This window comes from Canis lupus, chromosome 2 (assembly GCF_048164855.1).
Source record: "Canis lupus baileyi chromosome 2, mCanLup2.hap1, whole genome shotgun sequence".
Lineage (NCBI taxonomy): Eukaryota > Metazoa > Chordata > Mammalia > Carnivora > Canidae > Canis > Canis lupus.
The window spans coordinates 319099-606680 of NC_132839.1; positions in this window are offsets into that span (position 1 = coordinate 319099).

Consider the following 287582-nt stretch of genomic DNA (forward strand, 5'->3'; position numbering starts at 1 on the left):
GTCCCTCACAGTTCCACACTGCCTGCAGAGTGAGTTTCGCACGTCTTCACCAGAGACGTTTGCCAGAGGCTTCTGAGACGCAAGTTAACAATGCAGACCTGGAGGGTATCTCCAGGTGCAGTAGAGTGGTAATCTGGGAACCTCCTGTCTCAGAATACTGCTACCTTCACCCTGCCATAAGAATGCAGCTAGTTGACAGCTGGCTTCAAGACATGCTTCCCTCTGAGAGCTAAGGACAGGGCACAACCCTCCCGCATCCTGCTTGACTGTAGAAGGAGCTGCTAACGTCCTCATGTTAGTGGCAGGGAAAGTTGTGAGAAAAGCATGTGGAATCGTTGTGCCTGAACCCACGTGTATCTGAGTTGAATACAGCGATTTCCAAAGTCCTTCTTCATCAGAGTGTAGCTAGGTTCCCACTCGCATGTACGAGTGGGTAGCAGACATCTGCCTCCCATGCATACCCACTTCTGAGAGTTGAGCTTATGGCCTGTAACCCTACCTCCTGCCTGCAGCTACCTTTCGCTTCCAAAAGGCCTAGGCTCGCTGCTTCACCGAAGTGTTGGGAGAGGTAACTGGAATCTCCCGGCACACAAGACTAGTGCCTCCAAGCTCAATCCAGCGATTTCCCAGTAATTCCTGGGGTAGACTGGTGCTACATACTAAGTTCCATTTGTGAGAAGGTAGCTGAACGCCTTGTCCAAAATCATCTTACTGCTGAGAGTTGAGCTCACCCTCAGTCCCTCACAGTTCCACACTGCCTGCAGAGTGAGTTTCCCACGTCTTCACCAGAGACTTTTGCCAGAGGCCTCTGAGACGCAAGTTAACAATGCAGACCTGGACGGTATCTCCAGGTGCTGGAGAGTGGCAATCTGGGAACCTCCTTACTCAGAATACTGCTACCTTCACACTGTCATAAGAATGCAGCTAGTTGAGAGCTGGCTTCTAGGCATGCTTCCCTGTGAGAGTTGAGGACAGGGCAGAACCCTCCCGCATCCTGCCTGACTGTAGACGTACCTGCTAACCTCCTTATGTTAGTGGCTGGGATAGGTTGTGGGAAAAGCATGTGTAAGCATTGGGCCTGAACTCCCGTGTATCTGAGTTGAATACAGCGATTTCCAACATCCTTCTTCAATAGGAGTGTAGCTAGGTTCCAACTCCCATGTCCGAGTGGGTAGCAGACATCTGCCTCCCATGCATACACACTTCTGAGAGTTGAGCTCATGGCCTGTAACCCTACATCGTGCCTGCAGCTACCTTTCGCTTCCAAAAGGCCTAGGCTCGCTGCTTGACGCAAGTGTTGGGAGAGGTAACTGGAATCTCCCGGCACACAAGACGAGTGCCTCCAAGCTCAATCAAGCGATTTCCTAGTAATTCCTGGGGTAGACTGGTGCTATATACTAAGTTCCATACGTGAGTAGGTAGTTGAACGCTTTGTCCAAAAACATCTTACTTCTGAGAGTTGAGCTCACCCTCAGTCCCTCACAGTTCCACACTGCCTGCAGAGTGAGTTTCGCACGTCTTCACCAGAGACGTTTGCCAGAGGCTTCTGAGACGCAAGTTAACAATGCAGACCTGGAGGGTATCTCCAGGTGCAGTAGAGTGGTAATCTGGGAACCTCCTGTCTCAGAATACTGCTACCTTCACCCTGCCATAAGAATGCAGCTAGTTGACAGCTGGCTTCAAGGCATGCTTCCCTGTGAGAGCTAAGGACAGGGCACAACCCTCCCGCATCCTGCTTGACTGTAGAAGGAGCTGCTAACGTCCTCATGTTAGTGGCAGGGAAAGGTTGTGAGAAAAGCATGTGGAATCGTTGTGCCTGAACCCACGTGTATCTGAGTTGAATACAGCGATTTCCAAAGTCCTTCTGCATCAGAGTGTAGCTAGGTTCCCACTCGCATGTACGAGTGGGTAGCAGACATCTGCCTCCCATGCATACCCACTCTGAGAGTTGAGCTCTGAGAGTTGAGCTTATGGCCTGTAACCCTACCTCCTGCCTGCAGCTACCTTTCGCTTCCAAAAGGCCTAGGCTCGCTGCTTCACCGAAGTGTTGGGAGAGGTAACTGGAATCTCCCGGCACACAAGACTAGTGCCTCCAAGCTCAATATAGTGATTTCCCCGTAATTCCTGGGGTAGACTGGTGTTACATACTAAGTTCCATATGTGAGAAGGTAGCTGAACGCCTTGTCCAAAATCATCTTACTTCTGAGAGTTGAGCTCACCCTCAGTCCCTCACAGTTCCACACTGCCTGCAGAGTGAGTTTCGCACATCTTCACCAGAGACGTTTGCCAGAGGCTATGAGACGCAAGTTAACAATGCAGACCTGGAGGGTATCTCCAGGTGCAGTAGAGTGGTAATCTGGGAACCTCCTGTCTCAGAATACTGCTACCTTCACCCTGCCATAAGAATGCAGCTAGTTGACAGGTGGCTTCAAGGCATGCTTCGCTGTGAGAGCTAAGGACAGGGCACAACCCTCCCGCATCCTGCTTGACTGTAGAAGGAGCTGCTAACGTCCTCATGTTAGTGGCAGGGAAAGGTTGTGAGAAAAGCATGTGGAATCGTTGTGCCTGAACCCACGTGTATCTGAGTTGAATACAGCGATTTCCAAAGTCCTTCTTCATCAGAGTGTAGCTAGGTTCCCACTCGCATGTCCGAGTGGGTAGCATACATCTGCCTCCCATGCATACCCACTTCTGAGAGTTGAGCTTATGGCCTGTAACCCTACCTCCTGCCTGCAGCTACCTTTCGCTTCCAAAAGGCCTAGGCTCCCTGCTTCACCGAAGTGTTGGGAGAGGTAACTGGAATCTGCCGGCACACAAGACTAGTCCCTCAAGCTCAATCCAGCGATTTGCCAGTAATTCCTGGGGTAGACTGGTGCTACATACTAAGTTCCATATGTGAGAAGGTAGCTGAACGCCTTGTCCAAAATCATCTTACTGCTGAGAGTTGAGCTCACCCTCAGTCCCTCACAGTTCCACACTGCCTGCAGAGTGAGTTTCGCACGTCTTCACCAGAGACGTTTGCCAGAGGCTTCTGAGACGCAAGTTAACAATGCAGACCTGGAGGGTATCTCCAGGTGCAGTAGAGTGGTAATCTGGGAACCTCCTGTCTCAGAATACTGCTACCTTCACCCTGCCATAAGAATGCAGCTAGTTGACAGCTGGCTTCAAGGCATGCTTCCCTGTGAGAGCTAAGGACAGGGCACAACCCTCCCGCATCCTGCTTGACTGTAGAAGGAGCTGCTAACGTCCTCATGTTAGTGGCAGGGAAAGGTTGTGAGAAAAGCATGTGGAATCGTTGTGCCTGAACCCACGTGTATCTGAGTTGAATACAGCGATTTCCAAAGTCCTTCTTCATCAGAGTGTAGCTAGGTTCCCACTCGCATGTCCGAGTGGGTAGCATACATCTGCCTCCCATGCATACCCACTTCTGAGAGTTGAGCTTATGGCCTGTAACCCTACCTCCTGCCTGCAGCTACTTTTCGCTTCCAAAAGGCCTAGGCTCGCTGCTTCACCGAAGTGTTGGGAGAGGTAACTGGAATCTCCCGGCACACAAGACTAGTGCCACCTAGCTCAATCCAGCGATTTCCCAGTAATTCCTGGGGTAGACTGGTGCTACATACTAAGTTCCATATGTGAGAAGGTAGCTGAACGCCTTGTCCAAAATCATCTTACTGCTGAGAGTTGAGCTCACCCTCAGTCCCTCACAGTTCCACACTGCCTGCAGAGTGAGTTTCGCACGTCTTCACCAGAGACGTTTGCCAGAGGCTTCTGAGACGCAAGTTAACAATGCAGACCTGGAGGGTATCTCCAGGTGCAGTAGAGTGGTAATCTGGGAACCTCCTGTCTCAGAATACTGCTACCTTCACCCTGCCATAAGAATGCAGCTAGTTGACAGCTGGCTTCAAGACATGCTTCCCTCTGAGAGCTAAGGACAGGGCACAACCCTCCCGCATCCTGCTTGACTGTAGAAGGAGCTGCTAACGTCCTCATGTTAGTGGCAGGGAAAGTTGTGAGAAAAGCATGTGGAATCGTTGTGCCTGAACCCACGTGTATCTGAGTTGAATACAGCGATTTCCAAAGTCCTTCTTCATCAGAGTGTAGCTAGGTTCCCACTCGCATGTACGAGTGGGTAGCAGACATCTGCCTCCCATGCATACCCACTTCTGAGAGTTGAGCTTATGGCCTGTAACCCTACCTCCTGCCTGCAGCTACCTTTCGCTTCCAAAAGGCCTAGGCTCGCTGCTTCACCGAAGTGTTGGGAGAGGTAACTGGAATCTCCCGGCACACAAGACTAGTGCCTCCAAGCTCAATCCAGCGATTTCCCAGTAATTCCTGGGGTAGACTGGTGCTACATACTAAGTTCCATTTGTGAGAAGGTAGCTGAACGCCTTGTCCAAAATCATCTTACTGCTGAGAGTTGAGCTCACCCTCAGTCCCTCACAGTTCCACACTGCCTGCAGAGTGAGTTTCCCACGTCTTCACCAGAGACTTTTGCCAGAGGCCTCTGAGACGCAAGTTAACAATGCAGACCTGGACGGTATCTCCAGGTGCTGGAGAGTGGCAATCTGGGAACCTCCTTACTCAGAATACTGCTACCTTCACACTGTCATAAGAATGCAGCTAGTTGAGAGCTGGCTTCTAGGCATGCTTCCCTGTGAGAGTTGAGGACAGGGCAGAACCCTCCCGCATCCTGCCTGACTGTAGACGTACCTGCTAACCTCCTTATGTTAGTGGCTGGGATAGGTTGTGGGAAAAGCATGTGTAAGCATTGGGCCTGAACTCCCGTGTATCTGAGTTGAATACAGCGATTTCCAACATCCTTCTTCAATAGGAGTGTAGCTAGGTTCCAACTCCCATGTCCGAGTGGGTAGCAGACATCTGCCTCCCATGCATACACACTTCTGAGAGTTGAGCTCATGGCCTGTAACCCTACATCGTGCCTGCAGCTACCTTTCGCTTCCAAAAGGCCTAGGCTCGCTGCTTGACGCAAGTGTTGGGAGAGGTAACTGGAATCTCCCGGCACACAAGACGAGTGCCTCCAAGCTCAATCAAGCGATTTCCTAGTAATTCCTGGGGTAGACTGGTGCTACATACTAAGTTCCATACGTGAGTAGGTAGTTGAACGCTTTGTCCAAAAACATCTTACTTCTGAGAGTTGAGCTCACCCTCAGTCCCTCACAGTTCCACACTGCCTGCAGAGTGAGTTTCGCACGTCTTCACCAGAGACGTTTGCCAGAGGCTTCTGAGACGCAAGTTAACAATGCAGACCTGGAGGGTATCTCCAGGTGTAGTAGAGTGGTAATCTGGGAACCTCCTGTCTCAGAATACTGCTACCTTCACCCTGCCATAAGAATGCAGCTAGTTGACAGCTGGCTTCAAGGCATGCTTCCCTGTGAGAGCTAAGGACAGGGCACAACCCTCCCGCATCCTGCTTGACTGTAGAAGGAGCTGCTAACGTCCTCATGTTAGTGGCAGGGAAAGGTTGTGAGAAAAGCATGTGGAATCGTTGTGCCTGAACCCACGTGTATCTGAGTTGAATACAGCGATTTCCAAAGTCCTTCTGCATCAGAGTGTAGCTAGGTTCCCACTCGCATGTACGAGTGGGTAGCAGACATCTGCCTCCCATGCATACCCACTCTGAGAGTTGAGCTCTGAGAGTTGAGCTTATGGCCTGTAACCCTACCTCCTGCCTGCAGCTACCTTTCGCTTCCAAAAGGCCTAGGCTCGCTGCTTCACCGAAGTGTTGGGAGAGGTAACTGGAATCTCCCGGCACACAAGACTAGTGCCTCCAAGCTCAATATAGTGATTTCCCCGTAATTCCTGGGGTAGACTGGTGTTACATACTAAGTTCCATATGTGAGAAGGTAGCTGAACGCCTTGTCCAAAATCATCTTACTTCTGAGAGTTGAGCTCACCCTCAGTCCCTCACAGTTCCACACTGCCTGCAGAGTGAGTTTCGCACATCTTCACCAGAGACGTTTGCCAGAGGCTATGAGACGCAAGTTAACAATGCAGACCTGGAGGGTATCTCCAGGTGCAGTAGAGTGGTAATCTGGGAACCTCCTGTCTCAGAATACTGCTACCTTCACCCTGCCATAAGAATGCAGCTAGTTGACAGGTGGCTTCAAGGCATGCTTCGCTGTGAGAGCTAAGGACAGGGCACAACCCTCCCGCATCCTGCTTGACTGTAGAAGGAGCTGCTAACGTCCTCATGTTAGTGGCAGGGAAAGGTTGTGAGAAAAGCATGTGGAATCGTTGTGCCTGAACCCACGTGTATCTGAGTTGAATACAGCGATTTCCAAAGTCCTTCTTCATCAGAGTGTAGCTAGGTTCCCACTCGCATGTCCGAGTGGGTAGCATACATCTGCCTCCCATGCATACCCACTTCTCAGAGTTGAGCTTATGGCCTGTAACCCTACCTCCTGCCTGCAGCTACTTTTCGCTTCCAAAAGGCCTAGGCTCGCTGCTTCACCGAAGTGTTGGGAGAGGTAACTGGAATCTCCCGGCACACAAGACTAGTGCCACCTAGCTCAATCCAGCGATTTCCCAGTAATTCCTGGGGTAGACTGGTGCTACATACTAAGTTCCATATGTGAGAAGGTAGCTGAACGCCTTGTCCAAAATCATCTTACTGCTGAGAGTTGAGCTCACCCTCAGTCCCTCACAGTTCCACACTGCCTGCAGAGTGAGTTTCGCACGTCTTCACCAGAGACGTTTGCCAGAGGCTTCTGAGACGCAAGTTAACAATGCAGACCTGGAGGGTAGTTCCAGGTGCAGTAGAGTGGTAATCTGGGAACCTCCTGTCTCAGAATACTGCTACCTTCACCCTGCCATAAGAATGCAGCTAGTTGACAGCTGGCTTCAAGACATGCTTCCCTCTGAGAGCTAAGGACAGGGCACAACCCTCCCGCATCCTGCTTGACTGTAGAAGGAGCTGCTAACGTCCTCATGTTAGTGGCAGGGAAAGTTGTGAGAAAAGCATGTGGAATCGTTGTGCCTGAACCCACGTGTATCTGAGTTGAATACAGCGATTTCCAAAGTCCTTCTTCATCAGAGTGTAGCTAGGTTCCCACTCGCATGTACGAGTGGGTAGCAGACATCTGCCTCCCATGCATACCCACTTCTGAGAGTTGAGCTTATGGCCTGTAACCCTACCTCCTGCCTGCAGCTACCTTTCGCTTCCAAAAGGCCTAGGCTCGCTGCTTCACCGAAGTGTTGGGAGAGGTAACTGGAATCTCCCGGCACACAAGACTAGTGCCTCCAAGCTCAATCCAGCGATTTCCCAGTAATTCCTGGGGTAGACTGGTGCTACATACTAAGTTCCATTTGTGAGAAGGTAGCTGAACGCCTTGTCCAAAATCATCTTACTGCTGAGAGTTGAGCTCACCCTCAGTCCCTCACAGTTCCACACTGCCTGCAGAGTGAGTTTCCCACGTCTTCACCAGAGACTTTTGCCAGAGGCCTCTGAGACGCAAGTTAACAATGCAGACCTGGACGGTATCTCCAGGTGCTGGAGAGTGGCAATCTGGGAACCTCCTTACTCAGAATACTGCTACCTTCACACTGTCATAAGAATGCAGCTAGTTGAGAGCTGGCTTCTAGGCATGCTTCCCTGTGAGAGTTGAGGACAGGGCAGAACCCTCCCGCATCCTGCCTGACTGTAGACGTACCTGCTAACCTCCTTATGTTAGTGGCTGGGATAGGTTGTGGGAAAAGCATGTGTAAGCATTGGGCCTGAACTCCCGTGTATCTGAGTTGAATACAGCGATTTCCAACATCCTTCTTCAATAGGAGTGTAGCTAGGTTCCAACTCCCATGTCCGAGTGGGTAGCAGACATCTGCCTCCCATGCATACACACTTCTGAGAGTTGAGCTCATGGCCTGTAACCCTACATCGTGCCTGCAGCTACCTTTCGCTTCCAAAAGGCCTAGGCTCGCTGCTTGACGCAAGTGTTGGGAGAGGTAACTGGAATCTCCCGGCACACAAGACGAGTGCCTCCAAGCTCAATCAAGCGATTTCCTAGTAATTCCTGGGGTAGACTGGTGCTACATACTAAGTTCCATACGTGAGTAGGTAGTTGAACGCTTTGTCCAAAAACATCTTACTTCTGAGAGTTGAGCTCACCCTCAGTCCCTCACAGTTCCACACTGCCTGCAGAGTGAGTTTCGCACGTCTTCACCAGAGACGTTTGCCAGAGGCTTCTGAGACGCAAGTTAACAATGCAGACCTGGAGGGTATCTCCAGGTGCAGTAGAGTGGTAATCTGGGAACCTCCTGTCTCAGAATACTGCTACCTTCACCCTGCCATAAGAATGCAGCTAGTTGACAGCTGGCTTCAAGGCATGCTTCCCTGTGAGAGCTAAGGACAGGGCACAACCCTCCCGCATCCTGCTTGACTGTAGAAGGAGCTGCTAACGTCCTCATGTTAGTGGCAGGGAAAGGTTGTGAGAAAAGCATGTGGAATCGTTGTGCCTGAACCCACGTGTATCTGAGTTGAATACAGCGATTTCCAAAGTCCTTCTGCATCAGAGTGTAGCTAGGTTCCCACTCGCATGTACGAGTGGGTAGCAGACATCTGCCTCCCATGCATACCCACTCTGAGAGTTGAGCTCTGAGAGTTGAGCTTATGGCCTGTAACCCTACCTCCTGCCTGCAGCTACCTTTCGCTTCCAAAAGGCCTAGGCTCCCTGCTTCACCGAAGTGTTGGGAGAGGTAACTGGAATCTGCCGGCACACAAGACTAGTCCCTCAAGCTCAATCCAGCGATTTGCCAGTAATTCCTGGGGTAGACTGGTGCTATATACTAAGTTCCATATGTGAGAAGGTAGCTGAACGCCTTGTCCAAAATCATCTTACTGCTGAGAGTTGAGCTCACCCTCAGTCCCTCACAGTTCCACACTGCCTGCAGAGTGAGTTTCGCACGTCTTCACCAGAGACGTTTGCCAGAGGCTTCTGAGACGCAAGTTAACAATGCAGACCTGGAGGGTATCTCCAGGTGCAGTAGAGTGGTAATCTGGGAACCTCCTGTCTCAGAATACTGCTACCTTCACCCTGCCATAAGAATGCAGCTAGTTGACAGCTGGCTTCAAGGCATGCTTCCCTGTGAGAGCTAAGGACAGGGCACAACCCTCCCGCATCCTGCTTGACTGTAGAAGGAGCTGCTAACGTCCTCATGTTAGTGGCAGGGAAAGGTTGTGAGAAAAGCATGTGGAATCGTTGTGCCTGAACCCACGTGTATCTGAGTTGAATACAGCGATTTCCAAAGTCCTTCTTCATCAGAGTGTAGCTAGGTTCCCACTCGCATGTCCGAGTGGGTAGCATACATCTGCCTCCCATGCATACCCACTTCTGAGAGTTGAGCTTATGGCCTGTAACCCTACCTCCTGCCTGCAGCTACTTTTCGCTTCCAAAAGGCCTAGGCTCGCTGCTTCACCGAAGTGTTGGGAGAGGTAACTGGAATCTCCCGGCACACAAGACTAGTGCCACCTAGCTCAATCCAGCGATTTCCCAGTAATTCCTGGGGTAGACTGGTGCTACATACTAAGTTCCATATGTGAGAAGGTAGCTGAACGCCTTGTCCAAAATCATCTTACTGCTGAGAGTTGAGCTCACCCTCAGTCCCTCACAGTTCCACACTGCCTGCAGAGTGAGTTTCGCACGTCTTCACCAGAGACGTTTGCCAGAGGCTTCTGAGACGCAAGTTAACAATGCAGACCTGGAGGGTATCTCCAGGTGCAGTAGAGTGGTAATCTGGGAACCTCCTGTCTCAGAATACTGCTACCTTCACCCTGCCATAAGAATGCAGCTAGTTGACAGCTGGCTTCAAGACATGCTTCCCTCTGAGAGCTAAGGACAGGGCACAACCCTCCCGCATCCTGCTTGACTGTAGAAGGAGCTGCTAACGTCCTCATGTTAGTGGCAGGGAAAGTTGTGAGAAAAGCATGTGGAATCGTTGTGCCTGAACCCACGTGTATCTGAGTTGAATACAGCGATTTCCAAAGTCCTTCTTCATCAGAGTGTAGCTAGGTTCCCACTCGCATGTACGAGTGGGTAGCAGACATCTGCCTCCCATGCATACCCACTTCTGAGAGTTGAGCTTATGGCCTGTAACCCTACCTCCTGCCTGCAGCTACCTTTCGCTTCCAAAAGGCCTAGGCTCGCTGCTTCACCGAAGTGTTGGGAGAGGTAACTGGAATCTCCCGGCACACAAGACTAGTGCCTCCAAGCTCAATCCAGCGATTTCCCAGTAATTCCTGGGGTAGACTGGTGCTACATACTAAGTTCCATTTGTGAGAAGGTAGCTGAACGCCTTGTCCAAAATCATCTTACTGCTGAGAGTTGAGCTCACCCTCAGTCCCTCACAGTTCCACACTGCCTGCAGAGTGAGTTTCCCACGTCTTCACCAGAGACTTTTGCCAGAGGCCTCTGAGACGCAAGTTAACAATGCAGACCTGGACGGTATCTCCAGGTGCTGGAGAGTGGCAATCTGGGAACCTCCTTACTCAGAATACTGCTACCTTCACACTGTCATAAGAATGCAGCTAGTTGAGAGCTGGCTTCTAGGCATGCTTCCCTGTGAGAGTTGAGGACAGGGCAGAACCCTCCCGCATCCTGCCTGACTGTAGACGTACCTGCTAACCTCCTTATGTTAGTGGCTGGGATAGGTTGTGGGAAAAGCATGTGTAAGCATTGGGCCTGAACTCCCGTGTATCTGAGTTGAATACAGCGATTTCCAACATCCTTCTTCAATAGGAGTGTAGCTAGGTTCCAACTCCCATGTCCGAGTGGGTAGCAGACATCTGCCTCCCATGCATACACACTTCTGAGAGTTGAGCTCATGGCCTGTAACCCTACATCGTGCCTGCAGCTACCTTTCGCTTCCAAAAGGCCTAGGCTCGCTGCTTGACGCAAGTGTTGGGAGAGGTAACTGGAATCTCCCGGCACACAAGACGAGTGCCTCCAAGCTCAATCAAGCGATTTCCTAGTAATTCCTGGGGTAGACTTGTGCTACATACTAAGTTCCATACGTGAGTAGGTAGTTGAACGCCTTGTCCAAAAACATCTTACTTCTGAGAGTTGAGCTCACCTCAGTCCCTCACAGTTCCACACTGCCTGCAGAGTGAGTTTCGCACGTCTTCACCAGAGACGTTTGCCAGAGGCTTCTGAGACGCAAGTTAACAATGCAGACCTGGAGGGTATCTCCAGGTGCAGTAGAGTGGTAATCTGGGAACCTCCTGTCTCAGAATACTGCTACCTTCACCCTGCCATAAGAATGCAGCTAGTTGACAGCTGGCTTCAAGGCATGCTTCCCTGTGAGAGCTAAGGACAGGGCACAACCCTCCCGCATCCTGCTTGACTGTAGAAGGAGCTGCTAACGTCCTCATGTTAGTGGCAGGGAAAGGTTGTGAGAAAAGCATGTGGAATCGTTGTGCCTGAACCCACGTGTATCTGAGTTGAATACAGCGATTTCCAAAGTCCTTCTTCATCAGAGTGTAGCTAGGTTCCCACTCGCATGTACGAGTGGGTAGCAGACATCTGCCTCCCATGCATACCCACTCTGAGAGTTGAGCTCTGAGAGTTGAGCTTATGGCCTGTAACCCTACCTCCTGCCTGCAGCTACCTTTCGCTTCCAAAAGGCCTAGGCTCGCTGCTTCACCGAAGTGTTGGGAGAGGTAACTGGAATCTCCCGGCACACAAGACTAGTGCCTCCAAGCTCAATATAGTGATTTCCCCGTAATTCCTGGGGTAGACTGGTGTTACATACTAAGTTCCATATGTGAGAAGGTAGCTGAACGCCTTGTCCAAAATCATCTTACTTCTGAGAGTTGAGCTCACCCTCAGTCCCTCACAGTTCCACACTGCCTGCAGAGTGAGTTTCGCACATCTTCACCAGAGACGTTTGCCAGAGGCTATGAGACGCAAGTTAACAATGCAGACCTGGAGGGTATCTCCAGGTGCAGTAGAGTGGTAATCTGGGAACCTCCTGTCTCAGAATACTGCTACCTTCACCCTGCCATAAGAATGCAGCTAGTTGACAGGTGGCTTCAAGGCATGCTTCCCTGTGAGAGCTAAGGACAGGGCACAACCCTCCCGCATCCTGCTTGACTGTAGAAGGAGCTGCTAACGTCCTCATGTTAGTGGCAGGGAAAGGTTGTGAGAAAAGCATGTGGAATCGTTGTGCCTGAACCCACGTGTATCTGAGTTGAATACAGCGATTTCCAAAGTCCTTCTTCATCAGAGTGTAGCTAGGTTCCCACTCGCATGTCCGAGTGGGTAGCATACATCTGCCTCCCATGCATACCCACTTCTGAGAGTTGAGCTTATGGCCTGTAACCCTACCTCCTGCCTGCAGCTACCTTTCGCTTCCAAAAGGCCTAGGCTCGCTGCTTCACCGAAGTGTTGGGAGAGGTAACTGGAATCTGCCGGCACACAAGACTAGTCCCTCAAGCTCAATCCAGCGATTTGCCAGTAATTCCTGGGGTAGACTGGTGCTACATACTAAGTTCCATATGTGAGAAGGTAGCTGAACGCCTTGTCCAAAATCATCTTACTGCTGAGAGTTGAGCTCACCCTCAGTCCCTCACAGTTCCACACTGCCTGCAGAGTGAGTTTCGCACGTCTTCACCAGAGACGTTTGCCAGAGGCTTCTGAGACGCAAGTTAACAATGCAGACCTGGAGGGTATCTCCAGGTGCAGTAGAGTGGTAATCTGGGAACCTCCTGTCTCAGAATACTGCTACCTTCACCCTGCCATAAGAATGCAGCTAGTTGACAGCTGGCTTCAAGGCATGCTTCCCTGTGAGAGCTAAGGACAGGGCACAACCCTCCCGCATCCTGCTTGACTGTAGAAGGAGCTGCTAACGTCCTCATGTTAGTGGCAGGGAAAGTTGTGAGAAAAGCATGTGGAATCGTTGTGCCTGAACCCACGTGTATCTGAGTTGAATACAGCGATTTCCAAAGTCCTTCTTCATCAGAGTGTAGCTAGGTTCCCACTCGCATGTACGAGTGGGTAGCAGACATCTGCCTCCCATGCATACCCACTTCTGAGAGTTGAGCTTATGGCCTGTAACCCTACCTCCTGCCTGCAGCTACCTTTCGCTTCCAAAAGGCCTAGGCTCGCTGCTTCACCGAAGTGTTGGGAGAGGTAACTGGAATCTCCCGGCACACAAGACTAGTGCCTCCAAGCTCAATCCAGCGATTTCCCAGTAATTCCTGGGGTAGACTGGTGCTACATACTAAGTTCCATTTGTGAGAAGGTAGCTGAACGCCTTGTCCAAAATCATCTTACTGCTGAGAGTTGAGCTCACCCTCAGTCCCTCACAGTTCCACACTGCCTGCAGAGTGAGTTTCGCACGTCTTCACCAGAGACGTTTGCCAGAGGCTTCTGAGACGCAAGTTAACAATGCAGACCTGGAGGGTATCTCCAGGTGCAGTAGAGTGGTTATCTGGGAACCTCCTGTCTCAGAATACTGCTACCTTCACCCTGCCATAAGAATGCAGCTAGTTGACAGCTGGCTTCAAGGCATGCTTCCCTGTGAGAGCTAAGGACAGGGCACAACCCTCCCGCATCCTGCTTGACTGTAGAAGGAGCTGCTAACGTCCTCATGTTAGTGGCAGGGAAAGGTTGTGAGAAAAGCATGTGGAATCGTTGTGCCTGAACCCACGTGTATCTGAGTTGAATACAGCGATTTCCAAAGTCCTTCTTCATCAGAGTGTAGCTAGGTTCCCACTCGCATGTGCGAGTGGGTAGCATACATCTGCCTCCCATGCATACCCACTTCTGAGAGTTGAGCTTATGGCCTGTAACCCTACCTCCTGCCTGCAGCTACTTTTCGCTTCCAAAAGGCCTAGGCTCGCTGCTTCACCGAAGTGTTGGGAGAGGTAACTGGAATCTCCCGGCACACAAGACTAGTGCCACCTAGCTCAATCCAGCGATTTCCCAGTAATTCCTGGGGTAGACTGGTGCTACATACTAAGTTCCATATGTGAGAAGGTAGCTGAACGCCTTGTCCAAAATCATCTTACTGCTGAGAGTTGAGCTCACCCTCAGTCCCTCACAGTTCCACACTGCCTGCAGAGTGAGTTTCGCACGTCTTCACCAGAGACGTTTGCCAGAGGCTTCTGAGACGCAAGTTAACAATGCAGACCTGGAGGGTATCTCCAGGTGCAGTAGAGTGGTAATCTGGGAACCTCCTGTCTCAGAATACTGCTACCTTCACCCTGCCATAAGAATGCAGCTAGTTGACAGCTGGCTTCAAGACATGCTTCCCTCTGAGAGCTAAGGACAGGGCACAACCCTCCCGCATCCTGCTTGACTGTAGAAGGAGCTGCTAACGTCCTCATGTTAGTGGCAGGGAAAGTTGTGAGAAAAGCATGTGGAATCGTTGTGCCTGAACCCACGTGTATCTGAGTTGAATACAGCGATTTCCAAAGTCCTTCTTCATCAGAGTGTAGCTAGTTTCCCACTCGCATGTACGAGTGGGTAGCAGACATCTGCCTCCCATGCATACCCACTTCTGAGAGTTGAGCTTATGGCCTGTAACCCTACCTCCTGCCTGCAGCTACCTTTCGCTTCCAAAAGGCCTAGGCTCGCTGCTTCACCGAAGTGTTGGGAGAGGTAACTGGAATCTCCCGGCACACAAGACTAGTGCCTCCAAGCTCAATCCAGCGATTTCCCAGTAATTCCTGGGGTAGACTGGTGCTACATACTAAGTTCCATTTGTGAGAAGGTAGCTGAACGCCTTGTCCAAAATCATCTTACTGCTGAGAGTTGAGCTCACCCTCAGTCCCTCACAGTTCCACACTGCCTGCAGAGTGAGTTTCCCACGTCTTCACCAGAGACTTTTGCCAGAGGCCTCTGAGACGCAAGTTAACAATGCAGACCTGGACGGTATCTCCAGGTGCTGGAGAGTGGCAATCTGGGAACCTCCTTACTCAGAATACTGCTACCTTCACACTGTCATAAGAATGCAGCTAGTTGAGAGCTGGCTTCTAGGCATGCTTCCCTGTGAGAGTTGAGGACAGGGCAGAACCCTCCCGCATCCTGCCTGACTGTAGACGTACCTGCTAACCTCCTTATGTTAGTGGCTGGGATAGGTTGTGGGAAAAGCATGTGTAAGCATTGGGCCTGAACTCCCGTGTATCTGAGTTGAATACAGCGATTTCCAACATCCTTCTTCAATAGGAGTGTAGCTAGGTTCCAACTCCCATGTCCGAGTGGGTAGCAGACATCTGCCTCCCATGCATACACACTTCTGAGAGTTGAGCTCATGGCCTGTAACCCTACATCGTGCCTGCAGCTACCTTTCGCTTCCAAAAGGCCTAGGCTCGCTGCTTGACGCAAGTGTTGGGAGAGGTAACTGGAATCTCCCGGCACACAAGACGAGTGCCTCCAAGCTCAATCAAGCGATTTCCTAGTAATTCCTGGGGTAGACTGGTGCTACATACTAAGTTCCATACGTGAGTAGGTAGTTGAACGCCTTGTCCAAAAACATCTTACTTCTGAGAGTTGAGCTCACCTCAGTCCCTCACAGTTCCACACTGCCTGCAGAGTGACTTTCGCACGTCTTCACCAGAGACGTTTGCCAGAGGCTTCTGAGACGCAAGTTAACAATGCAGACCTGGAGGGTATCTCCAGGTGCAGTAGAGTGGTAATCTGGGAACCTCCTGTCTCAGAATACTGCTACCTTCACCCTGCCATAAGAATGCAGCTAGTTGACAGCTGGCTTCAAGGCATGCTTCCCTGTGAGAGCTAAGGACAGGGCACAACCCTCCCGCATCCTGCTTGACTGTAGAAGGAGCTGCTAACGTCCTCATGTTAGTGGCAGGGAAAGGTTGTGAGAAAAGCATGTGGAATCGTTGTGCCTGAACCCACGTGTATCTGAGTTGAATACAGCGATTTCCAAAGTCCTTCTTCATCAGAGTGTAGCTAGGTTCCCACTCGCATGTACGCGTGGGTAGCAGACATCTGCCTCCCATGCATACCCACTCTGAGAGTTGAGCTCTGAGAGTTGAGCTTATGGCCTGTAACCCTACCTCCTGCCTGCAGCTACCTTTCGCTTCCAAAAGGCCTAGGCTCGCTGCTTCACCGAAGTGTTGGGAGAGGTAACTGGAATCTCCCGGCACACAAGTCTAGTGCCCCCAAGCTCAATATAGTGATTTCCCCGTAATTCCTGGGGTAGACTGGTGTTACATACTAAGTTCCATATGTGAGAAGGTAGCTGAACGCCTTGTCCAAAATCATCTTACTTCTGAGAGTTGAGCTCACCCTCAGTCCCTCACAGTTCCACACTGCCTGCAGAGTGAGTTTCGCACATCTTCACCAGAGACGTTTGCCAGAGGCTATGAGATGCAAGTTAACAATGCAGACCTGGAGGGTATCTCCAGGTGCAGTAGAGTGGTAATCTGGGAACCTCCTGTCTCAGAATACTGCTACCTTCACCCTGCCATAAGAATGCAGCTAGTTGACAGGTGGCTTCAAGGCATGCTTCCCTGTGAGAGCTAAGGACAGGGCACAACCCTCCCGCATCCTGCTTGACTGTAGAAGGAGCTGCTAACGTCCTCTTGTTAGTGGCAGGGAAAGGTTGTGAGAAAAGCATGTGGAATCGTTGTGCCTGAACCCACGTGTATCTGAGTTGAATACAGCGATTTCCAAAGTCCTTCTTCATCAGAGTGTAGCTAGGTTCCCACTCGCATGTCCGAGTGGGTAGCATACATCTGCCTCCCATGCATACCCACTTCTGAGAGTTGAGCTTATGGCCTGTAACCCTACCTCCTGCCTGCAGCTACCTTTCGCTTCCAAAAGGCCTAGGCTCGCTGCTTCACCGAAGTGTTGGGAGAGGTAACTGGAATCTCCCGGCACACAAGACTAGTGCCACCTAGCTCAATCCAGCGATTTCCCAGTAATTCCTGGGGTAGACTGGTGCTACATACTAAGTTCCATATGTGAGAAGGTAGCTGAACGCCTTGTCCAAAATCATCTTACTGCTGAGAGTTGAGCTCACCTTCAGTCCCTCACAGTTCCACACTGCCTGCAGAGTGAGTTTCGCACGTCTTCACCAGAGACGTTTGCCAGAGGCTTCTGAGACGCAAGTTAACAATGCAGACCTGGAGGGTATCTCCAGGTGCAGTAGAGTGGTAATCTGGGAACCTCCTGTCTCAGAATACTGCTACCTTCACCCTGCCATAAGAATGCAGCTAGTTGACAGCTGGCTTCAAGACATGCTTCCCTCTGAGAGCTAAGGACAGGGCACAACCCTCCCGCATCCTGCTTGACTGTAGAAGGAGCTGCTAACGTCCTCATGTTAGTGGCAGGGAAAGTTGTGAGAAAAGCATGTGGAATCGTTGTGCCTGAACCCACGTGTATCTGAGTTGAATACAGCGATTTCCAAAGTCCTTCTTCATCAGAGTGTAGCTAGGTTCCCACTCGCATGTACGAGTGGGTAGCAGACATCTGCCTCCCATGCATACCCACTTCTGAGAGTTGAGCTTATGGCCTGTAACCCTACCTCCTGCCTGCAGCTACCTTTCGCTTCCAAAAGGCCTAGGCTCGCTGCTTCACCGAAGTGTTGGGAGAGGTAACTGGAATCTCCCGGCACACAAGACTAGTGCCTCCAAGCTCAATCCAGCGATTTCCCAGTAATTCCTGGGGTAGACTGGTGCTACATACTAAGTTCCATATGTGAGAAGGTAGCTGAACGCCTTGTCCAAAATCATCTTACTGCTGAGAGGTGAGCTCACCCTCAGTCCCTCACAGTTCCACACTGCCTGCAGAGTGAGTTTCCCACGTCTTCACCAGAGACTTTTGCCAGAGGCCTCTGAGACGCAAGTTAACAATGCAGACCTGGACGGTATCTGCAGGGGCAGTAGAGTGGTAATCTGGGAACCTCCTTACTCAGAATAGTGCTACCTTCACACTGTCATAAGAATGCAGCTAGTTGAGAGCTGGCTTCTAGGCATGCTTCCCTGTGAGAGCTGAGGACAGGGCAGAACCCTCCCGCATCCTGCCTGACTGTAGACGTACCTGCTAACCTCCTTATGTTAGTGGCCGGGATAGGTTGTGGGAAAAGCATGTGTAAGCATTGGGCCTGAACTCCCGTGTATCTGAGTTGAATACAGCGATTTCCAACATCCTTTTTCAATAGGAGTGTAGCTAGGTTCCAACTCCCATGTCCGAGTGGGTAGCAGACATCTGCCTCCCATGCATACACACTTCTGAGAGTTGAGCTCATGGCCTGTAACCCTACATCGTGCCTGCAGCTAACTTTCGCTTCCAAAAGGCCTAGGCTCGCTGCTTGACGCAAGTGTTGGGAGAGGTAACTGGAATCTCCCGGCACACAAGACGAGTGCCTCCAAGCTCAATCAAACGATTTTCTAGTAATTCCTGGGGTTGACTGGTGCTACATACTAAGTTCCATACGTGAGTAAGTAGTTGAACGCCTTGTCCAAAAACATCTTAATTCTGAGAGTTGAGCTCACCCTCAGTCCCTCACAGTTCCACATTGCCTGCAGAGTGAGTTTCGCACGTCTTCACCAGAGACGTTTGCCAGAGGCTTCTGAGACGCAAGTTAACAATGCAGACCTGGAGGGTATCTCCAGGTGCAGTAGAGTGGTAATCTGGGAACCTCCTGTCTCAGAATACTGCTACCTTCACCCTGCCATAAGAATGCAGCTAGTTGACAGCTGGCTTCAAGGCATGCTTCCCTGTGAGAGCTAAGGACAGGGCACAACCCTCCCGCATCCTGCTTGACTGTAGAAGGAGCTGCTAACGTCCTCATGTTAGTGGCAGGGAAAGGTTGTGAGAAAAGCATGTGGAATCGTTGTGCCTGAACCCACGTGTATCTGAGTTGAATACAGCGATTTCCAAAGTCCTTCTTCATCAGAGTGTAGCTAGGTTCCCACTCGCATGTCCGAGTGGGTAGCATACATCTGCCTCCCATGCATACCCACTTCTGAGAGTTGAGCTTATGGCCTGTAACGCTACCTCCTGCCTGCAGCTACCTTTCGCTTCCAAAAGGCCTAGGCTCGCTGCTTCACCGAAGTGTTGGGAGAGGTAACTGGAATCTGCCGGCACACAAGACTAGTGCCTCCAAGCTCAATACAGCGATTTCCCAGTAATTCCTGGGGTAGACTGGTGCTACATACTAAGTTCCATATGTGAGAAGGTAGCTGAACGCCTTCTCCAAAATCATCTTACTGCTGAGAGGTGAGCTCACCCTCAGTCCCTCACAGTTCCACACTGCCTGCAGAGTGAGTTTCCCACGTCTTCACCAGAGACTTTTGCCAGAGGCCTCTGAGACGCAAGTTAACAATGCAGACTTGGAGGGTATCTCCAGGTGCCAGAGAGTGGCAATCTGGGAACCTCCTTACTCAGAATACTGCTACCTTCACACTGTCATAAGAATGCAGCTAGTTGAGAGCTGGCTTCTAGGCATGCTTCCCTGTGAGAGTTGAGGACAGGGCAGAACCCTCCCGCATCCTGCCTGAATGTAGACGTACCTGCTAACCTCCTTATGTTAGTGGCTGGGATAGGTTGTGGGAAAAGCATGTGTAAGCATTGGGCCTGAACTCCCGTGTATCTGAGTTGAATACAGCGATTTCCAACATCCTTCTTCAATAGGAGTGTAGCTAGGTTCCAACTCCCATGTCCGAGTGGGTAGCAGACATCTGCCTCCCATGCATACACACTTCTGAGAGTTGAGCTCATGGCCTGTAACCCTACATCGTGCCTGCAGCTACCTTTCGCTTCCAAAAGGCCTAGGCTCGCTGCTTGACGCAAGTGTTGGGAGAGGTAACTGGAATCTCCCGGCACACAAGACTAGTGCCTCCAAGCTCAATCCAGCGATTTCCAGTAATTCCTGGGGTAGACTGGTGCTACATACTAAGTTCCATATGTGAGAAGGTAGCTGAACGCCTTGTCCAAAATCATCTTAGTGCTGAGAGTTGAGCTCACCCTCAGTCCCTCACAGTTCCACACTGCCTGCAGAGTGAGTTTCCCACGTCTTCACCAGAGACTTTTGCCAGAGGCTTCTGAGAAGCAACTTAACAATGCAGACCTGGACGGTATCTCCAGGTGCCAGAGAGTGGCAATCTGGGAACCTCCTTACTCAGAATACTGCTACCTTCACACTGTCATAAGAATGCAGCTAGTTGAGAGCTGGCTTCTAGGCATGCTTCCCTGTGAGAGCTAAGGACAGGGCACAACCCTCCCGCATCCTGCTTGACTGTAGAAGGAGCTGCTAACGTCCTCATGTTAGTGGCAGGGAAAGGTTGTGAGAAAGCATGTGGAATCGTTGTGCCTGAACCCACGTGTATCTGAGTTGAATACAGCGATTTCCAAAGTCCTTCTTCATCAGAGTGTAGCTAGGTTCCCACTCGCATGTACGAGTGGGTAGCAGACATCTGCCTCCCATGCATACCCACTCTGAGAGTTGAGCTCTGAGAGTTGAGCTTATGGCCTGTAACCCTAGCTCCTGCCTGCAGCTACCTTTCGCTTCCAAAAGGCCTAGGCTCGCTGCTTCACCGAAGTGTTGGGAGAGGTAACTGGAATCTCCCGGCACACAAGACTAGTGCCTCCAAGCTCAATATAGTGATTTCCCCGTAATTCCTGGGGTAGACTGGTGTTACATACTAAGTTCCATATGTGAGAAGGTAGCTGAACGCCTTGTCCAAAATCATCTTACTTCTGAGAGTTGAGCTCACCCTCAGTCCCTCACAGTTCCACACTGCCTGCAGAGTGAGTTTCGCACATCTTCACCAGAGACGTTTGCCAGAGGCTATGAGACGCAAGTTAACAATGCAGACCTGGAGGGTATCTCCAGGTGCAGTAGAGTGGTAATCTGGGAACCTCCTGTCTCAGAATACTGCTACCTTCACCCTGCCATAAGAATGCAGCTAGTTGACAGGTGGCTTCAAGGCATGCTTCCCTGTGAGAGCTAAGGACAGGGCACAACCCTCCCGCATCCTGCTTGACTGTAGAAGGAGCTGCTAACGTCCTCATGTTAGTGGCAGGGAAAGGTTGTGAGAAAAGCATGTGGAATCGTTGTGCCTGAACCCACGTGTATCTGAGTTGAATACAGCGATTTCCAAAGTCCTTCTTCATCAGAGTGTAGCTAGGTTCCCACTCGCATGTACGAGTGGGTAGCAGACATCTGCCTCCCATGAATACCCACTTCTGAGAGTTGAGCTTATGGCCTGTAACCCTACCTCCTGCCTGCAGCTACCTTTCGCTTCCAAAAGGCCTAGGCTCGCTGCTTCACCGAAGCGTTGTGAGAGGTAACTGGAATCTCCCGGCACACAAGACTGGTGCCTCCAAGCTCAATCCAGCGATTTCCCAGTAATTCCTGGGGTAGACTGGTGCTACATACTAAGTTCCATATGTGAGAAGGTAGCTGAACGCCTTGTCCAAAATCATCTTACTTCTGACAGTTGAGCTCACCCTCAGTCCCTCACAGTTCCACACTGCCTGCAGAGTGAGTTTCGCACGTCTTCACCAGAGACGTTTGCCAGAGGCTATGAGACGCAAGTTAACAATGCAGACCTGGAGGGTATCTCCAGGTGCAGTAGAGTGGTAATCTGGGAACCTCCTGTCTCAGAATACTGCTACCTTCACCCTGCCATAAGAATGCAGCTAGTTGACAGGTGGCTTCAAGGCATGCTTCCCTGTGAGAGCTAAGGACAGGGCACAACCCTCCCGCATCCTGCTTGACTGTAGAAGGAGCTGCTAACGTCCTCATGTTAGTGACAGGGAAAGGTTGTGAGAAAAGCGTGTGGAATCGTTGTGTCTGAACCCACGTGTATCTGAGTTGAATACAGCGATTTCCAAAGTCCTTCTTCATCAGAGTGTAGCTAGGTTCCCACTCGCATGTCCGAGTGGGTAGCAGACATCTGCCTCCCATGCATACCCACTTCTGAGAGTTGAGCTTATGGCCTGTAACCCTACCTCCTGCCTGCAGCTACCTTTCGCTTCCAAAAGGCCTAGGCTCGCTGCTTCACCGAAGTGTTGGGAGAGGTAACTGGAATCTGCCGGCACACAAGACTAGTGCCTCCAAGCTCAATCCAGCGATTTCCCAGTAATTCCTGGGGTAGACTGGTGCTACATACTAAGTTCCATACGTGAGTAGGTAGTTGAACGCCTTGTCCAAAAACATCTTACTTCTGAGAGTTGAGCTCACCCTCAGTCCCTCACAGTTCCACACTGCCTGCAGAGTGAGTTTCGCACGTCTTCACCAGAGACGTTTGCCAGAGGCTTCTGAGACGCAAGTTAACAATGCAGACCTGGAGGGTATCTCCAGGTGCAGTAGAGTGGTAATCTGGGAACCTCCTGTCTCAGAATACTGCTACCTTCACCCTGCCATAAGAATGCAGCTAGTTGACAGCTGGCTTCAAGGCATGCTTCCCTGTGAGAGCTAAGGACAGGGCACAACCCTCCCGCATCCTGCTTGACTGTAGAAGGAGCTGCTAACGTCCTCATGTTAGTGGCAGGGAAAGGTAGTGAGAAAAGCATGTGGAATCGTTGTGCCTGAACCCACGTGTATCTGAGTTGAATACAGCGATTTCCAAAGTCCTTCTTCATCAGAGTGTAGCTAAGTTCCCACTCGCATGTACGAGTGGGTAGCAGACATCTGCCTCCCATGCATACCCACTCTGAGAGTTGAGCTCTGAGAGTTGAGCTTATGGCCTGTAACCCTACCTCCTGCCTGCAGCTACCTTTCGCTTCCAAAAGGCCTAGGCTCGCTGCTTCACAGAAGTGTTGGGAGAGGTAACTGGAATCTCCCGGCACACAAGACTAGTGCCTCCAAGCTCAATCCAGCGATTTCCCAGTAATTCCTGGGGTAGACTGGTGCTACATACTAAGTTCCATTTGTGAGAAGGTAGCTGAACGCCTTGTCCAAAATCATCTTACTGCTGAGAGTTGAGCTCACCCTCAGTCCCTCACAGTTCCACACTGCCTGCAGAGTGAGTTTCCCACGTCTTCACCAGAGACTTTTACCAGAGGCCTCTGAGACGCAAGTTAACAATGCAGACCTGGACGGTATCTCCAGGTGCCGGAGAGTGGCAATCTGGGAACCTCCTTACTCAGAATACTGCTACCTTCACCCTGCCATAAGAATGCAGCTAGTTGACAGCTGGCTTCAAGGCATGCTTCCCTGTGAGAGCTAAGGACAGGGCACAACCCTCCCGCATCCTGCTTGACTGTAGAAGGAGCTGCTAACGTCCTCATGTTAGTGGCAGGGAAAGGTTGTGAGAAAAGCATGTGGAATCGTTGTGCCTGAACCCACGTGTATCTGAGTTGAATACAGCGATTTCCAAAGTCCTTCTTCATCAGAGTGTAGCTAGGTTCCCACTCGCATGTCCGAGTGGGTAGCAGACATCTGCCTCCCATGCATACCCACTTCTGAGAGTTGAGCTTATGGCCTGTAACCATACCTCCTGCCTGCAGCTACTTTTCGCTTCCAAAAGGCCTAGGCTCGCTGCTTCACCGAAGTGTTGGGAGAGGTAACTGGAATCTCCCGGCACACAAGACTAGTGCCACCTAGCTCAATCCAGCGATTTCCCAGTAATTCCTGGGGTAGACTGGTGCTACATACTAAGTTCCATATGTGAGAAGGTAGCTGAACGCCTTGTCCAAAATCATCTTACTGCTGAGAGTTGAGCTCACCCTCAGTCCCTCACAGTTCCACACTGCCTGCAGAGTGAGTTTCGCACGTCTTCACCAGAGACGTTTGCCAGAGGCTTCTGAGACGCAAGTTAACAATGCAGACCTGGAGGGTATCTCCAGGTGCAGTAGAGTGGTAATCTGGGAACCTCCTGTCTCAGAATACTGCTACCTTCACCCTGCCATAAGAATGCAGCTAGTTGACAGCTGGCTTCAAGACATGCTTCCCTCTGAGAGCTAAGGACAGGGCACAACCCTCCCGCATCCTGCTTGACTGTAGAAGGAGCTGCTAACGTCCTCATGTTAGTGGCAGGGAAAGTTGTGAGAAAAGCATGTGGAATCGTTGTGCATGAACCCACGTGTATCTGAGTTGAATACAGCGATTTCCAAAGTCCTTCTTCATCAGAGTGTAGCTAGGTTCCCACTCGCATGTACGAGTGGGTAGCAGACATCTGCCTCCCATGCATACCCACTTCTGAGAGTTGAGCTTATGGCCTGTAACCCTACCTCCTGCCTGCAGCTACCTTTCGCTTCCAAAAGGCCTAGGCTCGCTGCTTCACCGAAGTGTTGGGAGAGGTAACTGGAATCTCCCGGCACACAAGACTAGTGCCTCCAAGCTCAATCCAGCGATTTCCCAGTAATTCCTGGGGTAGACTGGTGCTACATACTAAGTTCCATATGTGAGAAGGTAGCTGAACGCCTTGTCCAAAATCATCTTACTGCTGAGAGGTGAGCTCACCCTCAGTCCCTCACAGTTCCACACTGCCTGCAGAGTGAGTTTCCCACGTCTTCACCAGAGACTTTTGCCAGAGGCCTCTGAGACGCAAGTTAACAATGCAGACCTGGAGGGTATCTCCAGGTGCAGTAGAGTGGTAATCTGGGAACCTCCTTACTCAGAATAGTGCTACCTTCACACTGTCATAAGAATGCAGCTAGTTGAGAGCTGGCTTCTAGGCATGCTTCCCTGTGAGAGCTGAGGACAGGGCAGAACCCTCCCGCATCCTGCCTGACTGTAGACGTACCTGCTAACCTCCTTATGTTAGTGGCCGGGATAGGTTGTGGGAAAAGCATGTGTAAGCATTGGGCCTGAACTCCCGTGTATCTGAGTTGAATACAGCGATTTCCAACATCCTTTTTCAATAGGAGTGTAGCTAGGTTCCAACTCCCATGTCCGAGTGGGTAGCAGACATCTGCCTCCCATGCATACACACTTCTGAGAGTTGAGCTCATGGCCTGTAACCCTACATCGTGCCTGCAGCTAACTTTCGCTTCCAAAAGGCCTAGGCTCGCTGCTTGACGCAAGTGTTGGGAGAGGTAACTGGAATCTCCCGGCACACAAGACGAGTGCCTCCAAGCTCAATCAAACGATTTTCTAGTAATTCCTGGGGTTGACTGGTGCTACATACTAAGTTCCATACGTGAGTAAGTAGTTGAACGCCTTGTCCAAAAACATCTTAATTCTGAGAGTTGAGCTCACCCTCAGTCCCTCACAGTTCCACATTGCCTGCAGAGTGAGTTTCGCACGTCTTCACCAGAGACGTTTGCCAGAGGCTTCTGAGACGCAAGTTAACAATGCAGACCTGGAGGGTATCTCCAGGTGCAGTAGAGTGGTAATCTGGGAACCTCCTGTCTCAGAATACTGCTACCTTCACCCTGCCATAAGAATGCAGCTAGTTGACAGCTGGCTTCAAGGCATGCTTCCCTGTGAGAGCTAAGGACAGGGCACAGCCCTCCCGCATCCTGCTTGACTGTAGAAGGAGCTGCTAACGTCCTCATGTTAGTGGCAGGGAAAGGTTGTGAGAAAAGCATGTGGAATCGTTGTGCCTGAACCCACGTGTATCTGAGTTGAATACAGCGATTTCCAAAGTCCTTCTTCATCAGAGTGTAGCTAGGTTCCCACTCGCATGTCCGAGTGGGTAGCATACATCTGCCTCCCATGCATACCCACTTCTGAGAGTTGAGCTTATGGCCTGTAACGCTACCTCCTGCCTGCAGCTACCTTTCGCTTCCAAAAGGCCTAGGCTCGCTGCTTCACCGAAGTGTTGGGAGAGGTAACTGGAATCTGCCGGCACACAAGACTAGTGCCTCCAAGCTCAATACAGCGATTTCCCAGTAATTCCTGCGGTAGACTGGTGCTACATACTAAGTTCCATATGTGAGAAGGTAGCTGAACGCCTTCTCCAAAATCATCTTACTGCTGAGAGGTGAGCTCACCCTCAGTCCCTCACAGTTCCACACTGCCTGCAGAGTGAGTTTCCCACGTCTTCACCAGAGACTTTTGCCAGAGGCCTCTGAGACGCAAGTTAACAATGCAGACTTGGAGGGTATCTCCAGGTGCAGTAGAGTGGCAATCTGGGAACCTCCTTACTCAGAATACTGCTACCTTCACACTGTCATAAGAATGCAGCTAGTTGAGAGCTGGCTTCTAGGCATGCTTCCCTGTGAGAGTTGAGGACAGGGCAGAACCCTCCCGCATCCTGCCTGAATGTAGACGTACCTGCTAACCTCCTTATGTTAGTGGCTGGGATAGGTTGTGGGAAAAGCATGTGTAAGCATTGGGCCTGAACTCCCGTGTATCTGAGTTGAATACAGCGATTTCCAACATCCTTCTTCAATAGGAGTGTAGCTAGGTTCCAACTCCCATGTCCGAGTGGGTAGCAGACATCTGCCTCCCATGCATACACACTTCTGAGAGTTGAGCTCATGGCCTGTAACCCTACATCGTGCCTGCAGCTACCTTTCGCTTCCAAAAGGCCTAGGCTCGCTGCTTGACGCAAGTGTTGGGAGAGGTAACTGGAATCTCCCGGCACACAAGACGAGTGCCTCCAAGCTCAATCAAGCGATTTCCTAGTAATTCCTGGGGTAGACTGGTGCTACATACTAAGTTCCATACGTGAGTAGGTAGTTGAACGCCTTGTCCAAAAACATCTTACTTCTGAGAGTTGAGCTCACCCTCAGTCCCTCACAGTTCCACACTGCCTGCAGAGTGAGTTTCGCACGTCTTCACCAGAGACGTTTGCCAGAGGCTTCTGAGACGCAAGTTAACAATGCAGACCTGGAGGGTATCTCCAGGTGCAGTAGAGTGGTAATCTGGGAACCTCCTGTCTCAGAATACTGCTACCTTCACCCTGCCATAAGAATGCAGCTAGTTGACAGGTGGCTTCAAGGCATGCTTCCCTGTGAGAGCTAAGGACAGGGCACAACCCTCCCGCATCCTGCTTGACTGTAGAAGGAGCTGCTAACGTCCTCATGTTAGTGGCAGGGAAAGGTTGTGAGAAAAGCATGTGGAATCGTTGTGCCTGAACCCACGTGTATCTGAGTTGAATACAGCGATTTCCAAAGTCCTTCTTCATCAGAGTGTAGCTAGGTTCCCACTCGCATGTCCGAGTGGGTAGCATACATCTGCCTCCCATGCATACCCACTTCTGAGAGTTGAGTTTATGGCCTGTAACCCTACCTCCTGCCTGCAGCTACCTTTCGCTTCCAAAAGGCCTAGGCTCGCTGCTTCACCGAAGTGTTGGGAGAGGTAACTGGAATCTCCCGGCACACAAGACTAGTGCCTCCAAGCTCAATCCAGCGATTTCCAGTAATTCCTGGGGTAGACTGGTGCTACATACTAAGTTCCATATGTGAGAAGGTAGCTGAACGCCTTGTCCAAAATCATCTTAGTGCTGAGAGTTGAGCTCACCCTCAGTCCCTCACAGTTCCACACTGCCTGCAGAGTGAGTTTCCCACGTCTTCACCAGAGACTTTTGCCAGAGGCTTCTGAGAAGCAACTTAACAATGCAGACCTGGACGGTATCTCCAGGTGCCAGAGAGTGGCAATCTGGGAACCTCCTTACTCAGAATACTGCTACCTTCACACTGTCATAAGAATGCAGCTAGTTGAGAGCTGGCTTCTAGGCATGCTTCCCTGTGAGAGCTAAGGACAGGGCACAACCCTCCCGCATCCTGCTTGACTGTAGAAGGAGCTGCTAACGTCCTCATGTTAGTGGCAGGGAAAGGTTGTGAGAAAGCATGTGGAATCGTTGTGCCTGAACCCACGTGTATCTGAGTTGAATACAGCGATTTCCAAAGTCCTTCTTCATCAGAGTGTAGCTAGGTTCCCACTCGCATGTACGAGTGGGTAGCAGACATCTGCCTCCCATGCATACCCACTCTGAGAGTTGAGCTCTGAGAGTTGAGCTTATGGCCTGTAACCCTAGCTCCTGCCTGCAGCTACCTTTCGCTTCCAAAAGGCCTAGGCTCGCTGCTTCACCGAAGCGTTGTGAGAGGTAACTGGAATCTCCCGGCACACAAGACTAGTGCCCCCAAGCTCAATATAGTGATTTCCCCGTAATTCCTGGGGTAGACTGGTGTTACATACTAAGTTCCATATGTGAGAAGGTAGCTGAACGCCTTGTCCAAAATCATCTTACTTCTGAGAGTTGAGCTCACCCTCAGTCCCTCACAGTTCCACACTGCCTGCAGAGTGAGTTTCGCACATCTTCACCAGAGACGTTTGCCAGAGGCTATGAGACGCAAGTTAACAATGCAGACCTGGAGGGTATCTCCAGGTGCAGTAGAGTGGTAATCTGGGAACCTCCTGTCTCAGAATACTGCTACCTTCACCCTGCCATAAGAATGCAGCTAGTTGACAGGTGGCTTCAAGGCATGCTTCCCTGTGAGAGCTAAGGACAGGGCACAACCCTCCCGCATCCTGCTTGACTGTAGAAGGAGCTGCTAACGTCCTCTTGTTAGTGGCAGGGAAAGGTTGTGAGAAAAGCATGTGGAATCGTTGTGCCTGAACCCACGTGTATCTGAGTTGAATACAGCGATTTCCAAAGTCCTTCTTCATCAGAGTGTAGCTAGGTTCCCACTCGCATGTCCGAGTGGGTAGCAGACATCTGCCTCCCATGCATACCCACTTCTGAGAGTTGAGCTTATGGCCTGTAACCCTACCTCCTGCCTGCAGCTACCTTTCGCTTCCAAAAGGCCTAGGCTCGCTGCTTCACCGAAGTGTTGGGAGAGGTAACTGGAATCTGCCGGCACACAAGACTAGTCCCTCAAGCTCAATCCAGCGATTTGCCAGTAATTCCTGGGGTAGACTGGTGCTACATACTAAGTTCCATATGTGAGAAGGTAGCTGAACGCCTTGTCCAAAATCATCTTACTGCTGAGAGTTGAGCTCACCCTCAGTCCCTCACAGTTCCACACTGCCTGCAGAGTGAGTTTCGCACGTCTTCACCAGAGACGTTTGCCAGAGGCTTCTGAGACGCAAGTTAACAATGCAGACCTGGAGGGTATCTCCAGGTGCAGTAGAGTGGTAATCTGGGAACCTCCTGTCTCAGAATACTGCTACCTTCACCCTGCCATAAGAATGCAGCTAGTTGACAGCTGGCTTCAAGGCATGCTTCCCTGTGAGAGCTAAGGACAGGGCACAACCCTCCCGCATCCTGCTTGACTGTAGAAGGAGCTGCTAACGTCCTCATGTTAGTGGCAGGGAAAGGTTGTGAGAAAAGCATGTGGAATCGTTGTGCCTGAACCCACGTGTATCTGAGTTGAATACAGCGATTTCCAAAGTCCTTCTTCATCAGAGTGTAGCTAGGTTCCCACTCGCATGTACGAGTGGGTAGCAGACATCTGCCTCCCATGCATACCCACTTCTGAGAGTTGAGCTTATGGCCTGTAACCCTACCTCCTGCCTGCAGCTACCTTTCGCTTCCAAAAGGCCTAGGCTCGCTGCTTCACCGAAGCGTTGTGAGAGGTAACTGGAATCTCCCGGCACACAAGACTGGTGCCTCCAAGCTCAATCCAGCGATTTCCCAGTAATTCCTGGGGTAGACTGGTGCTACATACTAAGTTCCATATGTGAGAAGGTAGCTGAAGGCCTTGTCCAAAATCGTCTTACTTCTGACAGTTGAGCTCACCCTCAGTCCCTCACAGTTCCACACTGCCTGCAGAGTGAGTTTCGCACGTCTTCACCAGAGACGTTTGCCAGAGGCTATGAGACGCAAGTTAACAATGCAGACCTGGAGGGTATCTCCAGGTGCAGTAGAGTGGTAATCTGGGAACCTCCTGTCTCAGAATACTGCTACCTTCACCCTGCCATAAGAATGCAGCTAGTTGACAGGTGGCTTCAAGGCATGCTTCCCTGTGAGAGCTAAGGACAGGGCACAACCCTCCCGCATCCTGCTTGACTGTAGAAGGAGCTGCTAACGTCCTCATGTTAGTGACAGGGAAAGGTTGTGAGAAAAGCGTGTGGAATCGTTGTGTCTGAACCCACGTGTATCTGAGTTGAATACAGCGATTTCCAAAGTCCTTCTTCATCAGAGTGTAGCTAGGTTCCCACTCGCATGTCCGAGTGGGTAGCAGACATCTGCCTCCCATGCATACCCACTTCTGAGAGTTGAGCTTATGGCCTGTAACCCTACCTCCTGCCTGCAGCTACCTTTCGCTTCCAAAAGGCCTAGGCTCGCTGCTTCACTGAAGTGTTGGGAGAGGTAACTGGAATCTGCCGGCACACAAGACTAGTGCCTCCAAGCTCAATCCAGCGATTTCCCAGTAATTCCTGGGGTAGACTGGTGCTACATACTAAGTTCCATACGTGAGTAGGTAGTTGAACGCCTTGTCCAAAAACATCTTACTTCTGAGAGTTGAGCTCACCCTCAGTCCCTCACAGTTCCACACTGCCTGCAGAGTGAGTTTCGCACGTCTTCACCAGAGACGTTTGCCAGAGGCTTCTGAGACGCAAGTTAACAATGCAGACCTGGAGGGTATCTCCAGGTGCAGTAGAGTGGTAATCTGGGAACCTCCTGTCTCAGAATACTGCTACCTTCACCCTGCCATAAGAATGCAGCTAGTTGACAGCTGGCTTCAAGGCATGCTTCCCTGTGAGAGCTAAGGACAGGGCACAACCCTCCCGCATCCTGCTTGACTGTAGAAGGAGCTGCTAACGTCCTCATGTTAGTGGCAGGGAAAGGTAGTGAGAAAAGCATGTGGAATCGTTGTGCCTGAACCCACGTGTATCTGAGTTGAATACAGCGATTTCCAAAGTCCTTCTTCATCAGAGTGTAGCTAAGTTCCCACTCGCATGTACGAGTGGGTAGCAGACATCTGCCTCCCATGCATACCCACTCTGAGAGTTGAGCTCTGAGAGTTGAGCTTATGGCCTGTAACCCTACCTCCTGCCTGCAGCTACCTTTCGCTTCCAAAAGGCCTAGGCTCGCTGCTTCACAGAAGTGTTGGGAGAGGTAACTGGAATCTCCCGGCACACAAGACTAGTGCCTCCAAGCTCAATCCAGCGATTTCCCAGTAATTCCTGGGGTAGACTGGTGCTACATACTAAGTTCCATTTGTGAGAAGGTAGCTGAACGCCTTGTCCAAAATCATCTTACTGCTGAGAGTTGAGCTCACCCTCAGTCCCTCACAGTTCCACACTGCCTGCAGAGTGAGTTTCCCACGTCTTCACCAGAGACTTTTACCAGAGGCCTCTGAGACGCAAGTTAACAATGCAGACCTGGACGGTATCTCCAGGTGCCGGAGAGTGGCAATCTGGGAACCTCCTTACTCAGAATACTGCTACCTTCACCCTGCCATAAGAATGCAGCTAGTTGACAGCTGGCTTCAAGGCATGCTTCCCTGTGAGAGCTAAGGACAGGGCACAACCCTCCCGCATCCTGCTTGACTGTAGAAGGAGCTGCTAACGTCCTCATGTTAGTGGCAGGGAAAGGTTGTGAGAAAAGCATGTGGAATCGTTGTGCCTGAACCCACGTGTATCTGAGTTGAATACAGCGATTTCCAAAGTCCTTCTTCATCACAGTGTAGCTAGGTTCCCACTCGCATGTCCGAGTGGGTAGCAGACATCTGCCTCCCATGCATACCCACTTCTGAGAGTTGAGCTTATGGCCTGTAACCATACCTCCTGCCTGCAGCTACTTTTCGCTTCCAAAAGGCCTAGGCTCGCTGCTTCACCGAAGTGTTGGGAGAGGTAACTGGAATCTCCCGGCACACAAGACTAGTGCCACCTAGCTCAATCCAGCGATTTCCCAGTAATTCCTGGGGTAGACTGGTGCTACATACTAAGTTCCATATGTGAGAAGGTAGCTGAACGCCTTGTCCAAAATCATCTTACTGCTGAGAGTTGAGCTCACCCTCAGTCCCTCACAGTTCCACACTGCCTGCAGAGTGAGTTTCGCACGTCTTCACCAGAGACGTTTGCCAGAGGCTTCTGAGACGCAAGTTAACAATGCAGACCTGGAGGGTATCTCCAGGTGCAGTAGAGTGGTAATCTGGGAACCTCCTGTCTCAGAATACTGCTACCTTCACCCTGCCATAAGAATGCAGCTAGTTGACAGCTGGCTTCAAGACATGCTTCCCTCTGAGAGCTAAGGACAGGGCACAACCCTCCCGCATCCTGCTTGACTGTAGAAGGAGCTGCTAACGTCCTCATGTTAGTGGCAGGGAAAGTTGTGAGAAAAGCATGTGGAATCGTTGTGCCTGAACCCACGTGTATCTGAGTTGAATACAGCGATTTCCAAAGTCCTTCTTCATCAGAGTGTAGCTAGGTTCCCACTCGCATGTACGAGTGGGTAGCAGACATCTGCCTCCCATGCATACCCACTTCTGAGAGTTGAGCTTATGGCCTGTAACCCTACCTCCTGCCTGCAGCTACCTTTCGCTTCCAAAAGGCCTAGGCTCGCTGCTTCACCGAAGTGTTGGGAGAGGTAACTGGAATCTGCCGGCACACAAGACTAGTGCCTCCAAGCTCAATCCAGCGATTTCCCAGTAATTCCTGGGGTAGACTGGTGCTACATACTAAGTTCCATATGTGAGAAGGTAGCTGAACGCCTTGTCCAAAATCATCTTACTGCTGAGAGGTGAGCTCACCCTCAGTCCCTCACAGTTCCACACTGCCTGCAGAGTGAGTTTCCCACGTCTTCACCAGAGACTTTTGCCAGAGGCCTCTGAGACGCAAGTTAACAATGCAGACCTGGAGGGTATCTCCAGGTGCAGTAGAGTGGTAATCTGGGAACCTCCTTACTCAGAATAGTGCTACCTTCACACTGTCATAAGAATGCAGCTAGTTGAGAGCTGGCTTCTAGGCATGCTTCCCTGTGAGAGCTGAGGACAGGGCAGAACCCTCCCGCATCCTGCCTGACTGTAGACGTACCTGCTAACCTCCTTATGTTAGTGGCCGGGATAGGTTGTGGGAAAAGCATGTGTAAGCATTGGGCCTGAACTCCCGTGTATCTGAGTTGAATACAGCGATTTCCAACATCCTTCTTCAATAGGAGTGTAGCTAGGTTCCAACTCCCATGTCCGAGTGGGTAGCAGACATCTGCCTCCCATGCATACACACTTCTGAGAGTTGAGCTCATGGCCTGTAACCCTACATCGTGGCTGCAGCCAACTTTCGCTTCCAAAAGGCCTAGGCTCGCTGCTTGACGCAAGTGTTGGGAGAGGTAACTGGAATCTCCCGGCACACAAGACGAGTGCCTCCAAGCTCAATCAAACGATTTTCTAGTAATTCCTGGGGTTGACTGGTGCTACATACTAAGTTCCATACGTGAGTAAGTAGTTGAACGCCTTGTCCAAAAACATCTTAATTCTGAGAGTTGAGCTCACCCTCAGTCCCTCACAGTTCCACATTGCCTGCAGAGTGAGTTTCGCACGTCTTCACCAGAGACGTTTGCCAGAGGCTTCTGAGACGCAAGTTAACAATGCAGACCTGGACGGTATCTCCAGGTGCAGTAGAGTGGTAATCTGGGAACCTCCTGTCTCAGAATACTGCTACCTTCACCCTGCCATAAGAATGCAGCTAGTTGACAGCTGGCTTCAAGGCATGCTTCCCTGTGAGAGCTAAGGACAGGGCACAACCCTCCCGCATCCTGCTTGACTGTAGAAGGAGCTGCTAACGTCCTCATGTTAGTGGCAGGGAAAGGTTGTGAGAAAAGCATGTGGAATCGTTGTGCCTGAACCCACGTGTATCTGAGTTGAATACAGCGATTTCCAAAGTCCTTCTTCATCAGAGTGTAGCTAGGTTCCCACTCGCATGTCCGAGTGGGTAGCATACATCTGCCTCCCATGCATACCCACTTCTGAGAGTTGAGCTTATGGCCTGTAACGCTACCTCCTGCCTGCAGCTACCTTTCGCTTCCAAAAGGCCTAGGCTCGCTGCTTCACCGAAGTGTTGGGAGAGGTAACTGGAATCTGCCGGCACACAAGACTAGTGCCTCCAAGCTCAATCCAGCGATTTCCCAGTAATTCCTGGGGTAGACTGGTGCTACATACTAAGTTCCATATGTGAGAAGGTAGCTGAACGCCTTCTCCAAAATCATCTTACTGCTGAGAGGTGAGCTCACCCTCAGTCCCTCACAGTTCCACACTGCCTGCAGAGTGAGTTTCCCACGTCTTCACCAGAGACTTTTGCCAGAGGCCTCTGAGACGCAAGTTAACAATGCAGACTTGGAGGGTATCTCCAGGTGCAGTAGAGTGGCAATCTGGGAACCTCCTTACTCAGAATACTGCTACCTTCACACTGTCATAAGAATGCAGCTAGTTGAGAGCTGGCTTCTAGGCATGCTTCCCTGTGAGAGTTGAGGACAGGGCAGAACCCTCCCGCATCCTGCCTGAATGTAGACGTACCTGCTAACCTCCTTATGTTAGTGGCTGGGATAGGTTGTGGGAAAAGCATGTGTAAGCATTGGGCCTGAACTCCCGTGTATCTGAGTTGAATACAGCGATTTCCAACATCCTTCTTCAATAGGAGTGTAGCTAGGTTCCAACTCCCATGTCCGAGTGGGTAGCAGACATCTGCCTCCCATGCATACACACTTCTGAGAGTTGAGCTCATGGCCTGTAACCCTACATCGTGCCTGCAGCTACCTTTCGCTTCCAAAAGGCCTAGGCTCGCTGCTTGACGCAAGTGTTGGGAGAGGTAACTGGAATCTCCCGGCACACAAGACGAGTGCCTCCAAGCTCAATCAAGCGATTTCCTAGTAATTCCTGGGGTAGACTGGTGCTACATACTAAGTTCCATACGTGAGTAGGTAGTTGAACGCCTTGTCCAAAAACATCTTACTTCTGAGAGTTGAGCTCACCCTCAGTCCCTCACAGTTCCACACTGCCTGCAGAGTGAGTTTCGCACGTCTTCACCAGAGACGTTTGCCAGAGGCTTCTGAGACGCAAGTTAACAATGCAGACCTGGAGGGTATCTCCAGGTGCAGTAGAGTGGTAATCTGGGAACCTCCTGTCTCAGAATACTGCTACCTTCACCCTGCCATAAGAATGCAGCTAGTTGACAGGTGGCTTCAAGGCATGCTTCCCTGTGAGAGCTAAGGACAGGGCACAACCCTCCCGCATCCTGCTTGACTGTAGAAGGAGCTGCTAACGTCCTCATGTTAGTGGCAGGGAAAGGTTGTGAAAAAGCATGTGGAATCGTTGTGCCTGAACCCACGTGTATCTGAGTTGAATACAGCGATTTCCAAAGTCCTTCTTCATCAGAGTGTAGCTAGGTTCCCACTCGCATGTCCGAGTGGGTAGCATACATCTGCCTCCCATGCATACCCACTTCTGAGAGTTGAGTTTATGGCCTGTAACCCTACCTCCTGCCTGCAGCTACCTTTCGCTTCCAAAAGGCCTAGGCTCGCTGCTTCATCGAAGTGTTGGGAGAGGTAACTGGAATCTCCCGGCACACAAGACTAGTGCCTCCAAGCTCAATCCAGCGATTTCCAGTAATTCCTGGGGTAGACTGGTGCTACATACTAAGTTCCATATGTGAGAAGGTAGCTGAACGCCTTGTCCAAAATCATCTTAGTGCTGAGAGTTGAGCTCACCCTCAGTCCCTCACAGTTCCACACTGCCTGCAGAGTGAGTTTCCCACGTCTTCACCAGAGACTTTTGCCAGAGGCTTCTGAGAAGCAACTTAACAATGCAGACCTGGACGGTATCTCCAGGTGCCAGAGAGTGGCAATCTGGGAACCTCCTTACTCAGAATACTGCTACCTTCACACTGTCATAAGAATGCAGCTAGTTGAGAGCTGGCTTCTAGGCATGCTTCCCTGTGAGAGCTAAGGACAGGGCACAACCCTCCCGCATCCTGCTTGACTGTAGAAGGAGCTGCTAACGTCCTCATGTTAGTGGCAGGGAAAGGTTGTGAGAAAGCATGTGGAATCGTTGTGCCTGAACCCACGTGTATCTGAGTTGAATACAGCGATTTCCAAAGTCCTTCTTCATCAGAGTGTAGCTAGGTTCCCACTCGCATGTACGAGTGGGTAGCAGACATCTGCCTCCCATGCATACCCACTCTGAGAGTTGAGCTCTGAGAGTTGAGCTTATGGCCTGTAACCCTAGCTCCTGCCTGCAGCTACCTTTCGCTTCCAAAAGGCCTAGGCTCGCTGCTTCACCGAAGTGTTGGGAGAGGTAACTGGAATCTCCCGGCACACAAGACTAGTGCCTCCAAGCTCAATATAGTGATTTTCCCGTAATTCCTGGGGTAGACTGGTGTTACATACTAAGTTCCATATGTGAGAAGGTAGCTGAACGCCTTGTCCAAAATCATCTTACTTCTGAGAGTTGAGCTCACCCTCAGTCCCTCACAGTTCCACACTGCCTGCAGAGTGAGTTTCGCACATCTTCACCAGAGACGTTTGCCAGAGGCTATGAGACGCAAGTTAACAATGCAGACCTGGAGGGTATCTCCAGGTGCAGTAGAGTGGTAATCTGGGAACCTCCTGTCTCAGAATACTGCTACCTTCACCCTGCCATAAGAATGCAGCTAGTTGACAGGTGGCTTCAAGGCATGCTTCCCTGTGAGAGCTAAGGACAGGGCACAACCCTCCCGCATCCTGCTTGACTGTAGAAGGAGCTGCTAACGTCCTCATGTTAGTGGCAGGGAAAGGTTGTGAGAAAAGCATGTGGAATTGTTGTGCCTGAACCCACGTGTATCTGAGTTGAATACAGCGATTTCCAAAGTCCTTCTTCATCAGAGTGTAGCTAGGTTCCCACTCGCATGTACGAGTGGGTAGCAGACATCTGCCTCCCATGAATACCCACTTCTGAGAGTTGAGCTTATGGCCTGTAACCCTACCTCCTGCCTGCAGCTACCTTTCGCTTCCAAAAGGCCTAGGCTCGCTGCTTCACCGAAGCGTTGTGAGAGGTAACTGGAATCTCCCGGCACACAAGACTGGTGCCTCCAAGCTCAATCCAGCGATTTCCCAGTAATTCCTGGGGTAGACTGGTGCTACATACTAAGTTCCATATGTGAGAAGGTAGCTGAACGCCTTGTCCAAAATCATCTTACTTCTGACAGTTGAGCTCACCCTCAGTCCCTCACAGTTCCACACTGCCTGCAGAGTGAGTTTCGCACGTCTTCACCAGAGACGTTTGCCAGAGGCTATGAGACGCAAGTTAACAATGCAGACCTGGAGGGTATCTCCAGGTGCAGTAAAGTGGTAATCTGGGAACCTCCTGTCTCAGAATACTGCTACCTTCACCCTGCCATAAGAATGCAGCTAGTTGACAGGTGGCTTCAAGGCATGCTTCCCTGTGAGAGCTAAGGACAGGGCACAACCCTCCCGCATCCTGCTTGACTGTAGAAGGAGCTGCTAACGTCCTCATGTTAGTGGCAGGGAAAGGTTGTGAGAAAAGCGTGTGGAATCGTTGTGTCTGAACCCACGTGTATCTGAGTTGAATACAGCGATTTCCAAAGTCCTTCTTCATCAGAGTGTAGCTAGGTTCCCACTCGCATGTCCGAGTGGGTAGCAGACATCTGCCTCCCATGCATACCCACTTCTGAGAGTTGAGCTTATGGCCTGTAACCCTACCTCCTGCCTGCAGCTACCTTTCGCTTCCAAAAGGCCTAGGCTCGCTGCTTCACCGAAGTGTTGGGAGAGGTAACTGGAATCTGCCGGCACACAACACTAGTGCCTCCAAGCTCAATCCAGCGATTTCCCAGTAATTCCTGGGGTAGACTGGTGCTACATACTAAGTTCCATATGTGAGAAGGTAGCTGAACGCCTTGTCCAAAATCATCTTACTGCTGAGAGTTGAGCTCACCCTCAGTCCCTCACAGTTCCACACTGCCTGCAGAGTGAGTTTCCCACGTCTTCACCAGAGACTTTTGCCAGAGGCCTCTGAGACGCAAGTTAACAATGCAGACCTGGACGGTATCTCCAGGTGCCGGAGAGTGGCAATCTGGGAACCTCCTTACTCAGAATACTGCTACCTTCACACTGTCATAAGAATGCAGCTAGTTGAGAGCTGGCTTCTAGGCATGCTTCCCTGTGAGAGTTGAGGACAGGGCACAACCCTCCCGCATCCTGCCTGACTGTAGACGTACCTGCTAACCTCCTTATGTTAGTGGCTGGGATAGGTTGTGGGAAAAGCATGTGTAAGCATTGGGCCTGAACTCCCGTGTATCTGAGTTGAATACTGCGATTTCCAACATCCTTCTTCAATAGGAGTGTAGCTAGGTTCCAACTCCCATGTCCGAGTGGGTAGCAGACATCTGCCTCCCATGCATACACACTTCTGAGAGTTGAGCTCATGGCCTGTAACCCTACATCGTGCCTGCAGCTACCTTTCGCTTCCAAAAGGCCTAGGCTCGCTGCTTGACGCAAGTGTTGGGAGAGGTAACTGGAATCTCCCGGCACACAAGACGAGTGCCTCCAAGCTCAATCAAGCGATTTCCTAGTAATTCCTGGGGTAGACTGGTGCTACATACTAAGTTCCATACGTGAGTAGGTAGTTGAACGCCTTGTCCAAAAACATCTTACTTCTGAGAGTTGAGCTCACCCTCAGTCCCTCACAGTTCCACACTGCCTGCAGAGTGAGTTTCGCACGTCTTCACCAGAGACGTTTGCCAGAGGCTTCTGAGACGCAAGTTAACAATGCAGACCTGGAGGGTATCTCCAGGTGCAGTAGAGTGGTAATCTGGGAACCTCCTGTCTCAGAATACTGCTACCTTCACCCTGCCATAAGAATGCAGCTAGTTGACAGCTGGCTTCAAGGCATGCTTCCCTGTGAGAGCTAAGGACAGGGCACAACCCTCCCGCATCCTGCTTGACTGTAGAAGGAGCTGCTAACGTCCTCATGTTAGTGGCAGGGAAAGGTTGTGAGAAAAGCATGTCGAATCGTTGTGCCTGAACCCACGTGTATCTGAGTTGAATACAGCGATTTCCAAAGTCCTTCTTCATCAGAGTGTAGCTAGGTTCCCACTCGCATGTCCGAGTGGGGAGCAGACATCTGCATCCCATGCATACCCACTCTGAGAGTTGAGCTCTGAGAGTTGAGCTTATGGCCTGTAACCCTACCTCCTGCCTGCAGCTACCTTTCGCTTCCAAAAGGCCTAGGCTCGCTGCTTCACCGAAGTGTTGGGAGAGGTAACTGGAATCTGCCGGCACACAAGACTAGTGCCTCCAAGCTCAATCCAGCGATTTCCCAGTAATTCCTGGGGTAGACTGGTGCTACATAGTAAGTTCCATATGTGAGAAGGTAGCTGAACGCCTTGTCCAAAATCATCTTACTGCTGAGAGTTGAGCTCACCCTCAGTCCCTCACAGTGCCACACTGCCTGCAGAGTGAGTTTCCCACGTCTTCACCAGAGACTTTTGCCAGAGGCCTCTGAGACGCAAGTTAACAATGCAGACCTGGAGGGTATCTCCAGGTGCCAGAGAGTGGCAATCTGGGAACCTCCTTACTCAGAATACTGCTACCTTCACACTGTCATAAGAATGCAGCTAGTTGAGAGCTGGCTTCTAGGCATGCTTCCCTGTGAGAGTTGAGGACAGGGCAGAACCCTCCCGCATCCTGCCTGACTGTAGACGTACCCGCTAACCTCCTTATGTTAGTGGCTGGGATAGGTTGTGGGAAAAGCATGTGTAAGCATTGGGCCTGAACTCCTGTGTATCTGAGTTGAATACAGCGATTTCTAACATCCTTCTTCAATAGGAGTGTAGCTAGGTTCCAACTCCCATGTCCGAGTGGGTAGCAGACATCTGCCTCCTATGCATACACACTTCTGAGAGTTGAGCTCATGGCCTGTAACCCTACATCGTGCCTGCAGCTACCTTTCGCTTCCAAAAGCCCTAGGCTCGCTGCTTCACCGAAGCGTTGTGAGAGGTAACTGGAATCTCCCGGCACACAAGACTAGTGCCTCCAAGCTCAATCCAGCGATTTCCTAGTAATTCCTGGGGTAGACTGGTGCTACATACTAAGTTCCATATGTGAGAAGGTAGCTGAACGCCTTGTCCAAAATCATCTTACTTCTGACAGTTGAGCTCACCCTCAGTCCCTCACAGTTCCACACTGCCTGCAGAGTGAGTTTCGCACGTCTTCACCAGAGACTTTTGCCAGAGGCTATGAGACGCAAGTTAACAATGCAGACCTGGACGGTATCTCCAGGTGCCGGAGAGTGGCAATCTGGGAACCTCCTTACTCAGAATACTGCTACCTTCACACTGTCATAAGAATGCAGCTAGTTGAGAGCTGGCTTCTAGGCATGCTTCCCTGTGAGAGTTGAGGACAGGGCACAACCCTCCCGCATCCTGCCTGACTGTAGACGTACCTGCTAACCTCCTTATGTTAGTGGCTGGGATAGGTTGTGGGAAAAGCATGTGTAAGCATTGGGCCTGAACTCCCGTGTATCTGAGTTGAATACTGCGATTTCCAACATCCTTCTTCAATAGGAGTGTAGCTAGGTTCCAACTCCCATGTCCGAGTGGGTAGCAGACATCTGCCTCCCATGCATACACACTTCTGAGAGTTGAGCTCATGGCCTGTAACCCTACATCGTGCCTGCAGCTACCTTTCGCTTCCAAAAGGCCTAGGCTCGCTGCTTGACGCAAGTGTTGGGAGAGGTAACTGGAATCTCCCGGCACACAAGACGAGTGCCTCCAAGCTCAATCAAGCGATTTCCTAGTAATTCCTGGGGTAGACTGGTGCTACATACTAAGTTCCATACGTGAGTAGGTAGTTGAACGCCTTGTCCAAAAACATCTTACTTCTGAGAGTTGAGCTCACCCTCAGTCCCTCACAGTTCCACACTGCCTGCAGAGTGAGTTTCGCACGTCTTCACCAGAGACGTTTGCCAGAGGCTTCTGAGACGCAAGTTAACAATGCAGACCTGGAGGGTATCTCCAGGTGCAGTAGAGTGGTAATCTGGGAACCTCCTGTCTCAGAATACTGCTACCTTCACCCTGCCATAAGAATGCAGCTAGTTGACAGCTGGCTTCAAGGCATGCTTCCCTGTGAGAGCTAAGGACAGGGCACAACCCTCCCGCATCCTGCTTGACTGTAGAAGGAGCTGCTAACGTCCTCATGTTAGTGGCAGGGAAAGGTAGTGAGAAAAGCATGTGGAATCGTTGTGCATGAACCCACGTGTATCTGAGTTGAATACAGCGATTTCCAAAGTCCTTCTTCATCAGAGTGTAGCTAAGTTCCCACTCGCATGTACGAGTGGGTAGCAGACATCTGCCTCCCATGCATACCCACTCTGAGAGTTGAGCTCTGAGAGTTGAGCTTATGGCCTGTAACCCTACCTCCTGCCTGCAGCTACCTTTCGCTTCCAAAAGGCCTAGGCTCGCTGCTTCACCGAAGTGTTGGGAGAGGTAACTGGAATCTCCCGGCACACAAGACTAGTGCCTCCAAGCTCAATCCAGCGATTTCCCAGTAATTCCTGGGGTAGACTGGTGCTACATACTAAGTTCCATTTGTGAGAAGGTAGCTGAACGCCTTGTCCAAAATCATCTTACTGCTGAGAGTTGAGCTCACCCTCAGTCCCTCACAGTTCCACACTGCCTGCAGAGTGAGTTTCCCACGTCTTCACCAGAGACTTTTGCCAGAGGCCTCTGAGACGCAAGTTAACAATGCAGACCTGGACGGTATCTCCAGGTGCCGGAGAGTGGCAATCTGGGAACCTCCTTACTCAGAATACTGCTACCTTCACACTGTCATAAGAATGCAGCTAGTTGAGAGCTGGCTTCTAGGCATGCTTCCCTGTGAGAGTTGAGGACGGGGCAGAACCCTCCCGCATCCTGCCTGACTGTAGACGTACCTGCTAACCTCCTTATGTTAGTGGCTGGGATAGGTTGTGGGAAAAGCATGTGTAAGCATTGGGCCTGAACTCCCGTGTATCTGAGTTGAATACAGCGATTTCCAACATCCTTCTTCAATAGGAGTGTAGCTAGGTTCCAACTCCCATGTCCGAGTGGGTAGCAGACATCTGCCTCCCATGCATACACACTTCTGAGAGTTGAGCTCATGGCCTGTAACCCTACATCGTGCCTGCCGCTACCTTTCGCTTCCAAAAGGCCTAGGCTCGCTGCTTGACGCAAGTGTTGGGAGAGGTAACTGGAATCTCCCGGCACACAAGACGAGTGCCTCCAAGCTCAATCAAGCGATTTCCTAGTAATTCCTGGGGTAGACTGGTGCTACATACTAAGTTCCATACGTGAGTAGGTAGTTGAACGCCTTGTCCAAAAACATCTTACTTCTGAGAGTTGAGCTCACCCTCAGTCCCTCACAGTTCCACACTGCCTGCAGAGTGAGTTTCGCACGTCTTCACCAGAGACGTTTGCCAGAGGCTTCTGAGACGCAAGTTAACAATGCAGACCTGGAGGGTATCTCCAGGTGCAGTAGAGTGGTAATCTGGGAACCTCCTGTCTCAGAATACTGCTACCTTCACCCTGCCATAAGAATGCAGCTAGTTGACAGGTGGCTTCAAAGCATGCTTCCCTGTGAGAGCTAAGGACAGGGCACAACCCTCCCGCATCCTGCTTGACTGTAGAAGGAGCTGCTAACGTCCTCATGTTAGTGGCAGGGAAAGGTTGTGAGAAAAGCATGTGGAATCGTTGTGCCTGAACCCACGTGTATCTGAGTTGAATACAGCGATTTCCAAAGTCCTTCTTCATCAGAGTGTAGCTAGGTTCCCACTCGCATGTCCGAGTGGGTAGCAGACATCTGCCTCCCATGCATACCCACTTCTGAGAGTTGAGCATATGGCCTGTAACCCTACCTCCTGCCTGCAGCTACCTTTCGCTTCCAAAAGGCCTAGGCTCGCTGCTTCACCGAAGTGTTGGGAGAGGTAACTGGAATCTCCCGGCACACAAGACTAGTGCCTCCAAGCTCAATCCAGCGATTTCCCAGTAATTCCTGGGGTAGACTGGTGCTACATACTAAGTTCCATATGTGAGAAGGTAGCTGAACGCCTGGTCCAAAATCATCTTACTGCTGAGAGTTGAGCTCACCCTCAGTCCCTCACAGTTCCACACTGCCTGCAGAGTGAGTTTCCCACGTCTTCACCAGAGACTTTTGCCAGAGGCCTCTGAGACACAAGTTAACAATGCAGACCTGGACGGTATCTCTAGGTGCCGGAGAGTGGCAATCTGGGAACCTCCTTACTCAGAATACTGCTACCTTCACACTGTCATAAGAATGCAGCTAGTTGAGAGCTGGCTTCTAGGCATGCTTCCCTGTGAGAGTTGAGGACAGGGCACAACCCTCCCGCATCCTGCCTGACTGTAGACGTACCTGCTAACCTCCTTATGTTAGTGGCTGGGATAGGTTGTGGGAAAAGCATGTGTAAGCATTGGGCCTGAACTCCCGTGTATCTGAGTTGAATACAGCGACTTCCAACATCCTTCTTTAATAGGAGTGTAGCTAGGTTCCAACTCCCATGTCCGAGTGGGTAGCAGACATCTGCCTCCCATGCATACACACTTCTGAGAGTTGAGCTCATGGCCTGTAACCCTACATCGTGCCTGCAGCTACCTTTCGCTTCCAAAAGGCCTAGGCTCGCTGCTTGACGCAAGTGTTGGGAGAGGTAACTGGAATCTCCCGGCACACAAGACGAGTGCCTCCAAGCTCAATCAAGCGATTTCCTAGTAATTCCTGGGGTAGACTGGTGCTACATACTAAGTTCCATACGTGAGTAGGTAGTTGAACGTCTTGTCCAAAAACATCTTACTTCTGAGAGTTGAGCTCACCCTCAGTCCCTCACAGTTCCACACTGCCTGCAGAGTGAGTTTCGCACGTCTTCACCAGAGACGTTTGCCAGAGGCTTCTGAGACGCAAGTTAACAATGCAGACCTGGAGGGTATCTCCAGGTGCAGTAGAGTGGTAATCTGGGAACCTCCTGTCTCAGAATACTGCTACCTTCACCCTGCCATAAGAATGCAGCTAGTTGACAGCTGGCTTCAAGGCATGCTTCCCTGTGAGAGCTAAGGACAGGGCACAACCCTCCCGCATCCTGCTTGACTGTAGAAGGAGCTGCTAACGTCCTCATGTTAGTGGCAGGGAAAGGTAGTGAGAAAAGCATGTGGAATCGTTGTGCCTGAACCCACGTGTATCTGAGTTGAATACAGCGATTTCCAAAGTCCTTCTTCATCAGAGTGTAGCTAGGTTCCCACTCGCATGTACGAGTGGGTAGCAGACATCTGCCTCCCATGCATACCCACTCTGAGAGTTGAGCTCTGAGAGTTGAGCTTATGGCCTGTAACCCTACCTCCTGCCTGCAGCTACCTTTCGCTTCCAAAAGGCCTAGGCTCGCTGCTTCACCGAAGTGTTGGGAGAGGTAACTGGAATCTGCCGGCACACAAGACTAGTGCCTCCAAGCTCAATCCAGCGATTTCCCAGTAATTCCTGGGGTAGACTGGTGCTACATACTAAGTTCCATTTGTGAGAAGGTAGCTGAACGCCTTGTCCAAAATCATCTTACTGCTGAGAGTTGAGCTCACCCTCAGTCCCTCACAGTTCCACACTGCCTGCAGAGTGAGTTTCCCACGTCTTCACCAGAGACTTTTGCCAGAGGCCTCTGAGACGCAAGTTAACAATGCAGACCTGGACGGTATCTCCAGGTGCCGGAGAGTGGCAATCTGGGAACCTCCTTACTCAGAATACTGCTACCTTCACACTGTCATAAGAATGCAGCTAGTTGAGAGCTGGCTTCTAGGCATGCTTCCCTGTGAGAGTTGAGGACAGGGCACAACCCTCCCGCATCCTGCCTGACTGTAGACGTACCTGCTAACCTCCTTATGTTAGTGGCTGGGATAGGTTGTGGGAAAAGCATGTGTAAGCATTGGGCCTGAACTCCCGTGTATCTGAGTTGAATACAGCGATTTCCAACATCCTTCTTCAATAGGAGTGTAGCTAGGTTCCAACTCCCATGTCCGAGTGGGTAGCAGACATCTGCCTCCCATGCATACACACTTCTGAGAGTTGAGCTCATGGCCTGTAACCCTACATCGTGCCTGCAGTTACGTTTCGCTTCCAAAAGGCCTAGGCTCGCTGCTTGACGCAAGTGTTGGGAGAGGTAACTGGAATCTCCCGGCACACAAGACGAGTGCCTCCAAGCTCAATCAAGCGATTTCCTAGTAATTCCTGGGGTAGACTGGTGCTACATACTAAGTTCCATACGTGAGTAGGTAGTTGAACGCCTTGTCCAAAAACATCTTACTTCTGAGAGTTGAGCTCACCCTCAGTCCCTCACAGTTCCACACTGCCTGCAGAGTGAGTTTCGCACGTCTTCACCAGAGACGTTTGCCAGAGGCTTCTGAGACGCAAGTTAACAATGCAGACCTGGAGGGTATCTCCAGGTGCAGTAGAGTGGTAATCTGGGAACCTCCTGTCTCAGAATACTGCTACCTTCACCCTGCCATAAGAATGCAGCTAGTTGACAGCTGGCTTCAAGACATGCTTCCCTGTGAGATCTAAAGACAGGGCACAACCCTCCCGCATCCTGCTTGACTGTAGAAGGAGCTGCTAACGTCCTCATGTTAGTGGCAGGGAAAGGTTGTGAGAAAAGCATGTGGAATCGTTGTGCCTGAACCCACGTGTATCTGAGTTGAATACAGCGATTTCCAAAGTCCTTCTTCATCAGAGTGTAGCTAGGTTCCCACTCGCATGTCCGAGTGGGTAGCAGACATCTGCCTCCCATGCATACCCACTTCTGAGAGTTGAGCTTATGGCCTGTAACCCTACCTCCTGCCTGCAGCTACCTTTCGCTTCCAAAAGGCCTAGGCTCGCTGCTTCACCGAAGTGTTGGGAGAGGTAACTGGAATCTCCCGGCACACAAGACTAGTGCCACCTAGCTCAATCCAGCGATTTCCCAGTAATTCCTGGGGTAGACTGGTGCTACATACTAAGTTCCATATGTGAGAAGGTAGCTGAACGCCTTGTCCAAAATCATCTTACTGCTGAGAGTTGAGCTCACCCTCAGTCCCTCACAGTTCCACACTGCCTGCAGAGTGAGTTTCGCACGTCTTCACCAGAGACGTTTGCCAGAGGCTTCTGAGACGCAAGTTAACAATGCAGACCTGGAGGGTATCTCCAGGTGCAGTAGAGTGGTAATCTGGGAACCTCCTGTCTCAGAATACTGTTACCTTCACCCTGCCATAAGAATGTAGCTAGTTGACAGCTGGCTTCAAGACATGCTTCCCTGTGAGATCTAAGGACAGGGCACAACCCTCCCGCATCCTGCTTGACTGTAGAAGGAGCTGCTAACGTCCTCATGTTAGTGGCAGGGAAAGTTGTGAGAAAAGCATGTGGAATCATGTGCCTGAACCCACGTGTATCTGAGTTGAATACAGCGATTTCCAAAGTCCTTCTTCATCAGAGTGTAGCTAGGTTCCCACTCGCATGTACGAGTGGGTAGCAGACATCTGCCTCCCATGCATACCCACTTCTGAGAGTTGAGCTTATGGCCTGTAACCCTACCTCCTGCCTGCAGCTACCTTTCGCTTCCAAAAGGCCTAGGCTCCCTGCTTCACCGAAGTGTTGGGAGAGGTAACTGGAATCTGCCGGCACACAAGACTAGTGCCTCCAAGCTCAATCCAGCGATTTCCCAGTAATTCCTGGGGTAGACTGGTGCTACATACTAAGTTCCATATGTGAGAAGGTAGCTGAACGCCTTGTCCAAAATCATCTTACTGCTGAGAGGTGAGCTCACCCTCAGTCCCTCACAGTTCCACACTGCCTGCAGAGTGAGTTTCCCACGTCTTCACCAGAGACTTTTGCCAGAGGCCTCTGAGACGCAAGTTAACAATGCAGACTTGGAGGGTATCTCCAGGTGCCAGAGAGTGGCAATCTGGGAACCTCCTTACTCAGAATACTGCTACCTTCACACTGTCATAAGAATGCAGCTAGTTGAGAGCTGGCTTCTAGGCATGCTTCCCTGTGAGAGTTGAGGACAGGGCAGAACCCTCCCGCATCCTGCCTGAATGTAGACGTACCTGCTAACCTCCTTATGTTAGTGGCTGGGATAGGTTGTGGGAAAAGCATGTGTAAGCATTGGGCCTGAACTCCCGTGTATCTGAGTTGAATACAGCGATTTCCAACATCCTTCTTCAATAGGAGTGTAGCTATGTTCCAACTCCCATGTCCGAGTGGGTAGCAGACATCTGCCTCCCATGCATACACACTTCTGAGAGTTGAGCTCATGGCCTGTAACCCTACATCGTGCCTGCAGCTACCTTTCGCTTCCAAAAGGCCTAGGCTCGCTGCTTGACGCAAGTGTTGGGAGAGGTAACTGGAATCTCCCGGCACACAAGACGAGTGCCTCCAAGCTCAATCAAGCGATTTCCCAGTAATTCCTGGGGTTGACTGGTGCTACATACTAAGTTCCATACGTGAGTAGGTAGTTGAACGCCTTGTCCAAAAACATCTTACTTCTGAGAGTTGAGCTCACCCTCAGTCCCTCACAGTTCCACACTGCCTGCAGAGTGAGTTTCGCACGTCTTCACCAGAGACGTTTGCCAGAGGCTATGAGACGCAAGTTAACAATGCAGACCTGGAGGGTATCTCCAGGTGCAGTAGAGTGGTAATCTGGGAACCTCCTGTCTCAGAATACTGCTACCTTCACCCTGCCATAAGAATGCAGCTAGTTGACAGGTGGCTTCAAGGCATGCTTCCCTGTGAGAGCTAAGGACAGGGCACAACCCTCCCGCATCCTGCTTGACTGTAGAAGGAGCTGCTAACGTCCTCATGTTAGTGGCAGGGAAAGGTTGTGAGAAAAGCGTGTGGAATCGTTGTGTCTGAACCCACGTGTATCTGAGTTGAATACAGCGATTTCCAAAGTCCTTCTTCATCAGAGTGTAGCTAGGTTCCCACTCGCATGTCCGAGTGGGTAGCAGACATCTGCCTCCCATGCATACCCACTTCTGAGAGTTGAGCTTATGGCCTGTAACCCTACCTCCTGCCTGCAGCTACCTTTCGCTTCCAAAAGGCCTAGGCTCGCTGCTTCACCGAAGTGTTGGGAGAGGTAACTGGAATCTGCCGGCACACAAGACTAGTGCCTCCAAGCTCAATCCAGCGATTTCCCAGTAATTCCTGGGGTAGACTGGTGCTACATACTAAGTTCCATTTGTGAGAAGGTAGCTGAACGCCTTGTCCAAAATCATCTTACTGCTGAGAGTTGAGCTCACCCTCAGTCCCTCACAGTTCCACACTGCCTGCAGAGTGAGTTTCCCACGTCTTCACCAGAGACTTTTGCCAGAGGCCTCTGAGACGCAAGTTAACAATGCAGACCTGGACGGTATCTCCAGGTGCCGGAGAGTGGCAATCTGGGAACCTCCTTACTCAGAATACTGCTACCTTCACACTGTCATAAGAATGCAGCTAGTTGAGAGCTGGCTTCTAGGCATGCTTCCCTGTGAGAGTTGAGGACAGGGCAGAACCCTCCCGCATCCTGCCTGACTGTAGACGTACCTGCTAACCTCCTTATGTTAGTGGCTGGGATAGGTTGTGGGAAAAGCATGTGTAAGCATTGGGCCTGAACTCCCGTGTATCTGAGTTGAATACAGCGATTTCCAACATCCTTCTTCAATAGGAGTGTAGCTAGGTTCCAACTCCCATGTCCGAGTGGGTAGCAGACATCTGCCTCCCATGCATACACACTTCTGAGAGTTGAGCTCATGGCCTGTAACCCTACATCGTGCCTGCCGCTACCTTTCGCTTCCAAAAGGCCTAGGCTCGCTGCTTGACGCAAGTGTTGGGAGAGGTAACTGGAATCTCCCGGCACACAAGACGAGTGCCTCCAAGCTCAATCAAGCGATTTCCTAGTAATTCCTGGGGTAGACTGGTGCTACATACTAAGTTCCATACGTGAGTAGGTAGTTGAACGCCTTGTCCAAAAACATCTTACTTCTGAGAGTTGAGCTCACCCTCAGTCCCTCACAGTTCCACACTGCCTGCAGAGTGAGTTTCGCACGTCTTCACCAGAGACGTTTGCCAGAGGCTTCTGAGACGCAAGTTAACAATGCAGACCTGGAGGGTATCTCCAGGTGCAGTAGAGTGGTAATCTGGGAACCTCCTGTCTCAGAATACTGCTACCTTCACCCTGCCATAAGAATGCAGCTAGTTGACAGCTGGCTTCAAGGCATGCTTCCCTGTGAGAGCTAAGGACAGGGCACAACCCTCCCGCATCCTGCTTGACTGTAGAAGGAGCTGCTAACGTCCTCATGTTAGTGGCAGGGAAAGGTTGTGAGAAAAGCATGTCGAATCGTTGTGCCTGAACCCACGTGTATCTGAGTTGAATACAGCGATTTCCAAAGTCCTTCTTCATCAGAGTGTAGCTAGGTTCCCACTCGCATGTCCGAGTGGGGAGCAGACATCTGCATCCCATGCATACCCACTCTGAGAGTTGAGCTCTGAGAGTTGAGCTTATGGCCTGTAACCCTACCTCCTGCCTGCAGCTACCTTTCGCTTCCAAAAGGCCTAGGCTCGCTGCTTCACCGAAGTGTTGGGAGAGGTAACTGGAATCTGCCGGCACACAAGACTAGTGCCTCCAAGCTCAATCCAGCGATTTCCCAGTAATTCCTGGGGTAGACTGGTGCTACATAGTAAGTTCCATATGTGAGAAGGTAGCTGAACGCCTTGTCCAAAATCATCTTACTGCTGAGAGTTGAGCTCACCCTCAGTCCCTCACAGTGCCACACTGCCTGCAGAGTGAGTTTCCCACGTCTTCACCAGAGACTTTTGCCAGAGGCCTCTGAGACGCAAGTTAACAATGCAGACCTGGAGGGTATCTCCAGGTGCCAGAGAGTGGCAATCTGGGAACCTCCTTACTCAGAATACTGCTACCTTCACACTGTCATAAGAATGCAGCTAGTTGAGAGCTGGCTTCTAGGCATGCTTCCCTGTGAGAGTTGAGGACAGGGCAGAACCCTCCCGCATCCTGCCTGACTGTAGACGTACCCGCTAACCTCCTTATGTTAGTGGCTGGGATAGGTTGTGGGAAAAGCATGTGTAAGCATTGGGCCTGAACTCCTGTGTATCTGAGTTGAATACAGCGATTTCTAACATCCTTCTTCAATAGGAGTGTAGCTAGGTTCCAACTCCCATGTCCGAGTGGGTAGCAGACATCTGCCTCCTATGCATACACACTTCTGAGAGTTGAGCTCATGGCCTGTAACCCTACATCGTGCCTGCAGCTACCTTTCGCTTCCAAAAGCCCTAGGCTCGCTGCTTCACCGAAGCGTTGTGAGAGGTAACTGGAATCTCCCGGCACACAAGACTAGTGCCTCCAAGCTCAATCCAGCGATTTCCTAGTAATTCCTGGGGTAGACTGGTGCTACATACTAAGTTCCATATGTGAGAAGGTAGCTGAACGCCTTGTCCAAAATCATCTTACTTCTGACAGTTGAGCTCACCCTCAGTCCCTCACAGTTCCACACTGCCTGCAGAGTGAGTTTCGCACGTCTTCACCAGAGACTTTTGCCAGAGGCTATGAGACGCAAGTTAACAATGCAGACCTGGACGGTATCTCCAGGTGCCGGAGAGTGGCAATCTGGGAACCTCCTTACTCAGAATACTGCTACCTTCACACTGTCATAAGAATGCAGCTAGTTGAGAGCTGGCTTCTAGGCATGCTTCCCTGTGAGAGTTGAGGACAGGGCACAACCCTCCCGCATCCTGCCTGACTGTAGACGTACCTGCTAACCTCCTTATGTTAGTGGCTGGGATAGGTTGTGGGAAAAGCATGTGTAAGCATTGGGCCTGAACTCCCGTGTATCTGAGTTGAATACTGCGATTTCCAACATCCTTCTTCAATAGGACTGTAGCTAGGTTCCAACTCCCATGTCCGAGTGGGTAGCAGACATCTGCCTCCCATGCATACACACTTCTGAAAGTTGAGCTCATGGCCTGTAACCCTACATCGTGCCTGCAGCTACCTTTCGCTTCCAAAAGGCCTAGGCTCGCTGCTTGACGCAAGTGTTGGGAGAGGTAACTGGAATCTCCCGGCACACAAGACGAGTGCCTCCAAGCTCAATCAAGCGATTTCCTAGTAATTCCTGGGGTAGACTGGTGCTACGTACTAAGTTCCATACGTGAGTAGGTAGTTGAACGCCTTGTCCAAAAACATCTTACTTCTGAGAGTTGAGCTCACCCTCAGTCCCTCACAGTTCCACACTGCCTGCAGAGTGAGTTTCGCACGTCTTCACCAGAGACGTTTGCCAGAGGCTTCTGAGACGCAAGTTAACAATGCAGACCTGGAGGGTATCTCCAGGTGCAGTAGAGTGGTAATCTGGGAACCTCCTGTCTCAGAATACTGCTACCTTCACCCTGCCATAAGAATGCAGCTAGTTGACAGCTGGCTTCAAGGCATGTTTCCCTGTGAGAGCTAAGGACAGGGCACAACCCTCCCGCATCCTGCTTGACTGTAGAAGGAGCTGCTAACGTCCTCATGTTAGTGGCAGGGAAAGGTAGTGAGAAAAGCATGTGGAATCGTTGTGCCTGAACCCACGTGTATCTGAGTTGAATACAGCGATTTCCAAAGTCCTTCTTCATCAGAGTGTAGCTAGGTTCCCACTCGCATGTACGAGTGGGTAGCAGACATCTGCCTCCCATGCATACCCACTCTGAGAGTTGAGCTCTGAGAGTTGAGCTTATGGCCTGTAACCCTACCTCCTGCCTGCAGCTACCTTTCGCTTCCAAAAGGCCTAGGCTCGCTGCTTCACCGAAGTGTTGGGAGAGGTAACTGGAATCTCCCGGCACACAAGACTAGTGCCTCCAAGCTCAATCCAGCGATTTCCCAGTAATTCCTGGGGTAGACTGGTGCTACATACTAAGTTCCATTTGTGAGAAGGTAGCTGAACGCCTTGTCCAAAATCATCTTACTGCTGAGAGTTGAGCTCACCCTCAGTCCCTCACAGTTCCACACTGCCTGCAGAGTGAGTTTCCCACGTCTTCACCAGAGACTTTTGCCAGAGGCCTCTGAGACGCAAGTTAACAATGCAGACCTGGACGGTATCTCCAGGTGCCGGAGAGTGGCAATCTGGGAACCTCCTTACTCAGAATACTGCTACCTTCACACTGTCATAAGAATGCAGCTAGTTGAGAGCTGGCTTCTAGGCATGCTTCCCTGTGAGAGTTGAGGACAGGGCAGAACCCTCCCGCATCCTGCCTGACTGTAGACGTACCTGCTAACCTCCTTATGTTAGTGGCTGGGATAGGTTGTGGGAAAAGCATGTGTAAGCATTGGGCCTGAACTCCCGTGTATCTGAGTTGAATACAGCGATTTCCAACATCCTTCTTCAATAGGAGTGTAGCTAGGTTCCAACTCCCATGTCCGAGTGGGTAGCAGACATCTGCCTCCCATGCATACACACTTCTGCGAGTTGAGCTCATGGCCTGTAAACCTACATCGTGCCTGCAGCTACCTTTCGCTTCCAAAAGGCCTAGGCTCGCTGCTTGACGCAAGTGTTGGGAGAGGTAACTGGAATCTCCCGGCACACAAGACGAGTGCCTCCAAGCTCAATCAAGCGATTTCCTAGTAATTCCTGGGGTAGACTGGTGCTACATACTAAGTTCCATACGTGAGTAGGTAGTTGAACGCCTTGTCCAAAAACATCTTACTTCTGAGAGTTGAGCTCACCCTCAGTCCCTCACAGTTCCACACTGCCTGCAGAGTGAGTTTCGCACGTCTTCACCAGAGACGTTTGCCAGAGGCTATGAGACGCAAGTTAACAATGCAGACCTGGAGGGTATCTCCAGGTGCAGTAGAGTGGTAATCTGGGAACCTCCTGTCTCAGAATACTGCTACCTTCACCCTGCCATAAGAATGCAGCTAGTTGACAGGTGGCTTCAAGGCATGCTTCCCTGTGAGAGCTAAGGACAGGGCACAACCCTCCCGCATCCTGCTTGACTGTAGAAGGAGCTGCTAACGTCCTCATGTTAGTGGCAGGGAAAGGTTGTGAGAAAAGCATGTGGAATCGTTGTGCCTGAACCCACGTGTATCTGAGTTGAATACAGCGATTTCCAAAGTCCTTCTTCATCAGAGTGTAGCTAGGTTCCCACTCGCATGTACGAGTGGGTAGCAGACATCTGCCTCCCATGCATACCCACTTCTGAGAGTTGAGCTTATGGCCTGTAACCCTACCTCCTGCCTGCAGCTACCTTTCGCTTCCAAAAGGCCTAGGCTCGCTGCTTCACCGAAGCGTTGTGAGAGGTAACTGGAATCTCCCGGCACACAAGACTGGTGCCTCCAAGCTCAATCCAGCGATTTCCCAGTAATTCCTGGGGTAGACTGGTGCTACATACTAAGTTCCATATGTGAGAAGGTAGCTGAACGCCTTGTCCAAAATCATCTTACTTCTGACAGTTGAGCTCACCCTCAGTCCCTCACAGTTCCACACTGCCTGCAGAGTGAGTTTCGCACGTCTTCACCAGAGACGTTTGCCAGAGGCTATGAGACGCAAGTTAACAATGCAGACCTGGAGGGTATCTCCAGGTGCAGTAGAGTGGTAATCTGGGAACCTCCTGTCTCAGAATACTGCTACCTTCACCCTGCCATAAGAATGCAGCTAGTTGACAGCTGGCTTCAAGGCATGCTTCCCTGTGAGAGCTAAGGACAGGGCACAACCCTCCCGCATCCTGCTTGACTGTAGAAGGAGCTGCTAACGTCCTCATGTTAGTGGCAGGGAAAGGTTGTGAGAAAAGCGTGTGGAATCGTTGTGTCTGAACCCACGTGTATCTGAGTTGAATACAGCGATTTCCAAAGTCCTTCTTCATCAGAGTGTAGCTAGGTTCCCACTCGCATGTCCGAGTGGGTAGCAGACATCTGCCTCCCATGCATACCCACTTCTGAGAGTTGAGCTTATGGCCTGTAACCCTACCTCCTGCCTGCAGCTACCTTTCGCTTCCAAAAGGCCTAGGTTCGCTGCTTCACCGAAGTGTTGGGAGAGGTAACTGGAATCTCCCGGCACACAAGACTAGTGCCTCCAAGCTCAATCCAGCGATTTCCCAGTAATTCCTGGGGTAGACTGGTGCTACATACTAAGTTCCATATGTGAGAAGGTAGCTGAACGCCTGGTCCAAAATCATCTTACTGCTGAGAGTTGAGCTCACCCTCAGTCCCTCACAGTTCCACACTGCCTGCAGAGTGAGTTTCCCACGTCTTCACCAGAGACTTTTGCCAGAGGCCTCTGAGACGCAAGTTAACAATGCAGACCTGGACGGTATCTCTAGGTGCCGGAGAGTGGCAATCTGGGAACCTCCTTACTCAGAATACTGCTACCTTCACACTGTCATAAGAATGCAGCTAGTTGAGAGCTGGCTTCTAGGCATGCTTCCCTGTGAGAGTTGAGGACAGGGCAGAACCCTCCCGCATCCTGCTTGACTGTAGACGTACCTGCTAACCTCCTTATGTTAGTGGCTGGGATAGGTTGTGGGAAAAGCATGTGTAAGCATTGGGCCTGAACTCCCGTGTATCTGAGTTGAATACAGCGATTTCCAACATCCTTCTTCAATAGGAGTGTAGCTAGGTTCCAACTCCCATGTCCGAGTGGGTAGCAGACATCTGCCTCCCATGCATACACACTTCTGAGAGTTGAGCTCATGGCCTGTAACCCTACATCGTGCCTGCAGCTACCTTTCGCTTCCAAAAGGCCTAGGCTCGCTGCTTGACGCAAGTGTTGGGAGAGGTAACTGGAATCTCCCGGCACACAAGACGAGTGCCTGCAAGCTCAATCAAGCGATTTCCTAGTAATTCCTGGGGTAGACTGGTGCTACATACTAAGTTCCATACGTGAGTAGGTAGTTGAACGCCTTGTCCAAAAACATCTTACTTCTGAGAGTTGAGCTCACCCTCAGTCCCTCACAGTTCCACACTGCCTGCAGAGTGAGTTTCGCACGTCTTCACCAGAGACGTTTGCCAGAGGCTTCTGAGACGCAAGTTAACAATGCAGACCTGGAGGGTATCTCCAGGTGCAGTAGAGTGGTAATCTGGGAACCTCCTGTCTCAGAATACTGCTACCTTCACCCTGCCATAAGAATGCAGCTAGTTGACAGCTGGCTTCAAGGCATGCTTCCCTGTGAGAGCTAAGGACAGGGCACAACCCTCCCGCATCCCGCTTGACTGTAGAAGGAGCTGCTAACGTCCTCATGTTAGTGGCAGGGAAAGGTAGTGAGAAAAGCATGTGGAATCGTTGTGCCTGAACCCACGTGTATCTGAGTTGAATACAGCGATTTCCAAAGTCCTTCTTCATCAGAGTGTAGCTAGGTTCCCACTCGCATGTACGAGTGGGTAGCAGACATCTGCCTCCCATGCATACCCACTCTGAGAGTTGAGCTCTGAGAGTTGAGCTTATGGCCTGTAACCCTACCTCCTGCCTGCAGCTACCTTTCGCTTCCAAAAGGCCTAGGCTCGCTGCTTCACCGAAGTGTTGGGAGAGGTAACTGGAATCTCCCGGCACACAACACTAGTGCCTCCAAGCTCAATCCAGCGATTTCCCAGTAATTCCTGGGGTAGACTGGTGCTACATACTAAGTTCCATTTGTGAGAAGGTAGCTGAACGCCTTGTCCAAAATCATCTTAGTGCTGAGAGTTGAGCTCACCCTCAGTCCCTCACAGTTCCACACTGCCTGCAGAGTGAGTTTCCCACGTCTTCACCAGAGACTTTTGCCAGAGGCCTCTGAGACGCAAGTTAACAATGCAGACCTGGACGGTATCTCCAGGTGCTGGAGAGTGGCAATCTGGGAACCTCCTTACTCAGAATACTGCTACCTTCACACTGTCATAAGAATGCAGCTAGTTGAGAGCTGGCTTCTAGGCATGCTTCCCTGTGAGAGTTGAGGACAGGGCAGAACCCTCCCGCATCCTGCCTGACTGTAGACGTACCTGCTAACCTCCTTATGTTAGTGGCTGGGATAGGTTGTGGGAAAAGCATGTGTAAGCATTGGGCCTGAACTCCCGTGTATCTGAGTTGAATACAGCGATTTCCAACATCCTTCTTCAATAGGAGTGTAGCTAGGTTCCAACTCCCATGTCCGAGTGGGTAGCAGACATCTGCCTCCCATGCATACACACTTCTGAGAGTTGAGCTCATGGCCTGTAACCCTACATCGTGCCTGCAGCTACCTTTCGCTTCCAAAAGGCCTAGGCTCGCTGCTTGACGCAAGTGTTGGGAGAGGTAACTGGAATCTCCCGGCACACAAGACGAGTGCCTCCAAGCTCAATCAAGCGATTTCCCAGTAATTCCTGGGGTTGACTGGTGCTACATACTAAGTTCCATACGTGAGTAGGTAGTTGAACGCCTTGTCCAAAAACATCTTACTTCTGAGAGTTGAGCTCACCCTCAGTCCCTCACAGTTCCACACTGCCTGCAGAGTGAGTTTCGCACGTCTTCACCAGAGACGTTTGCCAGAGGCTTCTGAGACGCAAGTTAACAATGCAGACCTGGAGGGTATCTCCAGGTGCAGTAGAGTGGTAATCTGGGAACCTCCTGTCTCAGAATACTGCTACCTTCACCCTGCCATAAGAATGCAGCTAGTTGACAGCTGGCTTCAAGGCATGCTTCCCTGTGAGAGCTAAGGACAGGGCACAACCCTCCCGCATCCTGCTTGACTGTAGAAGGAGCTGCTAACGTCCTCATGTTAGTGGCAGGGAAAGGTTGTGAGAAAAGCATGTGGAATCGTTGTGCCTGAACCCACGTGTATCTGAGTTGAATACAGCGATTTCCAAAGTCCTTCTTCATCAGAGTGTAGCTAGGTTCCCACTCGCATGTCCGAGTGGGTAGCAGACATCTGCATCCCATGCATACCCACTCTGAGAGTTGAGCTCTGAGAGTTGAGCTTATGGCCTGTAACCCTACCTCCTGCCTGCAGCTACCTTTCGCTTCCAAAAGGCCTAGGCTCGCTGCTTCACCGAAGTGTTGGGAGAGGTAACTGGAATCTGCCGGAACACAAGACTAGTGCCTCCAAGCTCAATCCAGCGATTTCCCAGTAATTCCTGGGGTAGACTGGTGCTACATACTAAGTTCCATATGTGAGAAGGTAGCTGAACGCCTTGTCCAAAATCATCTTACTGCTGAGAGTTGAGCTCACCCTCAGTCCCTCACAGTTCCACACTGCCTGCAGAGTGAGTTTCCCTCGTCTTCACCAGAGACTTTTGCCAGAGGCCTCTGAGACGCAAGTTAACAATGCAGACCTGGAGGGTATCTCCAGGTGCCAGAGAGTGGCAATCAGGGAACCTCCTTACTCAGAATACTGCTACCTTCACACTGTCATAAGAATGCAGCTAGTTGAGAGCTGGCTTCTAGGCATGCTTCCCTGTGAGAGTTGAGGACAGGGCAGAACCCTCCCGCATCCTGCCTGACTGTAGACGTACCTGCTAACCTCCTTATGTTAGTGGCTGGGATAGGTTGTGGGAAAAGCATGTGTAAGCATTGGGCCTGAACTCCTGTGTATCTGAGTTGAATACAGCGATTTCTAACATCCTTCTTCAATAGGAGTGTAGCTAGGTTCCAACTCCCATGTCCGAGTGGGTAGCAGACATCTGCCTCCTATGCATACACACTTCTGAGAGTTGAGCTCATGGCCTGTAACCCTACATCGTGCCTGCAGCTACCTTTCGCTTCCAAAAGGCCTAGGCTCGCTGCTTGACGCAAGTGTTGGGAGAGGTAACTGGAATCTCCCGGCACACAAGACGACTGCCTCCAAGCTCATTCAAGCGATTTCCTAGTAATTCCTGGGGTTGACTGGTGCTACATACTAAGTTCCATATGTGAGAAGGTAGCTGAACGCCTTGTCCAAAATCATCTTACTGCTGAGAGTTGAGCTCACCCTCAGTCCCTCACAGTTCCACACTGCCTGCAGAGTGAGTTTCCCACGTCTTCACCAGAGACTTTTGCCAGAGGCCTCTGAGACGCAAGTTAACAATGCAGACCTGGAGGGTATCTCCAGGTGCCAGAGAGTGGCAATCTGGGAACCTCCTTACTCAGAATACTGCTACCTTCACACTGTCATAAGAATGCAGCTAGTTGAGAGCTGGCTTCTAGGCATGCTTCCCTGTGAGAGTTGAGGACAGGGCAGAACCCTCCCGCATCCTGCCTGACTGTAGACGTACCCGCTAACCTCCTTATGTTAGTGGCTGGGATAGGTTGTGGGAAAAGCATGTGTAAGCATTGGGCCTGAACTCCTGTGTATCTGAGTTGAATACAGCGATTTCTAACATCCTTCTTCAATAGGAGTGTAGCTAGGTTCCAACTCCCATGTCCGAGTGGGTAGCAGACATCTGCCTCCTATGCATACACACTTCTGAGAGTTGAGCTCATGGCCTGTAACCCTACATCGTGCCTGCAGCTACCTTTCGCTTCCAAAAGGCCTAGGCTCGCTGCTTGACGCAAGTGTTGGGAGAGGTAACTGGAATCTCCCGGCACACAAGACGACTGCCTCCAAGCTCAATCAAGCGATTTCCTAGTAATTCCTGGGGTTGACTGGTGCTACATACTAAGTTCCATACGTGAGTAGGTAGTTGAACGCCATGTCCAAAAATATCTTACTTCTGAGAGTTGAGCTCACCCTCAGTCCCTCACAGTTCCACACTGCCTGCAGAGTGAGTTTCGCACGTCTTCACCAGAGACGTTTGCCAGAGGCTTCTGAGACGCAAGTTAACAATGCAGACCTGGAGGGTAACTCCAGGTGCAGTAGAGTGGTAATCTGGGAACCTCCTGTCTCAGAATACTCCTACCTTCACCCTGCCATAAGAATGCAGCTAGTTGACAGCTGGCTTCAAGGCATGCTTCCCTGTGAGAGCTAAGGACAGGGCACAACCCTCCCGCATCCTGCTTGACTGTAGAAAGAGCTGCTAACGTCCTCATGTTAGTGGCAGGGAAAGGTTGTGAGAAAAGCATGTGGAATCGTTGTGCCTGAACCCACGTGTATCTGAGTTGAATACAGCGATTTCCAAAGTCCTTCTTCATCAGAGTGTAGCTAGGTTCCCACTCGCATGTCCGAGTGGGTAGCAGACATCTGCCTCCCATGCATACCCACTTCTGAGAGTTGAGCTTATGGCCTGTAACCCTACCTCCTGCCTGCAGCTACCTTTCGCTTCCAAAAGGCCTAGGCTCGCTGCTTCACCGAAGTGTTGGGAGAGGTAACTGGAATCTCCCGGCACACAAGACTAGTGCCTCCAAGCTCAATACAGCGATTTCCCAGTAATTCCTGGGGTAGACTGGTGTTACATACTAAGTTCCATATGTGAGAAGGTAGCTGAACGCCTTGTCCAAAATCATCTTACTTCTGAGACTTGAGCTCACCCTCAGTCCCTCACAGTTCCACACTGCCTGCAGAGTGAGTTTCGCACGTCTTCACCAGAGACGTTTGCCAGAGGCTATGAGACGCAAGTTAACAATGCAGACCTGGAGGGTATCTCCAGGTGCAGTAGAGTGGTAATCTGGGAACCTCCTGTCTCAGAATACTGCTACCTTCACCCTGCCATAAGAATGCAGCTAGTTGACAGCTGGCTTCAAGACATGCTTCCCTGTGACAGCTAAGGACAGGGCACAACCCTCCCGCATCCTGCTTGACTGTAGAAGGAGCTGCTAACGTCCTCATGTTAGTGGCAGGGAAAGGTTGTGAGAAAAGCATGTGGAATCGTTGTGCCTGAACCCACGTGTATCTGAGTTGAATACAGCGATTTCCAAAGTCCTTCTTCATCAGAGTGTAGCTAGGTTCCCACTCGCATGTACGAGTGGGTAGCAGACATCTGCCTACCATGCATACCCACTTCTGAGAGTTGAGTTTATGACCTGTAACCCTACCTCCTGCCTGCAGCTACCTTTCGCTTCCAAAAGGCCTAGGCTCGGAGCTTCACCGAAGTGTTGGGAGAGGTAACTGGAATCTGCCGGCACACAAGACTAGTGCCTCCAAGCTCAATCCAGCGATTTCCCAGTAATTCCTGGGGTAGACTGGTGCTACATACTAAGTTCCATATGTGAGAAGGTAGCTGAACGCCTTGTCCAAAATCATCTTACTGCTGAGAGTTAAGCTCACCCTCAGTCCCTCACAGTTCCACACTGCCTTCAGAGTGAGTTTCCCACGTCTTCACCAGAGACTTTTGCCAGAGGCCTCTGAGACGCAAGTTAACAATGCAGACATGGACGGTATCTCCAGGTGCCAGAGAGTGGCAATCTGGGAACCTCCTTACTCAGAATACTGCTACCTTCACACTGTCATAAGAATGCAGCTAGTTGAGAGCTGGCTTCTAGGCATGCTTCCCTGTGAGAGTTGAGGACAGGGCAGAACCCTCCCGCATCCTGCCTGACTGTAGACGTACCTGCTAACCTCCTTATGTTAGTGGCTGGGATAGGTTGTGGGAAAAGCATGTGTAAGCATTGGGCCTGAACTCCCGTGTATCTGAGTTGAATACAGCGATTTCCAACATCCTTCTTCAATAGGAGTGTAGCTAGGTTCCAACTCCCATGTCCGAGTGGGTAGCAGACATCTGCCTCCCATGCATACACACTTCTGAGAGTTGAGCTCATGGCCTGTAACCCTACATCGTGCCTGCAGCTACCTTTCGCTTCCAAAAGGCCTAGGCTCGCTGCTTGACGCAAGTGTTGGGAGAGGTAACTGGAATCTCCCGGCACACAAGACGAGTGCCTCCAAGCTCAGTCAAGCGATTTTCTAGTAATTCCTGGGGTTGACTGGTGCTACATACTAGGTTCCATACGTGAGTAGGTAGTTGAACGCCTAGTCCAAAAACATCTTAATTCTGAGAGTTGAGCTCACCCTCAGTCCCTCACAGTTCCACACTGCCTGCAGAGTGAGTTTCGCACGTCTTCACCAGAGACGTTTGCCAGAAGCTTCTGAGACGCAAGTTAACAATGCAGACCTGGAGGGTATCTTCAGGTGCAGTAGAGTGGTAATCTGGGAACCTCCTGTCTCAGAATACTGCTACCTTCACCCTGCCATAAGAATGCAGCTAGTTGACAGCTGGCTTCAAGGCATGCTTCCCTGTGAGAGCTAAGGACAGGGCACAACCCTCCCGCATCCTGCTTGACTGTAGAAGGAGCTGCTAACGTCCTCATGTTAGTGGCAGGGAAAGGTTGTGAGAAAAGCATGTGGAATCGTTGTGCCTGAACCCACGTGTATCTGAGTTGAATACAGCGATTTCCAAAGTCCTTCTTCATCAGAGTGTAGCTAGGTTCCCACTCGCATGTCCGAGTGGGTAGCATACATCTGCCTCCCATGCATACCCACTTCTGAGAGTTGAGCTTATGGCCTGTAACGCTACCTCCTGCCTGCAGCTACCTTTCGCTTCCAAAAGGCCTAGGCTCGCTGCTTCACCGAAGTGTTGGGAGAGGTAACTGGAATCTGCCGGCACACAAGACTAGTGCCTCCAAGCTCAATCCAGCGATTTCCCAGTAATTCCTGGGGTAGACTGGTGCTACATACTAAGTTCCATATGTGAGAAGGTAGCTGAACGCCTTGTCCAAAATCATCTTACTTCTGACAGTTGAGCTCACCCTGAGTCCCTCACAGTTCCACACTGCCTGCAGAGTGAGTTTCGCACGTCTTCACCAGAGACGTTTGCCAGAGGCCTCTGAGACGCAAGTTAACAATGCGGACCTGGAGGGTATCTCCAGGTGCAGGAGAGTGGTAATCTGGGAACCTCCTTACTCAGAATACTGCTACCTTCACACTGTCATAAGAATGCAGCTAGTTGAGAGCTGGCTTCTAGGCATGCTTCCCTGTGAGAGCTGAGGACAGGGCAGAACCCTCCCGCATCCTGCCTGACTGTAGACGTACCTGCTAACCTCCTTATGTTAGTGGCCGGGATAGGTTGTGGGAAAAGCATGTGTAAGCATTGGGCCTGAACTCCCGTGTATCTGAGTTGAATACAGCGATTTCCAACATCCTTCTTCAATAGGAGTGTAGCTAGGTTCCAATTCCCATGTCCGAGTGGGTAGCAGACATCTGCCTCCCATGCATACACACTTCTGAGAGTTGAGCTCATGGCCTGTAACCCTACATCGTGCCTGCAGCTACCTTTCGCTTCCAAAAGGCCTAGGCTCGCTGCTTGACGCAAGTGTTGGGAGAGGTAACTGGAATCTCCCGGCACACAAGACGAGTGCCTCCAAGCTCAATCAAGCGATTTCCTAGTAATTCCTGGGGTTGACTGGTGGTACATACTAAGTTCCATACGTGAGTAGGTAGTTGAACGCCTTGTCCAAAAACATCTTACTTCTGAGAGTTGAGCTCACCCTCAGTCCCTCACAGTTCCACACTGCCTAAAGAGTGAGTTTCGCACATCTTCACCAGAGACGTTTGCCAGAGGCTATGAGACGCAAGTTAACAATGCAGACCTGGAGGGTATCTCCAGGTGCAGTAGAGTGGTAATCTGGGAACCTCCTGTCTCAGAATACTGCTACCTTCACCCTGCCATAAGAATGCAGCTAGTTGACAGCTGGCTTCAAGGCATGCTTCCCTGTGAGAGCTAAGGACAGGGCACAACCCTCCCGCATCCTGCTTGACTGTAGAAGGAGCTGCTAACGTCCTCATGTTAGTAGCAGGGAAAGGTTGTGAGAAAAGCATGTGGAATCGTTGTGCCTGAACCCACGTGTATCTGAGTTGAATACAGCGATTTCCAAAGTCCTTCTTCATCAGAGTGTAGCTAGGTTCCCACTCGCATGTACGAGTGGGTAGCAGACATCTGCCTCCCATGAATACCCACTTCTGAGAGTTGAGCTTATGGCCTGTAACCCTACCTCCTGCCTGCAGCTACCTTTCGCTTCCAAAAGCCCTAGGCTCGCTGCTTCACCGAAGCATTGTGAGAGGTAACTGGAATCTCCCGGCACACAAGACTAGTGCCTCCAAGCTCAATCCAGCGATTTCCCAGTAATTCCTGGGGTAGACTGGTGCTACATACTAAGTTCCATATGTGAGAAGGTAGCTGAACGCCTTGTCCAAAATCATCTTACTTCTGACAGTTGAGCTCACCCTCAGTCCCTCACAGTTCCACACTGCCTGCAGAGTGAGTTTCGCACGTCTTCAACAGAGACTTTTGCCAGAGGCTTCTGAGACGCAAGTTAACAATGCAGACCTGGAGGGTATCTCCAGGTGCAGTAGAGTGGTAATCTTGGAACCTCCTTTCTCAGAATACTGCTACCTTCACCCTGCCATAAGAATGCAGCTAGTTGACAGGTGGCTTCAAGGCATGCTTCCCTGTGAGAGCTAAGGACAGGGCACAACCCTCCCGCATCCTGCTTGATTATAGAAGGAGCTGCTAACGTCCTCATGTTAGTGGCAGGGAAAGGTTGTGAGAAAAGCATGTGGAATCGTTGTGCCTGAACCCACGTGTATCTGAGTTGAATACAGCGATTTCCAAAGTCCTTCTTCATCAGAGTGTAGCTAGGTTCCCACTAGCATGTCCGAGTGGGTAGCATACATCTGCCTCCCATGCATACCCACTTCTGAGAGTTGAGCTTATGGCCTGTAACCCTACCTGCTGCCTGCAGCTACCTTTCGCTTCCAAAAGCCCTAGGCTCGCTGCTTCACCGAAGTGTTGGGAGAGGTAACTGGAATCTCCCGGCACACAAGACTAGTGCCTCCAAGCTCAATCCAGCGATTTCCCAGTAATTCCTGGGGTAGACTGGTGCTACATTCTAAGTTCCATATGTGAGAAGGTAGCTGAACGCCTTGTCCAAAATCATCTTACTGCTGAGAGTTGAGCTCAACCTCAGTCCCTCACAGTTCCACACTGCCTGCAGAGTGAGTTTCCCACGTCTTCACCAGAGACTTTTGCCTGAGGCCCTTGAGACGCAAGTTAACAATGCAGACCTGGACGGTATCTCCAGGTGCCGGAGAGTGGCAATCTGGGAACCTCCTTACTCAGAATACTGCTACCTTCACACTGTCATAAGAATGCAGCTAGTTGAGAGCTGGCTTCTAGGCATGCTTCCCTGTGAGAGCTGAGGACAGGGCAGAACCCTCCCGCATCCTGCCTGACTGTAGACGTACCTGCTAACCTCCTTATGTTAGTGGCTGGGATAGGTTGTGGGAAAAGCATGTGTAAGCATTGGGCCTGAACTCCCGTGTATCTGAGTTGAATACAGCGATTTCCAACATCCTTCTTCAATAGGAGTGTAGCTAGGTTCCAACTCCCATGTCCGAGTGGGTAGCAGACATCTGCCTCCCATGCATACACACTTCTGAGAGTTGAGCTCATGGCCTGTAACCCTACATCGTGCCTGCAGCTACCTTTCGCTTCCAAAAGGCCTAGGCTCGCTGCTTGACGCAAGTGTTGGGAGAGGTAACTGGAATCTCCCGGCACACAAGACGAGTGCCTCCAAGCTCAGTCAAGCGATTTTCTAGTAATTCCTGGGGTTGACTGGTGCTACATACTAGGTTCCATACGTGAGTAGGTAGTTGAACGCCTAGTCCAAAAACATCTTAATTCTGAGAGTTGAGCTCACCCTCAGTCCCTCACAGTTCCACACTGCCTGCAGAGTGAGTTTCGCACGTCTTCACCAGAGACGTTTGCCAGAAGCTTCTGAGACGCAAGTTAACAATGCAGACCTGGAGGGTATCTTCAGGTGCAGTAGAGTGGTAATCTGGGAACCTCCTGTCTCAGAATACTGCTACCTTCACCCTGCCATAAGAATGCAGCTAGTTGACAGCTGGCTTCAAGGCATGCTTCCCTGTGAGAGCTAAGGACAGGGCACAACCCTCCCGCATCCTGCTTGACTGTAGAAGGAGCTGCTAACGTCCTCATGTTAGTGGCAGGGAAAGGTTGTGAGAAAAGCATGTGGAATCGTTGTGCCTGAACCCACGTGTATCTGAGTTGAATACAGCGATTTCCAAAGTCCTTCTTCATCAGAGTGTAGCTAGGTTCCCACTCGCATGTCCGAGTGGGTAGCATACATCTGCCTCCCATGCATACCCACTTCTGAGAGTTGAGCTTATGGCCTGTAACGCTACCTCCTGCCTGCAGCTACCTTTCGCTTCCAAAAGGCCTAGGCTCGCTGCTTCACCGAAGTGTTGGGAGAGGTAACTGGAATCTGCCGGCACACAAGACTAGTGCCTCCAAGCTCAATCCAGCGATTTCCCAGTAATTCCTGGGGTAGACTGGTGCTACATACTAAGTTCCATATGTGAGAAGGTAGCTGAACGCCTTGTCCAAAATCATCTTACTTCTGACAGTTGAGCTCACCCTCAGTCCCTCACAGTTCCACACTGCCTGCAGAGTGAGTTTCGCACGTCTTCACCAGAGACGTTTGCCAGAGGCTATGAGACGCAAGTTAACAATGCAGACCTGGAGGGTATCTCCAGGTGCAGTAGAGTGGTAATCTGGGAACCTCCTGTCTCAGAATACTGCTACCTTCACCCTGCCATAAGAATGCAGCTAGTTGACAGGTGGCTTCAAGGCATGCTTCCCTGTGAGAGCTAAGGACAGGGCACAACCCTCCCGCATCCTGCTTGACTGTAGAAGGAGCTGCTAACGTCCTCATGTTAGTGGCAGGGAAAGGTTGTGAGAAAAGCGTGTGGAATCGTTGTGTCTGAACCCACGTGTATCTGAGTTGAATACAGCGATTTCCAAAGTCCTTCTTCATCAGAGTGTAGCTAGGTTCCCACTCGCATGTCCGAGTGGGTAGCAGACATCTGCCTCCCATGCATACCCACTTCTGAGAGTTGAGCTTATGGCCTGTAACCCTACCTCCTGCCTGCAGCTACCTTTCGCTTCCAAAAGGCCTAGGCTCGCTGCTTCACCGAAGTGTTGGGAGAGGTAACTGGAATCTCCCGGCACACAAGACTAGTGCCTCCAAGCTCAATCCAGCGATTTCCCAGTAATTCCTGGGGTAGACTGGTGCTACATACTAAGTTCCATATGTGAGAAGGTAGCTGAACGCCTGGTCCAAAATCATCTTACTGCTGAGAGTTGAGCTCACCCTCAGTCCCTCACAGTTCCACACTGCCTGCAGAGTGAGTTTCCCACGTCTTCACCAGAGACTTTTGCCAGAGGCCTCTGAGACGCAAGTTAACAATGCAGACCTGGACGGTATCTCTAGGTGCCGGAGAGTGGCAATCTGGGAACCTCCTTACTCAGAATACTGCTACCTTCACACTGTCATAAGAATGCAGCTAGTTGAGAGCTGGCTTCTAGGCATGCTTCCCTGTGAGAGTTGAGGACAGGGCAGAACCCTCCCGCATCCTGCCTGACTGTAGACGTACCTGCTAACCTCCTTATGTTAGTGGCTGGGATAGGTTGTGGGAAAAGCATGTGTAAGCATTGGGCCTGAACTCCCGTGTATCTGAGTTGAATACAGCGATTTCCAACATCCTTCTTCAATAGGAGTGTAGCTAGGTTCCAACTCCCATGTCCGAGTGGGTAGCAGACATCTGCCTCCCATGCATACACACTTCTGAGAGTTGAGCTCATGGCCTGTAACCCTACATCGTGCCTGCAGCTACCTTTCGCTTCCAAAAGGCCTAGGCTCGCTGCTTGACGCAAGTGTTGGGAGAGGTAACTGGAATCTCCCGGCACACAAGACGAGTGCCTCCAAGCTCAATCAAGCGATTTCCTAGTAATTCCTGGGGTAGACTGGTGCTACATACTAAGTTCCATACGTGAGTAGGTAGTTGAACGCCTTGTCCAAAAACATCTTACTTCTGAGAGTTGAGCTCACCCTCAGTCCCTCACAGTTCCACACTGCCTGCAGAGTGAGTTTCGCACGTCTTCACCAGAGACGTTTGCCAGAGGCTTCTGAGACGCAAGTTAACAATGCAGACCTGGAGGGTATCTCCAGGTGCAGTAGAGTGGTAATCTGGGAACCTCCTGTCTCAGAATACTGCTACCTTCACCCTGCCATAAGAATGCAGCTAGTTGACAGCTGGCTTCAAGGCATGCTTCCCTGTGAGAGCTAAGGACAGGGCACAACCCTCCCGCATCCTGCTTGACTGTAGAAGGAGCTGCTAACGTCCTCATGTTAGTGGCAGGGAAAGGTAGTGAGAAAAGCATGTGGAATCGTTGTGCCTGAACCCACGTGTATCTGAGTTGAATACAGCGATTTCCAAAGTCCTTCTTCATCAGAGTGTAGCTAGGTTCCCACTCGCATGTACGAGTGGGTAGCAGACATCTGCCTCCCATGCATACCCACTCTGAGAGTTGAGCTCTGAGAGTTGAGCTTATGGCCTGTAACCCTACCTCCTGCCTGCAGCTACCTTTCGCTTCCAAAAGGCCTAGGCTCGCTGCTTCACCGAAGTGTTGGGAGAGGTAACTGGAATCTCCCGGCACACAAGACTAGTGCCTCCAAGCTCAATCCAGCGATTTCCCAGTAATTCCTGGGGTAGACTGGTGCTACATACTAAGTTCCATTTGTGAGAAGGTAGCTGAACGCCTTGTCCAAAATCATCTTACTGCTGAGAGTTGAGCTCACACTCAGTCCCTCACAGTTCCACACTGCCTGCAGAGTGAGTTTCCCACGTCTTCACCAGAGACTTTTGCCAGAGGCCTCTGAGACGCAAGTTAACAATGCAGACCTGGAGGGTATCTCCAGGTGCCGGAGAGTGGCAATCTGGGAACCTCCTTACTCAGAATACTGCTACCTTCACACTGTCATAAGAATGCAGCTAGTTGAGAGCTGGCTTCTAGGCATGCTTCCCTGTGAGAGTTGAGGACAGGGCAGAACCCTCCCGCATCCTGCCTGACTGTAGACGTACCTGCTAAACTCCTTATGTTAGTGGCTGGGATAGGTTGTGGGAAAAGCATGTGTAAGCATTGGGCCTGAACTCCCGTGTATCTGAGTTGAATACAGCGATTTCCAACATCCTTCTTCAATAGGAGTGTAACTAGGTTCCAACTCCCATGTCCGAGTGGGTAGCAGACATCTGCCTCCAATGCATACACACTTCTGAGAGTTGAGCTCATGGCCTGTAACCCTACATCGTGCCTGCAGCTACCTTTCGCTTCCAAAAGGCCTAGGCTCGCTGCTTGACGCAAGTGTTGGGAGAGGTAACTGGAATCTCCCGGCACACAAGACGAGTGCCTCCAAGCTCAATCCAGCGATTTCCCAGTAATTCCTGGGGTAGACTGTTGCTACATACTAAGTTCCATATGTGAAAAGGTAGCTGAACGCCTTGTCCAAAATCATCTTACTGCTGAGAGTTGAGCTCACCCTCAGTCCCTCACAGTTCCACACTGCCTGCAGAGTGAGTTTCCCACGTCTTCACCAGAGACTTTTGCCAGAGGCCTCTGAGACGCAAGTTAACAATGCAGACCTGGACGGTATCTCCAGGTGCCAAAGAGTGGCAATTAGGGAACCTCCTTACTCAGAATACTGCTACCTTCACACTGTCATAAGAATGCAGCTAGTTGAGAGCTGGCTTCTAGGCATGCTTCCCTGTGAGAGTTGAGGACAGGGCAGAACCCTCCCGCATCCTGCCTGTCTGTAGACGTACCTGCTAACCTCCTTATGTTAGTGGCTGGGATAGGTTGTGGGAAAAGCATGTGTAAGCATTGGGCCTGAACTCCCGTGTATCTGAGTTGAATACAGCGATTTCCAACATCCTTCTTCAATAGGAGTGTAGCTAGGTTCCAACTCCCATGTCCGAGTGGGTAGCAGACATCTGCCTCCCATGCATACACACTTCTGAGAGTTGAGCTCATGGCCTGTAACCCTACATCGTGCCTGCAGCTACCTTTCGCTTCCAAAAGGCCTAGGCTCGCTGCTTGACGCAAGTGTTGGGAGAGGTAACTGGAATCTCCCGGCACACAAGACGAGTGCCTCCAAGCTCAGTCAAGCGATTTTCTAGTAATTCCTGGGGTTGACTGGTGCTACATACTAAGTTCCATACGTGAGTAGGTAGTTGAACGCCTAGTCCAAAAACATCTTAATTCTGAGAGTTGAGCTCACCCTCAGTCCCTCACAGTTCCACACTGCCTGCAGAGTGAGTTTCGCACGTCTTCACCAGAGACGTTTGCCAGAAGCTTCTGAGACGCAAGTTAACAATGCAGACCTGGAGGGTATCTTCAGGTGCAGTAGAGTGGTAATCTGGGAACCTCCTGTCTCAGAATACTGCTACCTTCACCCTGCCATAAGAAAGCAGCTAGTTGACAGCTGGCTTCAAGGCATGCTTCCCTGTGAGAGCTAAGGACAGGGCACAACCCTCCCGCATCCTGCTTGACTGTAGAAGGAGCTGCTAACGTCCTCATGTTAGTGGCAGGGAAAGGTTGTGAGAAAAGCATGTGGAATCGTTGTGCCTGAACCCACGTGTATCTGAGTTGAATACAGCGATTTCCAAAGTCCTTCTTCATCAGAGTGTAGCTAGGTTCCCACTCGCATGTCCGAGTGGGTAGCATACATCTGCCTCCCATGCATACCCACTTCTGAGAGTTGAGCTTATGGCCTGTAACGCTACCTCCTGCCTGCAGCTACCTTTCGCTTCCAAAAGGCCTAGGCTCGCTGCTTCACCGAAGTGTTGGGAGAGGTAACTGGAATCTGCCGGCACACAAGACTAGTGCCTCCAAGCTCAATCCAGCGATTTCCCAGTAATTCCTGGGGTAGACTGGTGCTACATACTAAGTTCCATATGTGAGAAGGTAGCTGAACGCCTTGTCCAAAATCATCTTACTTCTGACAGTTGAGCTCGCCTGAGTCCCTCACAGTTCCACACTGCCTGCAGAGTGAGTTTCGCACGTCTTCACCAGAGACGTTTGCCAGAGGCCTCTGAGACGCAAGTTAACAATGCGGACCTGGAGGGTATCTCCAGGTGCAGGAGAGTGGTAATCTGGGAACCTCCTTACTCAGAATACTGCTACCTTCACACTGTCATAAGAATGCAGCTAGTTGAGAGCTGGCTTCTAGGCATGCTTCCCTGTGAGAGCTGAGGACAGGGCAGAACCCTCCCGCATCCTGCCTGACTGTAGACGTACCTGCTAACCTCCTTATGTTAGTGGCCGGGATAGGTTGTGGGAAAAGCATGTGTAAGCATTGGGCCTGAACTCCCGTGTATCTGAGTTGAATACAGCGATTTCGAACATCCTTCTTCAATAGGAGTGTAGCTAGGTTCCAATTCCCATGTCCGAGTGGGTAGCAGACATCTGCCTCCCATGCATACCCACTTCTGAGAGTTGAGTTTATGGCCTGTAACCCTACCTCCTGCCTGCAGCTACCTTTCGCTTCCAAAAAGCCTAGGCTCGCTGCTTCACCGAAGCGTTGTGAGAGGTAACTGGAATCTGCCGGCACACAAGACTAGTGCCTCCAAGCTCAATCCAGCGATTTGCCAGTAATTCCTGGGGTAGACTGGTGCTACATACTAAGTTCCATATGTGAGAAGGTAGCTGAACGCCTTGTCCAAAATCATCTTACTGCTGAGAGGTGAGCTCACCCTCAGTCCCTCACAGTTCCACACTGCCTGCAGAGTGAGTTTCCCACGTCTTCACCAGAGAATTTTGCCAGAGGCCTCTGAGACGCAAGTTAACAATGCAGACTTGGAGGGTATCTCCAGGTGCCAGAGAGTGGCAATCTGGGAACCTCCTTACTCAGAATACTGCTACCTTCACACTGTCATAAGAATGCAGCTAGTTGAGAGCTGGCTTCTAGGCATGCTTCCCTGTGAGAGTTGAGGACAGGGCAGAACCCTCCCACATCCTGCCTGAATGTAGACGTACCTGCTAACCTCCTTATGTTAGTGGCTGGGATAGGTTGTGGGAAAAGCATGTGTAAGCATTGGGCCTGAACTCCCGTGTATCTGAGTTGAATACAGCGATTTCCAACATCCTTCTTCAATAGGAGTGTAGCTAGGTTCCAACTCCCATGTCCGAGTGGGTAGCATACATCTGCCTCCCATGCATACCCACTTCTGAGAGTTGAGCTTATGGCCTGTAACCCTACCTCCTGCCTGCAGCTACCTTTTGCTTCCAAAAGGCCTAGGCTCGCTGCTTCACCGAAGTGTTGGGAGAGGTAACTGGAATCTCCCGGCACACAAGACTAGTGCCTCCAAGCTCAATCCAGTGATTTCCCAGTAATTCCTGGGGTAGACTGGTGCTACATACTAAGTTCCATATGTGAGAAGGTAGCTGAACGCCTTGTCCAAAATCATCTTACTGCTGAGAGGTGAGCTCACCCTCAGTCCCTCACAGTTCCACACTGCCTGCAGAGTGAGTTTCCCACGTCTTCACAAGAGACTTTTGCGAGAGGCCTCTGAGACGCAAGTTAACAATGCAGACTTGGAGGGTATCTCCTGGTGCCAGAGAGTGGCAATCTGGGAACCTCCTTACTCAGAATACTGCTACCTTCACACTGTCATAAGAATGCAGCTAGTTGAGAGCTGGCTTCTAGGCATGCTTCCCTGTGAGAGTTGAGGACAGGGCAGAACCCTCCCGCATCCTGCTTGACTGTAGAAGGAGCTGCTAACGTCCTCATGTTAGTGGCAGGGAAAGGTTGTGGGAAAAGCATGTGGAATCGTTGTGCCTGAACCCACGTGTATCTGAGTTGAATACAGCGATTTCCAAAGTCCTTCTTCATCAGAGGGTAGCTAGGTTCCCACTCGCATGTCCGAGTGGGTAGCAGACATCTGCCTCCCATGCATACCCACTCTGAGAGTTGAGCTCTGAGAGTTGAGCTTATGGCCTGTAACCCTACCTCCTGCCTGCAGCTACCTTTCGCTTCCAAAAGGCCTAGGCTCGCTGCTTCACCGAAGTGTTGGGAGAGGTAACTGGAATCTGCCGGCACACAAGACTAGTGCCTCCAAGCTCAATCCAGCGATTTCCCAGTAATTCCTGGGGTAGACTGGTGCTACATACTAAGTTCCATATGTGAGAAGGTAGCTGAACGCCTTGTCCAAAATCATCTTACTGCTGAGAGTTGAGCTCACCCTCAGTCCCTCACAGTTCCACACTGCCTGCAGAGTGAGTTTCCCACGTCTTCACCAGAGACTTTTGCCAGAGGCCTCTGAGACGCAAGTTAACAATGCAGACCTGGAGGGTATCTCCAGGTGCCAGAGAGTGGCAATCTGGGAACCTCCTTACTCAGAATACTGCTACCTTCACACTGTCATAAGAATGCAGCTAGTTGAGAGCTGGCTTCTAGGCATGTTCCCTGTGAGAGTTGAGGACAGGGCAGAACCCTCCCGCATCCTGCCTGACTGTAGACGTACCTGCTAACCTCCTTATGTTAGTGGCTGGGATAGGTTGTGGGAAAAGCATGTGTAAGCATTCGGCCTGAACTCCCGTGTATCTGAGTTGAATACAGCGATTTCCAACATCCTTCTTCAATAGGAGTGTAGCTAGGTTCCAACTCCCATGTCCGAGTGGGTAGCAGACATCTGCCTCCCATGCATACACACTTCTGAGAGTTGAGCTCATGGCCTGTAACCCTACATCGTGCCTGCAGCTACCTTTCGCTTCCAAAAGGCCTAGGCTCGCTGCTTGACGCAAGTGTTGGGAGAGGTAACTGGAGTCTCCCGGCACACAAGACGAGTGCCTCCAAGCTCAATCCAGCGATTTCCCAGTAATTCCTGGGGTAGACTGGTGCTACATACTAAGTTCCATATGTGAGAAGGTAGCTGAACGCCTTGTCCAAAATCATCTTCCTTCTGACAGTTGAGCTCACCCTCAGTCCCTCACAGTTCCACACTGCCTGCAGAGTGAGTTTCGCACGTCTTCACCAGAGACGTTTGCCAGAGGCTTCTGAGACGCAAGTTAACAATGCAGACCTGGAGGGTAACTCCAGGTGCAGTAGAGTGGTAATCTGGGAACCTCCTGTCTCAGAATACTGCTACCTTCACCCTGCCATAAGAATGCAGCTAGTTGACAGCTGGCTTCAAGGCATGCTTCCCTGTGAGAGCTAAGGACAGGGCACAACCCTCCCGCATCCTGCTTGACTGTAGAAGGAGCTGCTAACGTCCTCATGTTAGTGGCAGGGAAAGGTTGTGAGAAAAGCATGTGGAATCGTTGTGCCTGAACCCACGTGTATCTGAGTTGAATACAGCGATTTCCAAAGTCCTTCTTCATCAGAGTGTAGCTAGGTTCCCACTCGCATGTCCGAGTGGGAGCAGACATCTGCCTCCCATGCATCCCCACTTCTGAGAGTTGAGCTTATGGCCTGTAACCCTACCTCCTGCCTGCAGCTACCTTTCGCTTCCAAAAGGCCTAGGCTCGCTGCTTCACCGAAGTGTTGGGAGAGGTAACTGGAATCTGCAGGCACACAAGACTAGTGCCTCCAAGCTCAATCCAGCGATTTGCCAGTAATTCCTGGGGTAGACTGGTGCTACATACTAAGTTCCATATGTGAGAAGGTAGCTGAACGCCTTGTCCAAAATCATCTTACTGCTGAGAGTTGAGCTCACCCTCAGTCCCTCACAGTTCCACACTGCCTGCAGAGTGAGTTTCCCACGTCTTCACCAGAGACTTTTGCCAGAGGCCTCTGAGACGCAAGTTAACAATGCACACCTGGACGGTATCTCCAGGTGCCAGAGAGTGGCAATCTGGGAACCTCCTTACTCAGAATACTGCTACCTTCACACTGTCATAAGAATGCAGCTAGTTGAGAGCTGGCTTCTAGGCATGCTTCCCTGTGAGAGTTGAGGACAGGGCAGAACCCTCCCGCATCCTGCCTGACTGTAGACGTACCCGCTAACCTCCTTATGTTAGTGGCTGGGATAGGTTGTGGGAAAAGCATGTGTAAGCATTGGGCCTGAACTCCTGTGTATCTGAGTTGAATACAGCGATTTCTAACATCCTTCTTCAATAGGAGTGTAGCTAGGTTCCAACTCCCATGTCCGAGTGGGTAGCAGACATCTGCCTCCTATGCATACAGACTTCTGAGAGTTGAGCTCATGGCCTGTAACCCTACATAGTGCCTGCAGCTACCTTTCGCTTCCAAAAGGCCTAGGCTCGCTGCTTGACGCAAGTGTTGGGAGAGGTAACTGGAATCTCCCGGCACACAAGACGAGTGCCTCCAAGCTCAGTCAAGCGATTTTCTAGTAATTCCTGGGGTTGACTGGTGCTACATACTAAGTTCCATACGTGAGTAGGTAGTTGAACGCCTAGTCCAAAAACATCTTAATTCTGAGAGTTGAGCTCACCCTCAGTCCCTCACAGTTCCACACTGCCTGCAGAGTGAGTTTCGCACGTCTTCACCAGAGACGTTTGCCAGAAGCTTCTGAGACGCAAGTTAACAATGCAGACCTGGAGGGTATCTTCAGGTGCAGTAGAGTGGTAATCTGGGAACCTCCTGTCTCAGAATACTGCTACCTTCACCCTGCCATAAGAATACAGCTAGTTGACAGCTGGCTTCAAGGCATGCTTCCCTGTGAGAGCTAAGGACAGGGCACAACCCTCCCGCATCCTGCTTGACTGTAGAAGGAGCTGCTAACGTCCTCATGTTAGTGGCAGGGAAAGGTTGTGAGAAAAGCATGTGGAATCGTTGTGCCTGAACCCACGTGTATCTGAGTTGAATACAGCGATTTCCAAAGTCCTTCTTCATCAGAGTGTAGCTAGGTTCCCACTCGCATGTCCGAGTGGGTAGCATACATCTGCCTCCCATGCATACCCACTTCTGAGAGTTGAGCTTATGGCCTGTAACGCTACCTCCTGCCTGCAGCTACCTTTCGCTTCCAAAAGGCCTAGGCTCGCTGCTTCACCGAAGTGTTGGGAGAGGTAACTGGAATCTGCCGGCACACAAGACTAGTGCCTCCAAGCTCAATCCAGCGATTTCCCAGTAATTCCTGGGGTAGACTGGTGCTACATACTAAGTTCCATATGTGAGAAGGTAGCTGAACGCCTTGTCCAAAATCATCTTACTTCTGACAGTTGAGCTCACCCTGAGTCCCTCACAGTTCCACACTGCCTGCAGAGTGAGTTTCGCACGTCTTCACCAGAGACGTTTGCCAGAGGCCTCTGAGACGCAAGTTAACAATGCGGACCTGGAGGGTATCTCCAGGTGCAGGAGAGTGGTAATCTGGGAACCTCCTTACTCAGAATACTGCTACCTTCACACTGTCATAAGAATGCAGCTAGTTGAGAGCTGGCTTCTAGGCATGCTTCCCTGTGAGAGCTGAGGACAGGGCAGAACCCTCCCGCATCCTGCCTGACTGTAGACGTACCTGCTAACCTCCTTATGTTAGTGGCCGGGATAGGTTGTGGGAAAAGCATGTGTAAGCATTGGGCCTGAACTCCCGTGTATCTGAGTTGAATACAGCGATTTCCAACATCCTTCTTCAATAGGAGTGTAGCTAGGTTCCAATTCCCATGTCCGAGTGGGTAGCAGACATCTGCCTCCCATGCATACACACTTCTGAGAGTTGAGCTCATGGCCTGTAACCCTACATCGTGCCTGCAGCTACCTTTCGCTTCCAAAAGGCCTAGGCTCGCTGCTTGACGCAAGTGTTGGGAGAGGTAACTGGAGTCTCCCGGCACACAAGACGAGTGCCTCCAAGCTCAATCAAGCGATTTCCCAGTAATTCCTGGGGTAGACTGGTGCTACATACTAAGTTCCATATGTGAGAAGGTAGCTGAACGCCTTGTCCAAAATCATCTTCCTTCTGACAGTTGAGCTCACCCTCAGTCCCTCACAGTTCCACACTGCCTGCAGAGTGAGTTTCGCACGTCTTCACCAGAGACGTTTGCCAGAGGCTTCTGAGACGCAAGTTAACAATGCAGACCTGGAGGGTAACTCCAGGTGCAGTAGAGTGGTAATCTGGGAACCTCCTGTCTCAGAATACTGCTACCTTCACCCTGCCATAAGAATGCAGCTAGTTGACAGCTGGCTTCAAGGCATGCTTCCCTGTGAGAGCTAAGGACAGGGCACAACCCTCCCGCATCCTGCTTGACTGTAGAAGGAGCTGCTAACGTCCTCATGTTAGTGGCAGGGAAAGGTTGTGAGAAAAGCATGTGGAATCGTTGTGCCTGAACCCACGTGTATCTGAGTTGAATACAGCGATTTCCAAAGTCCTTCTTCATCAGAGTGTAGCTAGGTTCCCACTCGCATGTCCGAGTGGGAGCAGACATCTGCCTCCCATGCATCCCCACTTCTGAGAGTTGAGCTTATGGCCTGTAACCCTACCTCCTGCCTGCATCTACCTTTCGCTTCCAAAAGGCCTAGGCTCGCTGCTTCACCGAAGTGTTGGGAGAGGTAACTGGAATCTGCAGGCACACAAGACTAGTGCCTCCAAGCTCAATCCAGCGATTTGCCAGTAATTCCTGGGGTAGACTGGTGCTACATACTAAGTTCCATATGTGAGAAGGTAGCTGAACGCCTTGTCCAAAATCATCTTACTGCTGAGAGTTGAGCTCACCCTCAGTCCCTCACAGTTCCACACTGCCTGCAGAGTGAGTTTCCCACGTCTTCACCAGAGACTTTTGCCAGAGGCCTCTGAGACGCAAGTTAACAATGCAGACCTGGAGGGTATCTCCAGGTGCCAGAGAGTGGCAATCTGGGAACCTCCTTACTCAGAATACTGCTACCTTCACACTGTCATAAGAATGCAGCTAGTTGAGAGCTGGCTTCTAGGCATGCTTCCCTGTGAGAGTTGAGGACAGGGCAGAACCCTCCCGCATCCTGCCTGACTGTAGACGTACCCGCTAACCTCCTTATGTTAGTGGCTGGGATAGGTTGTGGGAAAAGCATGTGTAAGCATTGGGCCTGAACTCCTGTGTATCTGAGTTGAATACAGCGATTTCTAACATCCTTCTTCAATAGGAGTGTAGCTAGGTTCCAACTCCCATGTCCGAGTGGGTAGCAGACATCTGCCTCCTATGCATACACACTTCTGAGAGTTGAGCTCATGGCCTGTAACCCTACATAGTGCCTGCAGCTACCTTTCGCTTCCAAAAGGCCTAGGCTCGCTGCTTGACGCAAGTGTTGGGAGAGGTAACTGGAATCTCCCGGCACACAAGACGAGTGCCTCCAAGCTCAGTCAAGCGATTTTCTAGTAATTCCTGGGGTTGACTGGTGCTACATACTAAGTTCCATACGTGAGTAGGTAGTTGAACGCCTAGTCCAAAAACATCTTAATTCTGAGAGTTGAGCTCACCCTCAGTCCCTCACAGTTCCACACTGCCTGCAGAGTGAGTTTCGCACGTCTTCACCAGAGACGTTTGCCAGAAGCTTCTGAGACGCAAGTTAACAATGCAGACCTGGAGGGTATCTTCAGGTGCAGTAGAGTGGTAATCTGGGAACCTCCTGTCTCAGAATACTGCTACCTTCACCCTGCCATAAGAATGCAGCTAGTTGACAGCTGGCTTCAAGGCATGCTTCCCTGTGAGAGCTAAGGACAGGGCACAACCCTCCCGCATCCTGCTTGACTGTAGAAGGAGCTGCTAACGTCCTCATGTTAGTGGCAGGGAAAGGTTGTGAGAAAAGCATGTGGAATCGTTGTGCCTGAACCCACGTGTATCTGAGTTGAATACAGCGATTTCCAAAGTCCTTCTTCATCAGAGTGTAGCTAGGTTCCCACTCGCATGTCCGAGTGGGTAGCATACATCTGCCTCCCATGCATACCCACTTCTGAGAGTTGAGCTTATGGCCTGTAACGCTACCTCCTGCCTGCAGCTACCTTTCGCTTCCAAAAGGCCTAGGCTCGCTGCTTCACCGAAGTGTTGGGAGAGGTAACTGGAATCTGCCGGCACACAAGACTAGTGCCTCCAAGCTCAATCCAGCGATTTCCCAGTAATTCCTGGGGTAGACTGGTGCTACATACTAAGTTCCATATGTGAGAAGGTAGCTGAACGCCTTGTCCAAAATCATCTTACTTCTGACAGTTGAGCTCACCCTGAGTCCCTCACAGTTCCACACTGCCTGCAGAGTGAGTTTCGCACGTCTTCACCAGAGACGTTTGCCAGAGGCCTCTGAGACGCAAGTTAACAATGCGGACCTGGAGGGTATCTCCAGGTGCAGGAGAGTGGTAATCTGGGAACCTCCTTACTCAGAATACTGCTACCTTCACACTGTCATAAGAATGCAGCTAGTTGAGAGCTGGCTTCTAGGCATGCTTCCCTGTGAGAGCTGAGGACAGGGCAGAACCCTCCCGCATCCTGCCTGACTGTAGACGTACCTGCTAACCTCCTTATGTTAGTGGCCGGGATAGGTTGTGGGAAAAGCATGTGTAAGCATTGGGCCTGAACTCCCGTGTATCTGAGTTGAATACAGCGATTTCCAACATCCTTCTTCAATAGGAGTGTAGCTAGGTTCCAATTCCCATGTCCGAGTGGGTAGCAGACATCTGCCTCCCATGCATACACACTTCTGAGAGTTGAGCTCATGGCCTGTAACCCTACATCGTGCCTGCAGCTACCTTTCGCTTCCAAAAGGCCTAGGCTCGCTGCTTGACGCAAGTGTTGGGAGAGGTAACTGGAATCTCCCGGCACACAAGACGAGTGCCTCCAAGCTCAATCAAGCGATTTCCTAGTAATTCCTGGGGTAGACTGGTGCTACATACTAAGTTCCATACGTGAGTAGGTAGTTGAACGCCTTGTCCAAAAACATCTTACTTCTGAGAGTTGAGCTCACCCTCAGTCCCTCACAGTTCCACACTGCCTGCAGAGTGAGTTTCGCACGTCTTCACCAGAGACGTTTGCCTGAGGCTTCTGAGACGCAAGTTAACAATGCAGACCTGGAGGGTATCTCCAGGTGCAGTAGAGTTGTAATCTGGGAACCTCCTGTCTCAGAATACTGCTACCTTCACCCTGCCATAAGAATGCAGCTAGTTGACAGCTGGCTTCAAGACATGCTTCCCTGTGAGAGCTAAGGACAGGGCACAACCCTCCCGCATCCTGCTTGACTGTAGAAGGAGCTGCTAACGTCCTCATGTTAGTGGCAGGGAAAGGTTGTGAGAAAAGCATGTGGAATCGTTGTGCCTGAACCCACGTGTATCTGAGTTGAATACAGCGATTTCCAAAGTCCTTCTTCATCAGAGTGTAGCTAGGTTCCCACTCGCATGTACGAGTGGGTAGCAGACATCTGCCTCCCATGAATACCCACTTCTGAGAGTTGAGTTTATGGCCTGTAACCCTACCTCCTGCCTGCAGCTACCTTTCGCTTCCAAAAAGCCTAGGCTCGCTGCTTCACCGAAGCGTTGTGAGAGGTAACTGGAATCTGCCGGCACACAAGACTAGTGCCTCCAAGCTCAATCCAGCGATTTGCCAGTAATTCCTGGGGTAGACTGGTGCTACATACTAAGTTCCATATGTGAGAAGGTAGCTGAACGCCTTGTCCAAAATCATCTTACTGCTGAGAGGTGAGCTCACCCTCAGTCCCTCACAGTTCCACACTGCCTGCAGAGTGAGTTTCCCACGTCTTCACCAGAGAATTTTGCCAGAGGCCTCTGAGACGCAAGTTAACAATGCAGACTTGGAGGGTATCTCCAGGTGCCAGAGAGTGGCAATCTGGGAACCTCCTTACTCAGAATACTGCTACCTTCACACTGTCATAAGAATGCAGCTAGTTGAGAGCTGGCTTCTAGGCATGCTTCCCTGTGAGAGTTGAGGACAGGGCAGAACCCTCCCACATCCTGCCTGAATGTAGACGTACCTGCTAACCTCCTTATGTTAGTGGCTGGGATAGGTTGTGGGAAAAGCATGTGTAAGCATTGGGCCTGAACTCCCGTGTATCTGAGTTGAATACAGCGATTTCCAACATCCTTCTTCAATAGGAGTGTAGCTAGGTTCCAACTCCCATGTCCGAGTGGGTAGCATACATCTGCCTCCCATGCATACCCACTTCTGAGAGTTGAGCTTATGGCCTGTAACCCTACCTCCTGCCTGCAGCTACCTTTTGCTTCCAAAAGGCCTAGGCTCGCTGCTTCACCGAAGTGTTGGGAGAGGTAACTGGAATCTCCCGGCACACAAGACTAGTGCCTCCAAGCTCAATCCAGTGATTTCCCAGTAATTCCTGGGGTAGACTGGTGCTACATACTAAGTTCCATATGTGAGAAGGTAGCTGAACGCCTTGTCCAAAATCATCTTACTGCTGAGAGGTGAGCTCACCCTCAGTCCCTCACAGTTCCACACTGCCTGCAGAGTGAGTTTCCCACGTCTTCACAAGAGACTTTTGCGAGAGGCCTCTGAGACGCAAGTTAACAATGCAGACTTGGAGGGTATCTCCTGGTGCCAGAGAGTGGCAATCTGGGAACCTCCTTACTCAGAATACTGCTACCTTCACACTGTCATAAGAATGCAGCTAGTTGAGAGCTGGCTTCTAGGCATGCTTCCCTGTGAGAGTTGAGGACAGGGCAGAACCCTCCCGCATCCTGCCTGAATGTAGACGTACCTGCTAACCTCCTTATGTTAGTGGCTGGGATAGGTTGTGGGAAAAGCATGTGTAAGCACTGGCCTGAACTCCCGTGTATCTGAGTTGAATACAGCGATTTCCAACATCCTTCTTCAATAGGAGTGTAGCTAGGTTCCAACTCCCATGTCCGAGTGGGTAGCAGACATCTGCCTCCCATGCATACACACTTCTGAGAGTTGAGCTCATGGCCTGTAACCCTACATCGTGCCTGCAGCTACCTTTCGCTTCCAAAAGGCCTAGGCTCGCTGCTTGACGCAAGTGTTGGGAGAGGTAACTGGAATCTCCCGGCACACAATACGAGTGCCTCCAAGCTCAATCCAGCGATTTCCCAGTAATTCCTGGGGTAGACTGGTGCTACATACTAAGTTCCATACGTGAGTAGGTAGTTGAACACCTTGACCAAAAACATCTTACTTCTGAGAGTTGAGTTCACCCACAGTCCCTCACAGTTCCACACTGCCTGCAGAGTGAGTTTCGCACGTCTTCACCAGAGACGTTAGCCAGAGGCTTCTGAGACGCAAGTTAACAATGCAGACCTGGAGGGTATCTCCAGGTGCAGTAGAGTGGTAATCTGGGAACCTCCTGTCTCAGAATACTGCTACCTTCACCCTGCCATAAGAATGCAGCTAGTTGACAACTGGCTTCAAGACATGCTTCCCTGTGAGAGCTAAGGACAGGGCACAACCCTCCCGCATCCTGCTTGACTGTAGAAGGAGCTGCTAACGTCCTCATGTTAGTGGCAGGGAAAGGTTGTGGGAAAAGCATGTGGAATCGTTGTGCCTGAACCCACGTGTATCTGAGTTGAATACAGCGATTTCCAAAGTCCTTCTTCATCAGAGGGTAGCTAGGTTCCCACTCGCATGTCCGAGTGGGTAGCAGACATCTGCCTCCCATGCATACCCACTCTGAGAGTTGAGCTCTGAGAGTTGAGCTTATGGCCTGTAACCCTACCTCCTGCCTGCAGCTACCTTTCGCTTCCAAAAGGCCTAGGCTCGCTGCTTCACCGAAGTGTTGGGAGAGGTAACTGGAATCTGCCGGCACACAAGACTAGTGCCTCCAAGCTCAATCCAGCGATTTCCCAGTAATTCCTGGGGTAGACTGGTGCTACATACTAAGTTCCATATGTGAGAAGGTAGCTGAACGCCTTGTCCAAAATCATCTTACTGCTGAGAGTTGAGCTCACCCTCATTCCCTCACAGTTCCACACTGCCTGCAGAGTGAGTTTCCCACGTCTTCACCAGAGACTTTTGCCAGAGGCCTCTGAGACGCAAGTTAACAATGCAGACCTGGAGGGTATCTCCAGGTGCCAGAGAGTGGCAATCTGGGAACCTCCTTACTCAGAATACTGCTACCTTCACACTGTCATAAGAATGCAGCTAGTTGAGAGCTGGCTTCTAGGCATGTTCCCTGTGAGAGTTGAGGACAGGGCAGAACCCTCCCGCATCCTGCCTGACTGTAGACGTACCTGCTAACCTCCTTATGTTAGTGGCTGGGATAGGTTGTGGGAAAAGCATGTGTAAGCATTCGGCCTGAACTCCCGTGTATCTGAGTTGAATACAGCGATTTCCAACATCCTTCTTCAATAGGAGTGTAGCTAGGTTCCAACTCCCATGTCCGAGTGGGTAGCAGACATCTGCCTCCCATGCATACACACTTCTGAGAGTTGAGCTCATGGCCTGTAACCCTACATCGTGCCTGCAGCTACCTTTCGCTTCCAAAAGGCCTAGGCTCGCTGCTTGACGCAAGTGTTGGGAGAGGTAACTGGAGTCTCCCGGCACACAAGACGAGTGCCTCCAAGCTCAATCCAGCGATTTCCCAGTAATTCCTGGGGTAGACTGGTGCTACATACTAAGTTCCATATGTGAGAAGGTAGCTGAACGCCTTGTCCAAAATCATCTTCCTTCTGACAGTTGAGCTCACCCTCAGTCCCTCACAGTTCCACACTGCCTGCAGAGTGAGTTTCGCACGTCTTCACCAGAGACGTTTGCCAGAGGCTTCTGAGACGCAAGTTAACAATGCAGACCTGGAGGGTAACTCCAGGTGCAGTAGAGTGGTAATCTGGGAACCTCCTGTCTCAGAATACTGCTACCTTCACCCTGCCATAAGAATGCAGCTAGTTGACAGCTGGCTTCAAGGCATGCTTCCCTGTGAGAGCTAAGGACAGGGCACAACCCTCCCGCATCCTGCTTGACTGTAGAAGGAGCTGCTAACGTCCTCATGTTAGTGGCAGGGAAAGGTTGTGAGAAAAGCATGTGGAATCGTTGTGCCTGAACCCACGTGTATCTGAGTTGAATACAGCGATTTCCAAAGTCCTTCTTCATCAGAGTGTAGCTAGGTTCCCACTCGCATGTCCGAGTGGGAGCAGACATCTGCCTCCCATGCATCCCCACTTCTGAGAGTTGAGCTTATGGCCTGTAACCCTACCTCCTGCCTGCAGCTACCTTTCGCTTCCAAAAGGCCTAGGCTCGCTGCTTCACCGAAGTGTTGGGAGAGGTAACTGGAATCTGCAGGCACACAAGACTAGTGCCTCCAAGCTCAATCCAGCGATTTGCCAGTAATTCCTGGGGTAGACTGGTGCTACATACTAAGTTCCATATGTGAGAAGGTAGCTGAACGCCTTGTCCAAAATCATCTTACTGCTGAGAGTTGAGCTCACCCTCAGTCCCTCACAGTTCCACACTGCCTGCAGAGTGAGTTTCCCACGTCTTCACCAGAGACTTTTGCCAGAGGCCTCTGAGACGCAAGTTAACAATGCAGACCTGGAGGGTATCTCCAGGTGCCAGAGAGTGGCAATCTGGGAACCTCCTTACTCAGAATACTGCTACCTTCACACTGTCATAAGAATGCAGCTAGTTGAGAGCTGGCTTCTAGGCATGCTTCCCTGTGAGAGTTGAGGACAGGGCAGAACCCTCCCGCATCCTGCCTGACTGTAGACGTACCCGCTAACCTCCTTATGTTAGTGGCTGGGATAGGTTGTGGGAAAAGCATGTGTAAGCATTGGGCCTGAACTCCTGTGTATCTGAGTTGAATACAGCGATTTCTAACATCCTTCTTCAATAGGAGTGTAGCTAGGTTCCAACTCCCATGTCCGAGTGGGTAGCAGACATCTGCCTCCTATGCATACACACTTCTGAGAGTTGAGCTCATGGCCTGTAACCCTACATAGTGCCTGCAGCTACCTTTCGCTTCCAAAAGGCCTAGGCTCGCTGCTTCACGCAAGTGTTGGGAGAGGTAATTGGAATCTCCCGGCACACAAGACGACTGCCTCCAAGCTCATTCAAGCGATTTCCTAGTAATTCCTGGGGTTGACTGGTGCTACATACTAAGTTCCATATGTGAGAAGGTAGCTGAACGCCTTGTCCAAAATCATCTTACTTCTGAGAGTTGAGCTCACCCTCAGTCCCTCACAGTTCCACACTGCCTGCAGAGTGAGTTTCGCACGTCTTCACCAGAGACTTTTGCCAGAGGCTTCTGAGACGCAAGTTAACAATGCAGACCTGGAGGGTATCTCCAGGTGCAGTAGAGTGGTAATCTTGGAACCTCCTTTCTCAGAATACTGCTACCTTCACCCTGCCATAAGAATGCAGCTAGTTGACAGGTGGCTTCAAGGCATGCTTCCCTGTGAGAGCTAAGGACAGGGCACAACCCTCCCGCATCCTGCTTGACTGTAGAAGGAGCTGCTAACGTCCTCATGTTAGTGGCAGGGAAAGGTTGTGAGAAAAGCATGTGGAATCGTTGTGCCTGAACCCACGTGTATCTGAGTTGAATACAGCGATTTCCAAAGTCCTTCTTCATCAGAGTGTAGCTAGGTTCCCACTAGCATGTCCGAGTGGGTAGCATACACCTGCCTCCCATGCATACCCACTTCTGAGAGTTGAGCTTATGGCCTGTAACCCTACCTGCTGCCTGCAGATACCTTTCGCTTCCAAAAGGCCTAGGCTCGCTGCTTCACCGAAGTGTTGGGAGAGGTAACTGGAATCTGCCGGCACACAAGACTAGTGCCTCCAAGCTCAATCCAGCGATTTCCCAGTAATTCCTGGGGTAGACTGGTGCTACATACTAAGTTCCATATGTGAGAAGGTAGCTGAACGCCTTGTCCAAAATCATCTTACTGCTGAGAGTTGAGCTCACCCTCAGTCCCTCACAGTTCCACACTGCCTGCAGAGTGAGTTTCCCACGTCTTCACCAGAGACTTTTGCCTGAGGCCCTTGAGACGCAAGTTAACAATGCAGACCTGGACGGTATCTCCAGGTGCCGGAGAGTGGCAATCTGGGAACCTCCTTACTCAGAATACTGCTACCTTCACACTGTCATAAGAATGCAGCTAGTTGAGAGCTGGCTTCTAGGCATGCTTCCCTGTGAGAGTTGAAGACAGGGCAGAACCCTCCCGCATGCTGCCTGACTGTAGACGTACCTGCTAACCTCCTTATGTTAGTGGCTGGGATATGTTGTGGGAAAAGCATGTGTAAGCATTGGGCCTGAACTCCCGTGTATCTGAGTTGAATACAGCGATTTCCAACATCCTTCTTCAATAGGAGTGTAACTAGGTTCCAACTCCCATGTCCGAGTGGGTAGCAGACATCTGCCTCCAATGCATACAAACTTCTGAGAGTTGAGCTCATGGCCTGTAACCCTACATCGTGCCTGCAGCTACCTTTCGCTTCCAAAAGGCCTAGGCTCGCTGCTTGACGCAAGTGTTGGGAGAGGTAACTGGAATCTCCCGGCACACAAGACGACTGCCTCCAAGCTCAATCAAGCGATTTCCTAGTAATTCCTGGGGTAGACTGGTGCTACATACTAAGTTCCATACGTGAGTAGGTAGTTGAACGCCTTGTCCAAAAACATCTTACTTCTGAGAGTTGAGCTCACCCTCAGTCCCTCACAGTTCCACACTGCCTGCAGAGTGAGTTTCGCACGTCTTCACCAGAGACGTTTGCCAGAAGCTTCTGAGACGCAAGTTAACAATGCAGACCTGGAGGGTATCTCCAGGTGCAGTAGAGTGGTAATCTGGGAACCTCCTGTCTCAGAATACTGCTACATTCACACTGTCATAAGAATGCAGCTATTTGACAGGTGGCTTCAAGGCATGCTTCCCTGTGAGAGCTAAGGACAGGGCACGACCCTCCCGCATCCTGCTTGACTGTAGAAGGAGCTGCTAACGTCCTCATGTTAGTGGCAGGGAAAGGTTGTGAGAAAAGCATGTGGAATCGTTGTGCCTGAACCCACGTGTATCTGAGTTGAATACAGCGATTTCCAAAGTCCTTCTTCATCAGAGTGTAGCTAGGTTCCCACTCGCATGTACGAGTGGGAAGCAGACATCTGCCTCCCATGAATACCCACTTCTGAGAGTTGAGCTTATGGCCTGTAACCCTACCTCCTGCCTGCAGCTACCTTTCGCTTCCAAGAGGCCTAGGCTCGCTGCTTCACCGAAGTGTTGGGAGAGGTAACTGGAATCTGCCGGCATACAAGACTAGTGCCTCCAAGCTCAATCCAGCGATTTCCCAGTAATTCCTGGGTAGACTGGTGCTACATACTAAGTTCCATATGTGAGAAGGTAGCTGAACGCCTTGTCCAAAATCATCTTACTGCTGAGAGTTGAGCTCACACTCAGTCCCTCACAGTTCCACACTGCCTGCAGAGTGAGTTTCCCACGTCTTCACCAGAGACTTTTGCCTGAGTCCCTTGAGACGCAAGTTAACAATGCAGACCTGGACGGTATCTCCAGGTGCCGGAGAGTGGCAATCTGGGAACCTCCTTACTCAGAATACTGCTACCTTCACACTGTCATAAGAATGCAGCTAGTTGAGAGCTGGCTTCTAGGCATGCTTCCCTGTGAGAGTTGAGGACAGGGCAGAACCCTCCCGCATCCTGCCTGACTGTAGACGTACCTGCTAACCTCCTTATGTTAGTGGCTGGGATAGGTTGTGGGAAAAGCATGTGTAAGCATTGGGCCTGAACTCCCGTGTATCTGAGTTGAATACAGCGATTTCCAACAACCTTCTTCAATAGGAGTGTAACTATGTTCCCACTCGCATGTACGAGTGGGTAGCAGACATCTGCCTCCCATGAATACCCACTTCTGAGAGTTGAGCTTATGGCCTGTAACCCTAACTCCTGCCTGCAGCTACCTTTCTCTTCCAAAAGGCCTAGGCTCGCTGCTTGACGCAAGTGTTGGGAGAGGTAACTGGAATCTCCCGGCACACAAGACGACTGCCTCCAAGCTCAATCAAGCGATTTCCTAGTAATTCCTGGGGTAGACTGGTGCTACATACTAAGTTCCATACGTGAGTAGGTAGTTGAACGCCTTGTCCAAAAACATCTTACTTCTGAGAGTTGAGCTCACCCTCAGTCCCTCACAGTTCCACACTGCCTGCAGAGTGAGTTTCCCACGTCTTCACCAGAGACTTTTGCCAGAGGCCTCTGAGACGCAAGTTAACAATGCAGACCTGGAGGGTATCTCCAGGTGCAGTAGAGTGGTAATCTGGTCACCTCCTGTCTCAGAATAGTGCTATCTTCACACTGTCATAAGAATGCAGTTAGTTGAGAGCTGGCTTCTAGGCATGCTTCCCTGTGAGAGCTGAGGACAGGGCAGAACCCTCCCGCATCCTGCCTGACTGTAGACGTACCTGCTAACCTCCTTATGTTAGTGGCCGGGATAGGTTGTGGGAAAAGCATGTGTAAGCATTGGGCCTGAAATCCCGTGTATCTGAGATGAATACAGCGATTTCCAACATCCTTCTTCAATAGGAGTGTAGCTAGGTTCCAACTCCCATGTCCGATTGGGTAGCAGACATCTGCCTCCCATGCATACACACTTCTGAGAGTTGAGCTCATGGCCTGTAACCCTACATCCTGCCTGCCGCTACCTTTCGCTTCCAAAAGGCCTAGGCTCCATGCTTGACGGAAGTGTTGGGAGAGGTAACTGGAATCTCCCGGCACACAAGACGAGTGCCTCCAAGTTCAATCAAGCGATTTCCTAGTAATTCCTGGGTAGACTGGTGCTACATACTAAGTTCCATACGTGTGTAGGTAGTTGAACGCCTTGACCAAAAACATCTTACTTCTGAGAGTTGAGCTCACCCACAGTCCCTCACAGTTCCACACTGCCTGCAGAGTGAGTTTCGCACGTCTTCACCAGAGACGTTTGCCAGAGGCTTCTGAGACGCACGTTAACAATGCAGACCTGGAGGGTATCTCGAGGTGCAGTAGAGTGGTAATCTGGGAACCTCCTGTCTCAGAATACTGCTACCTTCACACTGCCATAAGAATGCAGCTAGTTGACAGCTGGCTTCAAGGCATGCTTCCCTGTGAGAGCTAAGGACAGGGCACGACCCTCCCGCATCCTGCTTGACTGTAGAAGGAGCTGCTAACATCCTCATGTTAGTGGCAGGGAAAGGTTGTGAGAAAAGCATGTGGAATCGTTGTGCCTGAACCCACGTGTATCTGAGTTGAATACAGCGATTTCCAAAGTCCTTCTTCATCAGAGTGTAGCTAGGTTCCCACTCGCATGTCCGAGTGGGTAGCATACATCTGCCTCCCATGCATACCCACTTCTGAGAGTTGAGCTTATGGCCTGTAACCCTACCTCCTGCGTGCAGCTACCTTTCGCTTCCAAAAGGCCTAGGCTCGCTGCTTCACCGAAGTGTTGGGAGAGGTAACTGGAATCTCCCGGCACACAAGACTAGTGCCTCCAAGCTCAATCCAGCGATTTCCCAGTAATTCCTGGGGTAGACTGGTGCTACATACTAAGTTCCATATGTGAGAAGGTAGCTGAACGCCTTGTCCAAAATCATCTTACTGCTGAGAGTTGAGCTCACCCTCAGTCCCTCACAATTCCACACTGCCTGCAGAGTGAGTTTCCCACGTCTTCACCAGAGACTTTTGCCAGAGGCCTCTGAGACGCAAGTTAACAATGCAGACCTGGACGGTATCTCCAGGTGCCGGAGAGTGGCAATCTGGGAACCTCCTTACTCAGAATACTGCTACCTTCACACTGTCATAAGAATGCAGCTAGTTGAGAGCTGGCTTCTAGGCATGCTTCCCTGTGAGAGTTGAGGACAGGGCAGAACCCTCCCGCATCCTGCCTGTCTGTAGACGTACCTGCTAACATCCTTATGTTAGTGGCTGGGATAGGTTGTGGGAAAAGCATGTGTAAGCATTGGGCCTGAACTCCCGTGTATCTGAGTTGAATACAGCGATTTCCAACATCCTTCTTCAATAGGAGTGTAGCTAGGTTCCAACTCCCATGTCCGAGTGGGTAGCAGACATCTGCCTCCCATGCATACACACTTCTGAGAGTTGAGCTCATGGCCTGTAAACCTACATCGTGCCTGCAGCTACCTTTCGCTTCCAAAAGGCCTAGGCTCGCTGCTTGACGCAAGTGTTGGGAGAGGTAACTGGAATCTCCCGGCACACAAGACGAGTGCCTCCAAGCTCAATCAAGCGATTTCCTAGTAATTCCTGGGGTAGAATGGTGCTACATACTAAGTTCCATATGTGAGTAGGTAGTTGAACGCCTTGTCCAAAAACATCTTACTTCTGAGAGTTGAGCTCACCCTCAGTCCCTCACAGTTCCACACTTCCTGCAGAGTGAGTTTCGCCCGTCTTCACCAGAGACGTTTGCCAGAGGCTTCTGAGACACAAGTTAACAATGCAGACCTGGAGGGTATCTCCAGGTGCAGTAGAGTGGTAATCTGGGAACCTCCTGTCTCAGAATACTGCTACCTTCACCCTGCCATAAGAATGCAGCTAGTTGACAGCTGGCTTCAAGGCATGCTTCCCTGTGAGAGCTAAGGACAGGGCACAACCCTCCCGCATCCTGCTTGACTGTAGAAGGAGCTGCTAACGTCCTCATGTTAGTGGCAGGGAAAGGTTGTGAGAAAAGCATGTGGAATCGTTGTGCCTGAACCCACGTGTATCTGAGTTGAATACAGCGATTTCCAAAGTCCTTCTTCATCAGAGTGTAGCTAGGTTCCCACTCGCATGTACGAGTGGGTAGCATACATCTGCCTCCCATGCATACCCACTTCTGAGAGTTGAGCTTATGGCCTGTAACCCTACCTCCTGCCTGCAGCTACCTTTCGCTTCCAAAAGGCCTAGGCTCGCTGCTTCACCGAAGTGTTGGGAGAGGTAACTGGAATCTGCCGGCACACAAGACTAGTGCCTCCAAGCTCAATCCAGCGAGTTGCCAGTAATTCTGGGGTAGACTGGTGCTACATACTAAGTTCCATATGTGAGAAGGTAGCTGAACGCCTTGTCCAAAATCATCTTACTGCTGAGAGTTGAGCTCACCCTCAGTCCCTCACAGTTCCACACTGCCTGCAGAGTGAGTTTCCCACGTCTTCACCAGAGACTTTTGCCAGAGGCCTCTGAGACGCAAGTTAACAATGCAGACCTGGAGGGTATCTCCAGGTGCCAGAGAGTGGCAATCTGGGAACCTCCTTACTCAGAATACTGCTACCTTCACACTGTCATAAGAATGCAGCTAGTTGAGAGCTGGCTTCTAGGCATGCATCCCTGTGAGAGTTGAGGACAGGGCAGAACCCTCCCGCATCCTGCCTGACTGTAGACGTACCTGTTAACCTCCTTATGTTAGTGGCTGGGATAGGTTGTGGGAAAAGCATGTGTAAGCATTGGGCCTGAACTCCCGTGTATCTGAGTTGAATACAGCGATTTCCAACATCCTTCTTCAATAGGAGTGTAGCTAGGTTCCAACTCCCATGTCCGAGTGGGTAGCAGACATCTGCCTCCCATGCATACACACTTCTGAGAGTTGAGCTCATGGCCTGTAACCCTACATCGTGCCTGCAGCTACCTTGCGCTTCCAAAAGGCCTAGGCTCGCTGCTTGACGCAAGTGTTGGGAGAGGTAACTGGAAACTCCCGGAACACAAGTCGAGTGCCTCCAAGCTCAATCAAGCGATTTCCTAATAATTCCTGGGGTTGACTGGTGCTACATACTAAGTTCCATACGTGAGTAGGTAGTTGAACGCCTTGTCCAAAAACATCTTACTTCTGACAGTTGAGCTCACCCTCAGTCCCTCACAGTTCCACACTGCCTGAAGAGTGAGTTTCGCACATCTTCACCAGAGACGTTTGCCAGAGGCTATGAGACGGAAGTTAACAATGCAGACCTGGAGGGTATCTCCAGGTGCAGTAGAGTCGTAATCTGGGAACCTCCTGTCTCAGAATACTGCTACTTTCACCCTGCCATAAGAATGCAGCTAGTTGACAGGTGGCTTCAAGGCATGCTTCCCTGTGAGAGCTAAGGACAGGGCACAACCCTCCCGCATCCTGCTTGACTGTAGAAGGAGCTGCTAACGTCCTCATGTTAGTGGCAGGGAAAGGTTGTGAGAAAAGCATGTGGAATCGTTGTGCCTGAACCCACGTGTATCTGAGTTTAATACAGCGATTTCCAAAGTCCTTCTTCATCAGAGTGTAGCTAGGTTCCCACTCGCATGTACGAGTGGGTAGCAGACATCTTCCTCCCATGAATACCCACTTCTGAGAGTTGAGCTTATGGCCTGTAACCCTACCTCCTGCCTGCAGCTACCTTTCGCTTCCAAAAGCCCTAGGCTCGCTACTTCACCGAAGCGTTGTGAGAGGTAACTGGAATCTCCCGGCACACAAGACTAGTGCCTCCAAGCTCAATCCAGCGATTTGCCAGTAATTCCTGGGGTAGACTGGTGCTACATACTAAGTTCCATATGTGAGAAGGTAGCTGAACGCCTTGTCCAAAATCATCTTACTGCTGAGAGTTGAGCTCACCCTCAGTCCCTCACAGTGCCACACTGCCTGCAGAGTGAGTTTCCCACGTCTTCACCAGAGACTTTTGCCAGAGGCCTCTGAGACGCAAGTTAACAATGCAGACCTGGAGGGTATCTCCAGGTGCCAGAGAGTAGCAATCTGGGAACCTCCTTACTCAGAATACTGCTACCTTCACACTGTCATAAGAATGCAGCTAGTTGAGAGCTGGCTTCTAGGCATGCTTCCCTGTGAGAGTTGAGGACAGGGCAGAACCCTCCCGCATCCTGGCTGACTGTAGACGTACCCGCTAACCTCCTTATGTTAGTGGCTGGGATAGGTTGTGGGAAAAGCATGTGTAAGCATTGGGCCTGAACTCCTGTGTATCTGAGTTGAATACAGCGATTTCTAACATCCTTCTTCAATAGGAGTGTAGCTAGGTTCCAACTCCCATGTCCGAGTGGGTAGCAGACATCTGCCTCCTATGCATACACACTTCTGAGAGTTGAGCTCATGGCCTGTAACCCTACATCGTGCCTGCAGCTACCTTTCGCTTCCAAAAGGCCTAGGCTCGCTGCTTGACGCAAATGTTGGGAGAGGTAACTGGAATCTCCCGGCACACAAGACGACTGCCTCCAAGCTCATTCAAGCGATTTCCTAGTAATTCCTGGGGTTGACTGGTGCTACATACTAAGTTCCATATGTGAGAAGGTAGCTGAACGCCTTGTCCAAAATCATCTTACTGCTGAGAGTTGAGCTCACCCTCAGTCCCTCACAGTTCCACACTGCCTGCAGAGTGAGTTTCGCACGTCTTCACCAGAGACGTTTGCCAGAGGCTTCTGAGACACAAGTTAACAATGCAGACCTGGAGGGTAACTCCAGGTGCAGTAGAGGGGTAATCTGGGAACCTCCTGTCTCAGAATACTCCTACCTTCACCCTGCCATAAGAATGCAGCTAGTTGACAGCTGGCTTCAAGACATGCTTCCCTGTGAGAGCTAAGGACAGGGCACAACCCTCCCGCATCCTGCTTGACTGTAGAAGGAGCTGCTAACGTCCTCATGTTAGTGGCAGGGAAAGGTTGTGAGAAAAGCATGTGGAATCGTTGTGCCTGAACCCACGTGTATCTGAGTTGAATACAGCGATTTCCAAAGTCCTTCTTCATCAGAGTGTAGCTAGGTTTCCACTCGCATGTACGAGTGGGTAGCAGACATCTGCCTCCCATGCATACCCACTTCTGAGAGTTGAGTTTATGGCCTGTAACCCTACCTCCTGCCTGCAGCTACCTTTCGCTTCCAAAAGGCCTAGGCTCGGTGCTTCACCGAAGTGTTGGGAGAGGTAACTGGAATCTGCCGGCACACAAGACTAGTGCCTCCAAGCTCAATCCAGCGATTTCCCAGTAATTCCTGGGGTAGACTGGTGCTACATACTAAGTTCCATATGTGAGAAGGTAGCTGAACGCCTTGTCCAAAATCATCTTACTGCTGAGAGTTGAGCTCACCCTCAGTCCCTCACAGTTCCACACTGCCTGCAGAGTGAGTTTCCCATGTCTTCACCAGAGACTTTTGCCAGAGGCCTCTGAGACGCAAGTTAACAATGCAGACCTGGACGGTATCTCCAGGTGCCAAAGAGTGGCAATTAGGGAACCTCCTTACTCAGAATACTGCTACCTTCACACTGTCATAAGAATGCAGCTAGTTGAGAGCTGGCTTCTAGGCATGCTTCCCTGTGAGAGTTGAGGACAGGGCAGAACCCTCCCGCATCCTGCCTGTCTGTAGACGTACCTGCTAACCTCCTTATGTTAGTGGCTGGGATAGGTTGTGGGAAAAGCATGTGTAAGCATTGGGCCTGAACTCCCGTGTATCTGAGTTGAATACAGCGATTTCCAACATCCTTCTTCAATAGGAGTGTAGCTAGGTTCCAACTCCCATGTCCGAGTGGGTAGCAGACATCTGCCTCCCATGCATACACACTTCTGAGAGTTGAGCTCATGGCCTGTAACCCTACATCGTGCCTGCAGCTACCTTTCGCTTCCAAAAGGCCTAGGCTCGCTGCTTGACGCAAGTGTTGGGAGAGGTAACTGGAATCTCCCGGCACACAAGACGAGTGCCTCCAAGCTCAATCAAGCGATTTCCTAGTAATTCCTGGGGTAGACTGGTGCTACATACTAAGTTCCATACGTGAGTAGGTAGTTGAACGCCTTGTCCAAAAACATCTTACTTCTGAGAGTTGAGCTCACCCTCAGTCCCTCACAGTTCCACACTGCCTGCAGAGTGAGTTTCGCACGTCTTCACCAGAGACGTTTGCCTGAGGCTTCTGAGACGCAAGTTAACAATGCAGACCTGGAGGGTATCTCCAGGTGCAGTAGAGTTGTAATCTGGGAACCTCCTGTCTCAGAATACTGCTACCTTCACCCTGCCATAAGAATGCAGCTAGTTGACAGCTGGCTTCAAGACATGCTTCCCTGTGAGAGCTAAGGACAGGGCACAACCCTCCCGCATCCTGCTTGACTGTAGAAGGAGCTGCTAACGTCCTCATGTTAGTGGCAGGGAAAGGTTGTGAGAAAAGCATGTGGAATCGTTGTGCCTGAACCCACGTGTATCTGAGTTGAATACAGCGATTTCCAAAGTCCTTCTTCATCAGAGTGTAGCTAGGTTCCCACTCGCATGTACGAGTGGGTAGCAGACATCTGCCTCCCATGAATACCCACTTCTGAGAGTTGAGTTTATGGCCTGTAACCCTACCTCCTGCCTGCAGCTACCTTTCGCTTCCAAAAAGCCTAGGCTCGCTGCTTCACCGAAGCGTTGTGAGAGGTAACTGGAATCTGCCGGCACACAAGACTAGTGCCTCCAAGCTCAATCCAGCGATTTGCCAGTAATTCCTGGGGTAGACTGGTGCTACATACTAAGTTCCATATGTGAGAAGGTAGCTGAACGCCTTGTCCAAAATCATCTTACTGCTGAGAGGTGAGCTCACCCTCAGTCCCTCACAGTTCCACACTGCCTGCAGAGTGAGTTTCCCACGTCTTCACCAGAGAATTTTGCCAGAGGCCTCTGAGACGCAAGTTAACAATGCAGACTTGGAGGGTATCTCCAGGTGCCAGAGAGTGGCAATCTGGGAACCTCCTTACTCAGAATACTGCTACCTTCACACTGTCATAAGAATGCAGCTAGTTGAGAGCTGGCTTCTAGGCATGCTTCCCTGTGAGAGTTGAGGACAGGGCAGAACCCTCCCACATCCTGCCTGAATGTAGACGTACCTGCTAACCTCCTTATGTTAGTGGCTGGGATAGGTTGTGGGAAAAGCATGTGTAAGCATTGGGCCTGAACTCCCGTGTATCTGAGTTGAATACAGCGATTTCCAACATCCTTCTTCAATAGGAGTGTAGCTAGGTTCCAACTCCCATGTCCGAGTGGGTAGCATACATCTGCCTCCCATGCATACCCACTTCTGAGAGTTGAGCTTATGGCCTGTAACCCTACCTCCTGCCTGCAGCTACCTTTTGCTTCCAAAAGGCCTAGGCTCGCTGCTTCACCGAAGTGTTGGGAGAGGTAACTGGAATCTCCCGGCACACAAGACTAGTGCCTCCAAGCTCAATCCAGTGATTTCCCAGTAATTCCTGGGGTAGACTGGTGCTACATACTAAGTTCCATATGTGAGAAGGTAGCTGAACGCCTTGTCCAAAATCATCTTACTGCTGAGAGGTGAGCTCACCCTCAGTCCCTCACAGTTCCACACTGCCTGCAGAGTGAGTTTCCCACGTCTTCACAAGAGACTTTTGCGAGAGGCCTCTGAGACGCAAGTTAACAATGCAGACTTGGAGGGTATCTCCTGGTGCCAGAGAGTGGCAATCTGGGAACCTCCTTACTCAGAATACTGCTACCTTCACACTGTCATAAGAATGCAGCTAGTTGAGAGCTGGCTTCTAGGCATGCTTCCCTGTGAGAGTTGAGGACAGGGCAGAACCCTCCCGCATCCTGCCTGAATGTAGACGTACCTGCTAACCTCCTTATGTTAGTGGCTGGGATAGGTTGTGGGAAAAGCATGTGTAAGCACTGGCCTGAACTCCCGTGTATCTGAGTTGAATACAGCGATTTCCAACATCCTTCTTCAATAGGAGTGTAGCTAGGTTCCAACTCCCATGTCCGAGTGGGTAGCAGACATCTGCCTCCCATGCATACACACTTCTGAGAGTTGAGCTCATGGCCTGTAACCCTACATCGTGCCTGCAGCTACCTTTCGCTTCCAAAAGGCCTAGGCTCGCTGCTTGACGCAAGTGTTGGGAGAGGTAACTGGAATCTCCCGGCACACAATACGAGTGCCTCCAAGCTCAATCCAGCGATTTCCCAGTAATTCCTGGGGTAGACTGGTGCTACATACTAAGTTCCATACGTGAGTAGGTAGTTGAACACCTTGACCAAAAACATCTTACTTCTGAGAGTTGAGTTCACCCACAGTCCCTCACAGTTCCACACTGCCTGCAGAGTGAGTTTCGCACGTCTTCACCAGAGACGTTAGCCAGAGGCTTCTGAGACGCAAGTTAACAATGCAGACCTGGAGGGTATCTCCAGGTGCAGTAGAGTGGTAATCTGGGAACCTCCTGTCTCAGAATACTGCTACCTTCACCCTGCCATAAGAATGCAGCTAGTTGACAACTGGCTTCAAGACATGCTTCCCTGTGAGAGCTAAGGACAGGGCACAACCCTCCCGCATCCTGCTTGACTGTAGAAGGAGCTGCTAACGTCCTCATGTTAGTGGCAGGGAAAGGTTGTGGGAAAAGCATGTGGAATCGTTGTGCCTGAACCCACGTGTATCTGAGTTGAATACAGCGATTTCCAAAGTCCTTCTTCATCAGAGGGTAGCTAGGTTCCCACTCGCATGTCCGAGTGGGTAGCAGACATCTGCCTCCCATGCATACCCACTCTGAGAGTTGAGCTCTGAGAGTTGAGCTTATGGCCTGTAACCCTACCTCCTGCCTGCAGCTACCTTTCGCTTCCAAAAGGCCTAGGCTCGCTGCTTCACCGAAGTGTTGGGAGAGGTAACTGGAATCTGCCGGCACACAAGACTAGTGCCTCCAAGCTCAATCCAGCGATTTCCCAGTAATTCCTGGGGTAGACTGGTGCTACATACTAAGTTCCATATGTGAGAAGGTAGCTGAACGCCTTGTCCAAAATCATCTTACTGCTGAGAGTTGAGCTCACCCTCATTCCCTCACAGTTCCACACTGCCTGCAGAGTGAGTTTCCCACGTCTTCACCAGAGACTTTTGCCAGAGGCCTCTGAGACGCAAGTTAACAATGCAGACCTGGAGGGTATCTCCAGGTGCCAGAGAGTGGCAATCTGGGAACCTCCTTACTCAGAATACTGCTACCTTCACACTGTCATAAGAATGCAGCTAGTTGAGAGCTGGCTTCTAGGCATGTTCCCTGTGAGAGTTGAGGACAGGGCAGAACCCTCCCGCATCCTGCCTGACTGTAGACGTACCTGCTAACCTCCTTATGTTAGTGGCTGGGATAGGTTGTGGGAAAAGCATGTGTAAGCATTCGGCCTGAACTCCCGTGTATCTGAGTTGAATACAGCGATTTCCAACATCCTTCTTCAATAGGAGTGTAGCTAGGTTCCAACTCCCATGTCCGAGTGGGTAGCAGACATCTGCCTCCCATGCATACACACTTCTGAGAGTTGAGCTCATGGCCTGTAACCCTACATCGTGCCTGCAGCTACCTTTCGCTTCCAAAAGGCCTAGGCTCGCTGCTTGACGCAAGTGTTGGGAGAGGTAACTGGAGTCTCCCGGCACACAAGACGAGTGCCTCCAAGCTCAATCCAGCGATTTCCCAGTAATTCCTGGGGTAGACTGGTGCTACATACTAAGTTCCATATGTGAGAAGGTAGCTGAACGCCTTGTCCAAAATCATCTTCCTTCTGACAGTTGAGCTCACCCTCAGTCCCTCACAGTTCCACACTGCCTGCAGAGTGAGTTTCGCACGTCTTCACCAGAGACGTTTGCCAGAGGCTTCTGAGACGCAAGTTAACAATGCAGACCTGGAGGGTAACTCCAGGTGCAGTAGAGTGGTAATCTGGGAACCTCCTGTCTCAGAATACTGCTACCTTCACCCTGCCATAAGAATGCAGCTAGTTGACAGCTGGCTTCAAGGCATGCTTCCCTGTGAGAGCTAAGGACAGGGCACAACCCTCCCGCATCCTGCTTGACTGTAGAAGGAGCTGCTAACGTCCTCATGTTAGTGGCAGGGAAAGGTTGTGAGAAAAGCATGTGGAATCGTTGTGCCTGAACCCACGTGTATCTGAGTTGAATACAGCGATTTCCAAAGTCCTTCTTCATCAGAGTGTAGCTAGGTTCCCACTCGCATGTCCGAGTGGGAGCAGACATCTGCCTCCCATGCATCCCCACTTCTGAGAGTTGAGCTTATGGCCTGTAACCCTACCTCCTGCCTGCAGCTACCTTTCGCTTCCAAAAGGCCTAGGCTCGCTGCTTCACCGAAGTGTTGGGAGAGGTAACTGGAATCTGCAGGCACACAAGACTAGTGCCTCCAAGCTCAATCCAGCGATTTGCCAGTAATTCCTGGGGTAGACTGGTGCTACATACTAAGTTCCATATGTGAGAAGGTAGCTGAACGCCTTGTCCAAAATCATCTTACTGCTGAGAGTTGAGCTCACCCTCAGTCCCTCACAGTTCCACACTGCCTGCAGAGTGAGTTTCCCACGTCTTCACCAGAGACTTTTGCCAGAGGCCTCTGAGACGCAAGTTAACAATGCAGACCTGGAGGGTATCTCCAGGTGCCAGAGAGTGGCAATCTGGGAACCTCCTTACTCAGAATACTGCTACCTTCACACTGTCATAAGAATGCAGCTAGTTGAGAGCTGGCTTCTAGGCATGCTTCCCTGTGAGAGTTGAGGACAGGGCAGAACCCTCCCGCATCCTGCCTGACTGTAGACGTACCCGCTAACCTCCTTATGTTAGTGGCTGGGATAGGTTGTGGGAAAAGCATGTGTAAGCATTGGGCCTGAACTCCTGTGTATCTGAGTTGAATACAGCGATTTCTAACATCCTTCTTCAATAGGAGTGTAGCTAGGTTCCAACTCCCATGTCCGAGTGGGTAGCAGACATCTGCCTCCTATGCATACACACTTCTGAGAGTTGAGCTCATGGCCTGTAACCCTACATAGTGCCTGCAGCTACCTTTCGCTTCCAAAAGGCCTAGGCTCGCTGCTTCACGCAAGTGTTGGGAGAGGTAATTGGAATCTCCCGGCACACAAGACGACTGCCTCCAAGCTCATTCAAGCGATTTCCTAGTAATTCCTGGGGTTGACTGGTGCTACATACTAAGTTCCATATGTGAGAAGGTAGCTGAACGCCTTGTCCAAAATCATCTTACTTCTGAGAGTTGAGCTCACCCTCAGTCCCTCACAGTTCCACACTGCCTGCAGAGTGAGTTTCGCACGTCTTCACCAGAGACTTTTGCCAGAGGCTTCTGAGACGCAAGTTAACAATGCAGACCTGGAGGGTATCTCCAGGTGCAGTAGAGTGGTAATCTTGGAACCTCCTTTCTCAGAATACTGCTACCTTCACCCTGCCATAAGAATGCAGCTAGTTGACAGGTGGCTTCAAGGCATGCTTCCCTGTGAGAGCTAAGGACAGGGCACAACCCTCCCGCATCCTGCTTGACTGTAGAAGGAGCTGCTAACGTCCTCATGTTAGTGGCAGGGAAAGGTTGTGAGAAAAGCATGTGGAATCGTTGTGCCTGAACCCACGTGTATCTGAGTTGAATACAGCGATTTCCAAAGTCCTTCTTCATCAGAGTGTAGCTAGGTTCCCACTAGCATGTCCGAGTGGGTAGCATACACCTGCCTCCCATGCATACCCACTTCTGAGAGTTGAGCTTATGGCCTGTAACCCTACCTGCTGCCTGCAGATACCTTTCGCTTCCAAAAGGCCTAGGCTCGCTGCTTCACCGAAGTGTTGGGAGAGGTAACTGGAATCTGCCGGCACACAAGACTAGTGCCTCCAAGCTCAATCCAGCGATTTCCCAGTAATTCCTGGGGTAGACTGGTGCTACATACTAAGTTCCATATGTGAGAAGGTAGCTGAACGCCTTGTCCAAAATCATCTTACTGCTGAGAGTTGAGCTCACCCTCAGTCCCTCACAGTTCCACACTGCCTGCAGAGTGAGTTTCCCACGTCTTCACCAGAGACTTTTGCCTGAGGCCCTTGAGACGCAAGTTAACAATGCAGACCTGGACGGTATCTCCAGGTGCCGGAGAGTGGCAATCTGGGAACCTCCTTACTCAGAATACTGCTACCTTCACACTGTCATAAGAATGCAGCTAGTTGAGAGCTGGCTTCTAGGCATGCTTCCCTGTGAGAGTTGAAGACAGGGCAGAACCCTCCCGCATGCTGCCTGACTGTAGACGTACCTGCTAACCTCCTTATGTTAGTGGCTGGGATATGTTGTGGGAAAAGCATGTGTAAGCATTGGGCCTGAACTCCCGTGTATCTGAGTTGAATACAGCGATTTCCAACATCCTTCTTCAATAGGAGTGTAACTAGGTTCCAACTCCCATGTCCGAGTGGGTAGCAGACATCTGCCTCCAATGCATACAAACTTCTGAGAGTTGAGCTCATGGCCTGTAACCCTACATCGTGCCTGCAGCTACCTTTCGCTTCCAAAAGGCCTAGGCTCGCTGCTTGACGCAAGTGTTGGGAGAGGTAACTGGAATCTCCCGGCACACAAGACGACTGCCTCCAAGCTCAATCAAGCGATTTCCTAGTAATTCCTGGGGTAGACTGGTGCTACATACTAAGTTCCATACGTGAGTAGGTAGTTGAACGCCTTGTCCAAAAACATCTTACTTCTGAGAGTTGAGCTCACCCTCAGTCCCTCACAGTTCCACACTGCCTGCAGAGTGAGTTTCGCACGTCTTCACCAGAGACGTTTGCCAGAAGCTTCTGAGACGCAAGTTAACAATGCAGACCTGGAGGGTATCTCCAGGTGCAGTAGAGTGGTAATCTGGGAACCTCCTGTCTCAGAATACTGCTACATTCACACTGTCATAAGAATGCAGCTATTTGACAGGTGGCTTCAAGGCATGCTTCCCTGTGAGAGCTAAGGACAGGGCACGACCCTCCCGCATCCTGCTTGACTGTAGAAGGAGCTGCTAACGTCCTCATGTTAGTGGCAGGGAAAGGTTGTGAGAAAAGCATGTGGAATCGTTGTGCCTGAACCCACGTGTATCTGAGTTGAATACAGCGATTTCCAAAGTCCTTCTTCATCAGAGTGTAGCTAGGTTCCCACTCGCATGTACGAGTGGGAAGCAGACATCTGCCTCCCATGAATACCCACTTCTGAGAGTTGAGCTTATGGCCTGTAACCCTACCTCCTGCCTGCAGCTACCTTTCGCTTCCAAGAGGCCTAGGCTCGCTGCTTCACCGAAGTGTTGGGAGAGGTAACTGGAATCTGCCGGCATACAAGACTAGTGCCTCCAAGCTCAATCCAGCGATTTCCCAGTAATTCCTGGGTAGACTGGTGCTACATACTAAGTTCCATATGTGAGAAGGTAGCTGAACGCCTTGTCCAAAATCATCTTACTGCTGAGAGTTGAGCTCACACTCAGTCCCTCACAGTTCCACACTGCCTGCAGAGTGAGTTTCCCACGTCTTCACCAGAGACTTTTGCCTGAGTCCCTTGAGACGCAAGTTAACAATGCAGACCTGGACGGTATCTCCAGGTGCCGGAGAGTGGCAATCTGGGAACCTCCTTACTCAGAATACTGCTACCTTCACACTGTCATAAGAATGCAGCTAGTTGAGAGCTGGCTTCTAGGCATGCTTCCCTGTGAGAGTTGAGGACAGGGCAGAACCCTCCCGCATCCTGCCTGACTGTAGACGTACCTGCTAACCTCCTTATGTTAGTGGCTGGGATAGGTTGTGGGAAAAGCATGTGTAAGCATTGGGCCTGAACTCCCGTGTATCTGAGTTGAATACAGCGATTTCCAACAACCTTCTTCAATAGGAGTGTAACTATGTTCCCACTCGCATGTACGAGTGGGTAGCAGACATCTGCCTCCCATGAATACCCACTTCTGAGAGTTGAGCTTATGGCCTGTAACCCTAACTCCTGCCTGCAGCTACCTTTCTCTTCCAAAAGGCCTAGGCTCGCTGCTTGACGCAAGTGTTGGGAGAGGTAACTGGAATCTCCCGGCACACAAGACGACTGCCTCCAAGCTCAATCAAGCGATTTCCTAGTAATTCCTGGGGTAGACTGGTGCTACATACTAAGTTCCATACGTGAGTAGGTAGTTGAACGCCTTGTCCAAAAACATCTTACTTCTGAGAGTTGAGCTCACCCTCAGTCCCTCACAGTTCCACACTGCCTGCAGAGTGAGTTTCCCACGTCTTCACCAGAGACTTTTGCCAGAGGCCTCTGAGACGCAAGTTAACAATGCAGACCTGGAGGGTATCTCCAGGTGCAGTAGAGTGGTAATCTGGTCACCTCCTGTCTCAGAATAGTGCTATCTTCACACTGTCATAAGAATGCAGTTAGTTGAGAGCTGGCTTCTAGGCATGCTTCCCTGTGAGAGCTGAGGACAGGGCAGAACCCTCCCGCATCCTGCCTGACTGTAGACGTACCTGCTAACCTCCTTATGTTAGTGGCCGGGATAGGTTGTGGGAAAAGCATGTGTAAGCATTGGGCCTGAAATCCCGTGTATCTGAGATGAATACAGCGATTTCCAACATCCTTCTTCAATAGGAGTGTAGCTAGGTTCCAACTCCCATGTCCGATTGGGTAGCAGACATCTGCCTCCCATGCATACACACTTCTGAGAGTTGAGCTCATGGCCTGTAACCCTACATCCTGCCTGCCGCTACCTTTCGCTTCCAAAAGGCCTAGGCTCCATGCTTGACGGAAGTGTTGGGAGAGGTAACTGGAATCTCCCGGCACACAAGACGAGTGCCTCCAAGTTCAATCAAGCGATTTCCTAGTAATTCCTGGGTAGACTGGTGCTACATACTAAGTTCCATACGTGTGTAGGTAGTTGAACGCCTTGACCAAAAACATCTTACTTCTGAGAGTTGAGCTCACCCACAGTCCCTCACAGTTCCACACTGCCTGCAGAGTGAGTTTCGCACGTCTTCACCAGAGACGTTTGCCAGAGGCTTCTGAGACGCACGTTAACAATGCAGACCTGGAGGGTATCTCGAGGTGCAGTAGAGTGGTAATCTGGGAACCTCCTGTCTCAGAATACTGCTACCTTCACACTGCCATAAGAATGCAGCTAGTTGACAGCTGGCTTCAAGGCATGCTTCCCTGTGAGAGCTAAGGACAGGGCACGACCCTCCCGCATCCTGCTTGACTGTAGAAGGAGCTGCTAACATCCTCATGTTAGTGGCAGGGAAAGGTTGTGAGAAAAGCATGTGGAATCGTTGTGCCTGAACCCACGTGTATCTGAGTTGAATACAGCGATTTCCAAAGTCCTTCTTCATCAGAGTGTAGCTAGGTTCCCACTCGCATGTCCGAGTGGGTAGCATACATCTGCCTCCCATGCATACCCACTTCTGAGAGTTGAGCTTATGGCCTGTAACCCTACCTCCTGCGTGCAGCTACCTTTCGCTTCCAAAAGGCCTAGGCTCGCTGCTTCACCGAAGTGTTGGGAGAGGTAACTGGAATCTCCCGGCACACAAGACTAGTGCCTCCAAGCTCAATCCAGCGATTTCCCAGTAATTCCTGGGGTAGACTGGTGCTACATACTAAGTTCCATATGTGAGAAGGTAGCTGAACGCCTTGTCCAAAATCATCTTACTGCTGAGAGTTGAGCTCACCCTCAGTCCCTCACAATTCCACACTGCCTGCAGAGTGAGTTTCCCACGTCTTCACCAGAGACTTTTGCCAGAGGCCTCTGAGACGCAAGTTAACAATGCAGACCTGGACGGTATCTCCAGGTGCCGGAGAGTGGCAATCTGGGAACCTCCTTACTCAGAATACTGCTACCTTCACACTGTCATAAGAATGCAGCTAGTTGAGAGCTGGCTTCTAGGCATGCTTCCCTGTGAGAGTTGAGGACAGGGCAGAACCCTCCCGCATCCTGCCTGTCTGTAGACGTACCTGCTAACATCCTTATGTTAGTGGCTGGGATAGGTTGTGGGAAAAGCATGTGTAAGCATTGGGCCTGAACTCCCGTGTATCTGAGTTGAATACAGCGATTTCCAACATCCTTCTTCAATAGGAGTGTAGCTAGGTTCCAACTCCCATGTCCGAGTGGGTAGCAGACATCTGCCTCCCATGCATACACACTTCTGAGAGTTGAGCTCATGGCCTGTAAACCTACATCGTGCCTGCAGCTACCTTTCGCTTCCAAAAGGCCTAGGCTCGCTGCTTGACGCAAGTGTTGGGAGAGGTAACTGGAATCTCCCGGCACACAAGACGAGTGCCTCCAAGCTCAATCAAGCGATTTCCTAGTAATTCCTGGGGTAGAATGGTGCTACATACTAAGTTCCATATGTGAGTAGGTAGTTGAACGCCTTGTCCAAAAACATCTTACTTCTGAGAGTTGAGCTCACCCTCAGTCCCTCACAGTTCCACACTTCCTGCAGAGTGAGTTTCGCCCGTCTTCACCAGAGACGTTTGCCAGAGGCTTCTGAGACACAAGTTAACAATGCAGACCTGGAGGGTATCTCCAGGTGCAGTAGAGTGGTAATCTGGGAACCTCCTGTCTCAGAATACTGCTACCTTCACCCTGCCATAAGAATGCAGCTAGTTGACAGCTGGCTTCAAGGCATGCTTCCCTGTGAGAGCTAAGGACAGGGCACAACCCTCCCGCATCCTGCTTGACTGTAGAAGGAGCTGCTAACGTCCTCATGTTAGTGGCAGGGAAAGGTTGTGAGAAAAGCATGTGGAATCGTTGTGCCTGAACCCACGTGTATCTGAGTTGAATACAGCGATTTCCAAAGTCCTTCTTCATCAGAGTGTAGCTAGGTTCCCACTCGCATGTACGAGTGGGTAGCATACATCTGCCTCCCATGCATACCCACTTCTGAGAGTTGAGCTTATGGCCTGTAACCCTACCTCCTGCCTGCAGCTACCTTTCGCTTCCAAAAGGCCTAGGCTCGCTGCTTCACCGAAGTGTTGGGAGAGGTAACTGGAATCTGCCGGCACACAAGACTAGTGCCTCCAAGCTCAATCCAGCGAGTTGCCAGTAATTCTGGGGTAGACTGGTGCTACATACTAAGTTCCATATGTGAGAAGGTAGCTGAACGCCTTGTCCAAAATCATCTTACTGCTGAGAGTTGAGCTCACCCTCAGTCCCTCACAGTTCCACACTGCCTGCAGAGTGAGTTTCCCACGTCTTCACCAGAGACTTTTGCCAGAGGCCTCTGAGACGCAAGTTAACAATGCAGACCTGGAGGGTATCTCCAGGTGCCAGAGAGTGGCAATCTGGGAACCTCCTTACTCAGAATACTGCTACCTTCACACTGTCATAAGAATGCAGCTAGTTGAGAGCTGGCTTCTAGGCATGCATCCCTGTGAGAGTTGAGGACAGGGCAGAACCCTCCCGCATCCTGCCTGACTGTAGACGTACCTGTTAACCTCCTTATGTTAGTGGCTGGGATAGGTTGTGGGAAAAGCATGTGTAAGCATTGGGCCTGAACTCCCGTGTATCTGAGTTGAATACAGCGATTTCCAACATCCTTCTTCAATAGGAGTGTAGCTAGGTTCCAACTCCCATGTCCGAGTGGGTAGCAGACATCTGCCTCCCATGCATACACACTTCTGAGAGTTGAGCTCATGGCCTGTAACCCTACATCGTGCCTGCAGCTACCTTGCGCTTCCAAAAGGCCTAGGCTCGCTGCTTGACGCAAGTGTTGGGAGAGGTAACTGGAAACTCCCGGAACACAAGTCGAGTGCCTCCAAGCTCAATCAAGCGATTTCCTAATAATTCCTGGGGTTGACTGGTGCTACATACTAAGTTCCATACGTGAGTAGGTAGTTGAACGCCTTGTCCAAAAACATCTTACTTCTGACAGTTGAGCTCACCCTCAGTCCCTCACAGTTCCACACTGCCTGAAGAGTGAGTTTCGCACATCTTCACCAGAGACGTTTGCCAGAGGCTATGAGACGGAAGTTAACAATGCAGACCTGGAGGGTATCTCCAGGTGCAGTAGAGTCGTAATCTGGGAACCTCCTGTCTCAGAATACTGCTACTTTCACCCTGCCATAAGAATGCAGCTAGTTGACAGGTGGCTTCAAGGCATGCTTCCCTGTGAGAGCTAAGGACAGGGCACAACCCTCCCGCATCCTGCTTGACTGTAGAAGGAGCTGCTAACGTCCTCATGTTAGTGGCAGGGAAAGGTTGTGAGAAAAGCATGTGGAATCGTTGTGCCTGAACCCACGTGTATCTGAGTTTAATACAGCGATTTCCAAAGTCCTTCTTCATCAGAGTGTAGCTAGGTTCCCACTCGCATGTACGAGTGGGTAGCAGACATCTTCCTCCCATGAATACCCACTTCTGAGAGTTGAGCTTATGGCCTGTAACCCTACCTCCTGCCTGCAGCTACCTTTCGCTTCCAAAAGCCCTAGGCTCGCTACTTCACCGAAGCGTTGTGAGAGGTAACTGGAATCTCCCGGCACACAAGACTAGTGCCTCCAAGCTCAATCCAGCGATTTGCCAGTAATTCCTGGGGTAGACTGGTGCTACATACTAAGTTCCATATGTGAGAAGGTAGCTGAACGCCTTGTCCAAAATCATCTTACTGCTGAGAGTTGAGCTCACCCTCAGTCCCTCACAGTGCCACACTGCCTGCAGAGTGAGTTTCCCACGTCTTCACCAGAGACTTTTGCCAGAGGCCTCTGAGACGCAAGTTAACAATGCAGACCTGGAGGGTATCTCCAGGTGCCAGAGAGTAGCAATCTGGGAACCTCCTTACTCAGAATACTGCTACCTTCACACTGTCATAAGAATGCAGCTAGTTGAGAGCTGGCTTCTAGGCATGCTTCCCTGTGAGAGTTGAGGACAGGGCAGAACCCTCCCGCATCCTGGCTGACTGTAGACGTACCCGCTAACCTCCTTATGTTAGTGGCTGGGATAGGTTGTGGGAAAAGCATGTGTAAGCATTGGGCCTGAACTCCTGTGTATCTGAGTTGAATACAGCGATTTCTAACATCCTTCTTCAATAGGAGTGTAGCTAGGTTCCAACTCCCATGTCCGAGTGGGTAGCAGACATCTGCCTCCTATGCATACACACTTCTGAGAGTTGAGCTCATGGCCTGTAACCCTACATCGTGCCTGCAGCTACCTTTCGCTTCCAAAAGGCCTAGGCTCGCTGCTTGACGCAAATGTTGGGAGAGGTAACTGGAATCTCCCGGCACACAAGACGACTGCCTCCAAGCTCATTCAAGCGATTTCCTAGTAATTCCTGGGGTTGACTGGTGCTACATACTAAGTTCCATATGTGAGAAGGTAGCTGAACGCCTTGTCCAAAATCATCTTACTGCTGAGAGTTGAGCTCACCCTCAGTCCCTCACAGTTCCACACTGCCTGCAGAGTGAGTTTCGCACGTCTTCACCAGAGACGTTTGCCAGAGGCTTCTGAGACACAAGTTAACAATGCAGACCTGGAGGGTAACTCCAGGTGCAGTAGAGGGGTAATCTGGGAACCTCCTGTCTCAGAATACTCCTACCTTCACCCTGCCATAAGAATGCAGCTAGTTGACAGCTGGCTTCAAGACATGCTTCCCTGTGAGAGCTAAGGACAGGGCACAACCCTCCCGCATCCTGCTTGACTGTAGAAGGAGCTGCTAACGTCCTCATGTTAGTGGCAGGGAAAGGTTGTGAGAAAAGCATGTGGAATCGTTGTGCCTGAACCCACGTGTATCTGAGTTGAATACAGCGATTTCCAAAGTCCTTCTTCATCAGAGTGTAGCTAGGTTTCCACTCGCATGTACGAGTGGGTAGCAGACATCTGCCTCCCATGCATACCCACTTCTGAGAGTTGAGTTTATGGCCTGTAACCCTACCTCCTGCCTGCAGCTACCTTTCGCTTCCAAAAGGCCTAGGCTCGGTGCTTCACCGAAGTGTTGGGAGAGGTAACTGGAATCTGCCGGCACACAAGACTAGTGCCTCCAAGCTCAATCCAGCGATTTCCCAGTAATTCCTGGGGTAGACTGGTGCTACATACTAAGTTCCATATGTGAGAAGGTAGCTGAACGCCTTGTCCAAAATCATCTTACTGCTGAGAGTTGAGCTCACCCTCAGTCCCTCACAGTTCCACACTGCCTGCAGAGTGAGTTTCCCATGTCTTCACCAGAGACTTTTGCCAGAGGCCTCTGAGACGCAAGTTAACAATGCAGACCTGGACGGTATCTCCAGGTGCCAAAGAGTGGCAATTAGGGAACCTCCTTACTCAGAATACTGCTACCTTCACACTGTCATAAGAATGCAGCTAGTTGAGAGCTGGCTTCTAGGCATGCTTCCCTGTGAGAGTTGAGGACAGGGCAGAACCCTCCCGCATCCTGCCTGTCTGTAGACGTACCTGCTAACCTCCTTATGTTAGTGGCTGGGATAGGTTGTGGGAAAAGCATGTGTAAGCATTGGGCCTGAACTCCCGTGTATCTGAGTTGAATACAGCGATTTCCAACATCCTTCTTCAATAGGAGTGTAGCTAGGTTCCAACTCCCATGTCCGAGTGGGTAGCAGACATCTGCCTCCCATGCATACACACTTCTGAGAGTTGAGCTCATGGCCTGTAACCCTACATCGTGCCTGCAGCTACCTTTCGCTTCCAAAAGGCCTAGGCTCGCTGCTTGACGCAAGTGTTGGGAGAGGTAACTGGAATCTCCCGGCACACAAGACGAGTGCCTCCAAGCTCAATCAAGCGATTTCCTAGTAATTCCTGGGGTTGACTGGTGCTACATACTAAGTTCCATACGTGAGTAGGTAGTTGAACGCCTTGTCCAAAAACTTCTTACTTCTGAGAGTTGAGCTCACCCTCAGTCCCTCACAGTTCCACACTGCCTGAAGAGTGAGTTTCGCACATCTTCACCAGAGACGTTTGCCAGAGGCTATGAGACGCAAGTTAACAATGCAGACCTGGAGGGTATCTCCAGGTGCAGTAGAGTGGTAATCTGGGAACCTCCTGTCTCAGAATACTGCTACCTTCACCCTGTCATAAGAATGCAGCTAGTTGACAGCTGGCTTCAAGGCATGCTTCCCTGTGAGAGCTAAGGACAGGGCACAACCCTCCCGCATCCTGCTTGACTGTAGAAGGAGTTGCTAACGTCCTCATGTTAGTGGCAGGGAAAGGTTGTGAGAAAAGCATGTGGAATCGTTGTGCCTGAACCCACGTGTATCTGAGTTGAATACAGCGATTTCCAAAGTCCTTCTTCATCAGAGTGAAGCTAGGTTCCCACTCGCATGTACGAGTGGGTAGCAGACATCTGCCTCCCATGAATACCCACTTCTGAGAGTTGAGCTTATGGCCTGTAACCCTACCTCCTGCCTGCAGCTACCTTTCGCTTCCAAAAGCCCTAGGCTCGCTGCTTCACCGAAGCGTTGTGAGAGGTAACTGGAATCTCCCGGCACACAAGACTAGTGCCTCCAAGCTCAATCCAGCGATTTCCCAGTAATTCCTGGGGTAGACTGGTGCTACATACTAAGTTCCATATGTGAGAAGGTAGCTGAACGCCTTGTCCAAAATCATCTTACTTCTGACAGTTGAGCTCACCCTCAGTCCCTCACAGTTCCACACTGCCTGCAGAGTGAGTTTCGCACGTCTTCACCAGAGACTTTTGCCAGAGGCTTCTGAGACGCAAGTTAACAATGCAGACCTGGAGGGTATCTCCAGGTGCAGTAGAGTGGTAATCTTGGAACCTCCTTTCTCAGAATACTGCTACCTTCACCCTGCCATAAGAATGCAGCTAGTTGACAGGTGGCTTTAAGGCATGCTTCCCTGTGAGAGTAAGGACAGGGCACAACCCTCCCGCATCCTGCTTGATTGTAGAAGGAGCTGCTAACGTCCTCATGTTAGTGGCAGGGAAAGGTTGTGAGAAAAGCATGTGGAATCGTTGTGCCTGAACCCACGTGTATCTGAGTTGAATACAGCGATTTCCAAAGTCCTTCTACATCAGAGTGTAGCTAGGTTCCCACTAGCATGTCCGAGTGGGTAGCATACATCTGCCTCCCATGCATACCCACTTCTGAGAGTTGAGCTTATGGCCTGTAACCCTACCTGCTGCCTGCAGCTACCTTTCGCTTCCAAAAGCCCTAGGCTCGCTGCTTCACCGAAGTGTTGGGAGAGGTAACTGGAATCTCCCGGCACACAAGACTAGTGCCTCCAAGCTCAATCCAGCGATTTCCCAGTAATTCCTGGGGTAGACTGGTGCTACATACTAAGTTCCATATGTGAGAAGGTAGCTGAACGCCTTGTCCAAAATCATCTTACTGCTGAGAGTTGAGCTCAACCTCAGTCCCTCACAGTTCCACACTGCCTGCAGAGTGAGTTTCCCACGTCTTCACCAGAGACGTTTGCCACAGGCTTCTGAGACGCAAGTTAACAATGCAGACCTGGAGGGTATCTCCAGGTGCAGTAGAGTGGTAATCTTGGAACCTCCTGACTCAGAATACTGCTACCTTCACACTGCCATAAGAATGCAGCTAGTTGAGAGCTGGCTTCTAGGCATGCTTCCCTGTGAGAGCTGAGGACAGGGCAGAACCCACCCGCATCCTGCCTGACTGTAGACGTACCTGCTAACCTCCTTATGTTAGTGGCTGGGATCGGTTGTGGGAAAAGCATGTGTAAGAATTGGGCCTGAACTCCCGTGTATCTGAGTTGAATACAGCGATTTCCAACATCCTTCTTCAATAGGAGTGTAACTAGGTTCCAACTCCCATGTCCGAGTGGGTAGCAGACATCTGCCTCCAATGCATACACACTTCTGAGAGTTGAGCTCATGGCCTGTAACCCTACATCGTGCCTGCAGCTACCTTTCGCTTCCAAAAGGCCTAGGCTCGCTGCTTGACGCAAGTGTTGGGAGAGGTAACTGGAATCTCCCGGCACACAAGACGAGTGCCTCCAAGCTCAATCCAGCGATTTCCCAGTAATTCCTGGGGTAGACTGTTGCTACATACTAAGTTCCATATGTGAAAAGGTAGCTGAACGCCTTGTCCAAAATCATCTTACTGCTGAGAGTTGAGCTCACCCTCAGTCCCTCACAGTTCCACACTGCCTGCAGAGTGAGTTTCCCATGTCTTCACCAGAGACTTTTGCCAGAGGCCTCTGAGACGCAAGTTAACAATGCAGACCTGGACGGTATCTCCAGGTGCCAAAGAGTGGCAATTAGGGAACCTCCTTACTCAGAATACTGCTACCTTCACACTGTCATAAGAATGCAGCTAGTTGAGAGCTGGCTTCTAGGCATGCTTCCCTGTGAGAGTTGAGGACAGGGCAGAACCCTCCCGCATCCTGCCTGTCTGTAGACGTACCTGCTAACCTCCTTATGTTAGTGGCTGGGATAGGTTGTGGGAAAAGCATGTGTAAGCATTGGGCCTGAACTCCCGTGTATCTGAGTTGAATACAGCGATTTCCAACATCCTTCTTCAATAGGAGTGTAGCTAGGTTCCAACTCCCATGTCCGAGTGGGTAGCAGACATCTGCCTCCCATGCATACACACTTCTGAGAGTTGAGCTCATGGCCTGTAACCCTACATCGTGCCTGCAGCTACCTTTCGCTTCCAAAAGGCCTAGGCTCGCTGCTTGACGCAAGTGTTGGGAGAGGTAACTGGAATCTCCCGGCACACAAGACGAGTGCCTCCAAGCTCAGTCAAGCGATTTTCTAGTAATTCCTGGGGTTGACTGGTGCTACATACTAAGTTCCATACGTGAGTAGGTAGTTGAACGCCTAGTCCAAAAACATCTTAATTCTGAGAGTTGAGCTCACCCTCAGTCCCTCACAGTTCCACACTGCCTGCAGAGTGAGTTTCGCACGTCTTCACCAGAGACGTTTGCCAGAAGCTTCTGAGACGCAAGTTAACAATGCAGACCTGGAGGGTATCTTCAGGTGCAGTAGAGTGGTAATCTGGGAACCTCCTGTCTCAGAATACTGCTACCTTCACCCTGCCATAAGAATGCAGCTAGTTGACAGCTGGCTTCAAGGCATGCTTCCCTGTGAGAGCTAAGGACAGGGCACAACCCTCCCGCATCCTGCTTGACTGTAGAAGGAGCTGCTAACGTCCTCATGTTAGTGGCAGGGAAAGGTTGTGAGAAAAGCATGTGGAATCGTTGTGCCTGAACCCACGTGTATCTGTGTTGAATACAGCGATTTCCAAAGTCCTTCTTCATCAGAGTGTAGCTAGGTTCCCACTCGCATGTCCGAGTGGGTAGCATACATCTGCCTCCCATGCATACCCACTTCTGAGAGTTGAGCTTATGGCCTGTAACGCTACCTCCTGCCTGCAGCTACCTTTCGCTTCCAAAAGGCCTAGGCTCGCTGCTTCACCGAAGTGTTGGGAGAGGTAACTGGAATCTGCCGGCACACAAGACTAGTGCCTCCAAGCTCAATCCAGCGATTTCCCAGCAATTCCTGGGGTAGACTGGTGCTACATACTAAGTTCCATATGTGAGAAGGTAGCTGAACGCCTTCTCCAAAATCATCTTACTGCTGAGAGGTGAGCTCACCCTCAGTCCCTCACAGTTCCACACTGCCTGCAGAGTGAGTTTCCCACGTCTTCACCAGAGACTTTTGCCAGAGGCCTCTGAGACGCAAGTTAACAATGCAGACTTGGAGGGTATCTCCAGGTGCCAGAGAGTGGCAATCTGGGAACCTCCTTACTCAGAATACTGCTACCTTCACACTGTCATAAGAATGCAGCTAGTTGAGAGCTGGCTTCTAGGCATGCTTCCCTGTGAGAGTTGAGGACAGGGCAGAACCCTCCCGCATCCTGCCTGAATGTAGACGTACCTGCTAACCTCCTTAGGTTAGTGGCTGGGATAGGTTGTGAGAAAAGCATGTGTAAGCATTGGGCCTGAACTCCCGTGTATCTGAGTTGAATACAGCGATTTCCAACATCCTTCTTCAATAGGAGTGTAGCTAGGTTCCAACTCCCATGTCCGAGTGGGTAGCAGACATCTGCCTCCCATGCATACACACTTCTGAGAGTTGAGCTCATGGCCTGTAACCCTACATCGTGCCTGCAGCTACCTTTCGCTTCCAAAAGGCCTAGGCTCGCTGCTTGACGCAAGTGTTGGGAGAGGTAACTGGAATCTCCCGGCACACAAGACGAGTGCCTCCAAGCTCAATCAAGTGATTTCCTAGTAATTCCTGGGGTTGACTGGTGCTACATACTAAGTTCCATACGTGAGTAGGTAGTTGAACGCCTTGTCCAAAAACATCTTACTTCTGAGAGTTGAGCTCACCCTCAGTCCCTCACAGTTCCACACTGCCTGCAGAGTGAGTTTCGCACGTCTTCACCAGAGACGTTTGCCAGAGGCTTCTGAGACGCAAGTTAACAATGCAGACCTGGAGGGTATCTCCAGGTGCAGTAGAGTGGTAATCTGGGAACCTCCTGTCTCAGAATACGGCTACCTTCACCCTGCCATAAGAATGCAGCTAGTTGACAGCTGGCTTCAAGGCATGCTTCCCTGTGAGAGCTAAGGACAGGGCACAACCCTCCCGCATCCTGCTTGACTGTAGAAGGAGCTGCTAACGTCCTCATGTTAGTGGCAGGGAAAGGTTGTGAGAAAAGCATGTGGAATCGTTGTGCCTGAACCCACGTGTATCTGAGTTGAATACAGCGATTTCCAAAGTCCTTCTTCATCAGAGTGTAGCTAGGTTCCCACTCGCATGTCCGAGTGGGTAGCAGACATCTGCCTCCCATGCATACCCACTTCTGAGAGTTGAGCTTATGGCCTGTAACCCTACCTCCTGCCTGCAGCTACCTTTCGCTTCCAAAAGGCCTAGGCTCGCTGCTTCACCGAAGTGTTGGGAGAGGTAACGGAATCTGCCGGCACACAAGACTAGTGCCTCCAAGCTCAATCCAGCGATTTCCCAGTAATTCCTGGGGTAGACTGGTGCTACATACTAAGTTCCATATGTGAGAAGGTAGCTGAACGCCTTGTCCAAAATCATCTTACTGCTGAGAGATGAGCTCACCCTCAGTCCCTCACAGTTCCACACTGCCTGCAGAGTGAGTTTCCCACGTCTTCACCAGAGACTTTTGCCAGAGGCCTCTGAGACGCAAGTTAACAATGCAGACCTGGACGGTATCTCCAGGTGCCGGAGAGTGGCAATCTGGGAACCTCCTTACTCAGAATACTGCTACCTTCACACTGTCATAAGAATGCAGCTAGTTGAGAGCTGGCTTCTAGGCATGCTTCCCTGTGAGAGTTGAGGACAGGGCAGAACCCTCCCGCATCCTGCCTGACTGTAGACGTACCTGCTAACCTCCTTATGTTAGTGGCTGGGATAGGTTGTGGGAAAAGCATGTGTAAGCATTGGGCCTGAACTCCCGTGTATCTGAGTTGAATACAGCGATTTCCAACATCCTTCTTCAATAGGACTGTAGCTAGGTTCCAACTCCCATGTCCGAGTGGGTAGCAGACATCTGCCTCCCATGCATACACACTTCTGAGAGTTGAGCTCATGGCCTGTAACCCTACATCGTGCCTGCAGCTACCTTTCGCTTCCAAAAGGCCTAGGCTCGCTGCTTGTCGCAAGGGTTGTGAGAGGTAACTGGAATCTCCCGGCACACAAGACGAGTGCCTCCAAGCTCAATCAAGCGATTTCCTAGTAATTCCTGGGGTAGACTGGTGCTACATACTAAGTTCCATACGTGAGTAGGTAGTTGAACGCCTTGTCCAAAAGCATCTTACTTCTGAGAGTTGAGCTCACCCTCAGTCCCTCACAGTTCCACACTGCCTGCAGAGTGAGTTTCGCACGTCTTCACCAGAGACGTTTGCCAGAGGCTTCTGAGACGCAAGTTAACAATGCAGACCTGGAGGGTATCTCCAGGTGCAGTAGAGTGGTAATCTGGGAACCTCCTGTCTCAGAATACTGCTACCTTCACCCTGCCATAAGAATGCAGCTAGTTGACAGCTGGCTTCAAGGCATGCTTCCCTGTGAGAGCTAAGGACAGGGCACAACCCTCCCGCATCCTGCTTGACTGTAGAAGGAGCTGCTAACGTCCTCATGTTAGTGGCAGGGAAAGGTTGTGAGAAAAGCATGTGGAATCGTTGTGCCTGAACCCACGTGTATCTGAGTTGAATACAGCGATTTCCAAAGTCCTTCTTCATCAGAGTGTAGCTAGGTTCCCACTCGCATGTACGAGTGGGTAGCAGACATCTGCCTCCCATGAATACCCACTTCTGAGAGTTGAGCTTATGGCCTGTAACCCTACCTCCTGCCTGCAGGTACCTTTCGCTTCCAAAAGGCCTAGGCTCACTGCTTCACCGAAGCGTTGTGAGAGGTAACTGGAATCTCCCGGCACACAAGACTAGTGCCTCTAAGCTCAATCCAGCGATTTCCCAGTAATTCCTGGGGTAGACTGGTGCTACATACTAAGTTCCAAATGTGAGAAGGTAGCTGAACGCCTTGTCCAAAATCATCTTACTTCTGACAGTTGAGCTCACCCTCAGTCCCTCACAGTTCCACACTGCCTGCAGAGTGAGTTTCGCACGTCTTCACCAGAGACGTTTGCCAGAGGCTATGAGACGCAAGTTAACAATGCAGACCTGGAGGGTATCTCCAGGTGCAGTAGAGTGGTAATCTGGGAACCTCCTGTCTCAGAATACTGCTACCTTCACCCTGCCATAAGAATGCAGCTAGTTGACAGGTGGCTTCAAGGCATGCTTCCCTGTGAGAGCTAAGGACAGGGCACAACCCTCCCGCATCCTGCTTGACTGTAGAAGGAGCTGCTAACGTCCTCATGTTACTGGCAGGGAAAGGTTGTGAGAAAAGCGTGTGGAATCGTTGTGCCTGAACCCACGTGTATCTGAGTTGAATACAGCGATTTCCAAAGTCCTTCTTCATCAGAGTGTAGCTAGGTTCCCACTCGCATGTCCGAGTGGGTAGCAGACATCTGCCTCCCATGCATACCCACTTCTGAGAGTTGAGCTTATGGCCTGTAACCCTACCTCCTGCCTGCAGCTACCTTTCGCTTCCAAAAGGCCTAGGCTCGCTGCTTCACCGAAGTGTTGGGAGAGGTAACTGGAATCTCCCGGCACACAAGACTAGGGCCTCCAAGCTCAATCCAGCGATTTCCCAGTAATTTCTGGGGTAGACTGGTGCTACATACTAAGTTCCATATGTGAGAAGGTAGCTGAACGCCTTGTCCAAAATCATCTTACTGCTGAGAGTTGAGCTCACCCTCAGTCCCTCACAGTTCCACACTGCCTGCAGAGTGAGTTTCCCACGTCTTCACCAGAGACTTTTGCCAGAGGCCTCTGAGACGCAAGTTAACAATGCAGACCTGGACGGTATCTCCAGGTGCCGGAGAGTGGCAATCTGGGAACCTCCTTACTCAGAATACTGCTACCTTCACACTGTCATAAGAATGCAGCTAGTTGAGAGCTGGCTTCTAGGCATGCTTCCCTGTGAGAGTTGAGGACAGGGCAGAACCCTCCCGCATCCTGCCTGACTGTAGACGTACCTGCTAACCTCCTTATGTAAGTGGCTGGGATAGGTTGTGGGAAAAGCATGTGTAAGCATTGGGCCTGAACTCCCGTGTATCTGAGTTGAATACAGCGATTTCCAACATCCTTCTTCAATAGGACTGTAGCTAGGTTCCAACTCCCATGTCCGAGTGGGTAGCAGACATCTGCCTCCCATGTATACACACTTCTGAGAGTTGAGCTCATGGCCTGTAACCCTACATCGTGCCTGCAGCTACCTTTCGCTTCCAAAAGGCCTAGGCTCGCTGCTTGTCGCAAGTGTTGTGAGAGGTAACTGGAATCTCCCGGCACACAAGACGAGTGCCTCCAAGCTCAATCAAGCGATTTCCTAGTAATTCCTGGGGTAGACTGGTGCTACATACTAAGTTCCATACGTGAGTAGGTAGTTGAACGCCTTGTCCAAAAACATCTTACTTCTGAGAGTTGAGCTCATCCTCAGTCCCTCTCAGTTCCACACTGCCTGCAGAGTGAGTTTCGCACGTCTTCACCAGAGACGTTTGCCAGAGGCTTCTGAGACGCAAGTTAACAATGCAGACCTGGAGGGTATCTCCAGGTGCAGTAGAGTGGTAATCTGGGAACCTCCTGTCTCAGAATACTGCTACCTTCACCCTGCCATAAGAATGCAGCTAGTTGACAGCTGGCTTCAAGGCATGCTTCCCTGTGAGAGCTAAGGACAGGGCACAACCCTCCCGCATCCTGCTTGACTGTAGAATGAGCTGCTAACGTCCTCATGTTAGTGGCAGGGAAAGGTTGTGAGAAAAGCATGTGGAATCGTTGTGCCTGAACCCACGTGTATCTGAGTTGAATACAGCGATTTCCAAAGTCCTTCTTCATCAGAGTGTAGCTAGGTTCCCACTCGCATGTACGAGTGGGTAGCAGACATCTGCCTCCCATGAATACCCACTTCTGAGAGTTGAGCTTATGGCCTGTAACCCTACCTCCTGCCTGCAGCTACCTTTCGCTTCCAAAAGGCCTAGGCTCGCTGCTTCACCGAAGCGTTGTGAGAGGTAACTGGAATCTCCCGGCACACAAGACTAGTGCCTCCAAGCTCAATCCAGCGATTTCCCAGTAATTCCTGGGGTAGACTGGTGCTACATACTAAGTTCCAAATGTGAGAAGGTAGCTGAACGCCTTGTCCAAAATCATCTTACTTCTGACAGTTGAGCTCACCCTCAGTCCCTCACAGTTCCACACTGCCTGCAGAGTGAGTTTCGCACGTCTTCACCAGAGACGTTTGCCAGAGGCTATGAGACGCAAGTTAACAATGCAGACCTGGAGGGTATCTCCAGGTGCAGTAGAGTGGTAATCTGGGAACCTCCTGTCTCAGAATACTGCTACCTTCACCCTGCCTAAGAATGCAGCTAGTTGACAGGTGGCTTCAAGGCATGCTTCCCTGTGAGAGCTAAGGACAGGGCACAACCCTCCCGCATCCTGCTTGACTGTAGAAGGAGCTGCTAACGTCCTCATGTTAGTGGCAGGGAAAGGTTGTGAGAAAAGCGTGTGGAATCGTTGTGCCTGAACCCACGTGTATCTGAGTTGAATACAGCGATTTCCAAAGTCCTTCTTCATCAGAGTGTAGCTAGGTTCCCACTCGCATGTCCGAGTGGGTAGCAGACATCTGCCTCCCATGCATACCCACTTCTGAGAGTTGAGCTTATGGCTTGTAACCCTACCTCCTGCCTGCAGCTACCTTTCGCTTCCAAAAGGCCTAGGCTCGCTGCTTCACCGAAGTGTTGGGAGAGGTAACTGGAATCTCCCGGCACACAAGACTAGTGCCTCCAAGCTCAATCCAGCGATTTCCCAGTAATTCCTGGGGTAGACTGGTGCTACATACTAAGTTCCATATGTGAGAATGTAGCTGAACGCCTTGTCCAAAATCATCTTACTGCTGAGAGGTGAGCTCACCCTCAGTCCCTCACAGTTCCACACTGCCTGCAGAGTGAGTTTCCCACGTCTTCACCAGAGACATTTGCGAGAGGCCTCTGAGACGCAAGTTAACAATGCAGACTTTGAGGGTATCTCCTGGTGCCAGAGAGTGGCAATCTGGGAACCTCCTTACTCAGAATACTGCTACCTTCACACTGTCATAAGAATGCAGCTAGTTGAGAGCTGGCTTCTAGGCATGCTTCCCTGTGAGAGTTGAGGACAGGGCAGAACCCTCCCGCATCCTGCCTGACTGTAGACGTACCTGCTAACCTCCTTATGTTAGTGGCTGGGATAGGTTGTGGGAAAAGCATGTGTAAGCATTGGGCCTGAACTCCCGTGTATCTGAGTTGAATACAGCGATTTCCAACATCCTTCTTCAATAGGAGTGTAGCTAGGTTCCAACTCCCATGTCCGAGTGGGTAGCAGACATCTGCCTCCCATGCATACACACTTCTGAGAGTTGAGCTCATGGCCTGTAACCCTACATCGTGCCTGCAGCTACCTTTCGCTTCCAAAAGGCCTTGGCTCGCTGCTTGACGCAAGTGTTGGGAGAGGTAACTGGAATCTCCCGGCACACAAGACGAGTGCCTCCAAGCTCAATCAAGCGATTTCCTAGTAATTCCTGGGGTAGACTGGTGCTACATACTAAGTTCCATACGTGAGTAGGTAGTTGAACGCCTTGTCCAAAAACATCTTACTGCTGAGAGTTGAGCTCACCCTCAGTCCCTCACAGTTCCACACTGCCTGCAGAGTGAGTTTCGCACGTCTTCACCAGAGACGTTTGCCAGAGGCTTCTGAGACGCAAGTTAACAATGCAGACCTGGAGGGTATCTCCAGGTGCAGTAGAGTGGTAATCTGGGAACCTCCTGTCTCAGAATACTGCTACCTTCACCCTTCCATAAGAATGCAGCTAGTTGACAGCTGGCTTCAAGGCATGCTTCCCTGTGAGAGCTAAGGACAGGGCACAACCCTCCCGCATCCTGCTTGACTGTAGAAGGAGCTGCTAACGTCCTCATGTTAGTGGCAGGGAAAGGTAGTGAGAAAAGCATGTGGAATCGTTGTGCCTGAACCCACGTGTATCTGAGTTGAATACAGCGATTTCCAAAGTCCTTCTTCATCAGAGTGTAGCTAGGTTCCCACTCGCATGTACGAGTGGGTAGCAGACATCTGCCTCCCATGCATACCCACTCTGAGAGTTGAGCTCTGAGAGTTGAGCTTATGGCCTGTAACCCTACCTCCTGCCTGCAGCTACCTTTCGCTTCCAAAAGGCCTAGGCTCGCTGCTTCACCGAAGTGTTGGGAGAGGTAACTGGAATCTGCCGGCACACAAGACTAGTGCCTCCAAGCTCAATCCAGCGATTTCCCAGTAATTCCTGGGGTAGACTGGTGCTACATACTAAGTTCCATATGTGAGAAGGTAGCTGAACGCCTTGTCCAAAATCATCTTACTGCTGAGAGTTGAGCTCACCCTCAGTCCCTCACAGTTCCACACTGCCTGCAGAGTGAGTTTCCCACGTCTTCAACAGAGACTTTTGCCAGAGGCCTCTGAGACGCAAGTTAACAATGCAGACCTGGAGGGTATCTCCAGGTGCCAGAGAGTGGCAATCTGGGAACCTCCTTACTCAGAATACTGCTACCTTCACACTGTCATAAGAATGCAGCTAGTTGAGAGCTGGCTTCTAGGCATGCTTCCCTGTGAGAGTTGAGGACAGGGCAGAACCCTCCCGCATCCTGCCTGACTGTAGACGTACCTCCTAACCTCCTTATGTTAGTGGCTGGGATAGGTTGTGGGAAAAGCATGTGTAAGCATTGGGCCTGAACTCCCGTGTATCTGAGTTGAATACAGCGATTTCCAACATCCTTCTTCAATAGGAGTGTAGCTAGGTTCCAACTCCCATGTCCGAGTGGGTAGCAGACATCTGCCTCCCATGCATACACACTTCTGAGAGTTGAGCTCATGGCCTGTAACCCTACATCGTGCCTGCAGCTACCTTTCGCTTCCAAAAGGCCTAGGCTCGCTGCTTGACGCAAGTGTTGGGAGAGGTAACTGGAATCTCCCGGCACACAAGACGAGTGCCTCCAAGCTCAATCAAGCGATTTCCCAGTAATTCCTGGGGTTGACTGGTGCTACATACTAAGTTCCATACGTGAGTAGGTAGTTGAACGCCTTGTCCAAAAACATCTTACTTCTGAGAGTTGAGCTCACCCTCAGTCCCTCACAGTTCCACACTGCCTGCAGAGTGAGTTTCGCACGTCTTCACCAGAGACGTTTGCCAGAGGCTTCTGAGACGCAAGTTAACAATGCAGACCCGGAGGGTATCTCCAGGTGCAGTAGAGTGGTAATCTGGGAACCTCCTGTCTCAGAATACTGCTACCTTCACCCTGCCATAAGAATGCAGCTAGTTGACAGCTGGCTTCAAGGCATGCTTCCCTGTGAGAGCTAAGGACAGGGCACAACCCTCCCGCATCCTGCTTGACTGTAGAAGGAGCTGCTAACGTCCTCATGTTAGTGGCAGGGAAAGGTTGTGAGAAAAGCATGTGGAATCGTTGTGCCTGAACCCACGTGTATCTGAGTTGAATACAGCGATTTCCAAAGTCCTTCTTCATCAGAGTGTAGCTAGGTTCCCACTCGCATGTCCGAGTGGGTAGCAGACATCTGCCTCCCATGCATACCCACTCTGAGAGTTGAGCTCTGAGAGTTGAGCTTATGGCCTGTAACCCTACCTCCTGCCTGCAGCTACCTTTCGCTTCCAAAAGGCCTAGGCTCGCTGCTTCACCGAAGTGTTGGGAGAGGTAACTGGAATCTGCCGGCACACAAGACTAGTGCCTCCAAGCTCAATCCAGCGATTTCCCAGTAATTCCTGGGGTAGACTGGTGCTACATACTAAGTTCCATACGTGAGTAGGTAGTTGAACACCTTGACCAAAAACATCTTACTTCTGAGAGTTGAGCTCACCCACAGTCCCTCACAGTTCCACACTGCCTGCAGAGTGAGTTTCGCACGTCTTCACCAGAGACGTTTGCCAGAGGCTTCTGAGACGCAAGTTAACAATGCAGACCTGGAGGGTATCTCCAGGTGCAGTAGAGTGGTAATCTGGGAACCTCCTGTCTCAGAATACTGCTACCTTCACCCTGTCATAAGAATGCAGCTAGTTGACAGCTGGCTTAAAGGCATGTTTCCCTGTGAGAGCTAAGGACAGGGCACAACCCTCCCGCATCCTGCTTGACTGTAGAAGGAGCTGCTAACGTCCTCATGTTAGTGGCAGGGAAAGGTTGTGAGAAAAGCATGTGGAATCGTTGTGCCTGAACCCACGTGTATCTGAGTTGAATACAGCGATTTCCAAAGTCCTTCTTCATCAGAGTGTAGCTAGGTTCCCACTCGCATGTCCGAGTGGGTAGCAGACATCTGCATCCCATGCATACCCACTCTGAGAGTTGAGCTCTGAGAGTTGAGCTTATGGCCTGTAACCCTACCTCCTGCCTGCAGCTACCTTTCGCTTCCAAAAGGCCTAGGCTCGCTGCTTCACCGAAGTGTTGGGAGAGGTAACTGGAATCTGCCGGCACACAAGACGAGTGCCTCCAAGCTCAATCCAGCGATTTCCCAGTAATTCCTGGGGTAGACTGGTGCTACATACTAAGTTCCATATGTGAGAAGGTAGCTGAACGCCTTGTCCAAAATCATCTTACTGCTGAGAGTTGAGCTCACCCTCAGTCCCTCACAGTTCCACACTGCCTGCAGAGTGAGTTTCCCACGTCTTCACCAGAGACTTTTGCCAGAGGCCTCTGAGACGCAAGTTAACAATGCAGACCTGGAGGGTATCTCCAGGTGCCGGAGAGTGGCAATCTGGGAACCTCCTTACTCAGAATACTGCTACCTTCACACTGTCATAAGAATGCAGCTAGTTGAGAGCTGGCTTCTAGGCATGCTTCCCTGTGAGAGTTGAGGACAGGGCAGAACCCTCCCACATCCTGCCTGTCTGTAGACGTACCTGCTAACATCCTTATGTTAGTTGCTGGGATAGGTTGTGGGAAAAGCATGTGTAAGCATTGGGCCTGAACTCCCGTGTATCTGAGTTGAATACAGCGATTTCCAACATCCTTCTTCAATAGGAGTGTAGCTAGGTTCCAACTCCCATGTCCGAGTGGGTAGCAGACATCTGCCTCCCATGCATACACACTTCTGAGAGTTGAGCTCATGGCCTGTAACCCTACATCGTGCCTGCAGCTACCTTTCGCTTCCAAAAGGCCTAGGCTCGCTGCTTGACGCAAGTGTTGGGAGAGGTAACTGGAATCTCCCGGCACACAAGACGAGTGCCTCCAAGCTCAATCAAGCGATTTCCTAGTAATTCCTGGGGTAGACTGGTGCTACATACTTAGTTCCATACGTGAGTAGGTAGTTGAACGCCTTGTCCAAAAACATCTTACTGCTGAGAGTTGAGCTCACCCTCAGTCCCTCACAGTTCCACACTGCCTGCAGAGTGAGTTTCGCACGTCTTCACCAGAGACGTTTGCCAGAGGCTTCTGAGACGCAAGTTAACAATGCAGACCTGGAGGGTATCTCCAGGTGCAGTAGAGTGGTAATCTGGGAACCTCCTGTCTCAGAATACTGCTACCTTCACCCTGCCATAAGAATGCAGCTAGTTGACAGCTGGCTTCAAGGCATGCTTCCCTGTGAGAGCTAAGGACAGGGCACAACCCTCCCGCATCCTGCTTGACTGTAGAAGGAGCTGCTAACGTCCTCATGTTAGTGGCAGGGAAAGGTAGTGAGAAAAGCATGTGGAATCGTTGTGCCTGAACCCACGTGTATCTGAGTTGAATACAGCGATTTCAAAAGTCCTTCTTCATCAGAGTGTAGCTAGGTTCCCACTCGCATGTACGAGTGGGTAGCAGACATCTGCCTCCCATGCATACCCACTCTGAGAGTTGAGCTCTGAGAGTTGAGCTTATGGCCTGTAACCCTACCTCCTGCCTGCAGCTACCTTTCGCTTCCAAAAGGCCTAGGCTCGCTGCTTCACCGAAGTGTTGGGAGAGGTAACTGGAATCTGCCTGCACACAAGACTAGTGCCTCCAAGCTCAATCCAGCGATTTCCCAGTAATTCCTGGGGTAGACTGGTGCTACATCCTAAGTTCCATATGTGAAAAGGTAGCTGAACGCCTTGTCCAAAATCATCTTACTGCTGAGAGTTGAGCTAACCCTCAGTCCCTCACAGGTCCACACTGCCTGCAGAGTGAGTTTCCCACGTCTTCACCAGAGACTTTTGCCAGAGGCCTCTGAGACGCAAGTTAACAATGCAGACCTGGACGGTATCTCCAGGTGCCGGAGAGTGGCAATCTGGGAACCTCCTTACTCAGAATACTGCTACCTTCACACTGTCATAAGAATGCAGCTAGTTGAGAGCTGGCTTCTAGGCATGCTTCCCTGTGAGAGTTGAGGACAGGGCAGAACCCTCCCGCATCCTGCCTGTCTGTAGACGTACCTGCTAACCTCCTTATGTTAGTGGCTGGGATAGGTTGTGGGAAAAGCATGTGTAAGCATTGGGCCTGAACCCCCAGCGTATCTGAGTTGAATACAGCGATTTCCAACATCCTTCTTCAATAGGAGTGTAGCTATGTTCCAACTCCCATGTCCGAGTGGGTAGCAGACATCTGCCTCCCATGCATACACACTTCTGAGAGTTGAGCTCATGGCCTGTAACCCTACATCGTGCCTGCAGCTACCTTTCGCTTCCAAAAGGCCTAGGCTCGCTGCTTGACGCAAGTGTTGGGAGAGGTAACTGGAATCTCCCGGCACACAAGACGAGTGCCTCCAAGCTCAATCAAGCGATTTCCTAGTAATTCCTGGGGTAGACTGGTGCTACATACTAAGTTCCATACGTGAGTAGGTAGTTGAACGCCTTGTCCAAAAACATCTTACTGCTGAGAGTTGAGCTCACCCTCAGTCCCTCACAGTTCCACACTGCCTGCAGAGTGACTTTCGCACGTCTTCACCAGAGACGTTTGCCAGAGGCTTCTGAGACGCAAGTTAACAATGCAGACCTGGAGGGTATCTCCAGGTGCAGTAGAGTGGTAATCTGGGAACCTCCTGTCTCAGAATACTGCTACCTTCACCCTGCCATAAGAATGCAGCTAGTTGACAGCTGGCTTCAAGGCATGCTTCCCTGTGAGAGCTAAGGACAGGGCACAACCCTCCCGCAACCTGCTTGACTGTAGAAGGAGCTGCTAACGTCCTCATGTTAGTGGCAGGGAAAGGTTGTGAGAAAAGCATGTGGAATCGTTGTGCCTGAACCCACGTGTATCTGAGTTGAATACAGCGATTTCCAAAGTCCTTCTTCATCAGAGTGTAGCTAGGTTCCCACTCGCATGTCCGAGTGGGTAGCATACATCTGCCTCCCATGCATACCCACTTCTGAGAGTTGAGTTTATGGCCTGTAACCCTACCTCCTGCCTGCAGCTACCTTTCGCTTCCAAAAGGCCTAGGCTCGCTGCTTCACCGAAGTGTTGGGAGAGGTAACTGGAATCTCCCGGCACACAAGACTAGTGCCTCCAAGCTCAATCCAGCGATTTCCAGTAATTCCTGGGGTAGACTGGTGCTACATACTAAGTTCCATATGTGAGAAGGTAGCTGAACGCCTTGTCCAAAATCATCTTAGTGCTGAGAGTTGAGCTCACCCTCAGTCCCTCACAGTTCCACACTGCCTGCAGAGTGAGTTTCCCTCGTCTTCACCAGAGACTTTTGCCAGAGGCTTCTGAGAAGCAAGTTAACAATGCAGACCCGGAGGGTATCTCCAGGTGCAGTAGAGTGGTAATCTGGGAACCTCCTGTCTCAGAATACTGCTACCTTCACCCTGCCATAAGAATGCAGCTAGTTGACAGCTGGCTTCAAGGCATGCTTCCCTGTGAGAGCTAAGGACAGGGCACAACCCTCCCGCATCCTGCTTGACTGTAGAAGGAGCTGCTAACGTCCTCATGTTAGTGGCAGGGAAAGGTTGTGAGAAAAGCATGTGGAATCGTTGTGCCTGAACCCACGTGTATCTGAGTTGAATACAGCGATTTCCAAAGTCCTTCTTCATCAGAGTGTAGCTAGGTTCCCACTCGCATGTCCGAGTGGGTAGCATACATCTGCCTCCCATGCATACCCACTTCTGAGAGTTGAGTTTATGGCCTGTAACCCTACCTCCTGCCTGCAGCTACCTTTCGCTTCCAAAAGGCCTAGGCTCGCTGCTTCACCGAAGTGTTGGGAGAGGTAACTGGAATCTCCCGGCACACAAGACTAGTGCCTCCAAGCTCAATCCAGCGATTTCCAGTAATTCCTGGGGTAGACTGGTGCTACATACTAAGTTCCATATGTGAGAAGGTAGCTGAACGCCTTGTCCAAAATCATCTTAGTGCTGAGAGTTGAGCTCACCCTCAGTCCCTCACAGTTCCACACTGCCTGCAGAGTGAGTTTCCCTCGTCTTCACCAGAGACTTTTGCCAGAGGCTTCTGAGAAGCAAGTTAACAATGCAGACCTGGACGGTATCTCCAGGTGCCAGAGAGTGGCAATCTGGGAACCTCCTTACTCAGAATACTGCTACCTTCACACTGTCATAAGAATGCAGCTAGTTGAGAGCTGGCTTCTAGGCATGCTTCCCTGTGAGAGCTAAGGACAGGGCACAACCCTCCCGCATCCTGCTTGACTGTAGAAGGAGCTGCTAACGTCCTCATGTTAGTGGCAGGGAAAGGTTGTGAGAAAGCATGTGGAATCGTTGTGCCTGAACCCACGTGTATCTGAGTTGAATACAGCGATTTCCAAAGTCCTTCTTCATCAGAGTGTAGCTAGGTTCCCACTCGCATGTACGAGTGGGTAGCAGACATCTGCCTCCCATGCATACCCACTCTGAGAGTTGAGCTCTGAGAGTTGAGCTTATGGCCTGTAACCCTACCTCCTGCCTGCAGCTACCTTTCGCTTCCAAAAGGCCTAGGCTCGCTGCTTCACCGAAGTGTTAGGAGAGGTAACTGGAATCTGCCGGCACACAAGACTAGTGCCTCCAAGCTCAATCCAGCGATTTCCCAGTAATTCCTGGGGTAGACTTGTGCTACATACTAACTTCCATACGTGAGTAGGTAGTTGAACGCCTTGACCAAAAACATCTTACTTCTGAGAGTTGAGCTCACCCACAGTCCCTCACAGTTCCACACTGCCTGCAGAGTGAGTTTCGCACGTCTTCACCAGAGACGTTTTCCAGAGGCTTCTGAGACGCAAGTTAACAATGCAGACCTGGAGGGTATCTCCAGGTGCAGTAGAGTGGTAATCTGGGAACCTCCTGTGTCAGAATACTGCTACCTTCACCCTGTCATAAGAATGCAGCTAGTTGACAGCTGGCTTCAAGGCATGCTTCCCTGTGAGAGCTAAGGACAGGGCACAACCCTCCCGCATCCTGCTTGACTGTAGAAGGAGCTGCTAACGTCCTCATGTTAGTGGCAGGGAAAGGTTGTGAGAAAAGCATGTGGAATCGTTGTGCCTGAACCCACGTGTATCTGAGTTGAATACAGCGATTTCCAAAGTCCTTCTTCATCAGAGTGTAGCTAGGTTCCCACTCGCATGTATGAGTGGGTAGCAGACATCTGCCTCCCATGCATACCCACTCTGAGAGTTGAGCTCTGAGAGTTGAGCTTATGGCCTGTAACCCTACCTCCTGCCTGCAGCTACCTTTCGCTTCCAAAAGGCCTAGGCTCGCTGCTTCACCGAAGTGTTGGGAGAGGTAACTGGAATCTGCCGGCACACAAGACTAGTGCCACCTAGCTCAATCCAGCGATTTCCCAGTAATTCCTGGGGTAGACTGGTGCTACATACTAAGTTCCATATGTTAGAAGGTAGCTGAACGCCTTCTCCAAAATCATCTTACTGCTGAGAGGTGAGCTCACCCTCAGTCCCTCACAGTTCCTCACTGCCTGCAGAGTGAGTTTCCCACGTCTTCACCAGAGACTTTTGCCAGAGGCCTCTGAGACGCAAGTTAACAATGCAGACTTGGAGGGTATCTCCAGGTGCCAGAGAGTGGCAATCTGGGAACCTCCTTACTCAGAATACTGCTACCTTCACACTGTCATAAGAATGCAGCTAGTTGAGAGCTGGCTTCTAGGCATGCTTCCCTGTGAGAGTTGAGGACAGGGCAGAACCCTCCCACATCCTGCCTGAATGTAGACGTACCTGCTAACCTCCTTATGTTAGTGGCTGGGATAGGTTGTGGGAAAAGCATGTGTAAGCACTGGCCTGAACTCCCGTGTATCTGAGTTGAATACAGCGATTTCCAACATCCTTCTTCAATAGGAGTGTAGCGAGGTTCCAACTCCCATGTCCGAGTGGGTAGCAGACATCTGCCTCCCATGCATACACACTTCTGAGAGTTGAGCTCATGGCCTGTAACCCTACATCGTGCCTGCAGCTACCTTTCGCTTCCAAAAGGCCTAGGCTCGCTGCTTGACGCAAGTGTTGGGAGAGGTAACTGGAATCTCCCGGCACACAAGACGAGTGCCTCCAAGCTCAATCAAGCGATTTCCTAGTAATTCCTGGGGTAGACTGGTGCTACATACTAAGTTCCATACGTGAGTAGGTAGTTGAACGCCTTCTCTAAAAGCATCTTACTTCTGAGAGTTGAGCTCACCCTCAGTCCCTCACAGTTCCACACTGCCTGCAGAGTGAGTTTCGCACGTCTTCACCAGAGACGTTTGCCAGAGGCTTCTGAGACGCAAGTTAACAATGCAGACCTGGAGGGTATCTCCAGGTGCAGTAGAGTGGTAATCTGGGAACCTCCTGTCTCAGAATACTGCTACCTTCACCCTGCCATAAGAATGCAGCTAGTTGACAGCTGGCTTCAAGGCATGCTTCCTTGTGAGAGCTAAGGACAGGGCACAACCCTCCCGCATCCTGCTTGACTGTAGAAGGAGCTGCTAACGTCCTCATGTTAGTGGCAGGGAAATGTTGTGAGAAAAGCATGTGGAATCGTTGTGCCTGAACCCACGTGTATCTGAGTTGAATACAGCGATTTCCAAAGTCCTTCTTCATCAGAGTGTAGCTAGGTTCCCACTCGCATGTACGAGTGGGTAGCAGACATCTGCCTCCCATGAATACCCACTTCTGAGAGTTGAGTTTATGGCCTGTAACCCTACTTCCTGCCTGCAGCTACCTTTCGCTTCCAAAAGGCCTAGGCTCGCTGCTTCACCGAAGCGTTGTGAGAGGTAACTGGAATCTCCCGGCACACAAGACTAGTGCCTCCAAGCTCAATAAAGCGATTTGCCAGTAATTCCTGGGGTAGACTGGTGCTACATACTAAGTTCCATATGTGAGAAGGTAGCTGAACGCCTTGTCCAAAATCATCTTCCTTCTGACAGTTGAGCTCACCCTCAGTCCCTCACAGTTCCACACTGCCTGCAGAGTGAGTTTCGCACGTCTTCACCAGAGACGTTTGCCAGAGGCTTCTGAGACGCAAGTTAACAATGCAGACCTGGAGGGTATCTCCAGGTGCAGTAGAGTGGTAATCTGGGAACCTCCTGTCTCAGAATACTGCTACCTTCACCCTGCCATAAGAATGCAGCTAGTTGACAGCTGGCTTCAAGGCAAGCTTCCCTGTGAGAGCTAAGGACAGGGCACAACCCTCCCGCATCCTGCTTGACTGTAGAAGGAGCTGCTAACGTCCTCATGTTAGTGGCAGGGAAAGGTTGTGAGAAAAGCATGTGGAATCGTTGTGCCTGAACCCACTTGTATCTGAGTTGAATACAGCGATTTCCAAAGTCCTTCTTCATCAGAGTGTAGCTAGGTTCCCACTCGCATGTCCGAGTGGGTAGCATATATCTGCCTCCCATGCATACCCACTTCTGAGAGTTGAGCTTATGGCCTGTAACCCTACCTCCTGCCTGCAGCTACCTTTCGCTTCCAAAAGGCCTAGGCTCGGTGCTTCACCGAAGTGTTGGGAGAGGTAACTGGAATCTCCCGGCACACAAGACTAGTACCACCTAGCTCAATCCAGCGATTTCCCAGTAATTCCTGGGGTAGACTGGTGCTACATACTAAGTTCCATATGTGAGAAGGTAGCTGAACGCCTTGTCCAAAATCATCTTACTGCTGAGAGGTGAGCTCACCCTCAGTCCCTCACAGTTCCACACTGCCTGCAGAGTGAGTTTCCCACGTCTTCACCAGAGAATTTTGCCAGAGGCCTCTGAGACGCAAGTTAACAATGCAGACTTGGAGGGTATCTCCAGGTGCCAGAGAGTGGCAATCTGGGAACCTCCTTACTCAGAATACTGCTACCTTCACACTGTCATAAGAATGCAGCTAGTTGAGAGCTGGCTTCTAGGCATGCTTCCCTGTGAGAGTTGAGGACAGGGCAGAACCCTCCCACATCCTGCCTGAATGTAGACGTACCTGCTAACCTCCTTATGTTAGTGGCTGGGATAGGTTGTGGGAAAAGCATGTGTAAGCATTGGGCCTGAACTCCCGTGTATCTGAGTTGAATACAGCGATTTCCAACATCCTTCTTCAATAGGAGTGTAGCTAGGTTCCAACTCCCATGTCCGAGTGGGTAGCAGACATCTGCCTCCCATGCATACACACTTCTGAGAGTTGAGCTCATGGCCTGTAACCCTACATCGTGCCTGCAGCTACCTTTCGCTTCCAAAAGGCCTAGGCTCGCTGCTTGACGCAAGTGTTGGGAGAGGTAACTGGAATCTCCCGGCACACAAGACGAGTGCCTCCAAGCTCAATCAAGCGATTTCCTAGTAATTCCTGGGGTTGACTGGTGCTACATACTAAGTTCCATATGTGAGTAGGTAGTTGAACGCCTTGTCCAAAAACATCTTACTTCTGAGAGTTGAGCTCACCCTCAGTCCCTCACAGTTCCACACTGCCTGCAGAGTGAGTTTCGCACGTCTTCACCAGAGACGTTTGCCAGAGGCTATGAGACGCAAGTTAACAATGCAGACCTGGAGGGTATCTCCAGGTGCAGTAGAGTGGTAATCTGGGAACCTCCTGTCTCAGAATACTGCTACCTTCACCCTGCCATAAGAATGCAGCTAGTTGACAGCTGGCTTCAAGGCATGCTTCCCTGTGAGAGCTAAGGACAGGGCACAACCCTCCCGCATCCTGCTTGACTGTAGAAGGAGCTGCTAACGTCCTCATGTTAGTGGCAGGGAAATGTTGTGAGAAAAGCGTGTAGAATCGTTGTGCCTGAACCCACGTGTATCTGAGTTGAATACAGCGATTTCCAAAGTCCTTCTTCATCAGAGTGTAGCTAGGTTCCCACTCGCATGTCCGAGTGGGTAGCAGACATCTGCCTCCCATGCATACCCACTTCTGAGAGTTGAGCTTATGGCCTGTAACCCTACCTCCTGCCTGCAGCTACCTTTTGCTTCCAAAAGGCCTAGGCTCGCTGCTTCACCGAAGTGTTGGGAGAGGTAACTGGAATCTCCCGGCACACAAGACTAGTGCCTCCAAGCTCAATCCAGTGATTTCCCAGTAATTCCTGGGGTAGACTGGTGCTACATACTAAGTTCCATATGTGAGAAGGTAGCTGAACGCCTTGTCCAAAATCATCTTACTGCTGAGAGGTGAGCTCACCCTCAGTCCCTCACAGTTCCACACTGCCTGCAGAGTGAGTTTCCCACGTCTTCACAAGAGACTTTTGCGAGAGGCCTCTGAGACGCAAGTTAACAATGCAGACTTGGAGGGTATCTCCTGGTGCCAGAGAGTGGCAATCTGGGAACCTCCTTACTCAGAATACTGCTACCTTCACACTGTCATAAGAATGCAGCTAGTTGAGAGCTGGCTTCTAGGCATGCTTCCCTGTGAGAGTTGAGGACAGGGCAGAACCCTCCCGCATCCTGCCTGAATGTAGACGTACCTGCTAACCTCCTTATGTTAGTGGCTGGGATAGGTTGTGGGAAAAGCATGTGTAAGCACTGGCCTGAACTCCCGTGTATCTGAGTTGAATACAGCGATTTCCAACATCCTTCTTCAATAGGAGTGTAGCTAGGTTCCAACTCCCATGTCCGAGTGGGTAGCAGACATCTGCCTCCCATGCATACACACTTCTGAGAGTTGAGCTCATGGCCTGTAACCCTATATCGTGCCTGCAGCTACCTTTCGCTTCCAAAAGGCCTAGGCTCGCTGCTTGACGCAAGTGTTGGGAGAGGTAACTGGAATCTCCCGGCACACAAGACGAGTGCCTCCAAGCTCAATCAAGCGATTTCCCAGTAATTCCTGGGGTTGACTGGTGCTACATACTAAGTTCCATACGTGAGTAGGTAGTTGAACGCCTTGTCCAAAAACATCTTACTTCTGAGAGTTGAGCTCACCCTCAGTCCCTCACAGTTCCACACTGCCTGCAGAGTGAGTTTCGCACGTCTTCACCAGAGACGTTTGCCAGAGGCTTCTGAGACACAAGTTAACAATGCAGACCTGGAGGGTAACTCCAGGTGCAGTAGAGTGGTAATCTGGGAACCTCCTGTCTCAGAATACTGCTACCTTCACCCTGCCATAAGAATGCAGCTAGTTGACAGCTGGCTTCAAGGCATGCTTCCCTGTGAGAGCTAAGGACAGGGCACAACCCTCCCGCATCCTGCTTGACTGTAGAAGGAGCTGCTAACGTCCTCATGTTAGTGGCAGGGAAAGGTTGTGAGAAAAGCATGTGGAATCGTTGTGCCTGAACCCACGTGTATCTGAGTTGAATACAGCGATTTCCAAAGTCCTTCTTCATCAGAGTGTAGCTAGGTTCCCACTCGCATGTCCGAGTGGGTAGCATACATCTGCCTCCCATGCATCCCCACTTCTGAGAGTTGAGCTTATGGCCTGTAACCCTACCTCCTGCCTGCAGCTACCTTTCGCTTCCAAAAGGCCTAGGCTCGCTGCTTCACCGAAGTGTTGGGAGAGGTAACTGGAATCTGCCGGCACACAAGACTAGTGCCTCCAAGCTCAATCCAGCGATTTGCCAGTAATTCCTGGGGTAGACTGGTGCTACATACTAAGTTCCATATGTGAGAAGGTAGCTGAACGCCTTGTCCAAAATCATCTTACTGCTGAGAGTTGAGCTCACCCTCAGTCCTTCACGGTTCCACACTGCCTGCAGAGTGAGTTTCCCACGTCTTCACCAGAGACTTTTGCCAGAGGCCTCTGAGACGCAAGTTAACAATGCAGACCTGGAGGGTATCTCCAGGTGCCAGAGAGTGGCAATCTGGGAACCTCCTTACTCAGAATACTGCTACCTTCACACTGTCATAAGAATGCAGCTAGTTGAGAGCTGGCTTCTAGGCATGCTTCCCTGTGAGAGTTGAGGACAGGGCAGAACCCTCCCGCATCCTGCCTGACTGTAGACGTACCCGCTAACCTCCTTATGTTAGTGGCTGGGATAGGTTGTGGGAAAAGCATGTGTAAGCATTGGGCCTGAACTCCTGTGTATCTGAGTTGAATACAGCGATTTCTAACATCCTTCTTCAATAGGAGTGTAGCTAGGTTCCAACTCCCATGTCCGAGTGGGTAGCAGACATCTGCCTCCTATGCATACACACTTCTGAGAGTTGAGCTCATGGCCTGTAACCCTACATAGTGCCTGCAGCTACCTTTCGCTTCCAAAAGGCCTAGGCTCGCTGCTTGACGCAAGTATTGGGAGAGGTAACTGGAATCTCCCGGCACACAAGACGACTGCCTCCAAGCTCATTCAAGCGATTTCCTAGTAATTCCTGGGGTTGACTGGTGCTACATACTAAGTTCCATACGTGAGAAGGTAGCTGAACGCCTTGTCCAAAATCATCTTACTGCTGAGAGTTGAGCTCACCCTCAACCCTCACAGTTCCACACTGCCTGCAGAGTGAGTTTCCCACGTCTTCACCAGAGACTTTTGCCAGAGGCCTCTGAGATGCAAGTTAACAATGCAGACCTGGAGGGTATCTCCAGGTGCCAGAGAGTGGCAATCTGGGAACCTCATTACTCAGAATACTGCTACCTTCACACTGTCATAAGAATGCAGCTAGTTGAGAGCTGGCTTCTAGGCATGCTTCCCTGTGAGAGCTAAGGACAGGGCACAACCCTCCGCATCCTGCTTGACTGTAGAAGGAGCTGCTAACGTCCTCATGTTAGTGGCAGGGAAAGGTTGTGAGAAAAGCATGTGGAATCGTTGTGCCTGAACCCACGTGTATCTGAGTTGAATACAGCGATTTCCAAAGTCCTTCTTCATCAGAGTGTAGCTAGGTTCCCACTCGCATGTACGAGTGGGTAGCAGACATCTGCCTCCCATGAATACCCACTTCTGAGAGTTGAGCTTATGGCCTGTAACCCTACCTCCTGCCTGCAGCTACCTTTCGCTTCCAAAAGGCCTAGGCTCGCTGCTTCACCGAAGCGTTGTGAGAGGTAACTGGAATCTCCCGGCACACAAGACGAGTGCCTCCAAGCTCAATCAAGCGATTTCCTAGTAATTCCTGGGGTTGACTGGTGCTACATACTAAGTTCCATACGTGAGTAGGTAGTTGAACGCCTTGTCCAAAAACATCTTACTTCTGAGAGTTGAGCTCACCCTCAGTCCCTCACAGTTCCACACTGCCTGCAGAGTGAGTTTCGCACGTCTTCACCAGAGACGTTTGCCAGAGGCTTCTGAGACGCAAGTTAACAATGCAGACCTGGAGGGTATCTCCAGGTGCAGTAGAGTGGTAATCTGGGAACCTCCTGTCTCAGAATACTGCTACCTTCACCCTGCCATAAGAATGCAGCTAGTTGACAGCTGGCTTCAAGGCATGCTTCCCTGTGAGAGCTAAGGACAGGGCACAACCCTCCCGCATCCTGCTTGACTGTAGAAGGAGCTGCTAACGTCCTCATGTTAGTGGCAGGGAAAGGTTGTGAGAAAAGCATGTGGAATCGTTGTGCCTGAACCCACGTGTATCTGAGTTGAATACAGCGATTTCCAAAGTCCTTCTTCATCAGAGTGTAGCTAGGTTCCCACTCGCATGTCCGAGTGGGTAGCAGACATCTGCCTCCCATGCATACCCACTTCTGAGAGTTGAGTTTATGGCCTGTAACCCTACCTCCTGCCTGCAGCTACCTTTCGCTTCCAAAAGGCCTAGGCTCGCTGCTTCACCGAAGTGTTGGGAGAGGTAACTGGAATCTGCCGGCACACAAGACTAGTGCCTCCAAGCTCAATCCAGCGATTTCCCAGTAATTCCTGGGGTAGACTGGTGCTACATACTAAGTTCCATATGTGAGAAGGTAGCTGAACGCCTTGTCCAAAATCATCTTACTGCTGAGAGTTGAGCTCACCCTCAGTCCCTCACAGGTCCACACTGCCTGCAGAGTGAGTTTCCCACGTCTTCACCAGAGACTTTTGCCAGAGGCCTCTGAGACGCAAGTTAACAATGCAGACATGGACGGTATCTCCAGGTCCCAGAGAGTGGCAATCTGGGAACCTCCTTACTCAGAATACTGCTACCTTCACACTGTCATAAGAATGCAGCTAGTTGAGAGCTGGCTTCTAGGCATGCTTCCCTGTGAGAGTTGAGGACAGGGCAGAACCCTCCCGCATCCTGCCTGACTGTAGACGTACCTGCTAACCTCCTTATGTTAGTGGCTGGGATAGGTTGTGGGAAAAGCATGTGTAAGCATTGGACCTGAACTCCCGTGTATCTGAGTTGAATACAGCGATTTCCAACATCCTTCTTCAATAGGAGTGTAGCTAGGTTCCAACTTCCATGTCCGATTGGGTAGCAGACATCTGCCTCCCATGCATACACACTTCTGAGAGTTGAGCTCATGGCCTGTAACCCTACATCGTGCCTGAAGCTACCTTTCCCTTCCAAAAGGCCTAGGCTCGCTGCTTGACGCAAGTGTTGGGAGAGGTACCTGGAATCTGCCGGCACACAAGACTAGTGCCTCCAAGCTCAATCCAGCGATTTCCCAGTAATTCCTGGGGTAGACTGGTGCTACATACTAAGTTCCATATGTGAGAAGGTAGCTGAACGCCTTGTCCAAAATCATCTTACTGCTGAGAGTTGAGCTCACCCTCAGTCCCTCACAGTTCCACACTGCCTGCAGAGTGAGTTTCGCACGTCTTCACCAGAGACGTTTGCCAGAGGCTATGAGACGCAAGTTAACAATGCAGACCTGGAGGGTATCTCCAGGTGCAGTAGAGTGGTAATCTGGGAACCTCCTGTCTCAGAATACTGCTACCTTCACCCTGCCATAAGAATGCAGCTAGTTGACAGCTGGCTTCAAGGCATGCTTCCCTGTGAGAGCTAAGGACAGGGCACAACCCTCCCGCATCCTGCTTGACTGTAGAAGGAGCTGCTAACGTCCTCATGTTAGTGGCAGGGAAAGGTTGTGAGAAAAGCATGTGGAATCGTTGTGCCTGAACCCACGTGTATCTGAGTTGAATACAGCGATTTCCAAAGTCCTTCTTCATCAGAGTGTAGCTAGGTTCCCACTCGCATGTACGAGTGGGAAGCAGACATCTGCCTCCCATGCATGCCCACTTCTGAGAGTTGAGCTTATGGCCTGTAACCCTACCTCCTGCCTGCAGCTACCTTTCGCTTCCAAAAGGCCTAGGCTCGCTGCTTCACCGAAGTGTTGGGAGAGGTAACTGGAATCTCCCGGCACACAAGACTAGTGCCTCCAAGCTCAATACAGCGATTTCCCAGTAATTCCTGGGGTAGACTGGTGTTACATACTAAGTTCCATATGTGAGAAGGTAACTGAACGCCTTGTCCAAAATCATCTTACTTCTGAGAGTTGAGCTCACCCTCAGTCCCTCACAGTTCCACACTGCCTGCAGAGTGAGTTTCGCACATCTTCACCAGAGACGTTTGCCAGAGGCTATGAGACGCAAGTTAACAATGCAGACCTGGAGGGTATCTCCAGGTGCAGTAGAGTGGTAATCTGGGAACCTCCTGTCTCAGAATACTGCTACCTTCACCCTGCCATAAGAATGCAGCTAGTTGACAGCTGGCTTCAAGACATGCTTCCCTGTGACAGCTAAGGACAGGGCACAACCCTCCCGCATCCTGCTTGACTGTAGAAGGAGCTGCTAACGTCCTCATGTTAGTGGCAGGGAAAGGTTGTGAGAAAAGCATGTGGAATCGTTGTGCCTGAACCCACGTGTATCTGAGTTGAATACAGCGATTTCCAAAGTCCTTCTTCATCAGAGTGTAGCTAGGTTCCCACTCGCATGTACGAGTGGGTAGCAGACATCTGCCTCCCATGCATACCCACTTCTGAGAGTTGAGTTTATGGCCTGTAACCCTACCTCCTGCCTGAAGCTACCTTTCGCTTCCAAAAGGCCTAGGCTCGCTGCTTCACCGAAGTGTTGGGAGAGGTAACTGGAATCTGCCTGCACACAAGACTAGTGCCTCCAAGCTCAATCCAGCGATTTCCCAGTAATTCCTGGGGTAGACTGGTGCTACATACTAAGTTCCATATGTGAGAAGGTAGCTGAACGCCTTGTCCAAAATCATCTTACTGCTGAGAGTTGAGCTCACCCTCAGTCCCTCACAGTTCCACACTGCCTGCAGAGTGAGTTTCGCAGGTCTTCACCAGAGACGTTTGCCAGAGGCTATGAGACGCAAGTTAACAATGCAGACCTGGAGGGTATCTCCAGGTGCAGTAGAGTGGTAATCTGGGAACCTCCTGTCTCAGAATACTGCTACCTTCACCCTGCCATAAGAATGCAGCTAGTTGACAGCTGGCTTCAAGGCATGCTTCCCTGTGAGAGCTAAGGACAGGGCACAACCCTCCCGCATCCTGCTTGACTGTAGAAGGAGCTGCTAACGTCCTCATGTTAGTGGCAGGGAAAGGTTGTGAGAAAAGCATGTGGAATCGTTGTGCCTGAACCCACGTGTATCTGAGTTGAATACAGCGATTTCCAAAGTCCTTCTTCATCAGAGTGTAGCTAGGTTCCCACTCGCATGTACGAGTGGGAAGCAGACATCTGCCTCCCATGCATGCCCACTTCTGAGAGTTGAGCTTATGGCCTGTAACCCTACCTCCTGCCTGCAGCTACCTTTCGCTTCCAAAAGGCCTAGGCTCGCTGCTTCACCGAAGTGTTGGGAGAGGTAACTGGAATCTCCCGGCACACAAGACTAGTGCCTCCAAGCTCAATACAGCGATTTCCCAGTAATTCCTGGGGTAGACTGGTGTTACATACTAAGTTCCATATGTGAGAAGGTAGCTGAACGCCTTGTCCAAAATCATCTTACTTCTGAGAGTTGAGCTCACCCTCAGTCCCTCACAGTTCCACACTGCCTGCAGAGTGAGTTTCGCACATCTTCACCAGAGACGTTTGCCAGAGGCTATGAGACGCAAGTTAACAATGCAGACCTGGAGGGTATCTCCAGGTGCAGTAGAGTGGTAATCTGGGAACCTCCTGTCTCAGAATACTGCTACCTTCACCCTGCCATAAGAATGCAGCTAGTTGACAGCTGGCTTCAAGACATGCTTCCCTGTGACAGCTAAGGACAGGGCACAACCCTCCCGCATCCTGCTTGACTGTAGAAGGAGCTGCTAACGTCCTCATGTTAGTGGCAGGGAAAGGTTGTGAGAAAAGCATGTGGAATCGTTGTGCCTGAACCCACGTGTATCTGAGTTGAATACAGCGATTTCCAAAGTCCTTCTTCATCAGAGTGTAGCTAGGTTCCCACTCGCATGTACGAGTGGGTAGCAGACATCTGCCTCCCATGCATACCCACTTCTGAGAGTTGAGTTTATGGCCTGTAACCCTACCTCCTGCCTGAAGCTACCTTTCGCTTCCAAAAGGCCTAGGCTCGCTGCTTCACCGAAGTGTTGGGAGAGGTAACTGGAATCTGCCTGCACACAAGACTAGTGCCTCCAAGCTCAATCCAGCGATTTCCCAGTAATTCCTGGGGTAGACTGGTGCTACATACTAAGTTCCATATGTGAGAAGGTAGCTGAACGCCTTGTCCAAAATCATCTTACTGCTGAGAGTTGAGCTCACCCTCAGTCCCTCACAGTTCCACACTGCCTGCAGAGTGAGTTTCCCACGTCTTCACCAGAGACTTTTGCCAGAGGCCTCTGAGACGCAAGTTAACAATGCAGACATGGACGGTATCTCCAGGTGCCAGAGAGTGGCAATCTGGGAACCTCCTTACTCAGAATACTGCTACCTTCACACTGTCATAAGAATGCAGTTGGTTGAGAGCTGGCTTCTAGGCATGCTTCCCTGTGAGAGTTGAGGACAGGGCAGAACCCTCCCGCATCCTGCCTGACTGTAGACGTACCTGCTAACCTCCTTATGTTAGTGGCTGGGATAGGTTGTGGGAAAAGCATGTGTAAGCATTGGGCCTGAACTCCCGTGTATCTGAGTTGAATACAGCGATTTCGAACATCCTTCTTCAATAGGAGTGTAGCTAGGTTCCAACTCCCATGTCCGAGTGGGTAGCAGACATCTGCCTCCCATGCATACACACTTCTGAGAGTTGAGCTCATGGCCTGTAACCCTACATCGTGCCTGCAGCTACCTTTCCCTTCCAAAAGGCCTAGGCTCGCTGCTTGACGCAAGTGTTGGGAGAGGTAACTGGAATCTCCCGGCACACAAGACGAGTGCCTCCAAGCTCAATCAAGCTATTTCCTAGTAATTCCTGGGGTTGACTGGTGCTACATACTAAGTTCCATACGTGAGTAGGTAGTTGAACGCCTTGTCCAAAAACATCTTACTTCTGAGAGTTGAGCTCACCCTCAGTCCCTCACAGTTCCACACTGCCTGAAGAGTGAGTTTCGCACATCTTCACCAGAGACGTTTGCCAGAGGCTATGAGACGCAAGTTAACAATGCAGACCTGGAGGGTATCTCCAGGTGCAGTAGAGTGGTAATCTGGGAACCTCCTGTCTCAGAATACTGCTACCTTCACCCTGCCATAAGAATGCAGCTAGTTGACAGGTGGCTTCAAGGCATGCTTCCCTGTGAGAGCTAAGGACAGGGCACAACCCTCCCGCATCCTGCTTGACTGTAGAAGGAGCTGCTAACGTCCTCATGTTAGTGGCAGGGAAAGGTTGTGAGAAAAGCATGTGGAATCGTTGTGCCTGAACCCACGTGTATCTGAGTTGAATACAGCGATTTCCAAAGTCCTTCTTCATCAGAGTGTAGCTAGGTTCCCACTCGCATGTACGAGTGGGTAGCAGACATCTGCCTCCCATGAATACCCACTTCTGAGAGTTGTGCTTATGGCCTGTAACCCTACCTCCTGCCTGCAGCTACCTTTCGCTTCCAAAAGGCCTAGGCTCGCTGCTTCACCGAAGCGTTGTGAGAGGTAACTGGAATCTCCCGGCACACAAGACTAGTGCCCCCAAGCTCAATCCAGCGATTTCCCAGTAATTCCTGGGGTAGACTGGTGCTACATACTAAGTTCCATATGTGAGAAGGTAGCTGAACGCCTTGTCCAAAAACATCTTACTTCTGACAGTTGAGCTCACCCTCAGTCCCTCACAGTTCCACACTGCCTGCAGAGTGAGTTTCGCTCGTCTTCACCAGAGACGTTTGCCAGAGGCTTCTGAGACGCAAGTTAACAATGCAGACCTGGAGGGTATCTCCAGGTGCAGTAGAGTGGTAATCTTGGAACCTCCTTTCTCAGAATACTGCTACCTTCACCCTGCCATAAGAATGCAGCTAGTTGACAGCTGGCTTCAAGGCATGCTTCCCTGTGAGAGCTAAGGACAGGGCACAACCCTCCCGCATCCTGCTTGACTGTAGAAGGAGCTGCTAACGTCCTCATGTTAGTGGCAGGGAAAGGTTGTGAGAAAAGCATGTGGAATCGTTGTGCCTGAACCCACGTGTATCTGAGTTGAATACAGCGATTCCCAAAGTCCTTCTTCATCAGAGTGTAGCTAGGTTCCCACTAGCATGTCCGAGTGGGTAGCATACATCTGCCTCCCATGCATACCCACTTCTGAGAGTTGAGCTTATGGCCTGTAACCCTACCTGCTGCCTGCAGCTACCTTTCGCTTCCAAAAGGCCTAGGCTCGCTGCTTCACCGAAGTGTTGGGAGAGGTAACTGGAATCTCCCGGCACACAAGACTAGTGCCTCCAAGCTCAATCCAGCGATTTCCCAGTAATTCCTGGGGTAGACTGGTGCTACATACTAAGTTCCATATGTGAGAAGGTAGCTGAACGCCTTGTCCAAAATCATCTTACTGCTGAGAGTTGAGCTCACCCTCAGTCCCTCACAGTTCCACACTGCCTGCAGAGTGAGTTTCCCACGTCTTCACCAGAGACTTTTGCCTGAGGCCCTTGAGACGCAAGTTAACAATGCAGACCTGGACGGTATCTCCAGGTGCCGGAGAGTGGCAATCTGGGAACCTCCTTACTCAGAATACTGCTACCTTCACACTGTCATAAGAATGCAGCTAGTTGAGAGCTGGCTTCTAGGCATGCTTCCCTGTGAGAGTTGAGGACAGGGCAGAACCCTCCCGCATCCTGCCTGACTGTAGACGTACCTGCTAACCTCCTTATGTTAGTGGCTGGGATAGGTTGTGGGAAAAGCATGTGTAAGCATTGGGCCTGAACTCCCGTGTATCTGAGTTGAATACAGCGATTTCCAACATCCTTCTTCAATAGGAGTGTAACTAGGTTCCAACTCCCATGTCCGAGTGGGTAGCAGACATCTGCCTCCCATGCATACACACTTCTGAGAGTTGAGCTCATGGCCTGTAACCCTACATCGTGCCTGCAGCTACCTTTCGCTTCCAAAAGGCCTAGGCTCGCTGCTTGACGCAAGTGTTGGGAGAGGTAACTGGAATCTCCCGGCACACAAGACGACTGCCTCCAAGCTCAATCAAGCGATTTCCTAGTAATTCCTGGGGTAGACTGGTGCTACATACTAAGTTCCATACGTGAGTAGGTAGTTGAACGCCTTGTCCAAAAACATCTTACTTCTGAGAGTTGAGCTCACCCTCAGTCCCTCACAGTTCCACACTGCCTGCAGAGTGAGTTTCGCACGTCTTCACCAGAGACGTTTGCCAGAGGCTTCTGAGACGCAAGTTAACAATGCAGACCTGGAGGGTATCTCCAGGTGCAGTAGAGTGGTAATCTGGGAACCTCCTGTCTCAGAATACTGCTACCTTCACACTGTCATAAGAATGCAGCTAGTTGACAGCTGGCTTCAAGGCATGCTTCCCTGTGAGAGCTAAGGACAGGGCACAACCCTCCCGCATCCTGCTTGACTGTAGAAGGAGCTGCTAACGTCCTCATGTTAGTGGCAGGGAAAGGTTGTGAGAAAAGCATGTGGAATCGTTGTGCCTGAACCCACGTGTATCTGAGTTGAATACAGCGATTTCCAAAGTCCTTCTTCATCAGAGTGTAGCTAGGTTCCCACTCGCATGTACGAGTGGGAAGCAGACATCTGCCTCCCATGAATACCCACTTCTGAGAGTTGAGCTTATGGCCTGTAACCCTACCTCCTGCCTGCAGCTACCTTTCGCTTCCAAAAGGCCTAGGCTCGCTGCTTCACCGAAGTGTGGGGAGAGGTAACTGGAATCTGCCGACACACAAGACTAGTGCCTCCAAGCTCAATCCAGCGATTTCCCAGTAATTCCTGGGGTAGACTGGTGCTACATACTAAGTTCCATATGTGAGAAGGTAGCTGAACGCCTTGTCCAAAATCATCTTACTGCTGAGAGTTGAGCTCACCCTCAGTCCCTCACAGTTCCACACTGCCTGCAGAGTGAGTTTCCCACGTCTTCACCAGAGACTTTTGCCTGAGGCCCTTGAGACGCAAGTTAACAATGCAGACCTGGACGGTATCTCCAGGTGCCGGAGAGTGGCAATCTGGGAACCTCCTTACTCAGAATACTGCTACCTTCACACTGTCATAAGAATGCAGCTAGTTGAGAGCTGGCTTCTAGGCATGCTTCCCTGTGAGAGTTGAGGACAGGGCAGAACCCTCCCGCATCCTGCCTGACTGTAGACGTACCCGCTAACCTCCTTATGTTAGTGGCTGGGATAGGTTGTGGGAAAAGCATGTGTAAGCATTGGGCCTGAACTCCCGTGTATCTGAGTTGAATACAGCGATTTCCAACATCCTTCTTCAATAGGAGTGTAACTAGGTTCCCACTCGCATGTACGAGTGGGTAGCAGATATCTGCCTCCCATGAATACCCACTTCTGAGAGTTGAGCTTATGGCCTGTAACCCTACCTCCTGCCTGCAGCTACCTTTCGCTTCCAAAAGGCCTAGGCTCGCTGCTTGACGCAAGTGTTGGGAGAGGTAACTGGAATCTCCCGGCACACAAGACGACTGCCTCCAAGCTCAATCAAGCGATTTCCTAGTAATTCCTGGGGTAGACTGGTGCTACATACTAAGTTCCATATGTGAGAAGGTAGCTGAACGCCTTGTCCAAAATCATCTTACTGCTGAGAGTTGAGCTCACCCTCAGTCCCTCACAGTTCCACACTGCCTGCAGAGTGAGTTTCGCACGTCTTCACCAGAGACGTTTGCCAGAGGCTATGAGACGCAAGTTAACAATGCAGACCTGGAGGGTATCTCCAGGTGCAGTAGAGTGGTAATCTGGGAACCTCCTGTCTCAGAATACTGCTACCTTCACCCTGCCATAAGAATGCAGCTAGTTGACAGCTGGCTTCAAGGCATGCTTCCCTGTGAGAGCTAAGGACAGGGCACAACCCTCCCGCATCCTGCTTGACTGTAGAAGGAGCTGCTAACGTCCTCATGTTAGTGGCAGGGAAAGGTTGTGAGAAAAGCATGTGGAATCGTTGTGCCTGAACCCACGTGTATCTGAGTTGAATACAGCGATTTCCAAAGTCCTTCTTCATCAGAGTGTAGCTAGGTTCCCACTCGCATGTACGAGTGGGAAGCAGACATCTGCCTCCCATGCATGCCCACTTCTGAGAGTTGAGCTTATGGCCTGTAACCCTACCTCCTGCCTGCAGCTACCTTTCGCTTCCAAAAGGCCTAGGCTCGCTGCTTCACCGAAGTGTTGGGAGAGGTAACTGGAATCTCCCGGCACACAAGACTAGTGCCTCCAAGCTCAATACAGCGATTTCCCAGTAATTCCTGGGGTAGACTGGTGTTACATACTAAGTTCCATATGTGAGAAGGTAGCTGAACGCCTTGTCCAAAATCATCTTACTTCTGAGAGTTGAGCTCACCCTCAGTCCCTCACAGTTCCACACTGCCTGCAGAGTGAGTTTCCCACGTCTTCACCAGAGACTTTTGCCAGAGGCCTCTGAGACGCAAGTTAACAATGCAGACATGGACGGTATCTCCAGGTGCCAGAGAGTGGCAATCTGGGAACCTCCTTACTCAGAATACTGCTACCTTCACACTGTCATAAGAATGCAGCTAGTTGACAGCTGGCTTCTAGGCATGCTTCCCTGTGAGAGTTGAGGACAGGGCAGAACCCTCCCGCATCCTGCCTGACTGTAGACGTACCTGCTAACCTCCTTATGTTAGTGGCTGGGATAGGTTGTGGGAAAAGCATGTGTAAGCATTGGGCCTGAACTCCCGTGTATCTGAGTTGAATACAGCGATTTCGAACATCCTTCTTCAATAGGAGTGTAGCTAGGTTCCAACTCCCATGTCCGAGTGGGTAGCAGACATCTGCCTCCCATGCATACACACTTCTGAGAGTTGAGCTCATGGCCTGTAACCCTACATCGTGCCTGCAGCTACCTTTCCCTTCCAAAAGGCCTAGGCTCGCTGCTTGACGCAAGTGTTGGGAGAGGTAACTGGAATCTCCCGGCACACAAGACGAGTGCCTCCAAGCTCAATCAAGCTATTTCCTAGTAATTCCTGGGGTTGACTGGTGCTACATACTAAGTTCCATACGTGAGTAGGTAGTTGAACGCCTTGTCCAAAAACATCTTACTTCTGAGAGTTGAGCTCACCCTCAGTCCCTCACAGTTCCACACTGCCTGAAGAGTGAGTTTCGCACATCTTCACCAGAGACGTTTGCCAGAGGCTATGAGACGCAAGTTAACAATGCAGACCTGGAGGGTATCTCCAGGTGCAGTAGAGTGGTAATCTGGGAACCTCCTGTCTCAGAATACTGCTACCTTCACCCTGCCATAAGAATGCAGCTAGTTGACAGGTGGCTTCAAGGCATGCTTCCCTGTGAGAGCTAAGGACAGGGCACAACCCTCCCGCATCCTGCTTGACTGTAGAAGGAGCTGCTAACGTCCTCATGTTAGTGGCAGGGAAAGGTTGTGAGAAAAGCATGTGGAATCGTTGTGCCTGAACCCACGTGTATCTGAGTTGAATACAGCGATTTCCAAAGTCCTTCTTCATCAGAGTGTAGCTAGGTTCCCACTCGCATGTACGAGTGGGTAGCAGACATCTGCCTCCCATGAATACCCACTTCTGAGAGTTGTGCTTATGGCCTGTAACCCTACCTCCTGCCTGCAGCTACCTTTCGCTTCCAAAAGGCCTAGGCTCGCTGCTTCACCGAAGCGTTGTGAGAGGTAACTGGAATCTCCCGGCACACAAGACTAGTGCCCCCAAGCTCAATCCAGCGATTTCCCAGTAATTCCTGGGGTAGACTGGTGCTACATACTAAGTTCCATATGTGAGAAGGTAGCTGAACGCCTTGTCCAAAAACATCTTACTTCTGACAGTTGAGCTCACCCTCAGTCCCTCACAGTTCCACACTGCCTGCAGAGTGAGTTTCGCTCGTCTTCACCAGAGACGTTTGCCAGAGGCTTCTGAGACGCAAGTTAACAATGCAGACCTGGAGGGTATCTCCAGGTGCAGTAGAGTGGTAATCTTGGAACCTCCTTTCTCAGAATACTGCTACCTTCACCCTGCCATAAGAATGCAGCTAGTTGACAGCTGGCTTCAAGGCATGCTTCCCTGTGAGAGCTAAGGACAGGGCACAACCCTCCCGCATCCTGCTTGACTGTAGAAGGAGCTGCTAACGTCCTCATGTTAGTGGCAGGGAAAGGTTGTGAGAAAAGCATGTGGAATCGTTGTGCCTGAACCCACGTGTATCTGAGTTGAATACAGCGATTCCCAAAGTCCTTCTTCATCAGAGTGTAGCTAGGTTCCCACTAGCATGTCCGAGTGGGTAGCATACATCTGCCTCCCATGCATACCCACTTCTGAGAGTTGAGCTTATGGCCTGTAACCCTACCTGCTGCCTGCAGCTACCTTTCGCTTCCAAAAGGCCTAGGCTCGCTGCTTCACCGAAGTGTTGGGAGAGGTAACTGGAATCTCCCGGCACACAAGACTAGTGCCTCCAAGCTCAATCCAGCGATTTCCCAGTAATTCCTGGGGTAGACTGGTGCTACATACTAAGTTCCATATGTGAGAAGGTAGCTGAACGCCTTGTCCAAAATCATCTTACTGCTGAGAGTTGAGCTCACCCTCAGTCCCTCACAGTTCCACACTGCCTGCAGAGTGAGTTTCCCACGTCTTCACCAGAGACTTTTGCCTGAGGCCCTTGAGACGCAAGTTAACAATGCAGACCTGGACGGTATCTCCAGGTGCCGGAGAGTGGCAATCTGGGAACCTCCTTACTCAGAATACTGCTACCTTCACACTGTCATAAGAATGCAGCTAGTTGAGAGCTGGCTTCTAGGCATGCTTCCCTGTGAGAGTTGAGGACAGGGCAGAACCCTCCCGCATCCTGCCTGACTGTAGACGTACCTGCTAACCTCCTTATGTTAGTGGCTGGGATAGGTTGTGGGAAAAGCATGTGTAAGCATTGGGCCTGAACTCCCGTGTATCTGAGTTGAATACAGCGATTTCCAACATCCTTCTTCAATAGGAGTGTAACTAGGTTCCAACTCCCATGTCCGAGTGGGTAGCAGACATCTGCCTCCCATGCATACACACTTCTGAGAGTTGAGCTCATGGCCTGTAACCCTACATCGTGCCTGCAGCTACCTTTCGCTTCCAAAAGGCCTAGGCTCGCTGCTTGACGCAAGTGTTGGGAGAGGTAACTGGAATCTCCCGGCACACAAGACGACTGCCTCCAAGCTCAATCAAGCGATTTCCTAGTAATTCCTGGGGTAGACTGGTGCTACATACTAAGTTCCATACGTGAGTAGGTAGTTGAACGCCTTGTCCAAAAACATCTTACTTCTGAGAGTTGAGCTCACCCTCAGTCCCTCACAGTTCCACACTGCCTGCAGAGTGAGTTTCGCACGTCTTCACCAGAGACGTTTGCCAGAGGCTTCTGAGACGCAAGTTAACAATGCAGACCTGGAGGGTATCTCCAGGTGCAGTAGAGTGGTAATCTGGGAACCTCCTGTCTCAGAATACTGCTACCTTCACACTGTCATAAGAATGCAGCTAGTTGACAGCTGGCTTCAAGGCATGCTTCCCTGTGAGAGCTAAGGACAGGGCACAACCCTCCCGCATCCTGCTTGACTGTAGAAGGAGCTGCTAACGTCCTCATGTTAGTGGCAGGGAAAGGTTGTGAGAAAAGCATGTGGAATCGTTGTGCCTGAACCCACGTGTATCTGAGTTGAATACAGCGATTTCCAAAGTCCTTCTTCATCAGAGTGTAGCTAGGTTCCCACTCGCATGTACGAGTGGGAAGCAGACATCTGCCTCCCATGAATACCCACTACTGAGAGTTGAGCTTATGGCCTGTAACCCTACCTCCTGCCTGCAGCTACCTTTCGCTTCCAAAAGGCCTAGGCTCGCTGCTTCACCGAAGTGTGGGGAGAGGTAACTGGAATCTGCCGGCACACAAGACTAGTGCCTCCAAGCTCAATCCAGCGATTTCCCAGTAATTCCTGGGGTAGACTGGTGCTACATACTAAGTTCCATATGTGAGAAGGTAGCTGAACGCCTTGTCCAAAATCATCTTACTGCTGAGAGTTGAGCTCACCCTCAGTCCCTCACAGTTCCACACTGCCTGCAGAGTGAGTTTCCCACGTCTTCACCAGAGACTTTTGCCTGAGGCCCTTGAGACGCAAGTTAACAATGCAGACCTGGACGGTATCTCTAGGTGCCAGAGAGTGGCAATCTGGGAACCTCCTTACTCAGAATACTGCTACCTTCACACTGTCATAAGAATGCAGCTAGTTGAGAGCTGGCTTCTAGGCATGCTTCCCTGTGAGAGTTGAGGACAGGGCAGAACCCTCCCGCATCCTGCCTGACTGTAGACGTACCTGCTAACCTCCTTATGTTAGTGGCTGGGATAGGTTGTGGGAAAAGCATGTGTAAGCATTGGGCCTGAACTCCCGTGTATCTGAGTTGAATACAGCGATTTCCAACATCCTTCTTCAATAGGAGTGTAACTAGGTTCCAACTCCCATGTCCGAGTGGGTAGCAGACATCTGCCTCCCATGCATACACACTTCTGAGAGTTGAGCTCATGGCCTGTAACCCTACATCGTGCCTGCAGCTACCTTTCGCTTCCAAAAGGCCTAGGCTCGCTGCTTGACGCAAGTGTTGGGAGAGGTAACTGGAATCTCCCGGCACACAAGACGACTGCCTCCAAGCTCAATCAAGCGATTTCCTAGTAATTCCTGGGGTAGACTGGTGCTACATACTAAGTTCCATACGTGAGTAGGTAGTTGAACGCCTTGTCCAAAAACATCTTACTTCTGAGGGTTGAGCTCACCCTCAGTCCCTCACAGTTCCACACTGCCTGCAGAGTGAGTTTCGCACGTCTTCACCAGAGACGTTTGCCAGAGGCTTCTGAGACGCAAGTTAACAATGCAGACCTGGAGGGTATCTCCAGGTGCAGTAGAGTGGTAATCTGGGAACCTCCTGTCTCAGAATACTGCTACCTTCTCACTGTCATAAGAATGCAGCTAGTTGACAGCTGGCTTCAAGGCATGCTTCCCTGTGAGAGCTAAGGACAGGGCACAACCCTCCCGCATCCTGCTTGACTGTAGAAGGAGCTGCTAACGTCCTCATGTTAGTGGCAGGGAAAGGTTGTGAGAAAAGCATGTGGAATCGTTGTGCCTGAACCCACGTGTATCTGAGTTGAATACAGCGATTTCCAAAGTCCTTCTTCATCAGAGTGTAGCTAGGTTCCCACTCGCATGTACGAGTGGGAAGCAGACATCTGCCTCCCATGAATACCCACTTCTGAGAGTTGAGCTTATGGCCTGTAACCCTACCTCCTGCCTGCAGCTACCTTTCGCTTCCAAAAGGCCTAGGCTCGCTGCTTCACCGAAGTGTGGGGAGAGGTAACTGGAATCTGCCGGCACACAAGACTAGTGCCTCCAAGCTCAATCCAGCGATTTCCCAGTAATTCCTGGGGTAGACTGGTGCTACATACTAAGTTCCATATGTGAGAAGGTAGCTGAACGCCTTGTCCAAAATCATCTTACTGCTGAGAGTTGAGCTCACCCTCAGTCCCTCACAGTTCCACACTGCCTGCAGAGTGAGTTTCCCACGTCTTCACCAGAGACTTTTGCCTGAGGCCCTTGAGACGCAAGTTAACAATGCAGACCTGGACGGTATCTCCAGGTGCCGGAGAGTGGCAATCTGGGAACCTCCTTACTCAGAATACTGCTACCTTCACACTGTCATAAGAATGCAGCTAGTTGAGAGCTGGCTTCTAGGCATGCTTCCCTGTGAGAGTTGAGGACAGGGCAGAACCCTCCCGCATCCTGCCTGACTGTAGACGTACCCGCTAACCTCCTTATGTTAGTGGCTGGGATAGGTTGTGGGAAAAGCATGTGTAAGCATTGGGCCTGAACTCCCGTGTATCTGAGTTGAATACAGCGATTTCCAACATCCTTCTTCAATAGGAGTGTAACTAGGTTCCCACTCGCATGTACGAGTGGGTAGCAGATATCTGCCTCCCATGAATACCCACTTCTGAGAGTTGAGCTTATGGCCTGTAACCCTACCTCCTGCCTGCAGCTACCTTTCGCTTCCAAAAGGCCTAGGCTCGCTGCTTGACGCAAGTGTTGGGAGAGGTAACTGGAATCTCCCGGCACACAAGACGACTGCCTCCAAGCTCAATCAAGCGATTTCCTAGTAATTCCTGGGGTAGACTGGTGCTACATACTAAGTTCCATATGTGAGAAGGTAGCTGAACGCCTTGTCCAAAATCATCTTACTGCTGAGAGTTGAGCTCACCCTCAGTCCCTCACAGTTCCACACTGCCTGCAGAGTGAGTTTCGCACGTCTTCACCAGAGACGTTTGCCAGAGGCTATGAGACGCAAGTTAACAATGCAGACCTGGAGGGTATCTCCAGGTGCAGTAGAGTGGTAATCTGGGAACCTCCTGTCTCAGAATACTGCTACCTTCACCCTGCCATAAGAATGCAGCTAGTTGACAGCTGGCTTCAAGGCATGCTTCCCTGTGAGAGCTAAGGACAGGGCACAACCCTCCCGCATCCTGCTTGACTGTAGAAGGAGCTGCTAACGTCCTCATGTTAGTGGCAGGGAAAGGTTGTGAGAAAAGCATGTGGAATCGTTGTGCCTGAACCCACGTGTATCTGAGTTGAATACAGCGATTTCCAAAGTCCTTCTTCATCAGAGTGTAGCTAGGTTCCCACTCGCATGTACGAGTGGGAAGCAGACATCTGCCTCCCATGCATGACCACTTCTGAGAGTTGAGCTTATGGCCTGTAACCCTACCTCCTGCCTGCAGCTACCTTTCGCTTCCAAAAGGCCTAGGCTCGCTGCTTCACCGAAGTGTTGGGAGAGGTAACTGGAATCTCCCGGCACACAAGACTAGTGCCTCCAAGCTCAATACAGCGATTTCCCAGTAATTCCTGGGGTAGACTGGTGTTACATACTAAGTTCCATATGTGAGAAGGTAGCTGAACGCCTTGTCCAAAATCATCTTACTTCTGAGAGTTGAGCTCACCCTCAGTCCCTCACAGTTCCACACTGCCTGCAGAGTGAGTTTCCCACGTCTTCACCAGAGACTTTTGCCAGAGGCCTCTGAGACGCAAGTTAACAATGCAGACATGGACGGTATCTCCAGGTGCCAGAGAGTGGCAATCTGGGAACCTCCTTACTCAGAATACTGCTACCTTCACACTGTCATAAGAATGCAGCTAGTTGACAGCTGGCTTCTAGGCATGCTTCCCTGTGAGAGTTGAGGACAGGGCAGAACCCTCCCGCATCCTGCCTGACTGTAGACGTACCTGCTAACCTCCTTATGTTAGTGGCTGGGATAGGTTGTGGGAAAAGCATGTGTAAGCATTGGGCCTGAACTCCCGTGTATCTGAGTTGAATACAGCGATTTCGAACATCCTTCTTCAATAGGAGTGTAGCTAGGTTCCAACTCCCATGTCCGAGTGGGTAGCAGACATCTGCCTCCCATGCATACACACTTCTGAGAGTTGAGCTCATGGCCTGTAACCCTACATCGTGCCTGCAGCTACCTTTCCCTTCCAAAAGGCCTAGGCTCGCTGCTTGACGCAAGTGTTGGGAGAGGTAACTGGAATCTCCCGGCACACAAGACGAGTGCCTCCAAGCTCAATCAAGCTATTTCCTAGTAATTCCTGGGGTTGACTGGTGCTACATACTAAGTTCCATACGTGAGTAGGTAGTTGAACGCCTTGTCCAAAAACATCTTACTTCTGAGAGTTGAGCTCACCCTCAGTCCCTCACAGTTCCACACTGCCTGAAGAGTGAGTTTCGCACATCTTCACCAGAGACGTTTGCCAGAGGCTATGAGACGCAAGTTAACAATGCAGACCTGGAGGGTATCTCCAGGTGCAGTAGAGTGGTAATCTGGGAACCTCCTGTCTCAGAATACTGCTACCTTCACCCTGCCATAAGAATGCAGCTAGTTGACAGGTGGCTTCAAGGCATGCTTCCCTGTGAGAGCTAAGGACAGGGCACAACCCTCCCGCATCCTGCTTGACTGTAGAAGGAGCTGCTAACGTCCTCATGTTAGTGGCAGGGAAAGGTTGTGAGAAAAGCATGTGGAATCGTTGTGCCTGAACCCACGTGTATCTGAGTTGAATACAGCGATTTCCAAAGTCCTTCTTCATCAGAGTGTAGCTAGGTTCCCACTCGCATGTACGAGTGGGTAGCAGACATCTGCCTCCCATGAATACCCACTTCTGAGAGTTGTGCTTATGGCCTGTAACCCTACCTCCTGCCTGCAGCTACCTTTCGCTTCCAAAAGGCCTAGGCTCGCTGCTTCACCGAAGCGTTGTGAGAGGTAACTGGAATCTCCCGGCACACAAGACTAGTGCCCCCAAGCTCAATCCAGCGATTTCCCAGTAATTCCTGGGGTAGACTGGTGCTACATACTAAGTTCCATATGTGAGAAGGTAGCTGAACGCCTTGTCCAAAAACATCTTACTTCTGACAGTTGAGCTCACCCTCAGTCCCTCACAGTTCCACACTGCCTGCAGAGTGAGTTTCGCTCGTCTTCACCAGAGACGTTTGCCAGAGGCTTCTGAGACGCAAGTTAACAATGCAGACCTGGAGGGTATCTCCAGGTGCAGTAGAGTGGTAATCTTGGAACCTCCTTTCTCAGAATACTGCTACCTTCACCCTGCCATAAGAATGCAGCTAGTTGACAGCTGGCTTCAAGGCATGCTTCCCTGTGAGAGCTAAGGACAGGGCACAACCCTCCCGCATCCTGCTTGACTGTAGAAGGAGCTGCTAACGTCCTCATGTTAGTGGCAGGGAAAGGTTGTGAGAAAAGCATGTGGAATCGTTGTGCCTGAACCCACGTGTATCTGAGTTGAATACAGCGATTTCCAAAGTCCTTCTTCATCAGAGTGTAGCTAGGTTCCCACTCGCATGTCCGAGTGGGTAGCATACATCTGCCTCCCATGCATACCCACTTCTGAGAGTTGAGCTTATGGCCTGTAACCCTACCTGCTGCCTGCAGCTACCTTTCGCTTCCAAAAGGCCTAGGCTCGCTGCTTCACCGAAGTGTTGGGAGAGGTAACTGGAATCTCCCGGCACACAAGACTAGTGCCTCCAAGCTCAATCCAGCGATTTCCCAGTAATTCCTGGGGTAGACTGGTGCTACATACTAAGTTCCATATGTGAGAAGGTAGCTGAACGCCTTGTCCAAAATCATCTTACTGCTGAGAGTTGAGCTCACCCTCAGTCCCTCACAGTTCCACACTGCCTGCAGAGTGAGTTTCCCACGTCTTCACCAGAGACTTTTGCCTGAGGCCCTTGAGACGCAAGTTAACAATGCAGACCTGGACGGTATCTCCAGGTGCCGGAGAGTGGCAATCTGGGAACCTCCTTACTCAGAATACTGCTACCTTCACACTGTCATAAGAATGCAGCTAGTTGAGAGCTGGCTTCTAGGCATGCTTCCCTGTGAGAGTTGAGGACAGGGCAGAACCCTCCCGCATCCTGCCTGACTGTAGACGTACCTGCTAACCTCCTTATGTTAGTGGCTGGGATAGGTTGTGGGAAAAGCATGTGTAAGCATTGGGCCTGAACTCCCGTGTATCTGAGTTGAATACAGCGATTTCCAACATCCTTCTTCAATAGGACTGTAGCTAGGTTCCAACTCCCATGTCCGAGTGGGTAGCAGACATCTGCCTCCCATGCATACCCACTTCTGAGAGTTGAGCTTATGGCCTGTAACCCTACCTCCTGCCTGCAGCTACCTTTCGCTTCCAAAAGGCCTAGGCTCGCTGCTTCACCGAAGTGTTGGGAGAGGTAACTGGAATCTGCCGGCACACAAGACTAGTGCCTCCAAGCTCAATCCAGCGATTTCCCAGTAATTCCTGGGGTAGACTGGTGCTACATACTAAGTTCCATATGTGAGAAGGTAGCTGAACGCCTTGTCCAAAAGCATCTTAGTGCTGAGAGTTGAGCTCACCCTCAGTCCCTCACAGTTCCACACTGCCTGCAGAGTGAGTTTCCCACGTCTTCACCAGAGACTTTTGCCAGAGGCTTCTGAGACGCAAGTTAACAATGCAGACCTGGACGGTATCTCCAGGTGCCGGAGAGCGGCAATCTGGGAACCTCCTTACTCAGAATACTGCTACCTTCACACTGTCATAAGAATGCAGCTAGTTGAGAGCTGGCTTCTAGGCATGCTTCCCTGTGAGAGTTGAGGACAGGGCAGAACCCTCCCGCATCCTGCCTGACTGTAGACGTACCTGCTAACCTCCTTATGTTAGTGGCTGGGATAGGTTGTGGGTAAAGCATGTGTAAGCATTGGGCCTGAACTCCCGTGTATCTGAGTTGAATACAGCGATTTCCAACATCCTTCTTCAATAGGACTGTAGCTAGGTTCCAACTCCCATGTCCGAGTGGGTAGCAGACATCTGCCTCCCATGCATACACACTTCTGAGAGTTGAGCTCATGGCCTGTAACCCTACATCGTGCCTGCAGCTACCTTTCGCTTCCAAAAGGCCTAGGCTCGCTGCTTGTCGCAAGTGTTGTGAGAGGTAACTGGAATCTCCCGGCACACAAGACGAGTGCCTCCAAGCTCAATCAAGCGATTGCCTAGTAATTCCTGGGGTAGACTGGTGCTACATACTAAGTTCCATACGTGAGTAGGTAGTTGAACGCCTTGTCCAAAAGCATCTTACTTCTGAGAGTTGAGCTCACCCTCAGTCCCTCACAGTTCCACACTGCCTGCAGAGTGAGTTTCGCACGTCTTCACCAGAGACGTTTGCCAGAGGCTTCTGAGACGCAAGTTAACAATGCAGACCTGGAGGGTATCTCCAGGTGCAGTAGAGTGGTAATCTGGGAACCTCCTGTCTCAGAATACTGCTACCTACACCCTGCCATAAGAATGCAGCTAGTTGACAGCTGGCTTCAAGGCATGCTTCCCTGTGAGAGCTAAGGACAGGGCACAACCCTCCCGCATCCTGCTTGACTGTAGAAGGAGCTGCTAACGTCCTCATGTTAGTGGCAGGGAAAGGTTGTGAGAAAAGCGTGTAGAATTGTTGTGCCTGAACCCACGTGTATCTGAGTTGAATACAGCGATTTCCAAAGTCCTTCTTCATCAGAGTGTAGCTAGGTTCCCACTCGCATGTCCGAGTGGGTAGCATACATCTGCCTCCCATGCATACCCACTTCTGAGAGTTGAGCTTATGGCCTGTAACCCTACCTCCTGCCTGCAGCTACCTTTCGCTTCCAAAAGGCCTAGGCTCGCTGCTTCACCGAAGTGTTGGGAGAGGTAACTGTAATCTCCCGGCACACAAGACGAGTGCCTCCAAGCTCAATCCAGCGATTTCCCAGTAATTCCTGGGGTAGACTGGTGCTACATACTAAGTTCCATATGTGAGAAGGTAGCTGAACGCCTTGTCCAAAAACATCTTACTTCTGAGAGTTGAGCTCACCCTCAGACCCTCACAGTTCCACACTGCCTGCAGAGTGAGTTTCCCACGTCTACACCAGAGACGTTTGCCAGAGGCTATGAGACGCAAGTTAACAATGCAGACCTGGAGGGTATCTCCAGGTGCAGTAGAGTGGTAATCTGGGAACCTCCTGTCTCAGAATACTGCTACCTTCACCCTGCCATAAGAATGCAGCTAGTTGACAGCTGGCTTCAAGGCATGCTTCCCTGTGAGAGCTAAGGACAGGGCACAACCATCCCGCATCCTGTTTGACTGTAGAAGGAGCTGCTAACGTCCTCATGTTAGTGGCAGGGAAAGGTTGTGAGAAAAGCATGTGGAATCCCTGTGCCTGAACCCACGTGTATCTGAGTTGAATACAGCGATTTCCAAAGTCCTTCTTCATCAGAGTGTAGCTAGGTTCCCACTCGCATGTACGAGTGGGTAGCAGACATCTGCCTCCCATGCATACCCACTTCTGAGAGTTGAGCTTATGGCCTGTAACCCTACCTCCTGCTTGCAGCTACCTTTCGCTTCCAAAAGGCCTAGGCTCGCTGCTTCACCGAAGTGTTGGGAGAGGTAACTGGAATCTGCCGGCACACAAGACTAGTGCCTCCAAGCTCAATCCAGCGATTTGCCAGTAATTCCTGGGGTAGACTGGTGCTACATACTAAGTTCCATATGTGAGAAGGTAGCTGAACGCCTTGTCCAAAATCATCTTACTGCTGAGAGTTGAGCTCACCCTCAGTCCCTCACAGTTCCACACTGCCTGCAGAGTGAGTTTCGCACATCTTCACCAGAGACGTTTGCCAGAGGCTTCTGAGACGCAAGTTAACAATGCAGACCTGGAGGGTATCTCCAGGTGCAGTAGAGTGGTAATCTGGGAACCTCCTGTCTCAGAATACTGCTACCTTCACCCTGCCATAAGAATGCAGCTAGTTGACAGCTGGCTTCAAGGCATGCTTCCCTGTGAGAGCTAAGGACAGGGCACAACCCTCCCGCATCCTGCTTGACTGTAGAAGGAGCTGCTAACGTCCTCATGTTAGTGGCAGGGAAAGGTTGTGAGAAAAGCATGTGGAATCGTTGTGCCTGAACCCACGTGTATCTGAGTTGAATACAGCGATTTCCAAAGTCCTTCTTCATCAGAGTGTAGCTAGGTTCCCACTCGCATGTCCGAGTGGGTAGCAGACATCTGCCTCCCATGCATACCCACTTCTGAGAGTTGAGCTTATGGCCTGTAACCCTACCTCCTGCCTGCAGCCACCTTTCGCTTCCAAAAGGCCTAGGCTCGCTGCTTCACCGAAGTGTTGGGAGAGGTAACTGGAATCTGCCGGCACACAAGACTAGTGCCACCTAGCTCAATCCAGCGATTTCCCAGTAATTCCTGGGGTAGACTGGTGCTACATACTAAGTTCCATATGTGAGAAGGTAGCTGAACGCCTTGTCCAAAATCATCTTACTGCTGAGAGTTGAGCTCACCCTCAGTCCCTCACAGTTCCACACTGCCTGCAGAGTGAGTTTCCCACGTCTTCACCAGAGACTTTTGCCAGAGGCCTCTGAGACGCAAGTTAACAATGCAGACTTGGAGGGTATCTCCAGGTGCAGTAGAGTGGCAATCTGGGAACCTCCTTACTCAGAATACTGCTACTTTCACACTGTCATAAGAATGCAGCTAGTTGAGAGCTGGCTTCTAGGCATGCTTCCCTGTGAGAGTTGAGGACAGGGCAGAACCCTCCCGCATCCTGCCTGAATGTAGACGTACCTGCTAACCTCCTTATGTTAGTGGCTGGGATAGGTTGTGGGAAAAGCATGTGTAAGCATTGGGCCTGAACACCCGTGTATCTGAGTTGAATACAGCGATTTCCAACATCCTTCTTCAATAGGAGTGTAGCTAGTTTCCAACTCCCATGTCCGAGTGGGTAGCAGACATCTGCCTCCCATGCATACACACTTCTGAGAGTTGAGCTCATGGCCTGTAACCCTACATCATGCCTGCAGCTACCTTTCGCTTCCAAAAGGCCTAGGCTCGCTGCTTGTCGCAAGTGTTGTGAGAGGTAACTGGAATCTCCCGGCACACAAGACGAGTGCCTCCAAGCTCAATCAAGCGATTTCCTAGTAATTCCTGGGGTTGACTGGTTCTACATACTAAGTTCCATACGTGAGTAGGTAGTTGAACGCCTTGTCCAAAAGCATCTTACTTCTGAGAGTTGAGCTCATCCTCAGTCCCTCACAGTTCCACACTGCCTGCAGAGTGAGTTTCGCACGTCTTCACCAGAGACGTTTGCCAGAGGCTTCTGAGACGCAAGTTAACAATGCAGACCTGGAGGGTATCTCCAGGTGCAGTAGAGTGGTAATCTGGGAACCTCCTGTCTCAGAATACTGCTACCTACACCCTGCCATAAGAATGCAGCTAGTTGACAGCTGGCTTCAAGGCATGCTTCCCTGTGAGAGCTAAGGACAGGGCACAACCCTCCCGCATCCTGCTTGACTGTAGAAGGAGCTGCTAACGTCCTCATGTTAGTGGCAGGGAAAGGTTGTGAGAAAAGCGTGTGGAATCGTTGTGCCTGAACCCACGTGTATCTGAGTTGAATACAGCGATTTCCAAAGTCCTTCTTCATCAGAGTGTAGCTAGGTTCCCACTCGCATGTCCGAGTGGGTAGCAGACATCTGCCTCCCATGCATACCCACTTCTGAGAGTTGAGCTTATGGCCTGTAACCCTACCTCCTGCCTGCAGCTACCTTTCGCTTCCAAAAGGCCTAGGCTCGCTGCTTCACCGAAGTGTTGGGAGAGGTAACTGGAATCTCCCGGCACACAAGACTAGTGCCTCCAAGCTCAATCCAGCGATTTCCCAGTAATTCCTGGGGTAGACTGGTGCTACATACTAAGTTCCATATGTGAGAAGGTAGCTGAACGCCTTGTCCAAAATCATCTTAGTGCTGAGAGTTGAGCTCACCCTCAGTCCCTCACAGTTCCACACTGCCTGCAGAGTGAGTTTCCCACGTCTTCACCAGAGACTTTTGCCAGAGGCTTCTGAGACGCAAGTTAACAATGCAGACCTGGACGGTATCTCCAGGTGCCGGAGAGCGGCAATCTGGGAACCTCCTTACTCAGAATACTGCTACCTTCACACTCTCATAAGAATGCAGCTAGTTGAGAGCTGGCTTCTAGGCATGCTTCCCTGTGAGAGTTGAGGACAGGGCAGAACCCTCCCGCATCCTGCCTGACTGTAGACGTACCTGCTAACCTCCTTATGTTAGTGGCTGGGATAGGTTGTGGGAAAAGCATGTGTAAGCATTGGGCCTGAACTCCCGTGTATCTGAGTTGAATACAGCGATTTCCAACATCCTTCTTCAATAGGACTGTAGCTAGGTTCCAACTCCCATGTCCGTGTGGGTAGCAGACATCTGCCTCCCATGCATACACACTTCTGAGAGTTGAGCTCATGGCCTGTAACCCTACATCGTGCCTGCAGCTACCTTTCGCTTCCAAAAGGCCTAGGCTCGCTGCTTGTCGCAAGTGTTGTGAGAGGTAACTGGAATCTCCCGGCACACAAGACGAGTGCCTCCAAGCTCAATCAAGCGATTGCCTAGTAATTCCTGGGGTAGACTGGTGCTACATACTAAGTTCCATACGTGAGTAGGTAGTTGAACGCCTTGTCCAAAAGCATCTTACTTCTGAGAGTTGAGCTCACCCTCAGTCCCTCACAGTTCCACACTGCCTGCAGAGTGAGTTTCGCACGTCTTCACCAGAGACGTTTGCCAGAGGCTTCTGAGACGCAAGTTAACAATGCAGACCTGGAGGGTATCTCCAGGTGCAGTAGAGTGGTAATCTGGGAACCTCCTGTCTCAGAATAGTGCTACCTACACCCTGCCATAAGAATGCAGCTAGTTGACAGCTGGCTTCAAGGCATGCTTCCCTGTGAGAGCTAAGGACAGGGCACAACCCTCCCGCATCCTGCTTGACTGTAGAAGGAGCTGCTAACGTCCTCATGTTAGTGGCAGGGAAAGGTTGTGAGAAAAGCGTGTGGAATCGTTGTGCCTGAACCCACGTGTATCTGAGTTGAATACAGCGATTTCCAAAGTCCTTCTTCATCAGAGTGTAGCTAGGTTCCCACTCGCATGTCCGAGTGGGTAGCATACATCTGCCTCCCATGCATACCCACTTCTGAGAGTTGAGCTTATGGCCTGTAACCCTACCTCCTGCCTGCAGCTACATTTCGCTTCCAAAAGGCCTAGGCTCGCTGCTTCACCGAAGTGTTGGGAGAGGTAACTGGAATCTCCCGGCACACAAGACTAGTGCCTCGAGCTCTATCCAGCGATTTCCCAGTAATTCCTGGGGTAGACTGGTGCTACATACTAAGTTCCATATGTGAGAAGGTAGCTGAACGCCTTGTCCAAAAACATCTTACTTCTGAGAGTTGAGCTCACCCTCAGACCCTCACAGTTCCACACTGCCTGCAGAGTGAGTTTCCCACGTCTACACCAGAGACGTTTGCCAGAGGCTATGAGACGCAAGTTAACAATGCAGACCTGGAGGGTATCTCCAGGTGCAGTAGAGTGGTAATCTGGGAACCTCCTGTCTCAGAATACTGCTACCTTCACCCTGCCATAAGAATGCAGCTAGTTGACAGCTGGCTTCAAGGCATGCTTCCCTGTGAGAGCTAAGGACAGGGCACAACCATCCCGCATCCTGTTTGACTGTAGAAGGAGCTGCTAACGTCCTCATGTTAGTGGCAGGGAAAGGTTGTGAGAAAAGCATGTGGAATCCTTGTGCCTGAACCCACGTGTATCTGAGTTGAATACAGCGATTTCCAAAGTCCTTCTTCATCAGAGTGTAGCTAGGTTCCCACTCGCATGTACGAGTGGGTAGCAGACATCTGCCTCCCATGCATACCCACTTCTGAGAGTTGAGCTTATGGCCTGTAACCCTACCTCCTGCTTGCATCTACCTTTCGCTTCCAAAAGGCCTAGGCTCGCTGCTTCACCGAAGTGTTGGGAGAGGTAACTGGAATCTGCCGGCACACAAGACTAGTGCCTCCAAGCTCAATCCAGCGATTTGCCAGTAATTCCTGGGGTAGACTGGTGCTACATACTAAGTTCCATATGTGAGAAGGTAGCTGAACGCCTTGTCCAAAATCATCTTACTGCTGATAGTTGAGCTCACCCTCAGTCCCTCACAGTTCCACACTGCCTGCAGAGTGAGTTTCGCACGTCTTCACCAGAGACGTTTGCCAGAGGCTTCTGAGACGCAAGTTAACAATGCAGACCTGGAGGGTATCTCCAGGTGCAGTAGAGTGGTAATCTGGGAACCTCCTGTCTCAGAATACTGCTACCTTCACCCTGCCATAAGAATGCAGCTAGTTGACAGCTGGCTTCAAGGCATGCTTCCCTGTGAGAGCTAAGGACAGGGCACAATCCTCCCGCATCCTGCTTGACTGTAGAAGGAGCTGCTAACGTCCTCATGTTAGTGGCAGGGAAAGGTTGTGAGAAAAGCATGTGGAATCGTTGTGCCTGAACCCACGTGTATCTGAGTTGAATACAGCGATTTCCAAAGTCCTTCTTCATCAGAGTGTAGCTAGGTTCCCACTCGCATGTCCGAGTGGGTAGCAGACATCTGCCTCCCATGCATACCCACTTCTGAGAGTTGAGCTTATGGCCTGTAACCCTACCTCCTGCCTGCAGCCACATTTCGCTTCCAAAAGGCCTAGGCTCGCTGCTTCACCGAAGTGTTGGGAGAGGTAACTGGAATCTGCCGGCACACAAGACTAGTGCCACCTAGCTCAATCCAGCGATTTCCCAGTAATTCCTGGGGTAGACTGGTGCTACATACTAAGTTCCATATGTGAGAAGGTAGCTGAACGCCTTGTCCAAAATCATCTTACTGCTGAGAGTTGAGCTCACCCTCAGTCCCTCACAGTTCCACACTGCCTGCAGAGTGAGTTTCCCACGTCTTCACCAGAGACTTTTGCCAGAGGCCTCTGAGACGCAAGTTAACAATGCAGACTTGGAGGGTATCTCCAGGTGCAGTAGAGTGGCAATCTGGGAACCTCCTTACTCAGAATACTGCTACCTTCACACTGTCATAAGAATGCAGCTAGTTGAGAGCTGGCTTCTAGGCATGCTTCCCTGTGAGAGTTGAGGACAGGGCAGAACCCTCCCGCATCCTGCCTGAATGTAGACGTACCTGCTAACCTCCTTATGTTAGTGGCTGGGATAGGTTGTGGGAAAAGCATGTGTAAGCATTGGGCCTGAACTCCCGTGTATCTGAGTTGAATACAGCGATTTCCAACATCCTTCTTCAATAGGAGTGTAGCTAGTTTCCAACTCCCATGTCCGAGTGGGTAGCAGACATCTGCCTCCCATGCATACACACTTCTGAGAGTTGAGCTCATGGCCTGTAACCCTACATCATGCCTGCAGCTACCTTTCGCTTCCAAAAGGCCTAGGCTCGCTGCTTGACGCAAGTGTTGGGAGAGGTAACTGGAATCTCCCGGCACACAAGACGAGTGCCTCCAAGCTCAATCAAGCGATTTCCTAGTAATTCCTGGGGTTGACTGGTGCTACATACTAAGTTCCATACGTGAGTAGGTAGTTGAACGCCTTGTCCAAAAACATCTTACTTCTGAGAGTTGAGCTCACCCTCAGTCCCTCACAGTTCCACACTGCCTGCAGAGTGAGTTTCGCACGTCTTCACCAGAGACGTTTGCCAGAGGCTTCTGAGACGCAAGTTAACAATGCAGACCTGGAGGTTATCTCCAGGTGCAGTAGAGTGGTAATCTGGGAACCTCCTGTCTCAGAATACTGCTACCTTCACCCTGCCATAAGAATGCAGCTAGTTGACAGCTGGCTTCAAGGCATGCTTCCCTGTGAGAGCTAAGGACAGGGCACAACCCTCCCGCATCCTGCTTGACTGTAGAAGGAGCTGCTAACGTCCTCATGTTAGTGGCAGGGAAAGGTTGTGAGAAAAGCATGTGGAATCGTTGTGCCTGAACCCACGTGTATCTGAGTTGAATACAGCGATTTCCAAAGTCCTTCTTCATCAGAGTGTAGCTAGGTTCCCACTCGCATGTCCGAGTGGGTAGCATACATCTGCCTCCCATGCATACCCACTTCTGAGAGTTGAGCTTATGGCCTGTAACCCTACCTCCTGCCTGCAGCTACCTTTCGCTTCCAAAAGGCCTAGGCTCGCTGCTTCACCGAAGTGTTGGGAGAGGTAACTGGAATCTGCCGGCACACAAGACTAGTGCCTCCAAGCTCAATCCAGCGATTTCCCAGTAATTCCTGGGGTAGACTGGTGCTACATACTAAGTTCCATATGTGAGAAGGTAGCTGAACGCCTTGTCCAAAATCATCTTAGTGCTGAGAGTTGAGCTCACCCTCAGTCCCTCACAGTTCCACACTGCCTGCAGAGTGAGTTTCCCACGTCTTCACCAGAGACTTTTGCCAGAGGCTTCTGAGACGCAAGTTAACAATGCAGACCTGGACGGTATCTCCAGGTGCCGGAGAGTGGCAATCTGGGAACCTCCTTACTCAGAATACTGCTACCTTCACACTGTCATAAGAATGCAGCTAGTTGAGAGCTGGCTTCTAGGCATGCTTCCCTGTGAGAGTTGAGGACAGGGCAGAACCCTCCCGCATCCTGCCTGACTGTAGACGTACCTGCTAACCTCCTTATGTTAGTGGCTGGGATAGGTTGTGGGAAAAGCATGTGTAAGCATTGGGCCTGAACTCCCGTGTATCTGAGTTGAATACAGCGATTTCGAACATCCTTCTTCAATAGGAGTGTAGCTAGGTTCCAACTCCCATGTCCGATTGGGTAGCAGACATCTGCCTCCCATGCATACACACTTCTGAGAGTTGAGCTCATGGCCTGTAACCCTACATCGTGCCTGCAGCTACCTTTCGCTTCCAAAAGGCCTAGGCTCGCTGCTTGTCGCAAGTGTTGTGAGAGGTAACTGGAATCTCCCGGCACACAAGACGAGTGCCTCCAAGCTCAATCAAGCGATTTCCTAGTAATTCCTGGGGTAGACTGGTGCTACATACTAAGTTCCATACGTGAGTAGGTAGTTGAACGCCTTGTCCAAAAGCATCTTACTTCTGAGAGTTGAGCTCACCCTCAGTCCCTCACAGTTCCACACTGCCTGCAGAGTGAGTTTCGCACGTCTTCACCAGAGACGTTTGCCAGAGGCTTCTGAGGCGCAAGTTAACAATGCAGACCTGGAGGGTATCTCCAGGTGCAGTAGAGTGGTAATCTGGGAACCTCCTGTCTCAGAATACTGCTACCTACACCCTGCCATAAGAATGCAGCTAGTTGACAGCTGGCTTCAAGGCATGCTTCCCTGTGAGAGCTAAGGACAGGGCACAACCCTCCCGCATCCTGCTTGACTGTAGAAGGAGCTGCTAACGTCCTCATGTTAGTGGCAGGGAAAGGTTGTGAGAAAAGCGTGTGGAATCGTTGTGCCTGAACCCACGTGTATCTGAGTTGAATACAGCGATTTCCAAAGTCCTTCTTCATCAGAGTGTAGCTAGGTTCCCACTCGCATGTCCGAGTGGGTAGCAGACATCTGCCTCCCATGCATACCCACTTCTGAGAGTTGAGCTTATGGCCTGTAACCCTACCTCCTGCCTGCAGCTACCTTTCGCTTCCAAAAGGCCTAGGCTCGCTGCTTCACCGAAGTGTTGGGAGAGGTAACTGGAATCTCCCGGCACACAAGACTAGTGCCTCCAAGCTCAATCCAGCGATTTCCCAGTAATTCCTGGGGTAGACTGGTGCTACATACTAAGTTCCATATGTGAGAAGGTAGCTGAACGCCTTGTCCAAAATCATCTTACTGCTGAGAGTTGAGCTCACCCTCAGTCCCTCACAGTTCCACACTGCCTGCAGAGTGAGTTTCCCACGTCTTCACCAGAGACTTTTGCCAGAGGCCTCTGAGACGCAAGTTAACAATGCAGACCTGGACGATATCTCTAGGTGCCGGAGAGTGGCAATCTGGGAACCTCCTTACTCAGAATACTGCTACCTTCACACTGTCATAAGAATGCAGCTAGTTGAGAGCTGGCTTCTAGGCATGCTTCCCTGTGAGAGTTGAGGACAGGGCAGAACCCTCCCGCATCCTGCCTGACTGTAGACGTACCTGCTAACCTCCTTATGTTAGTGGCTGGGATAGGTTGTGGGAAAAGCATGTGTAAGCATTGGGCCTGAACTCCCGTGTATCTGAGTTGAATACAGCGATTTCCAAAGTCCTTCTTCAATAGGACTGTAGCTAGGTTCCAACTCCCATGTCCGAGTGGGTAGCAGACATCTGCCTCCCATGCATACACACTTCTGAGAGTTGAGCTCATGGCCTGTAACCCTACATCGTGCCTGCAGCTACCTTTCGCTTCCAAAAGGCCTAGGCTCGCTGCTTGACGCAAGTGTTGGGAGAGGTAACTGGAATCTCCCGGCACACAAGACGAGTGCCTCCAAGCTCAATCAAGCGATTTCCTAGTAATTCCTGGGGTTGACTGGTGCTACATACTAAGTTCCATACGTGAGTAGGTAGTTGAACGCCTTGTCCAAAAACATCTTACTTCTGAGAGTTGAGCTCACCCTCAGTCCCTCACAGTTCCACACTGCCTGCAGAGTGAGTTTCGCACGTCTTCACCAGAGACGTTTGCCAGAGGCTTCTGAGACGCAAGTTAACAATGCAGACCTGGAGGGTATCTCCAGGTGCAGTAGAGTGGTAATCTGGGAACCTCCTGTCTCAGAATACTGCTACCTTCACCCTGCCATAAGAATGCAGCTAGTTGACAGCTGGCTTCAAGGCATGCTTCCCTGTGAGAGCTAAGGACAGGGCACAACCCTCCCGCATCCTCCTTGACTGTAGAAGGAGCTGCTAACGTCCTCATGTTAGTGGCAGGGAAAGGTTGTGAGAAAAGCATGTGGAATCGTTGTGCCTGAACCCACGTGTATCTGAGTTGAATACAGCGATTTCCAAAGTCCTTCTTCATCAGAGTGTAGCTAGGTTCCCACTCGCATGTCCGAGTGGGTAGCAGACATCTGCCTCCCATGCATACCCACTTCTGAGTGTTGAGCTTATGGCCTGTAACCCTACCTCCTGCCTGCAGCTACCTTTCGCTTCCAAAAGGCCTAGGCTCGCTGCTTCACCGAAGTGTTGGGAGAGGTAACTGGAATCTGCCGGCACACAAGACTAGTGCCTCCAAGCTCAATCCAGCGATTTCCCAGTAATTCCTGGGGTAGACTGGTGCTACATACTAATTTCCATATGTGAGAATGTAGCTGAACGCCTTGTCCAAAATCATCTTAGTGCTGAGAGTTGAGCTCACCCTCAGTCCCTCACAGTTCCACACTGCCTGCAGAGTGAGTTTCGCACGTCTTCACCAGAGACGTTTGCCAGAGGCTTCTGAGACGCAAGTTAACAATGCAGACCTGGAGGGTATCTCCAGGTGCAGTAGAGTGGTAATCTGGGAACCTCCTGTCTCAGAATACTGCTACCTTCACCCTGCCATAAGAATGCAGCTAGTTGACAGCTGGCTTCAAGGCATGCTTCCCTGTGACAGCTAAGGACAGGGCACAACCCTCCAGCATCCTGCTTGACTGTAGAAGAAGCTGCTAACGTCCTCATGTTAGTGGCAGGGAAAGGTTGTGAGAAAAGCATGTGGAATCGTTGTGCCTGAACCCAAGTGTATCTGAGTTGAATACAGCGATTTCCAAAGTCCTTCTTCATCAGAGTGTAGCTAGGTTCCCACTCGCATGTCCGAGTGGGTAGCAGACATCTGCCTCCCATGCATACCCACTTCTGAGAGTTGAGCTTATGGCCTGTAACCCTACCTCCTGCCTGCAGCTACCTTTCGCTTCCAAAAGGCCTAGGCTCGCTGCTTCACCGAAGTGTTGGGAGAGGTAACTGGAATCTGCCGGCACACAAGACTAGTGCCACCTAGCTCAATCCAGCGATTTCCCAGTAATTCCTGGGGTAGACTGGTGCTACATACTAAGTTCCATTTGTGAGAAGGTAGCTGAACGCCTTGTCCAAAATCATCTTACTGCTGAGAGTTGAGCTCACCCTCAGTCCCTCACAGTTCCACACTGCCTGCAGAGTGAGTTTCCCACGTCTTCACCAGAGACTTTTGCCAGAGGCCTCTGAGACGCAAGTTAACAATGCAGACCTGGAGGGTATCTCCAGGTGCAGTAGAGTGGCAATCTGGGAACCTCCTTACTCAGAATACTGCTACCTTCACACTGTCATAAGAATGCAGCTAGTTGAGAGCTGGCTTCTAGGCATGCTTCCCTGTGAGAGTTGAGGACAGGGCAGAACCCTCCCGCATCCTGCCTGAATGTAGACGTACCTGCTAACGTCCTTATGTTAGTGGCTGGGATAGGTTGTGGGAAAAGCATGTGTAAGCATTGGGCCTGAACTCCCGTGTATCTGAGTTGAATACAGCGATTTCGAACATCCTTCTTCAATAGGATTGTAGCTAGGTTCCAACTCCCATGTCCGAGTGGGTAGCAGACATCTGCCTCTCATGCATACCCACTCTGAGAGTTGAGCTCTGAGAGTTGAGCTTATGGCCTGTAACCCTACCTCCTGCCTGCAGCTACCTTTCGCTTCCAAAAGGCCTAGGCTCGCTGCTTCACCGAAGTGTTGGGAGAGGTAACTGGAATCTCCCGGCACACAAGACTAGTGCCTCCAAGCTCAATAGAGTGATTTCCCAGTAATTCCTGGGGTAGACTGGTGTTACATACTAAGTTCCATATGTGAGAAGGTAGCTGAACGCCTTGTCCAAAATCATCTTACTTCTGAGAGTTGAGCTCACCCTCAGTCCCTCACAGCTCCACACTGCCTGCAGAGTGAGTTTCGCACATCTTCACCAGAGACGTTTGCCAGAGGCTATGAGACGCAAGTTAACAATGCAGACCTGGAGGGTATCTCCAGGTGCAGTAGAGTGGTAATCTGGGAACCTCCTGTCTCAGAATACTGCTACCTTCACCCTGCCATAAGAATGCAGCTAGTTGACAGGTGGCTTCAAGGCATGCTTCCCTGTGAGAGCTAAGGACAGGGCACAACCCTCCCGCATCCTGCTTGACTGTAGAAGGAGCTGCTAACGTCCTCATGTTAGTGGCAGGGAAAGGTTGTGAGAAAAGCATGTGGAATAGTTGTGCCTGAACCCACGTGTATCTGAGTTGAATACAGCGATTTCCAAAGTCCTTCTTCATCAGAGTGTAGCTAGGTTCCCACTCGCATGTCCGAGTGGGTAGCAGACATCTGCCTCCCATGCATACCCACTCTGAGAGTTGAGCTCTGAGAGTTGAGCTTATGGCCTGTAACCCTACCTCCTGCCTGCAGCTACCTTTCGCTTCCAAATGGCCTAGGCTCGCACTTCACCGAAGTGTTGGGAGAGGTAACTGGAATCTCCCGGCACACAAGACTAGTGCCTCCAAGCTCAATCCAGCGATTTCCCAGTAATTCCTGGGGTAGACTGGTGCTACATACTAAGTTCCATATGTGAGAAGGTAGCTGAACGCCTTGTCCAAAATCATCTTACTGCTGAGAGTTGAGCTCACCCTCAGTCCCTCACAGTTCCACACTGCCTGCAGAGTGAGTTTCCCACGTCTTCACCAGAGACTTTTGCCAGAGGCCTCTGAGACGCAAGTTAACAATGCGGACCTGGAGGGTATCTCCACGTGCAGGAGAGTGGTAATCTGGGAACCTCCTTACTCAGAATACTGCTACCTTCACACTGTCATAAGAATGCAGCTAGTTGAGAGCTGGCTTCTAGGCATGCTTCCCTGTGAGAGCTGAGGACAGGGCAGAACCCTCCCGCATCCTGCCTGACTGTAGACGTACCTGCTAACCTCCTTATGTTAGTGGCCGGGATAGGTTGTGGGAAAAGCATGTGTAAGCATTGGGCCTGAACTCCCGTGTATCTGAGATGAATACAGCGATTTCCAACATCCTTCTTCAATAGGAGTGTAGCTAGGTTCCAACTCCCATGTCCGATTGGGTAGCAGACATCTGCCTCCCATGCATACACATTTCTGAGAGTTGAGCTCATGGCCTGTAACCCTACATCCTGCCTGCCGCTACCTTTCGCTTCCAAAAGGCCTAGGCTCCCTGCTTGACGCAAGTGTTGGGAGAGGTAACTGGAATCTCCCGGCACACAAGACGAGTGCCTCCAAGCTCAATCAAGCGATTTCCTAGTAATTCCTGGGTAGACTGGTGCTACATACTAAGTTCCATACGTGAGTAGGTAGTTGAACGCCTTGACAAAAAACATCTTACTTCTGAGAGTTGAGCTCACCCACAGTCCCTCACAGTTCCACACTGCCTGCAGAGTGAGTTTCGCACGTCTTCACCAGAGACGTTTGCCAGAGGCTTCTGAGACGCAAGTTAACAATGCAGACCTGGAGGGTATCTCTAGGTGCAGTAGAGTGGTAATCTGGGAACCTCCTGTCTCAGAATACTGCTACCTTCACCCTGCCATAAGAATGCAGCTAGTTGACAGGTGGCTTCAAGGCATGCTTCCCTGTGAGAGCTAAGGACAGGGCACAACCCTCCCGCATCCTGCTTGACTGTAGAAGGAGCTGCTAACGTCCTCATGTTAGTGGCAGGGAAAGGTTGTGAGAAAAGCATGTGGAATCGTTGTGCCTGAACCCACGTGTATCTGAGTTGAATACAGCGATTTCCAAAGTCCTTCTTCATCAGAGTGTAGCTAGGTTCCCACTCGCATGTACGAGTGGGTAGCAGACATCTGCCTCCCATGAATACCCACTTCTGAGAGTTGAGCTTATGGCCTGTAACCCTACCTCCTGCCTGCAGCTACCTTTCGCTTCCAAAAGGCCTAGGCTCGCTGCTTCACCGAAGCGTTGTGAGAGGTAACTGGAATCTGCCGGCACACAAGACTAGTGCCTCCAAGCTCAATCCAGCGATTTTCCAGTAATTCCTGGGGTAGACTGGTGCTACAAACTAAGTTCCATATGTGAGAAGGTAGCTGAACGCCTTGTCCAAAATCATCTTACTGCTGAGAGTTGAGCTCACCCTCAGTCCCTCACAGTTCCACACTGCCTGCAGAGTGAGTTTCCCACGTCTTCACCAGAGACTTTTGCCTGAGGCCCTTGAGACGCAAGTTAACAATGCAGACCTGGACGGTATCTCCAGGTGCCGGAGAGTGGCAATCTGGGAACCTCCTTACTCAGAATACTGCTACCTTCACACTGTCATAAGAATGCAGCTAGTTGAGAGCTGGCTTCTAGGCATGCTTCCCTGTGAGAGTTGAGGACAGGGCAGAACCCTCCCGCATCCTGCCTGACTGTAGACGTACCCGCTAACCTCCTTATGTTAGTGGCTGGGATAGGTTGTGGGAAAAGCATGTGTAAGCATTGGGCCTGAACTCCCGTGTATCTGAGTTGAATACAGCGATTTCCAACATCCTTCTTCAATAGGACTGTAGCTAGGTTCCAACTCCCATGTCCGAGTGGGTAGCAGACATCTGCCTCCCATGCATACACACTTCTGAGAGTTGAGCTCATGGCCTGTAAACCTACATCGTGCCTGCAGCTACCTTTCGCTTCCAAAAGGCCTAGGCTCGCTGCTTGACGCAAGTGTTGGGAGAGGTAACTGGAATCTCCCGGCACACAAGACGAGTGCCTCCAAGCTCAATCAAGCGATTTCCTAGTAATTCCTGGGGTAGAATGGTGCTACATACTAAGTTCCATATGTGAGTAGGCAGTTGAACGCCTTGTCCAAAAACATCTTACTTCTGAGAGTTGAGCTCACCCTCAGTCCCTCACAGTTCCACACTGCCTGCAGAGTGAGTTTCGCACGTCTTCACCAGAGACGTTTGCCAGAGGCTTCTGAGACACAAGTTAACAATGCAGACCTGGACGGTATCTCCAGGTGCAGTAGAGTGGTAATCTGGGAACCTCCTGTCTCAGAATACTGCTACCTTCAACCTGCCATAAGAATGCAGCTAGTTGACAGCTGGCTTCAAGGCATGCTTCCCTGTGAGAGCTAAGGACAGGGCACAACCCTCCCGCATCCTGCTTGACTGTAGAAGGAGCTGCTAACGTACTCATGTTAGTGGCAGGGAAAGGTTGTGAGAAAAGCATGTGGAATCGTTGTGCCTGAACCCACGTGTATCTGAGTTGAATACAGCGATTTCCAAAGTCCTTCTTCATCAGAGTGTACCTAGGTTCCCACTCGCATGTCCGAGTGGGTAGCAGACATCTGCCTCCCATGCATACCCACTTCTGAGAGTTGAGCTTATGGCCTGTAACCCTACCTCCTGCCTGCAGCTACCTTTCGCTTCCAAAAGGCCTAGGCTCGCTGCTTCACCTAAGTGTTGGGAGAGGTAACTGGAATCTGCCGGCACACAAGACTAGTGCCTCCAAGCTCAATCCAGCGATTTCCCAGTAATTCCTGGGGTAGACTGGTGCTACATACTAAGTTCCATATGTGAGAAGGTAGCTGAACGCCTTGTCCAAAATCATCTTACTGCTGAGAGTTGAGCTCACCCTCAGTCCCTCACAGTTCCACACTGCCTGCAGAGTGAGTTTCCCACGTCTTCACCAGAGACTTTTGCCAGAGGCCTCTGAGACGCAAGTTAACAATGCAGACCTGGATGGTATCTCCAGGTGCCAGAGAGTGGCAATCTGGGAACCTCCTTACTCAGAATACTGCTACCTTCACACTGTCATAAAAATGCAGCTAGTTGAGAGCTGGCTTCTAGGCATGCTTCCCTGTGAGAGTTGAGGACAGGGCAGAACCCTCCCGCATCCTGCCTGACTGTAGACGTACCCGCTAACCTCCTTATGTTAGTGGCTGGGATAGGTTGTGGGAAAAGCATGTGTAAGCATTGGGCCTGAACTCCTGTGTATCTGAGTTGAATACAGCGATTTCTAACATCCTTCTTCAATAGGAGTGTAGCTAGGTTCCAACTCCCATGTCCGAGTGGGTAGCAGACATCTGCCTCCCATGCATACACACTTCTGAGAGTTGAGCTCATGGCCTGTAACCCTACATCGTGCCTGCAGCTACCTTTCGCTTCCAAAAGGCCTAGGCTCGCTGCTTGACGCAAGTGTTGGGAGAGGTAACTGGAATCTCCCGGCACACAAGACGACTGCCTCCAAGCTCAATCAAGCGATTTCCTAGTAATTCCTGGGGTTGACTGGTGCTACATACTAAGTTCCATATGTGAGAAGGTAGCTGAACGCCTTGTCCAAAATCATCTTACTGCTGAGAGTTGAGCTCACCCTCAGTCCCTCACAGTTCCACAATGCCTGCAGAGTGAGTTTCCCACGTCTTCACCAGAGACTTTTGCCAGAGGCCTCTGAGACGCAAGTTAACAATGCAGACATGGACGGTATCTCCAGGTGCCAGAGAGTGGCAATCTGGGAACCTCCTTACTCAGAATACTGCTACCTTCACACTGTCATAAGAATGCAGCTAGTTGAGAGCTGGCTTCTAGGCATGCTTCCCTGTGAGAGTTGAGGACAGGGCAGAACCCTCCCGCATCCTGCCTGACTGTAGACGTACCTGCTAACCTCCTTATGTTAGTGGCTGGGATAGGTTGTGGGAAAAGCATGTGTAAGCATTGGGCCTGAACTCCCGTGTATCTGAGTTGAATACAGCGATTTCCAACATCCTTCTTCAATAGGAGTGTAGCTAGGTTCCAACTCCCATGTCCGAGTGGGTAGCAGACATCTGCCTCCCATGCATACACACTTCTGAGAGTTGAGCTCATGGCCTGTAACCCTACATCGTGCCTGCAGCTACCTTTCCCTTCCAAAAGGCCTAGGCTCGCTGCTTGACGCAAGTGTTGGGAGAGGTAACTGGAATCTCCCGGCACACAAGACGAGTGCCTCCAAGCTCAATCAAGCTATTTCCTAGTAATTCCTGGGGTTGACTGGTGCTACATACTAAGTTCCATACGTGAGTAGGTAGTTGAACGCCTTGTCCAAAAACATCTTACTTCTGAGAGTTGAGCTCACCCTCAGTCCCTCACAGTTCCACACTGCCTGAAGAGTGAGTTTCCCACATCTTCACCAGAGACGTTTGCCAGAGGCTATGAGACGCAAGTTAACAATGCAGACCTGGAGGGTATCTCCAGGTGCAGTAGAGTGGTAATCTGGGAACCTCCTTTCTCAGAATACTGCTACCTTCACCCTGCCATAAGAATGCAGCTAGTTGACAGCTGGCTTCAAGGCATGCTTCCCTGTGAGAGCTAAGGACAGGGCACAACCCTCCCGCATCCTGCTTGACTGTAGAAGGAGCTGCTAACGTCCTCATGTTAGTGGCAGGGAAAGGTTGTGAGAAAAGCATGTGGAATCGTTGTGCCTGAACCCACGTGTATCTGAGTTGAATACAGCGATTCCCAAAGTCCTTCTTCATCAGAGTGTAGCTAGGTTCCCACTAGCATGTCCGAGTGGGTAGCATACATCTGCCTCCCATGCATACCCACTTCTGAGAGTTGAGCTTATGGCCTGTAACCCTACCTGCTGCCTGCAGCTACCTTTCGCTTCCAAAAGGCCTAGGCTCGCTGCTTCACCGAAGTGTTGGGAGAGGTAACTGGAATCTCCCGGCACACAAGACTAGTGCCTCCAAGCTCAATCCAGCGATTTCCCAGTAATTCCTGGGGTAGACTGGTGCTACATACTAAGTTCCATATGTGAGAAGGTAGCTGAACGCCTTGTCCAAAATCATCTTACTGCTGAGAGTTGAGCTCACCCTCAGTCCCTCACAGTTCCACACTGCCTGCAGAGTGAGTTTCCCACGTCTTCACCAGAGACTTTTGCCTGAGGCCCTTGAGACGCAAGTTAACAATGCAGACGTGGACGGTATCTCCAGGTGCCGGAGAGTGGCAATCTGGGAACCTCCTTACTCAGAATACTGCTACCTTCACACTGTCATAAGAATGCAGCTAGTTGAGAGCTGGCTTCTAGGCATGCTTCCCTGTGAGAGTTGAGGACAGGGCAGAACCCTCCCGCATCCTGCCTGACTGTAGACGTACCTGCTAACCTCCTTATGTTAGTGGCTGGGATAGGTTGTGGGAAAAGCATGTGTAAGCATTGGGCCTGAACTCCCGTGTATCTGAGTTGAATACAGCGATTTCCAACATCCTTCTTCAATAGGAGTGTAACTAGGTTCCAACTCCCATGTCCGAGTGGGTAGCAGACATCTGCCTCCCATGCATACACACTTCTGAGAGTTGAGCTCATGGCCTGTAACCCTACATCGTGCCTGCAGCTACCTTTCGCTTCCAAAAGGCCTAGGCTCGCTGCTTGACGCAAGTGTTGGGAGAGGTAACTGGAATCTCCCGGCACACAAGACGACTGCCTCCAAGCTCAATCAAGCGATTTCCTAGTAATTCCTGGGGTAGACTGGTGCTACATACTAAGTTCCATACGTGAGTAGGTAGTTGAACGCCTTGTCCAAAAACATCTTACTTCTGAGAGTTGAGCTCACCCTCAGTCCCTCACAGTTCCACACTGCCTGCAGAGTGAGTTTCGCACGTCTTCACCAGAGACGTTTGCCAGAGGCTTCTGAGACGCAAGTTAACAATGCAGACCTGGAGGGTATCTCCAGGTGCAGTAGAGTGGTAATCTGGGAACCTCCTGTCTCAGAATACTGCTACCTTCACACTGTCATAAGAATGCAGCTAGTTGACAGCTGGCTTCAAGGCATGCTTCCCTGTGAGAGCTAAGGACAGGGCACAACCCTCCCGCATCCTGCTTGACTGTAGAAGGAGCTGCTAACGTCCTCATGTTAGTGGCAGGGAAAGGTTGTGAGAAAAGCATGTGGAATCGTTGTGCCTGAACCCACGTGTATCTGAGTTGAATACAGCGATTTCCAAAGTCCTTCTTCATCAGAGTGTAGCTAGGTTCCCACTCGCATGTACGAGTGGGAAGCAGACATCTGCCTCCCATGAATACCCACTACTGAGAGTTGAGCTTATGGCCTGTAACCCTACCTCCTGCCTGCAGCTACCTTTCGCTTCCAAAAGGCCTAGGCTCGCTGCTTCACCGAAGTGTGGGGAGAGGTAACTGGAATCTGCCGGCACACAAGACTAGTGCCTCCAAGCTCAATCCAGCGATTTCCCAGTAATTCCTGGGGTAGACTGGTGCTACATACTAAGTTCCATATGTGAGAAGGTAGCTGAACGCCTTGTCCAAAATCATCTTACTGCTGAGAGTTGAGCTCACCCTCAGTCCCTCACAGTTCCACACTGCCTGCAGAGTGAGTTTCCCACGTCTTCACCAGAGACTTTTGCCTGAGGCCCTTGAGACGCAAGTTAACAATGCAGACCTGGACGGTATCTCCAGGTGCCGGAGAGTGGCAATCTGGGAACCTCCTTACTCAGAATACTGCTACCTTCACACTGTCATAAGAATGCAGCTAGTTGAGAGCTGGCTTCTAGGCATGCTTCCCTGTGAGAGTTGAGGACAGGGCAGAACCCTCCCGCATCCTGCCTGACTGTAGACGTACCTGCTAACCTCCTTATGTTAGTGGCTGGGATAGGTTGTGGGAAAAGCATGTGTAAGCATTGGGCCTGAACTCCCGTGTATCTGAGTTGAATACAGCGATTTCCAACATCCTTCTTCAATAGGAGTGTAACTAGGTTCCCACTCGCATGTACGAGTGGGTAGCAGATATCTGCCTCCCATGAATACCCACTTCTGAGAGTTGAGTTTATGGCCTGTAACCCTACCTCCTGCCTGCAGCTACCTTTCGCTTCCAAAAGGCCTAGGCTCGCTGCTTGACGCAAGTGTTGGGAGAGGTAACTGGAATCTCCCGGCACACAAGACGACTGCCTCCAAGCTCAATCAAGCGATTTCCTAGTAATTCCTGGGGTAGACTGGTGTTACATACTAAGTTCCATATGTGAGAAGGTAGCTGAACGCCTTGTCCAAAATCATCTTACTTCTGAGAGTTGAGCTCATCCTCAGTCCCTCACAGTTCCACACTGCCTGCAGAGTGAGTTTCGCACGTCTTCACCAGAGAAGTTTGCCAGAGGCTATGAGACGCAAGTTAACAATGCAGACCTGGAGGGTATCTCCAGGTGCAGTAGAGTGGTAATCTGGGAACCTCCTGTCTCAGAATACTGCTACCTTCACCCTGCCATAAGAATGCAGCTAGTTGACAGGTGGCTTCAAGGCATGCTTCCCTGTGAGAGCTAAGGACAGGGCACAACCCTCCCGCATCCTGCTTGACTGTAGAAGGAGCTGGTAACGTCCTCATGTTAGTGGCAGGGAAAGGTTGTGAGAAAAGCATGTGGAATCGTTGTGCCTGAACCCACGTGTATCTGAGTTGAATACAGCGATTTCCAAAGTCCTTCTTCATCAGAGTGCATCTAGGTTCCCACTCGCATGTACGAGTGGGTAGCAGACATCTGCCTCCCATGAATACCCACTTCTGAGAGTTGAGCTAATGGCCTGTAACCCTACCTCCTGCCTGCAGCTACCTTTTGCTTCCAAAAGGCCTAGGCTCGCTGCTTCACCGAAGCGTTGTGGGAGGTAACTGGAATCTCCCGGCACACAAGACTAGTGCCTCCAAGCTCAATCCAGCGATTTCCCAGTAATTCCTGGGGTAGACTGGTGCTACATACTAACTTCCATATGTGAGAAGGTAGCTGAACGCCTTGTCCAAAATCATCTTACTTCTGACAGTTGAGCTCACCCTCAGTCCCTCACAGTTCCACACGGCCTGCAGAGTGAGTTTCGGACGTCTTCACCAGAGACGTTTGCCAGAGGCTATGAGACGCAAGTTAACAATGCAGACCTGGAGGGTATCTCCAGGTGCAGTAGAGTGGTAATCTGGGAACCTCCTGTCTCAGAATACTGCTACCTTCACCCTGCCATAAGAATGCAGCTAGTTGACAGGTGGCTTCAAGGCATGCTTCCCTGTGAGAGCTAAGGACAGGGCACAACCCTCCCGCATCCTGCTTGACTGTAGAAGGAGCTGCTAACGTCCTCATGTTAGTGGCAGGGAAAGGTTGTGAGAAAAGCATGTGGAATCGTTGTGCCTGAACCCACGTGTATCTGAGTTATATACAGCGATTTCCAAAGTCCTTCTTCATCAGAGTGTAGCTAGGTTCCCACTCGCATGTCCGAGTGGGTAGCAGACATCTGCCTCCCATGCATACCCACTTCTGAGAGTTGAGCTTATGGCCTGTAACCCTACCTCCTGCCTGCAGCTACCTTTCGCTTCCAAAAGGCCTAGGCTCGCTTCTTCACCGAAGTGTTGGGAGAGGTAACTGGAATCTGCCGGCACACAAGACTAGTGCCCCCAAGCTCAATCCAGCGATTTCCCAGTAATTCCTTGGGTAGACCTGTGCTACATACTAAGTTCCATATGTGAGAAGGTAGCTGAACGCCTTGTCCAAAATCATCTTACTGCTGAGAGTTGAGCTCACCCTCAGTCCCTCACAGTTCCACACTGCCTGCAGAGTGAGTTTCCCACGTATTCACCAGAGACTTTTGCCAGAGGCCTCTGAGACGCAAGTTAACAATGCAGACCTGGAGGGTATCTCCAGGTGCCAGAGAGTGGCAATCTGGGAACCTCCTTACTCAGAATACTGCTACCTTCACACTGTCATAAGAATGCAGCTAGTTGAGAGCTGGCTTCTAGGCATGCTTCCCTGTGAGAGTTGAGGACAGGGCAGAACCCTCCCGCATCCTGCCTGACTGTAGACGTACCTGCTAACCTCCTTATGTTAGTGGCTGGGATAGGTTGTGGGAAAAGCATGTGTAAGCATTGGGCCTGAACTCCCGTGTATCTGAGTTGAATACAGCGATTTCCAACATCCTTCTTCAATAGGAGTGTAGCTAGGTTCCAACTCCCATGTCCGAGTGGGTAGCAGACATCTGCCTCCCATGCATACACACTTCTGAGAGTTGAGCTCATGGCCTGTAACCCTACATCGTGCCTGCAGCTACCTTTCGCTTCCAAAAGGCCTAGGCTCGCTGCTTGACGCAAGTGTTGGGAGAGGTAACTGGAATCTCCCGGCACACAAGACGAGTGCCTCCAAGCTCAATCAAGCGATTTCCTAGTAATTCCTGGGGTTGACTGGTGCTACATACTAAGTTCCATACGTGAGTAGGTAGTTGAACGCCTTGTCCAAAAACATCTTACTTCTGAGAGTTGAGCTCACCCTCAGTCCCTCACAGTTCCACACTGCCTGCAGAGTGAGTTTCGCACGCATTCACCAGAAACGTTTGCCAGAGGCTTCTGAGACGCAAGTTAACAATGCAGACCTGGAGGGTATCTCCAGGTGCAGTAGAGTGGTAATCTGGGAACCTCCTGTCTCAGAATACTGCTACCTTCACCCTGCCATAAGAATGCAGCTAGTTGACTGCTGGCTTCAAGGCATGCTTCCCTGTGAGAGCTAAGGACAGGGCACAACCCTCCCGCATCCTGCTTGACTGTAGAAGGAGCTGCTAACGTCCTCATGTTAGTGGCAGGGAAAGGTTGTGAGAAAAGCATGTGGAATCGTTGTGCCTGAACCCACGTGTATCTGAGTTGAATACAGCGATTTCCAAAGTCCTTCTTCATCAGAGTGTAGCTAGGTTCCCACTCGCATGTCCGAGTGGGTAGCAGACATCTGCCTCCCATGCATACCCACTTCTGAGAGTTGAGCTTATGGCCTGTAACCCTACCTCCTGCCTGCAGCTACCTTTCGCTTCCAAAAGGCCTAGGCTCGCTGCTTCACCGAAGTGTTGGGAGAGGTAACTGGAATCTGCCGGCACACAGGACTAGTGCCTCCAAGCTCAATCCAGCGATTTCCCAGTAATTCCTGGGGTAGACTGGTGCTACATACTAAGTTCCATATGTGAGAAGGTAGCTGAACGCCTTGTCCAAAATCATCTTACTGCTGAGAGTTGAGCTCACCCTCAGTCCCTCACAGTTCCACACTGCCTGCAGAGTGAGTTTCCCACGTTTTCACCAGATAGTTTTGCTAGAGGCCTCTGAGACGCAAGTTAACAATGCAGACCTGGAGGGTATCTCCAGGTGCCAGAGAGTGGCAATCTGGGAACCTCCTTACTCAGAATACTGCTACCTTCACACTGTCATAAGAATGCAGCTAGTTGAGAGCTGGCTTCTAGGCATGCTTCCCTGTGAGAGTTGAGGACAGGGCAGAACCCTCCCGCATCCTCCCTGACTGTAGACGTACCCGCTAACCTCCTTATGTTAGTGGCAGGGAAAGGTTGTGAGAAAAGCATGTGGAATCGTTGTACCTGAACCCACGTGTATCTGAGTTGAATACAGCGATTTCCAAAGTCCTTCTTCATCAGAGTGTAGCTAGGTTCCCACTCGCATGTCCGAGTGGGTAGCAGACATCTGCCTCCCATGCATACCCACTTCTGAGAGTTGAGCTTATGACCTGTAACCCTACCTCCTGCCTGCAGCTACCTTTCGCTTCCAAAAGGCCTAGGCTCGCTGCTTCACCGAAGTGTTGGGAGAGGTAACTGGAATCTGCCGGCACACAAGACTACTGCCTCCAAGCTCAATCCAGCGATTTCCCAGTAATTCCTGGGGTAGACTGGTGCTACATACTAAGTTCCATATGTGAGAAGGTAGCTGAACGCCTTGTCCAAAATAATCTTACTGCTGAGAGATGAGCTCACCCTCAGTCCCTCACAGTTCCACACTGCCTGCAGAGTGAGTTTCCCACGCATTCACCAGAGACTTTTGTCAGAGGCCTCTGAGACGCAAGTTAACAATGCGGACCTGGAGGGTATCTCCAGGTGCAGGAGAGTGGTAATCTGGGAACCTCCTTACTCAGAATACTGCTACCTTCACACTGTCATAAGAATGCAGCTAGTTGAGAGCTGGCTTCTAGGCATGCTTCCCTGTGAGAGCTGAGGACAGGGCAGAACACTCCCGCATCCTGCCTGACTGTAGACGTACCTTGTAACCTCCTTATGTTAGTGGCTGGGATAGGTTGTGGGAAAAGCATGTGTAAGCATTGGCCTGAACTCCCGTGTATCTGAGATGAATACAGCGATTTCCAACATCCTTCTTCATTAGGAGTGTAGGTAGGTTCCAACTCCCATGTCCGAGTGGGTAGCAGACATCTGCCTCCCATGCATACACACTTCTGAGAGTTGAGCTCATGGCCTGTAACCCTACATCCTGCCTGCCGCTACCTTTCGCTTCCAAAAGGCCTAGGCTCGCTGCTTGACGCAAGTGTTGGGAGAGGTAACTGGAATCTCCCGGCACACAAGACGAGTGCCTCCAAGCTCAATCAAGCGATTTCCTAGTAATTCCTGGGGTAGACTGGTGCTACATACTAAGTTCCATATGTGAGAAGGTAGTTGAACGCCTTGACCAAAAACATCTTACTTCTGAGAGTTGAGCTCACCCACAGTCCCTCACAGTTCCACACTGCCTGCAGAGTGAGTTTCGCACGTCTTCACCAGAGACGTTTGCCAGAGGCTTCTGAGACACAAGTTAACAATGCAGACCTGGAGGGTAACTCCAGGTGCAGTAGAGTGGTAATCTGGGAACCTCCTGTCTCAGAATACTGCTACCTTCACCCTGCCATAAGAATGCAGCTAGTTGACAGGTGGCTTCAAGGCATGTTTCCCTGTGAGAGCTAAGGACAGGGCACAACCCTCCCGCATCCTGCTTGACTGTAGAAGGAGCTGCTAACGTCCTCATGTTAGTGGCAGGGAAAGGTTGTGAGAAAAGCATGTGGAATCGTTGTGCCTGAACCCACGTGTATCTGAGTTGAATACAGCGATTTCCAAAGTCCTTCTTCATCAGAGTGTTGCTAGGTTCCCACTCGCATGTCCGAGTGGGTAGCAGACATCTCCCTCCCATGCATACCCACTTCTGAGAGTTGAGCATATGGCCTGTAACCCAACATCCTGCCTGCAGCTACCTTTCGCTTCCAAAAGGCCTATGCTCGCTGCTTCACCGAAGTGTTGGGAGAGGTAACTGGAATCTGCCGGCACACAAGACTAGTGCCTCCAAGCTCAATCCAGCGATTTCCCAGTAATTCCTGGGGTAGACTGGTGCTACATACTAAGTTCCATATGTGAGAAGGTAGCTGAACGCCTTGTCCAAAATCATCTTACTTCTGAGAGTTGAGCTCACCCTGAGTCCCTCACAGTTCCACACTTCCTGCAGAGTGAGTTTCGCACGTCTTCACCAGAGACGTTTGCCAGAGGCTATGAGACGCAAGTTAATGCAGACATGGAGGGTTTCTCCAGGTGCTGTAGAGTGGTAATCTGGGAACCTCCTGTCTCAGAATACTGCTACCTTCACCCTGCCATAAGAATGCAGCTAGTTGACAGGTGGCTTCAAGGCATGTTTCCCTGTGAGAGCTAAGGACAGGGCACAACCCTCCCGCATCCTGCTTGACTGTAGAAGGAGCTGCTAACGTCCTCATGTTAGTGGCAGGGAAAGGTTGTGAGAAAAGCATGTGGAATCGTTGTGCCTGAACCCACGTGTATCTGAGTTGAATACAGCGATTTCCAAAGTCCTTCTTCATCAGAGTGTAGCTAGGTTCCCACTCGCATGTCCGAGTGGGTAGCAGACATCTGCCTCCCATGCATACCCACTTCTGAGAGTTGAGCTTATGGCCTGTAACCCTAACTCCTGCCTGCAGCTACCTTTCGCTTCCAAATGGCCTAGGCTCGCTGCTTCAACGAAGTGTTGGGAGAGGTAACTGGAATCTCCCGGCACACAAGACTAGTGCCTCCAAGCTCAATCCAGCGATTTCCCAGTAATTCCTGGGGTAGACTGGTGCTACATACTAAGTTCCATATGTGAGAAGGTAGCTGAACGCCTTGTCCAAAATCATCTTACTGCTGAGAGTTGAGCTCACCCTCAGTCCCTCACAGTTCCACACTGCCTGCAGAGTGAGTTTCCCACGTCTTCACCAGAGACTTTTGCCAGAGGCCTCTGAGACGCAAGTTAACAATGCAGACCTGGACAGTATCTCCAGGTGCAGTAGAGTGGTAATCTGGGAACCTCCTTACTCAGAATACTGCTACCTTCACACTGTCATAAGAATGCAGCTAGTTGAGAGCTGGCTTCTAGGCATGCTTCCCTGTGAGAGCTGAGGACAGGGCAGAACCCTCCCGCATCCTGCCTGACTGTAGACGTACCTGCTAACCTCCTTATGTTAGTGGCTGGGATAGGTTGTGGGAAAAGCATGTGTAAGCATTGGGCCTGAACTCCCGTGTATCTGAGTTGAATACAGCGATTTCCAACATCCTTCTTCAATAGGAGTGTAGCTAGGTTCCAACTCCCATGTCCGAGTAGGTAGCAGACATCTGCCTCCCATGCATACACACTTCTGAGAGTTGAGCTTATGGCCTGTAACCTTACATCCTGCCTGCTGCTACCATTCCCTTCCAAAAGGCCTAGGCTCGCTGCTTGACGCAAGTGTTGGGAGAGGTAACTGGAATCTCCCGGCACACAAGACGAGTGCCTCCAAGCTCAATCAAGTGATTTCCTAGTAATTCCTGGGGTAGACTGGTGCTACATACTAAGTTCCATACGTGAGTAGGTAGTTGAACGCCTTGTCCAAAAACATCTTACTTCTGAGAGTTGAGCTCACCCTCAGTCCCTCACAGTTCCACACTGCCTGCAGAGTGAGTTTCGCACGTCTTCACCAGAGACGTTTGCCAGAGGCTTCTGAGACGCAAGTTAACAATGCAGACCTGGAGGGTATCTCCAGGTGCAGTAGAGTGGTAATCTGGGAACCTCCTGTCTCAGAATACTGCTACCTTCACCCTGCCATAAGAATGCAGCTAGTTGACAGCTGACTTCAAGACATGCTTCCCTGTGAGAGCTAAGGACAGGGCACAACCCTCCCGCATCCTGCTTGACTGTAGAAGGAGCTGCTAACGTCCTCATGTTAGTGGCAGGGAAAAGTTGTGAGAAAAGCATGTGGAATCGTTGTGCCTGAACCCACGTGTATCTGAGTTGAATACAGCGATTTCCAAAGTCCTTCTTCATCAGAGTGTAGCTAGGTTCCCACTCGCATGTCCGAGTGGGTAGCAGACATCTGCCTCCCATGCATACCCACTTCTGAGAGTTGAGCTTATGGCCTGTAACCCTACCTCCTGCCTGCAGCTACCTTTCGCTTCCAAAAGGCCTAGGCTCGCTGCTTCACCGAAGTGTTGGGAGAGGTAACTGGAATCTGCCGGCACACAAGACTAGTGCCTCCAAGCTCAATCCAGCGATTTCCCAGTAATTCCTGGGGTAGACTGGTGCTACATACTAAGTTCCATATGTGAGAAGGTAGCTGAACGCCTTGTCCAAAATCATCTTACTGCTGAGAGTTGAGCTCACCCTCAGTCCCTCACAGTTCCACACTGCCTGCAGAGTGAGTTTCCCACGTCTTCACCAGAGACTTTTGTCAGAGGCCTCTGAGACGCAAGTTAACAATGCAGACCTGGAGGGTATCTCCAGGTGCAGGAGAGTGGTAATCTGGGAACCTCCTTACTCAGAATACTGCTACCTTCACACTGTCATAAGAATGCAGCTAGTTGAGAGCTGGCTTCTAGGCATGCTTCCCTGTGAGAGCTGAGGACAGGGCAGAACCCTCCCGCATCCTGCCTGACTGTAGACGTACCTGCTAAACTCCTTATGTTAGTGGCTGGGATAGGTTGTGGGAGAAGCATGTGTAAGCATTGGGCCTGAACTCCCGTGTATCTGAGTTGAATACAGCGATTTCCAACATCCTTCTTCAATAGGAGTGTAGTTAGGGGGATCCCTGGGTGGCGCAGCGGTTTGGCGCCTGCCTTTGGCCCAGGGCGCGATCCTGGAGACCCGGGATCGAATCCCACGTCGGGCTTCCGGTGCATGGAGCCTGCTTCTCCCTCTGCCTGTGTCTCTGCCTCTCTCTCTCTCTCACTGTGTGCCTATCATAAATAAATAAAAAAATTAAAAAAAAAAAAAAAAAAAAAAAGGAGTGTAGTTAGGTTCCAACTCCCATGTCCGAGTAGGTAGCAGACATCTGCCTCCCATGCATACACACTTCTGAGAGTTGAGCTTATGGCCTGTAACCTTACATCCTGCCTGCTGCTACCATTCGCTTCCAAAAGGCCTAGGCTCGCTGCTTGACGCAAGTGTTGGGAGAGGTAACTGGAATCTCCCGGCACACAAGACGAGTGCCTCCAAGCTCAATCAAGTGATTTCCTAGTAATTCCTGGGGTAGACTGGTGCTACATACTAAGTTCCATACGTGAGTAGGTAGTTGAACGCCTTGTCCAAAAACATCTTACTTCTGAGAGTTGAGCTCACCCTCAGTCCCTCACAGTTCCACACTGCCTGCAGAGTGAGTTTCACACGTCTTCACCAGAGACGTTTGCCAGAGGCTTCTGAGACGCAAGTTAACAATGCAGACCTGGAGGGTATCTCCAGGTGCAGTAGAGTGGTAATCTGGGAACCTCCTGTCTCAGAATACTGCTACCTTCACCCTGCCATAAGAATGCAGCTAGTTGACAGCTGGCTTCAAGACATGCTTCCCTGTGAGAGCTAAGGACAGGGCACAACCCTCCCGCATCCTGCCTGACTGTAGACGTACCTGCTAACCTCCTTATGTTAGTGGCTGGGATAGGTTGTGGGAAAAGCATGTGTAAGCATTTGCCTGAACTCCCGTGTATCTGAGATGAATACAGCGATTTCCAACATCCTTCTTCAATAGGAGTGTAGCTAGGTTCTAACTCCCATGTCCGAGTGGGTAGCAGACATCTGCCTCCCATGCATACACACTTCTGAGAGTTGAGCTCATGGCCTGTAACACTACATCCTGCCTGCCGCTACCTTTCGCTTCCAAAAGGCCTAGGCTCGCTGCTTGACGCAAGTGTTGGGAGAGGTAACTGGAATCTCCCGGCACACAAGACGAGTGCCTCCAAGCTCAATCAAGCGATTTCCTAGTAATTCCTGGGGTAGACTGGTGCTACATAGTAAGTTCCATACGTGAGTAGTTAGTTGAACGCCTTGACCAAAAACATCTTACTTCTGAGAGTTGAGCTCACCCACAGTCCCTCACAGTTCCACACTGCCTGCAGAGTGAGTTTCGCACATCTTCACCAGAGACGTTTGCCAGAGGCTTCTGAGATGCAAGTTAACAATGCAGACCTGGAGGGTAACTCCAGGTGCAGTAGAGTGGTAATCTGGGAACCTCCTGTCTCAGAATACTGCTACCTTCACCCTGCCATAAGAATGCAGCTAGTTGACAGCTGGCTTCAAGGCATGCTTCCCTGTGAGAGCTAAGGACAGGGCACAACCCTCCCACATCCTGCTTGACTGTAGAAGGAGCTGCTAACGTCCTCATGTTAGTCGCAGGGAAAGTTTGTGAGAAAAGCATGTGGAATCGTTGTGCCTGAACCCACGTGTATCTGAGTTGAATACAGCGATTTCCAAAGTCCTTCTTCATCAGAGTGTAGCTAGGTTCCACTCGCATGTACGAGTGGGTAGCAGACATGTGCCTCCCATGCATACCCACTTCTGAGAGTTGAGCTTATGGCCTGTAACCCTAACTCCTGCCTGCAGCTACCTTTCGCTTCCAAAAGGCCTAGGCTCGCTGCTTCACCGAAGTGTTGGGAGAGGTAACTGGAATCTGCCGGCACACAAGACTAGTGCCTCCAAGCTCAATCCAGCGATTTCCCAGTAATTCCTGGGGTAGACTGGTGCTACATACTAATTTCCATATGTGAGAAGGTAGCTGAACGCCTTGTCCAAAATCATCTTACTTCTGAGAGTTGAGCTCACCCTCAGTCCCTCACAGTTCCACACTGCCTGCAGAGTGAGTTTCGCACGTCTTCACCAGAGACCTTTTCCAGAGGCTATGAGACGCAAGTTAATGCAGACCTGGAGGGTTTCTCCAGGTGCAGTAGAGTGGTAATCTGGGAACCTCCTGTCTCAGAATACTGCTACCTTCACCCTGCCATAAGAATGCAGCTAGTTGACAGGTGGCTTCAAGGCATGTTTCCCTGTGAGAGCTAAGGACAGGGCACAACCCTCCCGCATCCTGCTTGACTGTAGAAGGAGCTGCTAACGTCCTCATGTTAGTGGCAGGGAAAGGTTGTGAGAAAAGCATGTGGAATCGTTGTGCCTGAACCCACGTGTATCTGAGTTGAATACAGCGATTTCCAAAGTCCTTCTTCATCAGAGTGTAGCTAGGTTCCCACTCGCATATCCGAGTGGGTAGCAGACATACGCCTCCCATGCATACCCACTTCTGAGAGTTGAGCTTATGGCCTGTAACCCTAACTCCTGCCTGCAGCTACCTTTCGCTTCCAAATGGCCTAGGTTCGCTGCTTCAACGAAGTGTTGGGAGAGGTAACTGGAATCTCCCGGCACACAAGACTAGTGCCTCCAAGCTCAATCCAGCGATTTCCCAGTAATTCCTGGGGTAGACTGGTGCTACATACTAAGTTCCATATGTGAGAAGGTAGCTGAACGCCTTGTCCAAAATCATCTTACTGCTGAGAGTTGAGCTCACCCTCAGTCCCTCACAGTTCCACACTGCCTGCAGAGTGAGTTTCCCACGTCTTCACCAGAGACTTGCCAGAGGCCTCTGAGACGCAAGTTAACAATGCAGACCTGGACGGTATCTCCAGGTGCAGTAGAGTGGTAATCTGGGAACCTCCTTACTCAGAACACTGCTACCTTCACACTGTCATAAGAATGCAGCTAGTTGAGAGCTGGCTTCTAGGCATGCTTCCCTGTGAGAGCTGAGGACAGGGCAGAACCCTCCCGCATCCTGCCTGACTGTAGACGTACCTGCTAAACTCCTTATGTTAGTGGCTGGGATAGGTTGTGGGAAAAGCATGTGTAAGCATTGGGCCTGAACTCCCGTGTATCTGAGTTGAATACAGCGATTTCCAACATCCTTCTTCAATAGGAGTGTAGCTAGGTTCCAACTCCCATGTCCGAGTAGGTAGCAGACATCTGCCTCGATGCATACACACTTCTGAGAGTTGAGCTTATGGCCTGTAACCTTACATCCTGCCTGCTGCTACCTTTCGCTTCCAAAAGGCCTAGGCTCGCTGCTTGATGCAAGTGTTGGGAGAGGTAACTGGAATCTCCCGGCACACAAGACTAGTGCCTCCAAGCTCAATCCAGCGATTTCCCAGTAATTCCTGGCGTAGACTGATGCTACATACTAAGTTCCATATGTGAGAAGGTAGCTGAACGCCTTGTCCAAAATCATCTTACTTCTGAGAGTTGAGCTCACCCTCAGTCCCTCACAGTTCCACACTGCCTGCAGAGTGAGTTTCGCACGTCTTCACCAGAGACGTTTGCCAGAGGCTTCTGAGACGCAAGTTAACAATGCAGACCTGGAGGGTATCTCCAGGTGCAGTAGAGTGGTAATCTGGGAACCTCCTGTCTCAGAATACTGCTACCTTCACCCTGCCATAAGAATGCAGCTAGTTGACAACTGGCTTCAAGACATGCTTCCCTGTGAGAGCTAAGGACAGGGCACAACCCTCCCGCATCCTGCTTGACTGTAGAAGGAGCTGCTAACGTCCTCATGTTAGTGGCAGGGAAAGGTTGTGAGAAAAGCATGTGGAATCGTTGTGCCTGAACCCACGTGTATCTGAGTTGAATACAGCGATTTCCAAAGTCCTTCTTCATCAGAGTGTAGCTAGGTTCCCACTCGCATGTACGAGTGGGTAGCAGACATCTGCCTCCCATGCATACCCACTTCTGAGAGTTGAGATTATGGCCTGTAACCCAACCTCCTGCCTGCAGCTACCTTTCGCTTCCAAAAGGCCTAAGCTCGCTGCTTCACCGAAGTGTTGGGAGAGGTAACTGGAATCTGCCGGCACACAAGACTAGTGCCTCCAAGCTCAATCCAGCGATTTCCCAGTAATTCCTGGGGTAGACTGGTGCTACATACTAAGTTCCATATGTGAGAAGGTAGCTGAACGCCTTGTCCAAAATCATCTTACTTCTGAGAGTTGAGCTCACCCTCAGTCCCTCACAGTTCCACACTGCCTGCAGAGTGAGTTTCGCACGTCTTCTCCAGAGACGTTTGCCAGAGGCTATGAGACGCAAGTTAATGCAGACCTGGAGGGTTTCTCCAGGTGCAGTAGAGTGGTAATCTGGGAACCTCCTGTCTCAGAATACTGCTACCTTCACCCTGCCATAAGAATGCAGCTAGTTGACAGGTGGCTTCAAGACATGCTTCCCTGTGAGAGCTAAGGACAGGGCACAACCCTCCCGCATCCTGCTTGCGTGTAGAAGGAGCTGCTAACGTCCTCATGTTAGTGGCAGGGAAAGGTTGTGAGAAAAGCATGTGGAATCGTTGTGCCTGAACCCACGTGTATCTGAGTTGAATACAGCGATTTCCAAAGTCCTTCTTCATCAGAGTGTAGCTAGGTTTCCACTCGCATGTCCGAGTGGGTAGCAGACATCTGCCTCTCATGCATACCCACTTCTGAGAGTTGAGCTTATGGCCTGTAACCCTACCTCCTGCCTGCAGCTACCTTTCGCTTCCAAATGTCCTAGGCTCGCTGCTTCATTCAACGAAGTGTTGGGAGAGGTAACTGGAATCTCCCGGCACACAAGACTAGTGCCTCCAAGCTCAATCCAGCATTTCCCAGTAATTCCTGGGGTAGACTGGTGCTACATACTAAGTTCCATATGTGAGAAGGTAGCTGAACGCCTTGTCCAAAATCATCTTACTGCTGAGAGTTGAGCTCACCCTCAGTCCCTCACAGTTCCACACTGCCTGTAGATTGAGTTTCCCACGTCTTCACCAGAGACTTTTGCCAGAGGCCTCTGAGACGCAAGTTAACAATGCAGACCTGGAGGGTATCTCCAGGTGCAGTAGAGTGGTAATCTGGGAACCTCCTTACTCAGAATACTGCTACCTTCACACTGTCATAAGAATGCAGCTAGTTGAGAGCTGGCTTCTAGGCATGCTTCCCTGTGAGAGCTGAGGACAGGGCAGAACCCTCCCGCATCCTGCCTGACTGTAGACGTACCTGCTAAACTCCTTATGTTAGTGGCTGGGATAGGTTGTGGGAAAAGCATGTGTAAGCATTGGGCCTGAACTCCCGTGTATCTGAGTTGAATACAGCGATTTCCAACATCCTTCTTCAATAGGAGTGTAGCTAGGTTCCAACTCCCATGTCCGAGTGGGTAGCAGACATCTGCCTCCCATGCATACCCACTTCTGAGAGTTGAGCTTATGGCCTGTAACCCTACCTCCTGCCTGCCGCTACCTTTCGCTTCCAAAAGGCCTAGGCTCGCTGCTTCACCGAAGTGTTGGGAGAGGTAACTGGAGTCTCCCGGCACACAAGACGAGTGCCTCCAAGCTCAATCAAGCGATTTCCTAGTAATTCCTGGGGTAGACTGGTGCTACATAATAAGTTCCATACGTGAGTAGGTAGTTGAACGCCTTGTCCAAAAACATCTTACTTCTGAGATTTGAGCTCACCCTCAGTCCCTCACAGTTCCACACTGCCTGCAGAGTGAGTTTCGCACGTCTTCACCAGAGACGTTTGCCAGAGGCTATGAGACGCAAGTTAATGCAGACCTAGAGGGTTTCTCCAGGTGCAGTAGAGTGGTAATCTGGGAACCTCCTGTCTCAGAATACTGCTACCTTCACCCTGCCATAAGAATGCAGCTAGTTGACAGGTGGCTTCAAGGCATGCTTCCCTATGAGAGCTAAGGACAGGGCACAACCCTCCCGCATCCTGCTTGACTGTAGAAGGAGCTGCTAACGTCCTCATGTTAGTGGCAGGGAAAGGTTGTGAGAAAAGCATGTGGAATCGTTGTGCCTGAAACCACGTGTATCTGAGTCGAATACAGCGATTTCCAAAGTCCTTCTTTAAGAGTGTAGCTAGGTTCCCACTCGCATGTCCGAGTGGGTAGCATACATCTGCCTCCCATGCATACCCACTTCTGAGAGTTGAGCTTATGGCCTGTAACCCTACCTCCTGCCTGCAGCTACCTTTCGCTTCCAAAAGGCCTAGGCTCGCTGCTTCACCGAAGTGTTGGGAGAGGTAACTGGAATCTCCCGGCACACAAGACTAGTGCCTCCAAGCTCAATCCAGCGATTTCCCAGTAATTCCTGGGGTAGACTGGTGCTACATACTAAGTTCCATATGTGAGAAGGTAGCTGAACGCCTTGTCCAAAATCATCTTACTGCTGAGAGGTGAGCTCACCCTCAGTCCCTCACAGTTCCACACTGCCTGCAGAGTGAGTTTTCCACGTCTTCACCAGAGACTTTTGCCAGAGGCCTCTGAGACGCAAGTTAACAATGCAGACCTGGACGGTATCTCCAGGTGCCGGAGAGTGGCAATTAGGGAACCTCCTTACTCAGAATACTGCTACCTTCACACTGTCATAAGAATGCAGCTAGTTGAGAGCTGGCTTCTAGGCATGCTTCCCTGTGAGAGTTGAGGACAGGGCAGTACACTCCCGCATCCTGCCTGTCTGTAGATGTACCTGCTAACCTCCTTATGTTAGTGGCTGGGATAGGTTGTGGGAAAAGCATGTGTAAGCATTGGGCCTGAACTCCCGGGTATCTGAGTTGAATACAGCGATTTCCAACATCCTTCTTCAATAGGAGTGTAGCTAGGTTCCAAATCCTATGTCTGAGTGGGTAGCAGACATCTGCCTCCCATGCATACACACTTCTGAGAGTTGAGCTCATGGCCTGTAACCCTACATCGTGCCTGCAGCTACCTTTCGCTTCCAAAAGGCCTAGGCTCGCTGCTTGACGCAAGTGTTGGGAGAGGTAACTGGAATCTCCCGGCACACAAGACGAGTGCCTCCAAGCTCAATCAAGCGATTTCCTAGTAATTCCTGGGGTTGACTGGTGCTACATACTAAGTTCCATACGTGAGTAGGTAGTTGAACGCCTTGTCCAAAAACATCTTACTTCTGAGAGTTGAGCTCACCCTCAGTCCCTCACAGTTCCACACTGCCTGCAGAGTGAGTTTCGCACGTCTTCACCAGAGACGTTTGCCAGAGGCTTCTGAGACGCAAGTTAACAATGCAGACCTGGAGGGTATCTCCAGGTGCAGTAGAGTGGCAATCTGGGAACCTCCTGTCTCAGAATACTGCTACCTTCACCCTGCCATAAGAATGCAGCTAGTTGACAGCTGGCTTCAAGGCATGCTTCCCTGTGAGAGCTAAGGACAGGGCACAACCCTCCCGCATCCTGCTTGACTGTAGAAGGAGCTGCTAACGTCCTCATGTTAGTGGCAGGGAAAGGTTGTGAGAAAAGCATGTGGAATCGTTGTGCCTGAACCCATGTGTATCTGAGTTGAATACAGCGATTTCCAAAGTCCTTCTTCATCAGAGTGTAGCTAGGTTCCCACTCGCATGTCCGAGTGGGTAGCAGACATCTGCCTCCCATGCATACCCACTTCTGAGAGTTGAGCTTATGGCCTGTAACCCTACCTCCTGCCTGTAGCTACCTTTCGCTTCCAAAAGGCCTAGGCTCGCTGCTTCACCGAAGTGTTGGGAGAGGTAACTGGAATCTCCCGGCACACAAGACTAGTGCCTCCAAGCTCAATCCAGCGATTTCCCAGTAATTCCTGGCGTAGACTGATGCTACATACTAAGTTCCATATGTGAGAAGGTAGCTGAACGCCTTGTCCAAAATCATCTTACTTCTGAGAGTTGAGCTCACCCTCAGTCCCTCACAGTTCCACACTGCCTGCAGAGTGAGTTTCGCACGTCTTCACCAGAGACGTTTGCCAGAGGCTTCTGAGACGCAAGTTAACAATGCAGACCTGGAGGGTATCTCCAGGTGCAGTAGAGTGGTAATCTGGGAACCTCCTGTCTCAGAATACTGCTACCTTCACCCTGCCATAAGAATGCAGCTAGTTGACAACTGGCTTCAAGACATGCTTCCCTGTGAGAGCTAAGGACAGGGCACAACCCTCCCGCATCCTGCTTGACTGTAGAAGGAGCTGCTAACGTCCTCATGTTAGTGGCAGGGAAAGGTTGTGAGAAAAGCATGTGGAATCGTTGTGCCTGAACCCACGTGTATCTGAGTTGAATACAGCGATTTCCAAAGTCCTTCTTCATCAGAGTGTAGCTAGGTTCCCACTCGCATGTACGAGTGGGTAGCAGACATCTGCCTCCCATGCATACCCACTTCTGAGAGTTGAGATTATGGCCTGTAACCCAACCTCCTGCCTGCAGCTACCTTTCGCTTCCAAAAGGCCTAAGCTCGCTGCTTCACCGAAGTGTTGGGAGAGGTAACTGGAATCTGCCGGCACACAAGACTAGTGCCTCCAAGCTCAATCCAGCGATTTCCCAGTAATTCCTGGGGTAGACTGGTGCTACATACTAAGTTCCATATGTGAGAAGGTAGCTGAACGCCTTGTCCAAAATCATCTTACTTCTGAGAGTTGAGCTCACCCTCAGTCCCTCACAGTTCCACACTGCCTGCAGAGTGAGTTTCGCACGTCTTCTCCAGAGACGTTTGCCAGAGGCTATGAGACGCAAGTTAATGCAGACCTGGAGGGTTTCTCCAGGTGCAGTAGAGTGGTAATCTGGGAACCTCCTGTCTCAGAATACTGCTACCTTCACCCTGCCATAAGAATGCAGCTAGTTGACAGCTGGCTTCAAGGCATGCTTCCCTGTGAGAGCTAAGGACAGGGCACAACCCTCCCGCATCCTGCTTGACTGTAGAAGGAGCTGCTAACGTCCTCATGTTAGTGGCAGGGAAAGGTTGTGAGAAAAGCATGTGGAATCGTTGTGCCTGAACCCACGTGTATCTGAGTTGAATACAGCGATTTCCAAAGTCCTTCTTCATCAGAGTGTAGCTAGGTTCCCACTCGCATGTACGAGAGGGTAGCAGACATCTGCCTCCCATGCATACCCACTTCTGAGAGTTGAGCTTATGGCCTGTAACCCTACCTCCTGCCTGCAGCTACCTTTCGCTTCCAAAAGGCCTAGGCTCGCTGCTTCACTGTAGTGTTGGGAGAGGTAACTGGAATCTCCCGGCACACAAGACTAGTGCCTCCAAGCTCAATCCAGCGATTTCCCAGTAATTCCTGGGGTAGACTGGTGCTACATACTAAGTTCCATATGTGAGAAGGTAGCTGAACGCCTTGTCCAAAATCATCTTACTTCTGAGAGTTGAGTTCACCCTCAGTCCCTCACAGTTCCACACTGCCTGCAGAGTGAGTTTCACACGTCTTCACCAGAGACGTTTGCCAGAGGCTATGAGACGCAAGTTAACAATGCAGACCTGGACGGTATCTCCAGGTGCAGTAGAGTGGTAATCTGGGAACCTCCTGTCTCAGAATACTGCTACCTTCACCCTGCCATAAGAATGCAGCTAGTTGACAGGTGGCTTCAAGACATGCTTCCCTGTGAGAGCTAAGGACAGGGCACAACCCTCCCGCATCCTGCTTGCGTGTAGAAGGAGCTGCTAACGTCCTCATGTTAGTGGCAGGGAAAGGTTGTGAGAAAAGCATGTGGAATCGTTGTGCCTGAACCCACGTGTATCTGAGTTGAATACAGCGATTTCCAAAGTCCTTCTTCATCAGAGTGTAGCTAGGTTTCCACTCGCATGTCCGAGTGGGTAGCAGACATCTGCCTCTCATGCATACCCACTTCTGAGAGTTGAGCTTATGGCCTGTAACCCTACCTCCTGCCTGCAGCTACCTTTCGCTTCCAAAAGGCCTAGGCTCGCTGCTTCACCGAAGTGTTGGGAGAGGTAACTGGAATCTCCCGGCACACAAGACTAGTGCCTCCAAGCTCAATCCAGCGATTTCCCAGTAATTCCTGGGGTAGACTGGTGCTACATACTAAGTTCCATATGTGAGAAGGTAGCTGAACGCCTTGTCCAAAATCATCTTACTGCTGAGAGTTGAGCTCACCCTCAGTCCCTCACAGTTCCACACTGCCTGTAGATTGAGTTTCCCACGTCTTCACCAGAGACTTTTGCCAGAGGCCTCTGAGACGCAAGTTAACAATGCAGACCTGGAGGGTATCTCCAGGTGCAGTAGAGTGGTAATCTGGGAACCTCCTTACTCAGAATACTGCTACCTTCACACTGTCATAAGAATGCAGCTAGTTGAGAGCTGGCTTCTAGGCATGCTTCCCTGTGAGAGCTGAGGACAGGGCAGAACCCTCCCGCATCCTGCCTGACTGTAGACGTACCTGCTAAACTCCTTATGTTAGTGGCTGGGATAGGTTGTGGGAAAAGCATGTGTAAGCATTGGGCCTGAACTCCCGTGTATCTGAGTTGAATACAGCGATTTCCAACATCCTTCTTCAATAGGAGTGTAGCTAGGTTCCAACTCCCATGTCCGAGTGGGTAGCAGACATCTGCCTCCCATGCATACCCACTTCTGAGAGTTGAGCTTATGGCCTGTAACCCTACCTCCTGCCTGCAGCTACCTTTCGCTTCCAAAAGGCCTAGGCTCGCTGCTTCACCGAAGTGTTGGGAGAGGTAACTGGAATCTCCCGGCACACAAGACTAGTGCCTCCAAGCTCAATCCAGCGATTTCCCAGTAATTCCTGGGGTAGACTGGTGCTACATACTAAGTTCCATATGTGAGAAGGTAGCTGAACGCCTTGTCCAAAATCATCTTACTGCTGAGAGGTGAGCTCACCCTCAGTCCCTCACAGTTCCACACTGCCTGCAGAGTGAGTTTTCCACGTCTTCACCAGAGACATTTGCCAGAGGCCTCTGAGACGCAAGTTAACAATGCAGACCTGGACGGTATCTCCAGGTGCCGGAGAGTGGCAATTAGGGAACCTCCTTACTCAGAATACTGCTACCTTCACACTGTCATAAGAATGCAGCTAGTTGAGAGCTGGCTTCTAGGCATGCTTCCCTGTGAGAGTTGAGGACAGGGCAGTACACTCCCGCATCCTGCCTGTCTGTAGATGTACCTGCTAACCTCCTTATGTTAGTGGCTGGGATAGGTTGTGGGAAAAGCATGTGTAAGCATTGGGCCTGAACTCCCGGGTATCTGAGTTGAATACAGCGATTTCCAACATCCTTCTTCAATAGGAGTGTAGCTAGGTTCCAAATCCTATGTCTGAGTGGGTAGCAGACATCTGCCTCCCATGCATACACACTTCTGAGAGTTGAGCTCATGGCCTGTAACCCTACATCGTGCCTGCAGCTACCTTTCGCTTCCAAAAGGCCTAGGCTCGCTGCTTGACGCAAGTGTTGGGAGAGGTAACTGGAATCTCCCGGCACACAAGACGAGTGCCTCCAAGCTCAATCAAGCGATTTCCTAGTAATTCCTGGGGTTGACTGGTGCTACATACTAAGTTCCATACGTGAGTAGGTAGTTGAACGCCTTGTCCAAAAACATCTTACTTCTGAGAGTTGAGCTCACCCTCAGTCCCTCACAGTTCCACACTGCCTGCAGAGTGAGTTTCGCACGTCTTCACCAGAGACGTTTGCCAGAGGCTTCTGAGACGCAAGTTAACAATGCAGACCTGGAGGGTATCTCCAGGTGCAGTAGAGTGGCAATCTGGGAACCTCCTGTCTCAGAATACTGCTACCTTCACCCTGCCATAAGAATGCAGCTAGTTGACAGCTGGCTTCAAGGCATGCTTCCCTGTGAGAGCTAAGGACAGGGCACAACCCTCCCGCATCCTGCTTGACTGTAGAAGGAGCTGCTAACGTCCTCATGTTAGTGGCAGGGAAAGGTTGTGAGAAAAGCATGTGGAATCGTTGTGCCTGAACCCATGTGTATCTGAGTTGAATACAGCGATTTCCAAAGTCCTTCTTCATCAGAGTGTAGCTAGGTTCCCACTCGCATGTCCGAGTGGGTAGCAGACATCTGCCTCCCATGCATACCCACTTCTGAGAGTTGAGCTTATGGCCTGTAACCCTACCTCCTGCCTGTAGCTACCTTTCGCTTCCAAAAGGCCTAGGCTCGCTGCTTCACCGAAGTGTTGGGAGAGGTAACTGGAATCTCCCGGCACACAAGACTAGTGCCTCCAAGCTCAATCCAGCGATTTCCCAGTAATTCCTGGGGTAGACTGGTGCTACATACTAAGTTCCATATGTGAGAAGGTAGCTGAACGCCTTGTCCAAAATCATCTTACTTCTGAGAGTTGAGCTCACCCTCAGTCCCTCACAGTTCCACACTGCCTGCAGAGTGAGTTTCCCACGTCTTCACCAGAGACGTTTGCCAGAGGCTTCTGAGACGCAAGTTAACAATGCAGACCTGGAGGGTATCTCCAGGTGCAGTAGAGTGGTAATCTGGGAACCTCCTGTCTCAGAATACTGCTACCTTCACCCTACCATAAGAATGCAGCTAGTTGACAGCTGGCTTCAAGGCATGCTTCCCTGTGAGAGCTAAGGACAGGGCACAACCCTCCCGCATCCTGCTTGACTGTAGAAGGAGCTGCTAACGTCCTCATGTTAGTGGCAGGGAAAGGTTTTGAGAAAAGCATGTGGAATCGTTGTGCCTGAACCCACGTGTATCTGAGTTGAATACAGCGATTTCCAAAGTCCTTCTTCATCAGAGTGTAGCTAGGTTCCCACTCGCATGTCCGAGTGGGTAGCAGACATCTGCCTCCTATGCATACCCACTTCTGAGAGTTGAGCATATGGCCTGTAACCCTACCTCCTGCCTGCAGCTACCTTTCGCTTCCAAAAGGCCTAGGCTCGCTGCTTCACCGAAGTGTTGGGAGAGGTAACTGGAATCTGCCGGCACACAAGACTAGTGCCTCCAAGCTCAATCCAGCGATTTCCCAGTAATTCCTGGGGTAGACTGGTGCTACATACTAAGTTCCATATGTGAGAAGGTAGCTGAACGCCTTGTCCAAAATCATCTTACTGCTGAGAGTTGAGCTCACCCTCAGTCCCTCACAGTTCCACACTGCCTGCAGAGTGAGTTTCCCACGTCTTCACCAGAGATTTTTGCCAGAGGCTTCTGAGACGCAAGTTAACAATGCAGACCTGGAGGGTATCTCCGGGTGCAGTAGAGTGGTAATCTGGGAACCTCTTTACTCAGAATACTGCTACCTTCACCCTGTCATAAGAATGCAGCTAGTTGAGAGCTGGCTTCTAGGCATGCTTCCCTGTGAGAGCTGAGGACAGGGCAGAACCCTCCCGCATCCTGCCTGACTGTAGACGTACCTGCTAACCTCCTTATGTTAGTGGCTCTGATAGGTTGTGGGAAAAGCATGTGTAAGCATTGGGCCTGAACTCCCGTGTATCTGAGTTGAATACAGCGATTTCCAACATCCTTCTTCAATAGGAGTGTAGCTAGGTTCCAACTCCCATGTCCGAGTGGGTAGCAGACATCTGCCTCCCATGCATACACACTTCTGAGAGTTGAGCTTATGGCCTGTAACCCTACCTCTAGCCGGCAGCTACCTTTCGATTCCAAAAGGCCTAGGCTCGCTGCTTCACCGAAGTGTTGGGAGAGGTAACTGGAATCTCCCAGCACACAAGACTAGTGTCTCCAAGCTCAATCCAGCGATTTCCCAGTAATTCCTGGGGTAGACTGGTGCTACATACTAACTTCCATATGTGAGAAGGTAGCTGAACGCCTTGTCCAAAATCATCTTACTGCTGAGTGTTGAGCTCAGCCTCAGTCCCTCACAGTTCCACACTGCCTGCAGAGTGAGTTTCCAACGTCTTCACCAGAGACTTTTGCCAGAGGCCTCTGAGACGCAAGTTAACAATGCAGACCTGGACGGTATCTCCAGGTGCAGTAGAATGGTAATCTGGGAACCTCCTTACTCAGAATACTGCTATCTTCACACTGTCATAAGAATGCAGCTAGTTGAGAGCTGGCTTCTAGGCATGCTTCCCTGAGAGAGCTGAGGACAGGGCAGAACCCTCCCGCATCCTGCCTGACTGTAGACGTACCAGCTAACCTCCTTATGTTACTGGCTGGGATAGATTGTGGGAAAAGCACGTGTAAGCATTGGGCCTGAACTCCCGTGTATCTGAGTTGAATACAGCGATTTCCAACATCCTTCTTCAATAGGAGTGTAGCTAGGTTCCAACTCCCATGTCCGAGTGGGTAGCAGACATCTGCCTCCCATGCATACACACTTCTGAGAGTTGAGCTTATGGCCTGTAACCCTATATCCTGCCTGCAGCTACCTTTCGCTTCCAAAAGGCCTAGGCTCGCTGCTTGACGCAAGTGTTGGGAGAGGTAATTGGAATCTCCCGGCACACAAGACGAGTGCCTCCAAGCTCAATCAAGCGATTTCCTAGTAATTCCTGGGGTAGACTGGTGCTACATACTAAGTTCCATACGTGAGTAGGTAGTTGAACGCCTTGTCCAAAAACATCTTACTTCTGAGAGTTGACCTCACCCTCAGTCCCTCACAGTTCCACACTGTCTGAGAGTGAGTTTTGCACGTCTTCACCAGAGACGTTTGCCAGAGGCTTCTGAGACGCAAGTTAACAATGCAGACCTGGAGGGTATCTCCAGGTGCAGTAGAGTGGTAATCTGGGAACCTCCTGTCTCAGAATACTGCTAACTTGACCCTGCCATAAGAATGCAGCTAGTAGACAGCTGGCTTCAAGGCATGCTTCCCTTTGAGAGCTAAGGACAGGGCACAACCCTCCCGCATCCTGCTTGACTGTAGAAGGAGCTGCCAACGTCCTCATGTTAGTGGCAGGGAAAGGTTGTGAGAAAAGCATGTGGAATCGTTGTGCCTGAACCCACGTGTATCTGAGTTGAATACAGCGATTTCCAAAGTCCTTCTTCATCAGAGTGTAGCTAGGTTCCCACTCGCATGTCCGAGTGGGTAGCAGACATCTGCCTCCCATGCTACCCCCTTCTGAGAGTTGAGCTTATGGCCTATAACCCTACCTCCTGCCTGCAGCTACCTTTCGCTTCCAAAAGGCCTAGGCTCGCTTCTTCACCGAAGTGTTGGGAGAGGTAACTGGAATCTCCCGGCACACAAGACTAGTGCCTCCAAGCTCAATCCAGCGATTTCCCAGTAATTCCTGGGGTAGACTGGTGCTACATACTAAGTTCCATACGTGAGTAGGTAGTTGAACGCCTTGTCCAAAAACATGTTACTGCTGAGAGTTGAGCTCACCCTCAGTCCCTCACAGTTCCACACTGCCTGCAGAGTTAGTTTCGCACGTCTTCACCAGAGACGTTTGCCAGAGGCTTCTGAGACGCAAGTTAACAATGCAGACCTGGAGGGTATCTCCAGGTGCAGTAGAGTGGTAATCTGGGAACCTCCTGTCTCAGAATACTGCTACCTTCACCCTGCCATAAGAATGCAGCTAGTTGACAGCTGGCTTCAAGGCATGCTTCCCTGTGAGAGCTAAGGACAGGGCACAACCCTCCCGCATCCTGCTTGACTGTAGAAGGAGCTGCTAACGTCCTCATGTTAGTGGCAGGGAAAGGTTTTGAGAAAAGCATGTGGAATCGTTGTGCCTGAACCCACGTGTATCTGAGTTGAATACAGCGATTTCCAAAGTCCTTCTTCATCAGAGTGTAGCTAGGTTCCCACTCGCATGTCCGAGTGGGTAGCAGACATCTGCCTCCTATGCATACCCACTTCTGAGAGTTGAGCATATGGCCTGTAACCCTACCTCCTGCCTGCAGCTACCTTTCGCTTCCAAAAGGCCTAGGCTCGCTGCTTCACCGAAGTGTTGGGAGAGGTAACTGGAATCTGCCGGCACACAAGACTAGTGCCTCCAAGCTCAATCCAGCGATTTCCCAGTAATTCCTGGGGTAGACTGGTGCTACATACTAAGTTCCATATGTGAGAAGGTAGCTGAACGCCTTGTCCAAAATCATCTTACTGCTGAGAGTTGAGCTCACCCTCAGTCCCTCACAGTTCCACACTGCCTGCAGAGTGAGTTTCCCACGTCTTCACCAGAGATTTTTGCCAGAGGCTTCTGAGACGCAAGTTAACAATGCAGACCTGGAGGGTATCTCCGGGTGCAGTAGAGTGGTAATCTGGGAACCTCTTTACTCAGAATACTGCTACCTTCACCCTGTCATAAGAATGCAGCTAGTTGAGAGCTGGCTTCTAGGCATGCTTCCCTGTGAGAGCTGAGGACAGGGCAGAACCCTCCCGCATCCTGCCTGACTGTAGACGTACCTGCTAACCTCCTTATGTTAGTGGCTCTGATAGGTTGTGGGAAAAGCATGTGTAAGCATTGGGCCTGAACTCCCGTGTATCTGAGTTGAATACAGCGATTTCCAACATCCTTCTTCAATAGGAGTGTAGCTAGGTTCCAACTCCCATGTCCGAGTGGGTAGCAGACATCTGCCTCCCATGCATACACACTTCTGAGAGTTGAGCTTATGGCCTGTAACCCTACCTCTAGCCGGCAGCTACCTTTCGATTCCAAAAGGCCTAGGCTCGCTGCTTCACCGAAGTGTTGGGAGAGGTAACTGGAATCTCCCAGCACACAAGACTAGTGTCTCCAAGCTCAATCCAGCGATTTCCCAGTAATTCCTGGGGTAGACTGGTGCTACATACTAACTTCCATATGTGAGAAGGTAGCTGAACGCCTTGTCCAAAATCATCTTACTGCTGAGTGTTGAGCTCAGCCTCAGTCCCTCACAGTTCCACACTGCCTGCAGAGTGAGTTTCCAACGTCTTCACCAGAGACTTTTGCCAGAGGCCTCTGAGACGCAAGTTAACAATGCAGACCTGGACGGTATCTCCAGGTGCAGTAGAATGGTAATCTGGGAACCTCCTTACTCAGAATACTGCTATCTTCACACTGTCATAAGAATGCAGCTAGTTGAGAGCTGGCTTCTAGGCATGCTTCCCTGAGAGAGCTGAGGACAGGGCAGAACCCTCCCGCATCCTGCCTGACTGTAGACGTACCAGCTAACCTCCTTATGTTACTGGCTGGGATAGATTGTGGGAAAAGCACGTGTAAGCATTGGGCCTGAACTCCCGTGTATCTGAGTTGAATACAGCGATTTCCAACATCCTTCTTCAATAGGAGTGTAGCTAGGTTCCAACTCCCATGTCCGAGTGGGTAGCAGACATCTGCCTCCCATGCATACACACTTCTGAGAGTTGAGCTTATGGCCTGTAACCCTATATCCTGCCTGCAGCTACCTTTCGCTTCCAAAAGGCCTAGGCTCGCTGCTTGACGCAAGTGTTGGGAGAGGTAATTGGAATCTCCCGGCACACAAGACGAGTGCCTCCAAGCTCAATCAAGCGATTTCCTAGTAATTCCTGGGGTAGACTGGTGCTACATACTAAGTTCCATACGTGAGTAGGTAGTTGAACGCCTTGTCCAAAAACATCTTACTTCTGAGAGTTGACCTCACCCTCAGTCCCTCACAGTTCCACACTGTCTGAGAGTGAGTTTTGCACGTCTTCACCAGAGACGTTTGCCAGAGGCTTCTGAGACGCAAGTTAACAATGCAGACCTGGAGGGTATCTCCAGGTGCAGTAGAGTGGTAATCTGGGAACCTCCTGTCTCAGAATACTGCTAACTTGACCCTGCCATAAGAATGCAGCTAGTAGACAGCTGGCTTCAAGGCATGCTTCCCTTTGAGAGCTAAGGACAGGGCACAACCCTCCCGCATCCTGCTTGACTGTAGAAGGAGCTGCCAACGTCCTCATGTTAGTGGCAGGGAAAGGTTGTGAGAAAAGCATGTGGAATCGTTGTGCCTGAACCCACGTGTATCTGAGTTGAATACAGCGATTTCCAAAGTCCTTCTTCATCAGAGTGTAGCTAGGTTCCCACTCGCATGTCCGAGTGGGTAGCAGACATCTGCCTCCCATGCTACCCCCTTCTGAGAGTTGAGCTTATGGCCTATAACCCTACCTCCTGCCTGCAGCTACCTTTCGCTTCCAAAAGGCCTAGGCTCGCTTCTTCACCGAAGTGTTGGGAGAGGTAACTGGAATCTCCCGGCACACAAGACTAGTGCCTCCAAGCTCAATCCAGCGATTTCCCAGTAATTCCTGGGGTAGACTGGTGCTACATACTAAGTTCCATACGTGAGTAGGTAGTTGAACGCCTTGTCCAAAAACATGTTACTGCTGAGAGTTGAGCTCACCCTCAGTCCCTCACAGTTCCACACTGCCTGCAGAGTTAGTTTCGCACGTCTTCACCAGAGACGTTTGCCAGAGGCTTCTGAGACGCAAGTTAACAATGCAGACCTGGAGGGTATCTCCAGGTGCAGTAGAGTGGTAATCTGGGAACCTCCTGTCTCAGAATACTGCTACCTTCACCCTGCCATAAGAATGCAGCTAGTTGACAGCTGGCTTCAAGGCATGCTTCCCTGTGAGAGCTAAGGACAGGGCACAACCCTCCCGCATCCTGCTTGACTGTAGAAGGAGCTGCTAAAGTCCTCATGTTAGTGGCAGGGAAAGGTTGTGAGAAAAGCATGTGGAATCGTTGTGCCTGAACCCACGTGTATCTGAGTTGAATACAGCGATTTCCAAAGTCCTTCTTCATCAGAGTGTAGCTAGGTTCCCACTCGCATGTACGAGTGGGTAGCAGACATCTGCCTCCCATGCATACACACTTCTGAGAGTTGAGCTCATGGCCTGTAACCCTACATCCTGCCTGCCGCTACCTTTCGCTTCCAAAAGGCCTAGGCTCGCTGCTTGACGCAAGTGTTGAGAGAGGTAATTGGAATCTCCCGGCACACAAGACGAGTGCCTCCAAGCTCAATCAAGCGATTTCCTAGTAATTCCTGGGGTAGACTGGTGCTACATACTAAGTTCCATACGTGAGTAGGTAGTTGAACGCCTTGTCCAAAAACATCTTACTTCTGAGAGCTGAGCTCACCCTCAGTCCCTCACATCTCCACACTGCCTTCAGAGTGAGTTTGCACGTCTGCACCAGAGACGTTTGCCAGAGGCTTCTGAGACGCAAGTTAACAATGCAGACCTGGACGGTATCTCCAGGTGCAGTAGAGTGGTAATCTGGGAACCTCCTTACTCAGAATACTGCTACCTTCACACTGTCATAAAAATGCAGCTAGTTGAGAGCTGGCTTCAAGGCATGCTTCCCTGTGAGAGCTAAGGACAGGCCACAACCCTCCCGCATCCTGCTTGACTGTAGAAAGAGCTGCTAACATCCTCATGTTAGTGGCAGGGAAAGGTTGTGAGAAAAGCATGTGGAATCGTTGTGCCTGAACCCACGTGTATCTGAGTTGAATACAGCGATTTCCAAAGTCCTTCTTCATCAGAGTGTATCTAGGTACCCACTCGCATGTCCGAGTGGGTAGCAGACATCTGCCTCCCCTGCACACCCACTTCTGAGAGTTGAGCTTATGGCCTGTAACCCTACCTCCTGCCTGCAGCTACCTTTCGCTTCCAAATGGCCTAGGCTCGCTGCTTGACGCAAGTGTTGGGAGAGGTAACTGGAATCTCCCGGCACACAAGACTAGTGCCTCCAAGCTCAATCCAGCGATTTCCCAGTAATTCCTGGGGTAGACTGGTGCTACATACTAAGTTCCATATGTGAGAAGGTAGCTGAACGCCTTGTCCAAAAGCATCTTACTTCTGAGGGTTGAGCTCACCCTCAGTCCCTCACAGTTCCACACTGCCTGCAGAGTTTCACACGTCTTCACCAGAGACGATTGCAGAGGCTTCTAAGTACAAGTTAACAATGCAGAACTGGAGGGAATCTCCAGGTGCAGTAGAGTGGTAATCTTGGAACCTCCTGACTCAGAATACTGCTACCTTCTCTCTGCAATTGTAACGCTGCTATTTGAGACCTGGCTTCCAGGCATGCTTCCCTTTGAGAGCTGTGTTCAGGGAAGAACCCACCCGCATCCTGCCTGAGTGTAGACGTAGCTAACACCCTCATGTTAGTTGCTGGGAGAGGTTGTGAGAAATCATATGGAATCGTTGTTTCTTACCTTACGTGTATATGAGTTGAATACAGCGATTTCCAAAGACCTTCTTCAATCAGAGTGTTGCTAGTTTCCAACTCACATGTACGAGTGGGTAGCAGACTTCTGCCTCCCAGGAATACACAGTTCTGACAGTTGAGCTTATGGCATGTACCTCCACATCCAGCCTGCTGGTACCCTTCGCTTCTAAAAGGCCTAGGCTCGCTGCTTGACGCAAGTGTTGTGAGAGGTAATTGGAATCTCCGGGCACACAAGACCAGTGCCTCCAAGCTCAATCCAGCGATTTCCTAGTAATTCCTGTGGTAAACTGGTGCTACATACTATGTTCCATACGTGAGAAGGTAGTTGAACGCCTAGTCCAAAAGCATCTTCCTTCTGAGAGTTGAGCTCACCCTCAGTCCCTCACATGTTCCACACTGCCTGCAGAGTGAGTTTAGAAGGTCTTCACCAGAGAAGTTTGCCAGAGGCCTCTGAGACGCAGGTTAACAATGCAGACCTGTACTGTATCTCCAGGTGCAGTAGAGTGGTAATCTTGGAACCTCCTGACTCAGAATACTGTTACCTTCTCTCTGCCATAAGAACGCAGCTAGTTGATAGCTGGCTTCCAGGCATGCTTCCCTGTGAGAGCTGAGTTCAGGACAGAAACGTCCTGCATCGTGCCTGACTGTAGAAGTAGCTGCTAACATCCTCATGGTAGTGGCTGGGAGAAGTTGTGAGAAAAGCATGTGGAATCGTTGTTCCTGTCCTTACGTGTATCTGAGTTGAATACAGCGATTTTCAAAGACCTTCTTCAATCATAGTGTAGCTAGGTTCCAACTCACATGTACGAGTGGGTAGCAGACTTCTGCCTCCAATGAATACACTGTTCTGAGAGTTGAGCTTATGGCCTGTTCCTCCACATCCAGCCTGCTGGTACCCTTCGCTTCTAAAAGGCCTAGGCTCGCTGCTTGACGGAAGTGTTGGGAGAGGTAATTGGAATCTCCAGGCACACAAGACCAGTGCCTCCAAGCTCAATCCAGCGATTTCCTAGTAATTTCTGTGGTAGACTGGTGCTACATACTAAGTTCCATATATGAGAAGGTAGTTCAAAGCCTGGTCCATAAACACCTTACTTCTGAGAGTTGAGCCCACCCTCAGTCCCTCACAGTTCCACACTGCCTGCAGAGTGAGTTTCACACGTCTTCACCAGAGACGTTTGCCAGAGTTTTTTGAGACGCAAGTGGAACAATGAAAACCTGGTCGGTATCTCCAGGTGCAGTAGAGTGGTAATCTTGGTATCTCCTGACTCAGAATACTGCTACCTTCTCACTGCCATAAGAACGCAGCTAGTTGAGAGTTGGCTTCCAGGCATGCTTCCCTGTGAGATCTGAGGTTAGGGCAGGACCCTTCCGCATACTGACTGTAGACATTCGTCCTGGCATCGTTATGTTAGGTGCTGGAAGAGGTTGTGTGAAAAGCCTGTCGAAGTGACAGGCCCGTTCTCACGTGTATCCTAGGTCAATATAGCGATTGCTAACATCGTTGTTCAATCAGAGAGTAGCTCGGTTCTAGCTCCCCTGAGTAAGTGTCTGGCAGACATCTGCCTGCAAAGCGGACCAACTTCTGAGAGTTGAACTTATGTCCTGTATCCCCACATCTTGCCTTCAGGTACCCTTTGCTTCTAAAAGGCCTAATCTCACTGTGTGACGGAAGTGTTGGGAGAGGTAAGTGGAATGTCCCGGCACACAAGACTATTGCGTCCAAGCTCAATCCAGCGATTTCCTAGTAATTCCTGTGGTATACTGGTGCTACATACTATGTTCCATACGTGAGAAAGTACCTGAACGCCTTGTCCAAAATCAACATATTTCTGAGAGTTGAGCTCACCCTCAGTCCCTCACAGTTCCACACTGCCTGCAGAGTGAGTTTCGCACATCTTCACCAGAGACGTTTGCCAGAGGCTTCTGAGTCACAAGTGGAACAATGGAGACCTGACGGTATCTCCAGGTGCAGTAGAGTGGTAATCTTGGAACCTCCTGACTCAGAATACTGCTACCTTCTCATTGCCGTAAGAACGTAGCTAGTTGAAAGCTGGCTTCTAGGCATGATTCCTTGTGACAGCTGAGGACAGGGCAGAACTCTCCCGCATCCTGCCTGCCTGTAGACGTAGCTGCTAATATCCTAATGTTAGGTGCTGGGAGAAGTTGTGAGAAACGCATGTGGAAGCGACAAGCCTGTACTCATGTCTATCTGTGTTGAATATGGCGATGTCCTATGGCCTTCTTTTTTTTTTTTAATTTTTTATTTATTTATGATAGTCACCGAGAGAGAGAGAGAGAGAGAGAGAGGCAGAGACATAGGCAAAGGGAGAAGCAGGCTCCATGCACCGGGAGCCCGATGTGGGATTTGATCCCGGGTCTCCAGGAGTGCGCCCTGGGCCAAAGTCAGGCGCTAAACCCCTGCATCACCCAGGGATCCCTGTAGCTAGGTTCTAACTCCCATATATGTGTGGATAGCAGACATCTACCTCCCAGGCTTACAGACTTCTGATCGTTGAGCTTATGGCCTGTATCTCCCACATCCTGCCTGAAGGTACACTTCGCTCTTAACAAGTCTAGGCTCGATGCGTTACTGAAGAGTTGTGAGAGGTAAGTGGAAGGTGCCGGCCCACAAGACTAGTGCCTCCAAGCTCAATCCAGCGATTTCCTAGTAATTCCTGTCTTAGACTGGTGCTTACATACTAAGTTCCATACGTCAGAAGCTATCTGAACCCCGTGTCCAAAGGCAACTTACTTCTGAGAGTTGAACTCACACCCACTGCCTGCAGAATGAGTTTCAAACATCTTGACCAGAGACGTTTCTCAGATACTGGAGAGACGCAAGTGGAATAATGCAGGCATGGAAAGTGTCTCCCGGTGCAGTAGAGTGGTAATCTTGGAACCTCCTGACTCAGAATGCTGCTATGTTCTCACTGCCATAAGAACGCAGCTATTTGATACCTGGCTTCTAGGCATGTTTCGTTGTGAGAACTGAGGTCAGGGCATGACCCTCCTGCATCATAACTGCCTGTAGACATAAGTCCTAGCATCCTTATGTTAGGTGTTGGCAGAGGATGTGTTAAAAGCATGTGGAAGTGACAGGCTTGTACTCTCCTGTATCTCATTTCAATACAGCGATTATGAACACGTATAATGCCTCCTCAACCTGAAAAGCAGGAAAGGATAATAAATAGCAAATATCAGATAAAAATACTTCTTTTATATTAGACACCATATTGCAAGTGCATTTAAAATTAGCAATGCATAACATTTATTTCCTGACATTTGTCTTCCAAAGAGTTCACAGTGTTTCAGGGTCAGTTAAACCAGGGGAAGAATCTCAAGGAAGAATCCTTTACATAATAACATGATCATAGGTAATAGTGTGTCTCAGTTCTTTCCAAATCCATACAGATGCATTTCTTGATGAGTGACTGAGCTGTGAAGAAAGAGATGAGAAACCCTCATCCATCAGAATTACTTGTGTCAGAATATTTTAACCATAGTACTACGGATAGTAAATTATCCTTATTAACAGGAAATACGTCTCACATTGGAATCTGAGCAATCAGATGGGCAGAGAAAAACCGCTTTGACTGGCTCTTCATCTTTTAAATACAAAGGAGAGCTGTTCTATGTACAAAGTCAGTTTTCAAGATAGCCTTAGGGAATAAGAGTCTGCAGCATGGAATCCCACTGCACAACCACCCAGGTCTTCTTGATCCCAAATCCCTGGGCCTGTCCCCCAACATATGCTAGCACCAGAGGTCATTTGCAATTGCTCTCTTAGGAGCTCTGGGGAAGGGGGAAGGAGCTAGATAGGATGGGACATGTGGAGGCCAAGAAAATTAAGGCCATTTCACTTTATGTTCAGCGTTAGCACATGTCCAGCCATCCCAGGCCCCTGTGAATAAGAGCTGAAATTTACATTACTTCAGTTACAGGAAAAAAAACAAAAGTTTACAGCTTAATGTCCTAGAAAGCCCCACATTACAATAAAATCTGAGCCCAAGCCAAGGGCAGGAAGCCCCTATTAGAATAAGAACAGAGCTCAATGCCCTCCAAGCCCCCATATCAAAATGTAAACAGAACTTGAGGAATTGCTCCAGCCCTTCTGGAGGTACCTGAGACCAGCCCTTAAAACTAAGCTAAAAACAAAAAACAAAAAACAAAAAACAAAACTAAGCTAAAACCCACCTCGGGGTCTAAGTCTCTGCTCTGCCCTGTCGGGTATACTTGGAGGCAAGCTCGAGTTGGTAAATCAACCCTCCTGTGTTTGAATCGGTGTCGGTTCCTTAGTGGTTTCTCGGATTCACAATCTTGAGCACAACACCCCCATGTCCCCTCCCCACCTGGGCTGACCCCCTGTCCCCTCCCACCCAGGCTGACCCTCAGTCACCTCCCAGCCCACAACAGCTGGGCAGAGGCCCATGGGACCTCTGGGCATGGTGCGCACTGCCGCCATCCCCGGCCTCCCAGGGGAAGGAAGGAGGTTTTGGCAGGACACACTCCCATGGTGACCCCAGGGCTTCCTGCCCAGGACGGCAGCTGGTGACAGGTCGGGGCCTGTGTCCCTGATGCCGGCTCCTCCTCCCCAGTTTTCGCGCAGGAAATGAAGGAGGAGGCCCTGGTCTCCTCCAGGGACATCACGCAGATAGGCCTGGACGTCAACAGGACGTTCGGCAGCCACAACATGTTTTGGGACCGCTATGGGGTCGGGTGAGGCTCCTGGGCTGGGGGGGGGGGGTTGGGGCCCGAGGGAAGGCCTGGGGGCTTCTGGGTAGGAAACACTGGGCTTCTGAGGCCGGGGGTAGCAACAGCAGCCAACAACACACCGCCGCATGGTAAGGTGCTGGGGATGACCCCCGTGCCCCCACACCCGGAGTTCGGGGATGAGGAGGCCACTAGGATGGGGCCTCCAAGGGTTGCCATGTGAGCTGAACTCCAAAGGGTTGAGGGACAGCCGCCTGAAAGGCAAGGGGCTGGGGTGGGGTCCGTGGGGGGCAGTAAGGGGACCTGGGGGCCAGGCAGCATGGCCGTGGCTGGAGCAGGACACATCGATCCGATGAGGGCCAGACGTTTCAGGGTGACACCCACCCTCGATGCTTTATATATTTCTAAAGTCTATGCATTTCATTTGAGACAATTTGCAATTTGTATACATACATAGTATGATGACCCCCAGATAATGCCCCCAGTCCAGCCAGGGCCCTGCACTGACCACGCGGGGCCCGAGGGGCAGGTGTCACAGCAAACCCCAGACTGGGGTCGCCTTTATCTGTACACGTCTCCGTGTGCATCTTAGAGAAAGGGGATGCCCTGTGTCCGCAGGCCCCCCACGCCATCCCCCTCATTCCCCACCTCCACACCATCCCCCTACATCATCATCCCCCATAGCATCGCCCCCATACCATCCCCCCTACACCATCCCCCTCACACCCCACACAATCCCCACCCACACTATGGGTGTGTACATCCCCCACACTCCACCACCATCATACCTCTGCCCAACACCATCGGCTCCCAGCAAGGACCCGGTGCAGCTGCCCCATGTGGGACATGCTCAGCCTCCCCGGGGTTCTCTGGACAGCCTGCACCCATCAGAAGCCCTGGTGTCCCATAGAGTACCGAGGGGTTGCAAGGAGGAGGGAATGCCGGGAGCCCCCAACAGGGTGGGTGCAGGTGGGTGGAGCACAGGATGCACTGTGCCCTGCCTCCTCCCACTGTCCGTCCTGGAGGGCGGCACACCCTGCACAGACATCAGCCCCTAACCCAGAGGGACCTGGGCTGGCCTGGCCCCGGGCTCTGTGAGGGCTGGGGTGATTTGAGCCCCCCCCAGGCCCAACACAAAGACTAATGGGATCCAGCCCCCCCGGCCCTGGCTGGGCCTGGATTCTGGCTCTGGGCTGAGGGAGCCCTCTCACAGCTGGATGTGACCTCCTGGGCGTGCCCCACAGATCCAGGTCGCTGACCTAGGGCAGCCCTGGGGATCCCGGGACAGCCCAGGGTGGGGAGAACAGGGGTAGGCCGGTTGGCCCCACCAACACCCACAGCAGGAGGTAGGCTCCTCCAGGTGTTGGGGTCCCAGGGGGCCCAAGGCCGGGGTCCAGCTGCCCTGCGGGGACCCAGCGCAGGAGCCCATGAGCTGCAGGTCCAGGTCAGCTCTGCTGTCCTCAGAACCGTCTCTCAGGCTGAAACCTGTGTTTGGGGGACACACGCCCCCAAACGGAGTCCACACATGCTTCCAGGTGGGGGACTCCAGCCCCCGCCCCCCCACCCCGTGTGATTCTTGCCCTCGCCTGAAGGACAGAAAGGGCTCCCTCCCCAGGGGAAGGTGGGCACCCTCGGCTCTGAGCTCGTTTGCTGTAGCAAGTCAAGAAAGTGTTGTGGTGCGAAAATGCACAGCCAGCCCATTTCTGTGTCTCCAGGAACTCTGTGCACGGGGCGTGGAGAGACCCCCAGAGAGGAGGAGGGGCACCACCCAGGCCCCAACCAGCCCCTGCAGGGGCGCCGCCAGGCATACACACAGCTGACGTCCCCACGTGCCTACCAGGGGCGGCCAGACACCAGGGTCAGGACCCCACGGACTTTACTGGGACTCAGCCCGTGCCCCCGGGCCAGGAGGGGCTGGGACAGAGTGACAGTCAGGGAGTCTCAGGTCACCAGGGTCTGTGCAAAGCGACCTAGGAGGTCTGTGCTCCCTCTGTCCTGGGGGCCCGGGCTGGCCGGGTTCCGGGGCACTTCCTCCCCTCCCCGTATCCCCGTGCCTGTGTGCCTCGGGCACAGAGGGCCTGTGGGGCGGTCAGTGTGGCCCTGGAAGGGAGGTCAGGGCAGCAGGCCCTGGTCTTGTGCCCAAGATTGCAAATACGAGAAACCACCAAGGAGCTGACACCGATGCAAACACACGAGGGTTTATTTACAAGCTCCAGCATGGGTCCAAATATACCCGACACTGCAGAGCAGGGACTTGGACCCCGAGACTAAGAGGCGGCGTATCAGCTTTATAGGGGCCAGTGGCCCATGGGATTAACAGAAAGGTGCACAGTCATGTCGGTCCACACGCAGGTGGCCGATTGAATTACATCTTACCCTATAGTATCCATTTTAGCTGGCCTATTACTTTGGTCAGAATTGGCGCGCAGTTTTGGTGGCACAAAGCAGGGTTACATTGTTCTGAGCTGATTTCCGATTAGGGTGTGCCCATCGGCTCCAATAGGGTGGGGCAGCGCCTTAAGCAATAAGCAGGTTATGTGGGGGTCATACAGGAGGTGGCAGGTGTAGCACAAAATGGAATCAGTCCTCCTCTGCTTGTCCAGGGGTAGGGGATTTTTGTTAAATTTCCTGGGTCCCACATTCCCCCCTTTTTCAGAGGATCCTATGCAGGATCCAATCAAGGGTCCAGGTTGCTCTTAGGGTGAGCCAGGTGGAATGATTAAACCAGGATTTTAACCAACCTTGTTGCTGTTCTCGCTGCCATTTATATTCCAGTGAAGAAGCAGCATTCTACGTTTAAGGCAGCACATACCCCCCACACACACCACACACACATCCTTTGTTGTAAGAAGACTAAGTCTAATCCCTTTCTATTTTGAAGGACAACCTCAGACTAGGGAGTCTTGGAGGTGTGAAATTAGTGAGAACGGTGCACTCTTAGCTTTAGGGGATTGTCCTTGTCCGGGTGGCTTTTCCATTCTGGAACAAAGTTCTTGAGAACGGTATGTGGGTCAGCTGGCTGGACGTGGGTGTAGTGGACCAGGGAGTAATCCCGTCGACCTTGAGAGCATTGGGAGTGGTCAGGATCAGGGTGTAGGTCCCTTGCAGCGAGGTTGAAGTGTCCGGTGTTGGTATCTCCACACGTACACATGTACACCCAGTCACCTGGCTGATATCGATGGGGATCCGGGGGTGGCCCAGTCTCATAGAGGGCCCTCAGCTTAGGCCACACCTGCTCATGGGTTCATGACATTTGGAGGGAGAAAAGAAGTTGGTGATCATCAAATTCAGCAAGCACCTCAAGTTTTAAAATGGGGATAACAGGTGGAGGAAGACCGAACATGATCTCGTAGGGAGTCAGTCCCATCTTATATGGGGAGTTCCTCACCCGATATAGGGTGAAGGGGAGGAGAGTCACCCAGTCCCCGCCAGTCTCCAGGGCTAATTTAGTTAAGGTCCCCTTTAATGTTCTGTTCATCCTCTCTACCTGTCCTGAGCTCTGGGGCCTATATGCACAATCTAATTTCCAATCTGCCCCAAGTACTAGTGCCACTCCCTGTGTTACCTTAGAGAAGAATCCTGGGCCCTTGTCTGACCCAATCTTAACAGGAAAGCCATACCTCGGTAAGATGTTTTCCAGTAGTTTCTTGGTCACGGTCTGTGCCGTTTCATGTTTGGTGGGAAATGCCTCTGTGCATCCTGAAAAAGTGTCTACAAACACTAATAAATACCTGTATCCATATTTTCCAGGTTTTACCTCAGTGAAGTCCACTTCCCAGTAGGCTCCTGGGCAGTCCCCCCGGAGCCAGGTGCCTGGGTTAGATCCATGGGCGGTGGCATTAGTTAACTGGCATGAGTGGCAGCTTGCCACGATCTGCTCGATCTTTGTTCGAGAGTCTTTAATAGTGATCTTTGCATGTCGTACGAGGTCTTCCATCTTCCTTGTTCCCGTGTGAGTACTCCGATGCGTTTTGGATAGGACTCGCCGTCCCAGTTCCTCTGGCAAGATGATGCTGGAGTCTGTGGCCCTCCACCAGCCACACAATCACTGGGTCATAGGCAAGCGACCAGTGTAAGTCCAGCATCACTATAAGTTGGTGTCCAGTGTAAGTTGGACATCATCACTATAAGTAAGCATCACTATAAGTTGATCCAGTGTAAGTCAGCATCACTATAGTTGGGGGTGTCCAGCAGGTTCCGTTCCCCCGGATCAGGTAGCGTGGTTGCTAAGACCTGGGTCACCAAAAGGGACACCTCCTTTGCTTTTAAATCGGCTAGCCGGTTTCCCCTGGCTACTGGTGTGTCTGCCTTTTGGTGCCCCGGACAGTGGATGATGGCTAGGGCCTTGGGCAGCCAGAGGGTCCTCAGGAGTTCAAGAATCTCTGTTTTGTTTTTAACAGTCTGCCTCTGCTGTCAGAAGCTCTCTCTCTCTCTGTAAAGGGCTCCGCGAATGTGAGCGGTGGCAAAGGCGTACCTGCTGTCGGTGTAGATGTTTATTCGTTTACCTTCCTCCATGGTCAGTGCCTTGGCCAGTGGGATCAGTTCTGCCCATTGAGCCAACATTTAGGCTGTCAATGGCTCCGCCCAGACGGTCTCTGTCTCCGTGGTTATGGTATGGCTGCCCCCGCAAATCGGACTCCTTCTCGGACAAAACTGCTGTCGTCCGTGTACCAGGTGGCATTGGCGTTCGGCAGTGGCTGGTCCTGGAGATCAGCTCTGATTCCGTACACCTGTGCCAAAATTTCTTGACAGTCATGCAGAGGGGGGTCCCAGTCTGGGTTAGGGAGTAGCGTTGCCAGATTCAGGGTTGTCGGTGGCTTAAATAAAATTCTGGTGGGGTTTAGCAGTAGGCTCTGATAATGGGTCAGATGGGCATTGCTGATCCAGCTGTCTGGGGGCTGTTTGAGTACCCCTTTAATAGCGTGTGGGGTGGTAACATGCAGTTCTTCCGGACTTTTTCTATTATAGACTCGTTCTGCTATTGTCACTAAGTCCTGCAAGCTCTTCTCTCCCAGTCTCTCTACTCTTTGCAATTTCTTTTTAATGTTCAGAACGGCCTGGTTAACAAAAGCCATGATAATTGCGGCCTTGTTTCTGGGGCTTCTGGGTTCATAGGGGTGTACTGCCTAAAAGCCTCTATTGCTCCCTCTAAGAAGGCTGCTGGACTCTCATCCTTACCCTGTCTCACATCATAGACCTTGGCCAGATTGGTAGTCTTGCACGCGGCAGCCTGGAGACCTGCCATTAGAGTCTGGCGGTGGACCCGGAGTCTCTCCTTACCTTCAGGCGAGTTGTGTGCTTTGGGGAGTAAAAACGGGTTTTAGCCAAGGAGGGGAATTCTCGATCATGTCCTGACAGGCAAGGATGTTGGGCATCTGGTCAGGGTGGCCATCTGGTTTGTCCCTGAAGTTCACGGCCTTAACCTGTAAGATAATAGGTAGGTGAAAATTTCCTTCTCGGGGCCATCCCACGTCAAAGGTTGGCCATTCTGATATGCAATAAATTTGGAATCTCTCTCTCTGTATGTCTATGCTCACAATAAGAGCTCTTTCCCTAACATCCGAGAAGTGGGAGAGAATAAGAGACAAGGGTATGGTTTGCATCTGTCCCATTATGTCCCCCGTCCACGCCAAGGCACAGACAGTTATGACAGTTCACAAATAACACAGTCAAACACACAGTTAACAAGAACACAGTAACACAGACCAGCACACAAACAGGTAACACAGACCAGCGTGCAAAGAGGTAAGAAGAGCACAGTAACAGACAAACGTTCTAGTGCAGCTGCGGAGACAAGACAGAAAGTAATCCGAAGGGCTGGCAGCCAGCCCTCCTTACAGATGAGGACCCCCGTCCTCCATACAGACGAGGACCCCCATCCTCCTTACGGATGAGGACCCCCTGTCCTCCTTACGGATGAGGACCCCCGTCCTCCTTACAGATGAGGACCCCCGACCTCCATACAGAGGAGGACCCCCGTCCTCCTTACGGATGAGGACCCCGTCCTCCATACAGAGGAGGACCCCTGTCCTCCTTACAGATGAGGACCCCGTCCTTCATACAGATGAGGAGCCCCGTCCTCCTTACAGATGAGGACCCCCGTCATCCATACAGATGACGACCCCATCCTACTTACATATGAGGACGCTCATCCTCCATACAGATGAGGACCTCCATCCTCCTTACAGATAGGACCTCCATCCTCCAGGCAGGGGCAAGGGACGTCTCCTCAAGACCCCCGGTTGATGGCCCACCAGCGCATCCGCCTAAGTCAATGCTGACCTAATACAGATTGGAATTCCTACAGGTTAGAGCTCTTAGAGAATATGCACGCAAAAGGTGGAAAAAGTTGAGTGCACTCACCACGCGTGAAATCCTCCGGATAAGGTCCTGGAGGTCTCTCAGATCCCGGACGAGCCCCCAAATGTTGTGGCCAAGATTGTGAATCCTAGAAACCACCGAGAAGCCGACACCGATGCAAACACAAGAGGGTTTATTCACAAGCTGGAGCGTGGGTCTAAGTATACCTGACACAGGGGAGCAGGGACTTGGACCCCAAGACTAAGGCATAGCAGATTTATAGGGGCAGTGGCCCATGGGATACACAGAAAGTTGCACAGTCATGTCGGTCCACACGCAGGTGGCCGATTGAATTACATCTTACCCTATAGTATCCATTTGAGCTGGCCTATTACTTTGGTCAGAATTGGCGCGCAGTTTTGGCTGGCACAAAGCAGGGTTACATTGTTATGGGCCGATTTCTGAGTAGCGTGTGCCCAAAAGCTTGACTAGGGTGGGGCAGCACCTTAAGCAATAAGCAGGTTATGTAGGGGTCATACAGAGGGTGACAGCTGTAGCACAAAATGGCATCTGTCCTCCTCTGCTTGTCTAGGAGTAGGGGATTTTTGTTAAATTTCCTGGGTCTCAGGATCCGTGGGTGGCGCAGCGGTTTAGCATCTGCCTTTGGCCAGGGGCTTGATCCTGGAGACCCGGGATCGATCCCATGTCGGGCTCCCGGTGCATGGAGCCTGCTTCTCCCTCTGCCTATGTCTCTGCCTCTCTATCTCTCTCTCGCTGTGTGACTATCATAAATAAATAAAAAGAAATTTCCTGGGTCCCACACTGACTGCATGTACACTTCGCTTCTAACATGCCTAGGTTTGTTGCGGGACAGAAGTTGTGTGAGAGGCAATTGGAAGGTGCAGGCCAGGAGACATGTGTCTTGAAACTCAATCCAGCGACTACCGAGGAATTCCTCTCATACATTGCTACTACTTCCATACAAGAGAAGCTAGTTGAACGCAGTGTCCAGGGGAACTTGATTCTGAGAGGTGAGACCCCACGTAGTCCCTCACAGTTCCACACTGCCTGCAGATAGAGTTTTGAACATCCTCACTAGAGATGTATGCCAGAAGCTCATGGGACGCAAGGGGCAAGTTGAAGTCTTCAATGGTTGTGTCTCCAGGTGCAGTAGTGCGGTATTCATTGAACCTCCTGACTTTCGGCTTCGAGGCATGCTTCCTTTTGAGAGCTGAATTCAAGACAGGACCCTCCCGCATCCTGCCGGCCTGTAGACATAGCTGCTAACATCCTTATATTAGGTGCTGGGAGAGGTTGTGAGAAATGCATGTGGAAGCATGAGGCCTGTACTCACGTCTATCTGAGTTCAATACAATGATTGCCAACGTCCTTGTTCAATTAGAGTGTAGCTCGGGTATACCTCGCCTCGATAACTGTCTAGCAGACATCGGCCTGCAAAGCATACACACTTCTGAGAGTTTAGCTTTTGGCCTGTACTTTCCACATCCTGCCTGCAGGTACACTTCACTGCTAACAGGCCTAGGCTCGATGCGTGACTGAAGTGTTGTGAGAGGTAAGTGGAAAATCCCCGCATACAAGACTAGTGCCTCCAAGCTCAATCCAGCGATATCCTAGTAATTCCTGTAGTAGACAGGTGCTACATACTAAGTTCCATACGTGAGAAGCTAGCTGAACCCGGAGTCCAAAAGCATCTCTCTTCCGAGAGTTGAGCTCACACCCTGTCCCTCACAGTTCCACACTGCCTGTAGAATGAGTTTTGAACATCTTCACCAGAGACGTTTGTCAGAAGCTTGTGGGACACAAGTGGAATCATGCAGGCCTGGAAGGTGTCTCCAGGTGCAGTAGAGTGGTATTCTTCGAACCTCCTGAGTTAGAAGACTGCTATGGTCTCACGGCCATTAGAACGCAGCTAGTTGAAAGCTGGCTTCTAGGCATGCTCTCTTGTGAGAGCTGAGCTCAGGGCAGGACCCTCCCGCATCCTGCCTGCCCATTGTCATAGCTGCTAACATCCTTAAGTGAGGTTCTGGGAGATGTTGGAGAAATGCGAGTGGAAGTGTCAGAACTGTACTCATGTGTATCTGAGTTCAATATAGCGATTACGAACGTCCTTGTTCAATTAGAGTGTAGCTCGGGTATACCTCGCCTCGATAAGTGTCTAGCAACGTCGGCCTGCAAAGCATACACACTTCTGAGATTTGAGCTTATGGCCTGTACCTCCCCCATCTGACTGCCTGTGCGTTCCGCTTCCACAGCATTTCGTTGTATGCGAGAGAGTAGCGGAGTGAGAACCAAGTGTCTGCCTTGTTAATTTGGCTCCCAGCGGACAGCTGCCTGCAAGGCATGCACACACCTTTGGATTGAGCTTAGGACTTGAACCTCCCACATGCTGACCGCCTTTACGCTTAGCTTCCAAAGGATTTTGTTCGATACGGGAGGCAAGTTTTGCGAGAGGCAAATGTGTGTTAGTTCAATCCAGCAACTTCTGAGGAATTCCTCCCTCAGATGGGAGCTACATACTAACTTCCAAACCTGAGTAGCTAGCTGAAAGCTGTCTCTCTGGGGAACTTCCCTCTCAGAGTTGAGCTGAAACGTGGTCCTTCCCAGTTCCACACTGCCTGCAGATACAGTTACGAACATCCTCACTAGACATGTTTGTCAGAAGCTCATGGGACGCAAGGGGCAAGCTGCAGGCTTCAAGGTTGTGTCTCCAGGTGCAGTAAAGCGGTATTCATGGAACATCCTGAATTACAATGCTGCCACGTTCTGATGGCCATCAGAACGCAGTAAGTAGAAAGCTTGCTTCGAGGCAGGTCTCCTTTTGAAAGCTGAGCTCAGGGCAGGACCCTCCTGCATCCTGCCTGCCCATAGTCATAGCTGCTAACGTCCTTATCTTAGGTGCTGGGAGAGGTTGGAGAAATGCAAGTGGAAGTGTCAGGATGGTACTCACGTGTATCTGAGTTCAATACAGTGATTGCCAACGTCCTTGTTCAATTAGAGTGTAGCTAGTTTCTAACTCCCATGTACGAGTGGGTAGCAGACATTTGCCTCCCAGTTGTACACACTTTTGAGAGTTGAGCTTATGGCCTGTACTTCCCACATCCTGCCTGCAGGTACACTTTGCTGCTAACAGGCCTAGGCTTGATGCGTGACTGAAGTGTTGTGAGAGGTAAGTGGAAAATCCCCGCATACAAGACTAGTGCCTCCAAGCTCAATCCAGCGATTTCCTAGTAATTCCTGTCTTAGACAGGTGCTACATACTAAGTTCCATACGTGAGAAGCTAGCTGAACTCTGAGTCCAAAAGCATCTCTCTCCCGAGAGTTGAGCTCACACCTAGTCCCTCACAGTTCCACACTGCCTGCAGAATGAGTTTTGAACATCTTCACCAGAGACGTTTGTCAGAAGCTTGTGAGAAGCAAGTGGAATAGTGCAGGCCTGGAAGGTGTCTCCAGGTACAGTAGAGTGGTATTCTTCAAACCTCCTGAGTTAGAAGACTGCTATGGTCTCACGGCCATTAGAACGCAGCTAGTTGAAAGCGGGCTTCTAGGCATGGTCTTTTGTGAGAGCTGAGATCAAGGCAGGACCCTCCCGCATCCTGCCTACCCATAGTCATAGCTGCTAACTTCCTTACATTAGGTGCTAAAAGAGGTTGGAGAAATGCGAGTGGAAGTGTCAGGACTGTACACGTGTATCTGAGTTCAATATAGCGATTGCCAACGTCCTTGTTCAATTAGAGGGTAGCTCGGGTATTCCTCATCTCTATAAGTGTCTAGCAGTCATCGGATGCAAAGCATACACACTTCTGAGAGTTGAGCTTATGGCCTGTACCTCCCCCATCCTGACTGCCTGTACGTTCTGCTTCCACAGCATTTCATTGTATGCGCGAGTGTGGCGGAGTGTGAACCAAGTGTCTGCCTTGTCAATTTGGCTCCCAGCGGACAGCTGCCTCCAAGGCATGCACACTCCTTTGGTTTGAGCTTAGGACTTGAACATCCCACATGCAGACCTTCTGTAAGCTTCGCTTGAAAGGATTTCGTTCGATAGGGGCGCAAGTTTTTCAAGAGGCAAATGTGTCTCCGGGCCTCCTCTCCGGGCCTCTGTGGTCTGACAACTTGGTGGTGCGAGTGGTCTGTGTGGTGTCTGGTGATGGGATGTGGTGCTGATTGTCAGGTGCACATCTGCCTGGGAGATGCACCTGCGGGGATCAGTGACGGGGTGGGCATCAGCACCTCTGGCCTCCAGCGGGCAGTGCTGTGCTGCTCCCTGAGACTCGGGTCTGATGGGGGGGAGGCGGGTGGGGACGCTGGTCCTCTAGCTCTAGGACTGAGGATTCCGCCCCCCAGTCTGCAGGCCCACCACAGAAGAGCCGCCAAGCCCCCGGTTCCCTGCCGCTTCTCTCAGAACCCTGCTTTCACTCTGCCCGCGTCTGAGTTTCTTTTGGTTTTGTTTTTTATCTCAGACTGTTGTGCCCAAGATTGCGAATATGAGAAACCACCAAGAAGCCGATTCCGATGCAAACACACGAGGGATTATTTACAAGCTCGATCTTGTATCCAAGTATACCCGACATTGCAGATCAGGGACTTGGACCCGAGGTAGGTTTTAGCTTAGTTTTAAGGGCTGGTCTTGGGGACCTCAAGAAGGGCTGGAGCAATTCCTCAAGTTCTGTTTACATTTTGATATGGGGCCTTCAAGGGCATTGAGCTCTGTTCTCATTCTAATAGGGGCTTCCTGCCCTTGGCCTGGGCTCAGTTTTGATTCAATTGTGGGGCTTTCTAGGACATTAAGCTGTAAACAGCAAAGGTTCCACACATGGAAGGGGGACGTCACACTGTCCCTATTTGCTGAAGACGCGGTACTAGAAACAGGAAACCCAAGAGCCTCCACCAAAACCTGTTAGAACTAAGGAGTGAGCTCAGTAAAGTAAAGGGACACAAACTGACCCTACAAAGCAGAGTAGCCTTGCTGTGTCCCGACAATGAGCACTCAGGAAGGAAAGGAAGGACGTGAAGGCCTTCTCAGGAGCATCAAGGAGAATAAATAATGAGACTGAACCAAAGGAGCACAAGTCTTGTGCACTGAGCCATACCAGGCTCTGGGAGGCCGACCTGGGCTCGTGGGGTCGGAGCCTCATCTTGTGAAAATGTCCGCAGTTCCTGAAGCCACCCTCAGTTTCATGTCATTCCTATCAAAATCATGGTGGCAGATCTTAGAAATAGGAAAAAAAAACAAAACCCATAACATCCAACCCCCACAACAAATGACCCCGGAGGTCAAATCAGTATTGGAGAAGCATGACAGAGTGGGACGCAGCACTTTCCTATTTCAAAAGATGTCACAGACACACAGGATAAAGCAGTGTGGTTCTCGGGCCCCCGGCTGGCTCCGTCGGTTAAGCATCCAACTCCTGACCTCACCTCCAGTCCTGATCTCAGGGGTCGTGAGTTCTAGGCCTATGTTGGGCCATGGACGAGGCGTGGAGCCTACTTAGACAAACCAGACCCACGGGGGTGGTCCCGGCATAAGCTGAATGAGCAAAACAGAGAGTACAGAAGGAAATGTGCTCTGATAGAACTGATTTTTTTAACTTAATTTAAACCCAATTAATTAACGTATAGCGTATTACACTTTCAGAGGAAGAATTCAGGGATTCACCAGTTGGAGATAACAGCAGTGCTCGTGACATCACGTGACCTCCTTCATGCCGGTCCCCTGTTATCCGCCCCCTCCAGCGACCCTCAGTTTGTTTCCTATCATTAAGAGTCTGTATTTCCTGCATCTGTTTTCATCTTATTTGTTTTTCCTTCCCTTTACAGTTGTTCATCTGCTTTGCTTCTTTAATTCCACCTATGAATGAAACCACACGTCATTCTCTTTTCATAGTGAGTTACTTCACTTAACATGATCCCTTTAGTTCTATCCACATCATTGCAAATGGCAAGATTTCCTTCTCTTTGATAGCTGAGTTCCATTCCTCTCTCTATGACCATCATCTATCTCCCATCCTCTTTGTCCATCATCTGGCAGCGGACACCGAGGGTCCTCCCACAGTGTGGCTACTGTGGACCCGGCTGCTGTGGACATTGGGGTGCAGGTGTCCCAAGTCTCACTGCATCTGTATCTTCGGAGTGAGCTCCAGGCCGTTCACCTGCTGGTCGCAGGGCGGCTCTATTTGTAACTTCCTGAGGGGCCTCCACACTGTTTCCAGGGCGGCTGCACCAACCCGCGGTCCCGCCCACAGTGGAAGAGGGTTGAGTGAGTTTTGCAGGACGTGGTAAAAGTCTGGTCCACATTTCCTTTCACGTCCTGTGGGCTCCAATTCCTTGTCCTTAAGTATTTCTGGGGAAGCCGGGTGTTGGGCTCCTTTTCAGTGAGATGTTTCCAAAGCTAACAGGCCCCAGATGAAGCCTGAAAGGAGGCAGGTGCAGCCCAGAGAGCACCCGCTGCCTCCTGCACAGTCTCCTGTAGCGCCTGAGCATCCCGCAGGGGGCGCCTGAGCCCAGGCCCCTCCCATGGGGCATGCATGTGCAGTAGGCCTCCTCTGCCTGCACTAACAGGAGCCAGCCTGTGCTGGGGAGGCCTGATGAAGACATGGGGACGCGTCTATGCTGATGAGCTGCAGCCTCCTCAGGACCCGCGGGGAGTCTTCAGGGGGAAATTGGGTCACATTCATGCTGACAGGAACCCCGGTCTCCTCAGGATGGGCGATGAGGCTTTAGGAATATGTGGGCCCACATCCACCCTGACAGGAGCCCCTGGGCCGCCTCAGGACCCGCAGGGAGGCTTCTGGAAGATGTGGGCCCACATTCACGCTGACAGGAGCCCTGAGCACCTCAGGACCCGCAGGGAGGTATCAGGAAATTGTGGGCCCGCATCCACGCTGAGAGGCACCCCTGAGCAGCCTCACGACCCCCGGGGAGGCTTCAGGAAGATATGGGCCTGCATCCACACTGACAGGAGTCCCTGAGCTGCCTCAGGACCTGTGGGGAGGCTTCAGGAAGATGTGGCGACGCGTTCACTCTGGCAGGAGCTCCCGGGTCCCTCAGGACATAAGTTGAGGCTTCTGGAAGCTGGGGGCTGCATTCATGGTTACAGGAGCCCCAGCCTCCTCAGAACCCTCGGCGACACTTCGGGAGGATTTGGGGCCACATGGACACAGCAGGACGCTGACTTCCTCAGGACCCCTGGTGTAGACTTGGGGAAATGTGTGGATGCGTCCATGGGGACAGAAGACCCCAGCTTTGTCAGGGTCTGTGGTGAGGCCTAAGAAAAATGTGGGTGCCGCAACCATAGTGACAGGAGTCTCCAGCCTCCTCAGGACCCACTGTGAAGTTTTGGGAAGATTTGGGGCCACATCCATGCTGACAGGAGCCCCCAGCCTCCTCAGGTCTTATGGTGAGGCTTGAGGAAAATGTGGGGCCACGTCAATGCTGACAGGTACCCTGTCTTCCTCAGGACCTGCACTTTGGCTTCGGGACATAAGGGGCTGCGTGTATGCTGACAGGAGCCCACAGCCTCCTCAGGACCCGCGGTGAGTTTTCTGGGGGACATGGGGCCATGTCCAGGGTGACAGGAGCCCCCGGCACCCTGAGGACCTGCTGTGAGGCTTCCAGAGGATGTGAGGCATAGTCCACAGTGACAGGAGACCCAGCGTCCTCAGGACCCGCTGACTATGACTCAGGAACACGTGGGGCCACGTCCGCACTCACAGGAGCCTGGCTTCCTCAGGACCCCTTGGAGGAATCTGGAGGAGCTGTTGGGGGCCACTTCCACATCAGAAGGGACTCCTCAGAACCACAGGGTAAGTGAAAGTGTAGAATGAATGGTAGGGTGAGGAGAGGGGAGGAAGTTGGTGGTTAGCCTTAGGTTAGATGTTAGGGGTTAGTGATTATGCTTATGATTACGAATTAGAGGTTAGGTGAGGCATAAGGGTATTTGTCAGTGTTAAGAGTTAGGATGGGGGTTAGGGTAAGGGACAGGATTTAGTGTTAGGGCTAGGGTTTAGGCTCTAGGGATTAGGGCAGGAGGTTAGAGGTTGGGGTTAGGGTTATGGTTAGAGTTAGGGTTGGGCTTAGGTTTGCAGTTAGGGTTAGGGGTGAGGGTGTGAGTTATGGTTAGGGGTTAGAGTTAGGGGTTAGAGTTAAGGGTTACAGTTAAACTTAGGGCTAGGTTTAGGGTTAGAGTGAGGGTTAGGATTAGGATAGGGGTTAGGGATAGGGTTAGGGTTAAGGTTTGGTTACAGGTTAGGGTTAGGGTCAGGTCAGGGTCAGGGTACGGTTTTGGAAAAGGGTAAGATATAGGGTTAGGGAGTGGGTTAGGGGTTGGTTTTAGGGTACGGGTTAGGGTACAGTTTGGGGTATGAGATAGGATTAGTATTAGAGGGTTAGGGTTAGGGTACAGGTTAAGGTTAGGAATAGGATTTGAATACCTTATATTAAGGTTAGGGTTAGAGGTTAGGGTTCGGGTTAGATTTAAGGTAGGGGTCAGGATTAAGGAAACCTAAGTTTAGGTGAACCTACATTTAGGAGTTAGGGTGAGGGTTGGCAGAAAGGTTCAGTGAATGTGTTTTGGTCTTGGGGTTTTTGTTTGTTTTTTGATTAGTGATGGGTCTTGTTTAAGGGCTAAGTTAACATTAGGATTAAGTGTAGGGTTAGAGTTATGTCTGTGTATGGTTAGAGTTTGGGTCTGGCATGTGCCTGCACTGGGACTCCTAGCATCTTGGGCCGCTTAGTTTTATGCACTCTATTTAGGTTTTGGGTTCAAAGATAGCCTGACTCCACCAAGTCAGTGGCCTCCCCAGAGAATCAAAATCCAGCCTTCTGATGGGGTCAGAATAGACATAGCAGGCTTCTCCCGAGCTGAGCTAAGGAGGGGATTTGTGGCTCTAAAGACTCTTTATTTGGATTTTCAGTTGCCTTTCTGATTTTATCTCTAGTGCGTACATGTTTCATCAATACTACCTATTATTATTTTAAAGTTTTACTTGGGGATCCCTGGGTGGCGCAGCGGTTTGGCGCTGCCTTTGGCCTAGGGCGCCTTCCTGGAGACCCAGGATCGATTCCCACGTCGGGATCCCGGTGCATGGAGCCTGCTTCTCTCTGCCTGTGTCTCTGCCTCTCTTTCTCTCTCTGTGACTATCATAAATAAATAAAAATTAAAAAAAATAGTTTTACTTGAATTCCTGTTTGTATACACAGAATGATATAGTTTCAGGTTTACCACATAGTGATTCAACCCTTGGATACAACGCCTGGTACTGGCCACAGGTGCCCTCCACTATCCCCATCCCCTGATTCCCCATCCCCCTCACCTTCCTCTGGTATTTATTAGTTTCTTCTCTGTGGTTAAGAAAGTGTTTTTTTGTTTGCTTCTCTCATCCCCCCTGTGTCCCTTTGCCAGTTTGTCTGGTTTCTTAAAATTCACATGTGAATGCAATTGTATGGTATTTGGTATCTTTCTCTGACTGACTGAGTTCCTTGAGCATAAGTCCTTTCCACTTCTCCCACGTCATTGTAAATGGCTTCATTTCATCGCTTCTGATGACCGAGTGATGTCGCAGTGGGTATATTTACCACATCGTCACTGCCCATTCATCACTCGATGGATATCTGGGCTGTATCCACAGTTTGGCTGTTGTTGATAACGTTGCTACAATCACTGGGCTGCGTGTCCCACTTGGAATCTACTAAACGACTTTTGTATCCTTGGGGTAAATACCTAGCTCTGCAATTTTGGAATCGTAGGGTAGCTCTATGTTTAACTTCTTTTTTTAATTTTTTTATGATAGTCACAGAGAGAGAGGCAGAGACACAGGCAGAGGGAGAAGCAGGCTCCGTGCACTGTGAGTCCGACGTGGGATTCGATCCCGGTTCACCAGGATCGCGACATGGGCCAAAGGCAGGTGCCAAACCGCTGCACCACCCAGGGATCCTCTATTTTTAAAGTCTCGAGGACCCCCCACAGTGTTTTCCACAGTGGCTGCACCTGTTCGCATGTCCACCAGGAGTGTAAGGGGGCTCCCTCTTCTCTATAGCCTCAACAACACCTGTTGTTTCTTCTGTTGTTAATTTTAGCCATTCTGACGGCTGTCAGGTGACATCTTATTGTGGTTTTCATTTGCATTTCCCTGATGATGGGTGACGCTGAGTGTCTTTCGGTGTCTGGTGGCCATCTGGATGTCTTGTCAGAGACAAAGTCCATTCATGTCTTCTGCCCATCTGCAGTTGGATAATTTGTGTTTAGGATGCTGACATTTATATTTGCTTTATGTATTTTGCATACTGTTTATTGGATGTGTTGTTTACAAATATCTCCTTTCATTTTGTATGTTGCCTTTTAGCGTTGGTTGTTTCTTTCACTTTGCAGAAGGTTTTGAATTTGATGAAGTCTCAATAGTATTTTTGCTTTTGTTTCCCTCACCTCAGAGGCATATCTAGAAAGAAGATCCAATGGCCAACGTCAAAGATGTTGCTGCCTATCTTTTCTTCTTTGTATGGTTTCAGGTCTCACATTTAGGTCTTTCATCCATTTTGAATTTATTTTTTATATATATGGTGTAAGAAAGTGGTCCCGTTTCATTCTTCTGCATGTGGCTGCCTGTTTTTCCCAACACTATTTGTTCTTATCCTGGGGTCAGGGTTAGGGTTTTTTGAAGAGACTGTCTTTGTGCCATTGGATATTCCTTGCTGCCTTGTTGTCGATTAATGGATCCTAGAGTTACAGGTTTGTTTCTTGTTTCGCCATTCCATTCCATTCTATTCTATTGATCTTAGCGTCTCCTGTTGGGAGATTCTTGATTGCTGATTCAATTTCGTTGCTGGTTATCTGTCTGTTCAAGTTTCTTATTTCTTCCTTTTTCATTTTTGCTATGTTATATATTTCCAGGAATTGATCTATTTCTTCCAGGTTCTAGGTTGCTGGCATATAATTTTTCATAATGTTCTCTTATAAATGTTTGTATTTCTCTAGTGTTGATTGTTATTTCTCTTTTTTTCATTTGTGATTTTATTTGGGTCCTTTCTCATCATTTATCTTTTTTCTTTTTTAAAGATTTTATTTATGTATTCATGTGAGACACAGAGAGGCAGGGGTATAGGCAGGGGGAAAATGAGGCTCCATGCAGGGAGCCTGATGTGGGACATGATTCCCCAGGACCCCGGGATCATGACCTGAGCCAAAGCAGATGCTCAACCACTGAGGCACCCAGGTTCCTTTGCTAGTTATGGGTGTGTTCACATTTTCTATTTCTTCCTATTTCAGTTTTGCTCGTTTATACATTTCTAGGGATTTGTCCATTTATTCCAGGTCTCCCAGTTTGTTAGTGTATAATCTTTCATAGTATTCCCTTATAATTGTCTTATTTTTCTGGTGTTGATTGTGATCTCTCTTCTCTCTTTTGTGATTTTATTTATTTAGTTCTTTTCTGTTTTCTTGTTGATAAGGCTGGCGAGGGCTTGATCCATTTTCTTAGTTATTTTGAAGAACCAGTTCTTAGTTTCATTATTCCATTCTACTGTTTCGTTGTTTCTGTATTGTTTATTTCTGCTCTCATCTTTATTTTTCCCTTCTTCTGTAGGCTTTAGGCTTTGTTTCTTATTCTTTTTCCAGCTCCTTTAGGTGTAGTGTTGGGTTGTGTATTGGAGACTTCTTGTTTCTTGAGGTAGGACTGTATTGCTATCTACTTCCCTCTAAGGACTGTCTTTGCTACATCCTAGAGGTTTGAAGAAACATGTTTTCATTTTCATTTGTTTTAAATTTCCTCTTTAATTTCCTGGTTGCTCCATTCATTCTCTAGTAGGATGATCATAATCTCCACGAATTTTTGGTCTGTCCAAATTTTTTCTTAATGTCGACCTCGAGTTTCATAGCGTCATGGACCGAAAATGTACATGGTGTGATACCATCCTTCTTGTACCTGTTGTACCTGTTGAGGGCTGATTTGTGGTCCATGATATAATCTATTCTGGAGAATGTCCCATGTGCACTTGAAAAGAATGTGTATTCTGCTTTAGGAAGAAATGTTCAGACTATATCTGTTGAGTCTCTTTGGTCCAGTGTGTCAAGGCTATTGTTTCCCTGTTGATTTTCTGCATAGACGATTGGTCCATTGCCATAAGTGGGTGTTAAAATCCCCAGTCATTGTATTATTATCAGTGTGTTCCTGTACGTTTGTTGTTAATTGGTTTCTATATTTTGGTACTCCCATGTTGGCAGCATAAATATGTAGTTGTTTGATCATTTTTTAAAAATAAATTTATTTTTTATAGGTGTTCAATTGACCAACATACAGAATAACACGCAGTGCTCATCCCGTCAAGTGTCCCCCTCAGTGCCCGTCACCCATTCACCCCCACCCCCTGCCCTCCTCCCCTTCCAGCACCCCTAGTTCTTTTCCCAGAGTTAGGAGTCTTTATGATCTCTCTCCCTTTCTGATATTTCGCAAACGTTTCTTCTCTATTCCCTTATGTTCCCTTTCACTATTATTTATATTCCCTGAAGGAATGAGAACATACACTGTTTGTCCTTCTCCGATTGACTTACTTCACTCAGCATAATGGTGGGTATTTGTCGTTTCTAATGGCTGAGTAATATTCCATTGTATACATAAACCACATCTTCTTTATCTATTCATCTTTCGATGGACACCGAGGCTCATGCCACAGTTTGGCTATTGTGGACATTCTGCTATAAACATCGGGGTGCAGGTGTCCCGGCGTTTCATTGCATCTGAATCTTTGGTGTAAATCCCCAATAGTGCAATTGCTGAGTCGTCGGGCAGGTCTATTTTTAACTCTTTGAGGAACCTCCACACAGTTTTCCAGAGTGGCTGCACCAGTTCACATTCCCACCAGCAGTGTAAGAGGGTTCCCTTTTCTCCGCATCCTCTCCAACATTTGTGGTTTCCTGCCTTGTTAATTTCCCCCATTCTCACTGTGTGACATGGTATCTCATTGTGGTTTTGATTTGTATATCCCTAAGGGCAAGTGATGCAGAGCATGTTTTCATGTGCATGTTGGCCATGTCAATGTCTTCCTCGGTAAGATTTCTCTTCATGTCTTTTGCCCATTTCATGATTGGATTGTTTGTCTCTTTGGTGTTGATTTTAAGAAGTTCTTTATAGATCTTGGAAACTAGCCCTTTATCTGATACATCTTTTGCAAATATCTTCTCCCATTCTGTAGGTTGTCTTTTAGTTTTGTTGACTGTATCCTTTGCTGTGCAAAAGCTTCTTATCTTGATGAAGTCACAATAGTTCATTTTTGCTTTTGTTTCTTTTGCCTTCATGGATGTACCTTGCAAGAAGTTGCTGTGGCCAAGTTTAAAACGGGTGTTGCCTGTGTTCTCTATGATTTTGATAGACTCTTGTCTCACATTTAGATTTTTCATCCATTTTGAGTTTATCTTTGTTTATGGTGAAAGAGAGTGGTCTAGTTTCATTCTTCTGACTGTGGATGTCCAATTTTCCCAGCACCATCTATTGAAGAGACTGTCTTTCTTCCAATGGATAGTCTTTCCTCCTTTATCGAATATTAGTTGACCATAAAGTTCAAGGTCCACTTCTGGGTTCTATTCTGTTCCATTGATCTATGTGTCTGTTTTTGTGCCAGTACCACACTGTCTTGATGACCACAGCTTTGTAGTACAAGCTGAAATCTGTAATGTGGTGCCCCCAGATATAGTTTTCTTTTTTAAAATTCCCCTGACTTGGGATCCCTGGGTGGCGGAGTGGTTTGGCACCTGCCTTTGGCCCAGGGCACGATCCTAGAGACCCGGGATGGAGTCCCACATCGGGCTCCCGGTGCATGGAGCCTGCTTCTCTCTCTGCCTGTGTCTCTGCCTCTCTCTCTCTCTGTGTCACTATCATAAATAAATAAAAAATAAAATAAAATAAAATAAAATAAATTTCCCCTGGCTTTTCGGGGTCTTTTCTGATTCCACACAAATCTTAAAATAATTTGTTTTAACTCTCTGAAGAAAGTCCATGGTATTTTGATAGGGATTGCCATTAAACGTGTACATTGCCTGGGTTACATTGACATTTTCACAATATTAATTCTGCCAATCCATGAGCATGGAATATTTTTCCATCTCTTTGTGTGTTCCTCAATTTATTTCAGAAGTTTTCTATAGTTTTTAGGGTATAGATCATTTACCTCCTTGGTTAGGTTTATTCCTAGGTATCGTATGATTTGGGTGCAATTGTTAATGAGATTGACTCCTTAATTTCTCTTTCTTCAGTCTCATTGTTAGTGTATAGAAATGCCTTTGATTTCTGGGCATTGATTTTGTATCCTGCAACGCTACCAAATTGCTGTATGAGTTCTAGCAATCTTGCGGGGGAGGGTTTTGAGTTTTCTAGGTAGAGTATCATGTCATCAGCAAAGAGGGAGAGTTTGACTTCTTCTTTGCCAATTTGAATGCCTTTAATGTCTTTTGTTGTCTGATTGCTGAGACTAGGACTTCCAGTACTATGTTTTTTTTTTTTCCAGTACTATGTTGAATAGCAGTGGTGAGAGTGGATATCCCTGTCTTATTCCTGATCTTAGGTGAAAGGCTCCCAGTGCTGTCCCATTGAGAATGATATTTGCTGTGGGCTTTTCGTAGATGGCCTTTTTTTTTTTAATTCCTAATTCTTTTTTTTTTAATTTTTTAAATTTATTTATGATAGTCACAGAGAGAGAGAGAGAGGCAGAGACACAGGCAGAGGGAGAAGAAGGCTCCATGCACAGGGAGCCTGATGTGGGATTCGATCCCGGGTCTCCAGGATCACGCCCTGGGCCAAAGGCAGGCACCAAACCGCTGCGCCACCCAGGGATACCTCGTAGATGGCTTTTAAGATGTCGAGGAATGTTCCCTCTATCCCTACGCTCTGAACTGTTTTGATCAGGTATAGATGCTCTATTTTGTCAAATACTTTCTCTGCTTCTAATGAGATGATCATATGGTTCTTGGTTTTTCTCTTGCTGATATGATGAATCACATCGATTGTTTTACGAGTGTTGAACCATCCTTGTGTCCAGGGGATAAATCCTACTTGGTTATGGTGAATAATATTCTTAATGTATTGTTGGATCCTATTGGCTAGTATCTTGTTGAGAATTTTTGCATCCATGTTCATCAAGGATATTGGTCTGTATTCTCCTCTTTGGTGGGGTCTTTGTCTGGTTTTGGAATTAAGGGGATGCTGGCTTCATAGAACGAATTTGTAAGTACTCCATCTCTTTCTATCTTTCCAAACAGCTTTAGTAGGATAGGTATGGTTTCTTTAAACGTTTGATAGATTTCCCCGGGGAAGCCATCTGGCCCTGGACTTCTGTGACTTGGGAGGTTTTGGATGACTGCTTCAATTTCCTCCCTGGTTATTGGCCTGTTTAGGTTTTCTATTTCTTCCTGTTCCAGTTTTAGTAGTTTGTGGCTCCAGAAATGTATCCATTTCTTCTAGATTGCCTAATTTATTTCCGTATAGCTGTTCATAATATGTTTTTAAAATCGTTTGTATTTCCTTGTGTTGGTAGTGATCTCTCCTTTCTCTTTCATGATTTTATTAATTTGAGTCTTCTCTCTCTTCTTTTTAATAAGACTGGCTAATGGTTTATGTATGTTATTAATTCTTTAAAGAACCAACTCCTGGTTTTGTTGATCTGTTCCACATTTATTGTGGTCTCAATTTCCTTGAGGTCTGCTCAAATTCTAATTAAATCTCTTATTCTTTTGGGTGTAGGATCTAGCTGCTGTTTTTTTCTCTAGCTCCTTTATGAGTAAGGTTAGCTTTTGTATTTGAGTTCTTTCCAGTTTTTGAATGGATGCTTGTATTGTGATGTATTTCCCCCTTAGGACTGCTTTTGTTGCATGCCAAAGATTTTGAACATTTGTATCTTCATTCTCATTAGATTCCATGAATCTTTTTAATTCTTCCTCAATTTCCTGGTTGACCCTTTCATCTTTTAGCAGGATGGTCCTCAACCTCCACGTGTTTGAAGTCCTTCCAAACTTCTTGTTATGATTTAGTTCTAATTTCAAGGCATTATGGTCTGAGAATATGCCGGGGATGATCTGAATCTTTTGGTATTGGTTCAGACGCGATTTGTGATCCAGTATGTGGTCTATTCTGGAGAAAGTTCCATGTGCACTTGAGAAGAATGTTTATTTAGTTCAGTTTGGATGTAAAGTTCTGTAGATATCTGTGAAATCTATCTGCTCCAGTGTATCATTTAAAGCTCTCGTTTCGGGATCCCTGGGTGGCGTAGCGGTTTGGCGCCTGCCTTTGGCCCAGGGCGCGATCCTGGAGACCCAGGATCGGATCCCACATCGGGCTCCCGGTGCATGGAGCCTGCTTCTCCCTCTGCCTGTGTCTCTGCCTCTCTCTCTCTCTCTCTGTGACTATCATAAATAAATAAATAAATAATTAAAAAAATAAATAAAGCTCTCGTTTCTTTGGAGATGTTGTGCTTAGAAGACCTATCGAGGGTAGAAAGACCTAGATTGAAGTCACCAAGTATAAGATAATTATTATCTAAGTATTTCTTCACTTTCGTTATTAATTGGTTTAAATATTTGGCAGCTCCAATATTCGGGGAATATATATTGAGGATTGTTAAGTCCTCTTGTTGGATAGATCCTTTAAGTATGATTTAGTGTCCGTCTTCATCTCTCACTATAGTCTTCGGGGTAAATTTTAGTTTATCTGATATAAGGATGGCTACCCCTGCTTTCTTTTGAGGACCATTTGAATGGTAAATGGTTCTCCAACCCATTATTTTCAGATTGTAGGTGTCCTTCTGTCTAATATAAGTCTCTTGTAGACAGCAAATAGTTGGGTCCTGCTTTTTTATCCAGTCTGAAACCCTGCGCCTTTGAAGGGGTCATTAAGCCCATTCACGTTCAGAGTTACTATCCACGGATATGAGTTTAGTGTCATCATGATATCTATTCAGTCCTTGTTTTTGTGGATTGTTCCACTGAACTTCTTCTTAAAGGGGAATTTTAAGAGTCCCCCTTAAAATTTCTTGCAGAGCTGGTTTGGAGGTCACATATTCTTTCAGTTCCTGCCTGTCTTGGAAGCTCTTTATCTCTCCTTCCATTTTGAATGAGAGCCTTGCTGGATAAAGTATTCTTGGTTGCATGTTCTTCTCATGGAAGACCCTGAATATATCCTGCCAGCCCTTTCTGGCCTGCCAGGTCGCTGTGGAGAGGTCTGCTGTTACCCTAATGATCCTCCCCATAAAGGTCAGGGATTTCTTGTCTCTCGCTGCTTTAAGGATCTTCTCTTTATGTTTGGAATTTGCAAGCTTTACTATTAAATGTCGAGGTGTTGGACGGTTTTTATTGATTTTAGGGGGGATCTCTCTATTTCCTGGATCTGAATGCCTGTTTCCCTTCCCAGATTAGGATTGTTTTCAGCTAGGATTTGTTCAAATACATATTCTGGCCCTCTGTCCCTGTCGGTGCCCTCAGGAACCCCAATTACAAGTAGGTTTTTCTTCCTCAGGCTGTTGTTTATTTCCCTTAATCTGTCTTCTTGCTCTCTTGTCTGTCTCTTTTTTCCTGAGTTTCCTTCTTTGCCATCAACTTGTCTTCTATGTCACTCACTCGTTCTTCCACCTCCTTAACCCTCGTCGTTAGGACTTCTAGTTTGGATTGCATCTCATTCAATTGATTTTTAATTTCTGCCTGATTGTATCTAAATTCTGCAGTCATGAAGTCTCTTGACCCCTTTATGCTTTTTTCTAGAGCCACCAGTAGCTGTATAATCATGCTTCTGAATTGGCTTTCTGACATTGAATTGTAATCTAGATTTTGTAACTCTTAGGAGAGAGGACTGTTTCTGATTCTTTGTTTTGAGGTGAGGTTTTCCTTCTATTCATTTTGCTCAGTGCAGAGTGGCCAAAAAAAATTGTATTGGGAAAAGGAGAAAAAGAGAGGAGAGAAAGAAGGAAAGAAAAGAGAAAAAGAGAAAAGGAAGAAAAAAGAAAAAGAGAAAGAAAAAGAAAGAAAGGAATAAAGGGTGGGGGATGCAACAAATCAAAAAGAAAGAAGAAAAGAAAAGAAAGAAAAGAAAAGAAAAGAAAGAAAAGAAAAGAAAAGAAAAGAAAAGAAAAGAAGAGAAGAGAAAAGAAAAGAAAAAAGAAAAGAAAAGAAAAAACCACGGGAGAGTATCTTTTGATTCTGTATACTTTAAGTCCGTTGACTTCCCCTGGAACTTGTCCGTCTAGCTTGTCTTCTGGGGGAGGGGCCTGTTGTGCTGATTTTCAGGTGTTAGCTCTTGAGGGAGCTGCTCTGCCCTCTGCCTCGTGCAGGGCTCAGTGGGGGTTGTTTAACCCGTGAGGCCCCAGGAGGAACCATCCCAGTGACGCCGGCAGCTCTGGACCCTGGATTCAGCTCTCACAGTAACTATGGAGCTCTCCCTCTGCAGGACCTGGAGGTGCCAAGGCTGGGACGCTGACCTGCTCAGCTCTGGGCAGAAGCGTCCTAGCTGTCGTGGGCCTTCCCGGGCTCTGCCTGTCCCAGGGGGAGGCCAAATCCTGGGCTGTGTCCTGGCACCCTGTGCTCAAGTGCCTACGCTGTTGGATTCCCCCTCCCGGCCACACAGCCGACCTCCGCGGCGCTGCCGCCCGAGCCCCTCTGAGTTGGTCCCAGAGCCCCGCAGCCCTCTCCGCAGGGATCCTCTTCCTCTGCTGGAGCCCTCTCCGAGCTGCTCCTGGCCTTGCAGCCCCCTCCATGCGGAGCCGCCACCCAAGCCCCTCCGAGCTGCTCTGGGTCCTGCAGCTCCGTGGGCCCTGCAGCTCCGTGGGCCCTGCAGCTCCGTGGGCCCTGCAGTCTTTTAGGGAGCTCGGCCGCGGGGTATGGTGCAGTCTCCTGGGTGCGCAGGTGTCTGTTAGTGTTCCAGGGAGCTGAGGGCATCCCCGCCATCCTGGCGTCCTGCTCCAACTCCCTGCAGTGCCTTTCCACCCAGGAAGATTGGTGAAGCTCCTGCTTCTCCGGGACAGAGCTTTCCTGTCCTGGGGGCACTCACCCTGGCCTTAGCCCGGCACCTCGTGGGGCCCCTCCCCTTGGATGCCTTTTGTTTCTTTATTTCTTTTCCCCCCTCTTCCTACCTTGATAGAAGTGTGAACTCTTCTCACTGTAGCATTCCAGCTGGTCTCTCTTTAAATCTCAGGCCGAATTCATAGATTTTCAGGATGATGAAGATTATCTAGGTAATTTGGTGGGGACAGGTGATTTGGAGACACTACTCTTCCGCCATCTTGCCCCTCCCTCCACTTTCCTATTTCAAACAATGTCACAGAGACACAGGATAAAGCAGTGTGGTTCTCGGGCCCTGGCTGGCTCCGTTGGTTAAGCATCCGACTCCTGACTTCACCCTTGGTTTTGATCTCGGGGTCATGAATTCTAGCCCTGTGCTGAACTGTGGACGAGGCATGGAGCCTACTTAAACAAACCAAACCCACAGGGGTGTGGTTCTGGCATAAGCTGAAGGAGCAGAATAGAAAGCCTGGAAGAAAATGCACTCGGATACTGTCAACTGATTTTTTAAACTTAATTTAATTTAAACCCAATTAATTAAGAGTATAGTGTATTATACTTTCAGAGGTAAAATTCAGGGATTCACCAGTTGGAGATAACACCAGGGCTCATGACATCACGTGCCCTCCTTCATGCTCATCTACCAGTTACCCTGTCCCTCCACTCCCCTCCCCTCCAGCGACCCTCAGTTTGTTTCCTGTGATTGAGTCTTTTTTTCCTCCATGTCTGTTTTCATCTTATTTGTTTTTCCTTCCCTTCACAGATGCCCATCTGCTTTGCTTCTTTAATTTCACCTATGAATGCAACCATACGGTAATTTTCTTTCCTGACTGACTTATTTCACTTAACATGATCCCTCTAGTTCTATCCACATCATTGCAAATGGCAATATTTTCTTCTCTTTGATAGCTGAGTACCATTCCTATCATCTAACTATCTATCATCTATGACCATCATCTATCTTCCATCCTCTTTATCCATCATCTGCCTGAGGGCACCAAGGCTCCTCCCACAAGGTGGCTACTGTGGACCCTGCTGCTGTGGACATTGGGGTGCAGGTGTCCCCGAGTCTCATGCATCTGTATCTTCGGGCTGAGCTAAGGCCGTGCACCTGCTGGTCCCAGGGCGGCTCTATTTATAACTTCCTGAGGAGCCTCCACACTGTTTCCAGGGCGGCTGCACCAGCCTGCGGTCCCGCCCACAGAGGAGGAGGGTTGAGTGGGTTTTTCAGGGCGTGGTTAAAGTCTGGTACACATTTCTTTTTGTGTCCTGTGGGCTCTAATCATTGTCCTTAAGTATTTCTGAGGAAGCCGGGTATTGGGTTCCGTTTCAGTGAGTCGTTTCCGAAGCTCATAGGCCTCAGCTGGAGCCTGGAAGGAGGCAGTTGTGGCCCCGTGTACGGGGACGCTGCCTCCTGCATGGCCTCCTGCAGTGCCTGAGCGTCCCGCAGGAGGCGCCCGAGCCCAGGCACTGTCCAAGGGCCGCGAGGGTCAGTAGGCCTCGTCCACCTGCACTAACAGGAGCCCACCTGTGCTGGGGAGGCCTGAGGAGGATATGGGAACGCATCCACGCTGATGAGCCCCGGTCTTCTCAGGAACCGCGGTGAGGCTTCAGGAAGATGTGGGCCCGCATCCACCCTGACAGGAACACCTGAGCTGCTTCAGGACCTGCAGGGAGGCTTCAGGAAGCTGTGGTGCCGCGTCCACTCTGGCAGGAGTTCCCGGGCCGCTCAGGACATAAGTTGAGGCTTCTGGAAGGTGGGGGCCGCATCCACGGTGTCAGGAGCCCTGGCCTCCTCAGAACCCGCAGTGACGTTATGGGAGGACGTGGGGCCACGCCCACACAACAGGACGCTGATGTCCTCAGAACCCCCGGTGTAGACTTCGGGAAATATGGGGATGCTTCCATGCAGACAGAAGACCCCAGCCTTGTCAGCGCCTGTGGTGAGGCGTAAGAAAGATGTGGGTGCCGAATCCACACTGAGAGGAGTCTCTGGCCTCCTCAGGACCTGCCCTTTGGCTTCGGGATATATGGGGCTGTGTCTATGCTTACAGGAGCCCACAGCCCCCTCAGGACCCGCGGTGAGTTTTCTGGGGGACATGGGGCCATGTCCAGGCATACAGGAGCCCTCGGCCTCCTGAGGACCTGCTGTGAGGCTTCCAGAGGATGTGAGGCATAGTCCACAGTGACAGGAGACCCAGCGTCCTCAGGACCCGCTGACTATGACTCAGGAACACGTGGGGCCACGTCCACACGCACAGGATCCTGGCTTCCACAGGACCCCCTGGAGGACTCTGGAGGCGCCATTGGGGGCCACGTCCACATCAGAAGGGACTACTCAGGACCACAGGGTAAGTGAATGGGTAGAATGAATGGTAGGGTCAGGGGAGGGGAGGCAGTTGGTGGTTACGTTAGGTTAGATGTTAGGTGTTAGTGATTATGCTTATGGTTACAGATTAGAGGATAGCGTGAGGGATAAGGGTAAGGGTGAGTGGTTAGGAGTTGGATGGGGGTTAGGGATTAGGGAAAGGGGTTAGGGTTAGTGTTAGGGACAGGATTTAGAGTTAGGGTTAGGGTTTAGGCTTAGGGATTAGGGCAGGATGTTAGGAGTTGTGGTTAGGGTTATGGTTAGTGTTAGGGTTGTGATTAGGTTTGCAGTTAGGGTTAGGGGTTAGGGAGTGAGTTAGGGTTAGTTGTTAGGGTTAGGGGTTAGGGTTAAAGTTAGTGCTAGGTTTAGAGTTAGGGTGAGTGGTAGGGTTAGGATTAGGGTTAGTGTTTGGTTAGGGGTAATGGTCAGGTCAGGGTCAGGGTAGGGTCAGTGTACGGTTTTAGAAAAATGGTAAGAGATAGGGTTAGGCAGTGGGTTAGGGTTTAGTTTTAGGGTACGGGTTAGGGTACAGTTTGGGGTATGAGATAGGGTTAGTATTAGAGGGTTAGGATTGGGGTACAGGATAAGGTTAAGAATAGGATTTGAATACATTAAGGTTAGGGTTAGAGGTTAGGGTTAGAGTTAGATTTAAGGTAGGGGTCAGGGTTAAGGAAACCTAAGAATAGGTTTAGGAGTTAGGGTGAAGCTTGGCCTGTAGGTTCAGTGAATGTGTTTCGGTCTTGGGGTTTGTGTTTGGTCTTTGATTAGTGATAGGTCTTGTTTAAGGTTTAGGTTAACATTAGGCTTAAGTGTAGGGTTAGGGATATGTCTGTGTATGGTTAGAGTTTGGGTCTTGGCCTGTGCGTGCACTGGGACTCCTAGTATCTTGGGCAGTTTAGTTTTATGCACACTATTTAGGTTTTGGGTTCAAAGATAGCTTGACTCCAACAAGTCAGTGACCTCCCCAGAGAATCAAAATCCAGGCTTCTGCTGCGGTCAGAAAAGACATGGCAGGCTTCTCCCGAGCTGAGCTAAGGAGGGGATTTGTGGCTCTAAATACTATTTATTTGGATTTTCAGTTGCCTTTCTGATTTTATCTCTTGTGCACACATGTTTCATCAATACTAACAATTATTATTTTAAACTTTTATTGAATTCCTGTTTGTAAACACAGTATGATATAGTTTCAGGTTTACCACATACTGATTCAACCCTTGGATGCAACGCCTGGTACTGGTCACAGGTGCCCTCCACTATCCCCATCGCCTGATTCCCCATCCCCCCCACATTCCTCTGGTATCTATTAGTTTATTCTCTGTGGTTAAGAGTGAGTTTCTTGGTTTGCTTCTCTCATCCCACCCCATCGATCCCCTTGCCAGTTTGTTTGGTTTCTTAAAATTCACATGTGAATGCAATTGTATGGTATTTGGTATCTTTCTCTGACTGACTGAGTTCCTTGAGCATAAGTCCTTTCCACTTCTCCCACGTCATTGTAAATGGCTTCATTTCATCCCTTGTGATGACCGAGTGATGTCGCAGTGTGTATATTTACCACATCGTCTCTGCCCATTCATCTGTCGATGGACATCTGGGCTGTATCCACAGATTGGCTATTGTTGATAACGTCACTACAAACACTAGGCTCTGTGTCCCTCTTTGAATCTAAGAGACTACTTTTATATCCTCGGGATAAATACCTAGCTGTGCAATTTTGGAATCATAGGGTACTTCTACTTTTAACTTCTTGAGGACCCTCCACACTGTTTTCCACAGTAGCTGCACCTGTTCACATGACCACGAGGAGTGTAAGGGGGCTCCCCCTTCCCCATAGCCTCACCAACACCTGTTGTTTCTTGTGTTGTCAATTTTAGCCATTCTGTCGGCTGTCAGGTGACATCTCATTGTGGTTTTGGTTTGCATTTCCCTGATGATGGGTGACGCTGAGTGTCTGTCCGTGTGTCTGGTGGCCATCTGGATGTCTTGACAGAGACAAAGTCCATTCATGTCTTCTGCCCATCTGCAGTTGGATAATTTGTGTTTAGGATGCTGAGATTTATATTTGCTTTACGTATTTTGCATACTAACTGTTTATTGGACGTGTTGTTTACAAATATCTCCTCTCATTTTGTATGTTGCATTTTAGCGTTGCTTGTTTCCTTCACTTTGCAGAAGCTTTTCAATTTGATGAACTCCCAATAGGATTTTTGCTTTTGTTTCGCTCACCTCAGATGCATATTTGGAAAGAAGATCCAATGGCCAATGTCAAAGATGTTGCTGCCTATCTTTTCTTCTTTGTATGGTTTCAGGTCTCACATTTAGGTCTTTCATCCATTTTGAATTTATTTTTTATATATATGGTGTAAGAAAGTGGTCCAGTTTCATTCTTCTGCATGTGGCTGCCTGGTTTTCCCAACACCATTTGTTCTTATCCTGCGGTCAGGGTTAGGGTTTGTTGAAGACACTCTCTTTGTGCCATTGGATATTCCTTCCTGTCTTGTTGTCGATTAATGGACCATAGAGTTACAGGTTTGTATCTTGTTTCGGCTTTCCATTCTATTCTATTGATATAAGCATCTCCTGTTGGGAGATTCTTGATTGCTGATTCAATTTCTCTGCTGGTTATCTGTGTGTTCAAGTTTCTTATTTCTTCATCATTTTTGCTATGTTATATATTTCCAGGAATTGATCTATTTCTTCCAGGTTTGGGGTTGCTGGCATATAATTTTTCATAATGTTCTCTTATAAACGTTTGTATTTCTAGTGTTGGTTGTTATTTCTTTTTTCTCGTTTGTGATTTTATTTGGGTCCTTTCTTATCTTTATATCTTTTTCTTTTTTAAAGATTTTATTTATGTATTCATGGGAGACGCAGAGAGGCAGAGGTATAGGCAGAGGGAAAATGGGGCTCCATGTGTGGAGCCTGATGTGGGACTTGATGCCCCGGGATCCTGGGATCGTGACCTGAGCCAAAGCAGGTGCTCAACCACTGAGGCACCCAGGTGCCTTGCTGAATCAATTCCTTTGCTACTTATGGGTCTGTTCACATTTCTATTTCTTCCTATTTCAGTTTTGATTGTTTGCACATTTCTAGGGATCTCTCCAATTCTTCCTGGTCTCCCAGTTTGTTAGCGTATAATCTTTCATAGTATTCCCTTATAATTGTCTTATTTTTCTGGTGTTGATTGCGATCTCTCTTCTCTCATTTGTGACTTTATTTATATAGGTCTTTTCTCTTTTCTCATTGATATGACTGGCTAGGGCTTTGTCTATTTTATTAATTATTTTGAAGAACCAGATCTTAGTTTCGTTATTCCATTCTACTGTTTTGTTGTTTCTGCATGTTTATTTCTGCTCTCATCTTTATTTTTTCCCTTCTTCTGTAGGCCTCAGGCTATGTTTGCTATTCCTTTTCCAGCTCATTTAGGTGGGGTTAGGTTGTGTATTGGAGACTTCTTGTTTCTTGAGGTAGGCCTGTATTGCTATGTACTTCCCTCTTAGGACTGCCTTTGCTACATCCCAGATGTTTTGAGAAACATGTTTTCATTTTCATTTGTTTTAAATTTCCTATTTAATTTCTTGGTTGCTCCATTCATTCTCTAGTAGGATGTTCATAATCTCCAAGTATTTTTGGTCTGTCCAATTTTTTTTTCTTACTGTCGACTTCCATTTTCATAGCGCCGTGGTCCGAAAATGTACACGGTGTGATATCAACCTTCTTGTACCTGTTGTACCTGTTGAGGGCTGATTTGTGGGCCATGATATGATCTGTTCTGTAGAATGTCCCATGTGCAGTTGAAAGGAATGTGTAGGGATCCCTGGGTGGTGCAGCAGTTTAGCGCCTGCCTTTGGCCCATGTCGCGATCCTGGAGACCTGGGATCGAATCCCACGTCGGCCTCCAGGTGAATGGAGCCTGCTTCTCCCTCTGCCAATGTCTCTGCCCCTCTCTCACTCTCTCTCTCTCTGTGACTATCATAAATAATAAAAAATGAAAGGAATGTGTATTCTGCTTTAGGATGAAATGTTCAGACTATATCTGTTGAGTCCCTGTGGTCCAGTGTATCAAGGCTATTGTTCCCCTGTTGATTTTCTGTATAGATGATCAGTCCATTGCCATAAGTGGGTGTTAAAATCCCCTGTCACTGTATTATTATCAGTGAGTTCCTGTACGTTTGCTGTTAATTGGTTTCTATATTTAGGTACTCCCATGTTGGCAGCATAAATATTTAGTTGTTTGATCTTGATAGTCTTTTTAATTATGAAATAATGCCCTTCTTCATCTCTTCTTATACTATTTGTTCTTTCTTTTTTGAAATTTAAATATTTTATTTATTTATTCATGAGAGATACACAGAGAAGTAGAGGCAAAACATAGGTAGAGGGAAAGGCAGGCTCCGCAAAGGGAGGCCGATGTGAGACTTGATCTTGGGATCCCAGGATCACACCCTGAGCCGAAGGCAGATGCTCAACCACTGAGCCAATAGGTGTCCCCCAGGGTTAGGTTTCAAATTTCGTTTGTCTGATATAAGTATGGGTCCTCCAGCTTTCTTTTGATATCCATTAGCATGATAGATGATTTTCCATCCCCTGACTTTCAATCTCCTGGTGTCTATAAGTCTAATGTGAGCATCTTGTAGGCAGCATACAGATGGATCTTGTTTTTTAAATAATGATTTTATTTATGAGAGAGAGAGAGAGAGGCAGAAAATTAGGCAGAGAGAGAAGCAGGCTCCCCACCAGGAGCAGAATATGGGACTTGATCCCAGACTCCAGGATCACACCCTGAGTCAAAGGCAGAGGCTCAACCCCTGAGCCACCCAGGCATCCCAGATCCTGTTTTTTAAGCCACTCTGATACTCTATATCTTTTGATTGGAGCATTTAGTCTATCAGCATTCAGAGTGATTATTCAAAGATATGAACTTTGTGCCTTTGTGTTTCTGGAAGAGTTGGTGTTTCTGGTGATGTTCTCTGGGCCTTTCTAGTCTTTGTTTCTTTTGGTCTCTTTTTTCCCCCCACTAGAAGAGTCCCTCTTAAAATTCCTTACTGGACTGGTTAAGTGGACATGAACTCCTTTATATGTTGCCTGTCTAGGAAAATCTTTATGTCTCCTTCTCTCCTGAATGACACCCTTGCTGAAGCAAGAATTCATACAAATTGGACTTCAATAAAAATAAATTTAAAAACATAAAATAAATTCTTTCTAATATGATTGAGATAAATGGCATGTAGGAGGAAAACCAGAAGCAGAAAGAGAAGAGGAGAGATTTTACCCTCTGTCGCCTTCACAGGGACCTGGTGTCCTTTCCTAGGAGGTGCCCCCTGTCCATAGGATGCTTCCTTCCCCTCTGTGCTCCTTGTTGGAACCCAGCAGGCACATCTCCGTGCCTCTAGCACGTCTGCAGTCATGGTTTATAGCGTCTTCCATGTATCCTATTGGGGATCACAGCGTCTTGTATGTAACCATCCGGCTGCTGTTAGACAACACTGGGGGATTACGACTTTTGTTGGTTTTGGGGTGTGTGTGTCTCTATGACATGCAGCTATCACGTGCAGCTATTGGATCCTATGGCTGGGTAACCCAAAATCCCGAAATGATTGGCAAAACTTCATTTCTGGTGCTGGTGCTGGGTGGCTGCCAGCTGGGCTCTCCTGTCCACCCCAGGGCTGGCTCATGCAGTGACTTTCCGCTGGAGGGTCAGCTGAGCTGGAAGATCTGGCTCGGCCACATTCCCATGTCCGGCAGTGGGTCCTGCCAAGCGCTGGCTGCTTCTCTTCTCCCCAACGCCTCTCCAGCAGGGAGCCAGACATTTGGGCCACCCTTGGGGGGAGCTCCTGAGGAGCCGGCTGTCCATGGCGGGGAGCCATGGGGCTGCCTGTATGTGGGAGTCAGGGTGTGGATGGGGCTGGGATTGTTGGTCCCCTGTCCTGACTGGCCTTCAGGCCGAGCTCCATGCTCACCCACCCCCTACTCACTCGGGCAAGGAGGGTGCCCTCCACACGTTGGTGTGAGAGATCCAGCACCACAAGGTGTGCACACTGAGTCCACCTGGTGAGGGTGGCCCAGGTGCATGAGCTGTAAGTGTGGGACCCAGGAAATTTAACAAAAATCCCCTACCCCTGGACAAACAGAGCAGGACTCATTCCATTTTGTGCTACACCCGCCACCTCCCCTATGACCCCCAAATGACCTACTTATAGCTTAAGGCGCTGCCCCACCCTAGTCAGGCCGCTGGGCACACCCTAATTGGAAATCGGCTCATAACAATGTAACCCTGCTTTGTGCCCGCCAAAATCGTGCACCAATTCTGACCAAAGTAATAGACCAGCTCAAGTGGATACTATAGGGTAAGGTGTAATTCAGTCGGCCAACTACATGTGGACCGACATGACTGTGCAACTTTCTGCGTATCCCATGGTCCACTGGCCCCTATAAAGCTGCCTCACCTCTTAGTCTCGGGGTCCAAGTCCCTGCTCCAATGTGTCTGGTGCACTTGGACCCAAGCTCCAACTTGTAAAGAGACCCTCAGAAGTTTCATCAGTGTCGGCTCCTTGGTGGTTTCTTGGATTCGCAATCTTGGGCACAACACAAGGGCCTGCTGTCCTGATATCACTTCCACGGCCACGCTGACCGCCCCGCAGGCCCTCTGTGCCCAAGGCACCCAGGCACGGGGATGCGGGGAGCGGAGGAAGTGCCCCGGAATCCTGCCAGGTCCGGCCCCCTGGACAGAGGGAGCAGTGACCTCTCAGGTCACTTTGCACAGACCCTGGTGACCTGAGGTTCCCTGACTGTCACTCTCTCCCGCCCATTCTGGCCCACAGGGCACAGGCTGAGTCCCAGTAAAGTCTGTGAGGCCTGACCCTGGCGTCCGGACACCCCTGGATGGCACGTGGGGACGTCAGCTGTGTGTGCCTAACGGCGCCCCTGCATGGGCTGGTTGGGGCCTCGGTGGTGCCCCCTCCTCCTCTCTGGGGGTCTCTCCAAGCCCCGTGCACAGTGTTCTGGGAGACACAGAAACGGGCTGGCTGTGCATTTTCGCACCACAACACTTTATTTAATTTGTACAGGAAATGGGCTCAGAGCAGAGGGTGTGCGCCATCCCCTGGGGAAGGAGACCTTTTTGTCTTTAGGGAAGGGCAAGAATCACACAGGGTGGGGGGGTGAGTGCTGGAGTCCCCACCTGGGAGCATGTGTGGACTCTGGTTGGGGGCGTGTGTCCTGAGGTTTCAGCTTGAGTGACGGTTCTGAGGACAGCAGAGCTGACCTGGAACTGCAGCTCATGGGCTCCTGTGCTGGGTCCCTGCAGGGCAGCTGGACCCCGGCCTCGGGACCCCTGGGGCCCCAACACCTGTAGGAGCCTGCCTCTTGGTGTGGGTGTGGGTGGGGCCCACCGGCCTACCCCTGCTCTCCCCACCCTGGGGTGTCCCATGATTCCCTGGTCTGCCCTAGGTCAGTGACCTGGATCTGTGGGGCACGCCCAGTGCCCAGGAGGCTACATTCAACTGTGAGAAGGCTTGCTCAGCCCGGGGCCAGAATCCAGGGCTGGCCAGGGCCATGGGGGGCTGGATCCCATTAGTCTTTGTGTTGGGCCTGTTGGGGGCTCAAATCAACCCAGCTCCCCAGAGCCTGGTGCCCAGTCAGCCCAGGTCCCTCTACGTTAGGGGCTGGTGTCCTGTGCAGGGTGTGCCGTGCTCCAGGAGAGACAGTGGGCAGAGGCAGGGCACAGTGGGTCCTCTGCACCACTCACCTGCACACACCGTGTCGGGGGCTCCCTGTCTTCCCTCCTCCCTGCAACCCCTGGGTACTCTATGGGACACCCGGGCTTCTGATGGGAGCAGGGTATCCAGAGAACCCCGGGGAGGCTGAGCATGTCCCACAGGGGGCAGCTGCACCGGGTCCTTGTTGAGGGCCGATGGTGTGGTGGTGGATGGTGTGGGGGCATGGGTATGATGGTGGTGGGGTTGGGGGCTGGTGTAGGGGGGGATAGTGTTGAGGTATAGTGTGGGTGGGGATTGTGTGGGGCTTTGTGTGTGTGAGGGGGATGGTGTAGGGGCAATGCCATGGGGGATGATGATGTAGGGGGATGATGTGTTTCTGGGAAATGGGGGGATGGGGTGGGGGGCTGGTAGACACACGGCAAACCCTTTCTCTAAGATGCATGGAGAGACATCTACAGATAAAGGCGACCCCAGTCTGGGGTTTGCTGTGACACCTTCCCCTGGGGCCCTGTGTGGTCAGTGCAGGGCCCTGGCTGGACTGGGGGCAATATCTCGGGTCATCATACTATGTATGTTTACAAATTGCAAATTGTCTCAAATGAAATGCATAGACTTTAGAAATATATAAAGCATCGAGGGTGGGTGTCACCCTGACCCGTCCGGCCCTCATCGGATCGATGTGTGTCCTGTTCTAGCCACGGCCATGCCGCCTGGCCCCCAGGTCCCCTTACTGCTCCCCACGGCTCCACCCCAGCCCCTTGCCTTTCAGGCGGCTGTCCCTCAACCCTTTGGAGTTCAGCTCACATGGCAACCCCTGGAGGCCCCATCCTAGTGGCCTCCTCATCCCCGAACTCCGGGTGTGGGGGCACGGGGGTAATCCCCAGCACCTTACCATGCGGCGGTGTGTTGTTGGCTGCTGTTTCTACCCCCGGCCTCAGAAGCCCCGTGTTTCCTACCCAGAAGCCCCTGGTCCTCCCCCGGAGCCCGATCCCCCCTGGCCCCTCAGCCTCACCCTACCCTGTAGTAGTACCAAAACATGATGTGACTGCTGAATGTCCTGTTGACGTCCAGGTATACATGCGTGATGTCCTAGGAGGAGACCAGGGCCTCCTCCTTCATTTCCTGTGGGAAAACCGGGGAGGAGGAGCAGGCATCAGGGATACAGACCCTGACCTGTCTCAAGCTGCTGTGCTGGGCAGGGAGCCCTGGGGCAACCATGGGAGTGTGTCCTGCAGAAACCTCCTTCCTTCCTCTGGGAGGCCGGGAATGGTGGGAGTGCCCACCGTGCCCATGGAACTGTGTGAGGGCCTGTGACCAGCTGTTGTGGGCGGGGAGGTGACTGAGGGTCAGCCTGGGTGAGAGGGCATAGGGGTTCAGCCCAGGTGGGAGGGGACATGGGGTGTTGTGCCCAAGATTGCGAATCTGAGAAACCACTACGGAGTTGACACCAATGCAAACACATGAGGGTTGATTTCCAAACTCGAGCTTGCGTTCAAGTACCCCCGAACCCAACACAGCGGAGCAGGGACCTGGACCCCGAGTTGGGTTTTAGCTTAGTTTTAAGGCCTTGTCTCATGGCCCTCCAGAAGGGCTGGAACAATTCCTCAAGTTCTGTTTACATTTTGATATGGGGCCTTCATTGGCATTGAGCTCTGTTCTCATTCTAATAGGCGCTTCCAGCCCTTGGCGAGGGCTCAGTTCTTATTCTATCGTGGGGCTTTCCAGGGCAATAAGCTGTAAACTTTTGTTTTTTTCCTGTAACTGAAGTAATGTAAATTTCAACTCTTCTTCACAGGGTTCTGGGATGGCTTGACGTGTTCGAACGCTGAACTTAAAGTGGAAAGGCCTTCATTTTCTCGGCCTCCTTGCATCCATTCCCATCCTATCTAGCTCCTTCCCCCTTCCCCAGAGCTCCTGAGAGAGCAATTGCAAATGACCTCAGCCTGGCATTGTGTGTTGTGGGACAGGCCCAGGGATTTGTAATCAGGAAGACCTGGCTCCTGGGCGTCCCAGCTGTGTAGTGGGATTCGATGCTGCAGACTCTTACTCCCTGAGGCTATCTTGACAACCGACTTTGTACATAGAAAAGCTGTCCTTTCTCTTTATAAGATGAAGAGCGAGTCAAAGTGTTTTTTTCTCTGCACTTCTGATTGCTCAGATTCCAATCTGAGACGTATTTCCTGTTAATAAGGATAATTTACTATCCGTAGTACTATGGTTAAAATATTCTGACACAAGTAAATCAGAGAGATGAGGGAATGTCTTCTCTTTCTTCACAGCTCAGTCTCTCATCATCTTTATGGATTTGGAAAGAACTGAGAGACATTATTACCAATGGTCCTATTATTATGTGAAGGATTCTTCCCTGAGATTCTTCCCCTTTTTCAACTGACACTGAAACACTATGAACTCTTTGGAAGACAAATGTCAGGGAAATAAATGTTATGCATTGCTAATTTTAAATGCATTAGCAATATGGTGTCTATTATACTAGAATTATTTTTATCTGATTTTTGCTATTTATTATCTGTTCCTGCTTTTCAGGTTGAGGAGGCATTATACGTGTTCCTAAGTGTTTTTCTTTCCTTCTGATATAAAATTCTTACTTTGTTCCCATCGAAGGAACTCTTTAAGAATAAGGCAAAAGTTAATTCAACGATTCTTAAAATGTCTTCACACTTGGAGCCTGATTCATTTAAGTCAATTTTCAAAATAAATCTTATTTATTAGGAAAAAAACAAAGATTTATAGGGAAATTGAGAAGATAGTACAGAGCATTTGCATGCACTTGCACTCAATTTCTCCAATTATTGATATCTTATATTAGTACGGTACAAATATTAGCTAATGAACCAATATTAAAATATTCGCATTCACCAAAGACCATACTTTATTCAGATTTCCTTAGTTTTTGCTAAGTTACCACCCCTCATATGACATTCTATTTGTCCTCCTGTTTTCTTAGGCTCCTCTGGATTGTGACAGTCTTTCAGCCTTTCCTTGTTTTTGTTGAACTGGAACACTCTGAGAAGTAGAGTATTTTGTAAAATTTCCCTCAGTTGGGACATGTCTGTTGTTTATCTCATGATTGAACTGTTTTTGTAGATTATATACAAAGATATACTGCCATTTTCATTATATCATATAAAGAATAGATACCATCTACATGATTTATCAGTCTTGGCATCGTTCTGATCATCTTGCTGAAGTACGGTTTGTCAGCTTTCTCCGTAGTAAACTGATTCTTTTTTTTTTTTTTTTTTTTTTTAGTAAACTGATTCTTTATTATTATTATTATTATTATTATTTTATCATTATTATTTTAAGTTTCTCATAATATATTTTGTAGAAGGAAGTTACTATGTGTCTTGCACACATAAGAGTGGGAAGATATGCTCATGAACTTGACGGTGGAATCTGCACAAATTGTTTGAAATTCTTCTACATGGGAGATTTCTCTTCCCTCTAGGTTTGTTTGATTGTTTTTATTCAAAGATGTTATTTATTTATTTGAGAGAGAGAGGAGAGAAAAAGCATGAGTGAGCGGGACAGAGGGAGAGGGAGAAACAGGTTCCCAGCTGAACAGAGAGCCTGCCTTGGGACCTGGATCATGATCCGAGCCTAAGACAGAAGCTTAACTGACTGAGTAACCCAGGTGCCACTCTTTGTTTCTTTCTTTTTTATAATAATAAATTTACTTTTTATTAGTGTTCTATTTGCCAGCATACAGAATAACACCCAGTTCTCATCCCGTCAAGTGGCCCCCTCAGTGCCCGTCACCCATTCACCCCCACCCACCGCCCACTTCCCCTTCAATCACCCCTAGTTCTTTTCCCAGAGTTAGGAGTCTTTATGTTCTGTCTCCCTTTCTGATATTTCCCACTCATTTCTTCTCCCTTCCCTTATATTCCCTTTCACTATTATCTATATTCCCCAAATGAATGAGAACATACAATGTTTGTCCTTCTCCAATTGACTTACATCACTCAGGATAATACCTTCCAGTTCCATCCATGTTGAAGCAAATGGTGGTTATTTGTCGTTTCTAATGGCTGAGCAAGGCCCACCTGTTCTTTCTCTTCATCTTCTGAGTCTCCTAAGATATGAATGTTATTGTTTTATTTTTATTTTTTTTTAATTTTTTTTATTTATTTATGATAGGCACACAGTGAGAGAGAGAGAGGCAGAGACACAGGCAGAGGGAGAAACAGGCTCCATGCACCGGGAGCCCTACGTGGGATTCGATCCCGGGTCTCCAGGATCGCGCCCTGGGCCAAAGGCAGGCGCCAAACCGCTGCACCACCCAGGGATCCCCTGAATGTTATTGTTTTAATAAGTGGATGAGTTCCCAAAATCTGCCTCTATGGTCCATAACGTTTCTTGTTTTTAAGGCTTCCACTTGGGACTGCATCAGAGTTATAGCATTTTTAACGTTGGCCTGACTAGATTTTAGTTCTTTTATTTCTACAGTAAGGGATTCTCTAGTTTTCTTCTGTGCTCTTTTTCCAGCCCAGCTGCTATCTTTAATATCATTGTTTTAAACTGTAGTTAGACATCATATATGTGTATTGATGAACTTCCTGGCTGTGAGTACTACCTCATGTTATTTTATGGAGGAGAATTTCTCCATCTCATTAGTTATTCCATAAAAGAAAAAAGGAAGAAAAAGGAAAACCAAGAAAAACAGTAACAACTGTCCTCCACCCCCCCCCCAAAAAAAAACCAGATTATTTTGGCCTGCTCATTAAAAGATTCTAAATCCCAAAATATGAAACACAATTAAAGTACCATGAAAGTAAAAATAAGAAATATATAAGGTACATACATAAAAGTTAAAATAAGGCAATTAATGAAATAGAATCAAAGAAAATAAATGAAAAAAGAGCACAAACTACAAAGGAATCTAGACTCTACTTTCGAGGCAGAGCTGAAGCTCTGCAGCCTCTCTGGTTTGACAACTTGGTGCAGCGAATGGTCTGTGTGGGGTCTGGGCATGGGCCTTGGCGCTGATTGTCAGGTGCACATCTGCCTGGGAGTTGCACCTGTGGGGGTCAGAGGCGGGGTGGGCGTCAGCGCCTCTGGGCTCCAGCAGGCAGTGCTGTGCTGCTCCCTGAGACCCGGCCCTGATGGGCAGGATGCGGGTGGGGTGTCTGGGTCCTCTGGCTCTGGGGCTGAGCATCCTGCCCCCCAGTCTGCTGGGGCCTCCACAGAAGAGCTCCCAAGCCCCCGGGTCTCCGCCGCTTCTCTCAGAACCCTGTGTTCACTCTACCTGCGTCCGAGCTTCTTTTGGTTTTGTTTTTTTATCTCAGACTGTTGTGCCCAAGATTGCGAATCCGAGAAACCACCGAGAAGCTGACACTGATGCAAACACACGAGGGTTTATTTACAAGCTTGAGCTTGTGTCCATGTATACCCGACACAGTGGAGCAGGGACTTGGACCCCGAGGTGGGTTTTAGCTTCGTTTTAAGAGCTGGTCTTGGGGAACTCCCGAAGGGCTGGAGCAATTCCTCAAGTTCTGTTTACATTTTGATATGGGGCCTTCAAGGGCATTGAGATCTGTTCTAATAGGGGCTTCCTGCATTTGGCCTGTGCTCAGTTTTTATTCTATTGTGGGGCTTGCTGTGTCCTGACAATGAGCACTCAGGAAGGAAATGACGGATGTGACTCCCTTCTCAGGAGCATCACAGAGAATAAATAATGAGACTGAACCAAAGGAGCACAAGACTTGTGCACTGAGCCATACCAGGCTCTGGGAGGCCATCTTGGGCTCGTGGTTTGGGAGCCTCATCTTGTGAAAATGTCCGCAGTTCCTGAAGCCACCCTCTATTTCAATGTCATTCTTGTCAAATCATGGTGGCAGATCCTATAAATAGGAAAAAAAACCCATAACATCCATCCGCCCCCACAAATGACCCCGGAGAGCAAATCAGTATTGGAGAAGCAGGACAGAGTGGGACGCAGCACTTTCCTATTTCAAACGATGTCACAGAGACACAGGATAAAGCAGTGTTGTCCTCGGGACCCCGCCTGGCTCCGTCGGTTAAGCATCTGACTCCTGACCTCACCATCGGTCCTGATCTCGGGTTCGTGAGTTCTAGCCCTGGGCTGGTCCATGGACGAGGCCTGACGCCTACTTAAACAAACCAGACCCATGAGGGTTGGTCCCAGCCTAAGCTGAAGGAGCAGAACAGAGAGTCCAGAAGGAAACGTGCTCTGATACAACTGATTTTTAAACTCAATTTAATTTAAACCCAATTAATTAACGTATAGTGTATTATACTTTCAGAGGAAGAATTCAGAAATTCACCAGTTGGAGAAAACCGCAGTGCTAGTGACATCACGTGCCTTCCTTCATGCCGGTCCCCTGTTATCCTCTCCCCCGTCCCCTCCCCTGCAGCGACACTCAGTTTGTTTCCTATAATTAAGAGTCTGTATTTCCTGCATCTGTTTTCATCTTATTTGTTTTTCCTTCCCTTCACAGATGTTCATCTGCTTTGCTTTTTTAATTCCACCTATGAATGACACCACATGGTCATTCTCTTTTCCGACTGACCTATTTCACTTAAGATGATCCCTCTACTTCTATCCACATCATTGCAAATGGCAATATTTCCTGCTCTTTGATAGTTGAGTACCATTCCGCTCTCTATGGCCATCATCTATCTCCCATCCTCTTTATCCATCATCTGGCAGAGGGCACCGAGGGTCCTCCCACATTGTGGCTACTGTGGACCCGGTTGCTGTGGACATTGGGGTGCAGTTGTCCCACGTCTCACTGCATCTGTATCTTCGGAGTGAGCTGCAGGCTTTACACATGCTGGTCGCAGGTCGGCTCTATTTGTAACTTCCGGAGGAGCCTCCACACTGTTTCCATGGTGTCTGCACCAGCCCGCAGTCCCGCCCACAGTGGAAGAGGGTTGAGTGAGATTACAGGACGTGGTAAAAGTCTGATCCACATTTCATTTCGCGTCCTTTGGGCTCCAATTCCTTCTCCTTAAGTATTTTTGGTGAAGCTGTGTGTTGGGCTCCTTTTCAGTCAGACGTTTCCGAAGCTAACAGGCCATAGCTGGAGCCTGGAAGGAGGCAGAGGTGGGCCCCGGGATGGGCAAGGCCTCCTGCACAGCCTCCTGTAGTGCCTGAGGATCCCGCAGGGGGCGCCCAAGCCCAGGCACCGCCCAAGGGGCACGCATGTGCAGTAGGCCTCATCTGCCTGCACTAACAGGAGCCAGCCTGTGCTGGGGAGGCCTGAGGAAGACATGGGGACATGTCCACGCTGAAGAGCCACAGCCTCCTCAGAACCTGCGCGGAGTCTTCAGGGGGATATTGGGCAGCGTTCACGCTGACAGGAGCCCCGGTCTCCTCAGGACACACAGTGAGGCTTCAGGAAGATGTGGGCCCACATCCACCCTGACAGGAGCCCTTGGGCCGCTTCAGGACCTGCGGGGAGGCTTCAGGAAATTGTGGGCCCGCACCCACCCTGACAGGAGCCCCTGGGCTGCCTCAGGACCCGCGGGGAGGCTTCAGTAAGATGTGGGCCCCCATCCACAATGACAGGAGCCCCTGGGCCGCCTCAGAACATGTGGGGCGGCTTCTGAAAGATGGGGCGCCACGTCCACTCCGGCAGGAGCTAAAGGGCCCCTCAGGACATAAGTTGAGTCTTCTGGAAGCTGGGGGCCGCATCCACAGTGACAGGAGCCTCAGCCACCTCAGAACCTGCAGTGATGCTTCGGGAGGACGTGGGGCCACGTCCACACAACTGGACGCTGATGTCCTTAGGACCCCCGGTGTAGACCCGGGGCTCGCGCCTGTAGTGAATTTCAGCTGGAGGGTCAGCTGAGGTGGAAGGTCTGGCTCGGCCACATTCCCATGTCCGGCAGTGGGTCTCCCCGAGCGCCGCCTGCTTCTCCTCTCCCTGATGCCTCTCCAGCAGGGAGCCGGACCTCGGGGCTGCCCTGGGGGGATCTCCAGAGGCGCCGGGTGACTATTACAGGGAGCCATGGGGCAGCCTGTGTTTGGGAGTAGGGGTGGTGATGGGGCTGGGGTTCCTCGGTCCCCTGTGCTGCCTGGCCTTCAAGCCGAGTCCCATGCTCACCCAGCCCTTACTCACTAGGGCGAGGAGGGTGCCCTCTATACGCTGGTGTGAGAGATCCAGCACCTCAAGGTGTGCACACTGAATCCACCTGGTGAGGGTGGCCCACGTGCGTGATCTGCAAGTGTGGGACCCAGGAAAGTTAACAAAAATCCCCTACCCTTGGACAAGCAGAGCAGGACTAATTCCATTTTGTGCTACAACCGCCACCTCCCATATGACCCCCACATGACCTACTTATGTCATAAGGTGCTGCCCCAACCCAGTCAAGCCGCTGGGCATACCCTAATCGGAAATCGGCTCATAACAATGTAACCCTGCTTTGTGCCCGCCAAAACTGCACGCCGATTCTGACCAAAGTAATAGGCCAGGTCAAGTGGATCCTATAGGGTAAGGTGTAATTCAATCGGCCACCTGCATGTGGACCGACACGACTGTGCAACTTTCTGTGTATCCCATGGGCCACTGGCCCCTATAAAGCTGCTACGCCTCTTAGTCTCAGGGTCCAAATCCCTGCTCCGCTGTGTCGGGTGCACTTGGACTCAAGCTTCAGCTTGTAAAGAAATCCTCGGGAGTTTGCATCAGTGTGGGCTCATCGGTGGTTTCTTGGATTTGCAATCCTGGGCACAACACAAGGGCCTGCTCTCCTGACATCCCTTCCAGGGTCACGCTGACAGGCCCACAGGCCCTCTGTTCCCCAAGCACACAGGCACAGAGATACGGGGAGGGGAGGAAGTACCCCAGAAACCAGCCAGCCCCAGCCCCCTTGACAGAGGGAGCACAGACATCCAAGGTCGCTTTACAGAGACCCTGGTGACCTGAGGCTCCCTGGCCATCACTCTGTCCCAGGCCCTCCTGGCCCGTGGGACACAGGCTCAGTCCCAGGATAGTTTGTAGGGTCCTGACCCTGGCATCTGGCCGCCCCTGGAAGGAATGTGGGGACGTCAGCTGTGTGTGCCTTGCAGTGCCCATGCAGGGGCTGTTTGGGGACTGGGTGGTGCCCCCTCCTCCTCTCTGTGGGTCTATCCACGCCCTGTGCACAGAGTTCTGGGAGACACAGAAACGGTCTGGCTGTGCATTTTCGCACCACAACACTTTATTAACATTCTACAGCAAACGGGCTCAGAGTGGAGGGTGTGCACATTCCCCTGTGGAGGGAATGTCTGTCCTTTAGGGGAGGGCAAGAATCACATGGGTGGGGTGCGAGTGCTGGAGTCCCCCACCTGGGAGCACGTGTGGACCTCGGGTGGGGGCGTGTGTCCTGAGGTTTCAGCCTGAGAGACGGTTCTGAGGACAGCAGAGCTGACCTTGACCTGCAGCTCATGGGTTCCTAGCTGGGTCTCCGCAGGGCAGCTGGACCCCAGCCACGGGGCCCCTGGGGCCCCAGCACCTGGAGGAGCCTGCCTCCTGGTGTGGGTGTGGGTGGGGCCCACCGGTCCACCTCTGCTCTCCTCAACCTTGGGTGCCCCGGGATCCCCAGGGCTGCCCTAGGTCAGCGACCTGGATCTGTGGGGTATGCCCAGAGCCCAGGAGGCCACATCCAGCTGTGAGAGGGCTCGCTCAGCATGGCGCCATAATCCAGGGCTGGAGAGGGCCATGGGGGGCTGGATCCCATTAGTCTTTTTATTGGGCCTGGGGCGGTGGCTCAAATCACCCCCGCCCTCACAGAGCCCGGGGCCAGGCCAGCCCAGATCCCCCTGGGTTAGGGGCTGGTGTCCTGTGCAGTGTGTGCCGCACTCCAGGAGGGACAGTGGGCAGAGACAGGGCACAGTGCGTCTTTTGCATCACTCACCTGCACACACCCTGTTGGGGCTCCCTGTCTTCCCTCCTCCCTGCAACCCCTGGGTACTCTATGGGACACCCGGACTTCTTTTTTTTTTTTTTTTTATTTGCTATTGCTTTTATTTTTTTTATTTATTTTTTTTTTATGACACCCGGGCTTCTGATGGGAGCAGGTATCCAGAGAACCCCGGGGAGGCTGAGCATGTCCCACAGGGGGCACCTGTACCGCATCCTTGCTGGGGGCCGTTGGTGTGGGGGTGGATGGTGTGGGGGCAGGTGTATGATAGTGTTGGATTGTGGGGGATGGTGTAGGGGGGATGGTGTTGGGGTATAGTGTGGGTGGGGATTGTGTGGGGCTGTGTGGGTTTGAGGGGGATGGTGTAGGTGGGATGCCATGGGGAATGATGATGTAGGGGGATGGAGTGGGTGTAGGGAATGAGTGGGATGTCGTGGTGGACCTGCGGACACAGGGCATCCCCTTCCTCTAAGATGCACTAGGAGACGTCTACACTTAAAGGTGACTCCAGGCTGAGGTTTGCTGTGACACCTGCCCCTGGGGCACGGTGTCGTCAGCGCAGGACCCTGGCTGGACCGGGGACATTATCTGAGGTTCATCATACTATGTGTGGTTGCAAATTGCAAATTGTCTCAAATTAAATGCATAGAATTTAGAAACATGTAAAGCACCGAGAGTGGGTGTCACTCTGACCCATCCAACCCTCATGGGATAGAAGTGTGGCCTGCTCCAGCCGCACCCATTCTGCCTGGCCCCCAGGTCCGGTTCCTGCCCCCCACGCCACCAACCCATCCCCTGCTTCTCAGGGGTCGTCCCTCTCCCCTTTGGGGTTCAGATCCCATGGCAAGTCCTGGAGTCCCCATCCTAGTGGCCTACTCATCCCCGAGGCCCCGGGGGTGGGGGCACAGAGGTCATCCCCAACACCCTACCATGGAGCGGTGTGTTGTTGGCTGCTGTTCTGCCCCCCGCCTCAGAAGCCCCGTTTTCCCTACCCAGAATCCCCCAGTCCTCTCCTGGGTCCTGATCCCCCCTGGCCTGTCAACTTCACCCTCTCCTGTAGTAGTCCCAAAATATGATATGACTGCTGAACGTCCTGTTGACGTCCAGGTCCATCTGCGTGATGTCCCTGGAGGAGACCAGGGCCTCCTCCTTCATTTCCTATGGGAAAACCGGGGAGGAGGAGCTGGCCTCAGGGACACAGTCCCCGACCTGTCACCAGGTGCTCTCCTGGGCAGGGAGCCCTGGGGCCACCATGGGAGTGTGTCCTGCCGAAACCTCCTTCCTTCCCTTGGGAGGCTGGGGATGGCGGGAGTGCCCACCGTGCCCGTGGAACTGTGTGAGGACCTGTGCCCAGTTGTTGTGGGTGGAGAGGTGAGTGAGGGTCAGCTTGGGTGGGAGGGGACAGGAGGTCAGTCCAGGTGGGGAGGGGTCATGGGGGTGTTGTGCCCAAGATGGCGAATCCGAGAAACTACTAAGGAGCCGACATGAATGCAAACACCCGAGGGTTGTTTTACAAACTCGAGCATGGGTTCAAGTATACGCCACACAGTGGAACAGGGACTTGGACCCCGAGGAGGGTTTTAGCTTACTTTTAAGGGCTGGTCTCGGGGACCTCCAGAAGGGCTGGAGCAATTCCTCAAGTTCTGTTTACATTTTGATATGGGGCCTTCAAGGACATTGAGCTCTCTTCTCATTCTAATTGGGGTTTCCAGCCCTTTGCTTAGGCTCAGTTTTTATTCTATTGTGGGGCTTTCTAAGACATTAAGCTGTAAACTTTTGTTTTTTTTCCAGTAAGTGAAGTAATGCAAATTTCAGTTCTTCTTCACAGGGGCCTGGGATTGCTGGACCTGTGCTAATACTGAACTTAAGGTAGAATGGCCCTAATGTTCTCAGCCTCCAAGCATCCGGTCCCATCCTATTGGCTCATGCCCCCCTCCCTGGAGCTCCTAAGAGAGAAATTGCAAATGACCTCAGCGTGGCAGCCTGTGTTGGGAGGACAGGCCCAGGGATTTGAGATCAGTAAGACCTGGGGCACGGGGGTCCCGGCAGTGCAGCAGGATTCGATGCTGCAGACTCTTATTCCCTAAGGCTATCTTGACAACTGACTTTGTACATAGAAAAGTTCTCCTTTGTCTTTAAAAGTGCAGGAGCGAGTTAAAGCATTTTTTCTCTGCCCATCTGATTGCTCAGATTCTAATCTGAGATGTATTTCCTGTTTATAAGGATGATTTACTATCCATAATACTATGGTTAAAATATTCTGACACAAGTAATTCAAAGGGATGAGGGTTTCTCATCTCTTTTTCACAGCTCAGTAACTCCTCAGGAAATGCATCTTTATGGATTTGGAAATAATTGAGAGACATTAGACCCAATGGTCCTATTATTATGTGAAGGATTCTTCCCCTGTTTCAACTGACACTGAAACACTGTGAACTCTTTGGAAGACAAATGTCAAGGAAATAAATGTTATACATTGCTAATTTTAAATGCACTTGCAATATGGTGTCTATTATAATAGAAGTATTTTTATCTGATTTTTGCTATTTATAATCCTTTACTGCTTTTCAGGTTGAAGAGGCATTATACGTGTTCATAAGTGTTTTTATTTCCTTCTGATATAAAATTCTTACTTTGTTCCCATCGAAGGAACTTTTTAAGAATAAGGCAAAAGATAATTCAACGATTCTTAAAATCTTTTCACACTGGAGCCTGATTCATTTATGTCAATTTTCAAATTAAATCTTATTTCTTAGAAAGAAAACAAAGATTTATAGGGAAATTGAGAAGATAGTACAGAGAATTCTCATGCACTTGCACTCAATTTCTCCAATTATTGATATCTTATATCTGTACGGTACAAATATTAGCTAATGAGTCAATATTAAAATTTTTGCAATAACCAAAGACCATACTTTATTCAGATTTCCTTAGTTTTTGCTAAATCACCATCCCTCATATCACACTCCATTTGTCCTCATGTTTTCTTAGGCTCCTCTGGATTGTGACAGTCTTTCAGCCTTTCCTTGTTGTTGAACTGGAACACTTTGAGAAGTAGAGTATTTTGTAAAATTTCCCTCAGTTGGGACATGTCTGTTGTTTATCTCATGATTGAACTGTTTTTGTGGATTATATACAGAGATATACTGCTATTTTTATTATATCATATAAAGGATAGATACTATCAACATGATTTTTCAGTCTTGGTATCGATCTGATCATCTTGCTGAGGTAGTGTTTGTCAGGTTTCTCCGTAGTAAAGTGATTCTTTATTATTATTGTTATTATTATTATCATTATTATTTTAAGTTTTTCATAATATATTTTGTAGAAGGAAGTTACTATGTGTATTGCACACCTAAGAGTGGGAGGCTATGCTCAGGAACTTGAGGGTGGAATGTCTGCACAAATTGTTTGAAAATCTTCTACATGGGAGATTTCTCTTCCCTCTGGGTTTGTTTGTTTCTTTTTCAAAGATGCTATTTATTTATTTCAGAGAGAGAGGAGTGAAAAACATGTGCTAGAGGGGTAGAGGGCGAGGGAGAAGCTGGTTCCCTGCTGAACAGGGAGCCTTCCTTGGGACCTGGATCATGATCTGACCTTAAGGCAGAAGCTTAACAGACTGAGCCACACAAGTGCCACTCTTCTTTCTCTCTTTCTTTCTTTCTTTCTTTCTTTCTTTCTTTCTTTCTTTCTTTCTTTCTTTCTTTCTTTCCTTTCTTTCTTTCCTTCCTTCCTTCCTTCCTTCCTTCCTTCCTTCCTTCCTTCCTTCCTTCCTTAATAATAAATTTACTTTTTATTGGTGTTCAATTTGCCAACATACAGAATAACAACCAGTGCTCATCGCGTCAAGTGCCCCCCTCAGTGCCCGTCACACATTCACCCCCACCCCTGCCCTCCTCCCCTTACATCACCCCTAGATCATTTCCCTGAGTTAGGAGTCTTTATGTTCTGTCTCCCTTTCTGATATTTCTCACACATTTCTTCTCCCTTCCCTTATATTCCCTTTCACTATTATCTATATTCCCCAAGTGAATGAGAACATACAATACTTGTCTTTCTCTGATTGACTTAATTCACTCAGCATAATACCTTCCAGTTCCATCCACGTTGAAGGAAATGGTGGTTATTTGTCGTTTCTAATGGCTGAGCAAGCCCACCTTTCCTCTGTCTTCATCTGAGTCTCCCATGATATGAATGTTATTGTTTTAATAAGTGGCTGAGTTCCGAAGTCTTCCTTTGTGGTCCATAACCTTCTTTGTTTTTAATGCTTCCACTTGGTACTGCATCTCAGTTATACCATTTTTTTTAGTTATACCATTTTTAACGTTGGCCTGACTAGATTTTACTTCTTTTATTTCTACAGTAAGGGATTCTCTAGTTTTCTTCTGTGCTCTTCTCCAGCCCAGATGCTATCTTTATAATCATTTTTTTAAACTGTAGTTAGACATCATATATTTGTATTGATGGACTTCCTGTCTGTGAGTACTACCTCATATTATTTTATGGAGGTGAATTTCTCCATCTCATTATTTTTTGCCAGAAAAGAAAGAAGGAAGAAAAAGAAAAACCAAGAAAAACAATAACAACTGCCCTCCCCCCCAAAAAAACTACCAGATTATTTTTGCCTGGTTGTTAAAAGATTCTAAATCCCAAAATAAGAAAAACAATTAAAGTACCATGAAACTAAAAATGAGAAATATATAAGGTACATACATAAAAATTAAAATAAGGCAATTTATAAAATAGAATCAAAGAAAATAAATGAAAATAAAGCCCAAAGTACAAAGGAAGCTAGAGCTACTTTCCAAGCAGAGCTGAAGCTCTGCAGCCTCTGTGGTCCGACACCTTGGTGGCAGCGAGTGGTTTGTGCGGGTTCTGGGGATGGCCATGGCGCTGATTGTCAGGTGCACATCTGCCTGGGAGATGCACCTGCGGGGTCAAGGAGGGGTGGGCGTCAGCGCGTCTGGCCTCCAGCGGGTGGCGCTGTGCTGCTCCCTCACACCCGGCCCAGATGGGCGGGAATGCGGGTGGCTCTCTGGGTCCTCTGGCTCTGGGGCTGAATATCCTGCCCCCCAGTCTGCAGGGGCCTCCACAGAAGAGCCCCCAAGCCCCCGGGGCTCCGCCGCTTCTCTCAGAATCCTGCGTTCACTCTACCTGCGTCCGAGCTTCTTTGGTTTGTATTTTTATCTCAGACTGTTGTGCCCAAGATTGCGAATCTGAGAAACCTCTGAGAAGCCAACAGTGATGCAAACACACGAGGGTTTATTTACCACCTTGATCTTGTGTCCAAGTATACCCGACAGAGCGGAGCAGGGACTTGGACCCTGAGGTGGGTTTCAGCTTAGTTTTAAGGGCTGGTCTCGGGGACCTCCAGAAGGGCTGGAGCAATTCCTCAAGGTCTGTTTACATTTTGATATGGGGCCTTCAAGGGCATTGAGCTCTGTTCTCATTCTAATAGGGGCTTCCTGCCCTTGGCCTGGGCTCAGTTTTGATTCAGTTGTGGGGCTTTCTAGGACATTAAGCTGTAAACAGCAAAGGTTCCACACCTGGAAGGGGGACGTCACACTGTCCTTATATGCTAAAGATGCGGAACTAGAAACAGGAAACCCCAGAGCCTCCACCAAAACCTGTTAGAACTAAGGAGTGAGTTCAGTAAAGTAACAGGACACAAACTGACCCTACAGAGCAGAGTTGCCTTGCTGTGTCCTGACAATGAGCACTCAGGAAGGAAATGAAGGACGTGACTCCTTTCTCAGGAGCATCAAGGAGAATAAATAATGAGACTGAACCAAAGGAGCACAAGACTTGTGCACTGAGCCATACCAGGCTCTGGGAGGCTGTCCTGGGCTCGTGAGGTGGGAGCCTCATCTTGTGAAACTGTCCGCAGTTCCTGAAGCCACCCTCAGTTTCAATGTCATTCCTATCAAAATCATGGTGGCAGACCTTAGAAATAGGAAAAAAGAAACCCATAATATCCATCCCCCTCCACAAATAACCCCGGACAGCTGGTCAGTATTGGATAAGCAGGACAGAGCAGGACGCAACACTTTCCTATTTCCCCTGTTATGCCCCCACCCCTCCAGCGACCCTCAGTTCGTTTCCTATCGTTAAGAGTCTGTATTTCCTGCATCTGTTTTGATCATTTGTTTTTCCTTCCCTTCACAGTTCATCTGCTTCGCTTCTTTAATTCCACCTATGAATGACACCACACCGTCATTCTCTTTCCCGACTGACTTACTTCACTTAACATGATCCCTTTAGTTCTATTCACATCATTGCAAATGGCAAGATTTCCTTCTCTTTGTAGCTGAGTACCATTCCTCTCTCTATGACCATCATCTATCTCCCATCCTCTTTATCCATCATCTGCCACAGGGCACTGAGGCTCCTCCCACAGTGTGGCTACTGTGGAAACGGCTGCTGTGGACATTGGGGTGCAGTTGTCCCATGTCTCACTGCATTTGTATCTTCAGAGTGAGCTTCAGGCTGTTCACCTGCTGGTCGCAGGGCGGCTCTATTTGTAACTTGATGAGGGGCCTCCACACTGTTTCCAGGGCGGCTGCACCAACCCGCGTTCCCGCCCACAGTGGAAGAGGGTTGAGTGAGTTTTGCAGGACGTGGTAAAAGTCTGGTCCACATTTCATTTCGCGTCCTGTGGGCTCCAATTCCTTGTCCTTAAGTATTTCTGGGGAAGCCAGGTTTGGGCTCCTTTTCAGTGAGATGTTTCCAAAGCTAATAGGCCCCAGCTGGAGCCTGAAAGGAGGCAGGTGCAGACAATGGAGCACCCGCTGCCTCCTGCACAGCCACCTGCAGCGCCTGAGTGTCCCGCAGGGGGCGCCCGAGGCCAGGCCCTGCCCATGGGGCACGCATGCGCAGTAGGCCTCCTCTGCCTGTACTATCAGGAGCCAGCCTGTGCTGGGGAGGCCTGAGGGGGAAGTGGGGAGGCGTCTATGCTGATGAGCTGCAGCCTCCACAGGACCCGCGGGAAGTCTTCAGGGGGAAATTGGGTTGCGTTCATGCTGACAGGAGCCCCGGTCTCCTCAGGACCCGCGGTGAGGCTTTAGGAAGATGTGGGCCCGCATCCACCCTGACAGGAGCCCCTGGGCCACCTCAGGGCCCGTGGGGAGTCTTCAGGAAGATGTGGGTCCACATCCACACTGACAGGAGCCCTGAGCCACCTCAGGACCCGCGGGGAGGTTTCAGGAAATTGTGGGCCTGCATCCACGCTGACAGGAACCCCTGAGCAGCCTCAGGACCTGCGGGGAGGCTTCAGGAAATGTGGTGCCACGTCCACTCTGGCAGGAGCTCCCGGACCCCTCAGGATATAAGTTGAGGCTTCTGGAAGGTGGGGCCGCATTCATGGTTACAGGAGCCCCAGCCTCCTCAGAACCCTCTGTGACGCTTCGGGAAGACTTGGGGCCACATGGACACAGCAGGACGCTGACTTCCTCATGACCTCCGGTGTAGACTTGGGGAAATATGAGGATGCGTCCATGCGGACAGAAGACCCCAGCCTTGTCAGGGCCTGTGGTGAGGCCTAAGAAAAATGTGGGTGCCGCATCCACACTGACAGGAGTCTCCAGCCTCCTCAGAACCCACTGTGAAGGTTTAGGAAGATTATGGGCCACATCCATGCTGACAGGAGCCCCGAGCCTCCTCAGGTCTTGTGGTGAGGCTTGAGGAAAATGAGGGGCCACGTCAACCCTGACAGGAACCCCGTCCTCCTCAGGACCAGCACTTTGGCTTCAGGACATATGGGGCTGCGTCTATGCTGACAGGAGCCCACAGCCCCCTCAGGACCCGCGGTAAGTTTTCTGGGGGACGTGGGGCCATGTCCAGGCTGACAGGAGCCCCCAGCTTCCTGAGGAACTGCTGTGAGGCTTCCAGAGGATGTGAGACATAGTCCACAGTGACAGAAGACCCGGCGTCCTCAGGACCCGCTGACTATGACTCAGGAACACGTTGGGCCATGTCTACACTCACAGGAGCCCGGCTCGCTTGAACCCCCTGGAGGACTCTGGAGGAGCCGTTGGGGGCCACGTCTACATCAGAAGGGACTCCTCAGAACCACAGGGTAAGTGAAAGTGTAGAATGAATGGTAGGGTTAGGGGAGGGGAGGCAGTTGGTGGTTAGCGTCAGGTTAGATATTAGGTGTTAGTGATTATGCTTATGGTTACGGATTAGAGGTTAGGTGAGGCATAAGGGTAATGGTCAATAGTTAAGAGTTAGGATGGGGGTTAGGGTAAGGGACAGGATTTAGTGTTAGGCTTAGGGTTTAGGCTCTAGGGATTAGGGCAGGAGGTTAGGAGTTGGGGTTAGGGTTATGGTTAGAGTTAGGGTTGGGCTTAGGTTTGCAGTTAGGGTTAGGGGTTAGGGTGTGAGTTAGGGTTATGGTTTAGGGTGAGGGGTTAGGTTTATAGGTAAGGCTAGCTTTAGGGTTAGGGCAAGGGTTAGAATTAGGATAGTGAGTAAGCCTAGGGTTAGGGTTATTGTTTGGTTAGGGGTTAGGGTTAGGGACAGGTCAGGGTCAGGGTACGGTTTAGAAGAGGGTAAGAGATACATTTAGGGAGTGGGTTAGGGGTTAGTTTTAGGGTACGGGTTAGGGTATAGTTTGGGGTATGAGATGGGATTAGTATTAGAGGGTTAGGGTTAGGGTACAGGTTAAGGTTTGGAATAGGATTTGAGTACATTAAGAAAAGGTTAGGGTTAGAGGGTAGGGTTAGGGTTAGATTTAAGGTAAGGGTCAGGGTTAAGGGTTTAGAATAGGTTTAGGAGTTAGGGTGAGTGTTGGCAGGAAGGTTTAGTGCATGTGTTTCGGTCTTGGGGTTTGTGTTGGGTTTTCGATTAGTGATAGGTCTTTTTTAAGGGTTAGGTTAACATTAGGCTTAAGTGTAGGGTTAGGGTTATGTCTGTGTATGGTTAGAGTTTGGGTCTTAGCATGTGCCTGCCCTGGGACTCCTAGTATCTTGGGCAGTTTAGTTTTATGAACTCTATTTAGGTTTTGGGTTCAAAGATAGCCTGACTCCAGCAAGTCAGTGGCCTCCCCAGAGAATCAAAATCCAGGCTTCTGCTGGGGTGAGAATAGACATGGCAGGCTTCTCCCGAGCTGAGCTAAGGAGGGGATTTGTGACTCTAAAGACTCTTTATTTGGATTTTCAGTTGCCTTTCTGATTTTATCTCTAGTGCGCACATGTTTCATCAATACTACCAATTATTATTTTAAAGTTTTACTTGAATTCCTGTTTGTAAACACAGTATGATATAGTTTCAGGTTTACCACATAGTGATTCAACCCTTGGATACAACGCCTGGTACTGGTCACAGGTGCCCTCCACTATCCCCATGGCCTGGTTCCCCATCCCCCCCACCTTCCTCTGGTATTTATTAGTTTATTCTCTGTGGTTAAGAGTGTGTTTATTTATTTGCCTCTCTCATCCCCCCCTCCGCCCCTTTGCCAATTTGTTTGGTTTCTTAAAATTCACATGTGAATGCAATTATGTGGTATTTCTTATCTGTCTTTCTCTGACTGAGTTCATTTAGCATAAGTCCTTTCCACTTCTCCCATGTCATTGTAAATGGCTTCATTTTATCCCTTCTGATGAACGAGTCATGTTGCAGTGTGTATATTTACCACATCGTCTCTGCCCATTTTTCTGTCAATAGACATCTGGGCTGTATCCACAGTTTGGCTCTTGTTGATAATGCTGCTACAAACACTGGGCTGCGTGTCCCTCTTCGAATCTACTAAACAACTTCTGTATCCTTGGGGTAAATACCTAGCTGTGCAATTTTGGAATCGTAGTGTAGCTCTATTTTTAACTTCTTTTTTTAAAATTTTTTTTATGATAGTCACAGAGAGAGAGGCAGAGACACAGGCAGAGGGAGAAGCAGGCTCCATGCACTGGGAGCCCAAAGTGGGATTCGATCCCGGGTCTCCAGGATCGCGCCCTGGGCCAAAGACAGGCACCAAACCACTGCAACACCCAAGGATCCCCTTTTTTTAACTTCTGGAGGACCTTCCACACTGTTTTCCACAGTGGCTACATCTGTTCGCCTGCCCACCAGGAGTGTAAGGGGGCTACCCTTTCTCCATTGCCTCACCAACACCTGTTGTTTCTTGTGTTGTTAATTTTAGCCATTATGACAGCTGTCAGGTGACATATCATTGTGCTTTTGGTTTGCATTTCCCTGATGATGGGTGATGCTTTGTGTCCTTCCGTGTGTCTGGTGGCCATCTGGCTGTCTTGTCAGAGACAAAGTTCATTCATTTTTCTGCCCATCTCCAGTTGCATAATTTGTTTTTAGGATCTTGAGATTTATATTTCCTTTATGTGTTTTGCATACTAACTCTTTAGTGGATGTGTTGTTTACCAATATCTCCTTTCATTTTGTATGTTGCCTTTTAGCTTTGGTTGTTTCCTTCACTTTGCGGAAGCTTTTCATTTTGATGAAGTCCCAATAGCATTTTTGCTTTTGTTCCCTCACCTCAGAGGCATATCTAGAAAGAAAATCCAGTGGCCAATGTCAAAGACGTTGCTGCATCTTTTCTTCTTTGATTGGTTTCAGGTCTCACATTTAGGTCTTTCATCCATTTTGAATTTATTTTTTATATATATGGTGTAAGAAAATGGTCCAGTTTCATTCTTCTGCATGTGGCTGCCTGGTTTTCCCAACACTATTTGTTCTTATCCTGGGGTCAGGGTTAGGGTTTGTTGAAGAGACTGTCTTTGTGCCATTGGATATTCCTTCCTGCCTTGTCGATTAATGGATCATAGAGTTACAGGTTTGTATCTTGTTTTGGCTTTCCATTCTATTCTATTGATCTAAGCGTCTCCTGTTGGGAGATTCTTGATTGCTGATTCAATTTCATTGCTGGTTATCTGTTCAAGTTTCTTATTTCTTCCTTTATCATTTTTGCTATGTTATATATTTCCAGAATTGATCTATTTCTTCCAGGTTTTAGGTTGCTGGCATATAATTTTTCATAATGTTCTCTTATAATCGTTTGTATTTCTCTAGTGTTGGTTGTTATTTCTCTTTTTTCATTTGTGATTTTATTTGGGTCCTTTCACATATTTGTATCTGTTTTCTTTTTTAAAGATTTTATTTATGTATTCATGTGAGACGCAGAGAGGCAGAGGTATAGGCAGAGTGAAAATGAGGCTCCATGCGGGGAGCCTGATGTGGGACTTGATCCCCCAGGACCCCAGGATCATGACCTGAGCCAAAGCAGATGCTCAACCACTGAGGCACCCAGGTGCCTTAGTGATTTAATTCCTTTGCTAGTTATGGGTCTGTTCACATTTTCTATTTCTTCCTATTTCAGTTTTGCTCATTTGCACATTTCTGGGGATTTGTCCATTTCTTCCAGGTCTCCCAGTTTGTTAGTGTATAATCTTTCATAGTATTCCCTTATAATTGTCTAATGTTTCTGGTGTTGATTGTGATCTCTCTCATTTGTGATTTTATTTATTTAGGTCTTTTCTCTTTTCTCGTTGGTAAGGCTGGCTAGGGCTTGATCCATTTTATTAATTATTTTAAAGAACCAGCTCTTAGTTTTGTTATTCCATTCTACTGTTTTTTGTTTCTGTATTTTCTATTTCTGCTCTCATCTTAATTTTTTCCCTTCTTCTGTAGGCTTTAGGCTTTGTTTGCTATTCCTTTTTTAGCTGCTTCAGGTGTAGGTTTAGGTTGTGTATTGGAGACTTCTTGTTTCTTGAGGTAGGCCTGTATTGCTATGTACTTCCCTCATAGGACTGCCTTTGCTACATCCTAGAGGTTTGGAGAAACATGTCTTCATTTTCATTTGTTTTAAATTTCCTCTTTAATTTTCTGGTTGCTCCATTCATTCTCTAGTAGGATGATCATAAACTCCACGTATTTTTGGTCCAATTTTTTTCTTACTGTTGACTTCCATTTTCATAGCGCCGTGGTCCGAAAATGTACATGGTGTGATATCAACTTTCTTGTACCTGTTGTACCTGTTGAGGGCTGATTTGTGGGCCCTGATATGATCTGTTCTGGATAATGTCCCATATGCAATTGAACGGAATGTGTATTCTGCTTTTGGATCTAATATTCTAACTGTATCTGTTGAGTCCCTGTGGTCCAGTGTGTCAAGGCTATTGTTCCCTTGTTGATTTTCTGCATAGATGATCAGTCCATGGCCATAAGTGGGTGTTGAAATCCTCTGTCAGTGTATTATTATCTGTGAGTTCCTGTACGTTTGTTGTTAATTGGTTTCTATATTTCGGTACTCCCATGTTGGCAGCATAAATATGTAGTTGTTTGATCTTGATAGTCTTTTTAATTATGAAATAATGTTCTTCTTCATCTCTTCTTACAGTATTTGTTCTTTTTTTTGAGATTTAAGTATTTTATTTATTTATTCATGAGAGATACACAGAGAAGCAGAGGCAGAAACATAGGCAGAGGGAGAGGCAGGTTCCCCAAAGGGAGGCCGATGTGGGACTCGATCCTGGGATCCCAGGATCACACCCTGAGCTGACTGCAGATGCTCAACCACTGAGCCACCAGGTGTCCCCCAGGGTTTGGTTTCAAATCTCGTTTGTCTGATATAAGTATGCGTCCTCTAGCTTTCTTTTGATATCCATTAGTGTGGTAGATGATTTTCCCTCCCCTATCAATCTGCTGGTGTCTATAGGTCTAAGGTGAGCATCTTGTAGGCAGCGTACAGATGGATGTTGGTTTTTAATAATATTATTTAAGATAGTGAGAGAGAGAGAGAGAGGGGGGCAGAAATTTAGGCAGAGAGAGAAGCAGACTCCCCACCAGGAGCCCAATATGGGACTTCATCCCAGACTCCAGGATCACAACCTGAGTCAAAGGGAGATGCTCAACTCCTTGATACACTCAGGCATCCCGGATCCTGTGTTTTAAGCCACTCTGATACCCTTTATCTTTTGATTGGAACATTTAGTCTATCAGCATTCAGAGTGATTATTTAAACATATGAACTTTGTGCCTTTGTGTTACCGGAAGAGTTGGTGTTTCTGGTGACGTTCTCTGGTCCTTTCTAGTCTTTGTTGCTTTTGGTCTCTTTTTTTCTCCCACTAGAGGAGTCCCTTTTAAAATTCCTTACTGGGGAACCCTAGGTGGTGCAGCGGTTTATAGCCTGCCTTTGGCCCAGAGCGCGATCCTGGAGACCCGGGATCGAGTCCCACATCGGGCTCCCAGTGCATGGAGCCTGCTTCTCCCTCTGCCTATGTCTCTGCCTCTCTCTCTCTCTGACTATCATAAATAAATAAAAATTAAAAAAAATAAAATTCCTTACTGGACTGGTTAAGTGGTCATGAACTCCTTTATATGTTGCCTGTCTGGAAAATCTTTCTCTCTCCTTCTCTCTTGAATGACACCCTTGATGAAGCAAGAATTCATACAAACTGGACTACAATAAAAAGAAATTTAAAAACATAAAATAAATTTTTGGTCTTATGATTGAGGAAAATGGCATTTAGGAGGAAAACCAGAAGCTAAAAGAGAGGAGGACAGATTTCACCATCCTTAGCCTTCACAGGGACATGATGTCCTTTCCACGGAGGGGCCTCCCCTCCGTAGGATGCTTCCTGCCCCTCTGTGCTCCTTGTTTGAAACCAGCAGGCACATCTCTGTGCCTCTAGCACCTCTGCAGTCATGGTTTATTGCGTCTTTCATGTATCCTATTGGGGACAACAGCGTCGTGTATGTAACCATCTGGCTGCTGTTAGACAACATTGGGGGGATTCTGACTTTTGTTGGTTTTGGGGTGTGTGTGTGTCTATCACATGTAGCTATCACGTGCAGCTATCGGATCCTCTGGCTGGGTCACCCAAATGCCCAAATGTTTGGCACAACATCATTTCTGGTGCTGACACTGGGTGGCTATCTAGGCTCTCCTGGCAGACCCAGGGCTTGCTCTTGCAGTGACTTTCCGCTGGAGGGTCAGCTGAGCTGGAAGGTCCGCCTTGGCCATATTCCCATGTGGGGCAGTGGGTCCTGCCATGCGCTGGCTGCTTATCTTCTCCCCAATACCTCTCCAGCAGGGAACCAGACCTCAGGGCCACCCTGGTGGGAGCTCCTGAGGAGCCAGCTGCCCATGGGGGGGAGCCCTGGTGCTGCCTGTATTTGGGAGTCTGGGTGGGGATGGGGCTGGGGTTCCTCGGTCCCCTGTGCTGCCTGGCCTTCAGGCCGAGTCCCATGCTCACCCAGCCCCTACTCACTAGGGTGAGGAGGGTGCCCTCCGCACCCTGGTGTGAGAGATCTAGCATCACAAGGTGTGCACGCCGAGTACACTTTGTGAGGGTGGACCACGTGCGTGAGCTGAAGTGTGGGATATAGGAAATTAACAAAAATCCCTTACCCCTGAACAAGCAGAGCAGGACTGATTCCATTTTGTGCTCAACCTGCCATCTCCTCTATGACCCCACATGACTTGCTTTTGGCTTAAGGTGCTGCCCCACCCAACTCAAGCCGCTGGGCACTCACTAATCCGAAATCGGCTCATAACAATGTAACCCTGTTTTGTGCCCCACAAAACTGCGTGCTAATTCTGACCAAAGTAATAGGCCAGTTCAAGTCGATACTATAGGGTAAACTGTAATTCAATCGGCCACCTGCGTGTAGACCGACATGACTACGCATCTTTCAACATTCCCATGGGCCATTGGCTCCTATAAAGCTGCTACGCCTCTTAGTCTTGGGGTCCAAGTCCCTATTCCTCTGTGTCGGGTGCACTTGAACCCAAGCTCCAGCTTGTAAAGAAACCCTTGGGAGTTTGCATCGGTGTGGGCTCCTTGGTGGTTTCTCAGATTTGCAACCTTGGGCACAACACAAGGTACCGCCCCGCAGGCCCTCTGTGCCCCAGGCACACAGGCACAGAGATGCAGGGAGTGGAGGAAGTGCCCCGGAACCCGGCCAGCCCCGGCTCCCTGGACAGAGGGAGCACAGACCTCCCAGGTTGCTTTCCACAGACCCTGGTGACCTGAGGCTCCCTGGCTGTCACTCTGTTCCAGCCACTCCTGGCCTGCAGGGCACAGGCTGAGTCCCAGTAAGTCTGTGGGGCCTGACCCTGGCGTCTGGCCGCCCTGGAATGCACATGTGGACGTCAGCTGGGTGTGCCTGGCAGCGCCTCTGCAGGGGCTGTTTGGGGCGTGGATGTACCCCCTCCTCCTCTCTCGGGGTCTCTCCACACCCTCTACACAGAGTTCTGGGAGACGCAGAAATGGGCTGGCTGTGCATTTTCGCACCACAACACTTTATTGACTTTCTACAGCAAACGGGCTCAGAGCCAAGGGTGCGTGCCTTCCCCTGGGGAAGGAGACCTTTCTGTCCTTTAGGGGAGGGCAAGAATCACATGTGGGGCGTGGGCTGGTGCTGGAGTCCCCCACCTGGGAGCATGTTTGGACTCAGGGTGGGGACGTGTCCTGAGGTTTCAGCATGAGAGACAGTTCTGATGACAGCAGAGCTGACCTGGACCTGCAGCTCATGGACTCCTGCGCTGGGTCCCCGCAGGGAAGCTGGACCCCGGACTTGGGCCCCCTGGGGCTCCAGAAACTGGTGGAGCCTCTCTCCTCATGTTGGTGTGGGTGGGGCCCACCAGCCTACCCCTCCACTCCCCTACCTGGGGTGTCCCGGGATCCCCAGGCCTGCCCTAGGTCAGCGACCTAGGCACGTGTTGGGCACACCCAGGAGGGCTAATACATCAGCTGTGGGAGGGCTCTCTCAGCCTGGGGCCAGAATCCAGGGCTGGTCAGGGCCATGGGGGGCTGGATCCCGTTAGTCTTTGTGTTGGGCCTGGGGGGACTCAAATCCCCCCAGTCCCCACAGAGCCCGGGGCCAAGCCAGCCCATGTCCCTCTGGGTTAGGGGCTGGTGTCCTATGCAGGGTGTGCCGCTCTCCAGGAGGGACAGTGGGTTGAGGCAGGGCACAGTGGGTCTTCTGCACCACTCACCTGCACCCACCCTGTCGGGGGCTCCCTGCCTTCCCTCCTTCCTGCAACCCCTGGGTACTCTATGGGAAACCCGGTCTTCTGATGAGAGCAGGGTATCCAGAGAACCCTGGTGAGGCTGAGTATGTCCCACAGGGCGCAGCTGCACTGGGTCCTTGCTGGGGGCAGATGGTGTGGGGGTGGATGTTGTGGGGGCAGGGGCATGATGGTGGTGGAGTGTGGGGGATGGTGTGGGGGGGATGGTGGGTGGTATAGTGTGGGTGTGAGGGGGGTGGTATAGGTAGGATGCCATTGGGGATGATGATGAAGGGGGATGGTGTGGGGGTGGGGAATGAGGGGGATGGCGTGGGGGGCCTGCAGATACAGGGCATCCACATTCTCTCGGACGCACACGGATACGTCTACAGATAAAGGCGACCCCAGTCTGGGGTTTGCTGTGACACCTTCCCCTGGGGCCCCGTGTGGTCAGTGCAGGGGGCTGGCTGGACCGGGGGCATTATCTGGGGGTCATCATACTATGTATGTTTACAAATTGCAAATTGTCTCAAATTAAATGCATAGAATTTAGATATATATAGAACACCAAGTGTGGGTGTCACCCTGACCTGTCTGACCCTCATCGGATCGATGTGTGTCCTGCTGCAGCCATGGCCATGACACCTGTCCCCAGGTCTGGTTACTGCCCTCCACGGGCCCCACTGCAGCCCCCTGCTTTTCAAGGGGCCGTCCCTCGCCCCTTTGGAGTTCAGCTCCCATGGAAACTCCTAGAGGCACCAATGTAGTGACCTCCTCATCCCCGAAGCCCTGGGGGTTGGGGCACAGGGGTCATCCCGGCACCCTACCATACAGTGGTGTGTTGCTGGCTGCTGTTGCTTCTCCCGGCCTCTTAAGCCCTGTGTTCCCTACCCAGAAGCCCCTGGGCCTCCCCAGGGGCCCTGAAGCCCCCTGACTCAGCAGCCTCACCCCACCCCCTAGCAGTCCCAAAACATGATTTGGCTGCCGACGTCCTGTTGATGTCCAGGTCTATCTGCGTGATGTCCCTATAGGAGACGAGGCCTCCTCCTTCATTTCCTGCAGGAAAACCGAGGAGGAGGAGCCGGCATCAGGGACACAGACCATGGCCTGTCACCAGCTGCCATCCTGGGCAGGGAGCCCTGGGGCCACCATGGGAGTGTGTCCTACCGAAACCTCCTTTCTTCTCCTGGGAGGCCGGGGACAGACAGAGTGCCAACCGTGGCCGTGGGACCTCTCTGAGGGCCTGTGCTGAGCTGCTGTGGGCGGGAGGTGACTGAGGGTCAGCCTGGGTTGGAGGGTACAGGGGATCAGCCCAGGTGGGGAGGGGACTTGGGGGTGTTGTGCCCAAGATTGCGAATCGGAGAAACAACTAAGGAGCCGACACCGATGCAAACACACGAGGGTTGATTTACAAACTCGAGCTTGAGTCCAAGTATACCCCACACAGCGGAGCAGGGACTTGGACCCCAAGGTGGGTTTTAGCTTAGGTTTAAGGGCTGGTCTCAGGGACCTCCAGAAGGGCTGGAGGAATTCCTCAAGTTCTGTTTACATTTTGACATGAGGCCTTCAAGGGCATTGAGCTCTATTCTCATTCTAATATGGGGCTTTCTGGGACCTTAAGCTGTAAGCTGTTTTTTTCTTTTTTTCCTGTAACTGAAGTAATGTAAATTTTAGCTCTTATTCACAGGGTTCTGGGATGGCAGTACTTGTGCTAACAGTGAACTTAAAGTGGAACGGCCTCAATTTTCTCAGCCTCCCCACAGACAAGTGACTGAATTTTAAAACTCTAAATTTTAGGGGCTGCCCTGGTGGAGCCCTGTGCTCTTCCTGCCCAGGAGGGTTTCCTCGCACTCCTGGTCTTTGCTGGCCTGTCCCAGGAACTGGGCCCCGTGACTGCACAGGGGTTTGCAGCTTATGGCCACACAGGGCAGACAGCTGGCCCGAGTCCTGCTGCTCTCAGCCAGGTTCCTGCTCCTATGCCTGGGAACAGTTGGTGCCACTGTCCTTGGGACCCCTGGGATCCTGAGCCCACCCTGTCGCTCCAGGGATTGCCCCCCACTTCTCCACCTGAACACCTTAAGGCTGGTGTGTCCCCCACTCTAGGAGACTTCTGAAAGTTCAGATTTTGTGCACTGCTGCTTATAATATTGTGCTTAGACCCGTCAGTTGGCTCTCTGCCCTTGTGGGATCCGGGGCTGTGTCTCCCCAAGATCAACTGATTGATTTTTTTTAAGATTTTATTTTTCTGTAATCTCTACAGCCAACATGGGGCTAGAACTTGTTACCCCAAGAACAAGAGTCCCATGTTCTTACGAACCACACCAAGCCAGTCAGGCTCTCTTTGATTGATTGATACATGTTAATTGAAGCAGGGGTCTTACATGTGTCAGGGCAGAAACTGAGCCCACGCTTTGAGGTGTGGTGGAGTCATTTGGACCTGATCAATGTGAAAGAAACCATAGCTTCCCTGGGAGCCCAGGGAGCAGGGCCCACACACGTGAAAAGTTGATAATTTCCTTTACTGCAGTAGTTATTTTACTATTTATTTAAAGTGCTATTCAATGGTAAATGTCAATCTAGGATTGAGATACAGTGAGAACGTTCTAGGATTCGGAGGTAACTAAAGCTTCCCGTCAAGGACTCAATGTTCCAGTTCGATGCAGAGATAGGCAAGGAAGCAAAGAGTTATGAAACATGGCACTGGGGTGCCTGGCTGGTCTGGTTGGGGGATCTTGATCTCAGGGTTGTGAGTTTGAACTCCATGTTGGGTATAGAGAGGACATGAAACGAAATTATTTAACAAATAATAAATGGATGAACAAATAAATCATGACATCAAAGGTAAGTGCTTATGTCTCACCTGCGAACTATTCTTGATCACCCCGCTTGTACTACTTGGCCCAGATGACGTCCTCCACAAGGGATAGTCCCGCCCGATGGGAAGTGGGCATCTTTCATTGTAAGACCTGTGGTTCCCCTCGTTCTGTAGGGAGAGAAGAGCCACGAAGCCACAAGTTCGGGGGATCAGCATACACCTAGGCAATGACCATTTCTGAACCCGGTAGCCAGAGCTCAGCCTCCTTTTAGGACGCGATGTCATAATGAAGCCCCTTTGGTCATTGTCTTGGATGCAGGGTGGAGGCTAAACTAGAATTAGGAAGAACAAAAGAAGAGGAAAGCCAGAAGCTGAAAGAGAGGAGGACAGATTTCACCATCTGTAGCCTTCACAGGGACATGGTGTCCTTTCCTAGGAGGGGCACCCCCTCTGTAGGATGATTCCTGCCTCTCTGTGCTCCTTTTTGAAACCCAGCAGGCACATCTCCGTGCCTCCAGTACCTCTGCAGTCATGGTTTATAGCGTCTTCCATGTATCCCATTGGGGACCACAGCGTGGTGTATGTAACCATCCGGCTGCTGTTTGACAACATTGGGGGGATTCCGACTTTTGTTGGTTTTGGGCTGTGTGTGTGTCTATCACATGCAGCTATCTGATCCTCTGGCTGGGTCACCCAAACGCCGAAATGGTTGGCACAACATCATTTCTGGTGCTGGCGCTGGGCAGATAGCTGGGCTCTCCTTGCCGACTCGGGGCTCGCTCCTGCAGTGACTTTCTGCTGGAGGGTCAGCTGAGCTGGAAGTTCCCTCTCAACCAAATTCCCATGTCCGGCAGGGGATCCCGCTGAGCACCAGCTGTTTCTCTTCTCTCCGATGCCTCTGCAGCTGTGAGTCAGACCTCAGCACCACCCTGGGGGGAGAGCCTGAGGAGCTGGCTGCCCATGATGGGGAACCCTGTTGCTGCCTGTGTGTGGGAGTCGAGTTGGGGTCAGGGCTGGGGTTCTCGGTCCCCTGTGCTGCCTGGCCTTCTGGCGAGTCCCATGCTCACCCAGCCCCTACTCACTAGGGCGAGGACGGTGCCCTCCACACACTGGTATGTGAGATCCAGAACCACAAGGTGTGCACGCTGAGTCCACCTGGTGAGGGTGACCCAGGCTCGTGAGCTGTAAGTGTGGGACCCAGGAAAGTTAACAAAAATTCCCTACCCCTGGACAAGCAGAGCAGGACTGATTCCATTTTGTGCTACACCTGCCACCTCCCCTATGACCTCCACATGAGCTGCTTATTGCTTAAGGCGCTGCCCCACCCTAGTCACGCCACTGGGCACACCCTATTCGGAAATCGGCTCATAACAATGTAACCCTGCTTTGTGCCCCCCAAAACTGTGCGACAATTCTGACCAAAGTAATAGGCCAGCTCAAGTGGATACTATAGGGTAAGGTGTAATTCAATCGGCCACCTGCGTGTGGACCGACATGACTGTGCAACTTTCTGCATATCCCATGGGCCACTGGCCTCTATAAAGCTGCTATGCCTCTTAGTCTCAGGATCCACGTCCCTGCTCCGCTGTGTTGGGTGCAATTACACCCAAGCTCCAGCTTGTAAAGAAACCCTCGGGAGTTTCCATCGGTGTGGGCTCCTTGGTGGTTTCCCTGATTTACAATCTTGGGCACAACACCAGGGCGTGGTGTCCTGACATCCCTTCCAGGGGCACGCTGAACACCCCGCAGGCCCTCTGTGCCCCAGCCACACAGGCATGGGGATGCGGGGAGGGTAATAAGTGCCCCAGAACTCGGCCATCCTCGGCCCTCAGGACAGAGGGAGCACAGACCTCCCAGGTCGCTGTACACAGACCCTGGTGACCTGAAGCTCCCTGGCTGTCACTCTGTCCCATCCCCTCCTGGCCCGGGGGACACAGCCTGAGATCAAGTAAAGTCTGTGGGGTCCTGACCCTGGCGTCTGGCTGCCCCTGGAAGGCACGTGGGGATGTCAGCTCTGTGTACCTGGTGGCGCCCCTGCAGGGGCTGTTTGGGGCCTGGATGGTGCCCCATCCTCCTCTCTGGGTGTCTCTCCACACTCCATGCATAGAGTTCTGGGAGACACAGAAACGGGCTGGCTGTGCATTTTCGCACAACACTTTATTGACTTTCTACAGCAAAGGGGCTCAGAGCCTAATATGCGCCTTCCCCTGGGGAGGGAGACCTTTCTGTCCTTTAGGGGAGGGCAATAATCACACGGTGTGGAGGGGCGGGTGCTAGAGTCCACATCGTGGGAGCATGTGTGGACTCCGGGTGGGGGCGTGTGTCCTGATATTTCAGCCTGAGTGACTGTTCTGAGGACAGCAGAGATGACCTGGACCTGCAGCTTATGGGCTCCTGCACTGGGCCCCCGCAGGGCAGCTGGACCCCTGCCTTGGGCCCTCTGGGGCCCCAATACCTGGAAGAGCCTGCCTCCTGGTGTGGGGTCGGGTGGGGCCAACTGGCCTATCCATCCTCTCCCCACCCTGGGGTGTCCCGGGAACTCACCTCACAGTTGGGAAATGTCTGTTGTTTATCTCATGATTGAACTCTTTTTGTGGATTATATACAGATATATAATGCCATTTTTAGTATATCATATAAAGGATAGATATTATCAACATGATTTATCAGTCTTGGTATCGATCTGATCATCTTGCTGAGGTAGTGTTTGTCAGCTTTCTCCGTAGTAAAGTGATTCCTATTATTATTAGTATTATTATTATATTATCATTTTTATATAAATATTTTCATATTATATTTTGTAGAAGGAAGTTACTATGTGTATTCCATACATAAGATTGGGAGGCTATGCTAATCAACTTGAGGGTGGAATGTCTGCACAACTTCTTTGAAATTCTTCTACATGGGAGATTTCTCTTCCTTCTGAGTTTGTTTCTTTTAAAAGATATCATTTATTTATTTGAAAGAGAGAGGAGAGATAAACCATGAGCGGGAGAGGCAGATGGAGAGGGAGAATCAGGTTCCCTGCTGAACAGGGAGCCTGCCTTGGGACCTGGATCATGATCTGAGCCTAAGGCAGAAGCTTAACAGACTGAGCCACACAGATGCTACTTTTTCTTTCTTTTTTTTTTTTAATAATAAATTTACTTTTTATTGGTGTTCAATTTGCCCACATACAGAATAACACCCAGTGCTCAGCCTGTCAGTACCCGTCGTGGATTCACCCCACCCCCGCCCTCCTCCCCTTCCATCACCCCTAGTTCATTTCCCTGAGTTAGGAGTCTTTATGTTCTGTCTCTATTTCTGATATTTCCCACACATTTCTTCTCTGTTCCCTTATATTCCCTTTCACTCTTATTTATATTCCCCAAGTGAATGAGAACATGCAATGTTTGTTCTTCTCCGATTGACTTACTTCACTCAGCATAATACCTTCCAGTTCCATCCACTTTGAAGCAAATGGTGAGTATTTGTCGTTTCTAATGTCTGAGCAAGGCCCACCTTTTCTCTCTCTTCATCTTCTGAGTCTCCTATGATATGAATGTTATTGATTTATAAGTGGCTGACTTCCCTACGTCTGTCTCTGTGGTCCATAACCTTTCTTGTTTTGAAGGCTTCCACTTGGGACTGCATCTCAGTTATAGCATTTTTAACATTGGCCTGACTAGATTTTACTTCTTTTATTTCTACAGTAAGGGATTCTCTAGTTTTCTTCTGTGCTCTTTTTCCAGCCCAGCTGCTATCTTTATAATCATTGTTTTAAACGGTAGTTAGACATCATATATGTGTATTGATGAACTTCCTGGCTGTGAGTAGAACCTCATGTTATTTTATTGAGGTGAATTTCTCCATCTCATTATTTTTTCCAGAAAAGAAAGAAGGAAGAAAAAGAAAAAACAAAAACAAGAGCAACTGCCCCCCCCCCAAAAAAAACCCCACCAGATTATTTTGGCCTGTTTGTTAAAGATTATAAATCCCAAAGTAAGAAAAACAATTAAAGTACCATGAAAGTAAATATAAGAAATATATAAGGTACATACATAAAAATTAAAATAAGGCAATTTATAAAATAGAATCAAAGAAAATACATGAAAATAAAGCACAAAGTACAAAGGAAGCTAGACCCTACTTTCCAGGCAGAGCTGAAGCTCTGCAGCCTCTGTGGTCCAACAACTTGGTGGCAGCGAATGGTCTGTGCAGGGTCTCGGGATGGGTCTTGGTGCTGATTCTCAGGTGCACATCTGTGTGGTAGATGCAACTGCGGGGTCAGAGGCAGGGTGGGCGTCAGCACCTCTGGCCTCCAGTGGGCGGCGCTGTGCTGCTCCCTGAGTCTCCCTGCTGATGGGCGGGATGCGGGTGGGGACGCTGGGTCCTCTGGCGCTGGGGCTGAGCATCCCACCCCCCCCATCTGCAGGGGCCTGGACAGAAGAGCTGCCAACCCCCCGGGTCTCTGCTGCTTCTCTCAGAACCCTGCTTTTACTCTGCCTGCGTCCGAGCTTCTTTTGGTTTTGTTTTTTTATCTCAGACTGTTGTGCCCAAGATTGCGAATCCGAGAAACCACCGAGAAGCCAACACCAATGCAAACACACGAGGGTTTATTTACAAGCTCGAGCTAGTGTCCAAGTACACCCGACATAGCGGAGCAGGGACTTGGACCCCGACGTGGGTTTTAGCTTAGTTTTAAGAGCTCGTCTCGGGGACCTCCAGGAGGGCTGGAGCAATTCCTCAAGTTCTGTTTACATTTTGATATGGGGCCTTCTAGGGCATTGAGCTCTGTTCTCATTCTAATAGGGGCTTCCTGCCCTTGGCCTGAACTCAGTTTTGATTCTATTGTGGGGCTCTCTAGGACATTATGATGTAAACAGTAAAGGTTCCACAACTGGAAGGGGAACTCACACTGTCCCTATATGCTGAAGACGTGGTACTACAAACAGGAAACCTGAGAGCCTCCACCAAAACCTGTTAGAACTAAGGAGTGAGTTCAGTAAAGTCAGGGGACACAAACTGACCCTACAGAGCAGAGTAGCCTTGCTGTGTCCCGACAATGAGCACTCGGGAAGGAAATGAAGGACGTGACTCCCTTCTCAGGAGCATCACAGAGAATAAATAATGAGACAGAACCAAAGGAGCACAAGACTTGTCCAGTGATCATACCAGTCACTGGGAGGCCGTCCTGGGCTCGTGGGGTGGGAGTCTCATCTTGTGAAAATGTCCACAGTTCCTGAAGCGACCCTCAGTTTCAATGTCATTCGTATCAAAATCATGGTAGCAGGTCTTAGAAATAGGAAAAAAAAACCCATAACATCTATCCGCCCCCACAAATGACCCTGGACAGCAAATCAGTATTGGAGAAGCAGGACAGAGCGGGACACAGCACTTTCCTATTTCAAACGATGTCACAGAGACACAGGATATAGCAGTGTTGTTCTGGGGCCCCTGGCTGGCTCTGTTGGTTAAACATTCGACACCTGACCTCACCTCCAGTCCTGATCTCGGGGTCGTGAGTTCTAGCCCTGGGCTGGGCCATGGACGAGGTGTGGAGCCTACTTAAACAAACCAGACCCATGGGGGGTGGTCCCGGCATAAGCTGAAGAAGCAGAACAGAGAGTCCAGAAGGAATTGTGCTCTGATACCACTGATTTTTTTTAACTTAATTTAATTTAAACCCAATAATTAACGTATAGTGTATTATACTTTCAGAGGAAGAATTCAGGGATTCACCAGTTGGAGATAACAGCAGTGCATGTGACATCACGTGCCCTTCTTCATGCCCGTCCCCTGTTATCCCCTCGCCCGTCCCCTACCCTCCAGCGACCCTCAGTTTGTTCCCTATAATTAAGAGTTGGTATTTCCTGCATCTGTTTTCATCTTATTTATTTTTCCTTCCCTTCACAGATGTTCATCTGCTTTGCTTCTTTAATTCCACCTATGAATGACACCACATGGTCATTCTCATTCCCGACTGACTTATTTCACTTAACATGATTTCTCTAGTTCTATCCATGTCATTTCAAATGGCAAGATTTCCTTCTCTTTGATAGCTGAGTACCATTCCTCTCTCTATGACCGTCATCTATCTCCCATCCTCTTTATCCATCATCTGCCTGAGGGCACCGAGACTTCTCCCACAGTGTGGCTACTGTGGACCCGGCCATTGTGGACATTTGGGTGCTGGTGTCCCGAGTCTCACTGCATCTGTATCTTTGGAGTCAGCTCCAGGCCCTGCACCTGCTGGTCGCAGGACGGCTCTATTTGTAACTTCCTGAGGAGCCTCCACACTGTTTCCAGGGCGGCTGCACCAGCCCGTGGTCCCGCCCACAGTGGAAGAGGGTTGAATGAGTTTTGCAGGACATGGTAAAAGTCTGGTCCACATTTCATTTTGCAGTCTGTGGGCTCCAATTCCTTGTCCTTAAGTATTTCTGGGGAAGCAGGGTGTTGGGCTCCGTTTCAGTGAGACGTTTCCGATGCTAACAGGCCACAGCTGGAGCCTGGAAGGAGGCAGGTGCTGCCCCCTGCACCAGCAAGCTGCCTCCTGCACAGCCTCCTGCAGCGCCTAGTGGCCCGAAGGGGGCGCCGGAGCCCAGGCCCCACCCAGGGGGCCTGCATGTGCAGTAGGCCTCCTCTGCCTGCACTAACAGGAGCCAGCCTGTGCTGGGAAGGCCTGAGGAGGACATGGGGACGCGTCCACCCTGATGAGCCACAGCCTCCTCAGGATGCGCAGGGAGTCTAAAGGGGGACATTGGGCCGCGTTCACGCTGACAGGAGCCCCAGTCTCCTCAGGACACGCGGTGAGGCTTCAGGAAGATGTGGGCCCGCATACACCCTGATAGGAGACCCTGGGCTGCCTCAGGACCCACGGGGATGATTCAGAATATTGTGGGCCCACATCCACGCTGACAGGAGCCCCTGGGCCACCTCAGGATCCGCGGGGAGGCATCAGGAAGATGTGGCACCGCGTCCACTCTGGTAGGAACTCCCAGGCCCATCAGGATATAAGTTGAGGCTTCTGGAAGCTGGGGGCCGCATTCAGGGTGACAGGAGCCGCGCCCTCCTCAGAACCCTCGGTGACAATTTGGGTGTACGTGTGGTCACGTCCACACAACAGGACGCTGACTTCCTCAGGACCCCTGGTGTAGTCTTCGGGAAATATGGGGATGCGTCCATGCGGACAGAAGACCCCAGCCTTGTCAGGGCCTCTGGTGAGGCTTAAGAAAGATGTGGGTGCCTCATGCACACTGACAGGAATCGCCAGCCTCCTCAGGACACACTGTGAAGGTTTGGGAAGATTTGGGGCCAGGTCCATGCTGACAGGAGACCCCAGCCTCCTCAGGTCTTATGGTGAGGCTTGAGGAAAATGTGGGGCCATGTCAACACTGACAGGACACCCGTCCTCCTCAGGATCTGCACTTTGGCTTTGGTATATATGGGGCTGCGTCTATGCTGACAGGAGCCCACAGCTTCCTCAGGACCCGCGGTGAGTTTTCTGGGGGGCGTGGGGTCATGTCCAGGCTGACAGGAGCCCCCGGCCTCCTGAGGACCTGCTGTGAGGCTTCCAGAGGATGTGAAGCATACTCCACAGTGACAGGAGACCCGGCGTCCTCAGGACCCGCTGACTATGACTCAGGAACACGTGGGGCCATGTCCGCACTCACAGAGCCCGGCTTCCTCAGGACCACCTGGAGGACTCTGGAGGTGCCGTTTGGGGCCACGTCCATATTAGAAGAGACTCCTCAGAACCACAGGGTAAGTGAATGGGTAGAATGAATGGTAGGGTCAGGGGAGTGGAGGCAGTTGGTGGTTAGCCTTAGGTTAGATGTTAGGTGTTAGTGATTATGCTTATGGTTATGGATTAGAGGTTAGAGTGAGGGATAAGAGTAAGGGTCAGTGGTTAGGAGTTAGGATGTGGGTTAGGGGTAGGGGCAGGATTTAGAGTTAGGGTTAGGGTTTAGGCTTTAGGGATTAGGGCAGGAGGTTCGGAGTTGGGGTTAGGGTTATGGTTAGAGTTAGGGTTGGGCTTAGGTTTGCAGTTAGGGTTAGGGATTAGGGTGTGAGTTAGGGTTAGGGGTTAGAGTTAAGGGTTAGAGTTAAAGTTAGGGCTAGGTTTAGGGTTAGGGTGAGGGTTAGGATTAGGATAGGGGTTAGGGCTAGGGGTAGAGTTAGTGTTTGGTTAGGGGTTAGGGTCAGGTCAGGGTCAGTGTACGGTTTTGGAAACGGGTAAGATATAGGGTTAGGGATTGGGTTAGGGGTTGGTTTTAGGGTACGGGTTAGGGTACAGTTTGTGGTATGAGATAGGATTAGTATTAGAGGGTTAGGGTTAGGGTACAGATTAAGGTTAGGAATAGGATTTGAGTACATTAAGTTAAGTTTAGGTTTAGAGGTTAGAGTTAGGGTAGATTTAAGGTAGGGGTCGGGGTTAAGGGTTTAGAATAGGTTTAGGATTTAGGGTGAGGCTTGGCAGGAAGGTTTAGTGCATGTGTTTTGGTCTTGGGTTTGTGTTTGGTTTTCGATTAGTGATAGGTCTTGTTTAAGGTTTAGGTTAACATTAGGCTGAAGTGTAGGGTTAGGCTTATGTCTGTGTATGGGTAGAGTTTGGGTCTTGGCATGTGCCTGCACTGGGACTCCTAATATCTTGGGCAGTTTAGTTTTATGAACTCTATTTATGTTTTGGGTTAAAGGTAGCCTGACTCTACCAAGTCTGTGTCCTCCCCAGAGAATCAAAATCCAGGCTTCTGCTTGGGTGAGAATAGGCATGGCAGTCTTCTCCTGAGCTGAGCTAAGGAGGGGTTTTGTGGCTCTAAATGCTCTTTATTTGGATTTTCAGTTGCCTTTCTGATTTTATCTCTAGTGCGCTCATGTTTCATCAATACTACCAATTATTATTTTAAAGTTTTACTTGAATTCCTGTTTGTAAACACAGTATGATATAGTTTCAGGTTTACCACATAGTGATTCAACCCTTGGATACAACGCCTGGTAGTGGTCAGAGGTGACTTCCACTATCTCAAACCCCTGATTCCCCTTCCCCCCCACCTCCCTCTGGTATTGATTAGTTTATTCACTGTGGTTAAGAGTGTGTATCTTGGTTTGCTTCTCTCATCCCCCCCTCCGCCCCTTTGCCAGTTTGTTTGGTTTCTTAAAATTCACATGTGAATGCAATTGTATGGTATGTGGTATCTGTCTTTCTCTGACTGACTGAGTTCATTTAGCATAAGTCTTTACAATTCTCCCACGTCATTGTAAATGGCTTCATTTCATCCCTTCTGATGACCCAGTGATGTCGCAGTGTGTGTATTTACCACATCGTTTCTGCCCATTCATCTGTTGATGGACATTTGGGCTGTATCCACAGATTGGCTGTTGTTGATAATGCTGCTACCAACACTGGGCTGCGTGTCACTCTTTGAATCTACTAAACTACTTTTGTATCCTCAGGGTAAATACCTAGCTGTTTAATTTTTGAATCAGAGGGTAGCTCTATTTTTAACTTCTTTTTTCAAATTATTTTTATATAGTCACACAGAGAGGTTGAGACACAGGCAGAGGGAGAAGCAGGCCCAATGTACCAGGCTCCCAATGTGGGATTCGATCCCGGTTTTCCAAGATCACGCCCTGGGCCAAAGGCAGGCACCAAACCGCTGCGCCACCAGGGATCCCCTATTTTTAAATTTTTGAGGACCCTCCACACTGTTTTCCACAGTGGCTGCACATTTTCGCATGCCCAGCAGGAGTGTAAGGGGGCTCCCCCTTCTCCATAGCCTCACCAACACCTGTTGTTTCTTGTGTTGTTAATTTTAGCCATTATGACGGCTGTCAGGTGACATCTCATTGTGGTTTTGGTTTGCTTTTCCGTGCTGATGAGTGACGCTGATGGTCTTTCTGTGTGTCTGGTGGCCATCTGGATGTCTTGACAGAGACAAAGTTCATTCATGTCTTCTGCCCATCTGCAGTTGGATAATTTGTGTTTAGGATGCTGACATTTATATTTGCTTTATGTATTTTGGATACTAAATCTTTATTGGATGTGTTGTTTACAAATATCTCCTCTCATTTTGTATGTTGCCTTTTAGGTTTGGTTGTTTCCTTCACTTTGTGGAAGCTTTTTCAATTTGATGAAGTCCCAATAGTATTTTTGCTTTTGTTTCCCTCACTTCAGAGGTATATCTAGAAAGAAGATCCAATGGCCAATGTCAAAGACGTTGCTGCCTATCTTTTCTTCTTTGATTGGTTTCAGGTCTCACATTTAGGTCTTTCATCCATTTTGAATTCATTTTTTATATATATGGTGTAAGAAAGTGGTCCAGTTTCATTCTTCTGCATGTGGCTGCCTGGTTTTCCCAACACCATTTGTTCTTATCCTGGGGTCAGGGTTAGGGTTTGTTGAAGAGACTGTCTTTGTGCCATTGGATATTCCTTCCTGCCTTGTTGTCGATTATCGGATCATAGAGTTACAGGTTTGTATCTTGTTTCGGATTTCCATTCTGTTCTATTGATCTAAGCGTCTCCTGTTGGGAGATCCTTGATTGCTGATTCAATTTCTTTGCTGGTTATCTGTCTGTTCAAGTTTCTTATTTCTTCATCATTTTTGCTATGTTATATATTTCCAGGAATTGATCTATTTCTTCCAGGTTCTTGGTTGCTGGCATATAATTTTTCATAATGTTCTCTTATAATCCTTTGTATTTCTGTAGTGTTGGTTGTTATTTCTCTTTTCTCATTTGTGATTTTATTTGGGTCCTTTCTCATCTTTTTATCTTTTTTCTTTTTTTAAGTTTTTATTTATGTATTCATGAGAGACACACAGAGGCAGAGGTATAGGCAGAGGTTAAATGAGGCTCCATGCGGGGATCCTGATGTGGGACTTGATCCCCCAGGACCCCCGGGTTCATGACCTGAGCCAAAGCAGATGCTCAACCACTGAGGCACACAGGTGCCTTGCTGATTCAATTCCTTTGCTACTTTTGGTTCTGTTCACATTTTCTATTTCTTCCTATTTCAGTTTTGCTCGTTTGCACATTTCTAGGGATTTGTCCATTTCCTCCAGGTCTCCCAGTATGTTAGCGTATAATCTTTCATAGTATTCCCTTATAATTGTCTTATTTTTCTGGTGTTGATTGTGATGTCTCTTCTCTCATTTGTGATTTTATTTATTTAGGTTTTCTCTTTTCTCGTTGATAAGGCTGTCTAGGGCTTGATCCATTTTATTAATTATTTTGAAGAACCAGCTCTTAGTTTCGTTATTCCCTTCTACTGTTTTGTTTTTTCTGTATTGTTTATTTCTGCTCTCATCTTTATTTTTTCCCTTCTTCTGCAGGCTTTAGGCTTTGTTTGCTATTCCTTTTCCAGCCTCTTTAGGTGTAGGGTTAGGTTGTGTATGGGAGACATCTTGTTTTTGAGGTAGGCCTGTATTGTTATATACTTCCCTCATAGGACTGCCTTTGCTACATCCTAGAGGTTTGGAGAAACATTTTTTCATTTTCATTTGTTTTAAATTTCCTATTTAATTTCCTGGTTGCTGCATTCATTCTCTAGTAGGATGTTCATAATCTCCATGTATTTTTAGTCTGTCCAAATTTTTTCATACTTTTGACTTAGCGTTTCATAGCGTCGTGGTCCGAAAATGTACATGGTGTGATTTCAGTCTTCTTGGACCTCTTGTACCTGTTGAGGGGTGATTTGTGGGCCATGATATGATCTGTTCTGGTGAATGTCCCATGTGCACTTGAAAGGAATGTGTATTCTGCTTTAGGAAGAAATGTTCAGAGTATATCTGTTGAGTCCCTTTGGTCCAGTGTGTCAAGGTTATTGTTCCCCTGTAGATTTTCTGCATAGATGATTGGTTCATTGCCATAAGTGGGTGTTAAAATCCCCTGTCATTGTATTATTATCAGTGAGTTTCTGTACGTTTGTTGTTAATTGGTTTGTATATTTAGATACTCCCATATTGGCAGCATAAATATTTAGTTGTTTGATCTTGATAGAGAGTCTTTTTAATTATGAAATAATGCCCTTCTTCATCGCTTCTTAAAGTATTTGTTCTTTCTTTTTTGAAATGTAAATATTTTATTTATTATTCATGAGAGATACACAGAGAAGCAGAGGCAGAAATATATGCAGAAGGAGAGTCAGGCTCCCCAAAGGGAGGCCGATGTGGGACTTGATCCTGGGATCCCAGGATCACCCCCTGAGCCGAAGGCAGATGCTCAACCACTAGCCACCAAGTGTCCCCCAGGGTTTCGTTTCAAATCTAGTTAGTCTGATATAAGTATGGGTCCTCCAGCTTTCGTTTGATATCCATTACATTTATAGATGGTTTTCCATCCTCTGACTTTCAATTTCCTGGTGTCTAAAGGTCTAACATGAGCATCTTGTAGGCAGCATACAGATGGATCTTGTTTTTTTAATAATGATTTTATTTATGAGAGAGAGAGATAGAGAGGCAGAAAATTAGGCAGAGAGAGAAGCAGGCTCCCCACCAGGAGCCCAATATGGGACTTGATCCCAGACTCCAGGATCACACCCTGAGTCAAAGGCAGAGGCTCAACCCCTGAGCCACCCAGGCATCCTGGATCCTGTTTTTTAAGCTACTCTGATACCCTATATCTTTTGATTGGATCATTTAGTCTATCAGAATTCACAGTGATTATTGAAATATATGAACTTATTGCCTTTGTGTTACCGGTAGAGTTGGTGTTTCCAGTGACGTTCTCTTGTCCTTTCTAGTCTTTGTTGCTTTTGGTCTCTTTTTTTTGCCCACTGGAACAGTCCCTCTTAAAATTCCTTATTGGACTGGTTAAGTGGTCCTGAACTCCTTTATATTTTGCCTGTCTGGGACAAGCTGTCACTCTCCTTCTATCTTGAATGACACCCCTGCTGAAGAAAGAATTCATACAAATTGGACTCCAATAAAAAGAAATTTAAAAACATAAAATAAATTTTTGCTATTATGATTGAGGAAAATGGCATTTAGGCGGAAAACTAGAAGCTGAAAGGGAGGAGGACAGATTTCACCATCCATAGGCTTCACAGGGACCTGGTATCCTTTCCTAGGAGGGCCCCCCCCCCGTAGGATGCTTCCTGACCCTCTGTGCTCCTTGTTGGAACCCATCAGGCACATCTCCATACCTCCGGGACCTCTGCAGTCGTGGTTTATACCGCCTTCCATGGATCTTATAGGGGACCACAGCGTCATGTATGGAATCATGTAGCTGTTTTTTGACAACAATAGGGGGATTCTGACTTTTGTTGGTTTTGGGGTGTGTGTGTATATCACATGCAGCTATCACGTGAATCTATCGGATCCTCTGGCTGGGTCACCCAAATGCCAAAATGGTTGGCACAACATCATTTCTGTTGCTGGAGCTGGGCGGCTAGCTGGGGTCTCCTGGCTGACCCGGTGCTCACTTGTGCAGTGACTTTCTACTGGAGGGTCAGCTGAGCTGGAAGGTCCAGCTCGGCCACATTCTCATGTCCGGCAGTGGGGCCCACCATGTGTCGGCTGATTCTCTTCTCCCCGATGCCTCTCCAGTAGGGAGCCAGATATCGGGGCCACCCTGGGGAGGCCCTCAATGCCCCAGGCACACAGTCACGGGGATGATGGGTGGAGGAAGGGCCCCGGAACACAGCCAGCCCAGGCCCCCTGGACAGAGGGAGCACAGACCTCCAGGTGGCTTTGCACAGATCCTGGTGACCTGAGGCTTCCTGGCTGTCACTCTGTCCCAGCCCCTCCTGGCCTGCGGGGCACAGCCTGAGTCCCAGTAAAGTCTGTCAGGTCCTGACCCTGGCATCCGGCCACCCCTGGAAGGCACATGGGGACGTCAGCTGGGTGTGCATGGTGGCGCTCCTTTCAGGGGCTGATGGGGCCTGGTTGGTGCCCCCTCCTCCTCTCTGGGGGTCTCTCCAAGCTCCGTGCACAGTGTTCAGGGAGACACAGAAATGGGCTGGCTGTGCATTTTCGCACCACAACACTTTATTGACTTTCTACAGCAAACGGGCTCAGCGCCGAGGGTGCGTGCCTTCCCATGGTGAGAGAGACCTTTCTGTCCTTTAAGGGAGAGGACAAGAATGACACAGGTTGTGGGTGTGGGTGCTGGAGTCCCCCACCTGGGAGCATGTGTGGAATCCGGGTGGGGGGCGCATGTCCTGAGGTTTCAGCCTGAGAGACCGTTCTGACGACAGCAGAGCTGACCTGGACCTGCAGCTCATGGGCTCCTGTGCAGGGTCCCCGCAGAGCAGCTGGACCCCGGCCTCGGGCTCCCTGGGGCCCCAGCACCTGGAGCAGCCTGCTTCATGGTGTGGGTGCGAGTTTGGCCCACCGGCCTACCTCTGCTCTCCCCACCCTGGGGTGTCCCAGGATCCAAAGGGTGCCCTAAGTCAGCGACCTGGTTCTGTGGGGTACACCCAGGGCCAAAGAGGCCACATCCAGCTTTGAGAGGGCTCACTCAGCCCGGGGCCAGAATCCAGGGCTGGCCAGGGCCATGGGGGGCTGGATCCCATTAGTCTTTGTGTTGGGCCTGGGGGGGCGCTCAAATCAACTCAGCCAGGTCAGCCCAGGTCCCTCTGGGTTAGGGGCTGGTGTCCTGTGCAGGATGTGCCGCCCTCCAGGAGGGGCAGTGTGTGGAGGCAGGGCACGGTGCATCCTCTGCACCACTCATCTGCACCCACCCTGTCGGGGGCTCCATGTCTTTCCTCCTCCCTGCAACCCCTGGGTACTCTATGGGACACCTGGGCTTCTGATGGGATTAGGGTATGCAAAGAAAGCAGGGGAGGCTGAGCATGTCCCACAGGGGGCACCTGCACGGGGTCCTTGCTGGGGGTAAATCGTGTGGGGGTCGATGGTGTGGAGGCAGGAGTATGATTCTGGTGGAGTGTGGGGGTTGGTGTAGGGGGGATGGTGTTGTGGTATAGTGTGGGTGGGGATTGTGTGGGGCTGTGTGGGTGTGAGGGGGATAGTGTAGGTGGGATGCCATTGGGGATGATGATGTAGGGGGATGATGTGGGAGTGGGGAATGAGGGGGGCCTGCAGACACAGGGTATCTCTTCCTCTAAGATGTACAAGGAAACGTCTACAATTAAAGGCTACCCCAGTCTGGGTTTGTTGTGACACCTGCCCCTGGGGCGCGGTGTGGTCATTGCAGGGCCTTGGCTGCACTGGGGGCATTATCTGGGGGTCATCATATTATGTGTGTTTACAAATTGCAAATTGTCTCAAATTAAATGCATAGAATTTAGAAATATATAAAGCACCAAGAGTGGGTGTCACTCTGACCCGTCCGACCCACATGGGATCGATGTGTGTCCTGCTCCAGCCGCAGCCATGCCGCTTGGCCCCCAGGTCCGGTTCCTTCCCCCCACATCCTCCACCCTGTCCCCTGCTTCTCAAGGGGCCATCCCTCTCCCCAGTGGTGTTCAGCTCCCATGGCAACCCCTGGAGGCCCCATCCTAGTGGCCTCCTCATCCCTGAGGCCCGGGGGTGTGGGCACGGGGAAGATCCCAATCACCCTACCATGGAGGGGTGTGTTGTTGGCTGCTGTTTCTCCCGCTGGCCTCAGAGTCCCCATTTTCCCTACCCAGAAGCCCCCAGGGCCCCAAAGCCCCCTGGCCCAGCAGCCTCACCCAGCCCTTAGCAGTCATAAAACATGATGTGGCTGCCGAACGTCCTGTTGACCTCCAGGTCTACCTGTGTGATGTCCTAGGAGGAGACCAGGGCCTCCTCCTTCATTTCTTGTGGGAAAACCAGGGAGGAGGAGCAGGCGTCGGGGACACAGACCCCGACCTGTCACGAGCTGCCGTGCTGGACAGGGAGCCCTGTGGTCACCATGGGAGTGTGTCCTGCCGAAACCTCCTTCCTTCCTCTGGGAGGCCAGTGACAGCGGGAGTGCTCACCGCGCTCGTGGGACCTGTGTGACGGCCTGTGCCCAGCTGTTGTGTGCAGGGAGGTGATTGAGTGTCACCCTGGGTGGGAGGGGATACGGGTTCAGCCAAGGTGGGAGGGAACACGGGGGTGTTGTGACCAAGATTGCGAATCCCAGAAACCACAGAGAAGCCGACACTGATGCAAACACACGAGGGTTTATTTATAAGCTCAAGCTTGTGTCCAAGTATACCCAGCACAGCGGAACAGGGACTTGGACCCCGAGGAGGGTTTTACCTTAGTTTTAAAGGCTGGTCTCAGGGACCTCCAGAAGGGCTGGAGCAATTCCTCAAGTTCTGTTTACATTTTGATATGGGGCCTTCAAGGGCATTGAGCTCTGTTCTCATTCTAATAGGGGCTTCCTGCCCTTGACCTGGGTTCAGTTTTGATTCTATTGTGGAGCTTTCTAGGACATTAAGCTGTAAACTTTTGTTTTTTTCCTGTAACTGAAGTAATGTAAATTTCAGCTCTTCTTCACAGGGGCCTGGGATGGCTGGGCATGTGCTAACGCTGAATTTTAATTGGAATGACCTTAATTCTCTAGGCCTCCATGCATCCTGTCCCATCCTATCCTAGTTAGGCCTCTTAGCTCCTTCCCCCTTCCCCAGAGCTCCTAAGAGATCAATTGCAAATGATCTCAGCGTGGCACCCTTTGTTGGGGGACAGGCCCAGTGATTTGGAATCAGGAAACCTGGAGTGCGGGCATCCCAGCTGTGCAGCAGGATTTGTGATTCGATGCTGCAGACTTATTCACTAAGGCTATCTTGACAACTGACTTTGTACATAGAAAACCTCTCCTTTGTCTTTAAAAGATGAGGAGCGAGTCAAAGCGTTTTTTCTCTGCACATCTGATTGCTCAGATTCCAATCTGAGACGTATTTCCTGTTAATAAGGATAATTTACTACTATCCGTAGTACTATGCTTAAAATATTCTGACACAAGTAGTTCAGAGGGATGAGGGTTTCTCATCTCTTTCTTCACAGTTCAGTCACTCATCAGGAAATGCATCTGTATGGATTTGGAAAGAACTGAGAGACATTATTACCAATGGTCCAATTATTGTGTGAAGGATTATTCCCTGAGATTCTTCCCCTGTTTCTTTTTTTTTTTTCCCCTGTTTCAACTGACACTGAAACACTGTGAACTCTTTGGAAGACAAATGTCCAGGAAATAAATGTTATGCATTGCTAATTTTAAATGCATTAGCAATATGGTGTCTATTATACTAGAATTATTTTTATCTGATTTTTGCTATTTATTATCCGTTCCTGCTTTTCAGGTTGAGGAGGCATTATACGTGTTCATAAGTGTCTTTCTTTCCTTCTGATATGAAATTCTTACTTTGTTTCCATCAAAGGAACTCTTTAAGAATAAGGCAATAGTTAATTCAACTATTCTTAAAATGTCTTCACACTTGGAGCCTGATTCATTTAAGTCAATTTTCAAAATAAATCTTATTTATTAGGAAAAAA